This window comes from Perognathus longimembris, chromosome 1, assembly GCF_023159225.1.
Source record: "Perognathus longimembris pacificus isolate PPM17 chromosome 1, ASM2315922v1, whole genome shotgun sequence".
Classification (NCBI taxonomy): domain Eukaryota; kingdom Metazoa; phylum Chordata; class Mammalia; order Rodentia; family Heteromyidae; genus Perognathus; species Perognathus longimembris.
This window is the reverse complement of record NC_063161.1, coordinates 93173151-93461508: the sequence shown is the minus strand read 5'-3', so window position 1 is coordinate 93461508 and position 288358 is coordinate 93173151. Positions and strand designations below refer to the sequence as shown.

Sequence of the window (288358 nt, the reverse complement as noted above, 5' to 3'; positions counted from 1 at the left end):
AAATAACTATAGAAACTAGCAGGTTGCATTTGACAGTGTCATACATGTTTGTAACATCTTTTGGCCACATTCACCACCATTAATTTTTCTGGTACTCCCTCACCTCTAACTGGACCCCTTTTCCTTCCCACATTGTCCCTTTTCCTTCCCACATTGTCCCTTTTCGAATTTCATGTCTTCTTTTTTTTTTAACTCTAAATTCTACACATAATAGGGAATGGGTGAGGTTGAGGTTGGGAGGGATGAGGGAGAACAGTGAAAGGGGTGATGATACTGAAAAATGGTAGTACAAAAGATGAACAAATGCAGCAGTGATACTTACTAGATACTATGTTGAAAATGAACTGTGCAACTTGTGGTAGAGGGAGGTGACACATACAGTAACAATAAAACTTTTAAACAATGCATTGTACTCATAAACTGACACATTTAATTGTAACTTCTTTGTACAACTACTTTGCTATCATAAAAATTTAATTTAAAAATGAAACAAATCCTACACATAAGACAAAACATGTGATATTCATCTGAGTTTGGCTTATCTCATTTGCAATCTGAATCTCTTTTGGTCCATTTCTCTGCAAGTGATATCATCACATTCTTCTTCTCTACTTCATAATACTCCATTGTATATATACACTGCATTTTCTTTATCTGTTTATTCTTAAATAGCCAGGATGCTTCCATAATTTAGCTACTATGAACCTTGCTACAATAAACACAGTATCCACTGTCATCTCAAAATTTCATCATCATCTGCTCTTTGTTTTCTTGATGATAGCCATTCTTTCTAGAGTAAGATAGCAAGGTAGAACCTTAGGCTTCTGAACAATTCATGGGGAGGAAAGGGAAAGGGGGAGGAGGAAGGGGGAATGAGAGAGGAGGTAACAAACAGTACAAGAAATGTATCCAGTGCCTAACCTCTGTACATCAGTTTGACAATAAAAAAAATTTTTTAAAGGCTTTTTTTTTGTTAGTGGTGGTAGTGGTATTTTTTTTAAGCAGGAGTGGTACTAGGATTTAATCTCAGGACCTTGGCTTTCTACTAATGTATGAATACTAGCCTTTTTTTTTTTTTTGCTTTAGTTTTACCTAGGGTTCTTCACACCCACCCTCACCCCACCCCCACCCCCACCCCCAGAAATCTATCTCAGACTGTGTTCCTTTAACGTCCATGTACCTGGGATTTTAGATGTGAATCATCACATTTGGGTTTTCTCACTACCATGAGTATGAGTTTCCCTGACCCAGTTTTGCCTCAACTGGCCTGGAGCCTCCACTTTCCTGAAGATGTTAGACATGTTTATAGTTTTGGGTGGTTGTTTTTTTCAATGAGGAGGGGGTTTTATTTGGTGGGTTTATGTATAAAGAGTGTGTAACCAGATTGAACTCAGGAGCAATCTAGGCATGTGGTAGCTTGCTCTACCACATGAATGACAACCCCAGCTTTTTGCTTTTGTTTTGAGATACAGCCTCCCTAATTTCATTCAAACTGGCCCAAACTGGAGTTCCTCCAGGCTCCCCCTGGTGAATAGCAGGAATTATAGATATTCACTACCTTGGACTATTTCCTGTGTATATTAATGTATGTGCTTCTTTAGAGACTGTGTTCAATATCACTTTTCCACTTATTGACTGGATTCTTTGCTCTTTCATTGATTAATGTTTTTAACTTCTTTTGTCTATTCTGGATATTAATTTCATCAGATGTGTAACTGGTAGATTTTTCTTCCATTCTGTAGGCTGTTGCTTTGCTTTGCCTTGTATTTCATGCAATCTTATTTGTCATTTCTTGCTCTCACATTATTAGAAATGGATGATGTACTGAACAGAAAGTTGTTGCCTAATACCTAAAATCTTTTCTCTGTGTTCTCTTATTTTCCCACAGGAGTTTCTAAATTTCAAATCTTATGTCATGGCCTTTGGTTTATTTTGACTTGATATTTCTACAGTCTTCTGCATGTGGGTATCCAGTTTTACCAGCCCCATTTGTTGAAAAGGCTGTCTTTTTCCTTTATTCATTTTTGCCACCTTTGTTCAGAATTTAGTGGCTTCATCAATGCATTAAAGGGAATGATATACCGTGACCAAGTTCACTTTATGGCTCTTTTTCATCCTGTGGTGGTCATATGATGGCAGTTTATCTCCCTGAAAAAGTAGTAATTGCAGGATTAAGTGCACTAATCATAAAAATTAAAGGATTGGCTTCAGTATTTATAAACAGGTAGTTGGTGAGTCAGATGCAGCCCTCAAACCAGTTTTCTGTGGCCAGGATTGAGTTGGAATTTGACAAGTTTTACAATCTCTTGCTTGCTCCAGGCAAGGCTTTGCTCCTCCCTATGTTCTTAAACCTGACCAGATTCACATATTTATGTTACCTGCCTGACCCTTTAAGGCATTTGAGTTTGTAATCCCTTGACAGGATGATCTTGAAAGTTTCCTGCAGCTCTCATACTCTAGGATTAATTGATTTAGAATTACTGGAATATATACCCAGATCCATCAAAATTCTTAGGAAAAAAGTTCTAGTTCATAATGTTACATGAAAGAAGAAAACAAGAATTTATTTTGAAAAGCAAAGACTTTCAGAAGTCATCTTTATTTGTAGAAAAGGAAATTGGAAATGTGGCATTTCACCGAAGTGAAATCTTCATATTGCAATTATATGTCAAGCAATCAACAAATGTCTATTAGACACTGAAGCTGAGCACAGCCCTACACTGCACAGTCACACAACCACAGAGAGAATTAACACATCTCAACATTAAAGAGGATGCTTCTCAGATAGTTTATCCACTTATAGTGCAGGAGCTTCAAAACTGATAGTGTGTCTGAATTCCTGAAGAAGGGCTGAAACATCTAAAAAATACTCAATCTTTTTTCTTTAATAAATAAATAAAATGAGTAAGATAAATTATAGTAACTTCTACTAGTTGCTTCCCATTGGCTATCTTGAATTAAATGAACACAAAATAACTTGCTTAGAAGAATAGATGTTTTAAAAATGCTTGTGTACTAAATAAAATCTCACTCATCATGGTCTAGAGGCTCAGAGAAGTCAACATGTAACTTCATATTTCCTTTGTAATATGGGTGGTTGTTGTTGTTGTTTTTTTGCCAAGTTAGATGATCCTTTTGGTATTGTTTTAGTTTTGATGATAACAACTAAAATTTGTTCCTTTCAATACAAAGGTGGAGCTCATGACCAAAAACTTAAATATTTTGTTTGTAATTAATGTAGTAGTAATTAATGGCTACTCAATGTGTAACTTTCAGCTTCTAGAACAAGTACAGACACATCATAATTAGTCAATTAATGTCAATTATTTTCATTTTTATTGAATGAATATAGAACCACCTTCTTATGAAGAGACTTCTGGTTTCAGTGACTAATTCTTTCTAATATCAGTTGACATTACAGATAAAATAAATACTAGTTCAGTGGGAGATAAAAATCTCAGACAGCAGAGACATGCCCAAAAATATGTATACTGCCAAGAAGATGGTCTGAATGGCTTGGAATCTTGAACTATACCTTCATAAAACTTCTCATGATTATGCATGTATTCCAGCTCTGTACGTGTAAAATTAGCCCATATGACATGCCTGCTAGAAACCTTTAATTTCTTCCTTTAGTTCCATTGTTAATCAACCTGTCTGTCACTGTGACAAAAATACCTGAGAAAATCAATTTACAGAGAAAAGATACATTTGGTCTCACCGCTTAAGATGTTTCATTCCATGATCACCTGCTTCTTTTGTTTCCAGGCCTGTAGTGTCACAAAACATCATGGTGGAGTTTATGTAGTACCATCAAGCTCCTGAAAGGCAGGAAGTAGAAACAGAATAAAAGGAGGTGGGAGCAAAGGGTACATCCCCCCAGAGACCTGCCTCTCCCAACTTGACATCATTTTTCTAAGTTCCTAACACTTCCCAATATCCAATTAAGCTACACATCCATCAGTGGATTAATTCATTGCTAGGACTAAAGTCCTTGTGATTTGATCACCTCCTAAAGGGCACAATATTTGAACAGTGATGCACTGGGACCCAAGATGTGAATACATTCTTTCTGGAGATATTTTAGACAAAAGCTTAACATTCCCTCAAGGGGAACATTTAGATCATAAGCAAATTGATCAATATAAAGGAATCAGAAAATGATTGCTACAAATGTAGGTTCATGTAAGAAAATAGTTGAGAAATGAACTTCCATGTAAATTCCAGTTGTTATAGGTGGATTGTGCATATTTTTCCACTTGTCTCCATAATCTCAAGCACCCAAATATTCTTTTGCCTGTGCTGCTTTTATTTTGCTTGTCTGCTCTCCCCACTGAGCAGCTTTCCTGTCCTTTTACTAAGAAATGCTGGTACATAACAGACTATTGGTACATCATTGTTGAATGAATAAATATATTGCAAGTGATGTGTCATCTATGTTCAGATTTCACTATGAAACTGGCCCAGTAACCATCCACCAAGACCAAAATCAAGCTGCAAGGTCTGAAGTATACTATCTCACTTGAAAATGGTTAATATTTTTGAGATTTTATGTTTTGCATGCTCAGAAGCCTATAGTTCCCACATTAATTTTTAGAGGAACTCTACTACAGGAATTATGATACATGAATAAGAACATTAGTGGGATCATTGTAGGCATAAAGCCTGTTGCAGATTTAGTCAGAAATTGTAATCTTGTGATGAGAAAGATCCAGAGATGCTGCTTTTCAATCCCACAGTACACTTGCAAAGCAGAAAGCAATGTGCCCTGACTGTGCATGTGAATAAATGAAGGCAGAGAAAGGAGTAATTAGCTCACGTTTAAGCAGCCAATATGTGGAACATCTAGACATTGAACGCATTCTTTCTGGTATAGAACTCTACCATTTTTCATGATGACTTGCTAAATAAGTAAATAACACCTAAGTAGGAATATATTATATGCAGATTCCAAAAGTCCCAAGGTGTTCTAATAAACATGCATTCTAATGAATTAAAATTAAGACTCTGGCTTAAAATACAAAATCCTTTGGCTTTGATTAAAATTATTACTGTGAAATAACACCATTGCAGATGTTAAGGCATTTTCCCAAAGTCTGAAAGTCACATTCTATAATACAATTCAGTATGATGTATTGGTATTTTCCTAGGAGAATCTGGAAATTATTTTCTTTCCAGAAGGATAGCAAATAACATGTCCTATGTTTTCAGGTACAGTAAATCAAATATCATAATTGTGCCTGTCAATATTTACTTCAAAATGGAGAAGAAATACTGTTTCCTAGAATGTGCTTTTCCCGGAACCATTTCCACATCCAAATCAGGAAGTAATAAGAGTTTATAAAAGAACAGGAAGGAGGATTTAAGGAATTTATGGGCATTAAGTGCCCAATGCCTGCCTAGATAAAAGTGCTGTGTTTGTAGAAAGATGAGAGTTGCAGCTATAGTAATTATTTGAAGGTGTCTATCATCTTCTACAACTCAGAATCCACTATTGAAATCCTGTTCAGAGAATTGTCTGTGTTCAACTGCCCACCCTTGGGAATTCCTCAGGCTGTATCTCCACAGAAGGCAATATTGTGCTTAACCATGGAGAGGAGGAAGTTAATCTGCTGTGCTGTTGTCCTGTTCTTTAAAATTACCAAATCACTTACTGGATTGATTTGGGACTTTTAACTCTTTTAGAATTTAACAGGAAGAGAATAATGGGTGTTTGTTTGCTTACTTGCTTGTTTCTAAGATCTTTCTCTTTTGAAAACTCGTGCTTTAAGGGTAAACAACTATTTTGGAAATTGGTCCACTGAATGATAACCTAACAGATTTGAAGCCAGCTGTCATCTTTTATTTGTCACACCCATAAATCCAGCACAGTTTCTGGAATCTATCCCCATGTCCCTACATCATGAGCAGAATACGGAGAGAGGGTGTTATCTCCCTGTTTTTGAGTGTTTTCTTTGGAAGCATGAAGGATTGGCTGTGTTTGGTGGATTTGATTTCCTTGCAAACTTTCATTAGGAGAAATTGGTGGCTTTTTTTTCCCTTTCCTTCTCTTAAACTGCCTTCCGTTCAATCTTGTACTTTCACATCAGTCTTGATGAATATCTTAAATGTAACCTGATCACTATAACTTCCTGTTTTACCCCTCCCCTAAAAAAATAGAAGTCATTTCTACCTTCTTGTTCATGGATCATACAGATTTGCAATGTTACTAAATAAAGTGTAATAATCATCGCTGAGCCTTTATGTTTTACTCTCAGTATAAATTTTAAAAGGGTGTCATCCAAAAAATCATCTTCAAAGATATTTTCTTGCATGCTTCAGTACTGCTGTGGAGGAAGCTGGGAAAACCACAGCAGTTCTGATACCCTGGGCTTTTTTGGTGTTTTGATTCTTTCCTCAGCAGCAGAGACAGTACATTTAACACTCAGATTTGCTCTGACAGGCTGACAACTGATATCACAAGACCACAGCTAAGAGTGGTTTATTACTTTTAGTGGGATTTATTTAATTCAGTCTCACAGCCTGAGGGTGGGGTAAAGATTTAACTTGAAATTAAATTCCAGCAGGAGACCTTTTAATATAAGAAAAATGGGCAGCAGGATAAATGACATGCTCAATTGCAATGAATTTAGAGGGGGGGGGGAAGGCTATATTTAACATGGAAAAAAAATCTCACAAAATCATTTCACTCAAATGACAGAAGTATAGAGGAAAAAGTACAGATGAACCAGTAATGATGGTAGAACTTAAAAGAGAATAATCTAACTGAAAGTTTTTGACACAGAAGAACTTCTTCAATCCATGCAGGAAAAAAAAAAGCCCCAGTTTATGAATGCTTTCCGTCAATGTCTGGATAAGTTGATAAGAAATCCCAAGTGTTCTTCTGTTATTTATCTTCAAACTACCCAATAATTCTGGATGAAATTGTAGAGTTCAAGCAAAGCCATGGAGAGAAATTACTCCTTTTTTTTAAACCTGAACAGAATAATGCCTGCATCCAAAATATCAGAACATGAAAGTGATATTCATTTATATTATGAGACTTAGGAAAGTGGGTTTTTATCCTAACAGGTAACCCAACAGAATCTTACCCACAGGAGAACATAAGGAGACCTGGTTAAATGTCACTTACATGAAGAACAGGAGAAACCCCACAAACAATATATACTGGAGTATCAGTGATATATTTGGTTGTCTGTAGTAATCGCTTGTTGCTTGAGACTTCCCTGTGTAAGGAACAGCTGTTTCATAAAGGCCCATTGAACTGGTATGCTTTCTACTAAATGTATATCCAAGTTTGAGCCTTTTGAAAACTCAATTTCCCCCCTGAAAAAGAAAAGAAAGAAAGAAAGAGCAGAATACAATAAAACAAGCAGAATGGCCATTTGCCTTATTCTGTGTTGAAAGTCACTCCTGTTCAGTTTTAGAAATATCACACAAGTCCAAAGTTCTATTAGTTGAATAGCAAGCTTAGCACTTGTTGAAAATCACAAAGGTTTTGTTCATTAACCACATTCTACTTCTTCACTGTCGTTTTTCTCTGTTAAGGAACATACAGTTGTCAAGGCTCTCCAAAGAAGACTTCTCTGACTCACTATACATTCTTAAGGAGCTGGTCTTTCTTTCCCTCCATAACAACCCTATGCTGTGTTCATAAAGTCTAACTAGTTACAATTTGCCATATGACCACTGAGTGGTAATAACTGAATCTAGAATGTCCCGTGTTGCTTTGTTTCCTGGAAACCTTAACTGCTTCAGAAAGCATGTCATGTCATGCCATGGGCAAATAAATAACTAGCCATTCTATATATTAAATACTTAGGTCTAAGCCTCTTAATATATATTTATGTCCAAAGAAGTTACCATATCTTAAGCATTGTAAAAATGTCCCCAACCAGAGAAGCAAATTGGACTCTACCATCTTCCTTGATAGAAATGCACATATCAATACTAAAAGTATCAGCTACCTTGAACCGGTAGTTCCCCTGATGTCTACTAGATGTTTCTGAGCTTTTCCCAAAATTTTAAGATGTCCTGAAGTTGCTCTTGGAGTTTGCAGGAAAGTTCTGGGCAAACCCAATGCTAAATTTGGCTTAATTTGATACCTCCATTGCCAATTCTGCATGCATTTCAAGAGATGCTCACTGTTTATCTCCCTCAGGAAAAAAAAAAAAAAAAGACTCATGTGTGCCAATTTCACTCACTATGGTCGACTGAATTAGGAAATTTAGGAGGTATATTTAGAGACTGGGATTCATTTGGTACCTCAGTTCTCATGTTATTCCCCAACTTCCCAATCCATGAAATGATTAAAAAAAAAAAAAAAAAACCTAAGTATTATCACTGCTTTTCTCCAGAGTCCTAAGGCCCAGAGGAAATTTCTAATCATTCTAATTTATTTCTAATTTACTGAAGCACTTCCTAAAATTTTATTATAATTTATTGATGATACTTTTTTTCCTTTAGAAAGAGTTTGAGAAGTGACATAGACTGACCCTGTATAAGAATAAGGTTACTGCTGGAAGCCAGTGGCTTATGCCTGCAATCTTAGCTACACAGGAGGCTAAAATCTGAGGATCAAGGTTCAAAGCCAGCCCAGGAAGACAAATCTGTGAGACACTTATCTCCACTTTTACCAGAACAGAAAGCGTGGCTCAAGGGAAGGAGCACTAGTCTTGAGCAAATAGCCAGTCTAGAGCATGAGGCTCTGAGTTTAAGCCAAGTCTTAGTATAAACACAGCACATACAAGAATAAAGTTCCCACATAACTAACCAGGACCATTTTAGAGCAATAAGGCACATTTCTCTGATCCCAGCATTTTCTTCCTTCTTTTGCCTCCCCATCCTATCTAGACATACAAAGTATAGAACAATCAACATCTTCCATGTTGGACCTTTGACCTTGATCTGTCTGTCAGATTGAAGCCTGATATTATTCCTCTACCAGTTGTTTTCAAGAATCTCGCTTGTATGTATTTGAATGTCTTCACCTCCAAATCACTTGAGCCAGAGCTGCCTTAACGCAGTGACTCCTCATCTTTGCATGAGCTTTAATCTTGTCTTCTTCCTTGGTCAATTTACCCTCAAACTGATATCTGATTTACCTGTTGTAGCTCTAGAAATTCTGGCCATGACAAGTTTCCACAGAAGGAAACAAGGTGTGTTTTCCAAGCCTTTCTCAAAAGAATGAAAAATAACTTTCTTTCAGGTAGCATAGCTTAGCTGGTATTGTGCCACTTGAGGCATGCCTCTAGCCCAGCATTTTGCTGGTAATTTGGGGAACGGAATCATTCAGAATTTTCTGCCCAGGCTAATTTTGAACCATGATCTTCTAGATCTCAGTCTACTCAGTAGCCAAGATTAGAAACATGTGGTACCAGTGCCCAGTGAAAAAAAAGAAGTTTCTTAAAAGCACCTAGAAAGCTTTTTACATCACCCTTATTGTTTTCACAACTAAAACACTGAATAACTGTAAGTGATATTTTAGATAGTAAGAAGTGTTACTTTAGATAGCATTTCCTGTCATTTAATATTATTTTTGAGACTAGATTGAGTTTAGATAACCATCAACCACGAAATAGATTTAAAAATGTGCAGAGAGAGAGAGAGATCTATCCTTTCAAAGGGTGATTCGCTCTACCTCTTACCTACTATAAACAGCTTGCAAGTCCTGTTTCTTTGGTGAATTATTACATTGCACTTCAAATATAAGCCATACTGATTTACTTTCATATTATCTAACATTGTTGATTTGTTCATTCCCATTTCAAAATGAAAAACTTGAGAATGTTTTCCTGTTAAAATTAATAGCAAAGTTCTTTCATTGATTGAACAGTGTTTTTTATATTTAGTGTCAGGTTTCTCAGAAAAGAGTTAGTCATTAAGTGGGGCTTGGTGTGTGTTCAAAGCAATTTACTTCTTAGGTGATTTGGTAATTGAGATATCACCACACTTTGTTTCCACAGTGAAGTTGAACTGAAGCCCCACCTGGTGCTGAAGAATATAACCAGATTTTAGGTTAATTAGCTCCCCAGTGCCCTGGATGTATTTAGACCATCACAAAGATCAAAAGGTATATATTTAATTGTGTCTGAAGCCAGAACTCCCTTCTATTGAAATCAAGTACATGCATTTAACAGAACCACCTCTCTGCTGCGTAGAGTGCAATGGTGTTAAGACTGATTTCACAGATATATTTCTATGCTGAATCTTATTGGTAAGCAATTCATTAAGTGATACATTTTTAAAAGAAATTTCCAATTCCTAATGATGATATACATATTTTGAGTTTTTCCAAAAATCTTTATGCTGAGATCTTCTGTCATAGAGCTCTGTGAAGAAAGACAATGAATATTACAGAGAGAATATCAATTTTAGATCAAAGGGTTTAATGTGGAAAAAATAACTCTTTTTGACATATAATTCAATTTATTTCAAGGCCTCTTTCACACATACTAATGAGAAATTTTAACCTTATTCTGTCCTCAGGGCTGTGTCATGGTTCTGAGAGACTTACCCCAAGACTGGACATTAAGGGTCTCTGCTACAGAGCCATCTATCTGAGCACATATTTCTAACATCACAATCATCTCAACACAAGGCTCTTTAGTGATAATCTGACTGAGAGGAACAGGAATATTTCTGAAGGAAAATGCCCTTCCCAATCCCATCACTCATTGTCTCCAAAAGATATTTTTCTAACTTCTTACTGATGCTTCAAAGTATCCCTGTGAAGTGTGGGCCCGTCCGGCTTAAGGGAACAAATGTGTTATGTTGCAAAGACTCAGTAGAAAGGCAGCCATTTTCACTATGGCATGACTAAATGTTAAAGTTTGTCTTGGGGGGGGAGGCTTAGATATGAAAGGATACAAGATAGGGTTCCTTACAAGAAATAGAAAGTGGCATCAAAATGCTAGGCTCTCTATTCACAGTGCTCTTTTCTTCCTATCTTTTGAGCAGTTTGTTATTTTTTATGTAAACCTAAGTACAGTGGTGATTGGTGATTGTTCCCATTCTTACCATCTTGATGTATGTTTTCTAACAGAAAGTCCTGGAAGTTTCTAAATTAAATTCATGTGAGGACATAGATACAATACATCTTCAGGAAACTTCAATCATTCAAATAAGAAATAATGAACTTCATTAATATCAGCTTCAGTAAACTTGTTTATATGTTGCTTGTTCTTTTCCAAATTGGAGTTTTTTCTCTCTATGAAGAAACCTCCCCTGCCATTTCTTTCTCTGCAAAAGCTACAAGAGCAGGAAATAACTAAGTGGAAAAATGGAAACATGTTCTTTTTTATAACAGAACTGAAGGAAAAAGGATAAATAAATTATGCATTTCAATATGCTGTCACTAATGGAAGATTTTTAACTAAATATGGAGAGCAAGTTTTCTTAGGTAGTAGTTTGCAATTGGAATACAGAAAAAATCCATTTCAAGTACATTGTGGGGGGAAAAGTAGAACAGTGTACAAAAAATAATTTATCAGCTTTAATTTAATGTTTTCATTTATCTATCTTTTATTCCCTTACTGACTCTACACATTTTTTACTACTCCCCAAAAAGGCTAACTAGGTCACGGAATTCCCTCTGCCACAAGAAAACCACATTCAAAGCAAGATTTGGTGGGATCATATTAACCAGAAGGCTGGGAGAGTTCAGAGTTACTAGCAAGAAAAGCTTGCTTCACAGCATGGCTTTAAGAATTGCTATTGATTTCACCTTTTCTTGCCCTCACTTTTGCAGCCCAAATATTCTTTATACTTTCTAAGCTACTTGCCCAAGGGCCATAAATTGAAGTCAATAATTATATTTGATATTCCCCTTAGAAATTCCCATTTGGATCTTGTCTCAAATTTCTTCTCTCCTGTTGGTTCTCTCTCTCTCTCTCTCTCTCTCTCTCTCTCTCTCTCTCTCTCTCTCTCTCTCCATCTTTCTCTCTCTGTCTGAAAATGGATGAAGAGGATGAAGCTATGCTATAAATTAATTTAGAAAGAAGCTGCTCTCTGGTTTGGGCTCCACTATAGAATTGGCCAAAACTATAGGCAATATTCTCTATTGATAGAAGGTTGGATGTAAAGTGCTTTGAACTCTTCAGGGGCACCACACATCACAGGAATATACCTACTTGCTTGAGTGCATGCTTATCTCAGAGGGCTAGGACATTAGTTTGAAAAGGTCATCACCTCAATAAAAATCCAAGCATCAGGAACATAACATTAATAATAGTGATCAGTGTGATTTATTTTCCAACATGATGGCTAGGTCAACACAGGAATCTTTCTAGATAAATATTGATTAAAAATAATAGAGGGTGTGAATCTATTAAGGAAAGACATGACCAAATAAATGTAAGCATATAGAGCTGTGTATCTATCAACAGACAGGTTGCCAAGGCCCGTGAGGAAAAGGCAGAATCAATCTCATTGACAGATGAGATTGATAGAGTAGCTCATGAGATCCTAAGATGGACATGCTCCCCACTGGTACATTGGCTCATTCTCAGCATGCCCTATACCAATTATGGTCTTTATCAGAATCTCTACTAGCTGCACTTGGATGCCTAAGTTGTCTTGTCTTTCTTTCCTAATCACTTAACTGCTTTTCTAATATAGTGAATTAACTTTTCTCACACAATGTCCTTGTGTGGAACAGCCAGTTAGTTACTAACCACGTTAGCATACCACTGTAGTGCAACCAAAGTCCAAACTTATAGTAAGAAAAGCAGGATTTGAATGCTAGATGAGTTAAGGATAATCAATCCCAAATCTACTTAAAAACTTCCTTTGTGATATTCTTCTAGTCACCAATGAAGGAAACATAATAGCCTTCATTGTTCTCCCTTCATAGCAACTTGAGTTGCTGTGTCTCAGGTCTTTATGAATCCTGACTTGCCAACACTTCACTTTGGTCATTGCCTTCCCATATCCATTCTTTTCTGCTTTAATGAACTAAATCAATCCTGAACACATGCCTTATCAACATCATGGAAAGTTGTGGAACTAGGTACATTGAGTTCAAATCTTAAATGTTCTGAATGAAATAAATATTTCTATATAGTGTGTTTAAGTTGGATAGCATATCAAAATGATTTTAAGTATTTAATGTCTTCTATATATTCACTTCTCAAATCAATCTAAAAGTACTACACTAGTTTTGTTGTCTCTTTCTTCATATATATGTGTGTGTGTGTGTGTATATATGTATATATATATATATATTTCATTGTTCCCGAGTATTTTGAAATGAACCCACCAGACTTCCTTTCTTAGCAATCTAGATCCTACATAAATGATGCCACACTTTCTCATCCAACTGAAGTACTCTGCCTGCTCTCCTAGCCAAGGTAGAGTTCTGGCCATCTTCTGTGCTCAAAAGCTTCAATTTCTGGAAGACTAATTTTTGTTCTTTTCATCCTCAGATGAAGCAAATGTCATTCTTTCTCTTGGTGCCTTTGGCAGGAATATCTGACATCTAGCCAAGTATTTCTAAACTAACACAAAATAAAATCTACACTGAAGATTCATGGATGTCTAGCTTATGCCCGCAGCCTACCACTTTCTCAGAAACTGTGGCATCACTTCTGTGTTGGAAGTTGATTGTATCTCCAGAGGTCTAAATGTTATAAAAATATGTCCAGAGAACAGATAATCTTCACAGAAGTCCATGTAAGAATGGTAGGTCATGTAGAAACATGTAAATTTAAAAGTGGAAGGTTCTTGATCATGACTTATAATTCTAGCTTACTCTGTTAATATAGGAAACAAATTTAATTCCAAATTTGGTCTGCAGTATATATAGGGCATTTGGGAAACGTTGGTTGAAAAAAAATCTTTCCTTTTCCTAGCACAAATTATGAATTATGAATCTTAAATCTATGACTTTTTATAAGAGAATGACAGAAAATAAGTCCATGAAAGAGCTTATGAGTGCTCCCCATATTGGCAACAAAATACTGTTCCTCAGATATTGCTAATATATATATACATATACGTATATAATATACGTATATTATATATGTATATACATATGTATATACATATGATATACGTATATTATATACGTGTATGTACATAATATATATATATTATATCGTTCCTCTCAATGGAAGCTCTTTAATACTGAACACTGTGTAGAACCACTCACTACTTCATTTTTATTCCCAGCAACTGGGTCAATTCTAATCATCCACTTTGTTCTAGTACTTGTTTCATTAATGTATACTTAATTTCCAACATAACCAAGGAATGCTCTGAGAGATCCAATGATTATCACATTATCTTAGTAAACGAAGAAGTGGGGGCAGACTTACCATTAATAGTACTCATTGGCAGAAACAATCTGAATCAAAAGAAATTCTTTTTTTTTTCTTTTTTTTTGCCAGTCCTGGGCCTTGGACTCAGGGCCTGAGCACTGTCCTTGGCTTCTTTTTGCTCAAGGCTAGCACTTTGCCACTTGAGCCACAGCGCCACTGGCCATTTTCTATATATGTGGTGCTGGGGAATCGAACCCAGGGCTTCAGGTATACGAGACAAGCGCTCTTGCCACTAGGCCATATTCCCAGCCCCAAAAGAATTTCTTGTATAGAGTTTTATACATCCATTCATTTCTCTCTCTGAGGGTCATATAAGCATGGGTTCACGTCTCATTTCCTAAATTGAGATTATTATCTCTTCCACATAGCTGCATAATCTCCTAGGCAAAACTTTAATTCATGGAATATTTTAAATGATAAAACTTGATTTATTCGCCTCTGAATTCGTTTTACATTCTCTTATATCCAGCTTAAATTGTAATGATTTGGGGGAGCATTCTGGTTACCTATGGGGATGAACAAATCACTTAAATTTAACAACTTAAAATATGAAACATTTTATTGTCTCGGGTATCAGGAATTTGCCTTGGTTTTATGTGGAAAATTCTCTTGCACTACGTACCATGAGCTGAGGTCTTGAAATTCTCATCTTTAGATACATGGATCTGGAAATGCAAGCAACCTGCATTGATTTATATTGCTGTCTTGGGGGAAAAAAAAAAAGCTAGACGGTTTGGCTCAGTGTGACGGACCATTACCTGAAGTCCCAACCATGGGTCTCTTGGTGCATAGTGGCCTCATGATAGTGACACTTATAAGGGTGTCTCATCTCAGAGCCTCCCAATATAATTTTTAAATAGGAGTGAATTGCAGTGATTCCCATTATCCAGCCTTAGCAACCCAAGAACACCACTATCATCTTGTTGTATTTTTCAAGGCAAGATATCAGGGCAGCCCAGATTCAAGGAAATCTGACTTCCTTGCTCAAACCATGGAGTTTATGGTCACTTTGAGACTACTTAACACATACTCATTGAACCATACCAATTCATACCAAATTAAATCTAAGCATAGAGCAATGCACAACAACAGCAACAACAAAAAAATCCTGCTTTCCCTTTGTTCATCCACCCTCTAAACTTCAGCATCAAATACAGGGTATGGAACATCACAGATGTCCTTTTTTAACAGTGGCTATTGGAGAGTAGTAGGAATGGACAGCTCTTCTCCTCACGAGTAGTGAGACTGAAATGATTGAGAGGAAAGACAAAGCCCTACCATTTTGACTCTTTCTGGGCAGATGTCATACCTCCTAGCATGTTTGATGAGAAATCCTAACATTGCCAACTTAAGCAAGTCCAAGCTGAAGATTTTCCAATCCTAATAAACATCCATTTTTGGACAATATATACAAAACACACACACCTTTGTACTTTGGGTTGAAGCAATAGTATGAGATTTCTGATTTTTCTATTTTTTTGTTTCAAAGGCTTAGGTGCCTTATAAAAATGATTAAATCCAGAGTGTTTGTGGAACTTTTTGCTCTTCAATACAAAAATCCACAAGAGGATTAAATTATAATAACAGCATTCTCACATACCCTTGATTGTTTGATTGCTTTGTTTAGTTTTGTTTCTCTTGTATTCTCTTCCTATGGTTGTACCCCCGCTACCACTATATCTCATCTGAATACCCTGGATACTGTTTATACAGGTATTAGAACTGGGGAAGGGAAAGGGAATATCAAAATTGAGAGACAAAGGACAAAAAGACAAACCATTCCAAGAGCAATACTTACAAAATCATTTGGTATAAATCAACTGCACAACTATTGGGGGGAGAGGGGAAGGGGGCGGGGAGGTGGGGGAAAATGAGGGAGGAGGTAACAAGTTGAACAAGAAGTGTATTCACTGCCTAACAAATGAATCTATAACCCCTCTGTACCACACATTGACAATAAAGAAAAATGAAAAAAAAAAGCTCAGAACCTAAGACAGTGTTCAAGCCCCCCCTCCACCCCTACCCCCCCACACACAAAAGAATAGCCATGTGCTCGTAGCCTGTTTAGGGTATTTTTGTTGCTTTATTTCTTTGAGACTTGATTGAATGACTTAAGGAAATTACATCAGGAGTGGAGAATAACCTATCAGCTCAGGTTCTTCCATATGTTTTTGATGGCATTTTGTATTTCAGTGTCAATGCATTCCCCCAAAGAAACTCAATTGCTATGACAACATGGACTCAAGACACAAATTTAATGATGCTTTTCACAAAGCATGATGGAATGTTTAATATAGTGTAAAGGTGGTAAACTTATGAAGTTTTTCATAAAAACGTCATCTTTATAGAAGATTATTTTAAGCAAAAGCTTTCAAAGGAATTTACAAAGAGTAATAATTTATAGTATAGTAAGGTTTTATTTATAGACTGTGTATGTTGTGTGTGTGTGTGTGTGTATGTGTTGAACTATAACTGCAAAAGGAAATATTCGCAGTAAAGAAAAATCCAGCTCACCCTTCATATAATTTAAGAAAATCTTACAATTATAATGAATGTTGACAAAGTCCAATGTCTATAGATACTACTTTTAAAGTTAGCAGTAGGTGTTCCTGAGTACAATGGACCTTGACATTGCTTTTTGATTTAATTTTCTTTTTCAAAAACACCAAGCGTGCAAATCCAACAAATGAGACCTTGACATGTAAGAACAACTTTCAGACATTTAACGAGTATGCCACTGAGTAATGATGTCCCTTTCCACAAGGAAATAAGATTCCAGTTTCTAAAAATTCTCCTTAGAAAATACAATAGGAAAAATCTAGAGCTGAAAGCAAAACACAGAAAAAGACAGCTTTGATTTGTAAAAGAGCAAGAACAAGATTGTTCAGAGCCATTCAGATGCAGTTAATGAAACTGCATGTACTAGTAACTTTTCTTAATTTGACAACTACATTTTGCTTCTTGCCATCTTGACAGAAATATTTTTATGGACAGCCTAATAAAAGACACCAAGAAGAGAAAAGTGACCATTTTCAGAATTTAACTACAACAAAATGTATCAAACAAAATATTAACATAATATTTTGATTTCTACTGTGTAAATTTCATGATATAATCTCCTTTCTTGTGAAGATTATAAAAAAACAATATGCTATTGCATTTACTTCATATCAGTTTTATTTCATATGTTGGGACCTAGAAGCTACATGTAGGTTTTGTGATAGTGAATAAATTCTCCCTAGACATTCATGGGACTGTCATGGATTGTTTCTGTGGATTATTGTTTGAGAATGTACCACACAAGCTAATACATTAAAAACTTGATCCTCAACATAGTGGTACCAAGGTGCGAGGGCCGTTAAGGTAGGATTTGATCATGGGGATCCACCATTAAAAAGGCCTAATGTCGTTCTTTCAGGAGTGGATTAATTTTCAAGTACATTGTGCCAGACGTCAGTATTTCATGCCTGTAATCCTAGCTACTCAGGAGGCTGAAATCTGAGGATCACTATTAGAAAACAGCCCAGGCAAGTCAGAGCCTCATATGTCTAATTAACTATCAAAAAACCAGAAGTGAAGCCGTGGTGAGTGGTAGAGCACTAGACTTGGGCAATAAAGCTCAGGGAGAGCACCCAATCTCTGAGTTCAAACCCCAGGTCAGGTACCAAAAAGAGCGGAAGGAAGGAAGGGAGGGAGAGAGGGAGGGAGGGAGGGAGGGGGGGGAGGGAGGGAGGGAGGGAGGGAGGGAGGGAAAGCAAAGCTAGAGCTGTGGCTCCAATGACAGGGAGCCTGAAAACTGAGCAAGCCCAACACACATGAATCATTACACCTCTCTCTTCTCTTCTCCTCTTCTCCTCTTCTCCTCTTCTCCTCTTCTCCTCTTCTCCTCTTCTCCTCTTCTCCTCTTCTCCTCTTCTCCTCTTCTCCTCTTCTCCTCTTCTCTCTCCTCTCCTCTCCTCTCCTCTCCTCTCTCTCTCTCTCCTCTCCTCTCCTCTTCTCTTGTGTTTTACGTACCTGTTCCCACCATGGAACGCTATCCATCAAGGAGCCCTTGCCAGGCAGTGAAACCTTGCTGTCTGGAGTTTCTGGCTACCACAACCATGAGCCAAATACACCTATTTTCTTTATAATTTTCCTAGCATTAGGTATTTGCTATAGCAATATAAAAGTAGATTGGGCCAATAATTGCAGATTTTAAAAATTGAATTTGGATAATCATTCAAGATGAATTAAAAGATGTGTGCATATGAATATAATAGACAGGTCTCAACTTTAAATTATAAATTCATATCCATTCTCTTCATTTCAATTTCAAGATAATTGAAATCGAGTTGCCAGGAAACTGCAGAATATGTAGTGACATTTGAATTTCAAATAAACAAATATGTTTTAGCCCAAACATGGACCAGGCAATAGTTAAGACATGCTTTTACTCAACAAAGTTGTGGATCTGAAAATTAAATTTCACTAGACAGCTTATATTTTCACTTTCTAAAATTGTCAATATAGAAATAACTCATCAATAAAAATAAATAAAACCAAACAGAAATAAAACAGAACTCTACTTGGAAGCTAAAAAATGTTTTTTTCTCTTTTTTTTGACAACTAAGAAACAGATTGTTAGGGAATATGAGGTCCAGTGGAAACTACAAAGAACAACATAAGTTATCTGAAGGATAAGGAAAAGGGGAAGAGCCTCGGGTCATCATGGGGTCCCTCTTCAGCTCAGCCTTAGAGTTGATCTGGCTTTTGGAGATTGTTTTTCTGTTTTTTCTTTGCTGTACTACCCTGTAATGGTATTAAGCGTGTTCAAGGCTGCAAGTCTTTGGGACAGAAGTCCACTTGCAGTAGTCTGCTTTCTATTAAAGACTTCCAGTTCAACCTCTTAAAAAGAAGAACAACAACAAAAGTAAAACAGGAGAGGAGAAGAAAGGACTGGTCCTGCTGGATATTCCAGCTATCAATAGCTGATGGTTTCTACAAGTGGTGTTATTTGATGTTCATCTTGACATCCTCTGAAATCCAATACTACAGACAATGTGTGGGAAATTCTGAGTCTGGGAAAAGATCAAAATCCAAAATGCCAAGTATGATTTCAGCTGCTATGTATATCATTTTTATTTTCTCTTATAAAGTCAAAAATTGCCAAGTCAAAACATTCTAAATGCACTGCCATCTTTTGATCCTTATGAAGCAGTAGGAGTAAATCTTGAACACAGTATTGGGTTACGTAGGCAACTTTCAGAATGATGCTTGTGATCTAACACCAACATATAAAGTTTCAAAACAAAATAGTACAAGATAATGCAGCTGAATAGTCAACTCGGGAAGAGGATATATTTCAACTTCATCATGATTGTGACCTAAAAGTCAAAGTGGTTGGATATTGGATAAACTAAAAATTATCTAAATGTGAGGCCAGGTTGACATCAGCTAATATTGAGTGAAAGGAAATTTGTACACTTCTTTTGTTTTCTTTTTTTGAGCCAATCCTGGGTCTTGAACTCAGGGACTAGGTAATGTACTTGAATTTTTGTGCTCAAGACACTTGTCTTTTGTGCTCTACCATTTGGAGCCACAGCTCTACTTCTGGCTTCTTTGTGGTTAATTGGAGATAAGAGTCTCACAGACTTTCCTTCCCAGGTTGCCTTTGAATCACAGTCCTAATATGTCAGCCTCTGGAACAGTTAGAATTATAGGTAAGAGCCATCATCACCCAGCTTTGTACATTTCTATGGCTCTTACTATATTTGAAATACTCACTAAAAGGTATAAAATGTATAAAAATGTGAAAAAGGAGCTGTTACATGAAAGTACTTTTTTTCATTTTTTGGCCAGTCCTGGGGCTTGAGCTCAGGGCCTGGGTGCTGTCCCTTAGCCCGTGCTCAAGGATAACACTATGCCACTTTGAGTAACAGCTCCACTTCGAGTTGTTTTAGGGATAGTGGTGAATTGGAAATAACAGTTTCATGGACTTTCCTGCCCAGGCTCGCTTTGAACCATGATCCTCAGATCTCAGCCTCCTGAGCAGCTAGGATTACAGGCATCAGCCATGGGCACCTGGTTATCAAAGAACTTTCATATGATATATCAGCAATGAATGTACAAAGATCATTACATTCCAGATTACCTGGCCTCATAGCCATTTCAAAGGCAAAACTGCCAACAAACAGCATCTTGATTATTGAAATAGTTGACACTACATGAAATTTTGACAGATAATTCAGACTTAAAGTCACTAACATACACAAAAATGTGTAGTATATCAAGGCTTCAGCCAATGGCAGACCTCATATCTCCACCTGTGTTGGTGGCTATATAGGATCATGGAACCCAGTGAGGTCATAGCTATTTTAGCTTGTATAAGTAAAGTATTATATTTGTGTAATAACAAACTCATCTCTCCATGCATTCCTTCTTCAGAATGCATCATCACACAACGCATGTTCCCCCAAGGACTGGACATGAAAAGATCATGGTTTGATGAGTCACTGGTATGAAATCTGTGTGATGTAAGTTAAAATCTGTCAACAGTAAAGACAATCTTTTCCTTTGAATAGCTTTTGTTATATCCATGCCTTAATTTTGTGGATGGTGAGAGGAAAGAGGACCAAACCTCTAAACAGATTTGCATGTGATACTGAAGCTTTACTGAAGTTTCTAGATATTCTCTTATAATAACCTGTATCATAGGAAATTAAATTTAGGTCAATCCACTAATGGCTGTGACTCACTGCTATGACACTAAAACATATACCCATTATTCAGAGTCCTTTTAAGGTATGAATAAGAACCTACTAATCCTCTCTATATATAGAGAGAGAGAGATCTATATCTCTATCTATCTATCTATCTATCTATCTATCTATCTATCTATCTATATATATATTCTGTTGTGCCAAAGTAACGAGAACACAGTATGGTGAATAGTGACAGTCTGGCAAAGTCAATGGCCCACCACGTCCACTTAGTCCTTTCTATTAAACAATATGCTTATGAATATTTTGAAGGACCTGTTCCTTTAGACTCTCTCCCGTGTTTGGAATCCACTTTTTACATAGGAAAAAAAAACAAGCCTTTCTAATTAGTTAAGAAATTTTCATTAAAGACATATTAAGCACCAATTGATTCTAACAGAAACAATCCATTTTATTTAAAAACAATTATTGAGTGAGGTGCTTGTGGCTCACACCTGTAATTCTAGCTAGTCAGGAGTCTGTGATCTGATGATTGCCATTTAAAGCCAGCCCAGGCAGGAAAATGGAGGCTAAGGAGAAGGGGAGAGGAAAGGGAGGGGAAGGAAACAGGAAAGAAAAAGGAAAAGGAAGAGGAGGAGGAGGAAGAGGAATGGGGGAGGAGGAGAAAGAGGAATGGGGGAGGAGGAGGAGGGAATGGGAGATGGAGGGGAGGGAAAGGGGTTGGGGGAGGGAGAGGGGTTGGGGAGGGGAGAGGAGGAAGAGAAGAAGAAGAGAGGAGGGAGGAGGAACAGGAGGAGAAAGAAGAAAAGGAAGGAGGGGCTGGGAATATGGCCTAGTGGCAAGAGTGCTTGCCTTGCATACATGAAGCCCTGGGTTTGATTCCCCAGCACCACATGGCCAGGAGTGGCGCTGTGGCTCAAGTGGCAGAGTGCTAGCCTTGAACAAAAAGAAGCCAGGGACAGTGCTCAGGCCCTGAGTCCAAGCTCAAGACTGGCCAAAAAAAAGTCCCACAAAGGAAAAGAAGGAAGGAGGAGAAGGAGGAAGAAGAGGAGGAGAGGGAGGAGAAAGAGGGGAGGAGGAAGAGGAAGAAGAAGGAGGAGGAGGAAGTGGAAGAAGAAGACAACACAACAAAGAGGAAGACAACAACAAAGATGATAATGAAGGAGGAAGAAGCCAGAAATAGAGCTGTGGCTCAAGTGGTAAATCATTAGGTTGAACAAAAGTAGCCAAGGGACAGAGCCCAAGACATGAGTTAAAGCTTTCAAACCCTGAGTTCAAGCCTTCAAACCCTGGGCCCACAATTTTTTTTTAAAAGATACGTTATTGAATAATGAATTGTCACTTCATTTTAAGTGAAGTCATGTTTAACTATGAATAACAAAATTCACCAGTAACTTCAGTTATGAATATTTACCTTTGAAACATGTGCTAAGTCACTGGCATTCATTTGTTTTTCATTAAACAGCTCTAGTGAGGCTAGCAACAATTTTAACTGAATTTTTCAGCATTTTCAGCATTAATTGTTGCTTTTACCTCTTACATTTTCCTTTAAAGAACTAGCAGAATGTTTCTTGTTTTGCATTTCCCACCAACATTCTAACTCAGCATAGACTAAGGCAGTTCTACCATGAAGTAATTAAATACTGCTGGAGGTAGAAGTGGGAGGGAAGTTGGATTGAAAGTAAAAATATGAAATGCTTCCATTGTTTTTATGTTTCACAACTTCATCCACTGAAACTAGACTATTTCTATGAATTCATTTCCTCATAGCAAGAGACACCATGAGAAACTACTGTAAATTCCATGCAAATGATTTTTATTGAACATGTACTGATCACTTTTTAGGTACTGAATATACTACCTAAATAATGCAGGAGCATGTGATGCCTGCCAAACCACACACAACGTTAAACCCCTGGTTACCGTTTTATCTTAAAGAGAGAGCTTCGCATCTTTTGGCAGCTGATGAATTCAGATAGAAAACATGCCAAGAGCGTGGACCAATGTATTATCACATGCACTCCCCTGCTGCATAACTATGCCTCATCATATGCCATTACATTGGCAAGCAGAGCCCAGAACCTGATAAGAACAAGAAGAAGCTCATAAATAATGGTTGAATCACACAAGGGATAATTAAAAGAGACAACTGAATGCCAATGGACTCCCCAGCAGAAAATATTTCCTCAGTGAGGAACACTCTTGCTCCTGCTTTATTTTTTTCCCCTTTTTCACTTTTAGCTCTGACCACCAGTTCATTACTGCAAATATTTTTCAGATTGGAATGTTTAAAGCACTGTCAAACTCTGCAAAACATGTTCCAGGTATTTTCATATTTAGCAACACCTTTCAGCACATATAAACCCATAGACAAGTTCTTATTGTGGATTGTTTTTGCTTTAACTTTGTTATTCTAAAGACATCTACCTGCTGGACTTAGCAACCACAGACACCACTTCTAAAAAAGCCAAAGGAGAAATTTTCAGGAGGTGCAAATTCTCACTGATTTGTGTATCCTAACAATGTGCGTAGATTTCCCTCATTCATTCTTTTCATTTAGGGTAAATATGGGTTGATGTTATAGCTGCCTCCTCATTTAAAAAAATAAATTCACAATGAATTTCAATGTGGCTCAACCAACCTCTTCCAAATTCTTTTTCAGAGATGCTTAATGTCTCTGGCTTGACAGCTTTGTGCTCAGGTTGACAGGCTATTTTTAGTACCCAGAAAAAAAGGCTCAGAAAAAAAAAAAATCCAGCTTCAGTTTGCTTGTTTATGAAATACATTTAGCAGACAATTACAGTTCATTTGATATGCATTCACTGCTATCTAAGAAAAAATACCTTGCATTTTTTGTCAAAATAAAGAGAAATATGTACTTTTCTTAGAATGGGGCTACTTTGAATGAGCCAAATTCACTTGGTCACTGGAAATTGTACATTTTAACATAAAAAGGGGTTCACAGAATGAGGTATACCTATCTCAGCTCTACTTCAGGAGGAGAACAAAGAGATTGTGGTCCCCAACTTGCCCTATTTTCATTCAATAACAACAAGATAAGCCTGCATAATAGTGGAAAGATATACTTCAATTTCAACCAGGCTTCTGAATAGTTAGGTGAAAATCTGTATTGTCACAAAGTCAGTCACCAAATATTCACTTACTACCTATAAAGAGCCAGGCTCTGTGGCCAGGTGAAACAAAAGATATTAAGAGAAGAAAGCTGGTCACTGCCCCCTGGTGATTAATGTCCAGCAAGAGTATAGACATATAGAAAGAATTAAAAGTAATGAATTTCCTGACACATCACAAAATCACCTAAGTATTATTCCAACTTGAAATACAGACTCTAAACTTAACTGTGAAGAATCATCATGAGGAAAAAAAATAAAACATTTCTTTGAAAGCAGAAAACAGACTTTATATTTCCTCAAACATCAATTTCTTGAAAGCCATGAAAATTTTCTGAATGAAAGGAAACTGAAAAGATAACATAATTGAGCTTAAAATGCATCCTGTATTGATTTTTTTAAAAAGATATTAAAGACCATTAATGAGTGAACTTAAGAATTAGTTAAAAGTGGTCATTGTTGAGTTTACTGAAGGAGATAAATCAACTATAACTATGAAAAGGAGTATCACTACTCCTAGAAAATACACAATATGGCTAGAATGTAGTTCAGCTGTAGAGATTTCGTCTGAAATGCATTAGACCCTGGGTTTAAGCCCCAAGAGCACAGTGAACAAAATGCTGGATTCACTTATAGTTCAAATGGTAGAGTGCTACCTTGCAAGCACTGGGCCCTGAGTTAGATGCCTACTAGCATAATTACAATAAAGAGAAGAATTTGTGCTGGGTAGTTGTGGCTGTACTGGTAGCAAGCATGCTAGGCAAGTACTCTACCACTTGTGCCACAAGCCCCAGTACTGCCAAAAAAAAAAAAATACATACAAAAGTGTTTAGGAGGGAGAAAGCTATGATATGTGCAATTTACACTCAAGTGGTTTAAAAAATATTATATTAGTTACATTTTGTGTAAGAGGCAGAAAAGATGCAAATGATAAACCTGACAGAACAAAATATAACAATATGTCAATATAGAAAAAACAAGTTTTAGCTACTGTTCTTGCAACTTTTCTGTAAGTCAGAAATAAATTAATAATCTAATAAAACTCAGAGCAGAAAATTCCAATACTGCTACGGCATAGAAGAGGCAGGGAAAATGAATGGGCACATCAACAGAAGGGAGAGCAGCACCTCATTTACATAGGCATTCACATATCAAATCATGACACACAGTAACCATCTCAGACAGTACAATGGAACTCATGGTAAAAGGAAGATAATCCAACCTAAGATTCCAAATTAGTGAGGCCATGCCCTTCCTTCCTTCCTTCCTTCCTCTTTTTTTAGCTTCCAAAGGACTAAATTCTATTCCTACAGCAACATTAATCAAGCTTAAAGCAAGTAGTGTTCTCACATCACAGATAATGGAAGGATTATCCAACGAAGGGAAGCTAAGTGATTGGTGATTAACAATAGAATAATGAAGAGAGTGCAGAAAGAAGTTACAGGAAGGGTGTTCCTGGCAAAGCTATATGGGATAGCCTCAGAGAAGAGAGGGTTGTAGTTTAAGGTCTCTTAAGCTCAAGGATTTCTCTTTAGTCAAAGAAAAAAATAAGCCAAAAACTAATGGTTCATGTCTATAATCCCATCTACTCAGGTTGCTGAGATTTTAGGATTATAGTTTGAAGTTAGCCTGGGAAGGCAAGTCCTTGAAACTCTATCACTAATTAACCAGCAAAAATGTGGAACTAGAAGCATATCATAAGTAGTAGAGCAGCAGCCAGAAGCAAAAAGATGAACAAGAGCATGAAACTCTGAGTTCAATTCCCAGTGTCATCACACTGGGGTGGGGGGGGGGGGTGGAACAGTAAAGAATCTCTCTCTTAAATTTCTGTGACTCGATGTGAGTCTTAGTGTTCATGTGAAGGGCTGACTGAAACCATGTTATTGAGGGCTCCTCTGTTTCACTACCATTGTGCATCACCTTTGTCTGCCATGATATCAAGTATGGTTTGAGTTTATAAATGTGTTCCATATATATCTTTTTTTTCTTTTTTTTTTCTTTTTTTTTTTTTTTTTTGTCAGTTCTGGGCCTTGGACTCAGGGCCTGAGCACTGTCCCTGGCTTCTTTTTTGCTCAAGGCTAGCACTCTGCCACTTGAGCCACAGTGCCACTTCTGGCCATTTTCTGTATATGTGGTTCTGGGGAATTGAACCCAGGGCTTCAAGTATACGAGGCACTCTTGCCACTAGGCCATATCCCCAGCCCCATATATATCTCGATCATGGTAAAAGCAATTCATTGGGTGGGAGGGAGAGGGGACAGACAAGTTCAATGAAAAGGAACGAATGTAAGTACAAAACAAGCTAGAATAAAGCACACATGCTGAAGAGTTGATCATATACCAAGAGCTTCTCCTCTTCTGCTTTATCATGCCATCTGGGTCTCCAGTCTACTAAATGGCACTCTCCACCTTGAGAGTGGAGCTTCATACAATTCACTGGACCACCTGGCATTCTTCTCTGAAAATCTCACAGAAAATCATGGAATCCTATTCTTTTAATTTTCTAGGAATTTCTAAATCCAGTCAAGCAGAGAACACCAAGATTATTACTATAACAACTAAATATGTGCATTTAGATCCACACACTTCTTTCCAAGGTGGGTTTTGTTTTGGTTTGGATTGTGTTGCTAAATGTTTTGGGAAGAAATCTGTTTTCATATTTTGATTTGCTTCAAAGAAGACCTATTGCTTAATTAGTAACCAAACCTGTTGAAATGTTAAGATCTGCAACAAATATATGCAGGTATAATGGTATATGCATAATCTGAATTACCAAATCACTCTTTTTAGAAATATTTCCCTGTTAGTGGTGACAAAAAGGAACAACTTGTATTGTCTATGCAATAGTATCATTAACCTCTAAGAACCTATCAATTCATATGTGTTTTTCAGTAAGGATTCAAAGGGGATTTTAAAGTGAAGGAATCAATATAGAATTGCTATAAACTAAGTTAACCATGATAGCTCTGAAATTTGCTATATGTCCTGCTAGGTACTGAGTATATAGATAGAGCTTATTAAACTTAAAATGTGTGCCTGAGTCACAGTTGCATTCTTTGAATTTTAATAAAGTTAGTAAAGTTATTTTGTTTACCTATGGAAAAATTGTCATAAGTACTAAGTTTTGGCCAAAGAAACTGTTTTTATATTTGAAGTCAAGATGACCATGTAAGTCATAAATTAATGAAAGTTCCTATGCACTCTGAGTATAATCCATTAATTGTATTAGACTTTGTGTAGTTTTTCCTATGGAAAGTATGGCATGAAATATGAACATGATTGGGAGAAAAAAATAATTTCACATGTACTGTTCTAGCACCCATACATCAATTTTAATCAGCTTTGCCATCTGTAAGGAACTAAGTGAATCTGTCTTGAAGTTTTTCACAAATGCTTACCCCTAAAATACTATCATAGGGACATTTAAGAAGCAAGAATATAGTTCAAAAACCTGCATCTAGAGGTCAAGGATTTTCTCTGACAGACTTCAAGTACCCTGAAAATTTTGTTCAATTCATCCATCTCATTTGCCTTGGAGATTGAAAGGATGATCATTTTCACTGAAGAGAGAAAAGTCATGCTGTGATAGTGAAATTGTAGGCAGGAGAGCAGAGCAGTCATTGTCTAGCTGAGGGCTAGACCCAGTTAGCATTCTCCTGTATGATTTCTGCTCATGGATTATTGCTCATACTCACGTGAAGTACCCACTCGTAAACAGAACCTCTGTCTTTGTCACACATCATATCTATTAGATGATGATTCAGTCTCTCCACCATTTCCTACCCCAATTATCAGAAGAGTTCATACATTCTCCTGGAAACTCTTAAGCTTCTCTGTGACTCCTCCTGGGAGCTCTTCTCTGATTGGAGAAGTTAACTCTCTTCTGCGAAACCTGGATAAACTGAACTTACTGAGCAACTCCGGACTGGCCTTAAAGGCATGGACTGCTTTAAGTACATACATCTGTGAGAATCTGCATTTCGAGAAAAAGTACACTTCAAATCATTTTAAGTAGACAGGCGCCTGTGGCTCATGCCTATAATCCTAGCTACTCAGGAGACTGAGATGTGATGATAGTGGTTCAAAGCCAGCTTGGGCAGAAAAGTCTGTGAGACTCTTATCTCCAATTAATTATCAGAAAGCCAGAAGTGGTGCTGTGGCTCAAGTGGCAGATCACTAGGCTGAGAAGCTCCAGGTCAGTGCCCAAGCCCAGAGTTCAAGCCCCACCAAAAAAAAAAAATGTTATAAGCAATAAAAAGAATTGATTCATGTGACAATATTTTACAGAAAGGTTGACTTTACATCTTATTCCTTTAATTTATTTATTTTTAATCAGACTAGGGTTTTATTAACCACACAGTATCTGCATTCTGCCATTCGGTAAGTGGAAGTGCAGCACCAAGCTTCAGCAGGTCTGAATTTTTAAAGGCAAAAATCACATGTATCATAGGCAGGTGGTCAAGTTAGGCAAAGCCAGCAAGCAGGATGACATACAGAAGCAGAACTGCAGTTAGTGATTACAATTCCAGTAAACAAAGCAATACAATTCTTGCTCTGGGTGTGACTAATATTTACCTATTTAACTTCCTAATTAACCTTAAATCTCTCTCTTTCTGGAACTTCCCATAAACTAAGGCATGCAAACTGAATGCTCTTCCTCATCCCTTTACATCTTATTCATTTTAGAGGGCTGCCATAACAAAGTATCCCAGAGGAGCCAATAAGCAAGACACTTATTACTTCCCAAATAAGGGCCCAATTGTATAGGATTGAGGCCTACCCTTGTTAGTGCATGTAACCTTAATTATTTCTTTAAAAGGCCTTGTGTCTGACTAGAGTTCAAGTCTGAATACTAAGAGTTTGGCCCTCAGCATATGAATTTGGTGAGGACAAACACCATCTCATAGCACACCAATAGTACTTGATGGATGGCTAACTTCACGATTCAAATACATAGTGTGAAGTTTCTGAGAAAGAGTAATGGTGACCTCTATGGTGCAGTCCCTATATCAGTGAGAGTATCACTCCTACAGACTCTCAGAAAACCTGCTATCATTGACTTACTTAGTATTTTAGAGCTCACAGACTCATTTTTAAAACACTTATTTTATATCCTGCTACTTTGCCAAAGTTTTGGATCGGCTCTAGTAGCTTGGGAGTAGAGTCTATGGGGTTATTTAAGTATAGGATCATGTCATCTGTGAAGAGAGAAAGCTTAACTTCATCTTTTCCTACTTGGATCCCCTTTATGTTTTCTTCTTGCCTAATTGTTCTGGCTAGGAATTCTAGTACTATGTTGAAGAGGAGGGGAGAGAGCGGACATCCCTGTCTTGCTCCTGATTTTAAAGGGAATGGCTTTAGCTTTTCACCGTTTGGAATTATGCTTGCTGTTGGTTTGTCATAAACTGCCTTTATTATATTCAGGAGGGTTCCCTGGAATCCTAATTTTTCCATGGCTTTTATCATAAATGGGTGCTGGATTTTATTGAATGCCTTTTCCGCATCCAGAGATATAACCATGTGATTCTTTACCTTGCTCCGGTTGATGTGGTGGATTACATTAATTGACTTGCGTATATTGAACCAACTTTGCATCTCTGGGATGAATCCAATTTGATCATGGTGTATGATATTTTTGATGACCTGTTGAAGTCGATTGGCCAGAATTTTGTTGAGAATTTTTGCATCAATGTTCATTAGGGAAATCGGTCTATAGTTCTCTTTCTGTGATGAGTCCCTGCCTGGTTTTGGGATGAGGATTATACTGGCTTCATAGAATGTGTTTGGTAGTGAACTTTCTCTTTCAATTTCAGAGAAGAGTTTGAGAAATATTTCTGTGAATTCCGTTTTGTAGGCCTTGTAGAATTCTGCTGTGAATCCGTCTGGACCTGGGCTTTTCTTGGATGGGAGATCACTTATTGTCGTTTCTATTTCAATGCTGGATATGGGTCTGTTTAGAAGGTTTAAATCTTCATGGTTGAGTTTGAGGATATGAACTTTGTCTAGGAAATCATCCATTTCTTCCAGGTTCTCAAATTTGTTGGCATAAAGGATTGCAAAATAGTCTCTTATTGTGTTCTGAATTTTGGTTGTTTCTGTGGTGATGTTACCTGTTTCATCTCTGATCATGTTTATTTGGGTGTGTTGCCTTCGTTTTTTGGCCAGGTTTGCTAGGGGTCTGTCTATCTTGTTAATTTTTTCAAAGAACAAACTCTTTGTTTTGTTGATTCTTTCGATGGTTATTTTTTTCTCCAAGTCATTTAATTCTGATTTGATTTTAATTATTTGCTTCTGTCTATTGACTTGGGGTTTGGCTTGTTATTCTCTTTTGAGGAGATTAAGGTGCTGCCTTAAGTTGTTGAGTTACTGATTCTCCAGTTTGTTGGTGTAGGCACTCAGAGATAAAAATTTTCCTCTCAGTTCTTCCTTTGCTGTGTCCCAAAAGAGCTGGTATTTTGTGTACTCATCTTGGTTGTATTCCATAAACATTTGAATTTCTTTTCTTATTTCTTCAATGACCCACTGATAGTTCAGCAGTGTGTTGTTTACTCTCCATGAATTGTAGGATTTTCTGTGCTGGCTGTTTGAGTTGAGCTCGAATTTTATTTCATTGTGGTCTGAAAGAATGCAGGGAATGATTTTGGTACTTCTGAATTTGTACAGATTTTAAGAAAGGATGAACAAATGGGACTGCAGAGCTTCTGCAGAGCAAAGGACATAGCTTGCAAGATAAACAGAAAGCCCACAGATAGGGAAAAGATCTTTACCAGCCATACAATGGACAAAGGCCTCATATCTAAAATATATGCAGAACCAAAAAAATTAAATTCCTCCAAAACAAAACCACAAAGGACCAACAAGTGGGCTAAAGACTTAGAAAGAGACTTCTCTGATGGGAAATGAGAATGGCCAAGAGACATATGAAAAAGTGCTCTACATCACTGGCCATAAAAGAAATGCAAATCAAAACAACATTGAGATTCCACCTCACCCCAGTAAGAATGTCCTTTATCAAGAAAACTAACAATAATAAATGTTGGAGGGGATATGGCCAAAAGGGAACCCTACTTCATTGTTGGTGGGAATGTAAACTGGTTCAGTCACTCTGGAAAGCTGTATGGAGATTCCTCAGAAGGCTAAACATAGAGCTCCCCTATGACCCTAAAGCCACCAGCACAGCAATGTTCATTGCAGCACAATTTGTCATAGCGAGAATCTGGAACCAACCCAGATGCCCCTCCATAGACGAATGGATCAGGAAAATGTGGTACATATACACAATGGAATTTTATGTCTCTATCAGAAAGAATGGCATTGCCACATTCTTAAGGAAATGGAAGGACTTGGAAAAAATTATGTTAAGTGAAGTGAACCAGACCCAAAGAAACATGGACTCTATGGTCTCCCTCATAGGAAATAATTAGCACAGGTTTAGGCTACTCACAGCAGAGGATCACAAAAGCCTAATAGCTATGCCCCCATGAATGCATAAGATAATGCTAAGTGAAATGAACTCCATGCTAAGGAAACCAGTGTTACATCACTGTTGTAATTACTTTCAACATGTCATGTGAAACCGTAGCTTCTATTGTTGATGATCCTCTTGAATCCCCTTCCTGTGGTTGTGCCCGCACTATCACTGTATCTTATTTGAGTACATTGGATACTGTATATATTGGTATTAGAACTAGAAAAGTGAAAGGGAATATCAAAATTGAGAAACACAGGATAAAAAGACAAATGACTCCAAAAGCAATACTTACAAAACCATTTGGTATAAACCAACTGAACAACTCATGGGGGAGAGGGAAAGGGAAAAAGGGGAGGGGGGATGAGGGAGAAGGTAACAAACAGTACAAGAAATGTACCCAAGGCTTAACATATGAAACTGTAACATTTCTGTACATCACATTGACAATAAATAAGAAAAAAGAAAAAAAAAGAAAAAGAAAAAAGAGAAAATAAATAAAACACTTATAACTGCCAGCATATGAGATTACACTGTCAACTTGGCCTATCTTTAGAAGAAGAGGAACTCCAAATACAGCATGAGACTAGGAGAGTAGTGGTTTCGAGTACAAAATTTGACATATTGTTCAGAAGGAATTAGAATAATAAATAATCCTAAACAACATATGGTATAATTAAGTCCTCAGAAAGTTTGGCAAAATCTTTTGAGCAATAGAAATGAGCAATAGAAATCATTCTATTATAATCATTATAATAATTATTGACTCAGACAAGAAAACCAGAGTGTAGAAATGTTGTGGAGTAAAATACTCACTGGTGTGTCACTTTAAGATTCTATAGTAATTATAAAGAAAGGTCTTAGATATTACTTGAACCCAAATGGTCATGATATTTTAACAGTCTTCAAGACACAAAAATTGTAAACTCATCTTATAGCATTTTCCACAAAAGAAAATTTCTGTTGAGTTTATTCATGAGAAAAGAATTCAAACAGACATTTCTTCACCCAGTTAGCCATGTTTCCAAAAGTGTCAATATGAAAGCCCCCAAACGTTATGGTAAATCATATTAGAATAAGAAACATAACAAATGAACTATAATGTATGTTTCTTGGGACAATTGACAATATTTACACATTAACTAGATATAAGATAGCAGAATTGACCATAGTAAATGTATGCAGTGTAATACTTGCTCCTAGGAAATGCAGGTTGAATTACATCAGTATGATTTCAATGCTAAAATGTCATGTGTCCTAGAACTGACTTCCTCTTAGAAAGTAAAATAGATATCATTCCATCAAAAATAATAAAAAGCTTTGATGTATATTTTCTGGAAGTATTAATCCTTTAATAATGTCAAATAGCTATTGCTATCCTTTTGGTTTCTTGAATTTTTCTTCTTTAAAATAAGAATATAAACTATGCAGTATTTGTCAATGTTAAGGAGTACACAGCTTTTACAACCCAAAGAAAGCAAGGGTGGAAGAACCTGTTTGTAGCCTTCTAAAACAAAACTCAGCACCTCTTTTTGCAAAGATAAAGGTGGTGTTGAAAAAACTGACATACCATGAAGATGTATGTACACTATTTTTTAAATGCTAAAGATCTGGCATATTGTATTATTGTTTTAATTGCTTGTCTCTTAGTTTTTTGTTTCATTGTATTGCTTTGTGGGGTTTTGTTGTTGTTGATTTTTGGAGATTATTTTTTTGTTTTTCTTATTTGCTTCTTATGTTTTGGGTCTTTTCTTCCCTCCTTAAAAAAAATAAATACTATGATATCTTATATCAACTTATTTCTGTAAGTAACAATTGCTACATGTCTTCTTTGTGGTTTCACAAGGACATTTAAAATTAATTGAAGAAAGAACTAGCTATTAGGTTGGCAGCAAAATTTCAGAACTCTCACATCATCTACTTCTTGGAGGAACATACAAACAGTATCTTTCTATAGATCGCTAGGGTATGTATTCATAAACCGTGAGGAACTGGGTTATAACTAAATACTTGCATACTTTGAAAATCTATAAACTTACAATAATTCATAAGTACTAAGATCCTGAAAAGTTTTATGAAGGCAAGGAAGTGCTTCGTTTAAATAGTTAATAAGATGTTGGGAAGGGCTAGGTGCTGATGGTTCATGGCTGTAATCCTAGCTACTCGGGAAGCTGATCCAAAAAACTGCATTGTGAAGCCAGTCCAGGAAGAAAAGTCTGCCAGATTCTCTCTTCAAAATAATTCATTTTAAAAACCAAGTGGAAAAGGGAACCTTAATATTAAAATGTAATAAAAATGCAATATAGGGCTGGGGATATGGCCTAGTGGCAAGAGTGCCTGCTTCGTATACATGAGGCCCTGGGTTCGATTCCCCAGCACCACATATACAGAAAACAGCCAGAAGTGGCGCTGTGGCTCAAGTGGCAGAGTGCTAGCCTTGAGCAAAAAAGAAGCCAGGGACAGTGCTCAGGCCCTGAGTCCAAGCCCCAGGACTGGCCAAAAAAAAAAAAAAAAAAAAATTCAATATATCAAATCATTTTTAAAAGATCAAGCTGAGGATGTAGCTCAGTTGGTAGGATAGCAGATGAGCAAGGAATCTGTTTTTGGGAATGTAAACTGGTTCAACCATCCTGGAAAGCAGTATGGAGTTAAAAAAAAACACTACACATAGAACTACCCTATGACACAATAGTGTCACTTCTAGGCACTTATCCAAAAGATTACAAACAAGAATACAGAGATTTAAGCATCATGGTTCAAAGCCAGGCAGAAGAAGCCATGAAACCCATTCCTCCCATTAACCAAAAAACAAATAATGTGGAGGTATGACTCAAGTAGTAGAGCAACAGCCTCGAGCAAAATAGACAAGTGGGAGCATAAGGTCCTGAGTTCAAGACCCATACTGGCACATACACATACACACACACACACACACACACACACACACACACACTCCATTCACTTATTAAATTTACTTTGTCTAAATGTTTTACTTTTTACTTTAAAATGCACAATACATTCATGTTCACTATAGACATATGCAAGAGCTTAATAGCTGTACAATTTGGAATTGTCTGAGTAGAAAACAACACTCGTGTCCATGAACAGAATTGTCAGAGAAGTTGTAGGACTATTCACTTAGAGGAATACTTTATGGAGAAGGAAATAAACAGGTTAACCTCATGAGGTGAATGTGTGATACAATCGAATTATTTTGCAGATTAAATGAGGACAGTTCTAGGAAAAGCACGTTACTTAGACTCCTCAGATTTTCTTTTTTTTTTTATTTTATTTTATTTTATTTTTTGGCCAGTCCTGGGCCTTGGACTCAGGGCTTGAGCACTGTCCCTGGCTTCTTCCCGCTCAAGGCTAGCACTCTGCCACTTGAGCCACAGCGCCGCTTCTGGCCGTTTTCTGTATATGTGGTGCTGGGGAATCGAACCCAGGACCTCGTGAATCCGAGGCAGGCACTCTTGCCACTAGGCCATATCCCCAGCCCAACTCCTCAGATTTTCTAAACTTAACAAATACACTGCACTGCACAGTTTTTTGGTTACCTTTCTTTTGCTACTTTAGCAGAAATACTTTTTTTTTTTTTTTTTTTTTTTTTGGTGCTGGGTCTTGGCCATTACTTTGTATCTACTTTAGGCCTTTCTCAGCATCTGACCTTAAATAAAGATAGTCCCAGGTAAGGTAAGGGACCTGGTGCAGCCCTAAGTTAGGTCTGTTCAAGCATCTGTAATCAAACAAAGGGCATAGAATGGTTTTTGGGCATTGTAGACTTACCAGCAAAAGAAGGAGGACTGAACTTAATGAACAGCCAAAGGGCATAAAAGGTATACAAGCAGAAATGACAGCACTGCAGCCTGTACTGAAACAGAGTACAGAACCTTGAGTGGGAAACATTCTGTTCCCATATGACCTGCACTTTTATTCTATAGTGATAGAAAAGGAGGCAAATACAAGTTCTGGGAGCACTATAGACAGTTGGAAAAGAAAAAAAGGGTTTCCATACATGAAAGATTTGAGATTCAGATCCTGAGTGACAGCTATAGATATTCTTTGATCTTCATCTAGGGAAGTAAGATATACAGTAAGAAGTAACCAATCTCTAATACCTGTCTCTACTTCAAAAATATATATAAAAAAATCAAAAAAAGTGGGTGATGTGGCTCACACCTTAATCTTAACTATCCAGAAAGCTGAGGTCCTTAAAGATCTCAGTTTGAAGCCACCCCATGCAGAAAAGTCCTTGAGACTCCATCTCCCATTAGCCTGAAAAAGGGCTGGAATGGAGGCATGGCTCAAATGTAGAGCACCAGCTGAGCAAGAAAAAAATGAACTCAGTAGTTAAGACTTTATGCTTTGGGCTCAGAGTTACACTATGACAGTTGCTACTTATAATACCACCATGTTAATTAATCTTCTGAGGTCAAGCTTCATCATATCTAAAATTACTATTATTGTATTGACCAAATAGAATTAGTATAGAAACCCATGTAAGTATATATTACCCTCTTTTGTGATAATTACTACTAAACTACTGAAAATATTATCCAGAAAACACTCCTACACACACTCACTAACAAACACATACATCTAGCTCAGCACTATGGGAGAAGGCTTAGCACTAAATCCCATAAGAAAGAGAGGAACCAGAAGTAAGGGTGGCTATGTTATAGAGAAAAAAGTACATAAATCATGTCTGAAAACAACCTGGAACAACAGTATGTGACTCTATCTGAAAAACAATTACAGTCAAAAAGACTGAGTTTAGTTCAAGTGGTAGAGCACTTACCTACCATGAGGCTCTGAGAACACAACATCAGTATTTCCAGAAAGACAGACAGACAGACAGATAGAAAAGAAGGAAGGAGAAAGGAAGGAAGGAAGGAAGGAAGGAAGGAAGGAAGGAAGGAAGGAAGGAAGGAAGGAAGGAAGGAAGGAAGGAAGGCAGAAAGGAAGGAAGGAAGAGTACAGAGGGATGGAGATTTATATTGGTCATCTAACCAAATCTAGGGACTTGTCATCATAGACATTGTCATATTAAAGACAATAGACATTTTGACATTTAGATGATATGCTATATGTTGCATAACAATAAATATGATTTCATACTCTAATGCTTTTCTAAATGTGTTCTGTCACTCCATAATACCACCAGGTATTTATAATTATGCAAATTTCACCAAAACTATGCTTCTGTAAAATGTTGTCATTTTTGTTGTTGTTATTGTTTGGGCTCATTTCCAGACTTTTTGAAGACGGTTAGTTTTCAGAACTTCTAAAATTAATTCATTTTTGTGATTTTTTTAAAAAGCTATTTGACTAATAAGTATTACAGAGCTGTCAGGCTGCACAAATCAGTTTCCATCCCTGTCATCTGTTGATAAGGCTCATCACACTGAGTGTGGGAGAGCAGAAGAGAGCTGTGCTGGGCTCCTAGATGATATGTACTTAATCCAGAGGCCAGTATGGCTCAGACGCCTTCTCACAAAGCACGTGCAATTATCCACAACACGCGCTTCCCAAGAGCATTTTGAAAACTTAAAATTGGGGGCTATTTTTCACACTGACCAGGGTTTTCAAGCTTTCACTGGTACTTAAATTAATGGGAAAAAAGAATAACAAAACAAACAGAATTTTTCCTTACAATAAACTGTTTGAATGCCCAGTGTGCCTTTTGGACAGTAAATACCAGGTAAGAAATTCAAAGCTTTGGCTATGGGTTTGTTTGTGTATTTTTTTAATGTTAGCACATACAATTCTTATTTACCCTTAAAAAGTAATACGTTAAAAAGATTCTTTTATTTGTAGTAATAGGACATATCTAATCATTTCAGGAGTAGACTAACCACCAAAGTGACAATTATCTGATATAAAGGATTAGACTTTAGAGAGAAGCAAGTTGAGTTTAAATACTTTACTATGAAATGTTTCATGTTGCAGCACAGAACATATTTTGGAGTATGTGTTTCTATATAATAGTTATTCTATATTGTTATTAATGTAATAGAGTTACTGACTACTTTTATTACTGATTATGCCTGCCCTGATGGTTTTTAAATCATATATATGTGTACAGAAAAATCAACATATATATAATATATAAAACACATACATACATTTATTTATATATGCATATATTTATGTAATTGTTTTGGAAAAGAATGTCCTTATATCATTTGGAAAAATGGTAACAAGGCACCATATGTAGCAAAGAAGTTCATCACTACACTGAGTCACTTTCTCATTTTTTGGTTTCAAGAGAGGAGAAAGATGAAATAATATATAAAGCATATCTCTAAACTTTGTATGAAACAGCTCAATGCAATTGTCACCTGAATATCGTGTGATATTCTCCATCCTCATGTACAGGTATTTCTATTCTGAGATAATCTGTCATTCTTGAAAACATAGTGCTGACATCTGATCATATAAAATAATATTTATCAAAATGAACCCCAGGAAATTGAAACATGCTGTTTTTAATTCATTACTGCTTTTGTGTTCCTTCTTCTTGTTTGTTCATTTATCTGAATTTAGGTGGGTAAGAGGAAGCACAGAAATTGAGGGACAAAGGCTGAACAAATACAGCAGTGGTACTCACTAGACACTGTTGAAAATGAACTATACAACATAGGAGGAAAAAACTGAGAAAGAGCAAGGGAAGAGATGACACTGTTCAAAAAGAAATGTACACACTACCTGACTTACATAACCTTATAATAACAATTAAAATGCATAATATGGTGAAAGAAAATGTAGCACCGACTTCAGTTGGGGTTTTAAGGTGACATGTATTATGTGTGTTATGTTGCTAAGGATGTTCTATGCTGCATCAAAAAGAATCCTGTTTTTTGGCAAAGCCAAACCTAAGATCCACACCAAAAAAAAAAAAAAGAAAAGAAAACATTGCAGAAAATTTTCTTTCAATTCCTATGTCAGGAGTAATTGGTGTTCTGAAAAGTAACTTGCATAATTTGATCTCATGAACATTATTTCTACTGTAATGGATTATTGCCCACATTTACCATGAAGTTTGAGGCCCACTCATGGCAAATCATACAAGACCTGCACGTGGTTGCTTCAAACCAATTTTACCTATGGAAACACTATACATTTTTGCTTTCCAAACTATACTCTTTTTGGCAATTGATACTGAATCATTGCATACATTATGAATATATTCATTAATATATTATATTGGTTGATTATTTTCCCCAAATTCTATAAGAGCTACAAACATGAGTTAAATATAATTTTTGCCTAATTTGAAAGTGACCCAAAACCTGAATATAAGAATAAGCAAAAAATGGGGCAATGTCATTCTTTCTGATAGAGGCATAAAATTTGATTGTGTATATGTACCACATTTTCCTGATCCATTCGTCTACTGAGGGGCATCTGGGGTGGTTCCATATTTTAGCTGTGACAAATTGTGCTGAGATGAACATTGTTGTGCTGGTGGCTTTAGTGTGTCCTTGTTTGTGGTCTTTTGGGTAGATGCCCAAATGTGGGGCTGCTGGGTCATAGGGGAGCTCTATGTTTAGCCTTCTGAGGAATCTCCATACAGCTTTCCAGAGTGGCTGAACCAGTTTACATTCCCACCAACAATGAAGTAGGGTTCCCTTTTGGCCACACCCCCTCCAACATTTATTATTGTTAGTTTTCTTGACAAAGGACATTCTTACTGGGGTGAGGTGGAATCTCAATGTTGTTTTGATTTGCATTTCTTTTATGGCCAGTGATGTAGAGCACTTTTTCATATGTCTCTTGGCCATTCTCATTTCCTCATCAAAGAAGTTTCTTTTTAAGTCTTTAGCCCACTTTTTGAGGGGGCTATTGGTTCTTTGCGCTTTTCTTTCGGTGGAAGGTAATTTTTTTAGTTCTGCATATATTTTAGATATGAGGCCTTTGACCATTGTATGGCTGGTAAAGTTCTTTTTCCAATCTGTGGTGTCGGGTCCCTTGCCACCTGGCCAGCGGGAGAGGCGGGGAAGCGCACCCCAACCGAGGCAAGCCAAGAGAAGGTGAAGAGTGGACGAACTGCCCACACCCAGCCCCCCTTCGCCAGAGGACAATCAGACAGCCCGGGAGAGAGTTCTCACAATCTCAGCTTATTTGGGAGGAGTCACACTCTGAAAAGGGTCGGAGAGCGGCAGGAAGGGGAGGGATGTAGCACACCTAGCTAGGGGCTATGAGGGGCAGCCTGAGCTGTCCGTCAAGGGTGTAGAGCCCAGGGACCAACCCTAGGAGGTGGCCTAATTCTATGTCACAGCCCACAGGACCGCCTCCGGGTTCACCACCAGGCGCCATCTTGGCTACACGTGGTCCCAAGACTGGGAGGCAGGGCCAGCTAGAACTGCCTTTCCGGGTTAACAGCCACACGGCACCAGGGCTGGGAAAACAGGCAGGGCCAACTAATTGCCTCTTAATAATGCAAGGCATCCGGCAGGCATGCCCCACACTGGGGGCTTTCTGTTTATCTTGGAAAAAATTATACTAAGTGAAGTGAGCCAGACCCAAAGAAACATGGACTCTATTATGGTCTCTCTCATAGGGAATAATTAGCACAGGTTTAGGCTAGTCACAGCAGAGGATCACAGAGCCTAATAGCTATGCCCTAATGAACACATAAGATGATGCTAAGTGAAATGAATGCCATGTTATGGAAACGACTGTTATATCACTGTTGTAATTACTTTCAACATGCCATGTGAAACCGTAGCTTCTATTGTTGATGATTCTCTTGTATCCCCTTCCTGTGGTTGTGCCCGCACTATCACTGTATCTCATCCTAGTACACTGGATACTGTATATACTGGTATTAGAACTAGGGAAGTGAAAGGGAATATCAAAATCAGAGACACAAGATAAAAAGACAAATGACTCCAAAAGCAATACTTACAAAACCATTTGGTGTAAACCAACTGAACAACTCATAGGGGGAGAGGGAAAGGGGGAGGGGGTGGGCGGAAATGAGGGAGGAGGTAACAAACAGTATAAGAAATGTACCCAAGGCCTAACTTATGAAATTGTAATCTCTCTGTACATCACTTTGACAATAAATAAGAAATAATAAATAAATTTTTAGAAAAGAATAATCAAAGAGATGTATATAACTATTCAGATAAAATTCTGTGGGAATTGATTTGAGATACTATTTGAAGAAAAGAATAATGAATCTGTAGAGAAATAAAATGATCAGTGTTGATTCTTACTAACTGAAGGATCCAAAGAAATTATTTTCCATGTTACAATCTTAATCTCATCATATGTAAAATGGGAATAATTCTTGGGTGCAATTAAATAAGACATTGTACATAACACAAAAGATAGAATAAATTAATGTTCAAACATTTTACCTGCTATTGGTAATTTTTTGGCTAATATCATAATAGTGGTCATCTTAGAATTGGATTTCTATTGTTCAGTGTAATTTGGATATTTTCATATGCGGAGAAAAAAATACCCAGTATAATAAAGTACAAACAGAAAAGAAGAAAGAGAAAAAAGTCATTATACATGCATAACAAAGTTTTTGTAGAAGAGTTTCACTAGGTCTGTGGCTCTGAAAGAAAACCATTGGAAATAGGCTTGAAATCGTATGTCGTACTGAAAATCCTTGAAAAGCAGATTATACATTTAGTCTTTATTCAGAAACATTAAGGAAGTTTTTAACATTATAAATAAGAACATACACAATCAACTTAATTTGAAGATAAATGAGTTAACTGTAGATACTAAATTGGACATCCTTATGTAGAAGACTAAAACTAAATCTCTCTCTCTCTTTTTAATAATATCCATTCAATGTGGCTCAAAGACTTTGTTGTAAGTTCTGAAACTATTACAAGAAACACTTCAATGACTTTCTGAAAACATTCCAGTAGCTCAGGATATAATAATAAGAACTAATAATCAGGAACATATCAAATTAAAAAGCTTTTGCACATCAAAGCAAATGATTAGGAGAGTGAACAGGTCCTACAAAATGTAAGGACCAGTGGCTGTTCATCCAACAAAGGATTTGTATCCAAAAATACATAAAAATACAAAACAAGTACACATAAATCCAAATAATGCAATCACTAAGTGGGACAACTAATCATACAGAAGTTCTCAAAAAAAAAAAAAAAAGGAAAGGAAAGGAAAAACAAGTGGCTAATAAAAGGGTTAATACATTAAATATCTTGAGCCACCAGGATAATGCAAATCAAAATTACATTGAGATTCTGTCTCTGGTAAGAATGGCCATCATCCAAAAAAATAGGCAACATAGCTTGAGCACATCTCTAGAATTATAAAGGCTCCATTAGTCAGGGGCTCCAAGAGGTTAATAAAAATGTAAACTCCTTGCAGAGACTTTCCTTGAACACAGTACCTTGGCTCTCTCTGTGCCTAAGGAAATGTTTCCCCAGGATTCATGTTCAGGCTCAGCTACCAAGACACTTGAAAGGTATTATGGCAGTGGCTGCAGCAGAGTCCCAATTGAACTTTATACCAATGGCAGACCTTGGCCCATGAGATGGTGGTTTCATAAGTAGTCACAACACAAGACTTAAGCAATCACAGAGACTTCTGCTGAGATTTCACAGAAAAGCCTGGAAGGCCAGGTAGTATATGGCAGGGTGAGACTTGAGAAGCAGTTCCTGACAGGATAATGTGGGAGGGAATCTGCATTGACGACCCCAGGAAATGGAGATGTCAGGATCATAGACCATCTGTCCGGAAGCTGCAGGCAGGGAGCAGAGCCAGCCTGTAGGAGTGTCCGTGCGGGCTGCAGCCAGCAAGGCCATAGGGAAAGGGCTGCATGAGCTATTTTGGAGTTCACATCAATGAGCCCCAGAGGCTGAACAAGGACCTAAGGGACTTAATGTTTGTCCTGCTGGGTTTTATTCTTCCTGATGTCTGATTCCTTGTGTTATTTTCTCATGTCTACTTTAGGGGGTAGGAATGCTTACCTTGTGCCATTTTATTTTATGGAATTTTCACGTCGTTTGTGCAGGTGAGTTTGCCTAGAGGCTCAGAGCTTTAGACGGGTTTTGCAGATTTGGGCTACTCCTAGAAACAGATAAAATGCATTTTGTAATGTGTGGTAGCTATGAGCCTCCGGGTGTCTGGGACAGATGTAATGAAGGCCCAGTCCTCAACTTTAGCATTATTAGGAAGGGGTGGAACCTCGAGTGGACAAACCTTGTGTGGGCGGAGACTAGGAGAAGGAAGTCAGGTCTTTGGGTATCTCCTCAAAAATTGCCTTGGGTGCTTGGCCTCTGCCACTCTCTCCCTCACTCCCCAGCCATCACAAAGTGAGCAATCTCATGCGCCCTTGATAATGATGATCATGATGTTCAGCCTTTCCACAGGCCCAAACCACTCACCGTAGGCTAAAAGTTCCACAACTGGGAAGCCAAATAAACTTTTAATAAATTTTTTTTCTTAGTTTATAATTTCGGGTCTGTGTCAGCAGGAAGAAGGATGACTAACGCCTTAGATGTTCTTGATTCCAACCTTACCAAATTCAAAGCACCAGTTGAAGATGATATCCTAAATGCCGCTGCTCACTGCCACGCTCAGCCAACTCACAGCTGAGGTGACACAAGCAATCCAAGCATTGCGGGGCTGTGTGCAAGTTGGTATGGGCTACTGTGAAAGCCTGGAGGAACTGCAAACAGCAGGGATATGATTGCAATAGCAGACATCAGACTTGTAGGAATGACCTGTGTTCTGCAACACAAAAGAACCAGCAACAGAGGAGGTCTGCCTCCAGCAAAGGATGAAGCAGAGAAATTCCAAGCTGCGGTTCTCTGTAGGCTCCCAGAGTGATCTGAGGACCCACATAGAATCAGAGTAGTGTCCCAACCGTCTTGTTCCTCCAACTGAGAAAGCGACTACTGAAAATATACCCACCAGTGAATGGAACATCAAGTCACCCTTTGTCCTCACTTCCTGCAGCATAGCACTGCCCAAGCTGCTGAGTATAATCAAGCATAAACAGCAGAAATGGATGGAGAAAGATAAAACATAAATTAGTTAAGAATACTTGATTATTTTAAAGAGGGAGGACAAGCTAGCTATCAGAATAGAAGCTCCTATTAAGAGCGAGTAACCAGAATCTAAAGAAAAAATAAGATATGTGGAACTAATGATTGAAATTGAACTGCTTCTTATGTGAGGCAAATTCTCTACCATTTGAGTTATGTTCCCAGCCCTTTGTGTGTGGATTTTGGTTTTTGTTTAGTGATATAATCGTGCTAGCTTTTCCCCAGGTGGCCTTGAAGCCTCTCAATCCTCCTGCCTCTGCCTCTCAAGTAGCTTTGCTTACCGGCATGTGTCAGCATGCCCAACTAAGAATTGTCTTAATATATGAAACAGGAAAATGTGTTAGTAAAAGAAAAATGAGGTTTTCTAAAAACATGACTTAAAAAAACTTCTTTGTAGAGGAATTGAAGAAGTGACATTAAACATGAGATAAATCAGTATTATAAACACATACATCACCAAAGCACAAGTATATTCTATTACATAATTAAATTCACACATTGGATTATATGGGTTTGATCATATATACTGAAAATTGTAGATAAAGATGCATTATATGGAAAATAGATCTAGATGTGCAAAATATAAGTGCTGGAAAGATTAGCAGAACAACAGGAGTCACAGAGCTCTTAGAAGAAACTTTTTGCTAGGTGCCAGTGGTGCATACATGTAAACCTAGCTACTCTGGAGGCTAAGATCTAAAAATCCCAATTTGAAGCCAGCCTGAAAGAAAAGTCCATGAGACTTTTATCTCTGTAAGTATACAATCTAGAAAGGAAGGAAAACAATGTAACAGCAAAGAATTCAAACAGACCAAATATCAATTCAGGAAAAGAATGAAGCCTAGAAGTGGGATTCTTGACATATGTACCCATTCTACTTTCTTGGATAATTTCCACATTGGCCAGGGATTCCAGATGCAGCAGGTGAACCAAGTTTGGTCCAGCTGTGTATTACACCCTCCTACTTGTAAGACATGATTCAACAAAGAGAACTCAATAAGTTCAACATTATTGAGGCAAAACGAGGCTCACCCTGCCCTGTCAGCAACAACAGCTAGAGTACTGAAAGCAGTCCCCTTGAAGTCCGGAGCCTATGATGTACAGAAAGTCATACGTTCTACATAAATAACAAAAGAAGACTTAAACTTGTAATGTAACATACCATCTCCTCATGTTCATAGGAAAACACAATATCATGAAGACATTAATTCTCTCTAAAGTAATTAAAGTAAATAAATGAAATTCTACCCTAAAAATTTCCTATAAGACCTAGTATTTTGTCGGTGTTGGTGTTGAATGCAACAGGTTTTTCCAGCATGATGTAGTTTAATTCTAAAATTTATGTGCACAAAAAAATGAAAGAATATGCTTTTTAAAAAATAAAACAGAGGCATATGCTTTTCCAGATAGCAAACATACAAGTTATAGTCATTAAGATAGAGAATTGGCAGTACAACATCAATGAAACAGAATAAATTTACCAAGCAACTCTACTCATGTATATAAATTGTATTAAATATGCTATATCATTTCCCTGGAAGAGAATACAGATTTGTGTAATTGCTCTTGTTGCTCTGTTTGGTTTCATATGTGTTTCCATTTTTATTTTATGTTTGTTGTTTGGTTGGTTGGTTTGTTGCTGTTCTCAGTATATATTAAAAAGGGCTTACAACATTCCTGACACTTGTGTAAGTATTTATTTATATAATAATTCACTTCGCCTCTCCAAGACTAGGAGGTAGATGAACATGTTATCATATATGGGAGAAAAAAACAGCTGAGACACAGAAGATGTTAGTAATTCAGAACCACCAGCAAATATCAGAGCTAGATTATGAAGGCAAGAATTCTAACAACACTAATACCATGCAGGAGAAGTTAAATTGCTATCTACACCATGCCAAATAGTAGAAGTTCAGATTCTGGGCTAAATCAAAAACCAAACTACAATAATAATGAAGATAATAATAGTAATAATTAATGGAATAAGAAAATTTTATTGAGAGTTTTGATCCAGATGCTATGAAAAATATTAAGATCATTATAATGAAAATTTTGTTAACATTTGAAGAGATAAATTAAAGACAGAAATCATGTTTTGAACTGACCTGTTTCTAATAAATAACTATTCTATATAAACAACTCATATACATCAGAGAGAGATGTATTCTTACACCAAAATAAGAATTCCCAATGGTCCATAACCATAAAAGTCCTTATAATATATATATATATATATATATATATATATATATATATATATGGCTTGGCACCAGTGGCTCTCACCTGTAATCCATAAGACTGAGATCTAAGGATCATGGTTCAAAGCCAGCCTGCACAGGAAAGTCCCTGTGAGACTTTTTATCTCCAATTATGACCTTAAAGCCAGAAGTGGAGCTATGGCTCCAAGTAGTAGAGCACTACCCTTTAAGCAAAGGGACAGCACCTAGGCCCCAAGTTCAAGCCCCACAACTGATTTTAAAAAAAAAAAAGTCCAATAGTGGTATGCCAAGATCTTAAATGAGCCCCCAGGGTAGGAAGAGGGGGAATACTCTCTATAGGTTGGGTTCCACATCCATGATTTCAACAAACAATAGATCAAAGGTATTAATGGAGAAGAAAACATTATACTTTTACTGATCGTATATAAATATTTTGGTCTTCTGATTCTTCTCTAAAAACTTCAGGATAACAACTTGTTACACAGCATTTACATTGTATTTATTTACAGGGAATTTATACCACATTATAAGTTAAATGGAGGTGACTTAAGTACATGAGAGGATTTCCACATGTTGTATGTATGCATACCACATCATTTTATATATGAACTTGAGAATCTGGGGTTCTATGTTATGGGAGGGGCAGGAGTGGAATCCTCGAGCGACTTCCCAAAAGATAACGCAGGATAACCAACCTATAATACACTATTTGTGGCCATCAAAATTGTAACAAAGTTATTTGGCATCTGGCTACATCTACCAAAATGTTAAATATGAAATCATACACTCTTCAGTTATACTTGTTACCTTAAGAAAGCAATTCAAACATATAAAGGGGATTAACATACACACAGACACATACACAAGAAAAACTGACACTGAGTAAAGCTATAAAGGCTTTTTCCTTTAATGAATGCACTAATATTTTAGCAGTGGTTCTTGCTAGATAGAGAATGTGAAGGAAGGAAACAAAGGGTTCTAATTTTTCTTCCATATGCTCTTATAGTACTGGAGTTTTTGTTGTTGTTAATAATGCACATGTTTATGTATCATATACATTATTTAACATTTTAAAGAATAAGTTTTGGTTATTTAAGAAAATATGAAAGTTAGGTTCTCCTGTTTGTAAACGTAACTAGTTCTGCCATTTGTTTTCTCCCTTTGCTTCTCTGAGACTACAGAATGCAAACAGAGCGCTAATTGAACTTTGTTCACCATATTTCCAAGGGTTAATTTGGATAGCATACTACAGAGTAAGAGGAAACCTAGTCAGGCTTGTGAATTATCAAGTGTTTTCTTTCTTTTTTTTTTTCTTCTCTTCCTTCTTTTCTCTCTCTTTTCCCCCACAACCCTCTCTACAATTCTAGTAGCAGTCGTGCTGCCCCATGAGTTGCCAAGGCATAACTGAGGATGCCAAGCTAGCACCTAGCAACAAGACCCATTGACAACACCAGACCAATCCCTGGCTGCCAGAACCCCTTTTATCCCTCTCTCTCCAGGGGAGGGCATCTAGATGGCATGCCCTTTCTTTCTACCCTCTGCTTCCTGCTCCTTCTTGTTGCAATGCAGAGGGTGACAAAAATGATAACTGGAAAAAATGAAATAAACTTTAAAAATGAGCTTTAAAATGAAATGAACTGTAAAAAATGAAACTTGAAAGCTTGATGGAAAAGTATGATGACCAAAGCCATGGAAAGTACCCATGTTGCCACTAGAATCAGGAAGATGCTTCTCTGGGCTTCTTATCTCTGGCTTTCCTGTGCTGAAAAAGACATTTCCTTCCTGTTATACATGACCACCATCTTTACTCAGAAGAAATTCGGGGAGATGGAGTAGAATTAGGCCAGGCATCAAGGAAGGAAGAGAACATGGCAATAAACTCTGCCCTTTCCACAGTGTAGTTCTTTTGCAAGCATAGTGGAGCAATTGGTTCAAGAATTCATATTCCTGTGAAGGGAAAAATAAATAAAAATAAGTGAGATTTTTTCTTTCTCTTTCCCTCTTGCCATGATTTTAGGGCTAAAAAAATAAAGAAGAAGAAATCCCAACACAAATGTATAATAATAATATGCTATTTTTTAATCCAAGATATTTTTTTTCTAACTTTTCCTGAGTGGGTGGGGAAAGGCAGCCTTTTTCTCCACAGAGTAACAGGAGTGATGTCTCCAAGGTCATTGAAAACCTCATGTACACCTGTAATCAGACCACCATAATTGATTCAAAAACAGGAACATAATATAAGCCAAGCCAATTGATAGCAGATCTGAGAATTTTGCTGAAGCAGTTAGAAGGGTTACTTTTCATGTGGAATCATTCAGGTGATGGAATGTAAGCATAGACATCTGATAATAATCTTTATCATCTCCTTGGTCCTTCATAAGAGATGTCAATGCAGGGTAAGGCAGAACTGAAAGATAAGAAGTGCCACCATGGTAATTCTTGGGAGCTGCTGGGTTCAAACATGACACCTCTGACCAAAACCCAACAAATCTTTTAGTTTTAGACCTGATGACAGTTCATAATAACATGAGTCCTATTTCTGTCATTTGCAACCCACAAAATCCTTCTTATTCATAAATAGGTATTTTCTTTGACCATTAGAATTTCAACAAACTTTAACCAGATAGAAATAGGTATGAGTAATACTCTTAAGAAACAGATGAAGATAATAATAACTGATCCTGGATACTTTTATATATGATAAATTCACAGTCTTCTTAGGCAAAAATGATAAATTAATTTAAGAATAGACAAATGATCTGAATAGATTTTTTTTCAAAAGAAGATGTGACTGACTAATAAATACATAAAAATTTCCACCATCATTAATCATTAAGTAAACTCAAACCACTCCCACACTAAGGTATTATCTCACTCTATATAGAAATACTACCATCAAGAAGATTAAAAGGAACAAGCACTCACAAGAATGTCAAGAAAAGGGAACTCTTTAGCCAGTTGGTGGGACTATAGTTTAGCATAGCCTTGGTGAAAATAGTATGGTTACTATATAAAACTTTAAGATAAGCTGGGCATATTGGTGCATGCTTGTAATCCTAGCACTCAAGATGTAGAGGCATAAGAATTATGACTTTGAGGTGATGGGGGCTACCTAGCAAAACTGCATCTGAAGAAAACAAGAGCTGGAAATATAACTCCGTTGTATAATACTTGCCTAAACAAACCCCTAGATTTGATCCTCAGCACCACAAAAGAAAACCATAAATTAAAGACAAAACAACTGTATAACTCAGTAATCCTAATACTGTGTATATATTTGAAGCAAATGATACTAGTATAGAGAGAGATAACTTCACACTTATGTTTACTGTAGAACTATTTACAATAGTCAAGATATGAAGTCAAACAAGGTATCTATTGAAGGATTAATGGATTAAAATGTTTTATATATGTGTATATATGTAGATATATGCATAATGGGATATTATTCAATATTACTCAACTAAAAATAATGAAATTCTGTCACTTTCAGCAATTAAAGGCCTCCTGTGTATATAGATCAGGAAAGTAAATACAAAAAGGATGACACTAAAAAACAACATACAAATTCAATCTTCATCAACAGTCCTGTGATACTCATCACAGGAATAGGAGAAGACCCAAAGAACAATAATATCAATAAGGGGGATTTGATAAAAATATATCTCATGCATGTTATACATAATAAGATCCCTTCATACAAGTAAGTTATGCTAGTAAAAATTTTAAAACAGAAAGGTATAATACTAAAATGTATACACAACATAAAGACTCTAATAACCAAACTGTTCCCTAGGGAAAAGTTGATGCTGAAGGTATCACAAGACTTGATTTCAAATTATGCTGCAGAGCTAATGTAACCAAACAGTCTCATATGTCCCACAGACAAATGAAACAGGACAGAAGACACAGAAATAGGTAGAAGTAGGTACTGTCATCTGACTCTTGACAACATCTTTGTGGGAAAGAGCCTCTTTAATAAGTAGGGCTGGGAAAACTGGATGTCCTCATATAGAAGACTGCAACTAACTCCTTATCTCTCACCCTGATCCAAAAATTCACCACAAAATGGGTCAACTACCTTGAGGTATAACCTGAATCTTTGAAACTACTAGAGTAAAACCTAAGGGAAACATTTCAATATATAGTATACACAAAGACTTTCTGAATAGGACTCCAACAACTTTGTCAACAGTAGTAGAACTTATTTACCCTAATTTAGGAAGCTTTGAAACAAAAGAAGCAATAAAGTGATAGATACAAAACTTGAGGTGATTTTTTGCCTGATATTCTTTCAACAGGGAATTAATATTGTGATGTATAAACATTAAACTCAAGGTATCAAATAATCCAGTGACTAAATGGTGAAATAAACTGAACAGACACTTTAAAATGGTAAATATAGTAATACGTAAATATATAAAATGGTAAATATGTGGGGGTAAAAATTCCAACATTCTTGGCTATGAGAGAAATGCAAATCCACATTAAGGTTCCTTCTCACCATAGTTAGCAGGCTACCAAGGAGAAAACAGACAACAAATGATGGCTAGAATGTGAAGATTGTTGGGAGGCAGAGGGCAAGGAGCTAAGAATCTCTTATTAACTGCTTACTAGTAGAATATAAACTAATATAACCACTAGCTGCTATGAAAATCTGTATAGAAGTTCCTCAAAAAAAAAAAAATGATTCTCCCATGTGACCCAGCCCTGCCACTTTTAGGTATATACCCAAAACAAAGTCAGCTTTCTATAGAGATACCTGTACATCTTCATGTACCAAGCACTGTTTACAATAGCCAAATTATGGAATAAATTTATGTGCCAATCAGGTGAAGAAATGAATAAAGAAATTATGGCACACATATAAACACATACAGCATGTTTTCCAAAACCACTGAAAAAAAAATCATGTTGTTTACTTAAAAGAAAACAGATCAAACTAGAGATCATTATAAGAAGGGAAATAAGCCAGACTCACAAGAAAATATGGCATATTTTCTCTCACTTGTGAGAGAAGGGCAGATAGAAACAAAGATAAAAACTGAGATAATAAAGATAGAGGGAGAGACTATTAGGATGATGAAAAGGGAAGAAAGAAGATAAGAAGAGCCATTGATGGTTAAATATTACCTTATATTTATATTTGGAAGTATAATAAACCACCTTTGTACAACTAATATATATGAATAAAAGAAAAGGAAAACAAAAAGAGATAAAGAGAAAACAAGTATTACTAAGTTAAAAATGTCAATCTGAAAAAGCTTCAAGCTGCATGATGACTAATCATATAACATTTTTGTACAGGAAAAACTATGAAGAGAGGAAAAACATTAGTGGTTATTCAGGGTTAGGGAGGAATGAACAGGTAGAAAGTTGTAGGGTAGTAAATTCTGCATATATGATACTGTAATAATGCATATATGTCGTGATACATTAGACAAAGCCCATAGAATGTACAACACAAATAATAAATGTTAGGGTTAGCTACTAGCTTTTGTTAGTCCTAGTGTGTCAAGTTACTTCACTAATGTTTAAGAAATATGCAAAGTATAAACATGAATTATATCTCACTATCAATTGATTGTAAAAGAAAACTTAGCAGCCTAAGGCAAGATGCTGTTACTTGGAAAAAGTGTTGTGCTGGTGTGCAGAATATATGTGAACTTTGCACTTCCTGCTCCAATGTTTCGAAGCCTAAAACCACTCTGAAAAGTAGATGTAGTCAGGCACCAGTGACTCATGCCTGAAATCCTACTTAATCAGGAGGCTGACATCTGAGGATCACAGTTTGAAGCCAAGCTTGGGCAGGAAGGTATGAGACTCTTATCTCCAAGTAAGCACAAAGAAAGCTGAAAATGGAGCTTTGGTTCTAGTAGTAGAATGTTAGCCTTGAGGACAAAGCTCAAAAACACTGCCCAGGCCCTGAGTTTAAGCCCCAGGATCAGTACACACTAAACAAACTAGATCTGTTAAAAACTCTTCATTTTTAAAGACGCTTAGCACATTTTAACAATAGATTATAGTTTTATAAATATTTTATTTTCCTTACTTTTCTTTTTGTTTTTGGAGCGCTATTTTTATTTTCATAAGTCTTATAATTTTCATTTTTCATTTCATTTTTCATAAGTCTTATACAAATTACAAAGAAAAATTAGAGGACAATAGATATGGGCGGCTCATACATTTTATAGAAGTATTTCTAGTTAAAAATCTGATAAATTCTGATTTTTTTAACCATTTCCATTGTCATTAAAACAGATTCATAGAATCTTTAAATGCATGTGTAAAGCTTCTGTGAATATACTAATGGTTTCATACAGGAGTCTTTTAAAACCGTGATTTTCCAAAAATCCCTTCTTCCCATGAAAGTCCACACAGTCATTACTAACTGTACTCTACATGTTCTCTCCAGTCAGATACCTGTACAAGAACTGACTGAGCTGGCTAAACTCATCACAGTCCACGGTACTATACCTGTTTGCCAATTCCTGAAGTATTTTGATGTTTCCATTTATACTTCTTTTACTGTTGTCACTTTTTTTTTTAATTTTGGAGACTGTAGAACTGCCTGAGAGCTGGTGCAAGCATTATTTCTCAAGAGATTAGACTTTTAAAGAAAAAAAATAGCCAGCATGCAGTCAGTGTACTAAAGACACAGCTATTCCAACATTCAAATGAAATATAAATTTTCCAAGGGAGAAAAAAATAAGACATGACTCTCTATTCAGGTAACCTATGAAAAAGAAATATCACATATATGCTAATAAACTGCATTTGTCTTCTTGGTGATAAAGGAAAATTCACAGAATGAATGGCTTATCTGCATTTCCCCAGTTGCCTTTAATTCATTCATGTTCTACTTACAGAAAAAGTAATAATGATAAAACAACAACCCTTAAGACAGATAAGTGTGGCTTGTCCTCTGTACAAGTAGCTCCCCACGGGTGGAAAGGTTTTGGTGCCTTTTGCTGTCTTCTCTTCTGTATGATCAACTTCTCTGGCTCTGGCTGAAATAGAGTTGAGATGGTTGCTAAGCCAGGGGCAGCCCACCAGCACTGCGCCCTCTGCCGGACATTGTCCTTCCATTTCCAACTCTGTTGGGACTGGAAGTTAATGCAACTGTCTCGACATGTGGTAGAGAATGGGGGCCTATTTGTTGTGCACCATCCCGCCACTTACCCATTTCATTCATGTACTCTCCATAGCTCTTGAAACAACAAAGGCAAACACAAGTGCTGCTAAATCTCGACAGTACTTTATCAACTTACTTTCAAGGTTAAATACAGGAAATGTACTACAGACCTTTTCTAAAGACTCACCTGCTCACGTGGTCAGACATGACATGACGAGTCATTTTCAAAGTCATTCTTGACTTTCTCAATTTTATTTAAATGACCCTGTGAGGGGCTGGGGATATAGCCTAGTGGCAAGAGTGCCTGCCTCGGATACACGAGGCCCTAGGTTCGATTCCCCAGCACCACATATACAGAAAACGGCCAGAAGCGGCTGTGGCTCAAGTGGTGGAGTGGTAGCCTTGAGCAGGAAGAAGCCAGGGACAGTGCTCAGGCCCTGAGTCCAAGGCCCAGGACTTGCCAAATAAATAAATAAATAAATAAATAAATAAATAAATAAATAAATAAATAAATAAATAAATAAATAAATAAAATAAATGACCCTGTGAGACTGTGGCCCACAAAAGTAATTCTTAGGGGAAATGCTTTATGTTCTTGTGCTGTACATTTTTGAGTATAACAAAGGTTTGTTACACTCCCTGTTTTTCATAGGTTATGTGTCTATAGAGTGATGTATTAATTTTTCCCTAGAAAATTTATATCTTATGTGAATGTTGGAAATACTTAGGTCTTTAGTTCACTGAAGAGTGTGAAAGGAAGAAAGGAAGGGAGAAAGAAGACTAGACGGTGGCAGAGAGGGAAAGAGAGGGAAGGGTGAGAGGAAAGGAAGGAAGGAAAGAAAAAAAGGACACAGTTTAATATTCAAATATATTGTACTCCTGTCAATTCACTGATATTTGGACATACTTTTCCCTTTTAATATATAGATGTCTCATACCACTAATTTTATTTAAGTAATCCCCAAGTGAGCACTATTAACTTTACAAAGGTAATTTTTTAATTCAAAAAACTGTTAGGCCTCAGCTGTGTTTACTTTGCAGTAAAGAAAGACAAAGCTCATTCTAGATGTTTTATTGGGGGACTGCAACTGTACATACATGTTGGGAACTAAATTAATCAAAGAAGGAAGACCTCTTGCTTCCTTTTCCCATGGTGTGTTTAAATAAAAGACAAGGATTGGGGGTCTAGAGGTGCCATTGTGAGAGCACTCAAGGATTCAATAGCCAAAAATACAGTCACAAATAAAACCCAGGTAACCCTCCTGAGGGAACCAAGCAATCAATTCCAGTCCTTGGTGATAAACTGCCCTGTGCAGAAACCAATAAGCAAAGCCAAACTTCCTCTGCCCTTTGCCCTCTTCTTTTCCCATACCCTCTTTCTCCTTTGCTATTTCCCATTTTCATGTCCCAACACATGTTTTGCTCATTCTTCAGAAAATAACTAATCTGATAAGCATCCTACTAAATATATAATGCATATTAGCTATTGGTATAATAAAGACGGACATATTATACTGTTTTTGTCTCTCCAAATCCAGTCTATCTTTAACGTTTTCTCTTTTCTTTTTCTGCCATCCTGGGGTTTGAACTCAGAGACTTGGCATTCTCTCTGAGCTTTTGTCTCAAGGCTAGCACTCTACCACTTGAGCCAAGCTCTACTTCCAGCTTTTTAGTGTTTAACTGGAGATAACAGTTTCATGGATTTTGCTGTCAGGGTTGGTTTTGAACCACAGTGCTCCAATTTCAGCATCTTTAGTAGATAGGATTACAGGCATGAGCCACTCAGGCCAAGTGGCCATTTTAAATTCCTTAATCCTCTCTTTCTTTTTCTTAATTCTCTCTTTCTTTTTCCTTCTATAACATGGCTGATGATTTTACAGAATTTACATTCAAATAAATTTTTTCTTCATTTTTTACACCAGCTGACTGAGAGTCTAAGCACCACACTAGGGAGTTCAAAAGTATATGTCTAGAGTTTGTAAAAAGCACAGACTTTATCCCTTTGTTCTCAGTACCTTTCCTAGGGAGGAACATGAACTCCTTCAGAAATTAATTTAGATTGATAAACTATTTTGCCCTTATTTAAACAGTACATCTTACATCTACCTTTCCTTCCCTTCACTAAACAGACTCTGCTGCTTCCTCATTTCTGAGAGAATTAAGCCTGTCTTTTCCACTTTGATCCAGAAAACCATGCTTCTACTAACACAAAAATCTCCTGATCTCTGCCAATGGCTTTTAAACTTATAAAATCTGTATGTGTATCATCTATCAAAATGCAATCAGGCCTCATGTATGCCACTCACTCAGACTGGGCAATACAATGATGTGTATGTAGATTTATTCCAAGAGAGACATGGTGATTGTATTCTTGGGCCATAAAATAGCTTTCCTTCGCTCTCTATTCTTTTTTCTCAAGGAAAAAAAAAATGTAGTAGTTAGTTCCAAGGATGGAATTTCACAAATTTGTTAGATCTTAAGGAAAAATCCATGTTCTCATCGCCTCGTGGGGGCAATGAAAAAGATGAAAATAAACTTGTGGTAATAAATTATCTGATTTTGGTGAGTGGGTAGAAAGAATAGCGTTTTCAAAAAGATATAGCAATGGGTCAAGGATTTTGATGTCTGAGAAAGCAAATTTATAAGAAGTTTCTTTCATCCTAATGAAAAATGGCCAGTCAGGGTTGGTATACTTTTTAGCTCAAATATTTAAACATTCTTGCCTTCTGTTTTTTTCTTTCATTGGTGTGGTGGTATTAGGAAGTGTGGGCTATTTCTAAAAGGAGACAGGTCTCTAAGAGATGATTCGATCCTGGAGGTCACCAACCTTGGAAATTATAAATGGATTTCTTGCCATTCATTCCTTCAAGAGTGACTTGTTTTATAGGAGCCAACTGTGTTCAATGGCTTCCTCTGCATACAGCCAGTTCTTTCCTGCTTCTCTCTCCTGTTACGATGTAGCCATACTGCATATGAAGTGCCAGACTTGGAAGTCAGGCCCCACTTTATCACGTGAACCCCACTTTACCAAGTGAACCTAAGATAAGCAGGCCTTGTGAGCAGACCCAGGATAAGCCCATTAGGGCCCAGTCGGTCTAGAACTCTAACCCCTGGGAATGCTTAACTCTGACCACCCCTGGGGTGCCTCGAACCCTGAGCCAATCAGATTTGTACCTGTGCCCTAATCTTGCTTGCTTGAACACCTGATTGTTGTAACTTTGTTTTTTGCCCTGTGTATAAGCCCTGTGTAATCGTAGCTTGAGGCTGCCTCCTAACCTCCGCTGTGTTGGTGGGTAGGACAAGGCCCGGGTAGCGCCCTGCTTGAATAAAGTCTTGACTTGCTATTGCATTTCCAAATGTCTGAGTCTCGGTGGCCTTCTTGGTGGTCGTCTCGCGACTTGGCACAACACATGCACTTTTTACCCACTACAGTTGTGGAGCAAATAAACCCCTTGGCTTCATACACTATCCAGTACATGGTACTCCCATATAGCAATGTGAATTGAACAGAAACAATCACCATTCAGAGGTTTTCTAAAAAGTTTACAAACCATATATGTCATTTCAACTTTTGAAGTCCTAAAGAGTGAATAGGTAGAATGTGATATGAAAAGATGATGCAGATATTCAAGTTATCAATCATGGACTTCAAATAATTGTGAATTCAGATGTTCAAGAAAATATATGATGACAGAATTTGCCAGATAACTTGGATAATTATTCAAGATTTCAAGGCAAATCATAATATTAAGCAATGATAAGTAATATGAATTATTTTTCTAAATGTCTTAGCAATAGAACACTTATGGTCTGGCTTCACTTTTTAAAAGTTTTTCCTAACTTTCAACTGTAAAATTGATATAAATAGAAAATTGATGGAGTATGGTATAAGTGTGAATGTAGAGACAAATTCTGCAAATATTATTCCACATAAAGAGAAATAAATAGTAAATTGGATTGATGACTCAGTGAAGAAAGAACAAGAGCCAATTCACAATCAACTTGGGAGGGGGGGATAAATTATGGTGAAGAAGTTATAAGAAGGATACTGTGTTTGAATTGTGACTTGTACTTTGATAAATATGCAAAAAAATAACAAAAACCATTGCAAAACATGTTAATGGCATTGTAATGGGTTATCATATTTGTCATTGTGCTTAGACTGAGAAGCAACAGGAGACAGCTCTAGGGGTGTATCTGTGAGGGCATTTTCAGAGAGGATTAACTAAGAGAGAAGACCTGCATAAGTTTATGGCCACCATCCCTAAATTTGAATAAAAGAGGCAGAAGAAGCAAACTTATTGACACGAGCATGCTATCTCTCTCTCTCTCTCTCTCTCTCTCTCTCTCTCTCTCTCTCTCTCTCTCTCTCTCTCTCTTCTGGCTGCCATGTTGCTCTGACATAATGGACTCAAGCATCTGCAAATGTGAGCCAAAATAAATCATTTCCTTTTAAATTGGTTATTTCAGGTATTCTATCAGAGGGATGGAGGGGGGCAGGGAACTAATACTAAAAATTGATACTAGAAAAGTGGGTTGTTCCTGTGATGGTTTCTGACCACTTGGTTTGGAAGCCTTTGGAACTAGTTTGTAGTGGGAATTTGGGAAAGTTTGAAATTCTGGCTTGGAAAGCCCAATCATGCTGAAAGTAGAGCTCAATGGGTAGTTCTGGTAGGAATTCAGAAGACCAGAATGCTGATAGAAATGTAAAGTATAAACATCATTTTCCCGAGGCTTCAGGCAGAAATGAGGGCTCAATAATTTGCCTGAAGGCTATATTGTTACATGCAAGCAAAGAGCCTGTCAAGATCTTACCCATGCCCTGAGACTTTGTGGAAGGCTGAATGGAAGTGTGATACATTAGTTTACTTGGCAGAGACAATTTCAGGGTTCCCAGCACCCAGGCTGTGGTGTGGTTATTTCTGGGTTCTTTTAGTCAGATAAAAAAGAAAACTTTAAAGCAGCAGAAATATTTTTACAGACTTCTAGTTTGCTCACAAAAGCAGCTAGTTTAGCAGCAAGGTGGGTATAGATACTGAAGATGGTACCTATTAAAAAGAATCTGAATACTTTGCACTAAGATAATAGGACAGATGCCTTGAGATTATCTTAGAAACTATCAGGACCCAGTCTGTAAAGGGGTACACTTCTTTGAAAGACTTTCTCTTGAGAAGAGCTATTCAGGCCCCCTGATCACATAAGTATACAAAGAGAAGTGTTCATCCAAACCAGGCAGTCTGAGGCCACAGCACCCATGCTCCAAAGGCATGTGAGCCCGTGGTGTCAGGCATGCAATGAGGGTTTTGCCAGCATGGCAGACATAAGAATGAATGAATCATGGAGGCTTTGGATCAGATCTTAAATGAAAACCTGGAAGCTGGGCAATATATGGTGAGAAGCCCATGAGAAGTTCTGAAAGTGAACCCTAAGCTACCATGGAGACCTCAGGAAATTGGAGATGTGAGAAATGTGTGACATACACAAAGGAAAGTCATAAGAACTAAGAAAAGCTGGCCAAAATGGGGCAGAAAAACAGCAAAATCATTGTGCTTAGACTGAGAAGCAACAGGACACAGTTCTAGGGGTGTATCTGTGAGGGCATTTCCAGAGAAGATTAACTAAGAGAGAAGACCTGCATAAGTTTGGGGTCACCATCCCTAAATTTGAACAAAAGAGGAAGAAGAAGCAAGCTTATTGACACAGGCATGCTCTCTCTCTCTCTCTCTCTCTCTCTCTCTCTCTCTCTCTCTCTCTCTCTCTCTCTCTCTGTCTCTCCTTCTCTCTGTTTTCTGGCTGCCATGTTGCTCTGACATAATAGGAGGAATATTTACCCTAGATGCTGAACTTAGAGTTATACAATTCAATCCTCAATCTTCTGAGTGTTGATCCTTACTTTGATCTTATCACTTCTTTGGAATCTGCCACTTATTTTGCATTTATGAGATTTCATAGTGAAGCATTTGCATTGAGTCTCATTGGAGACTTTAAATTTGGGAGTTTCAAATAATGTTGAAACTGTTCAACTATGGGTGTATTTGGAGATAGATTGAATGTATTTTGCATTAGGTGATAGCATGAACTTTTTAAGCCCTAGTGGGAGTGGGGGAGAGTTATGGTTTTAGGCATTGATTTGAAGAGTTCAGTTGAAAAAGGGTGGGCTTCAGATTTTCAAATAGATTAGGCTGAGGTACCTAGATTAGTAAATGGTACTGAGTCTATGAAGTTTTGTTTCCAGAGAGGATTTACAGAAGGGAAAAGACCCACCCAGAATATGGACAGCACCATCCAGAGGTTGGTACCAGAATAAGGGGATAAAGAAGTAAGGGCCATTAGCTCAGGTATTCTCTCTACTCCCTGGCTACCATGATGTAAGTTGTTCTACCTTGTTCTTTTTTCATGATGGACTAAAACTTGAAACCATCACCCAAGAAAAAAAAAGACCTTTTGTGCCTTAAAAATAATGACATAAATTTGTCATAGAAAAAAAATGAACACATGCATTCAATTGACTACACCATGAGAAAGAGTTTACCTGTAACAAATATCGTAAAAAAAAATCTCCTAAGTTATCTGCCCCTTTCTTTTCTAATAAATGACAGTTCCCAAGGTATTTTATTTGTTTGTTTTCTAAGTTGATGTATATTTCTTTCATAAAGGCTATTGTTTGCCTGTTACTTCTGAAATAAACATTTTTTTCCAGTCCATTGACTTTGTCTTGTGGTTCCTTGGCTTTTGAAAATATTTACTTATTAGCTGACATTTTGGGGAAAGTAAGTCTAGCATTTTCTTTATGGGTTCTGCATTTCCTGATTGAAAAGAGTTTGCCTTTATCCACAATATTATATGAATATACACAAAGCTATAAGTCTACTGTTTCTAGTATTGATTAATTTATATGTAAGTCTTATATTTTCCCCTTTTCCATTGTACTTTTGAATGGCTCATAGATAGTTCCCTTCTAAGCAATTTCCAATCTCCAACTATATACACATATGTGTGTGTTTGTGTGTGTATGTATATATATATATGTGCATTACATGTATATAATTAGAGATATGTAGGTGGATGTATATATGTGGATATTATCATTAGCATGCACCAACATTGAAAATTAATCTCAACCCCTTCCCCTATTTTGCGTTACTTATCCCGACTAGTGGAATATTAATTCTAGCACCCTGTTTACTTGGGAAACTTTTCCTAGACTGCACTCTGGCCACCACCTCAGCCCACTATTCCCAGCATGCCATCATCTACAATGTGTCACAGCTCCTGCCTGAAAATGTGTCCTGCATCTAACCTTTCTATATTTTTCTCTATTTTTGCTGGTGCCAATTTAATTCAGGCTCACATTATCTATGGCATGAAATACATATTATGAAAATATTTTCCTAAACTCTATGATAGACCAAATTAGGCCCTTATTGTTCCATCAATTTTTCACACTCTCTCTTTATTTTCCAAGTCAAAATTCATTGTACTTAGTAAAAAGGATTGAGGAAGTATAGTACTATGCAGTAGACAATGGTTCAAGTGTACATTTCTTCATTCACAAATGTATTTTAGACATCTACTTCATTTTGCCAGAAGTGATTCTAGATTCTGTTTATGCAGCACTGAAAAAATACATTCTAGGAAATTTCCACTCATGGAATTTACATGATAGTTATAAACCTTACTTTGAATTCCAGAGGCAGCATTTTTATATTTGTGCTCTTGGAGAAATTGCTTATCCTTTTAATCTTCTGGTTCTATAAGGGGGCATGGAAGATATAATTTATAACCTGTGTACCTTGAAACAAACAGAAATTACATGGATTGCTAGAAGGTGTGATTTATTCAGTAAATGTTATCAGTAAATGTTATCTGTGCATTTTTCAATTTTCCTAAAATCTAACTCTTCTTCTCTGTCATATATACTAAGGTTAATTTGTGTTCTGGTCTCTGACTCTTTTCTCTTCTTATTAAATAAAGCTGTCTATTCTTTTGTAAGTATTCACATTCTTTTTCTTGTCTTGAATACTTGTTGAATGTGTACCCATACTTTAAAATGATCCAGAATATATAGTACAAATAGTTTATGAAAACTCTGTCTGTGGATGAAATTGAGTACAATGCTAGGAGCTAGTGGCTCACCTCTGAAATCTTACCTACTCAGGCAGCTGAGACCTGAAGGATCTCAGTTCAAAGGCAACCCATGAAGAAAAGTCTGGAAGCGTGGATCATCATTTAACCAGTAAGATGCTGGCCTTGGCTCAAATGACAAAGCATCAGCCAGGATTAAGCTAGCCAAGTAACAAAAGAGGCCCAAATTCAATTCCTAGAGCCTGTGCGCGCACGCGCACTCACACGCGCGCGCGCGCGCGCACACACACACACACACACACACACACACACACACTGAAAAGAGTAAGAGCCAGGCTCCAGGCTGAGGTCTGAGGATTATGATTCAAAACTAGCCCAGGCCAGGAAGTCCATGGGAGTCTTATCTCTAAACTAGCACAATGAAAGATGAAGAGGGAATTGTGGCTTGAGGAGTAGAGCACTAGAGTTGAACACAAAAGCTCATTCACAATGAGTTACAGCCCCAGGCTTGGCACCAAAGGAAAAAAAGAAAAGGAAAGAAAAGAAAATAGAAATACTAATATAAGATATATCCCTATTCTATAAATATGAAAACAATCCAATTTAGCTTTCTTTTATAATTAGGCAACTGTTGTTAATCATTTTTTCTCCCTCAGATTATCATAGTTTAAAATGCAAAGAGTATCTATCTATCATTTCTCTTTATCTACTCTCTCCAGCCCTCTCTCTCTTTATCTTCCTCTCTGTTTGTGATTCATATCCATTGGACCAAAGAGTAAGGATGCTTTCTGTCACCCAGTAATGGCCAGGCACCCATAAAGTACTAGCTCTTCCAAACTCTAGGGACAGCCTTTCTCCTGCTCTCCCAACGCCTGCCTTCTCCTGCAGGAAGCACAAGCTTGCTACACTTAGAGTAGAAGAGGGTCTTGGAGAAAATTTAGGCAATTTCAAATATGGTGCAAAAATCACAGTAGAGCATAATTTCTCAAGCATTTCTTGGATGCCTTCATTCCATTCTTTCCATTTGTAATAAGTCTAAAAGTTCTTGCTAGATGCTGGTAATTCATGCTGCCCCTTGATTTATAATTATTGAAAACACTCTCTCTGGAAAGACTATCTCAGAATATAATAAACCATGACTTCTTTCTTTTCCTTCTAACATTTCATATTGGAATAATTATAAATTTTGTAGTCATCCTACATAGTTGGTTCATATTAAATTTTGTCCCCCTGAAGATACTTCTTGTCCATACACCAAGTCCTTACCTGAAGGATGCTGGCAAGTAGGGAAAGCAAGTACACAGGTAATCCCAAATGAAAGTGGATCTGTTCTTCAGAATGAGCATAATGCTATGTGATAATTGATTGGCACTAAAATTAGTAGACATTGACACACTAATTTAGAATATCTGTAAGACCCAGAGTCAAAAGTGGATTTCAAGCTTATAAGAAATAGTTCCAAAACAAATCAAAGAAAATTAGAAATACCACATTTCATCTGAAAAATTATATTATATTTATGCATATATCATGCAACTTGAGAATGTTGACACGGTATAAACCCAACGTGATATAAATATACTATATTTGTACATATATGCACTTTGTATATATGTAATTGATTCTTGTCCTAATGTATTTAATACATAATAATGTATACAAAATGCAATATTGTATCACATTGTATATTGCATATGTGTATTTTATATATTGTACTTTGTGTATTTTACATATTGTATACAATATATACAATATTGTATATTATGTATATTGTTCATATACAATATTCTATAGAATATATTGTATGTATACTATATAGGGATATATAGTATACTGAATATATATGCAATATCCACAACATATTTTGTATATATGTATATAGTAATTTCTTAGAAATATTGGCTTCTTTCCTTTACATTTTGACTATGTTTTACATAAATGGTCACATTCAGGTGAAACACTGAAGAACACAGTATTTTATATTTTAGGAATTTCCAAAATTACCACATAATAACCAATGGTCAGCATTTATTTCCCTCTGAAATAAAAAATAAGTAGTTTTGCATTGCTATATGTATGATACAGCTTTCAAGAAACAGAATAATATAATAAAATCTGTATTTCTAATTAACAAGTTTTGCCAAAAAATGTTTGGAGGGGAAGAAGAAATGTATTCATAAAAAAGTATGTATTGCTGAAATGCACAAAACAAAGGGTATACAAAGACAAATTGGAGGCAAATGCTTACTATGTATATGTTTTCTGTCATTTTCAAGAATTGCAGTTGTAAATGCAAACCCAGCATTCAATAAGTGATCAGAAATTTAAAAGTTCATACAGAAGTTAAAATTCTTGAATTTTGAGATTTGTCTTTAATGCAAAACAGAAATCTAAAATAGCAACAATAAAAATTATAGAATTTACAAAGTCTTCACATTTTTCAATATCTTTGTATCTCTGCTTGAAATGCATAAAATTAAAATGATAGTCACAATTTGTTTCTTGACTATTTTATATGCAGTAATTTTTAATGAATCAACTAAATTAGGCATAACTTACTGCAGCTTTAATGTAGTTATGATGAATATATTTTAGTTGATTAAAAATGATAAAACCAAGAAGCCTTAAATATTATCTTAAAAGATTAACTACTGTGACAATTACAAATCTAGGGGAAAGGTATTTATAAAGGACTGACTATTCTGAACAGTAACTTCCTATTGTTCATTTCATTTAAATAATGACTCAATCAACTTTCACTCTGTTTCACAACTGGCTTGAAAATGGAAGGCAAACAGTAAGGCTGTGTCAACTATACACTTGTGAAGATTTAGCAAGGAATTTACTTTTTTATGGAGGAGTCCTACTTGGCATTGATCTCATTAGTTCAGCAATCTCAATTCTAAATCATATTTCATGTTGTATGACCTAACATGAACAAAAAGCAAATCATTTGGGTACCTAAAATGAGGGCAAGGCCCACCCTGCTAACAAGTATCCTGAGTATATGTCATTTCTCCAAGCCTCAAGACTAAATAAATCGGGCTGAGATTATGGCCTAGTGGTAGAGTGCTTACCTGGCATACATGAAGCCCCAGGTTCAATTCCTCAGCACCACATTTATAGAAAAAGCCAGAAATGATGCTGTGGTTCAAGTGGTAGAATGCTAGCCTTGAGCAGTGCTAAGGCTCCAAGTTCAAGCCCCAAGACTGGCAAAAAAAAAAAAAAAAAAAAAACTAAATAAATCAATGTTTTTCACCTCTGTCATTTAGGATACCCAATTAACACTTTGCATAGGAACAATGTATGTGTGTCTGTGTGTGTGTGTGTGTGTGTGAGAGAGAGAGAGAGAGAGAAAGAGATTATTAGAACACAAATAAATCATCATAGTTGACAAATTGTATCTAACGAATACAGATAGTTACCTACCTTTTATTGCCAAGCTCCCATGTGTAGGAGCGAGTAAAATCAACTTTCTTTCTCATAAAACCTTACGCCCGCCCCAACTAAATCTGCCTTCTAGCACAGCGGCCACACTGGTCAAAATGGGCCATTTGGCCTTAATTACTGTAGTTCACCCCTAGGGGATTTTCCAAATGCAAATTTTAAATGTCAGCTTTTTCACAAAAAAGAGTCAGACAGAAAAAGAGAGAGGAAAAAGACAGACAGAGTGCGGGCAGAGAGAGAGAGAGAGAGAGAGAGAGAGAGAGAGAGAGAGAGAGAGAGAGAGAGAGAGAGAGAGAGAGAGAGAGAGAGAGAGAGAGAGAGAGAGAGAGAGAGAAAGTTGCAGGGCTTTTCTTTTCTTAATTTGGGGCGGGAACATGGGGCTGGGGGTGGTCTTGTTAAAAGACCCAAGGCCTGCACGCATCAGATTGCATTGTAGTTGTGCAAAAAGTGAGGGAAGTGGTAACGCATTCTAAAACTGAAGCGTCCTGCCTGCACACGCGGAGTCCACCGAAAAAGGACTCGGCAGAATTAAAAAACTAAGCGGGGCCGGCAGATGTCAGGAGAGAGAGGAGGGAGAGAGAAAGGGAACTAGAGGACGAGAGAGACTTAGATACAGAGACCGAGAGAGAGAGATGTAGCGAGCGAGAGGAGAGATGTAGCGAGCGAGAGGAGAGAGGGAGAGAGAGAGAGAGAGAGAGAGAGAGAGAGAGAGAGGGGGGGGGGGGAGAAAGAGAGAGAAACTTGGGACCCTGGCAGTCCCGTAGGTCTGGTTTCCCTAGAACTGGCCAGTGTCCCTTTCCCTGCTCCTGGAGTGGGAAATGCAGTCACCTGCGAGTCTGCCGGACTCTTCTCCACCCAGGTCGGACAGGGTCCGCAACTGGGACTCTTGTGTCCCTAGACTCCGCCCCCAGTCCCCAGCCGCGGCCCCGCCCCCCGCAGTTCCAGCCCCTCCCAGCGTTGCCCCAGCGCTGATTGGCCGAGGCGCTGACAGGAGGCGTGGCCTGGAAGTCTGGGCCAAACCCTCCCTCCGGTATAAACCCCTTCTCAGCTCCCTCTCTCCATCTCTCTCCTCTCTTTCTCTCCCGCTCCCTTCCTCTCAGTAACTGAACAGTGAAAATTCACATTGTGGATCCGCGAACAGGCACAGATGTCATGTGAAAACGCACATGCTCTGCCATCCACACCGGCTTTCTTTCTTTCCTTTCTGTTTCCTTTTTTCCCTTCTTGCCCCTTCTCGCTCTTCTTTGTAACTAACAAAACCACTACCAACTCCTCCTCCTGCCGTTACCCTTCCTCCTCCTCCTCTTCCTCCTCCTCCTCCTCTTCCTATTCTTCCTTCTCAGTCCAAGTGATCACAAAAGAAATCTTCTGAGCCGGAGGCGGTGGCATTCTGTTTTGTTGTTTTGTTGTTTTTTTAAGCAACCACACTGGAGAGAAAGAAAACAGAAAAAAAAAAAAAAGCAAAACAAAACCCAGGCACCAGCCAGGACATTTCTTTTCAACCTTCGTGAAAACAAACAAACAAAAAACAACCATCAAAACATTCGCCACCAACCACCACCACCACCACCATCAAAACTGTTCCTATTAGCGGCGGCGGCGGCAAACGTCACCCGGCGGCCCCAGCGTCCGCCTAAGGGGATGATGGTTTTCTCCTCAGAACAGCTCTTCGCCGACCTTCCTCCCTCGTGCTGAGCGGGATTTTTGGGCGCTCTGGGGTTCGGGCTGGGAGCAGCTTCATGACTACGAGGAGCGGGAGAGAGCGGCCACACCATGCGAGGTAAGGGAGCCTGAGGGCACCGGGGGTCCCCCGCCGATTCCAGGCAGATGGGGCGATGGGGGAGGGGAAGGTACTCAGCCCTAAGGTGGGGATGGAAGTGGTTGGAGACGCAAGGTGCCCCCCATCTCCTGTTCGCAAGTGGGGCCACAAATGGCCTGGGTGTAGAAAGTTGTGGGAAGGCGTTGATTCCTCTCGGGAGTTCTGGAAGGACGCGGGAGGGCGCTTTTTTCTCTCTCTTTTTCTTCTTTCTTCTTTCTTTTCTTTCTTTTATATATATATTTTTCTTTTTTGGAGAGGGGACCAGCGCTAGTTGCTTCTTCCCAGTTCTGGAGTTACACTCGATTTCTTTCCTCTTCTTTTCCTTCTTTCTTTTTTTCTTTTTGCGTCGCTCTCGGTGCAGTACCGGACACGGTCCGGGAGGGTGAGCCCGGAAAAGGCAGCTGGAAGCGCAGCGCAGGGCGCGCACCGTGACGATCCGAGGATGGGCGTGCGGGTGCTGGGCGGTACAGGTCGGCGCGCACGAGCTTGACAGGTTAGGAGGCCCATTCGCCTGCCAGGCAGCAGGCGCAGGTCTTTACCAGAGAGGTAAACAGAAGAAAGGTGTGGAGGGACTGGCTATGGATTCAGGGTTCAACCCACAGAGTTCTTTGGTATGGCTAGTGGGCCCAAGGACTAGAGTCCGTGCGCGCGCGCGCGCACACACACACACACACACACACACACACACACACTTAAAAAAAAAAAAGTTGCAAAGAGAAAGTTTGTGAGACTGGAACCCTCCCCAACCTCGTGGGCGGAGAAAGATTCAGACCGGACCCGCGACTCCGGGACTCTTTTGTTAAAGAAAGGATCACCGTGGGTGGCAGCGATGGGCGCATTCACAGACCAGGACCCCTGACACCTGAGGAGGCGGGCGGGACTCCAGGTTAAACTGAAGGGTGCAGGGGCAGGGCAGCGAGCAAGGGCCAAACACTGGCTTTGCCTTCACTCTGGGCTTCCGGAGCTGGCCAGCGGGGACCGATTTGAGGAGTCTATTTGCCGTTCTCCTTCCCTGTGGAGCAGTTTTCCTGAGCTGTTAACCCCTGGTGCCCTCTCCCTCTCCTCTCACTTTCTGGATGGCCACAACTTCACTTGTTCTTGAAAAGGCAGCTGGGATCCCTGCCGACTTTGAGGGGTCTTGGCATTTCTGAGCTGGCACATGTACAGTATGTTCCTGTCTTACTTTCTAGCCACAGGGTAGTTTGGTAGTTCGGGGTGGGGAGGGGAGAAGGCGGGCTTTCTTCTGGCTTGTCACAAGTCCTTTTGGATTTTAATAACAGAAACTGAGAACCAGCCAGCTCGGGACCTTGCTATGTCCTGGACCAAGAGAGTTATGCTTTAGACAAGAAGCATCCAAGAGAACAAGAAGGTGAATACTTGCCACCTTCTTCCGGGCATAGTTTGTCTCCCTTCCATTATCCCCATGCCTTTGCAGAAGCTCCAGAGAGACAGTGGACATAACCCCCTACCTCTCTCCAGTCTTGCCCTCTCCTCGTCCCCCCCCCCCCCCCAGTGATCTTGGGCTAGCCACTAGGATTGCGGGGGGTGTGTGGCAGGAAAGAAAAGGAGGGAGAATAAAGGAAGAGCACTTGAAGCTGCTGGTGAAGGGCATTCCGGTGGAATGGTCTTGAATGTCCCACAAAGTAGCAGTGGAGAACTTGGGGGGGGGGGGTCTGTGTGTGCAGCGCTGACTGGTTGTAGGTGACTGTCCCAGCCTAGGGTTAGGGGATGGACACATTATTAACTAATCAAACTATTTCAAGAAACTGTACTAGGGGGATTAAAAAGTGCCTTATCTCAGTGAGAAAAGCCTTGCTCTTGGTCTTTGTTTTTCTTTTCTGTCCCATCTCACCATTGCACCCACTTTCTGTTTCCCTTATTCTCTCCCTGCATGTGTCTGTGTGTCTGTGTGTCTCTTTCCCCCAACCACTCCCCCCCCCCCCACACACAGCTAGATTACTGCTAGTAGAAGGTCTGAAAACCATGTACCACCTCAATCAATTCCTAAGGAGTTAGTACTAAGACCTGAGCATACAGCTGCACATCCTACATTTGAGAGTTTGGTGGAAACACTCAGGAGGGATGGGCTTTAGCTCAACTCGATGGTACTGCTCCTGAAGGAGTGCTTTGTTTGACAACAACCAGTGTTAACGGCTCCAAAGCAACCTCCAAGATTAAAGGGTTAAAAATCAGAGCTAGTCTTCCAGGCACCTTCCAAAGCCAATGTGAACCCACAGCTTTTCCCCAAACTGCACCGCCTCTCAAGCTGGCTGGGATCCTTACAGGTTCTAGCTTCAGGTGGCTCTGCTCCCTCCTCCCCGCCTCTGTCCCCTGCCCCAAAGCAGACTGAGGGTAACTTGGGAAAGCAAAACGAAGTAGAAACCTAGTCTCCAACAGCGCTCTCTGCCCCTTCTTTTCCAATCTCTGTTTCTCCACTCTGCCCCTCCCAATTTCCTGGGAGAAAAAAATGCCTTCCTCACATCAGGACCTGTTCTTAAGGAAGAAGGGAGGAAAGATTCCAACAACCCAGATATCTTGTAGGAGCCAGCGATTGAACTTCATTGTGAACTTGAGAAGCAAGAGCGAGGAAAAGAATCTCTTATGAAGGGTTACTTTGCAGGACTCCTTGGGGGGGGGGGGGGCGGACTGGTTTTGAACTTGGCTTTTTAGTGTGCTCATTCCAGTTCTTCTACACATTCCTGTACACACACACACACACACACACACACACACACACACACACAGAGAGAGAGAGAGAGAGAGAGAGAGAGAGAGAGAGAGAGAGAGAGAGAGCGCGTGCTGTTATCTCCACCCCCAGGAGGTCCTGTCAATGAATTGGATCAGGAAGATTGCATCTGGCAAATGTCTTGAGTTTGGTCACTTTAAGGGAAGCAAGCATGGCCTAGGATTGCGTGATTTCCCTTGGGTCAAGACACAAGTTCACCCCCAATCTACAAGACCCTCCACTCTGCCCCTCAGCATGCGCCTAGGGTATTTAAGAGACTTTACTTCCCAAATAGGATCTGGGAAACAAAGGAGTTAAAAGGCTGTGCTCTTTGGGCTCCAGTCCTGCCCCACAGCAGAACAGAGCTGTGCTTCTCTCTAGTCCTGGACAGGGGAGGTTGTGTTTGGTCGCACACAAAGCTTTTCACTCTTTGTTTGTGGGAGGGTACCACAGGAATTCTAGAGGTACTTCTTCACAGATCACATTATTAAAAGGAATAACTCCTGGAGATAGAAAGGAGGACTTTCTAATTGGGTCCAATCATCGGTAAAACAAGAGTGCCGTTCAGGTGTGGATTTCAGAGCCCCTTCTGGAAAGATCTATCAGCCATTTCTGACACAGAGCACGGAAGTGATTGGACATTTCAGTGGTGCTTTCCCACAAGAAAACCCTGCTTCCAAAAAGAGGGGCACGCACAGATGCCATACCAATCAATAGCTGATTGTCACTTGGAAGGATTAGGCACCTGGCTTCATGCTTGCTGTCGATAAAGATGGGCTTGGCTTCTCTAAAGTCCAGGTGTTGTCTATTATTTACAAGTAATTTCTAATAACTACTAAACTAGAGTGTGGGGGAGGCATTTGCTCTCTGAGGTGTGGCTATGCTTCAGAAGCAGGGAGCCCTATCCAAAAAGCATCCTTAGATTTCTTTTTTAAACATGGAGTTTGCTCTTCGTTTTTGCCACCGACTTGGAGTCAGATATTTCCAATTAAATATTTCTAACAAATGTTTCACTCACCACAATAAAAAATAAACATTATTATCAGGAGGTCATTAATAATTTTACATTAAATAATCATCAGTAAATTCTCTTTATTCTCCCAAAAATGTAATCATTATAACAATTTAAAGAAAAACCTCCAAGACTATATTTTACATATTATCACAAATATATATGCATATATATATAGGGAGAGAGAGAGAGAGAGAGTGCAAAACCCACAATATTTTCTTAAATATTTACACCTAGCGACTTTTGTTTCCTGGATGAATTTATAGCAAGTACTGAGATCCAGAAGTGCTTGATATTTCAATCACAATAATTCCTCCATAGATTATACTTTTATATACTTTCAGAGATTTAGGAATGAAACAAACAGGATGGCAATGTATAGAGGGAAAAGATTAAGAAGATTTATAAACAAGGATCACAGAATGAAAACTCCTTTATTATCAGTCATTTAAAACCTAGAAGTTCTTATAGACCTTCACTAACAATATTTGATCATTAGAGAAGCCTTTGAAAATGGTTTCTTCCATCTTTTCAAAGTGGCTTTATTTGATAGTAGAACATCAATAACTCATTATTCTTTGGTTAACTACATAGCGATATTGTCATTGGTTTATCTTGGTAACAATGTGTTAAATGCTAAACTATTAACAGTCAAAGTTATTAAGCAACAATTCGAGTGAATTTTTAGTACACGTGCCTTAAATTTTAAGTATTTCTGAGTTATAAAACCTATCTGTACAGCAACAACAATTTTGTAGCAATAAGAAATTAAAAAGCTTTGGGTTTGGTCTTCATAAAAGTAGCATTTAAATCTTGTAAAGGAAACAAAAACTACTTTTCCCCCTAAAAGTAGCATACAGGCTTGTCACTAGAATTTTAAAATGACTGAATACAGGAAGGTTTTCCACATTAAAAGAAAAAAAGAAGAAAATGTTCCTCAGCTATTAACTTTTTATAAACTTACTTATAAACTTTCAGGACTATAACATAAACTGCAAAGTTTTTATGCCTTGTAATAGACTAGTTTAAAAAAATAAAAGTGTGAATTATAACACTATAAGGAACTTTTTTCACTTTGATTAATAGTATAGCACCAATTTAAAGTGTCTGTTATATAACATTCAATTAAGAGCTTAGAATAATCCTGGTATGTTATTGAGTTTAAAAAATGGCATATGTTTGAGCCTGCTGGGATTCTGCAAATTTATGAATAATAATCCAGTACAAGTATGCACTGGCAAAGTCTAAGATTTACACTGTAAACATATAAATAAATAAAAGAGTTGATATAAAAATGAGGGCTATCAAATTCTAGATGACTTAAAAACAATTACAAGTATATGGATACACATTATGAGGGCAAAAGCTATTAGTAATTGAGGTAATCTAAAATAATATTCCAATCATTCTAGTAATAATTTCTTAAGACTAAATTCCCATGCTTACCCCACAAAGGAAAAAAAAAACCACAGGGTATGAAGAAATGTTTTTTAAGTATATCGGCATTATTTTAATTAATTAATTAATTTGATATTTCTAATTACCCGAAAAAGTAAAGAAGAGCAAAATATTATCACATTACTAAACTATATAGAAAACTAAATATTGAAAATTAAAACTGTGCTTAAAAAACTAACACAAGGTCTTTTTCTACTCCAGATGTAGTTCTACTCTTCTACCATTCACTCTTCATTTGCTGAAGGATACACATTAAACAGACTAATGAAATGAGTCCTTTGTGATGTAATGAATGATGACCTTTGATGAAAATGAGCAATCTACACAAAAAGTATTATGCCTACAATTTTGCAATCATCTTTCAATTATGGCTTCTTACAAATATTTATCTTACTTTGAATAGAATCTCTGAGTTCACAGAATCCCAGCAGATAATAGCAGTCCTTGGAGGCGTCTGTTGATTCTCACTGATACGCAGTATAGATATATGTACATGCCTCTAACCACCCACTCAGACAAAAAGAATATTTGAGAGAGAAAAATCATTCTTATCTTTGCTTTCACAATCCAGACTTCCAAATGCAACATATTTAGAGAAACATAAACAACTTTCCAAAGCATTCTGAGAAAACATTTGAGTCACATGAGAAAGCAACTGTTAATAGCATCTACTTATAAATAATCTACACAAAACTCCATTATACAACTGAATGATAATTAGAGGGAAGGGGATTCAAAGGATTCAGGACTGCCAAATAAAATATTCCCTCTCAAATTAAGCAACAGATTCATAGATAACAAGGTTTATGGTATGAATTTGAAGGATGCCTCCTTTGTAGTACAAGACAAAGGGAGCATAGAGGAATAAATATTGATTGAACTAATCATCAGATGAATAGAAACAAGATTTACCAGTGCACCAATATAATAGGCTATGTTAACTAGTTCTTTCATGGTGCATATGCTGCCCTTTCAACCCCTGACCCCATCCATTCAGTTCTTAATGAGGGGAACCACAGGTGTTATAACGGCATTTATAGTAAATCAAGCTAAATATAGTAACCATGTGGTTAACTAATGGCATCGGGTACATGGATTCTTAGAAAAGGAAAGGTTGTGTTCATTAGTGTGACAATTATTATTATGTATTTCAAAACACTTCAAATTTTGGCTTTCTCAGGTAATCGTTAAAATATAACTACGTGGGCATCAATATTTTTAAGTTCCAGATTCGGTGACTCTGTAATAAGTACAGTTTAATGAATACTTACCTGCTTTGTTAAATAATGTTTTTCATTATATATATTTACCAATGTTGCTATAAACCTGACAGAATAGTCATTTTTAGATAACACTTAGAAGGCATATTATTTTACAGTTAATATAGCATACTTGAAAAATGGTTATTTTATAAGTAATTTAAAACAAAATTAGAATGTTTTAAGCATAGGTATATTCTTCCAAAAGCCAAAATGAAGATGTCAATTTTTGCCAAAACTCGGGCTAAATATTTACTCAAAAGCATGCTCCTATAAAAAGAGCAAAGGGAACTTGCTTTGACTTGCCGATTCTTCTCTGAATAATGAATCGTTTTATTGACTGGATTGATATGCCAACTTTGTAAATTACTTTATTAGAATGAGTATTCATTAATGTCATATTCTCATGTGATCAGTTGTGACATAATATGTGGTCCTGGGTTATGCTTCTCTAATTTAGATAAATCATCAACATCAGCAAAGAAAGAACAAATTAATCTGGTTGTTTAAAAAATGATGCTTTTTGTGATTAGCCTACTTATTGCTGTGTGCTCATATAAGTCAAATATCCTAGCACCATATTATATAAGAAAAACTGAGGATGTTTAAAAAATACTGGAGTACAGATTTACTTTGTAAATCATATATTTAATGAATAGTATTGCAAAACATAAATTTTGAGCCATATTGTACTTTTCGAATAAAACATCTTTCTTTTAAAGATTGCTACACCATTACCTGAATGGCTTAGATTATGTGACAATCATGTCATACAGCAGATAAACAATAGGTTAATTTCTAATGAAAACTAGAAACAGTGGTGTCTAGATTTGAGCACAATTTTTTATTTCAAAATAGTAAAGGTTTGCCTAAAAGGCCTTGGCATTTATTTATAACCAGAACTCAGCTTGTAAAAAAAATAAGTATTATTAGCACACCCACCTCTGCCAAATGTAGTCTCTCATATTAGTTTTCTTGTACGATTTTAGTTTTTTTCAACTACAAATTCATCTCCTTATTTAATGCTACTTAATCCTGATTCTTTTCTTCTCTGAAACCTGTCAAATGCACCAATCAACCCATTTCTAGAGGATATGTTCTTATATATAAGAAAATGTTATCATATATAAGATATGAAGACATGTTCCTATATATGAGAATAAAATCATCTTCTTGATGTTGTTTTCATTTTGGCTTTTATTTTAAAAGAGGAGGTTCAATGCTACCATCTTGCATACCTTTGTAGATATTAATGGAAATGTCTGTGAGTTGAACACTTGTCCAAGATGTATTGATCATCTACTGAAAATAAGGTACACGACTGAACCTAGAGGATGCCAAAGTTGGTATGGCAGTCATGTGGTGTGGTCAAAGCTATATTCAAAGCAAGAGCAGAACAGGATGTCGCAGGGATGTGATCAGAAGTCAGAATAGCTCTCACAGGGGAAGTGGTACTTGAGATGGCCCTACAAACATGAGTACAAGTCCCTCTTTTGGTCAAAGTATCCATCATAAATACAGTATATTAAATTATTGCTATATTCCCTATTGCCTTATGTCCCTTGTACTATGTGAAATTGAGTTATTAAGATAGAATTATCTAGAAAAAAAATAACCCACATCCCAGTGCACCAAAAGTGGTGCTAGTATTCTCAAATAACAATTTTAAAAATGACTCTCGGGGAGTTCTTAAATTTACAAAAGGAAAATATTCTGGAGACATGTTGGTATGAGGAAGAGTTTAACTTGTTAAAGAAAAACAGATCTGCATGAAAACAATGTGAAATTACTTCTACATTTGTTCTTCTAAGGGAAATTCTTGTTTGTTTTTGGAGAAGGAAATAGTTGATACAAATTGAATTTCATTTATTTTAATGTTTAATCTATTATCTGAACAGAGCAATAGTTACTCTCAGGAGTATTGTAGATGACCAGATATTAGGGAGGATAAAAGCCATTGAAATAATAGAGCATTTAGGAAATGTCTGAGGGCCATAGGAATATTCTTAAAATTATTCCATTCCAAGAACCTGGCTATAAAATTGTATTCTGATAAAAAAAAATACTCAAAGTATAAAGTCCAACACATAATGGTCTTGCTGAATTTTTATTTCTTCTATCTCTTAAGCATTTGAAGAAAAAAAAAGAAAATTCTGAATCTGAGAAAAGGGAAGACCTAAGTCTGAGAGGAAAATATCTGCCAGGTCCCTTGCAATACAATCTATAGGTAAATCATGAATCAGGCTGAAAACAAAATGTCACTAAAATTCACAATTAAGGCTACTCTTTGACATAATGATGTGTCATTATGATCTTAACATTAGATCTTGTGAGTTTGTAAGAGTAGGCTTTCATTGGAATGTCTAATCCATTCTGCAACTCTAGTGAGGTTGAGATGATGAGTCTATAAAATTGAAACACAGATAGGGATGGGGAGAATTCATATAAATAAATGCCACCATTTGAAACTTTCAAGAAGCCAAATTGTCACTGTTGGCCATAACCCTCTGTATTAACAAAAAGTGTCATCTTCAAATATTTCTACATAGTGAACAAGTCCACAGAGTTTTATTGTTACATGATGATTTTTTAATGTTGGTTTTTTTTTTGTTTGTTTGTTTGTTTTGGGTTGTGGTAGTCATCCGTGGGACTTAGACTTGAGGCCTGGGTGCTGTCCCTGAGCCTTTTTTGTGCTCAAGGTTAGCACTCTACCACTTGAGCCACAGCTCCACTTCGGGCTTTTTCTGTTTATGCAGAGCTAAAGAATTGAGCCCAGGGCTTCATGCATGGTAGGCAAGTACTCTACCACTAATCCACATTCCCAGCCCTCCTTAATGCTTTTTGTATTAACAAGAATTTATTGAAACAAGTAATTTTGTTCGTCTGTTTTAATGATGTCCACATAACATAATGGATGTGATATTTCCATCTGTTTATTTCTTGGAAATGGTAGAACTCAGTAAGTGACTGAATAATCCATTTCTTGGGACTTTTCTGCAAAGGACAAGGTTTAGAAGACCTCTCTAACTTTTAGTAGCTTTTATTGAATGATTACTTAATATTACAGTTGGTTTTGAGACAAATATTATCCTACTACTTACTACAATTTTGTGTACCTCTTATTTTGTGCTCCTTCTTCCTGTTATGCCTGGGCTAGTGGATTATTCTGAGTGGGAAATGTGTACATGAGCCTTTGAAAAACTGTCGTCATACCTGTACTGACAAATCTAGTCTTGTTTTTCTTTACTCTAGCTTACATATAAATATGCCTAGGGCTTACTAAACATTAAACTTACTATTGTGATCATTTTTGCTTAGGACTATTTAAAGGCCATCTTATGAAATAGGAAAAGAATATGTTGTTGCTTGTAATTAGCTCTGAGAACATCAAATTCAGACAGCCATACTATACTTGTTTACCTAAATAGTCTAATGAAATAAGTGGAACTACTTCTGTTGGAAACAACATTAAGCTTGGTACAGGTGTATCATGCCTGTATTGCTTGCCACTCATGAGGACTAGATCTGAGGATTGTGGCAGAAAAGTCTGTGAGACTCCTATCTCCAACAAAACTACTCAGAAAAAGCCGTAAGTGGCATGGTGGCTCAAATAGTAGAGCTCAAACCTTGAGCACAAAGAGGCTCAGGAACATCACCCAGGTCCTGAGTTCAAGCTACATTAAAAATGTTTAATTTCACCTATTTAAGGCACAGATAACTAACATGTTTCATATGGGTTTTTATTATACTGCATTATCATGAAAACCCATATTCTCAATTTCCTAAGTAAATATTTCATTATCTAAATTGAGCCAGCATGAAGACTCAAATCGTATTTAACTATTCTAGCAGCTGTTGACTTGTAGATTTCAGAATCAAACAATAACACAGCTTTGAAGATCTTTGACATGTTGGATTGCTAATGAGTAATTGGCTGCTATTATCATTGTCAGATTGAATAATATAATTATTACACAGAAGATTTCATGTTAACTTGTACATAAGTTGTGCCTGGCACATGCAAAGGAATTAAACACTTTTAAAGAAAGGAGAAGAAAACCTTGCTCCAAATTTCCACAGTTGTTGAATATGAGCAAATGCCGTACCGTCTGGTAGAACAGAGGAACATTTGCTCAGGAAAAACACATTGCTTCATGAAGGTACATTACTCCCTGGAAATAATTCAGTTTTACACACAATATTGTAAATGAATTATTTAGAAAATTTTAGATTCTCATTCTACTAATCAATTTTCTCTAAAATTAAATTTAATACAAATTGTATCATCTGGTTTTCCCCTCTTTAAATTCAAACTGCTATCTATCTATCTGTCTGTTTGTCTACCTATCTATCTATTTATGCATGTATGTATGTATCTTGACAGTCACAGGGCTTGAACTCAGGACCTGGGCACTATTCCTGAGCTTTTCTGCTCAAGGCTAGTATGCTAACAGTTGAGTCAAAGCATCACTTCCGGGGGGGGGGGGGGAGGGGGATTGGTGTTTAATTGGAAATAAGAGTCTCATGGACTTTCCTGCCGTAGCTGGCTTCAAACCTCAATCCTCAGATCTCTGTCTCCTGAGTAGGTAGGATCACAAGCATGAGCCACCAGTTCCCAGCAACAGACTGCTTTTTACAAGGTATATTTCTAAGTTATTTTGTCCTTACATACATGTTTTTATTGTTGTTATAAAAATATGTTAATTATCAAAGGAAGAAAAACTTTGAACTTAACCATTCCAAGGACGTATGAAAAATAGACGTAATAAGAATATTAGTAAAGTTGCACTAATGAATTCCCAGTTGTGCTTTTTTAAAATTATGTTTGGCTGATTGACATTACTAAAGATCACTTCTGGCTTTCACCTTTGTCAAAATAAACAAAATTTTCTTTTAGTTTTAGAAAACGTTATTTTGTAATGAAATAAATTGATTCTGATTTTTTCCACCAAAACTTTGGTGTAATCTCTTTTTTATTTAACAGCTTTTGAAAGGTTGTCTAACATGATTGACTTGAATGTTGAAACAAAGTCAAAAATAGACCTTTTTCTCATAATACAATGATCACAAAGAAAAAGAAATATGAGAAAGTTGCATGTTGTACCTCCCAGAGTAGATCTGGTTTAAATGTCATCTCTAAATCATGATTACTGACCACTTAAAATGTATTAAAAAAAAAAAAAAACTCTTTGGAGAATGTTAAGAGTACCAAACTCTAAAAGTGACTTTCTTACAAATTCCACTGAGACTTTCCTAGATAATACTTGTCTCACAAGAAGTTATAAAATGTCCTGCTCATTATATATTATTTTCTCAATTAAAAGAAAAAAAAGAATTGTCCATAATTTGCTTAAAGAGGTTGATATCTGAATTTGACTTGAAATAAAGGGTTCTGACTCTCACTACAGATCTGTTTCCAATAATGTACGTGTGCTCTCTCTCCCTTTCTCTCCTTTTTTCTCTCACTCACAGAACTGTTTTACCACCCTTTCATACAGTATGTACATTTTCAACCAACTTTGATGTTAATCATTTGTTCAGTCTGGATACAGCATCGTAAACCATTTGACTGGCATTAATTCTCAAAACAAAGCTATCACCAAAACTTTCACCAGTGTTTAGACTGTATGAGACATAAGGAATAATATGATAAAAGTATTGCTTTATAATATCTCCTTGAAAAACATACTTCCATGGTTCTCACTCTCAAAATAATGGTGATGGCTTTATCAATATCTGGAAATTAAGTATTATGCAAAAATATGTGTGTGTATGTGTGTATGTGTGTGTGTGTACTAGTACTGAGTCTTGAACTCAGAGTCTCAAGCTTTTACTAGACTTTTGTGCTAACACTATATTATTTGAACCACATTGTCACTTCTGACTTTTTGCTGGTTAATTGGACACCTCTCAATTTTGTCTGCTCAGGCTGGCTCCCAAGGCCATCCTCAGATTTCGGCCAAGTGACTACAGTTAAAGGCATGGCAAATGTATGGGTTCTGGATGGGCACCATCTGGCCAAAATAGTAATGAATTCAACATATAAATAGTATTTTTTCATACTATAATTATTCCTGTATAGGTTTCAAATAGTTTTGTTTTTTTTTTTTGTGAACTCAAATATACTTCCTTTTATAAAGATCTCAAACTTGGGGTAAAAGTGTATATTCACAGATACCCATTTCCCCCCTGCTAAGAATCTGCATCTACCTGAAGGAAGTGTTTTTATGAGAAAGAGCTTTTGATAACTAGATACAAAAAAAAAAAACACCCTCTCCATTCAATCACCAACCTTCAGCCAGTGAAGTAAACATGCTTATTTGTCCATTAAGTTGTCAGTTCTGTCTCTGATTTATACATCTGTCGAGGGAAGAGTTATCTATCTTAAAGCACCAGCATTTTAAGCAAAAGAATGAGTGGGCGAGCCTAGAACATCACGATTTACTCACCTGTGTTTAATTTATGTTGTCTGATTGACTGAGATTGAAAATCTCATCAACACACTATTTACCTCAAAGACCTCTAACCAGCCTGTGTTTTGTAAGAGCCTACTGTTGTTTTCTTAAAGAAAGAACCTTGACAGCAGTAAGAAGGTGCCAGGTCTAATTGTACCCAGCAACATAAAGGCAAAAGCCAATTTCATTTGACATTAATTCCAAAGAAATGCAGACTTTGCTCCTCCTTAACAATACCACAATTTAATTTGTTTTGCATTTTGGCTGAAACACAATAGTTGTTACAGAGGAGCTGTCATTTATACTGCAAATGTTTATGCTTTCACATTAAAAAACATTCACATTTCTTGAAAAGCATGATTATTAGCTCACTGTTAGTGATTTTTTAGGTGTTATTCATATAACCTTCATTAAGCAAAGTAGTTTGTTTATGTTTATAAACTGACCCTGCTCTGTTATTTACTCTTGAGAAGTAGAAATGATCATATTATATAAGGGTGCTGGTCTTCCGTGACTCATAGAAATAGTACTCCAAAGAAAATGGAGTATTTTAGGTCATTTTCATCTCATATTTTGAATCCATTGAGTTTAATAAAAAGCTGGAAACAATGGTACACTTACCATAGGTGATTCTCTGTCATGCTTTATATAAGAAATAATGATGTTGCCTTTAACTTGTTAATTCTGTCTGTATTTGTACTGCAGCTGCTGTTAAGGAAACTCTGAAAACATTTAAGCAAGAGACTATGTAAAGCGAAGAAGGGCTGACAAGATGTATTCTCATCTCTTCACAAATATAATAGCAGGGAAATTTCATAATAATATCCTGTCTCAATGAGTTTATGTAGACTTGCTCTTGAGGATTTACTCAAAAATCTCATCGTATATGCAAGTCAGGTATGAAATGAAACATTCATAGGGCAGCTGAGCCAAAGAAAACCCCCAGAATAAAATGCATGCCTTAAAACAACTTAAATATTGCAACTTTCACTCTTCAAAATAGTCCCAAATCAAAAGTGAGTGAAAAGAGCAAATATAGATGACTGATACTCACTTGGAAATAAAGAAATCAACCTGTCAAATTAAAGCAGGTATGATAGATTGAAATATGGTAATTTCATATTCTATAATAGGAGATTATGAATATTGGGCATATACATAGTGAATCTTGAAAAAAACCTGATCTTTGCCCCTATAATTCACCTTCTAGGAATCCTTCCCCCACCCCCAAATAAAGTACCAACAAGACTTTATACTTATGAACTTGTGCTTAAAGACTTGGTGATTATGATGAGGATTGGGGTGGGGGGTTGTTTTGTCTTATTATCCTTAAGTAGTTGTACAAAAGGACTTCAGTTTAAGATGTCAGTTTCTGTGTACCGTGAATCTTGATTAATGTCACAATTTTCTCCACCCACCTTTCCCAAACCCATCCATCTTCTCAAGTTTACCTGGCTCCATTTTCACACATGTGCATTAAATATTATGATTGCATTCACCCACCATTCCTTTCTTCATTATGATGTTTTTAATAATACAAGGAGAGTTTTGTAATGCTCTTTGTGACACATTTTTATTTTGTTCAATATACACTATTCTCTACTCACCATGTGTTCAGCATATCTCATCAGCGGAAGTAAGCATTACTAGCATTAGAGCTTAATTTAAAAAGTTATAGCAACTGTAGACAAAATGAAGAGAAAATAGTGATCCTTGACCTCACTAAACACAGAAGAGCAAGAAATATTAGGAGACAAAAATTTTCACCTTCTTTGCATATTATATTACCTTAATTACATAAAAGCTTTCAAAAAAGAAGCTGAAGGAAGCATAAAAATATCAAAAGTTGCCTCTGAATATTAAGATATTAGGTGATTGATTTATTCTTAGTTTTTTTTCTCTGCTTTTAAATTTTTGCATGCAGTCATTAGATTAGGGACTCTAGATTGCTGAATGCTCAATTAGACTGGCAGAGTGCAAAGGCTGTACTTTATGATGCACTATCATGTAGCTTGCCCATTTGCCTGAGGTTACCTAGTATGCAGTTAGGACTAAGGATGAAAGTTTAACGGCTCATTGAGGAAATTAATGTGTTAGACATTTTCACAACTTTTTCTTCACTTATTACAAACACCTATAAAGAATGCTATATGTATAAGGCACAATCCTAAGTGTTAAGAAGTAGAAAATGAACAGAATTCATTCCCATGTTCTGAAGAGTTTATAATTGATCTTGAAACCCATATGCTGTAATTCTTCACAAAGAGTATCAGAAATAGTTATGGAGAGGAGGAAGGGGAGGAGGAGGTGGAAGAGGAATCCATTTTTTTTCTCAATCATTAGAAGTAGCATTCTATTAGTATCAAGTTCTTATTCAGAGTGAGTTAACACCAACCTTTTGTCTCTGAAGTCTGTATTAATTCTTGAGATGTATTATTTCAAATGTTGGAACATTTGAAAGTATGAGTATCCTTATAGATAATTTAATAGCTTGTTTCTATCTTATTCCATTAAACGAATCCATATCTACCTCTGAAGAAACTGCCAGATTTTATAATTCCCAAGGATGCTAAATAAATAACACCAACAAACCCAGGTCTCCAAATATATAAGTAGTTAGAAAATGAGATGATTCTTGTCATTAAGGTTACAATCACATTATTGTGTGTGTGTGTGTGTGTGTGTGTGTGTGTGTGTGTGTGTGTGTGGTCCTGAGACTTGAATTCAGAATCTGGGTGCTGTCCCTGAACTTTTGTGCTCAAGGCTAGCATTCAACCACTTGGGCCACAGATCAGGGAATATGTGGCACTAACTAGAGAAATATATTAATTCCATGACCAGAGAGGTGCTACTGGTCAGGAATGCTGCTATGTATCCAATTATGCAAGAACATCTTATAAAGCAAACATTTACCCTGCTGCCATATCCCCAGCCCTATGAAACATTGCTGGGGCAAGTGAAAACGGTTTCCACAGACCCTCAATTTTCTCCTGTAACCACCTTCTCCTGTGCATTTTCTCTCCAGGAAAGGAAAACCAAGCTTTTACTTATTTCACATGGTTCCACAAATGGGAAAAAAAATAAAACTTCCCGTATTTAAAAATAAAGAACCAGACCCACAGGAACATAGATTCTATGGTTTCCCTCATTGGGAATTAGTAATACACATCTAGGATAATCCTAGCAGAAGATTACAATAGCTCAATAGCTATGTCCATATGAACACATAAGATGATCCTAAGTGAAATGAACTCCAAGTTATGGAAACAAGTCATTTATCATTGTCATTGTTATACTCTGTGAAATTAGGCCCTTTTCTTTTGTCTTTCTTTCCCATTCTTTACCCCTGATGTCACTGTAACTGATTTTGGTATCCTGGATATGTACCAATACATGTACATTCTAATATTGGAACTAGGGAAGGGGAATATCAAAATCAAGAGAGACCAGATAAAAAGACAAACCAATCCAACAGCAATAGTTAAAAGCTATATGCTGTAAACCAATGATACAACTCATGGGTTGGGAGAGTGGGGAGGATAGAAGGCAGGGGAAAATGAGGGAGGAAGTAAAAAGTTGAATAAGAAATGTATGCACTGCCTTACATATGAAACTCTAACCCCTCTGTGCATCACTTTGACAATAAATAAATGAATAAATTTAGAAAAGAAAAACATAAAAATAAAGAGAGAGAGAGTTCAAAGTGTTGATTTTGATGCTGAGAAAAATGAGTGATTTTAATAAGTGAGCAAAAAATTATTTTGCAAGTCATGTGGTTTCTATTTCTTTACTTTTGACAAAATTGAGGAGAAACCTATTAAAACTGTCAGTTATAGGTCATTAAAATAGTTTATGACAGAATTATTTGTGATTTGCAATATATATGAGTATATATATATATTTTTAAGTTTAAAGAAATGAGTTCAAAAGCTATGGCAGATGCATTCCATCTAAATATCATATAAATAAGTTTTTCAACACTAGAATTTCTTTTTTTTTTTTTTTTTGGCCAGTCCTGGGCCGTGAACTCAGTGCCTGAGCACTGTCCCTGGCTTCTTTTTTGCTCAAGGTTAGCACCCTGCCACTTGAGCCACAGCGCCACTTCTGGCCATTTTCTGTATATGTGGTGCTGAGGAATCGAACCCAGGGCCTCATGTATACGAGGCAAGCACTCTTGCCACTAGGCCATATTCCCAGCCCAACACTAGAATATCTTAAAAGAAAAGTAAAATATATAAAATATATTCTACTAATTACAAGTAGTAGTCAAAAGTAACTATGAGAATTAACTGGGGAGAAAAGACCTACTTGATATAAGTATTGGATTTCTTTTAAATATATATTTTTATGTTCTGTACACTGAAAACATACTTAGGTCATTTTATCACTAACGATAGCAATATGGAACAAAATTTATCAGAACTTATGTTCATGGATAAAATAAAGGTTGAAATTCAACACTTTTTGTTGCTATTGCAATGAAGTATAACCTGCAATTAATAAAGGACACTCAAACATAACAATCTTGATGTTAGAATAAAATTCTGTGGTACAAATAAAATAAAAGTAAGAATACTGGGGAAAATGCAAGTCTTATAAAAATTTGTCTTGAAGAAGAGCTCATTCATGCATTTTCTTTTCAAATACAGGATTTGGATATTGAAATGTTTTGAAATGTGGATTCCATTGGTATAGTCACAGAGTGATTCATCACATGTGTTTTAAGATATAGAATCCAGGGAGAGGGAAATGGGGAGGGGGGAAAATGAGGGAGGAGGTAACAAGTTAAATAAGAAATGTACTCACTGCCTTACATATGAAACTGTAACCCCTCTGTACTTCACTTTGACAATAAAGAAGAAGCAAAAATATATAGAATCCAAAATGACATCCAATGTCAGTGGCTCATATCTAGAATCCTAGCTACTCAAGAGGCTAAACTCTAAGGATAGCAGTTCGAAGATAACCCAGAAAGGGAAGTCTGTGAGACTCTTTTTCTTATTTTGATTTTTATTATTATTGTATAATAGATATACAGAGAGGTTACAGTAACATGAGTCAGGTAATAAGTGCAATTCTTTTTGAACTATCTCTTTCCTGTGCTCTCTCACAGGTTTTCCCTTTCATCCCCACCAAAAATGTACAGTTCATTTTCCACATAGTGTCTAATGAATAACACTGTTGTATTTGTCCCCTATTTATTCCACGCTTTGTGTACCCCCTTGCCCTCTCAAACACAAACAAAAAAGACAAACGGAAAATAAAAACAGCAGCAACAGCAACTAAAAGTATCTCCTGTTTCCTTTTCTTGGAGTTCTTGTCATAAAATATTATTTTACATGATCATATGAACAGTGCTACTGAGCTTTTATCAACTGTTCCTATGCATATCTTCCTTTGGACTCAATGTGTGAATGTCTAGAAATCTATGTAATTTACCATGTCTGTGTGTGTGTGTGTGTGTGTGTGTGTGTGTGTGGTGTGTATTTTAAATTATTTATTGTGTTTAGTTGTGGATTTATAGGCACAATCTAGTTACCATGAGGGGAAACCACATAACCCATGTTTCTTTGGGTCTGGCTTACTTCACTTAATATGATTTTTCTAAATATTTCCATTTCCTTAAAAATGGGGCAAAATCATTCATTCTAATGGATGAGTAGAATTCCATTCTGTGTGTGTGTGTGTATTTATATACCACATTTCCTGAATTGATTCCATAACTTGTCTGTGGTAAACAATGCTGCAATTAACCTGGTTGTGCTAGTAGGCTTAGTGTGGCATTGTTTGTGTTCTTCTGGATAAATGGCCAGGAGTGGGATTGCTGGATCATAAGGGAGATTTATGTTCATTCAGTCTTTTGAGGAACCTTCATACTGCTTTCCTGTGGTTGAACAAGTACACATTCCCACCAACAGTGTAGTAGCATTCCCTTTTGGCCACATCTGTGCCAGAATCTGTTATTGTTAGTTTTCTTGATAATGGTCATTCGAAGTGGGGTGAGGTAGAATTGCATGTTGTTTTGATTTGCATTTCTTTTTTTTTTTTGGCCAGTCCTGGGCCTTGGACTCAGAGCCTGAGCACTGTCCCTGGCTTCTTCCCGCTCAAGGCTAGCACTCTGCCACTTGAGCCACAGCGCCGCTTCTGGCCGTTTTCTGTATATGTGGTGCTGGGGAATCGAACCTAGGGCCTCGTGTATCCGAGGCAGGCACTCTTGCCACTAGGCTATATCCCCAGCCCCTTGATTTGCATTTCTTTTATGGCCAGAAATATTGAACATTTCTTCATCTGTCTATTGGCTTTTCTTATGACTTCCACTGAGAAGCCCACTCTCTCCATTCTTCTACAACATGGTGACAGAATTCCTAGCAAGAGCAATAAGGCAAGAGAATACATAAAGAGAATCCAACAAAAGACAATAAAAAAGGAACGCTATCCCTCTTTGCAGACATCATGATCTTGTATTTAAAGAACCCTATAGATTCTTCTCCCAAGCTACTTGAGTTGATCTGAAACTTTGGCAAAGTAACAGGTTGTAAAATCTACCCACAAAAATCAGTAACTGTCCTGTATACCAGCAATGAAAAGGGTGAGACTAAAATCAGGAAAGCAGGTCCATTTTTAATAGCCTCCAAAAAAAACATAGGAATTAGCTTAACCGAAGATGTGAAGAAAATCTGTTGTGAAAACTATAAAATACTGAAAAACAAAACTGAATCAGATTTAAGGAAATGGAAAATCCAGTACAAATTCAACACAATGCCCATCAATATTCCAACAACTTTCTTCAAAGAAATAGAGAAACGAATCCAAAAATTCATAATGAATAATAAAAATCTCAGAATAGCAAAAACAATCCTAGCACGAAGAATAGTGCTGGAGGAATATCAGTATCAAAAGTCAAGCCACAGCAATTAAAACAGCCTGGTACTGGCACAAGAATTGGCCTGAGGATCAATGGAATAGAATTGAAGACCCAGAAATAGACCCACAAACATATATCAGGGAGCCAAAAACACAGGTTGGAAGAAAGGCAGACAGGTCAACAAAATTGGCTATCTATGTCCAGAAAACTGAAGCTAGGTACTCATATATAACCTTGAACCAGAATCAATTCTAAACAGATCAAAGACTTTAATGTAAGGCAAAACACCATGAAAATATTATAGGAAGGGGTAGGGGAAACACTAGGCCTTCTAGATAGCCAATTTTGTTGACGTGTCTGCCTTTTCTTCCAACCTTTGTTTTCTAGATCCAGAATCACAACAAATCAAAGAAAAACTGGATAAATAGGATTGCATCAAACTGAAGAGTTTCTGCATGGCAAAGGACATAGCTAGCAAGATGCATAGCCCACAGAATGGGAGAGGATCTTTACTAGCTATGCCTCAGACAAAGGCCTCATTAAACATCCCCCCCCCATTAAAAAATGCTCAAAAAACCACAACCCAATCAATAAATGGGCTAAAGACTGAAAGATAGACTTCTCCATGAGACTTTTATCTCAAATTAAACATCAAAATGCAAATTTCTGATAAGCTCATGTCTGCTATTAGGTCTCAAAAATAGATTTACAAAACACGAAGCTAAGATACTGAAAATTAAAGAAACTTATTCAAAGTCACATATTTGATAAATGCAAGACTAGAATTCAGATTCAGGCTCCTACCTTTAGAGTATGTGCTCTTATCCATGCTCTTGCTTCTCTTGAGAACATTGCCCTAGAGATTCCAAAATGACAGGTATGAGCTGTTAACTAATAATAAGCACAATATGGCATTGACAAATGACACTCTGATGAGCCAGACAGAAAGCAGGTCAAGGTTACAGTAGTTAGGAAGAACATCATGGGAAGTCACTTGACCCTTCAGATCATGTTGGATTTTATTGACAAGAAATCATAGAGAAACTTTTCCAATGGAAGGCCTCAGAGGCCAGAAGCTTCTCTAAGATACTACAATTGGATCTTTATCTCCTGCAGGGTGATTAATTACCCATGGAAGGAGGTGAGACAGCCTGGTTCCAATCTTCCGTTTTTTGTTTTTGTTTTTGTTGCCAGTCCTGGGGCATGAACTCAGGGCCCCAGCACTGTGCCTGGCTTCTTTTTGCTCAAGGCTAGCACTCTACCACTTCAGCCACAGTGCCACTTCTGGCTTTCTTTCTATATATGTGGTGCTGAGGAATTGAACCCAGGGCTTAATGTATACAAGGCGAGCACTTTACCACTAGGCCATATTCCAGCCCATGGTTCCAATCTTCCTTTACTACTTACTGTGTTAACTAACTTCTCCGTACCTCAAATATTATTGTAAGGTGATGATAAATATTACCTATATCCTAGGAATATTGTGGGAACTAAATAATATTATAAGAGTACTTAATCCTAGTGCCTGGTATTTAGCCCTCCTTGAGGGCTATTGTTTCTGAATCTAGAAATGTATATCATTTTCCATGTATACCAAGCTTCCAAGGGAAGTGTCATTAGGAAGTAGAGTTCTGGTTAAAGAAAATAACATGTAGAGATGCTAAAATGTCAAAAGAGAAATTTTATTGTTTGAATATTGCAAACCTACATTTTCATCTTTTGACTAAAATGGAGATACTTAGGTAGATAGATAGATAGATAGACAGACACTAAAGTATTATGTAGTCTTTGGAAGTGATTCATTGGAGAAATTTTATTTATTATCCAAATAAATACTATACAGCACTTTTTAATCTTTCAAATTCTGGTCAACTTTTGAATATTAGTTTAGTTAATTCTCACAACAAATGTGCAATGAACATATATATGTATACATGCATATATATGTTACTATATAACAAAAATTTCCTTCTGTCTTTTTTCTTTTGTTTTTGTGGTGCTAAGAATTGAAATCTGAGCCATACTCATGCTTAGCACATATTCTATTATCATACTCTCAGCTCAGATCCCCTAGTTGCCTTCTACAAAGAGAGATACCAAAGGTTGGAGAAATGGCTTAAGTTATAAAATATTTACCTAGCTAACACCAGGCCACAAGTTGAAACTCTAGTACCACCCCCCACCCAAAGGAAATAAGGAAAAAAAGGAGATCTAGATTATGAAACTTATTTAACTTGCACTTAGCCCAATCTTGGCTCTAATAAAATACAAAAGGAGTCAGTATGCAGAAAGTTGCTCCTCAAGTCTTATTTCTGAATAAAAAATTGTACACACATAAAAGTTACAATATTTCAAAGGTCTCTGAAGAACTTTGTACTTGTACACAGAAAAAGAAATATTTTTCTTAATAGACATTTTTAATTTTAAAAAAATCAAAAGACAACTGACTTCCCTAAAATCAACAAAACACCATTTTACATTTTATGATCCAATTTCTAAAAATACATATATAATAAAAGAAGGAATTTCTATTTTGATGTACCAAGATAATCTAGTGAAAGTATTATAAATGTGTAATATAAGTAAGAATAAGTGATAAAGGTCCAAATTTTTCTAGATATTCATCAAATTCCTTCTTTATCCTTTCCATCACTAATCTTTATTGAACTCACTGTGTAAAACATGATTGCATAAACCACCTCAGTTAATTTTCCAAATACCTAAAATAATTTGTGTTGTACCCAGTTTCGTATATAATAAACATGAAGGATAGAACAGCTGAGTAACTTTCTCAAGGTCACCCAAGAAACACCTGGAGAAGCTAGGATTGGAATTTAGGCATGCCTTCTCCCTCACTCATCTATAACCATGGTATGCTTCAATACAACATTTTTGAGTCTGCCTTACCTGTGTTAGAGGCCGTTCTAAAGTACATAGACTTTGCAGCCTCACTCTCTGATTCTAGCCAAGCCAAAGCTAAATCTTGGGAAATGCTATGCTTCATTTTCCAGTGTAAGCCATACAAAATATAAAGTCCTCCCTCCTCAGCACCATCTGAAAAGAGAGGATGATTATTCAAAAATCACTGGAAAGCCTGTCCCTCTGTGTACTGTTCATTTAAACAATTACCACCAGTGATTGTCCACTACACCCTGGGCCCAAGATACCCTGTTTTGGAGACTATGTCTCACACCCATTCCCAGCAGTGTTGAATACAATGTTTTCTGCTACTCACTGAAACACTGCCTTTGGAGAAAGAGTTCTAAAATTTCAATCAAGAGGCACTTCGCTGCCGTTAACTGTAAAACCTGAGGCAAGTCATGTCTTAAACCCCTTCTCTTTATTTCAATGAAAATATGGGATGGTGCCAAAGTCCCAGCAGTTCATGCCCTTAAAGTCTTGGCACAGTGTTGGCAGAACTGCTTTCTAGTTGTTTTAGTTTTTGTGGAAGCGGACTTTCACTTTGGTTTTGTACGAAACCAGCACGATTCCACCTCACAACTGTGTGATTTCGAAGTCCTGAAGTAAGACTGTCCTTTGTGATTCTAAAATATAATTGATCGGCCACCTAAATTATACCTGCATTCTAACTTAGTCGAATCACAGTGAATTATTCATAGCCCTCTCCTCTTGCAATGTACCAATATTGGTTAAAATGGTAGGAGATGAAGAGGAGTCCAGGTGTTCCTGAATGCTGTTATAAATGCAAATACTGCAGGGACATTTTAGCCTTAATACCACTTGAGTTTAGCAAATCCTGTCCCAAGAATACATCTTCACAGGGTTTCAAGGAGAAAGCTTGAAGACCTGAGAACCTGAAAAATCCTTCCATCTCCTCTTGATAGACTTGAAAAAGCACAGGAAGGTGGAGCCGATTTAAGATAAATATCCAACCTGTTTTGCTGAGGACTCTCTGTAGTGTGGGATGCGCATGCGCCATGGGTATTTAGAGAAGTCAGGATGGGTAGTTTGTGCAGGAGATAGGGGAATTCAATGAAGGGAGACACTTTAGCCTCTCCTTCAAGTGCATCTCCCTCCTGAGTACATTTACTTCCATCACAATGGACTAGAAGAGATCCTTGCTCAGTGGTGCAGAACCCTTGAGACCTAATTTAGCTTTTATAGGAAAATCAAAAAGAGAGAGAGACGGCACGAGAGCAGGAGAACAGAACAAAGATAGGGGTTTGTACAGGGAATATTGATACTTGTGGTTTGCTTCTGTAACTCTTTTGAAAAGAAAATTTCTAAGTAAATGCTGACTGAAGACTTTTCTGAGCTCCTCCCGCCAAACAATGCGGGAATGGGGGGAGTCCGGGAGGAGAGGGTCGAATCTTCTTTACAATTCCCTACTGTCTGTCATCTCAGAGGCTCGGCTTCACTGGTTTTTAATGCGTGAAGGTTAGGAAACATTTCGGGGGTGGGGGGTGGGAATAAATTTCCGCTTTTAATTTTTTAAATGCATCCACCCAAGATGGCCAGAAGTAGGAAATTTACATAAATGCAAATTAAAAACACGCCCAACAACAGGCTGTGCCCTGTCCTCTCCTTGTCCATCATTTCTCATTCACACCCCACTGTGATTTCTAAGAACAATACTACAACCTTTGCTCACTCCACATCATTAAAATACATCTGAGAAGCAGGTACAGTTCTTGCACAATTTATTGCCCTCCTTGAGAAGTTAAAGGCCTGATTTTTTGCTAACGGCTACCTAGAGCACACACAGACTAAGAGAGGAAAGAGAGGGAGAAAAGAAAAGCTTTCACTTAAAGGTTTCAGACAATGAAGAAAGGCACTTTTTTTTTCCAATGCTTAAAAAAAAATAGTCAGTGGCTTATCCAGGCAATCAGTGGGAAGGTTGAACCAGAACCTAAAATTTCTTATTCTCCTTTATGGTTTACAGCTGAAAAGTGTAATAAATTGTCATTCACAAGCAAATATGTCATATAAGCATAAAGTTATTTGTGTAGAGTGACTAAATTACTTGTGTAAATGGGTGTGGCAAGATCATCATAAGAGAAACATTAATTTTAAACAAACACAAAATGTTTGAAATATTGACCTTTCTAATCAGGCGTTTTTCTGCCAGAGCTATATTCTGAGTACGCTTAGATCTTTTCCCCACTCCTCTGAGCCCGCTTCCTTCACCTGTCTCAACAGAAAACCAGCACCTACCTCATTGCATAGGTGTGATAATTAAGTGAGGCAATAAGTATCAAACTTAACAGATACCTAATTGGTTGCATTATTATTTTTAAAATTAATTATCTTTACATAGTTAAAGATATTTTAGTTCAACATGTCAATTTGTACACACAGAACTAGTTGTGCTATGTTGTATTATATTGTATCATTGCATTGCAGCAATGGTACATATTTGTACATTTCAGAATTGGCCTCAAACAGCTCTCTTGCTTTTAACATGTCCAATTCATATTTCTGCAACTTGTTTTCTTATCTGCATGCTGTGAACCTGCCTGTAACTCTGTTGATCTTGCATTTTGCATGATAACAAGCTAGTGTTACTGCTAAGCTTTGAGTCTTTTTTTTTTTTTTTACCTACAGCTTGTTGGTCATGAAAACAAAACTATATGGTAATTCTGTAATTTAAAAGATTAATTAGCCAGATCACTGAGGCAATGACAAGCATATTTAGTTTATTAGGCAATGGGATGATAAGTGGAATTCCCTACCAGCTAGAAATCATCATCTCTCTAAATCCGGCCATTAACTAAAACTTGACTGTATCACTACATAAATCACCAAAGTTGAGCTGAAGTTCTTGCTTTTGTTCTGGGAAGATGCTTTATTCAAAACAATGTTTCCCTTATGTGTCTAATCATAAGCCCAAGATAAATTCAGATGGTAAAGTCCAGCTGTAACAACAGTGTCATCCAGAAAAAGAACTACATGTATATTGAATCCTTTGAAAGTTTTTCCACAACAGATCAAGGGACGATAAAACATGCAAACTCATTCTATAATTAACTAAAGTGTTCCTTTTCCTTCACCATAATCCAAATGGATTAGCCTGTGACCTTTAGTGGGATAAATCAGGAGGCCAGTTTACTCTGCTGTTCAAAATTTAATTCAAATTTTAAAACATAACAACAAAAAAAGGCAGTCCAAACTTTGAGAGAAATCTTCATGCAATATAAAAATGTAAACAATGGACAATATCTGTCTAGTAGGTAAATAATGTACCTTTCAATAATACATCTTCGAACCTTTCCATGGGAATTTCTGAAAACCTGTTGGGCTGGTCATCTGGTTAAAAATCTGGAGTTGATGACATAAAGCAAGAGAACCAGATTTTTACAGATTATTTCTAATATTATAGTCTCCCAAAGCTAAATTTTCACCATTGTATGACTATCACCCACTGAAGTGCCTTACTGAATGACTCTACCAAGGAAATGAAGGTGTACTTCATTTTCCAATTGATAATATGATAGAAACACAGTTAACACCCATTAGATATTTGACTGTGAAATTGTAAGGGCTAGTGAAGCAGCATTACTGTAATCCTCAGTCTTTCATAAACATGCTTTGAATGCTTTATTCCCGGAATCTTCTAATTCCTGCTTTTGGCTGTGTTAGATTTGGGTTCTTGTCTGGATTTATTTCCTGTTTTCACCCTAGTAACATGTTTGATATGTGGTGTGTGTTTGTGTGTGTGTGTGTGTGTGTGTGCGCGCACGTGTGTGTATACCTGTGTGTGAGAGATCCATATATAATACATATATAATAATATATGATATATTATATGTAATTATATATAAAATAAATATAATATAAATATATATGTGTGACAGATCCATATGTGTGTGTGTCACTTAAGACCTTGACCTTTATTTTAAAAAAAACAGCACATGAATAGATGGATGATGAATGGAAAGATAACTCTCTGGAAAACAATTTTAAAGTTACTGAATTTTAGCAGTAAATTTAGTTAAAAAATTATTGAATTTTGGCAAACATTCCATTTCAGTTTTACATTTTCAGCATCTTAAACAAAACTGAACACTTCTGCAGTTACATTCTGCTGAACCTATTGATTTCCATCAAGCATGTTGAAACTGTTTGCTTTTAATAATCACTAATAATCAAGATTAGACATTTTTGTCTCCCAAGTTGCTGTCATCAAAATTTCATGCTCATTAGGAGAAAAAAATAGGAGGTGGAATTCACCTTCTTGTCAGAAAAGACTGACTACAGTTATTCTGTATTATGATTTGTATCACATTATTTTCTCATTTATGGATACAAAGGTCAAGAAAAAGTCAAGAAGTTGAATTCACATTATTAGTCCAATATCTCATCACCCAGGGGCAAATGGCCGTACCTAGATGCCCCCACAATAAGGGCAAAGCCAAATTCTTTGATTTTGTTCAAATAAATCAGTTCCTCAGTTGTGAGAGTCTGTCATTTGCCTCCTTAGAGGATAGTGCTGATATTTAATACCTTCAAATGGTTACCAAAATATAAAGGAATACTGTAAATCAGAATCTGTGTAGGTTATTTTCCTTCCCAAGGAACAACCTGTAAGATGGAGTCATTGTTCAGGCCTCCATTGTAGCCAGATAATAAACTAAAGGATGGAAGAAAATACTTTGATAAATAGAGGCATCACTGCAAATCACTAGCAGACCCAAAAATAGAGAGATTGTAGAATGCATGCAAGTACCTCTTTTCTAGCTTTGAGCTCTAGTGAAACCTTATTAACCTGGCACATCATGCTGATTTATAGGACAGAGATAGTGCCACATGAGTTTGTATGCTTAACAAGCAGTAAACACTGGGTAGATACTTCTTGAGATTTGACTGCAGATTTTAGTTGTGGAATCTTAAATTTTCTTTCATACATGTCTTAATTTCTTCTATGTATGATCTTTAGCACATTTATTTCTCCCCTCTCCCCCGACATTTATATTGTTCATTTGTTTTTCTCCCGTCATTCCTTAGCTTGCACTCTTGGTATTGATTCTTTTTCCTATTGTTGTTCAAAGGATAATTTTCTCATCTTTCCTGCTTCCTATTTTTCATTCATTTTCATCTCTACAGTCTTTTAGAGTTGTTTTCTTCTATTTATTTTGCAAGTTTGTTTAACCCATGTCTTCCTCTTTCTTTTCCTTTCATTCTTTCTTTTAACATCTCCATCTTTGGTGAAAGTTTATCAAAACTTCCATTGCTGAAAAGAAGAGAAGGATTGCCACATTGCCTTCTTGCACTTTCTTCAACTGGGTCAGATGCAAAGCACAAATCCCCATTACAGGCAATGTAGGTCTGATTTAAAGGTGTGCTAGCCTTACATCAAAATTACAGTATATATATGAACATTTCAAAACTAGAAAACTCTAGCCAGACCTTTCAAAATAAAATGTCAGGACTGCTAGTAAAAAAAAATCACCTATGCTATTTTCTAAACTAGCTTTCCAACTAGTCCTTCATCTAGAAAACAGCTAATACAAAAATGTTTCAAGTTTACCTCATTTAATAAGGATCTGTTATCTTACTTTCTTTTACTGTTGAACTTCTTTCTATTAATTAAGTATGGTCTACTTTGATGAATAAGTGATGTAGCTATAGCTGTTTGTGTTTATGCTCAGTCTTTAATTCCACAGCTGTGATGGTATTCCCAAGAATCACAATAATTTTCAAGACCAGGCTTCCTATACATAAAAATTTTTCCATGACTTCATTTTTATTATATTCTAAACCACATATGGTTTTGAAAATTATGATATTCCAAGATTTGTGCTAGTGTTGTTGGAGAAAAGAAGCATAAAGTAAAGATCCCATCATCCATAGGATTACAAAATCTATCACAGCAAAGAAAGTGATAATGATATAGTTGTATCATTATCATCTCTTAACTACGAAGTTTTAAGAGATCTTGAAGGAAATCCAAAGGTCCTGGCTTTTGCTGAAGAGCTAATTTTAATTTTGCTGACCTTTTCATTTCCTTTCTTTAAGATGAGCTGTTGGTTTAAACACATCCATGAAAAGGTTCAACTGATGGTAAAAAGATAATGTTTAAATATTTGCTCAAACTATGCTTTTGTCATCTCTTGGATATTTGCATAATGTAAATACTTTTTAGAAAACCATTTTTGATTCTTCCCTTGTCTGGTAATCAAAGCTTAGACCAACCATTATAATTGAAATATGAATGTGCAAACTAAAAAGAAATATTTCGTTCTTCCTTCCTTTCTTTCTTTCATATTCAATAATGAAAAGGGAAAATGAAGATCATACTAGATAGCCTACAAAAAGTGATCATTTTTCTTTGAACCTCTAAAAACAGTTTGTAATCAAATATCTGGTTCTAATTATCCTATGCCTGTTAGTCTAATATTCTAATGATCTAATAACAAAGACCTTTAGAAACAGAAATTACTATTGTCATAACAAAAATAAGGATATAAAATGAACTTGAAAATATTCATTAAATTATGTTTAATTTTACTTAATGCTAAGTCTACTTAGTGATCTATATCCCTAATGCTAGGTAAGTAAGTACAAAAGATTAGTCAAGCAGTATAATCTTTAGATCAAGAATAACAATTCTAAACCCCTGATTTTCAAAGCAAGCAATATTTCATTTTGCCCACTGAATGGCAAATGGAGAAAGAAGAGTGTATTTATGTGCCATAATCCTTTCTGTGACTTATTAATTTTCTGTGAGGAAAACACAGACATTATAAGAGCTGGAGGTTTTATTGATTGTTCATTACCAGTTAAAGGCTTGCATAGCGTATAAAGTAGATTCAAACATCAGGGCCAAGAGAAGTTGTTTTTCCAAGATCATTGTTTAAAAATAATCAGTAGGAAGCCAAATGCTTGTATAGTCTAGTTAATATAGCTAAGCAGTAGGGTAGTAGAACTTTTACTATTATACTTTCATAGAGAAAAGCAATAGATTTCTCTTTATAATTTCCAAATAATCTTCTCTTTGCCATCTTTCATTTCATGTTTTATTAAACTCAGAAAGAATGCTGAGTTGTTCACAGAAGAATACAAGGATTCTTCACCCATATATGATCATTTTCACTCTGTAAGACAGATATGTGGGAAACTCAATTTAAGTACAGATGTTCCCAGGGGAAGATGAGTAATTAAAGAGCATGAATTTTAATAGACATAATAATTTTATAGAATAAGTGCAATATAGAATAAATATATTATATATTACTGGAGATAGATATAAGAACTGCAATGTATATAAAGGATATAGAGAGAGACTATATGTATATGTGGAGAGAGAGAGAGGGAGAGAGAGAGAGAGAGAGAGAGAGAGAGAGGATTAAGCTTAGGGCCTTGACCATGTGAAGTAAGCTGTCTCAACCTTGTTTTTACTTGTTTGTGAGCCAGTATCTCCATACCTTTGCCTAAACTGGTCCCAAACTTGTAGTTTTCCTGTCCCTCCACTCAAGTATCTGGAATTATATGAGTACTCCCATATCCAGTTATAAGTAAAGTTCTACTATTTTTGTTTCCTATTCCCATTTTCAGCAGCACCCTGAAGAATATTCCCTTTTATTTCTAACATCTATAACCAAATTACAAATTTCTTTTTTACGTATTCCAGGTAGTTCTAACATAAACCTGGAGCTTATAGATAGATAGATAGATAGATAGATAGAAACAAATGCAAACATCATGAAGTTGATTACTAAGTTATATAAAAGGACTTTTTTTGCACAAGAACTAGGTGGGAGATGCAAAAATGGATATAGTAACTTTGTAAAAAAAGAAGTTTGCTTGTAGGAGTTTCATTTACAGTCTCTCACACATGCTTATTTTCACAATAAGGCAACCAAAAGCCCATTAAAATCTCACCTAATTTGAAATTATTTAAGTTTTGGCCAGTGCCTGGATTGCATTAAGAAATTTGTTTAAAACACAGATCACTAAATTAAAATCTCTTACAGATAACCTCAAAATTTAACAAACTTCTACTTTAACAGAGACCTCAAAATGACCAAAACTTAAGACTCACACATTCCTTAATCTAGTTGACAAACACTTTCCCCTTAAGAAGATAAAGGCTTACCTTAATTTTGCAGCTTCAGCAACTAATGAGAGGAAGACAGACCTGACTTTACTGAACCCCTTGGTGACAGAGATTCAACCAGGGAGCTTAGTGCTAACTCTGTTTGGTGTTTTCTCAGTTTCTCCTGTCTTCTTCCAAGATACCCTGTAGACACAATCCAGTGGATATGTTTTTCTTTTCTTTTTGTCTGAACCAGGTTTGAATTCAGGGCCTCAGTTTGCTTGTTTGGTTGGTGCTCTACTGTTTGACCCATGCCTCCAGCCCTGGCTTTTGCTGGCTATTTTGGACTTGGACTTTTCAGTAACACTAGCTTTGGCTTTTTTTTTTTTTTGGCCAGTCCTGGGGCTTGGACTCAGGGCCTGAGCATTGTCCCTGGCTTCTTCTTGCTCAAGGCTAGCACTCTGCCACTTGAGCCACAGCGCCACTTCTGGCCATTTTCTGTATATGTGGTGCTGGGGAATCGAACCCAGGGCCTCATGTATACGAGGCAAGCGCTCTTGCCACTAGGCCATATCCCCAGCCCCTGTAACACTAGCTTTGAATCAACCCCCCCCCCCCATCTCAGATATCTCAGCTTCCTGAGTAGCTAGGATTACAGGCATAGGCCACCTATACCCAGCTCTGTGGATACATTTTCATTGACTAGAAATACTTTGGTAAACCACTAGGTAGAATTCATCTTATCAGGAAATATTGACAAAAATGATTTACATAATAATTTTATTACATTGTTATCTAAGTTATTCGAATGAATGTCATACAGAAGCCAGGAAATCAAGTTCAAATCATTTTTGAGAATTTCCTGTGACTTTTCAAATAGCTAAGGCATCATGTGTGAGAATTTCAAAACTGACTTCCTGTCAACTAACACAAAAAGTCAAGTTTGTGGGGGGGGGGGGAATTTAGAAAAGAGATTCCTTCTTTAATGAGCAATGAGCCATGATTTATAGTCTTACTGACATGATCTCTGTATTTCTTTTTACATTATGCAATTATATCCAATTTTAAAATAGACATCTGAAATAATATGAAACAGACAATTAAGGCAAAGATGAGAGACCGTTGTGACTGCTTAGAAGAATAAAGTGGTCAAATACGCCTTTCAGAAATGTTTCAACTTGAAGAGAAAGACAACATAGAAAATAACCACACAGAGAGCTGCCACAGTGGTGTCCTAGCAATTGAGCAAGAGGCCTTGAAATGGTTTCTTCTTGAGGCAGTTTGCAAACATAAGCCTAACTGAGCAGACAGTTGTAATTAAAGGTCTAAATTATATTCAGTCCTAATCATCTGTGTTAATATATTTATAATTATTCATAAAGTACAATTTTGGCAAGACCATCTAATTAATTAAAGTTAGCCATAAAACTCATGGAAATTGGGTTCTAGAAACTATAAGCATGACCATTTGTATTTCAGTGGCATAACTAATACATCTTTCACCATGAAAAGATTTTGGTGATCATTTAAATATTGTTAGAAATTTTTCTTGGACATTGTGTGGATGGGATACAATAAAAACTTTAGTTACTACCCTATACTATCAAAAACAAGGTGCCAGATTATGCACAATTAGAAAAGCCATCCGTCCAGTGTTTACTGAGCAACTATTATGTGCCAAGCACACTTTCAAAATGCTGGAATATGACAGTGACAAAAGAGATCAATGGAAGAGGTGACACTGATCATGATGAACCATACGCAAGAATAGACATGTTAAATTGAAACCCCTTTGCACAGCAATTTGAAGAAATCTTTACTCTAATAAAGTTTATACTCCAGAAAGGAGAGAGAATATTTTTTTCTTTTTAACTTTTTTATTTTTAAATAGTTGTACAATGGAGCTGCCATCTCACAAAGCTCTTTCTGAGTACAATGTATCTCAATCAATGCTGGCATTTTTTTATGGTGATTCATTCTAAAAGTAAAGGTAAAGCAAGGAAGGAGATTAGTGTTGGCATGATAAACTGCAGGGAATTACTGTTTTTCAGTCTGCACAAGGAAAGCAAAATCATATTGACTATAGCCAGAATAATTGTAGAATTCACAGGCCAATTGTCATATAGCTCAACCTCCTGGTTTTACAGAAGAGAGAACAGATGCCATAGCAGTTCAAATTTTCCCTAAAATTTCATGCTATGGATTCAAGTTCATTCACAAGTGGACAGCACTCTTTGTGATGAATTATGTGCATCTCTTGGGAGTTTAGGAGTTGTCATTTCAAATTCATCTATTAATTACAAACAAATCAAATTTACACTAACTAAAACGTAAGTATTCTTTCCAAAGATTTCTATATATCTCATGAATGGCGTGTTGAAAGAATAACTGGCTAACTTCTCATCCTTGAAGGTAGATGATCTATGTGATCTATAAACAATTCCACAACAGTTCCAAAACAAAGATCTTCGATTATTCAATTCAGATAACCATAAAATACAATCTACTGTAGTTTATTTTAGACCATCTATATGTTTTGAAAAGAAATGCCAAACCCATCGATTCCTTTGTCCCCTAAAGTTGTGACACAAAACTTTGGGGAAAAAAAAATTTTCCCACTGGGACAAGCAAAAAGAAGGAAGAAATTCCTCACCTTATATCAAACTGTAGAAGGCAGGATCTCTCCTTTCTCAGTGCTTTTGAAATGCAACTATGGCCCAAAAGTTAACTGTGAAAATACTGCTTTGCTTGTTGCAGATGCTCCCTTCATATTTGGTTTACTGTAAAAGAAAAATGTTTAGTTAGTTCTAGAAACCTGGGGCATAGACAGCTCAAGTGGTGTGTGTGTGTGTGTGTGTGTGTGTGTGTGTGTGTGTGTGTGTGTGTGTGTGTGTGTTTAAATCTCTCCCCTCACAGCCTTCTGTCTGGCAATGGTGCATGCAGCCGGGCTGGTGTTTGAATACAGGATTTAGTGTACTAGGCTAAAGTCTCGCTACACCTTCTGTCTGTAAACTGAAAAACCAATGAGAGTGAGACAGAGATAAAGAGAGGACACAGAGAAACAGACAGAGGGAGGGAGAGAGAGAGAGAGAGAGAGAGAGAGAGAGAGAGAGAGAGAGCACCTGGAAATCTACCTAAAGTAGTTTTTACCCTCTAGCTATGGGTAAGAACTGAGGAGAAGGGTTAATGCCACTTAGGGACCACCTAAAAGTTGTTTTGTTTTGTTTTTTCTGAATGGAATACCTTCTTTTAGAATATTCCCGAAGTTTTTTCTTTCTTCATATGCAATATCGAACCAGCACGCACTACAGATTTATGTCCTTTGCTGTTAAGTCTGGCACACAGTTGAAAAGGGTGATTTCCTGTGTCCTATGTCTATTTATTCCTAAATTTTAAGAGCATTCTTTCCATTCACCTTTGTAACAGTCCCGTGAAATGGATACTACCATTAATGCCATGATTTGTTCCAGAAACAAGGCTAATGAAGTTGAAATAGCAATCCTAATGTTACAGATTTAGTAAGTGTTGGTCTAGGATATTCCCAAGTGGCAGGACTCAAATGCTCTTTCCCCAAAATGGCTTCTCTACTTGAATGCAGTTTCAAAAAAGGAGACAGCATAGCTGGGTCGTGACGGTGGCTCCTGACTGTAGTCCTAGCTTCTCCAGAAGCTGAGTATCCGGTCTGAAGCTAGCCTTAGCAGTAAAGTCCAAGACTTATCTCCAATTAGCCACCCGAAAAATGAAAGTGGTGCTGGACCTCAAAGTGGTAGAGTGTTAGGCCTTGAGCAAAAAGAGCTCAGGGCCAGTATCTATGGCCCGACCATGGCCTGACCATGGCCCGAGTTCAAGCCTCCCAACCTACAAAAATGACATATCATATATTCCATTCATAAAGATGGTTTTAAAAGGGGGAAGAGATATGGTCCTAAGTAGTATATATTTTGTAATTAAGAAACATTCCTCTGGCTAGTAGACAACTTAGAGGCACTAACTCCAATATTGATCTCATGAAGAACACTCAAATTCATGGAGGCACTTTGGTCTGAATACAGTTGACTTCGCAACAGTTTTTAGTAACAAAGGGTGAGCTCCCACCTCCTTAAACATGTACACTGGTGACACACATAACGGTTTCATTACTCATTGTACCAAGAGGATAGTAACAAGTAAAAATGTTAAATTAACCATTCTTCTTTTTAAGATACACCATTACCCCAAATTGACCTACCACACAGGTTGCAAGATTATATCACTATACCCAATCTACATGTCACACCCAATAAAAGGGATCTCTGCACTTCCAGTTTTCCACATATTTTGCCAAATATAAGAGTAAAACCTGGAAGTACCAAGAATTCTGTATTTCCATCTGTACATGCATGGCTTTCCCATTTCATAAATATCAAGCTTGTAACTTTGTTCCATTCTATTGCCCTGTGGAATGCAATTCTCTCAGTTCCCACATAGACAGAAGAGATAGATCCATTTATAGGAATCAGACATCTTAGGTTTAGACAGCTAAATTCAGATACATAAAATCCATTGTGTAATTGCCTTCTTTAAATAGAATGACAATCATATTTTGTTGTCATTTTGGTGTCTTTTAATATACAAAAGAAGCTAGGTCCTGAATATTTTATTACATCTATTTTGAAGAAGAAACAAACACAGTTGAATTCCAAATAGGTTTTGTCTTTCCTTCCTTCACTAGCAAATTTTGAGTGTAAACCTGCTAAGCCCTACATGAGAAAACAATTTAAATAAAAATTGTTTTCTTTGCACTAGTAAATTTTGAGTGTAAACCTGCTAAACTCTACATGAGAAAAATTTAAATAAAATTGCTATCTTCTTTGCAGGGGGGGGGTGCACTTTATATGGAAGGGTGATTAATTTCTAGTCTTGAAACTCAGTGTCAAAATTATTGCCATTTGAAGTCATGTCTTGAAATTTTTTCACCTGGATTAATGCCATTTGAAGTCTGAAAACCTTCAGTGTTTCTTTTCATCTACGTTGACACATTGTCACTGGGAATAAAAATAAAAGCCTATAATAGTATAAAACTGTTTGCAACCAGAAATTTTGTTTCAAAATTTACCTATCCTTGATAGAGTAGGCATTACCTTTAAAGTTAATATTTGTTTTTTAAGAACAAAGGTTGACTAATAGATCTATAATCCCTTCCTGCATCACTCTAGAAATAAGAGAAGTAGCCAAATGTAAATATAAATACCTCAAGAGTAATCAAATTACTTAGACAGATGTATGTGATCATCATTTAAACCTAGCAGATTCTCTACCCCATTCTCCTCTCCACCCGTTAAGGCTTATATCTAGCCTCAAAGTGCTAATCTCAGTTATTTGCTTTATTGGTGTGTGTGTGTGTGTGTGTGTGTGTGTGTGTGTGTGTGTGTGTGTGTGTGTGTGTGTCCCAGTACTGGGGCTGGAATTCAGGGCCTGGGCACTGTCTCTCAGCTTTTTCACTCAAGAAACACTCTACCATTTGAGCCACAGCTCCACTTTTGGCTTGTTGGTGGTTAATTGGATAGCCTCACAGACTTTTCTGTGCAAACTAGCTTCAAACTGCTCTCCTCTTATCTCAAACTCCTGAATAGCAAGGATTATAGTCACTGGTGCCTGGCTAATTTGTTTGTTTGTTTTAGTTTTGTTTTACTTTCGTTTTCCAGTCTCATTTATTCCGCATGATCTTTATCACCGACACCCCCAGCCCCCCCTCCCCAAAAGATGAAATCTTCATTCCTGTTAAAAGGAAAAGTACAATGTTACACCTTATCTCTGTGGTGACTTTCTCTACTTCATTCAGCTATTTATATAATACCCTTTAGGAGTTAAAGCCTTCTCTTCTAATATATCCATGTATCAATATATCCTTCCAAGCAGTAGGCTTAGTAAACATGAAGGACATAACAAGATATTCCATCATTTAAAATGATAGCTGGTGTAATGAACTCTGCATATGTTGTTTTTGTTGGATTCATTTTGATTAAGTTGCATTCATTTCAGTAATAGGAAGCTTTGCAAAGCTCCACATTTTCCCATTCCTTGTTTAAGTCAGCTGATGTGGATCCCTGTCCCACAAGGCATGGGTAATGGGAGCCACAGAGACTTCCATTTTGGATGGGCAGACTGACAGGTATACACTTTTTACTTCCTGGTGCCCACTACATTTGCCTTGCTCAGGACACTTCCTGTTCAACCTCCTGAGGCACTTCATTTCCCTATCTCAGCTCCATACAAACACTGTTCAAAGACATTTAAAATCCATTTTATACAACTGTGTCACAAATGCCACTTCCCCATGAGGGAGACTGATAGATGCATTCCTCTGATAGGATCTGGTCCTTGTCAAAATGTTCCCCCCACCCCCTGTGGCTTCCTTCATAGATATGCAAAATATTTGCTGCCTTTCTTTCTCATTCCACAGGAGCCCTCAATCAGTTGCTCTCACTCAGGGAACATGAGCTGCATTTTTTAAAATGTTCTAAGAAAATACTAACAGTGGCAGAGACAACATACCAACTTGTAGTAGTGCTAATGATGATACACACACACACACACACACAAGCACCACAGATCCTTTGATATGAATGTTTTAAATCCCAGTGCAGTTCTCCAAGAGTTAACAAACTCTAACAACTATTTTTTAATCTACTCCCTTCTACATTTTTAAAAATTAATTTAATATGGATGGGCCTGTCAAATGTATTTAAATTGATTGTGGAGCTGAACATCAGTCCAGAGAGACAATGGCAGCCGTCGTCACAAGTTTAGCTTTGTTATGATATCCATGAGCTACAGTAGTTATGATTCTTTAATTAGGAGAAACCCAGAGAAATGTCTTTAATTATTTTTTAACGTACACATTGCTGCTAGAATTTTAGACTTTTAAAGAGTCTTGATTTTGTTCTCCTACTGGAAAGTTGAAAGTTGGTAACATCTTGAAAAAAAATAAAACAATTTCCTCAGAAGTTAGCATTGTAGCAACGGGCCTATTAAAAAGGACATTGTACAACTGACTCCTTTATTTCATCAGAGAGTAAAGAGGAGGAAAAATGATCTATTCAATTAGTGGCTGGTTACTGCTGTATCCAGGAAGAAGTCCCATTGACAAAATCATTCCTCACTGACAAAATTATTCCCATCTTTCCTGGGAAATTTTTGTGAAATATCAAATACAAGCACATCTTTCCTGATAAAATTCCTTGGTCTCATCAATATAATTTTTCTGGGTTGCATGTTTTCTTCCTATGGTTAAAATGGCCAAATTTATACAGAGATAAAGAATAAACAAAATGCTTTTTAGTACTCCAGTAGGATGTAGAATTCTAAAAAAAAAAAAAGTTTCTCTCAGACATGGAGTACTGACTAGAGTTTGATTGTTAAAGGGCACTAGTTAAATATGATTGATAATGGCCTGATATTATTTCTCTGATCTTATTTCTTTTTACCCTCTTTAATCCACATGAATAGTAATGAACACAGCTGAGCGAATGAACACAAAAGCAGATAAGCCACTGTGCGTATTTTATACCCTCCAATCTAATGAGCACATTGTCTGTAGCATCACTAATGAGTTTTGCAAAATCTGTAATATTTTCATAGAACACCATTACAGCTTGTTTACGGGTCATTTGACCATATTTTGCCCTTGGCCTCACAGTGATGGCTTTATTTTTAATTACAGATGCTATTTCTAATTAACAGGCCTGGAAAAAGTCAGAGTTAGTTTTGTGTGGATCTGTCTACCTACTTAAACCCCAGATGCCACCATGCACCCCAAAACCACAACACATAAACTTTGTGGTACCTGTGGAAAGCCAAGGAATTAACTTCTCTACCTCCTGTGGACTGGAAGGTTTTAGCAAGATTTTGACATCATGATTACAATAATGTTTCTACTCCTCAGCTACTGATACCCCCAAAGTAGCTGTGTCAGGACATCATTTCTTCTGTTCTTATCTTCTTAACCACAAAAGCAGCCTCACGATTGGATCTGGCAGCTGCCAAGCGATCCTAATATAGCAGCAGACGAATCTCCGCAAAGAACAGATCTATCACTGTATCTGACTGATCTTTCTGCTTATGCACAGTGACAAATTCTCACCTCTCCAGATAGATCAGCAGGCTCTGTAAGCAGTCAGTCATGCATAAATTGTGACAGTGAATCCTAAGATTGGCAATTTGGAGCCCTAGAGAACAAGGTGAAACATGCACTTATTTTACATGAAAAGTGCAGTCTTTTCCTTAGCAACACAGGTGTGTGTGTGTGTGTGTGTGTGTGTCCTGTACGTGTACATTATACAAAAGAACGACACACATTTTCTATTCACGTATTCATGGTACATAGAAAAGGCGAATCTTGGTGATGCAGAAGGGTTTATGTTGCCTATTGCAAAGAGTGGCTAGGACAAGGGAGCACTCGGCTGATGGGAATAGTTCTATATATCTCTGAGATTCCAGAATTTTGCCTGGAATGACAGAATGAAAAACATGGATATATATTATCAAACTTTCCCCTCCAATTTCTAGTAAAATATACTCTCAGGAAGCTGTAGTGTATCCTTCTGAAATCCACAAATCTCCCATTGTAGCTGCTAAGTTAATAATTTGGAGACATAATTTTGGAATTAACAAGAATTTTAGAGAAATGTCCTTGGCCATTTGATGATAATGAAATTCATAAAGTAAGATGCTAGCTGGCTGCTTCAGAATGTTTGAAGATGTAAGGTAAAAAATGTTCCCCTGGGTTAGCTGAATTCAGAAAATTGAAATCTGGTAGTAAAAGAAATCTAGTAATGATGTGTATATGTTGGAATATATAGGATAGTGGTGTAAAAATCAAATACATTCTATCAATACTCATTCATAAAATGTTAAATTTAAAAACAAATCTCTTGGGAGTAAAATGATATGTGTGTGAAATAGGAAGTGAAACAACTTTGAACAAGTAGAATGTATTAGAATATGAACAATAAGAATGTAAAATCATTCCTATCTATGCACTAATGGAGAGGAGAAATGTAAACAGAAAGGGTGAAAAAAGGGGAATATGATCAAAATACTTGATGTACATGTGTGAGGCAAGTCAAGCTCAGAGAGACAAATGGTGCATGTTTTCTCTTGTATGCAGAAGCTATACCAAAAATACACTGGGACATGATAAATTAGACAAGATTTTAGGCATTCACCCATAGTATGCCCAAAGGAGGATATTCTTAGGGGAGAAACAAAAAGGCATAATGTCTATGTGCCTCTGATCATACAAAATGATATTTATCAAGATGAACGCAAAAAAATAAAAGAAAGGATGGGATAAGGGTAGTGTACAGAGCATAGGTCTGATCAAAATATATTATATTTATATATGTAAATGTCAAGATAAACCCCCTTGTACAACTAGTTGATGCTAATAAAAATGTGGAGAAAAACAAATACACAATAAAAATAAAACAATATTGGATTTTAGGGGTACTGTTTTTATTGCTGTTGATTATTGGTAAGTTACAGATATAAGAATCGTAATTTCAGACATTGATCAAGATGTAGTCATAAATTGGTGAGATGAATTGAAACCACATTAGAGAACTACTTGAAGATAATTTAAAAATAATCATAATTTCAGGATGGAATAATATCAGTTCATTGATTTAATAGACTGTCCCATATGGAAAGAACAGATTGGAGTCTAAAAAGTTGTGGGAAAATAGCAGTTCAAGCCTATAATCCTAGTTTCTCAGGAAGCTGAGATCTTTGGACAGAGAAGGTTCAAAGCCATCTGCACAGAAAAGTCTAAGAGACTCCATCTCCAATTAAGCAACAAAAAAGCTGAGCTGAAGTGGTAGAGCACCAGCCATGAGGAAAAAAAAATAAAAGTTAAGTGAGAGGGAGAGACTCTGAGTTCAAGCCCCAGTATTGTCACAAAGAGAAAGAGAGAGGAGAGAGAGGGAGCAAAGGAGGAAGGGAGGGAAGAAAGAAAGAAGAAAAGAAGGAAGGAGGAAAGAAGGAAGGAAGGAAGGAAGGAAGGAAGGAAGGAAGGAAGGAAGGAAGGAAGGAAGGAAGGGAGGGAGGGAGGGGAGGAGGGAGGGAGGGAGGGAGGGAGGGAGGGAGGGAGGGAGAAAGGAAGGAAGGAAAAAAAGATTACAAAGTTTAATATAATATAATACAGAATTTTTCTGCTTACATAAAGTAATAAATTATTCTGTCAAATTACTTCCACTAAGAAAACACAGTCCTTATTCGATCGGCCCTTTATTCTGGTTTAAATAGGTAAATCACATCTTTCTTTAGGCTTGAAAAAGGGGAGGGGTTGCAACACTTTCTGGGCTGAAAATGAGTTAAAAATACCGCATTAGAGTAGTGTAAGGATTTGATCATGGAGAGGGAGGAGGAAGGAGAGGAAGAAGAGAACAAGCAGAACTAAGGAAATTATATTAATTTTCACATTTTCCTACAGGACACTAATGACATCTGACCCTATCTATTTTAACAAACCCATAGTTGTCTGAGTTCATCTAAGTCATGGAAAACACATGTTTGGGAATGCCATTTGAGACACTAAAGTACCATTTATTCACATGTCTGCTCAACTAAAATTATAAACACTTCAAAGATCATCATTTTCTGGATTATATTTTTTCAAACCAATTGTTCCCACTGGTTTATAGTAATCAGACCAAATTGGTGACTTCAACTATCCAAAAAAATGAATTGTGGATCTGTATTCATTTTTTAAATTGCACCCATGGCACAATAAAAATAAAATGTGAAGAAGAAACATCCACCAACTAGTTGAAGTCACTTAGGAAGACAGCAATAGCTTTTCAATGTTTAAAGAGCTTTAAAATTGCCCCAATAAAAGACCTTTAAAACTTTCTTAAAATGTTTTATCCATTCTGAAGACCCTATTATCAAGAATTCTCTTACACTGACTTTGAAGTTTTTTATCTTTTGTATTATATGAATTAATTACAAATAGCCATGTGTTAACAGACATAATACAAGTATAAGACCCATTTTATAACTAAGCAAACTGAGCCAGAAGTAGTTAAGTGACTTCCTTTACACTTCAAAACCACCTAAGATCTGAGTTAAAATAGAAAGCAGATCTTTACTCTCCAAATTAAATGTTTCCATGACATCAGGTCGCCTACTTCATTATTACCTATATCCATGTTTCCTGGCACAAAAATCTATTTCTTGCTGGGTACCTGTAATGGCCAGGTATTCAGTAGGCTAATACCTGAGGATCAAAGTTTGAAACTAGCCTGCCTACACAAATCTGACTCTTATCTCCAATTAACAAGGAAAAAGCTGGAAGTGGAGGTGTGACTCAAGGGTAGAATGTCAAGCTTAAGCAAAAACAGCTAAGGAAGAGCTTGTGGCTCTGAGTTCAAGCCTTTCAGCTTCCACGAGCGTGCGTGTATGCACACACACACACACACACACACATCTATTTCTTTGGGGTACTTGAAAATAAAAGCTGTGCATTCTCTTATATGGTTAGCAGAGGCAAATAAAGCATTAACACATAATTCCTATAAAAGCAGAGAAAAGACATTTTCTAGAATGGGCTTTCTTTTTCTCCTATTCACTTGCTGATTCAAAAAAAAGCAAAGCTTCCACCTCCAAAGAATCTCCTGAAACTTAAGAAGGCTAATTTGTTTCCTCCACATGAAACCCTCAATTTTGCTTAAATATAAAACATCTTCAAGCAGGTGTTTGTTTTCTTAAGAAACAAGAGTGATATTTAACTTTATTCATACTGCTTCAAAAGGAAGCATTTTATTCATTAGTTCAAAATGGAACATTTCCAAAGAGCTCCCTTGCTGACTAGCTGCATGGCACTCAAAGTTTTAAATGTTATTTAAGTAGTCATCGGAGCACAGATAAAGAAATAGTAGACATATTTGTTAGCTGATGAAATCTACAGTATTTTTTCTCAAGAGCAGCCCTGAATAATTATGAAATAAGGAGAAATATTAGCCCTAGAGAATTGTATCTGCATTTGTCCACTCAGTGCAAAAATTGAACTTTAGGATTTAAATAAAAACATGGAAAATTTTCAAGAGGTTATCTATTTGGTATAATTTATTTAGGAAAGTTCCTAGTTGGGTTCACTTATAAGTACTACACACTTCACTTACTACCAATTATTTAGTAATAATTTTGAAGTCATGAAAGGCAATTATTATATTATTAGGCAAGTAAAATCACAACTCTGAGAAGCACTTAGTATTACATATGTATGTATTAAGATTTTGCTTGATCTGCTTCATAAAATAATTTTTAGTTGCTTACGGAAAAAGATGAGGCAAAAATTAAATAAATGAAAGGATAAGAAAGAGTTAAATAGAAAAAGGGAAAGTAATGTAGTCATAATTAATAGCATGGTCCTGAGAGTCAAACAAAACTGGGTTTGAATCCAAGCTTGTCTAGTTGGATGACCTTGGACAATTTATTCAACCTCCCTGATCCCTGCCTCCTGAATGGATAAAACAGGCATAATAAATAATGTCCACCTCAAAGAAGATAATGGTGGCTGCTGGTGTTTTTATTTCTGAAATGTCTTTGCTAATGGAGTCTACTGCAATTAAACATAAAAACAAAATTCTGACCTACATGCTCTGCCCCATTCATGATCACACAGAAACATAAAAACAAATGCTGAACTAAATAAGTTCCTTTTCTATGAGTTTGAAAAGACTAAGTTAAATTTTAAACAAATCCTGTAGAATGGTATTCAAGAAAACACTTCACATAGGACAGCAATAACTTATAGAATAAATATTTAACTAAGAACCACAGCAGAGTTTGAGCCCCACAACCACAAACAAACAAACAAGCAAACAAAAGTCACTTAAATAGCTTTAGTTTGCAGTGAGTGAGGCCATACAAATGTAATCTTAAGGAAAGTGAAAATTCACCAGAATTCAAAGAATAGTGCTGGAAACTTCTAAGAAACATAGTAACTATCAAAACTAACAAAACACTTAAGCAAACACAATACTCTGAATCATTAGACACCAAAAATTAGACCCCCCCAAAGGACTTCAGATATTTGGAATATAAAACCAAAACACAAAATTAGCATGCTTAATATGATTCAGGAAGTAAAATCATATCTAAGTGAGAGATAAAAGAAAACAATGACATGAAGTACATTTGAAGAAAACAAAAGGCCTGGTACCAGTGCCTCACACCTGTAATCTGAGCTAATTAGCAGGCTACGAACAGGTGGGGGTGGCCAGCTCAGGTAGAAAAGACTACAAGACTTCAGCTTAGAAGAAAGAAGTAGACTTGGTGCTATGTATTTGTCATCCCAGCAGTGGCAGTAAATATATGAAAATAGGAGGATCCTGATCCAGGATAGCTCTGCCAAAAGCAAACAGGACTGGAAGCATGGTTCCAGTAATAAAGCAACTGCCTAGAAAGTGTGAAGCTATGAGCCCAACCCCAATATATCCAAAAATAAAAAAGTAAGAAAAAGGAAAAGTATTCCAAAATGAAAATTATATATTGACTGAAATTAAATGACAATGGGAAGATTAAATTGCAAGCAACACACAGCTGAACAGAGAATTAGTAGGGATATATTTGAGACCTTGGCACAAGACAGCACAAAAGGTAAAGAGGTAGAAAATAAAGGAAGTCATAAGTATATGAAAACATGTTTCCCAAATATTTGAATATTTATAACATCATCCAAGGAACATATGAAATTATTAAATACAGGCAGATGGGCCAGAAGCAGCCAATGAGAAGCATTATAGAAATGTCCCATCCTGTATTAAATAATTTCTAGGGCCTTATTCAGCCTGCAGGCCAGATATTCCTCATCCAAAATATATTATATGCATGTGCAGGAATTTCACAATGAAACCCCTTCATATAATTAATATATATTCATTTTTAAGTCTAATAGAGGGTGTAATACACACAGTGAGAAAATGAAAGAGAAGCAATACTTAAGAAAATGCTGGCAGGAATATGTCACAAGAGATGCACCATGTTATTCCTTGAAGTCAGCAAAGCATTCACATCCCAGCATCTTATCCAGTGTCTTTTCCTAAAAAATTCTATGCAAAACACCATTCCAAATGCTCATTGTTCCAATATTAATTAGCCAACAATCCTAGAGTTTCTTCCAAGAACACATCCTCCCCCCACCCAGATCTCTTCTCAGAGCCCTCTGAAAGGTTAGTGTGATGTTACACTCTTCTGGGAATCCAAGAATCTGGATCAAGATTTGGTATTTACATAGCCTGTGTGTGTAATGTCAGCAACTTACTTGAACTTTCTGAGCTTCAGCTTTTCTAACGCTTAAAATGGGAATAGTGGAATTGACCTGAGAAGGCAGGCTATGAAAATTAAATACCGTAGCATCTGTAAAATACCTAGCACGTGGCCTGCATGTGTTAGATCCTCGGCAGGTTAGTTTATTTCCACATCATTAATCCTAACAGTACCTAAACTGTGAGAAGCTTCAGACAGGAGGTCCACCTGGAGTCCTTCTAGGGGGGTACAAATATGTACTCCTGCCCTCATTGATCTTGATATTAATCACATCAACAAGCTTGATGGGGGTCAGAATGCCTCCTTCCACTACTTGTGGCAAGTTAGCAAAACCAACCCAAGTGAGGATCATGGCTTCACCCCTGGAGTGTCTGGCACTACAGGTAGAAGCAGCAGTTACAGCATGGCACAGGATGCCCCTTGGCAGAGTCTCCCCTTCGCCCCATCACATGTCACTCCTCTAATTCATGACTTGTGGGAAAACAGCAGAAGCCCATTTGCTTCCAATGGTGAACAATCTACTTTGTCACTCACCTCACTCAACAAGAATTTATTAAGCCAGGCACTGGTGGCTCATACCCATAATCCTAACTACTCAGGATGCTGAGATCTGGGGATTGAGGTTTTAAAGCCAGCCCAGGCAAATAAATCTGTGAGACTCTTTAGCTCAAGTGATAGAGTACTAGGCTTGAATGAAAAAGCCAGGTTACAGCAAGAGGTCCTGAGTTAGGGGGGAAAGGGAAAGGGGGAGGAGAGAGGGGGGTATGAGGGACAAGGTAACAAACAGTACAAGAAATCTATCCAATGCCTAATGTATGAAACTGTAACCTCTCTGTACATCAGTTTGATAATAAAAATTTGGAAAAAAAAAAAGAGGTCCTGCATTCAAGGCACAAGTAGAGTTCAAGTACTGGCACGCACACACACACACACACACACACACACACGATTATTGGGGCAATATTTTTCATGTACTAGGCCTTGACCTCAGAGCCATGAAGTTTATAAGGTTGCATTCAAAAAGAGCACTCTAAGTAAACTCAGAAGTTCAAAGAATTTTGGTTGCAAGATAAAAATCCTTATGCTGAAGCCAGAAGCAGAGCTGTGTTTCGAGTGATAGATGATCAGACTTGATCACAAAAGCCAAATAAGTGTGTGTATATGTGTTTGTATGTATATTGTGTGTGTGTGTGTGTGAGAGAGAGAGAGAGAGAGGGAGGGAGGGAGAGAGAAAGAAAGTGAAAATGTCTTCCTTTGTAGCAATGAAAAACAAATTAATATCAAAGTATAAGAGGAAATGACTGGAAACACAGTGTCAGGTAAATGTATTAATATAAAATCTACCTTCACCTATAGGTTAAAAGCAGGAAGCCATCAGGCTTGCAACTACATAGAAAACCATTAAGCCAGACTCAAGTGGCTAATGTGTCTCCTTTCCAGTCCCCTGACCTAAGGTTTACATTATACAGAACCTTCCAGAGATGGTACCAATGATACTACTTGGTGGAGAGTAGTGGCCTGTACCCCTAGCACATGCAGTACTTTTCCACTTTTTTCTTTCATCTCATTACTTAGCTGCCACCCCCATCTTCTCTAAACACTCTTTAGCTGGCCATTTGCCTCTGTGCCTCTGTTTGCTCCTTTCACTAGCATTACCGTTGTGAGTTGAGGACACCACTACCGATGCTAATTACTATCTGCTACATAGAGGAGTCTGAAATGGTCCACACCTCCATGGCTAGCCTTCTTTGCTTCATTCTCACATGCTCCTAAAGACCCTCTTTGAGTTATTAGTGATTCCAGGATTATCTAGGCACATATTTCAGTACTGAGCATTGTTGAAGTCCAGTACAGGGCAAAGGATGTGCCCCTAATGATTACTCTGTCATTTTCCCCTCTGCATGCCATGGACCTGATGAAACAAGCAAATCTCTGCTGGGGGATACAGTCTTAATTTCAAGATCTAGGTCTGTGATGTTTCCTACCACATAATCCTGATGCTTCTTTTTTTCTATGCCTCCTGTCAATGATGTCAGGAAATAAGTCTGGGAGTGACATCCTTCCCAGCTCACCTCTGTTTTCATACCTAGTAGCACAGGTACACAGACTTTTATCTTCTCTAGGTGCAAAGGATGATTTAGGGACCCAGCTGAATTAGTTGAGTCAAAACACACCTACAAAGCCAGGCACTGATGGCTCACACCTGTAATCCAAACTACTCAGGAAGCTGAGATCTAAGGGTCACAGTTCAAAGCCAGCCCAGGCAGTAAAACCATGAGACTCTTATCTACAATTAAATACCAGAAAACCAGAAGTGGTGCTGTTACTCAAAGTGGTAGAGCACTAACCTTGAGCTGAAGACCTCAAAGACAACACTCAGGCCCTGAGTTCTAGTTCCACAAACGACAAACAAAAAACGGAAGAACCATAGGTTCTTCCCCCCCTCCTACTCCCCAGATCCCTATCACACCCAGAGGATTTAACATAAATATTAACATAAATGTCAGAAACAGATCTTTAGAAATTGCTTTCAGGATGGCCACTAGTTGTATATAAACAAGGGAGTCATTTCACTCAAAGGCTCATTCACTCCATCTTAACTATGAAGTTAACAATATAGGATATTACAGTACATAAATGTGAAAACATTCTGAAAATTCTATGGAAACTGTTATGTATGAGAAAAAGGCAAGTTTACTCTTCTCTATACTTCTACTGCCTCTTCCAATCTCTTTGCTATACTGATTAGGATAGGATGGTATTTTTTTTACAGTAATAGCTAGAGCCATTGTCTGTTGGATGGAGTTTATAACTTGATACACTAAAAGCCCTTCTCTTCCAATTTTGTGCTTCAGAAGAGATCATCTGGTTATAGTGATACAACCTAGAAGGTGATATATCAAACATGGGGACTTTTTGGCATATTGGTATTCTGGTATATTAGTCTAATTGTAATAATTGTATATTCATCATATCTCTCCAGTATTTACTACAAAGAACTGTCATATCATTTTTGGTACCCTGAGTCTACATTTATGGGGTGTGTGTGTGTGTGTGTGTGTGTGTGTGTGTGTGTGTGTATGTGTATCATTAGAATAGATTTCTGTAGATAGATGAATCCAACTCTACAGGTTAGATGATTAGGAGAAGTGTCAATGGGACAGAAAAATATCTTAGGGAAAAAAATGGAAAGGAAGAAGTTGAAAACTCTCAAGAATAATATAAATAAGAGCAAGGACAAAGGGGTGAGAAGGTTGGAGAGAGCAAGGAAAAAAATGTATATATATGTCTAAGGCTTGGGTAGTTACTTAGCAGGGGAAAAACAAGTTCCCAGATCAACTTAGTGTAGAAACATCTTATTCACCCTTTGTGGGTACCTGCAGAGTATATTAGCAAATTAATACAGAATTTGATTCGGACCCCATATTTTCCCCCAATCCCTTTTTCTACACATTACTGTACAAACATTTGAGATACATACATCAAAAGGTCTATTCTGGCTGATGAGCTCGCAGAGGTTTCGGTCCATGGTTGGCCTCCGTGCTTGAGCCTGTGCGAGGCTGTGCATTACAGTGGTAAGCTTGTCTGTCACCAGTGCCAGCAGGAAAGTAAAAGAGAGAGGAGTATGGGACCAATATCCCCTTGGAAGGCACATCTCCAATGACTTAATTTCCTCACATTAAGCCCCACCTCTTTTTTTGCTCAATTACTATTCTATTTTCCTTTCCAGTACTTTTAAAGATTTCACATATTTGACAAAGAATTTTCTGATAACATGTCAATTTCTCTAGAGACAGCCATGCATTCATTTAAAAAAGCATGTACATATATGAGATAGATGTTTCTATAGCCTATAAAAGCCTCTCTGGGGGAATAAAAGTGATGTGCTGACAATTCAATTGTAACTTAAAAGCAAAAATGCATGTGGAACTGTGCAGGCAAAGAACTCAGGTCAAGGGAACCCAGAACACTGTTGACTCCTACTCAGTGCAGTTCCTTCAGTTACTGCCAGCAAATCTGGTCCTTCTAGCACCTATCTCCTCAAATGACTCAAAAGGGGACAGGTCTTCCTAAAATGACAGAAGGAGACAAGCATTTGTGGAGTGTTTTCTATGACTTCTTTCTGAGGCATCTGACAAATTCCATGAAAATATGCCTACAATTACTTCCACTGCTTCCCTCATTACAAAAAAGGAGGGAGCCACTTCTTCCTAACTCATTTTTGGTGCCTAGAACAAACAAATCTTACACCAAAAGACATGTAATACATGCCATTTAATAGAAGTAAGAATAAGGAAAAGGCAAAACTATCAGCTTTCCTTTGACTTATTAAAAAAAAACATGCACTTTACAGCATATTAAAATATCAGACAAGTGTACAATATACTGCAAAACTTCAATGCAATGTAGCTAAACACAAAACTCAGATATTAAACTTAGCAAACACATAAAAATAATATTCTGAAACATTAGTGGACTTTCTATTGTAGATAACTTTGCATAACTTTATGAAAATTCTCCTCTCAATATCTGACACTGATCTTAATACCTGTTAGGAAGTCTGATGTGAGTCAGTAACATCTTGACAGTCAAGAGTAAGCCCCACCTCTTAAAAGTCCAACAACCCCTGATAGTTCCACACGTCAAAAGCAAGACCTGTATACATGAGCCTACAGGGATACTGACTCAGAACATAGTCAACATATGCCTAGTATCATTAGCATGATAGGTCATTGATAGAGCTTTTAAATCAGAGCACTGGCACAGTCAACATTCTGAATCAGAAATTCATCTACCAAAATGAAAGACAGAAAATCATAGAAGGATCTGTAGTCGAATATTTCTAGGCATTAGGCCAATAGGTAAGTAGCAATGTGTGTGTGTGTGTGTGTGTGCCAGTCCTGGTACTTGAACTCAAGGCCTGGGCACTATCTCTGAGCTTCTTTTGCTCAAGGCTAGGGCTCTACCATTGAGCCACAGCTTGACTTCCAACTTTTTGGTGGTTAAGTGGAGATAAGAGTCTCATGGACTTTCCTGCCGGGGTTGGCTTTGAACTTAGATCCTGGGATCTCAGCCTCCTGAGTAGCTAGGATGACAGGTGTAAGAAATGGGCACCCAACCTGGATACTTTTAACTACAGGAGAAGGAAAAGCTTGAGGGGTGGCTTTCTGGTCTTTGCAAATGATCTAGATAAAGTAATCAAAACTGAATTTGGGTTTCAGATGTTGGTTTAATTTTCAGATGGAATACTTTAGGATTGCTGATGAGGAAATGGTAGAAATAAGTAGTATAGTCTACCCTCACAGAAGCAAGTGAAAACGGTCATAGAAGGATGACATCCATGTCATCCTTAAAACTGAGGGAGATTTTAGAAGGAAGAAGAAATCTAAGAAGTGGCCACTGGCTTTGATATTAGAATGTAATCACTGAGAAGCTCAGAAGAGGTAACAGACCAACTGCAAGTAGTTCAGAGGCAGTAGTTCTGCCTAGCTCGGGACTCTGCTATGAATGTAAATCAACTGCGCATTTTGGTAATTTCATGCTTATACTACAAACTAATGCCTACTAATTCTGGTTCATTTCTCTTCAAAAACCTCCATGAGTAAATTTAATGGGTCAAAAAGAAATAAAAGAAAGGACTGTGCCTTGAGAATTGTGATCATGTCAGTGAAAAAAGAAAGATATTGGGACCAAAATGAGTAGTATTATTTTGTTTCTTTTGTTAAGGTGAGACAGCAGAGGATGTGTATGTAAAGAATGGTAGAGAGGATGGGAAAATGTAAGAAATTATCTATAAGAGCTATTACTCATGAGGTGTGGCCCAAAGGAAAGTGGGGAGGTAGGAGGTCTGAGGAACATAGAACCCAGTTTTTAATAAGGAGGAAGTTTATTCTTCTTTTGAGGGAAACAAAGATGGAAGAAGGAAGAATACATTATGCATGTTATGACCTAGTGGCATAGAGAAGGGAAGATGATGATATCAATCTCAACAACTGAAAGTTGTCAGTTGCAGCAGGAATGATATAGGCAAAGACAGAACAATCTTAGATCAATGCCAACAAGGGCAAAACTGAGCAAAAGTTAAATATCTTTTTTTAATTTTAATTTTTTTCTTCTTTATTGTCAAAGTGAAGTACAGAGGGGTTACAGTTTCATATGTAAGGCAAGTACATTACTTATCCAACTTGTTACCTCCTCCCTCATTTTCCCCCCATCTGCCCCTTCTCAGTTCTCTCCCCCCATCCATGATTTGTATGATTGGTTTACACCAATTGGTTTTGTAAGTATTGCTATTGTAATGGTTTGTCTTTTTATCCTTTGTCTCTCATTTTTGGAATTCCCTTTCCCTTCCCTAGTTCCAATACATGTCTATACAGTAAAAAGATAACTATCTTGAAAACACCAAGGTGTTTCATTCCTGTGATCCCAACTGCTCAAGAGGTAGAGGTAAAAGGACCATGGTTTGAAGTTGGCCCGAGTAAAACTACTACAACCCTACCTGAAAACTAAAGCAAAAGGGCTAGGACTTTAGCACAAGTGGTAGAGTGCTTGCCTAATTAAGCAAAAGGCCCTAAGTTCAAACCTCAAGGCCCTGAAAGTAAATAAATAAACAAACAAATGCCTGTGAATTCACAAAGCCAACAAATATAATCTGCTAACAGAAGCAGATAGGTTTAGGTAGAGAGAATCAAGATGGAGATTTGTTGCAGTTGCTTTGAGAAATTCTAATAATAATAAAAGGGACTTGCGATTTTAATTAGGGCTATCAGGGAGGCCTCATTGAAGTTGTTTTACTTGTGCCCCCATTTGAAGTCGGGGAGGGATTAAGAGATGTGGATATCTGTGGAAGCATTGTAACCCAAAGGAATAGCAAGTGCAAAGGCCCTGGAGTGCTAGAGCACTAGTCATGTTAAAAGATTACCAGGAAGCAAGGAAATGAGCTCAGAGAATTAATAAAGAAAGGAAAGGATTCTGGTAATCCCTCATGATATATGACCTTGTATACCTTTGTAAGAAATTTAGTCTATCTTGAGCAAACTGGGAATCCATCTAAGGTTAGAAAGGAAAAAAAGAAGACATGGTTTTACTTAACTTTTAAAAATCTCCCTCTGACTGCTAAGAGTAGCCTTAAAGACAAAAAAAGACACCTCAGGGAGTTGAGATTGACAGGCTACTGCAATAATACAGGCTAAAGGTTAGAGGGATTTGCCCATTTCTAGAGTATTTTAAATTTTTTAATGTTGAGTTTTTTCAATGGGATTTAGAAAGACAGCAACGCCAGATTGCTGGTGAATTGACTATGGGTGTGAGAGACTATGAACGGATGGCTTTCCATACTTTTTACCATGAATAGCAGAGGCAATGGTGTGACTGATAATGGATGACTATGTTTGAGGAGAAAAAAAGGGAGTGAGATCAGGAGCTAACATGTATGAGCTTGTTGCTGTTGGTTTTAGACTTTGCTTGGGAGCACCCCTTCTTACCTCCAGACCTTACCTTTTGTGCATTATCTGCCACTACCTTTATTGAGAGAACAAGTTTGCTTTGTTTTCTTTTTTAATTCAGAAAGTATTTTCACAGTTTTTTTTTCTAAACCAACAGTTTCTACTGGCTAAGAAGTGTAAGAATAAATAAATATCACTCCAAGATAACACAAAGACAAACCCTATGCTGAAAATGAGCTTGCTGGTTAGAAAAGATTTCCTTTATCCCATAAACTTCACTATTATTTTTCTTGTCCAGATTAAGTCTTTTTTGCATATTTCTTATTTGGCAATTTACTTGTTCAGAATAAGTGGATTTGCAGCATAACCAGGGCTGTTTTTCCAGCTGCACAAACAGTGCATGGCACAGCGTCATTCACATTGTGGCCGCTGGCTCTCTGGAGGGCTAAAGATGGCTGCAGTGTGAACAGTATGAGCTTCAAAGCATCAACTGCTCCTTGCTGAACATACGAAAAACTGCAAATCACATAAAGAAAAATGTAACCAATATGAACACTTGCAAACATATTGAAATCTCCTCCATCTTTATTTTTTTGTATTATAATTGATAGATACAGATGATGGATAAGTAGACAGATAATAGGTAAATGAAAATAGATAGATGATAGATAAATAAATGATACCTACACAGATAATAGGTAGAAAGACAGACTTTGTTTTGTCACATTGGAGGTCAACTGTAAACAACTCTTAGTGTTCTACTTGTTCTATATAATATATTGTAAAGATCTCCTCATGATCTTATTTTTATATCCTATTTAATTTCCTATCTATTTAATAATTGTATTATGTTTGGGTATTTCTCTTCTTTTAAATAATTACTGATAGTGCTATTCTAGTCTTATATTTAACTTTGTGATTTTTAAAAAAATATTTGGCCACAGCGAGCTATAAATACAAAATTAAATTATGTCACTGGAAGACTTTTGAAGGTTTACACTTCATGTGAAAGTTGCATTCATTCATGCTGTCATCTCATGTCACTTTCATCATCAGGGATATTTGCTCCATATAATCACACCAACATATATTATAAACACCAGTTCAAATAATACTGATATTTTCCTACAGGCTGTGAAATGTCTTATAACTTCTTTACTGTTAACTCATTTTTAAAGTGGAACCTGAGTTTCATCCCTGAAATTACTTATTTAAAGAAGAAAATAAACAGAGTTGTGCTTTTAACACATAATTAAAGAAAAATCATTTAGAAATAGCCTTGTAGATAGTAAAGCTGACTCTACAGAGAAATACACACTTTGCTAACACAGCTGGCTGGCTCTTATATGCTCATACCTTGAATTACAGACCAGAGCACATAAACTCTCTCCAAAAAGTATCCTGTAGCATATCAGAGAAGAAGCTCCCGTAGCTGAAAGCCTTGAAAAAATGCCAGAAGTGTTTTAATACTCTAGCCAGGTGGGGTTGAAAAATAATGTTCTATTACTTTCTGATGAAGGAGAAGTCATTTTTATTTCTAACTCACTACAACTTCCTCTTAATTGGCCAATGCCAACTTTGGCTTCTTTCACCTTTCAATGACTTCTTGACAGTACATTGGACAGAAGTGGATATCACTTCAAAGCATATCTCTTCTCTGCTGATATAGTTATTCTGGAAGAATGCAGTTGTCAGGTCAATGCTATGTACTGGTAGTCATAAACAGCAAAATCTAACAGGCCACCCAAGGAATGATTATCTGTTGGGCTTTAGTGCTTCTATCTATGATCAGTAAAAAGCATTGTTCAAAATGGTGCCATTAGCCACCCTGTGGTTAGGGGCAAATGCTCTATCCAAATTAACACATTCTTCAGATGTAAAATGAATCAAGTGGGAAGACTAACTACAAATTAGTGTAATATCTCATTAAGGACTTTTATATCTTTTACATGTTAAAATAATAGTATTTGGGATCTACTGGACTAGTTAAAATACTTTTCAAATTTCACTTATGTCTCCTTACTTTTTTAATGAACTACTTAGAAATTTTAAATTACATGTGAGATTGGCATTAAATTCAATGGAATGAAGCTGATCAAGAATAAAGGCACCCCCACTGAGGCAAATTAAATTTATTGCTTCCTTATTATTGGAAAATTAATTTGAGGGTTCTAAAATTATACAATATAATTAAAAGCTGAGGATAGATAGTTTAATTTAATCTTAGGTTTATTCATGGTATATGGAAAAATCTCTCAGAGTGATTGCAACACACAAAGTTTTGTCTTGAAATAAAAGCTATAATGGTCACCATTTGTTTGATTTTCACAAGTTTATTCTGGAGTGCTTTCCCACACTTTCATGATGATCAGACCATACCAGAAATATTATAGTCAATGCTGAGATGAAAGTGTTAGAAGATAAAGTCCAGATGGGAACTGCTTAGAGAAAAGAAGCCAGTATAGTAAGAGGGATGAAGTATGATAATACCAAAGGCCTTGGGAAGAACAGTGTTGTTCACAGTGAGGATGAAAAGAGAAGCAACACTATGTGGCCTTCATATGTTGGAGAACAGTCATATAAGTGAAAGGTTCTTCATATTTTATAGGCTTCAGAGACTCAGCCTGGGACTGAGAAGTGGAGGCCATGGTGGCAGGAGGTTGGGGGCAGAATAAGGGAGAATTTCTTAACACAGCTTGAACTACAAACAAGGGACTGATTCCTCAAAGTTATAAGTATCTCATCAATAAAAATGATCAAGGATAAATTGAGAACTTATCTTCTATAGATTACAGGGAATTTTTTTTTATGAATTTCATCTCAGGTTTTAGAACATAAGGTTTAAGAACACCAACTCTGAAAACAATGAATTTTAACCCAGACCATGTACTTATACTTTTCTGACTTTTTGGCAAACCACATCAATTTCCTCATTTGTAAATGTGGAATCTGATGATGGTACTGCATCCCAAGGGTGTAATAAGAAATGGATGTTTACAAATTAATGAATATATAATGTATTGTGCAAAATATGTTTAGTTAGATGCAGGTTTGTGTTTCCACATGAAGCAAAAAAAATCCATTCATGTTTATAATATTATTGATTCCTTTATTAAACAACACCAAACAAGAAAAAAGACATACAATGAACACATCACCCAATGTGCATGCTGTCAGGTTCCAGGGAGAAAGTGGTCAATACAGATAATTTACATTCTCCCAGGAAGATGAGCACAGAGATAAACAACAAAGATGAATGTCCACAAGGAGGAAAAGAGTTAATACGTGCTATGCACTTTTCATAGGAGGAAGGGATGGCACAGGACAGGATTGGCTTGGAAGATCATTCTGAAAATCTGAATCAAAGATGGTGCAGTTAATGGGAAGGCCTTGAAGAGGAAGTAAACTTAGAATGTTCAGGGATCAGAAGGAGAACTGGACAGCAGGGAGTCATCAGGAAGGCACTAGAGGCAGGTGGTGCTGGGAGAAGATGGCACACCAGTGCCAATGTGAACATTGTTGAGACTGTGATAAGCTTTTGGAACAGGAAGGAGGGGTCCTCATGAAATCAGATGGGCTTCAATAATAATTACACCCCCAAATCTGGACACCCTCAAATCATGAGACTGATGTCATTTGCTTCTTTGTGTTTATATTCTGGTACTAGTTCAGGAATCAAGCAGCTTATCCCTTTACATATCGGGAAATTGATCATTATAAGTGAATATGGTTAATTCTGGACAAGATGAACTACTTTAAGATCCAGGGTCATGAAATTACTTAATTTCACATTTGTCAATAATAGAGTGATCATCAATTATATTACAAGACTTGCTATGGAATAGGTTGACCATGATTTATAGATCAAGCCCTGTGGTGTTCTGTCCAACAGGAGGAAGAAAGAAAAATTGCCAAGGGATTTTTTTTTCTGTTTGGGGTTTGTTGTTGTTTGTTTATTTGTTTGGTTTTTTTTTCATCACAGAGCTTGAACTCAGGGCCTGGGTACTTTCCCTGAGTTTTTGTGTTCAAGGCCTGTGCTCTACCACTTTAAGCCACAGTTCCACTACCAGTTTTCTGGTTAATTGGAGATAAGAGTCTCACAAACTTTCCTTCCCTGGGCTGGGTCCAAATGATGATTTTCATATCTCAGCCTCCCGAGTATCTAGCATTATGAGCATGAGCTACCAGTGCCAGGCTCTGTGTGTGTGTGTGCACGCGCGTGTGCGCGCGCATGCATGCACGTACATGCTCACGCATATGCCTATGTACTGGTGCTTGAAATCAGGGCCTGGGCACTGTTCCTTAGTACTTTGGTTCAAGGCTAGTACTCTACCACTGGAACCACAACTCTACTTCTGGCTTTTTCTGGTGAGAGATAAGAATTTCATAAATAAGAACTTTCTGCTCATGCTGAATTCAAAGAGATTTTCAGATCTCAGTCTCCTGTATAGCTAGGATTATAGGCATGCATCACTGGCATCTGGCTACCAATGTGACTTCAAATGTAAGAAATAACTGGATTCAAAGAGAAAGCATGAGTTCCACTGACATTAATTTCGCATTAAATCAAATTTGCACAACTATTGATTGATAAATTGTTTGCCTACTGAAGACAATTATTTGTCACTTTTACATAGAACTTTGACATTGCCCTTTCCTTTATCTGCCCAAAAAATAGCTCCAAAGAGGATGGGAACCTTGCAAGCCCCTACAAACAGAGAAGGCTACATTAGGATCACCCCGGTATAAACAATATAAGTTCTATGTAATGCTGTATAACACTTCAGAACATGAAGATCTTCCAGAGGGCTACGGACATAGGTCAGTGGTAGAGCATCTGCCTGGCATGCACAAGGTCCCTGAGGCCCATCTCTAGCACTGCAAAAACATGTGTGTGTGTATGTGTGTGTCTGTGTCTGTGTCTGTGTATTTCAAGTGTGTCTGTGTATTTCAAGGCATGGATATATATATATGAATAAATAATATGTTACATATTAAATAATATGTAATATATTATATAAATATATAATTGCAAACATATTTAGTATGGTATAATTAAGCAAATACACATTTCTAATAAACATAATTATATCTGTATACATATATATGCATATACAATTTAGTATAATTATATATACCTATTTATAATTTCTTTCAATCCAGCTCAATTTTTCTCTTATCCACTGATTCCCTTATCCACAATATCAGCATCACAGAATTTTAAATAAAATTATTTAAAACACAAATTTCCAGGCACCAACCCCAGACCTTCACAATCAGACATACTGATAGACCCAATAATATGTGCCTGAAGAACCTGATTGATATTTGAAACTGACCCATGCTTCTACCTGAGGACCACTGCTCTCCAAATTGTTGATTGAATAGGAAAGACAACTAAGAAACCTAGAAATAAAGAGAAATAAAGTGATTCACTTGGGATGACAGGTTAGAGCCCAAAGCAGCCCTGGAACCGGGGCTCCTAACTCCCGGTGCCTGCATTTGCATCCTGAACTGGATTTCCTTCCTTTCTGCAAAAGGCAACCTGAGAAGCTCAGGTTGGGCCCAATAGTCATTGCTTTTTTTGTGTCAGTGCCTCTCTATCCTCCATCAGGGAAAAAGTATGCTGCACCCAAGCACCCAAGCTCTTGCGTTTCTTTTTGGACAGTTGCAGGAGTTTTGTTGTCTGGAAGCTGCATAAATAATGAGCAGGCACAACCAGTCCTGTTTAGTCACTTTAGAAGGAAGTTTAGAACTACCCAAAATTCAGCCTCTTCCAGATGAAATTTGAATAACTTAAAAAAAAAAAGAATAGAGGTCCACTATCTCTTTTCACAAGCCTTTATCTGATCATAATTTCAATACAAGCTTTCTGTTTGTTTGTTTGTTGAGTAATGAATTAACACAAAGGTCCCACTGCAAGTGGAAAGACAGTTGAAACACTAGCCTGAAAATTCAGATGAATATTTGCTAGCTCTGAGCCATAGCAGTGCACCCTTGCTTTCTTTGCTAGTAAGATGGTATTACGAATTCAGTCCCTGTTAAAAAGAGATCTCGTCATCCTAGAACATTACCTGGCATCTCCTTTCTGTGGTTGCTCATATGGCCAAGGGCGATACAGTTACTCCAGCATGGGGGCGGTGTTTCTGGTGGGTTTGATTGAGAACATGTCTGTGGGTCAAAGGAGGAAGAGGGGAGGAATGTCCTGGGACAGGGTCTTGCTTACTCTGACATACCAAAAGCAATATAGGAACTTGTCTGTCTGAAAAAAAAAATCAGCCATTCAAATGAAGCACATGCAAATTCCACAGCCTAGCCCCCTGTCAGCCTCCCTCAAGGCCCCCTCCTACCCCTGTTTATTCTCCTAAGCACTGAGGCTACAGGCTGGCTGGCCTCTTATGTAAGTCTGAAATCAGATCTGGCATACGGTTTGTTTTAGCCTGTCACAGACACGGTGCACTGTGTTGCCCTGGACAAGGCTGTTCAGCATAGCATATGACTGTAAATCTTCTTTTTCATGCACCACAGTGGGGACCTTTGTCCTAGCTGTGATTTAGCAGCTTTTATTAGCCTGAGAAGCTGCCAGTAATCAGGAGACATTTAAAGCAGGAGCTTGCTCATTTCGATGGAAAAGAATCCAGAAACTGACAGCTCTTTCAAAACCACCAATGGTGGAAGAGGAAGGATACTTTCATACACATAAGTATATAGAAGGTCTCTAGATATTAAATATATTCTTGCTCAAGCCGGCCCACACATACTGTAGCAGAGATCAGAAGCCACAACTGTTAACACAATATCTTTCAAATTCTGCCTTTGGCAAGTCATGGGACACAGGATCTGTTTAGCTGAGTTTTCATAAGTATGTATCCCACTCCCTCCGCGCCCCCAAAAGTGTAAGTTTTGGATGGCAATTCCAAGTATCTTATTCAGTTCCTGGAGTATCCCCTGCTTTTAAATTCTCCATAATCCCAATTAGAGCTTCAGCTGAAGGGTTGGCAGCAGCTGCAAATAAGAACTAATAATGTTTCGTTCCACTACTTATGTATTCTGCAAATGCATTCTTGACATGGTCATTTGCATATGATGTCAGCGTGGGAAAATACAAAGGTATTAGCATCTGTAAGAGTGTAAAAATTTCTCAGAGAAGTCACCTCTCACTCTCATGTAGCTTATCCCACCATTCAGGAAGTGTTCCCATCTTCTAATGTATTTTGTGATTTTTTTCTTTTATTAGTTACGTCATAAAGTATTTCTCCTTTACTTGTGTGCCTTTACAAGGTTAGCATTCACTGTCACAAAGATCAAGTTCTTCCTTACATACTGGTTGGCTGTGTTCCTTTCTTGCCTTTGAAGTTTCTCAACAGATCTACAGTAATGAATGTCAGAAATTAAAACATGTATGGCCTTCACAGCCATAGCTTGTGGTTGAAATGATTTCTGTAAGTGCCCAAAATGACTTGTGGGAAGACAGAGGATGATATGAATTCATTTGTATCATATACTTATTATTGATAGATGTAATTGTCGAAACACAAGAGCCTCTGCTGTAGGTCTCAGGGCCCTCTGGGATAGAGAAAGAGTGTCATATGACACTAAAAGAGAAAAATGAGCCTTTCCAAAGGAAACTTCCCTTTTAAAATGTGGGTATAAATGATCTTATCTCACCAGCAAGGAGTTTGATCCTGATTCACAATGAGCTGGAGTTATGTAGTCAAAGAAAAGTGGAGCCCTGTTCATTTATCTGAGGATTTGGGGACCATCCACAGCGACCAGGCAGATTGTTCAGGAAACAAAGCCCACCCTTCCCCGCATTATCTGATGGCAGAGAGGGTCTTATATTTCTCAGATAATTGCACCACACACTGTTTTGCTTTGCTGGGTCAGAGCTCTTGGCTGATCTGCCATGAGATAAATGGCCAAAAAAAAAAAAAAAATCACCAGGAAAGTCATTCCTTTAAAAGTATTTACCTATATGCCGTAGGAGGTGCTTTGTGTGTTTGGGAATAGGTTTCCCAGATAGACGTGGGGAGAAAGAAGACCATCTTGTTATTATTGTTAACATACATGAAACCCAGAAATGTTGTGACTTGCTTTCCAAGTGATTTGCTTATGTTTATTCTTAGAGTCTGGATATCCTTATTCATCTCTTGATGAGTCTTTTCTTCCTGTGATGAATGTACCATTCTTTCATAGCTATCATTCTTTTCTTATAGTTACTACTACTGCTTTGCCCATCTCTCTTGTGTGTGCATGTGCACACACATGCACGTGCACCTATGCATACAACTCCTGGAGTTTGAACTCAGGACCTGGGCTTTGTCTCTGAGCTTCTGTGTTCAAGGCTAGCACTCTACCACTTGAGCCAGAGCTTTACTTCTGGCTTTTTTGGTAGCTCAAGTTAGAGATGAGAATCACACAGCTGACATGCCAGCTGACCATGCTGGCTTTGAATCACAATCCTCAGATCTCAGCCTCCTAAGTAGCTAGGATTCCAGGTGTGAGGCACCGGCGCCCAGCTTATTTGCCGTCTTTTTAAATCTAAGAACAAACTCTGTTCCTCTGTAGATCTTAAGACTCAAAAGAAGCTGATCCTATTCTCATTCCTGTTATCAGAATGAATCTTTGTCTGCATGATCAAAGTCAACCCTTTCCCTTGCTCAGGATTGGGAGCAGAAAACAAGTTTGAACCAACCATTGCAGGCCATTCTCTGACTTCACTGTTGATTCAGAGAAACTGACGGAATGGATATTCATCCCATCCTTGAGAGAAGAAAAGGGTCACTTGCCTATCCCAGTTGTTGCTGACATACATCTTGAAGCAATACAGCAGGCCAACATGAGGAACAAACCTTATACACTGGAAAGCTAAGTGCCAAGAGATCAACACAAATTCTAAAGGTATCATGTCTTGAACTCTTTGTTAAGTGAGTCAAAAAACATAATGGCTTCAGCTAATTTGACTCAGGATTTTTAATGAATTGTAGTTGACATTCTATCCACTACACCCACACAGCCACATACGTAATCTGCTGACGCATGTGATTTAGAAGAAGGAAATGATTTTGCTTTAAAAGAAGAGTTCACTGTCATTGTTCAGATGGCTATCCACATCTGTCTTTGACTTTTAATTATGGTAATGGCCGAGAAGTCTTTGTGATATCCCTCACAATTCATATCACCAAGATAAAATTGTTCAGGGCCTCAGCCTACAGAGAACAGACAGAGGATGGAAAAGCTGAAAATCTGTCTTGTTCTGCTTTTGGCTTTGATTTTGATTTTCCTATATTTTCCTTTCTGATGAAGATGATGATGATGATGATGATGATGATGATGATGATGATGATTTTGATACAGGAGTCTTTCTATGTAGTCCAAGCTTGCCTTTGAACATATGATTCTCCTGCCACTGCCTTCTGATTTCTTAAGAAAGAGAAAGCATTAGTTTTGATTTCTTCCCGGTTGTCCCTGTGAGGCACATTTATTAGTTCCTATTGTATTTTTTCTATAAAATTTAAGTTTATGGAGATGAAGACATAACATCCAACAACTATACAAAATTGACCAGTATTTAAGTAAGAAATAAATAGCCTATCATAGTCCCACACTCCAGAGTAAACCACTATCAGCACCCCCTCATACTTATTATCAAGAAATATATATATGTGAAGATTTACATACATGCTATTTTTAAATGATGTGTTATTCACATACTCCAACACTTACATTCATGTTCTATTGCATTTGAGTTATAAACAGCTCTCTTCCTTTTGCTGTAACTTCCCAGGGGGTTGCATGAAGCTCATGTGTCTATGGACTGAAAAGATGTACAATTGAGCCTGAGCAGGAGGAGATGAGTGCTAGTGTGTGGAACTGCTGGTAGTTCTTCTTGAGGACCTCTGGACTTTGTGCTGGTACCTCCTTGAGATTGCCTAGCACTTCTGCAATGTTTCTTTACCCTTTGTCTTAGCTCTCAGCCTCCTTTAAGTCTAACACCAAACAAACACATACCTTGACTTTGTAACTCCAAGGAGGAAAAAAAAAAAAAGATTCACTTTTGTTGCAAACTGCATTCCTTCAGTCACACAGCCCATACTCCAAGGCAGAGTGAATGGATCCATGTAGCCAACATTCAAGATTTCCAGTCCATTGGAGGGCTACCTATACAATAAGAATAAGGACAGGAAGCTGAAAAGAAAAAGAGGAGGGAACAATAAGCCCCTGTAAGCCTCACTTCTCTTCAGGAGCTTTTAAACTTACATAATATAGTTTTACACAAGCCTTAGGACTGACTATTTGTCAGCTATCCTGGGACTTTAGCTCCAGAATGGATCTGAGCACCTGTATGTTATAATAAAAATCCCCTCAGAGAGAGTTCATTAAAAGCAGACACATGTAAGTGGTCATTGTTAGCAACAATTATGAAAAGAAAAACCTCAAGAGAGTGTAACTTACTTAATACTTCAGTCTCTTGTATTAAAAGTGACGTTTGTTAGCTATATTTTTCACAATGCATAGGATTTGAGAACTACCATGGGAGAGTTGGTCAGAATATATGAAATTACTATTATTTTGAAAAGTCCAAGGTATAAGATATCAGGAAAGCATATTTTTTTGGTATATCTATGCTTTGTTTTCTCAGCACTTGACCATTGAGCTAAACTCACAACCTGATTTGTATCTTTGGGTTTTTTGTTTTGTTTTGTTTAGTGTTGCCAATCCTGGGGCTTGAACTCAGGGTCCAGGATACTGTGCCTGAGCTTTTTTGGCTCAAGGCTAGCCCTCTACTATTTGAGCCACAGCTCTACTTCCTATTTGTACTTTTATTTACCTTTTATACTAAAATATTTTCTCCCAGCTTTTAATACCTTGGAAGAGATAGAATGAATGTTTATAGATTGCTTCCCAAGTTCCAAGGTTCAGAATTTAATGGAAGGAAGGCAACTCAGAGGTAGTAACTTCTGCCAGAATATGGGAACAAAGCTTATACTATATAAAAAAATACTATGTACCAACTCCTGACCCCAGCCTATGAGACCTATTTCCAATAACTTCTACAATACTTTACCTGTCTCAAAGTCTCTGTGAGTTATTTTTCTCTTAATACAGACACAGTCTCATCTTTGAATTTGTATGTTATAGACAGAGCTAGAAATCTGGGAAATGGGCAAAAAATCCAGATATTTCAGGCTGAATTGTTATATTCAAAGACAGGACCTTTAGGTTTTAAAGTTCACTTTGGCTAGAAAGGATAATAATAGTAATATTCAGTTTTCTATGACAGCTTCCTACCAAAGAAATGAATACATCTTGATAACAATATTGAAATATTCATCACATTCTTCACACAGTCAATATAACAGTTATCCTTCTGTATTTATTAAAATACTAAGGCCTGCCTTTTTGGACATACAGAGGCTGGCTGAATGGAATAAAAAAATTTTAAAAAATCTAAAAATTCACCAATGAAAGAACTACAAATGCTGTGGTGTGTGTGCCATATAATCATCTAGCAAACCATTTACAAAATCCCATTTGAATGACTTAATATCGAACAGGTAAAGGAAATGAATCCTGCTTGAAGTTCACATCTTGTACAACTAACAGGCATTGGGGGTTATAAAGGGAATTGGAGTATGTGTTTTCTTTATAGCCAACTTTTTCTATTCACTGTTCTCCAGCGGTAGGTGGGAGCCTTGAAGTTCTTCTACATGACATTCAAGGATGAGACTCCGTTTCTGGAAATATCCTTTGGTTGTTTTCCTTACAGGCTAGTCTATAAAGTTCAAATCTCAGGTTACATCTTCAAGTGTAAGATATTCTTAATCTATTGTGCACTTGTGAGTATGATTTAATGAGAGCCCTCAGAAGCTGGGGAAGGGCAGAAGGCTCACTGTGGCACAATCTCTTCAATTCTTTTGCAGTGTAGGAATGCCCCCTCTGACCCTCTCCAACTCTAACCCAGGCTGATGAACTGAAAACATGGGAGCAGGAGGGAATATCATTGTGGTTGCTTATTCATTGATTTAAGAAAATGCAGAACTTCTCACCTGTTTTGATTGCTAATAAAAAACATCAGAGGTCATTCCAAAGGGAGATTGAAAAGTGAGAGGTTAACCTTCAAGCTAATTCAAAAGATCATGCACACCTTTTTGAAACTTGTTTAATAACAAATCAGTCTGGTAAAAATTTATTGAATAAGAAAAATTTAGATAAATATTTAAAACTGACATTGTCTTCAATGTGGATGAATTATTCCCACAACTCCACTATAATTTCAGAATTACTTGCTTAAACAAAGCTCAAACATTAAACCACATAAATGCTTTTTCCCCTATAATCCTGTGGGCTTCTTTTCTCTTACATGGTTCTCTCAGAACCATGGAAATGTTGGCAGTGATGTGACATGAAAGAAAATTTAGTGTCAGAATTGAACTCCAGCATGGGACATTAGTCAGTGTAAGTAGACAGAGAGCTGTTCTTTCCCCGAGTTCCTTGGTGACATTGTCCCCAACAAATTCAACTTCCCTTTCATTTCTGTGTAAAAGAATAAGATATACTCATCTACATAGTCCTATAGAAAGAAACAACCACAATAAACTCTGGAGTCAAATTGCAGCAGGAGAGATCTCCAACTTTCTGGGATGCCTGCATTGAGTCTTTTCCAGAGACAGAAGGAGTGGATACTTAGATTCATCAATTGTCACTTCCTACAGTGTGTGATTCTCTGGTTCATGTTCTACATGTCAATCAAAAAGAGAACTGAAATGTCAAAGAAAATACTCAATAAAGTATTGCATTTCTTTAAATGATATTCAAAGCAAGTTCCTCACTTTTGTATAAACATTATGAGCCCAGACAATCAGGCTTTGGTGTCTATCTATAAGTACCAATGAAATGAATATGAGTTGAAAAATGTCAAGCCTTTTAATGTTTCTTGTAAAATAGCATTTCAGTACTCACTGTGTTGTGCTTTGCCACAATATTGGAAATATTCGAACTATAATTGTTATAGCTTTACTAGGGAGAATTAGTCCCTAGCAATACTTTCCTGAAATAATTTACACTTACAGGACAAGACAAAAATAGTAAACCAATCTTACATACACCCTTTATTCAACTTTCCTTAATGTTAACAATTTACATAGCCAGAATATCTTGATTAAAAGCTGGTATAGGACTACTAAATGATCCGCAGACACTATTCATATTTCACTGATTTTTCCTTTTAATGTTTTTATCTTCCAAAATCCAGTTCAGAACCCTACATTGCATGTAGTTGATGATATACACCTTTTTTGTCTATAAGGATTCTTGCCTTTCATGACCCTAGGTTAGCTCTTTTGTTTAGCACTGGTTAGGTAAGATGTAAAATATCACACAACTCCATTTGGGTGATGTTTTTTCATGAATAGATTGATCATAGGCATCTTTGTCTAGAATTTCATGAAATTAGTTTGGTAGCTTCTACTGTGCAATACCTCACAGGGAAGTATATGTTGGTCATAGAATAAGGTTGCCTGGAGTATTTATCATCTTCTAAATTACACTAGTTTTGATAATGGTAACTCTGGGCCATGAAAAGTTCTACATCCAAATGTGACGTGTATATGGAGTCTATTCTTCTATTATACATCAATCAGGAGTGATAGATATGATTCTATATCTGATCAATAAGTATATGTTAAGATACTACTCTTGGTATCTCATATTAGATTCACCTCAACAGAAACTCAAGTAAAATACTTGAGTGAGTCCTGTAATCTTCTAAGTGTGTGTGTGTGTGTGTGTGTGTGTGTGTGATTTTGTCTGTGCAGGTGTGTCAATGGTACAAAATATATAATGCTTGGCATTACTGTGTTGCATTCCACTCTAAGGATATCAAGAAACTTAAAATTCTGCATTTGGGTGGAGAATTGCTTCTGACTATAGGGCTAGGACTCTGAATGCTTTGAAAGGCAGCACAATCATTCAGATGACGATATGCTCCCTCTTTGTTCTGAAAAGCTACATGGCCAGCTTTTACTTTCTCCACCCTTCACCATGACCCGGAGCAGGCTAGGCTGACTGAAGCAATAAGAGGGTTAAGTGATAGAATCACCGTATCTTTACAGATAGCAGTGAACACAGAGCTCAAACCCATTTTATAGAGGGTCCTAGCAGACATTTGGATGTCTCTAACATTTTCTTGCGGTTAGATTGAAGTTCTGCACTATTGACAGCAGTGCGTTTTAAAGGACTTGCAAGAAAGGAATTACTTGCACTGCACTGGCAAGGTGAAGGAAACCAGCAAAAGACAAGAGCCATTAGAACTAATAGCAGAGGAAGTTCTAAGACCTAAGGGGGTGGGGGTGGGGGTAGTGAGTTTTCTGTGAGTTGGACTCTTAGAAGGCCCAGAAAAGGAAGACTGGGGGAAAACAATGATAGTCTTAGGGGGAAACAGACTCCATGGGAGTAACTATGGATGCTTGCCAATGGCTGAACATATATAGGACAGTGGTCAAGGAGGACCAGCGATGCAGCTCACAAATGCTAGCCTCCCAAGGCCCAAAGTAAGGCAAAAAAAACCCCCCAAAAAACCCAAAACAAAAACCTAAATCTGGTAGGCCAATAGAGGATAGCCACTATGGAAACTAATATTCCTATTTCTCATTCTCAATAGCAGTCAAAATGAAAGATATAATGTTTTACAAAGTAAAACATTTAAAAACATGATAAGTAATGAATTGTTTTAAATCATACTTCAATTTCTAATGTAACTGCTTTTGGTCCTTTTACCTTCAACCAGACACTGAACCTCTTAGAGTCTTTGCAAAACAGTATCTCAATATCTGTATATCACTTTCAAAGTGCAGTCACAAACATTATTATCATACTATGCAGTAGGTATGGAAATACTTGCCTAGGAACAATTCATCAGCCAAGAGTGGAAGTAAATGAAGCATAATAATTTGTCTTTATCTCTCCCATTCAAAATAATGATTCCAGTGCCTCCATATTATAATTGTTTTCTAAGAAAACCATTTTCCTATATAGTATACTTTTCCTCATAACTTGCTTCAAAATTGGATAAAGCTGAAATAATTGTAACTTGAAAGACCAATCTTTTTTCACAATTGGTTTTTCTTATTTTTCTGAAAAAAATTGTACATATTCTAGCTGATCAATTTCTTGGTATTTGTGCTGGGGTTTTCTTTAAATTCCTTTTCTATTCTGGAGCCATTGTTTTGTATGGCTGTTTACAGTTCTTTGGAAAATATTCAATTGACAGAAGTAGATAAAACAAAAGTAAACCTAAGCTTTTTCTTTTCTTTTGTGCTGTAGTTTGAACTCAGTAAGCATTCAGGCTGTACTAGGCTTGAACTCCAGGCCTAGGCACCATTCCATAACTTCTTTCGTTCAAGACAGATGCTCTTGAGCTACTACTCCACTTCTGATGATTTGCTATTAAGTGGAGATAAGAATCTAAGAGACTTTCCTGCCTGGGCTGGCTTTTAACCATGATGGTCAGATCTCAGCTAACTGAGTAGCTAAGACAACAAGCGTGAAAGATGATTTTTACATGAGTCTGAGATTTATTTTTTTAAATAACACAGCATCTGCTAGAATTCCAAGAGATTTCAAAATAAGAATGTGTGTGTGTGTGTGTGTGTGTGTGTGTGTGTGTGTGTGTGTGTGTGTGTGTGTGTATCCTTAGACCTGATTGCTCTTCCTGAGCCCTTTTTCTCAAGGCTAGTGTTTTATCACTTGAGCCACACAGCTCTATTTCCAGTTTTCTGGTGATTAATTGGAGAGAAGTGTCTAATGGACGTTTCTATCCTGACCAGCTTTGAACTCAATCCTCAGACTTCAGCCTTCTGAGTAGCTAAGGTGTGAGCCACTCACAGGTGTGAACCACTGGCTCCTGGCTATGAAATTTTCTTTTATGGTTTCATCTTTATTTTTGCTTTCCTTATGGAATGGGGTAAAGCATTAACAGTCTGAAAATAACAGGAACTCTATTCTAGTACTTTAAGAAAACATATAAAGAGACCAGGAGCTAAGATTTAAATGGATGGTGTTGAGACAGGGTGTCTTTCTCATTGACAGCACATGTCTTTCTACGTCCAACTGCTCAGCATGGGCTGAGTAAATGCTGGCTTGCTGGCCTATACAAGCAGTGGTAGCCATCACATAAAAGTCATCTTTAATGTAATGGGCACTTGTCAGATACAATCAAAGAAAACACATATCTCTTTACATTTTCCAATACATTGTTAATTACTTTCAGTGGTGAATCTTCTTTTGTGTTACTTTGAATCTAGCATTCAAGACCTCATGACATTGGGCTGGGGATATGGCCTAGTGGCAAGAGAGCTTGCCTCCCATACATGAAGCCCTAGGTTCGATTCCCCAGCACCACATATACAGAAAATGGCCAGAAGTGGCGCTGTGGTTCAAGTGGCAGAGTGCTAGCCTTGAGCAAAAAGAAGCCAGGGACAGTGCTCAGGCCCTGAGTCCAAAGCCCAGGACAGGCAAAAAAAAAAAAAAAAAAAGAGACTCAAGACCTCATGACATGAAAACTTCCTATCAGGATAACTCTTAGTTGAAATCATCCAAAGATTCAGAATAATAGACATGCTCAGAAGAGAGCAATCTGTGTGCACCATCTATTTAGTCACATTTGTGCAAATAAAACTACTGATCATTGCAAGGGAGAACTGAATGGGTTGGTTTTAACTGTCCCTTCTTTGGTTTAACATTTAGTGAAATCTAGGAATAATGCTTGAGACATATCCACATCCTACAGATATTGATTAGATAACATAATTGATTATTTTGGCCCTTGTTCTCTGACAGCTTTCCCTTTTGCTGATAAATATCCATCCCATCAGATTTTTTCTGCATCTTGGAAATCAGGATGATTTTGTTTATTTTTAGAGAGCCTGTACTTAACCTCTAAGTAGCTAAACTTAAAGAATTTGAAGTTAAGATAAAGCTGAACCTTGCACTTATTTAAAATGTAGAGTGTAAACCCATGTCTCACTATCTTAAGGATCTCATAATTGGTATTTAAATTTATAGAATTCAAAGTTAACATAAAGATTATCATTCCATTTATTTTGAAATGTAGAATCTGTCAAATTAAAAAATGTTCTTCATTCTAAGACCATCTTCTTTTGGAAACATTTTTATTTGAAGTTTTCTGCTTGTGTGATTGCAAAACAAGTTGTGTTTTGTTTTGTTTTATTAGGTTATTTGTGGTTGTCCTATAAGCTCATGCCCAGTAAGATTTCCTACTTTTATCTTCTATCTTTAGCATAAGTCACAGTCCCCTTTCCTGTCTTTTATGTGAATATCATAATTGCCTAATTCAGATGAAACTGTCCTGATTAAAGACAAGTGCTCTTTGAACAAGATGTTCTGATGATCTCCAACTCTAAAATTCTGTTAAAAAGGTTATGTAAAAATACTTGATACATCACCATCTTGCTCTCACACCCTGACAAAGTATAAATGAAAAAGATCATAGTCATCTATTTATTTATTTTATATTGAAGAGAGGTAATTTTGCTCCCTTCCTCTTCTATCTTTTACCAACCCCATGATGGAAGGATAAGCAAGGAAATGATAAGGTCCAAGACCACAGAAATGCAATAGCTTACATATGCTCTCCATTTATGCCTTTCATCTGATGCTTTTATAGCTCTTCAACATATTCAGAGTTCTGTAATCTAAAGTTGCATTTGCATGTGTGTGTGTAAGAGAGAGAGAGAGAGAGAGAGAGAGTACTAAGGTTAGAACTGTGAGCCTGGGCACTGTTCCTTAGCTCCTTTGCTCAAGACTAACACTGTACCACTTGAAAACACCTCTTCTTCTGGCTTTTTGGTAGTTAATTGCAGATAAGAATCTCATGGACTTTCCCACCCAGGCTGGCTTTGAACCACAATCCTCAAATCTCAGCCTTCTGAGTAGCAAGAATTACAGGTGGGAGACACCTGTACCTAGCTTATACTTGTAAATTTTGATTCTGAAAATAATCCCACTTTATATAGTTTGGAGGAGGATATGATATAATGCATATACATTTCTTCTCCTGCTTGGATAATCTTTTGCTGGGTTATCTTCTATTCTTAGTGGTTTACTTAGTGGTTTACTTTTTTTATCTTGTATCTACTACCATCAGGTTTTTCCCCCTGAAGTGATTCTTTAGATCCCTTTGTGAAATCTTCACCTAATGCAAAATAACCTCTTCCTAAGTTAGTTGGAGGCAGTGGGTACGATGAAAGGCCAATGGCCAAGTGAAGTCAGATAAGTCATTAGCATTCCAGTAATCTAGCCATATTGATGTTGTCATTGATGTGAATGAACTTCCTAAAGCAGGAAGCCAAAACAACTCAGAATCTTCAGCTTAAAAGAATTGGATCTATAGGTTGTTGGGTTTTCCAAAAGCAGTGGCCGAAATGGCTAATTTGGGAGCAGGAATATACTCTATTTGAGAAGACACTCTAGTCTGAGGAAAGTCAGATGGAGTCAAAGTGGAAGAAGCAGAGACAAACTCAAGACAAAAATTGAATTGGACTTTCAAATTTTCTTCTTGGTCCCTGAGCTCATATAACCAAACGGGGAAAAAGGAGAAGAATGGGCAGCAGATAATGAATGGCAAGTGTGGAAAACAGAGTAATCCAATGTTATGGATCTCAGGAAAAAGAAGAAGATAAGTGTGTGGGCAAATGACAAGGATGTTCTCTTCAGAAACTGTTATCCCCAAGTATATTAATATATATCATAGTAATTCAAATATAAATTAATATTAATCATATTAACTAATTGATATATCATATTAATTTTTTCTGAAATATTGCTGCCTCCCACAAGGAAAACAGACCTGCTCACAAAGGACAAAGATTTGACAGTCCTGTTTTCAAAACTCCAGAATACATGTTCCTTTTCCTGAGCCTGAGAACATTTTCATTCAAATGCATTGCACACACAGCAATGCTTCCTTTAGGAGGAAATGCTATAAAACAAAAACACCGTGACCAAACACCAAGAAAGCATTGAGAAGTGCCAGGTGAAGTGTCATAGTCCTTAAGTCTCATCTTATTCTAAAACTTAAGTTTTTGAAGTCTGGAAGCTCTCTATGCTCATTAATGATAAATGTGTGTTATCAACAGGTTAGAACTTAATAACTGAATCCATCATTCCTAGTTCTTCCTATTCTCTGAATTCAAATTTCTATAAGACTTTTCATATGTCAAAAACATGCAGCTCCAGCCAGGTGTGGTGGCGCATGCCTATGATTCCAGTAATGCAGGAAGCATAGGTAGGAGAGGAAGAGCAAAGTCTAAGGCTGTCCCAATACAAAAAAATGTGAGACCATGTCCAAAAGATAACTAAAGCAGAAAGAAGAGACTGGGGCCATGGCTCAAGTGGTAGAGCACCTGCCTTGCAAATAAACCCTTAGTTCAAACCATAGTGATATAAATAGTTTTTTTGGAAGTACAAATTTGCTGAGCAAAACAAAATAAAATTCATCATTGCACAACACTCTTGAAAACCTCTTGATTCAGGTAAAGGTATTCTGTTCCCATATTAGCCTGAGGCATTTACATAAATTTTCTGAAAATAGAAACTCCATAAAATTATTACACTTTATTACATCAAGCATGGAGAAATAAGACACAGAAAATGAAGAAAATTAGCAAAATATATATGATGGACAGTAGCCATTCCTTCTCAAGACAAACTAGAAAGTCTTTTTAGAAATGATAGAGCAGTATAAATTAGCACTACTACATAAAGATAGACATTTAAAATGTAACTATAAAATTGCATTTTAAGTGTAAATATATATTAAAATATAATTTCTGTGGGATATTTTATAGTGTCACAGCTCTAGAGCTATGAATATATTTCATCTTCTACCAACAGTATTAAAAATCATGAACTGCTGGGCACTGGTGGTCCATGCCGATAATCCTAGCTATTCAGGAGGCTGAGATTTGAAACTGGCTTTCACAGGAAAGTCATGAGACTCTTATCTTCAATTAAACTGAAATGTGGAAGTAGAGCTATTGCTTAAGTGGTACAGAGCTAGTCTTGAGCTAGCAAAGCTAAGGAACAGTGCCCAGGCCCTGATTTCAAGCCCTAGGATTGGAACAGTTCTTTTTTAAATCACAAACTAAAAACAACCATGACTACAAGACACCTGATGATAAAGTTTGGTAGGTAAATGAGCTCCTACAGATGAATACAAACTCCTGAGATATAATGTAAGCAAAGCACTTATCAATCTACTTCTGCTTCAATATAGGAGGAAAAGTTTAACAATAAATCATAATAAAAGAAAAGTATTATGTAAGTCCAATTTGGGGGATTTATCAATCCAACAGCACATTCGTCATCATTTCATATTTTATCTTATAATTCTCCTAATTTCCTTAGTTTTTGAATATGTGAAATACATTTAAAAAATACTGTTAGCTGGCTCATAACTGTAAGTTTAATTTCTCAACAGAGCAAGACCCAGGCAGAAAAATCTATGAGTCACTTATCTCCAATTAACTCACAAAGAGCTGGCACTGGAGATGTGGCTCAAGTGGTGGAGCACCATCCTTGAGTGATAAAAGCCAAGCCAAAGACCTGAGTTCAAGCCTTAGTACTGGCACAAAAATGATATATTATTTTCAGCTAGGTACTGGAGGCTCTCACCTGTAATCCTAGCTACTCAGAAGGATGAGGTCTGAGGATTGCAGTTCAAAGTTCCCAGGCAGGGAAGTCTATAAAACACTTATCTTCCAATGAAACACCAGAACACTGGAAATGGCGCTATGACTCAAATTGGTAGACTGCTCAATCAGGGACAGTGCTCACTCCTATAATCCTTGTTATTGAGTTCAAAGCCAGCCCAGCCAGAAAAGTCTGTGAGACTGTTATTTCCTATTAACCACCAAAAAAGGTCAGAAAAGGAGCTGTCGTTCAAGTGGTAGAGTGCTAGTCTTGTGTATAAAAATCTCAGCCTTAGAGGCTAAATATATGATGCTTTCATAAACCGCCCCCCAGCTGAAGCAATCCTCTGACCTCAAAAATGATGTAAAATACTAAAAAAAAAAGATATTGTTGTTTGCAAATAATTTTAAAACACTTCTGGGAAATTATTAGTAAAACATATATGCTGCATTCTTCATGAATGGCTTTCTGAAAAGTGCAATATGAATGTAAATTCCTCTTATTTGGCTACATACATAAATAAGAACAAATATCTGGCATATTCAATTGGAGATTGAACTATGGGTTCAGAAGCATTTGACATCTTTATTACATTTTTAGAGCTTATTAAAGTGTACCAGATTAGCATCGTTTTTAAGATCTTCTCTCTCCCTATCACTCACTTTATAAAGAATAACACCTATACCTTATAGCAATGTAGAACTTCCGGTAGTGTTGCTTAGGAATATTAAAACTGCATCAATCATTTTTGTTACTTTGATTGCTTTAGTTTTGTCTTGCAGGGCTGGTGATCTAACTCCAGGCATTGTGTATGCTAGGGAAGTGTTCTAGGATACAGCTAGACTCCCAGCCCAAACTATGCAATCTTACAAGATTGCAATTCTTCCTCCATCCCCCCCCCCCGCCAAAAAAAAATATTACTTGGGAATGACATGGAAAGTAATCAACAAAGTAAGCACAATTTCTTAGAACGGAGAGTTACTTTTAATGAAAGGAATTTCTCCACAAACATTTGTTGAACCTGATTTGTTTCATCCTTTCTTGCATTTTACTATTTGTGTCATTGCATACCATTATTTGTTAAATTAATAGAATGTTGCATACAGGCATGTATGTGCTGAATGTGTAAATGAATATGCATTTGTCATCTTTAATGCATTTGAATTTGGCTGATGCACCCATAAAAAAGCCTCCAGCATATTTGCATAATTAAGCATAATATTATGATAAACCATTTCAAGGGAAAAAGTTGGTCTTACAATCACAATATGTTTATATTTTTTAACCTTGTATGTTCAGAATACATCTGTGAAAAGAACTGGAGGTAGGAAATTTTGGCTTTGTCTTTATACAGGAAGGTGAAATACTATTTTAAGTAGTTTCTTGTTGTGTTAAGAAGAGTAATTATAGAACACAAATATTAGTCATGCCTGGTACAGTTTCAGGTGTGTAAGACTGCCCTACTCTTTCTAGTTTTCCCATAAGAAGAAAATTCTTGAAGGTGGCATGGATTAGGAATAGAATGAAGCATACTTAGTGTGTGTGTTGGGGTGGGGGGTATATGTGTGATGAATGCTTTTATTTTTCAGCTCAGCACAGAGCCTGTAAATTAACATTCAATACATATATTTTATTATTTCTTAGTCTCTAATAAATTATATCATCTAACATATATGAAGGTTAAGAAGAAAACAGATCATTTGAAAGACTAGTATTTTAAACTTTACTAGTAAAGTTTTTAATAAACTTCCAAATGTGTGAGTTCTAAAGATCACACAGTTGTGAATAAATAAAAAGGAGTTAATTTCTATCAAGTGTGTGTCCTTTTGATAGAAAGGAAACTCATTAAGAAAATAGAAATTTACCCTACCTATAGAGAAATGTATTCATTAGCTATTTCCCAGGGCTCTGGGGTCCTTGCTGTAGTGACTGGTGACATCATGTGGCCAATGTAAGTATCAGCAGCTGTCAGAGAATTTCTTTAAACTCTTGGAATTGTTGTCAACAAAATAAAAGATTATATATATATATATATATATATATAATGTCTAAATTAAATTAGAAACAAACAAGTTCTCTTGTTAACCATGCCTAATCATTTATCCTTACACTCTAGACTTCTTTTAGATTATTGCAGTGTTCAGACTCATTAGAACTGATGAATTAAAATACTCCATGAAGAAAGCACTCAGGGGCAGTAATTTTCACTATGGTTCTCGCTACTTCTTGTCTTAGAATCTAACAGTTTGTATTATGACATCTAGAGAAGATTTGCTCCCTTCAAGAGCTGATGAAATTTTCTATTCACTGCATGATATTTTTACTTTCATAACATTATCATTGTTTTACAAAGTGTTTTTAAAACTGAATTTTATCTCCTATCTATGATGTATTAACTACATGTTATTAGTTCTGAAGGATGCCCAAAGTGAAGAAGTGTTAGGCTTCCTTTTTCTATTCAGAATAGAAAAAAAATGGGTCAATCTCTTTTTGTAAGTTTTGACTTTGATTTCTTGAGAGCACTGGTGTTTAATACAGTAAATTTAACTGGTGTTAAATATAGTAAATTTCACCTCTATGATAAGATGCTGCTGTAGTTTGATAAAATGAGAGGTTGCCCTGTTCTAGAGGAAGGCAAGATGAAGGGCAGGATTTCCAGCACATATGTAGAAAATGTGCACTGAGGCACATTTCTCACAGAACTGAGAAATAAGGATTACTCCTCTCCACATTCTTAATGAATAACTGCTTGCTCTGTCTCTTCTGCCCATGGTTCTTATCTGGTTTCCACCTCATATTATATTGCATAACACAGAATCCTCTAGATAGCTTTCTTTCCCTACCTGGAGAAACATGCTAAACTCTTAATACATCACCAAACAGGTATCAATTCATGATTGCTGCGTTGGTTCAGTAAAAGCCAGTTCCCATGAGAAACTCCAATTTTACCATGTGATACCATCTGGAAGGTCCTTCCCCCTCACTTCAAAATCCAGGTCACTAAATTCAACTGGATGAGTGAAGCAAAGATAACATTTATCATTTTGGGCAATTGTCAGTAGTCCTAAAGGAAAGTGAAAATAAGAGGTTACAGGAAAGAAAAATTAGTTTTGAGTTATATCTCAATACCAGAGTCAAAAGAAATACAATCTTTATTTCACCATGGACATTTCCCAGAGAAAGCCAGAGATATTTGGGCTCTGATGACTGGGGGAATCCAGGAATGGGTCTGGCATTGCAGAACAGTCTTTCTGGAGAAAGCCAAGACCTTCAGGTGCCTCTCATCAAGGAAGATGCCCCGCTCTGATAGCTGGTTATTGAACTGGTGGCATTGGCAATTGATGAGGTGATGGTATCATCCCCTTAAGAGCAGGTCACAGGAGGAAAAACAGGTTGCTCTTGAGGGTAATGAGATACAAAACCAGCACAATCACACAGCAGCCATTGCCCACAGTTAATTTAAACCCTGTAGGAAAAAAAAAGCTTGGAATATTTTTCTCCCTCCTTCACAAGGGGCCAGTGAAATGGGACTAATTATCTAAATTCAGCTGAAATCCCCCCTTTTCCTCGGTAGGTTTTATTTAATTACTTCATGCTTCCTCATCCAGGTGTAACGTGACAATGTAAGTTAAAATGAGTCCCAATGCCACCTTCTGAAATATATTCCCATTTTTCCCCTTTGGAGTGGCACAAAGGACAAAAATTTGATGAAATTGCTTATCAAATGACTTCTCAAAAAATTCTCAAGTTGTAACTGAGTTCAAGGGGATAATAGTCACCCTCTAGGATCTTTTCATCATAGATTACAAAAGACTTGTCTCTTTTGTATTAAAATCTTTTGGAAACTCAGTCAACTGCTCCATTTTCCTAATCTATGATGACTATAAGCGTGGGGTTAGGAAAGAGAGGAGGCATGATAAAGAGGAGACATTGATCAAGAAGCATTATAGAAAAAGAAGAAAAAGCATTGTACACATACAACTGAAACACATTTATACAACTGCTTAAAGATAATAAAAATAAATTATGGAAAGAATAGAACATAATGTAGAAAGCACAAGTTTCTTATGTTCTCTCACTGAAAAGACTGGCGAGCTTTTTAGTATTTATTTTCCACATCTTAACTCTATCAGTGTCATTTAAATTTTTTTTAAACCTACCATTTGGGGCAATTACATAGCTGGTACATCTTGTAAAGTATTCAAGCATGAATTGTTACCATTAGTGGGGGGTAGACATCCAACACTAGCAAAACCCCAATCAGTCACCTGTGCATGCCATTTATGCAATGGGTTTTTCCCACTCCATTTCAGTTCCATTTAGTATATAGAAATCAAAGAGCTTCTATAGGTGATAGCCTTTCACCAAAGACTGTTTTTGTTGTTAGAAAAAAAAAACTGTGTCTAATGATGGTCACACACAGACTCTGACACTGGTCATGTGAAATCAAATTCAATTAGTATAGGCTTGCTATGATTAACACTTTTGCAAAATCTCATAAGGACAAAGCACTTGGCAAATAAACAAACAAACAAATATCTCCTGGTTACAGTCTGGTTTCCAACTCCTTTTGGTTGCTTTTCAGAGTGATAGCCAACTGCCAGATTGTCTCCATGGATTAATGTTAAAGGACTTCACTAATGAAACACTTGACAATAACGCCTGTGTGAAGAGAGGGAAAGGGTGGGGAAGGCGGAGGGCTTTCTGTCCTCAGGTGCTCCTGAAGCTGTTTCTGAACCCACTATGGAGCCCATCGAAAAGAAAACAGCGGCTGCATCTCTGGAGGATAAGTTGGCTGGACAGAGTATCAAAGCTTAAGGGAAAATAAGGTCGGTGGTCAGGATAGGGTTTCAGTAAAGCTAGAGGCACCCTCTCAGAATGCGTGGGAGGCCAGGCCATTCTCTGAGCAGCATTTTAAAGGAACAGAGGAGCCATTATGATGCTCTGACACCACCCCAGCAAAATGAAGACGATGTCCATTCTAGATTTCCACAGCTTTGATTGACTGCCTTTCTATTGTACCTTTCCTGATCGTCTGGCGTTCACATTATCATACCCGCTCTACCAGCCAAAGAAGCAAGGACAGCTCTGATTCACCCTTAAACCTCCTGCTATCAGATCAGCAAACAGACCTAGCACTGAGTCAGCTTCAGGAGTCCTCTATAAACACAACAGCAAATAAATGAAAAGTGTCATCTTAATTGAAAGAGAGAGAGACAGAGACAGAGACAGAGAGACAGAGACAGAAGAGTTTGTGAGAGGAAGAATATTGGCAAATGCCATATTGCTTAGGTCAATTTAACACTTCCTGCTGATTTTCTTCAATGTTTATTTCTAAATTATCCTATCTCTTTAGAATAGCTATTTTTCCTTAATATCACTGCATTAATTCAATACTGTTAACATTAGCTACCTAAGGATGTAGCATTAATGAATTCCTTAAAAAATGAAGATAAGGTGGGGAGAAATGAGGAAAAAATAATAAAAGGGATGAGAATGATCACGATTCATTGTACTCATAATCTGATACATTGGATTAAAACCCCTGGGTATAACTGCTTTAAGATATTGTTTTTAATAGTACAACTTTAAAAAGAGCTCGGAAATAAAGCATGGAATCCTATGAGGTCTACTTGTATGTTTTCAGGTATTTACCATCATTCACACTATAGCAAACAGAAGATTATAAAATGGCAAAGCCCATCCCTAGTTCCTCTTCTTAACATCATAGATACAGTACCATATAAACCTGAAAAATGAAAACTATCCATCCTGTTTAGAATAGAAAGCACCCTGGGGTGATTTCTTATATGAATGAAAAAGAAGAAATCTCAAAATTATAATGACTTTTGGATTCTGGATAAACAGAAAAATGGTGATGGATGGGAAGAAGAACTAATATACAAGAATCCTTAAACTTCATCTGTGACAATTACATTGCTCTAGGACTGCAGCTGGCACTGGTTGGTCAGGGCAGAGAGGATTTTTCTCAGGCAAAGTATGGAAGCAAATAACTACAAAGAATTCAAATTGGTGGATGCCCATAGCTCATGCCTGTGATCCTGGCTACTCAGGAGGTTGAAATATAAAGATCATAGTTCAAAGCTAGCCTTGGTAGGAAAGTCCATCAAGATTCTTATCTCCAATTAACCCACAAAAACTATAAAGCCAGAAGTGGAGCTGTGGCTTGCGTAATAAAGTACTAGCCTTGAACACAAAAGCTCAGGGACAGTGTCTATACCCTGAGTTCAAGCCCCAGAATGAGCACATACACACACAAAAATTTAAATTACTGACAGTGTTGCAAATCCTTGAAAACCTGATTGAGCCACGTGGAAAATGAGCACAGATGGCCCAAATATCTAGAGTGGCATAGAAAAGATAAATATGTCTCTCAATGACAACAATGACAAAACCACATTTTTGTGCTTCAGTTCTGTAAGAATCACCTGCATATCATCTTTATTATCTTCCTGTGAATAAGGATAGAGCTTCTTATTTTACAAAAGAGGAAACAAGAGTCTCAGACTCAGCCAAGGGATGACTCCACTATGGCCCAGTGGCCATATCTACTGGCTAGCAGCACTCTAAGCACAAAAGAAAGATGGAGGCCCTTCAGAGCTTTGTATTTGCCTAGCTCATACACTCTTCACTCAACTTGCTTACCTGACATGGCGTACAATGTGGCTTCCTTTACCAGAGAATTAAAACAAAGTCCACCAAGTCACATGGTAAATGGTGAAGCTATTTGAATTGTTTGAATCTATCTCCCTGACAGCAAAGCCAATGTTCTTATGTACAGGTGGGAAGTCCCTCATTCTAAATGCTAAAATCTGAAATGCCCCCAAATTCCTAACTTTCTAAATGTCATCATGACATGCCCCAGTTAGAAAACTCCACAGTTGACCCCTAGTGATGTCACAGGCAAAGCACAGGTTCACCAAAAATTTGGCACAAATGGACTGTGTGTAAAAGTTTATGTGAAACATAAATGGATTTCCTGTTTAGACTTGGGTCCCATTCACAATGAATTATTCACATTTCATTATATATATTTTCAAATATTCCAAAATTAAAAAAACAGTCTGAAATCCAAAGTATTTCCAGATAAATATTTCCAGATAAGAGATTCTCTGGAGTAACTTTTATTTACTATTACAATCTTCCAAAATAATTATACATGTGTGGACATTGACCTTGGAAAGGACTATTTCAAAAAGCTGAACCTTTAAAGATCTGACTAATACAAGTAACTGACAGTTCCTAGGTAATAGAGGCAATTTCCTCTGTATAAGTTGGAGAATTGCCCCTTAAAACCTTACCTAGATTAAAAGTCAGAAGGACAAGACATAAAGAACAGTCTGCCTATATCCTGATACAGGAAATACTATACTTCACAGAGTAGGAAGAACAAATCACAGAACTTTGTGAGGATGCAATGATATAATAATCACAAAAGCACTTTGTCAGTGGAAAAAATCCTGTGAAACTTAAGCTAGAATTGTTACTAATATTATCATGCAGGACTTCTCTGCTTCTGTTCTTAATAAAATAATGGCTCTTCTTCAAGGTCCCTTAGAAGCCAAACCAAAGGGGTGCGTTTCCAGAGAAACGAAATGTCACAGTAATTGTGGATGTTCAATAAATATTAAACAGCCTTGCTATTTGTGGGAAGTTTCAAGTACGTGATTAAGTTGCAGGTGATAGTAAAGGAAACCAGCATGATCTTTAATTATAAAATACTTGTTAGGTTTGATTCCAGTAAAATGCAATTACTTTGAGACTTCTGGTTATATCTCCCAAGAGGTTATGTTTTCCACATGAAAGCACTTGTGGATGCACATTATATTCCATTGTTTGGGACCATCTATACTGGTCCTGTTCTGCTCCTAGGTGTAGCAGCTAATCACCATTAGGTTGGCAAGCTTTGCAGGAATGCCCAGTTGTAGGCCGACCATTCTGTGGCCTGCCTTGAAGTATGGAAACATCACAGAAGTAGAGATAAGGGCGACCGTGGCAGACCATGGTAATAGCCAGGCTTAGGGAGAAAGGAACTTGAAGGGAATTCAAGATATCATAATGGACAAAAGAGATCTCAGCAGGAGGGAGAAATGGAATTATCCTAGTCCCTGTCACCATGATTAAAATGCAAACTTTTTTTTTAAGTCAAGCAAGAAAACCTCTGGATTTTCATTTGGGGAAACTATCTGTAAAGCTTCATTTTTAAATCAAAAAAAAATTAATCAGTGTGTAATGTTTGAACTTATCCATGGACGCAGTTGGTGGGCTAAGGAAATGTTATTGTGAAAGCCTCTTTACTTTCATGCTGGGAGTGTTCCAAAAGCCTTTTGTGAAGAACCTTCCTATGTGATCATAATAGATAACACTTAACCGCTGTGTACTACAACCCACTGGCAAGTGCTCCACTAGATGTTGACTCCGTTCTCATAATGAAACTGTGGGAAATTGAGACACCTTTATGCTAATTAGCTTGTCTATGGGCACACTGCCTAACATGGGAGAAGTCAGTTCTCAGATCTGGGTAATCTGGGTGCAGAATCCATGCTCTTACCCCCCACACCTGACTGCCTCCAAAGCTATTGGAGACAAGAATGGCTGCCTATATGTGTGTTCGCATCTTCCATTTAAACCCTATGAAAACTGCATTGCATAGCTTCTTAAACATTGCAGAAATAAACACCTGATAGTTTCTTTCTTCTATGGGTATAGAATACAAGGCTTCACTCAAACTTGTGATCATCTTGCCTTAATTCTCCCAAGCTCTAGGATTACAGGCATGTGCCATTATGCCTGACAGCTGGCTTGGTTCTTCCTGTGTTCTTCAACCTTTACAATTAGTTCTATATAATAGTGGTAGTCTCATCATCCATATCAAAATGACTGTGGAGAAAAGCATCTTTTAGGAATGAACTCAGTGTCTTTCCTTCATTTTCCAAATAATTACAGCTTAAATGCAGAGTGGTCATCAGTCTGCTTTTAAGAATTTACTGTGTTGTATTTGTTTTACCGCATCATCAATTTAATCTAGGGAATAGTACCAAGCAGCAAAGGGCATGAGTCTTATCCTCGACAATGCTCACCAGTAGAAAAAGTAGTGTAGATATTTCAGTTTGAAAGAAAATGTATGCTACAGATCTTCAGCTGAGAGGTAGCTGCTGTATGGCCTTCAAAAGCAAGAACAAAGGCTTCTTTGGAGAAAGTACAGATTAGACCTGTTCTGAGACCAATATTGAATGTGGCAGAGACTCAGAAACCAAACAAAGTGAATTTTCCCCAGCTCTCCTACCTTTTCGTCATTTAGATCTGCTAATCCCCCTCATATAACGGGTAGAGGCCCTAACTCTCTAGCGTGCTGTAACAAATGAAGAACTTGTACCAACTATTCAAAAAAGCCAGAAGTGGCACTGTGGCTCAAGTAGTAGAGTGATCAATCAGTTTAAGCAAAAGAAGCTCAGCGACAGCACCCGGGTCCAGAGTTCAAGTCCTACCATCTAAAAAAAAAAAAAAAGATTGCTGCTTTTTCTTGTGCTGAAAGTCATTGGCCAGTAGGGGTCAGACAGAGTGATTCTCCTTTCTTAATAGCTTTGTTGTTCACAATCACCACTCCCAATACATTAAGATAAAATAAGATGCTAGGAAGACCAGAGAAAGTGTGGCTATGTCTGGTCATTAATGATTCATGTAAGATGAGAACAGTTATTACTATAGAGATCACTATGTATTATGATGTATACTGAATATGTTCCTATGAATGGTCCTTGTGCCACACTATTTGACTCAGCAAAGTGCATTCAGGTCCAACAGCATGAAGAACTGTGGAAAGCCAATTATGATAAGAAGTATATGCAAGTGTCATAAAATTGTGCACAAACACATGTATATGTGAAAAGGGATCATAATAGAGAGATCTCTTAATTTGATTAATATTTTTACATGTGTGTGTAGGTCCTGGGGCTTAAACTCAGTACCTAGGATCTGTCCCTGAGCTTCTTTAGCTCAACTCTATCACTTGAGCCACAGCTCTATTTCTAGTGTTTTGTTGGTTAATTGGAGATAAGAGTCTTGTGGACTTTTCTGGACAGGATAATTTTGAGCCCCAATCCTCAATTCTCAGATTCCTGAGTAGCTAAGCTTACAAGTATAAGCCACCAGCACCTGGCAACATTTTCTGAATTTCAAATTAATTCATATTTTAATCATAAAACATGGAGCAGATACTGGGTACCAATGACTCATACCTGTAATCCTAGTTACTGAGATCTGAGAATTGCAGTTCGAAGCTAACCCAGGCAAGAAAGTACATGAGACTATTATCTCCAATAAACTACCCTCAAAAAATCCAGAAGGGGAACTGTGGCTCAAATGGTAGAGTATTAGCATTGACCCAAAACAGAAACTCAGACATAACACCTAGGCCCCAAGTTCTAGCCCAATGAAGGAAGAAAGAAAGGGAAAGAGGGAGGGAGGGAGGGAGGGAAGGAAGGAGGGGAGAGATAATTTTGAATGAAGGAAGAAGAGAGAGAAATAAAAAGAAAGAGAGAGAGGAAGGAAGGAAGGAAGGAACGAAGGAAGGAAGGAAGGAAGGAAGGAAGGAAGGAAGGAAGGAAGAGGAGTTTGATAGCTCGATGCATGTATATTGTGCTTGATGATCAGAACAGAGTAGTTTGATATTCGTCTCATTAAGTACTTAAGTCTGATCGAGTGTTTCATTCTTAAGAGAAAATATTTTCATTTTGTAGAACTTTTTAGCAAATCAAGAAGGTGGAAATAGAACTGGAAACTAGACAGATGTTAACTGTGAGACACACAATAGCAAAATGACCATGTGTTTATTTATTCTATAATAATGATTCACACATTGCATTGTACTTTCACCTATTTCCTGTTTCTTTTCCTTTCTTTGTCGTTTTAAGTTGCTGGCAGCCTCTTTGAGCATTTTTAAAGTAAATTCCCAAAAGCTTCCTTCCTGAATCACAGCAGGACCAAACTAATTCTGAGGAGTGGGTCATTCCTTTTCTCAGGGTTTTATTAAAAGCTACAATGTTGCAAAGCACAAAGCCTGGTTTGACACAAGAGAAAAATATAGATGGCAAGTAAAGCCTCTGGAAAAGAGGTTTTGCTTGCCTAAGAATGTAAATTGCCATGCTGAACTTGAGACATACTTTTTTTGGCTTTGTTTTCTCCTGCAGTCCCTCCTGGCAATGGCAGGGAATAGACTGTAAAGCACTAGCTGCAAGAAATTGAAAATACCATCTTTGATTTCATTTTGTAGTCCCTGGCCTGGCCTCTTCTCTATCTGTGGACAGTGTTGTCTTTTGGAAAGCCTTGGGTGAGCCCAGATCACTAAAGGCAGGAAGCAGTTGAAAATAATCTTAGCAGGTTTATTGGGCACCTGTCCAGCCCTATCACAACTTGCCTGAAATAATCACAGAATGAAAAAGTATAGTTGAACTCATGGCTTTGGAGATTCCACTCCAAAATGAGATAAGTCCATTGCATTGGGGACTCTTACCGGGACTCCAGTGACAATAGTAGGAAGCACATTGGTGAGCAAACTGCTTAGCCTAGAGGCTAAGAAGCAAAAGAAAGAAGAGAAGCTAAGAGCCCACTAACTTCAAAGCCCCCACTCTCCAGTCCTCCTCAACCTCACCACCCTGAAGATCAAGCACTCAGCAATGAGAATGTCATCAGCCAATTTCTCATAAACTCTGTGTTGTGCAAATAGAAGACTAGAATGTTCTTCTATGGTGATCTGCTAGGCCATGATTGGTTATCATGGCAAAATCTGTATGAATAGTTACAAAAGTGAGTTTATTCTGAGAAATCTGCCCTGTAATTAAGATCCAGAATCATCTATTCCAGAGTCATTGTCCAACAAAGAGTACAAAACCAGGAGCAAAGAGGCTTTTTTTGTTTGTTTGTTTGGTCCTGGTCCTGGGGCTTAAACTCAGGGCCTGGGCACTGTCCCTTAGCTTTTTCACTTAAGGCTGGTACTCTACCACCTGAACCATAGTTCTCCTTCTAGTTTTTTTGATGGTTTATTAGAAAAAAAAACAAACACTCTCACCAACTTCTCTGCCAGGACTAGCTTTGAAACTCAATCCTTAAATCTCAGCCTCCTGAGTAGCTAGGATTACAGAGCATGAGTCATGAGTGGAACCACTAAAGTGATTTCTTAAAGAAAAATATTTGGGAGGACACCAATGTGTATTTGTTACAGATAATAAAGAGATAGTTGAATCTTAGTCAAGTCACTGGCTGCAAACAAGTTGAAGAAATAAGCCCAACAAAATGGCATAAATTGTCCATTTGCCAATAATTTACAATGATAGATCCTCACCTAGGAAACATTACTGAAATAAACCTTGGCTTAAAGAAAGCCTTCATTACTTTAACTGAACAGTGGGAATTCTTAGAACAAAGGAGGAGCAGAGAGGAAGTCCAGGAACAAGTAAGAAAGCCATGGCTCTGGCAAATTCCAGTAGGCAACTTATTCTCCAGCTGGGAGAGAAGAGCAAGAACCAGTCTAATTTCACACCTCATTCCTGAGCTCTTTTTTGCAGTACCTTTCATATATCTGCATCTCTAAATTTGAAACAATAATCTACTTACTAGCTTCTCTCTTCCCTCAGAGAACACCCCAGCATTTTAAGAATGCACAGCCCATTATCTTTTTTGTTGTGGTTTGTTTCATCCTGTTTCTTTGATTTTCAGTACTGGAGTTTGAACTCAGAGCCTACCATTTTACTAGGGAAGAACTCTGCCATTTCTGCCATGCTTTCAGTCCTTTTTACATTAGTTATTTTCCAGATAGGATCTCCTACTCTTTTATCCTGGGACCACATTGAACTACAATCCTATCTACACCACCCACATGGCTGGGTAATAGGCATACACCTCCAGGCCTGAGATAGGATTGTACTCTTTCTACTTAGTTCAAGCTGGCCTGGAACTATGATTTTCCTGACTCTGCCTTTCAAGTAGCTAGGATAATAGGTGGGTGCCACTCTCCCTAGCTTAAATCATATTTTCTTTAAAAAAAATTTATTGATGTACAGAAGGATTACAGTTACGTAAGTCAGGTACACTTCTTTTTTAACAGTGTTACCCCCTTCCTCATTTTCTCTCCTGACCCCCCTCTGCCTACTAAGTTGTATAGTTTATTTCCAACATAGTGTCTAGTAAGTATCACTGATAAATTAGTTCACCCTTCATCCCACCATTTCTATGCTTCCCCTTCCCTTCCCCAAATCAGATAAACTTACATACAAGACAGAGTACAGAAATCAAAAACAGCAACAAAAGGGAAAAAGCAGAAGGAAAATAATTGAAGCAGTAAAGTGGAAAAAAAAATACCTCTTTTTTTCCCATTTCTTGGAGTTCATTTCATAGCTATTGACGCCTTGTCATACTCTCCTAATACCCTCCTTCCACTCACTGTGTGAATGTTTGGAGTCTTGTTTAATTAATCATGTTCAAGTCTAATTTTTTTTGTCTTTTACTATCCATTGGGTTTACTTGTAGATTTATAGTCACATTCTAATTATTACAAATGAGGGAAACCTGGCCATCTATGTTTCCTTGGGTCTGGCTCACTTCGCTTGATGCAATTTTTCCAACTATCTTTTTTTTTGCTCAAGGCTAGCACTCTGCCACTTGAGCCACAGAGCTACTTCTGGCCGTTTTCTATATATGTGGTGCTGAGGAATCAAACCCAGGGCTTCATGTATACGAGGCAAGCACTCTTGCACTAGGCTATATTCCCAGCCCCTTTTCCAACTCTTTCTATTTCCTTATGAATGGGAATGTCATTCTTAACCCATACCTTCCTAAAGAAACTAAACATCAGGAAAAGTGTCGCATGGAGAGTCAGGCACTGAAAATGTGTCTACAATATAAAAAGGATAGTGGTAAAAAGCAAGCAGGGGCAAGAAATAGAAATCATAAATTATATTCCTTGAGTTATAAATGTTCTCTGTGAGTTCTATTCCTTATACGGCTTAATGAGAAGCCAAACACATGGCTTGTACATAGTAGAGTTATTTAAATTCATGAGCATTTATATTCTTAAAAATAATTTATAGGGGGCTGGAATTGTGGTTCAGGTGGTAGAACATCAGCCAGTGAAAGATGTACCAGACCAAGAGTTCAAATCCTGGTTTTGGAAAAAAAATTAATGACAATCTACACAGTATTTTTTCATAAAGGATACTAGAATATAAGCTACTCTTAGAATTTATCAAAGTGCCAATGGTCCACAGGGGCAGTGACATGTGAGATTCTAGAGTAAACAGGTAACTTATATTGTAGAGAAATGTGCTTCATGCCTGTATATTATTGCTTTAGAAAAATTTTAATTAAATGTAAGTGTGTGTTTGTGTGTGTGTGTGTGTGTGAGAGAGAGAGAGAGAGAGAGAGATTGTGCTTTCATTTTGTTTTGAAATCTTTATCCCTGCTTCTGAGTTATAACACTCCATGTGGACACAGCTGAATTTGGCAAAGGTCATTTGTGTTTTTTTTCCTGTATTTAAATGTGGAGTAGAGAAGGGCTTATGAGGACATTACTATAGTAATGTGCGAGTATCACTGAGGACACTGGTCAGAACACACATTAACAGCTTCATTGCTTTATTTCCTGTGCATAATGCTCCACATTACAAGCCATACCTCATACTCAATGAGCTCCTAAACCCATTGGGGCCCTCTTTAGATGCAGATGTGAGCAGTAACTGCCTTGCAAAGCAAGTCATTGAACTTTGGATTTCAACTTTCCCAGACATAAGAAACAAATTCATGTTAATTCCCAGTGCTATGATAAGCTATAGATGTATTTGCTAATTAATAAAGATTGAATAGCAGAAGGAGTTCAACTTCATGAATTCATAGTGCTCTAATGGTTTTAGGACTTGAGTTTACTGTGGTCAGAACCTCTTATCTCCAATTAACAACCAAAAAGCCAAAAATGAAGCTATGGCTCAAGTGGTAGAGCTCAAACCTTAAGCAAAAACACTAAAGTACAGTGCCCATGACTTGACTTCAAGCCCCAGCACCAGCACAATAGATAGATAGATAGATAGATAGATAGATAGATAGATAGAGTTTCTCTGGATTTAAAAGACAAATTCACAAAATATGTAATAAAGCCAAGTGAGTATTGCAGACTAAACCTAAACAAAATGCTTTTCAACCAGGATGAAATAGAGCAAGTGGAATCATTAGGGTATGTCCTTCCCTTTCAGCGAGACTCAATATTCTCACCTAGAAATTGAGGAGTTTGGGCTCAACTTCCTCCTGGCTTTTGTATAATCTATAACTATAAAATATCTGAAATACATACAACAATGTAAAAATTGATGTCATGATTCACTAAACATATGAATGTATTTTCCTCTGAGGAAAATATTGCCCTTGGAAAACTCAAGTCAATAAATCATGATGTTTTCCTCAAAGGAAATCAATAGCTACTTTTTTATCTAAACATAAAATATGCTTTTAAGAGCCAAGCTAGAGATAGAAATGAGTCTACCTCTCATCCTAATAAATGCCATTATATGCAACGTAATATTGTTATAGATCATCATTCATTATGGCTGGGGATTCTTTGATTTAAAACAAGGGTATTATATTGTTAATTCATCATCCAGTTAACTTTCTTTCTGACTGAAAGATCAAAAGCATTTCTCATTCTTTGTAGGCCATTAGTACATGAAATAGTATATTCATTACATAAGAAGTAGGGCTTTTAAGCTATCAGTGGAATCTTGTTTAGTCAGCTAAAGCACATGTATTACCTTGTTGCACGGGTACAGTGATTCAAAGCAAGATAGGTTTTAATCCTCTGGAGATATCACTTGAATATTTCTCTGGCCTTCTTTCACAATTAACATTTCTTATTTCTTCTTGTTTTCCTCTAGATTTTGCTTCATTACATTATATTTAAAAGAAAATTAAAAAGGAACACAAAGAGAAGTGAATGCATTACCTGTGAACTTGCCCCAAGACAGAATCGATCGTAATTTTCCTTTAGAATGAAGCAACATTAACCTTTAGAGAGTGACACAAGGTGTTATTTTTGACCAACAAATGACAGAGAAGCTCAGAAATATTACTTCCAAAAGCATCTGTGTTTGAAGCCAGAACATTCCTTGCTCTCACTTGCTCTCCCATCAGAGAATTAGTAACTTCGCAAATAGGAAAAACAGAGTCAAGTTGAGGAAACAAGGACTTTCAGGGGACAAGTAAAAGAATTTGTAAACTTAAACTTATAACTGGGTTTCTAGACCTCTCAGTTGCTAGAATATGACTTCAAAAAAGTTCCTAATCCACTCCCACCCCAACATATACAGCATGGTCTAGAGGTTTCCCCTCCAACAGTGTCCCTGTGTATTAGTGTTCCCCTTACCAGTGAGAAGGGCTCACATCAAGACTGCCTTCATCTCCTGGCTTTGATTTACTAATGATGGAGCTATGGGCAACTACTCTGTGATCCTCAGTCTTCTCATTCTTAAAATGTCAACATCTGTTGGGAGCTAATGGATCACACCTGTAAACCTAGCTAATCAGAAGGCTGAGATCTGAGGATGGTAGTTTGAAGCCCCTGAGCAGGAATGTTCATGAGATTCTTTTTTTTGTTTTGTTTTGTTTTTTGCCAGTCCCGGGGCTTGAACTCAGGGCCTGAGCACTTTCCCTGGCTTCTTTTTGCTCAAGGCTAGCACTCTGACACTTGAGCCACAGCGCTACTTCTGGCTGTTTTCTGTACATGTGGTGCTGGGGAATCGAACCCAGGGTTTCATGTATGGGAGGCAAGCACTCTTGCCACTAGGCCATATCCCCAGCCCCATTCATGAGATTCTTATCTCCAATAAACTACTAAAACTCTGGAAGTGGAGCTGTGAATCAAGTAGTAGAGCACTAGCATTGAGCAAAAGAAGCTCAGCTGTAATACCAAGGGCCTTAGATAAGGTCTCAGGACTGGCACTAAAAAAAAAAAAAGTCAAGATCAATGTCATAGGACATTGTTGAGATTCAAATCATTTTTGCATAAAATGCATCTAGAATCGTATCTATTACTCAACAAATATTACTTTTTCTTCCTCATCTCAACATACATGAGTATATAATTTAAAAAGAAAAGAAAACAACACAAAATGAGAGTATCATAGAATTCTTCTCATGCCCTTGAAAAAAAATCCCACTCTCTCTCCTCCCAGAGACTTGCACAGGGGCCATTTCCACATTTCACCCCAAACCATAAGCATCACATCTTCCCCCAAAAATTATTTTCTCATTTTCAGTTTGGGTCTCCAGTTACCCAATCCAGATTCTCCTTTGTCAAAATTTGCCACTGGGGCTGGGAATATGGCCTAGTGGTAAAGTGCTGGCCTTGTATACATGAAGACCTGGGTTCAATTGCTCAGCACCACATATATAGAAAAAGCTGGAAGTGGCGCTGTGGCTCAAGTGGCAGAGTGCTAGCCTTGAGCAAAAAGAAGCCAGGGAGAGTGCTCAGGCCCTGAGTCCAAACCCCAGGACTGGCAAAAAAAAAAAAAACAAAAAACATTGCCACTCCTTTTCAATTATTCTGTCTTAAAAAAGTAGATGGGCTGGGGATATAGCCTAGTGGCAAGAGTGCCTGCCTCGGATACACGAGGCCCTAGGTTCGATTCCCCAGCACCACATATGCAGAAAACGGCCAGAAGCGGCGCTGTGGCTCAAGTGGCAGAGTGCTAGCCTTGAGCGGGAAGAAGCCAGGGACAGTGCTCAAGCCCTGAGTCCAAGGCCCAGGACTGGCCAAAAAAAATAAAAAAGTAGAGAAAGCTCAAGATTTATGGCAAATAATGTAAGCAAAACAAAGCCATAAGTATTCACAGCAGATGCTAAGTGAATATAGATCGTAATGTGCTAGAGACTACCTAGATTATTCATTTCACTGCCCTAGAGTGTTGTGATTGAGATAATAAATAAGGTTTTTTATTCATGAATCTTCAAATTGTTTTTCACATAAAACAAGTTTTTCTCAAAGTTGTATTTATCTAAACTCGCTGACAGCTGGAAGTCAAATGGATTTATAATAAACTGTACATCACAGAAATTCTAGTAAATAAGGTATGTTTCATTTATTTATGCATAACAACTAGAAGACATCTTGAGTCCCATATTTAATCAAATGTCTTTCTCATCATTTCTCAGGCTTACAAAGTTACACTAAGGTTGTGGTGTGTGTGTGTGTGTGTGTGTGTGTGTGTGTGTGTGTGTGTTGTGAGGTAATAGTTATGATATTTATTTGTGCTGATGGCACATTGCTACTTATTTATTTATTTGGGGGTTTGGGAAAATAGAAAAATTTATTTCTATCTACAATGACCCACATTTCGATAATTCAGAAACAGAACATAGCTATCCATATTCCATTTCCCTGACACACTCTGTGTCCTGTTTTAAATATTCACATATCCCTGGAAAGTAAACTGTAGAATACAAGACTTGAGAAATGACAAGACAAGACAGGTGCTCAATTTCTTACTATAAAAGTGTTGTACTTAAAGTGGAATAAAATGTATCAGAAATGTCAGCTCTAAAGTCTCGTACTCTACTCATCAGAATCGACCACTTTCATAGTAATTCATACATGCAATAAGGTTTTCAAAATCACTGTCATGGAATATCCACCCATTGCTGGCCAACAGATTCTTTGGGATAACCCTCTGCCATTTCTGTAGGATCAAAAAGGAAGAAAAAGCCAATGGTATAGAGGAAATATTCCTCTTTTGCCACTTATTACCTGGACCACGTTTCTGAGAATAGAAAACTAAAGTGTTAAAGGATGAGAGATGTCTTTAAGGACCAAACTAGATATTATGCATGAAATTGGAAAAGCCAGACCCATGCTAGATAATCTTACTCAGTAACATGACTCAAAACCCACAGAGGGGCTGGGAATATGGCCTAGTGGCAAGAGTGCTTGCCTCCTACACATGAAGCTCTAGGTTCGATTCCCCAGCACCACATATATGGAAAACGGCCAGAAGGGGCGCTGTGGCTCAGGCGGCAGATTGCTAGCCTTGAGCGGGAAGAAACCAGGGAAGGTGCTCAGGCCCTGAGTCCAAGGCCCAGGACTGGCAAAAAAAAAAAAAAGAAAAAACCCCACAGAGAACAATACTAATGAGGCAGTGTAAGCCTGTCAAGTATAGTTTAAAGCCATGATTCAGGGATGAGGGAGAGAAAAAGTAAGGAACACTGTCAGAGACATGTCAATGAGGACCTTTTAACCAAGGCCACCCTTGTATCTGTAGTCTATGTCCTTAGCTAGAGTTACGGCAGCTTTCTATCAGGGTGTCCTCAAGTATAGATCTTTCTTTCATCACTCATTGCTGGTGATACCATTCCCCAGACACACCAGAAATTACAGTGAATTCAGTTCATTCAGTATTTATCAGTTGTATGTGTTATGTGCCATAATCATGACCTAAGAAGGAGGAAACACACAGAGGAGGAAGAAAGAGAAAGGGAAATAAGAAGGGGAGAGAAAACAAGGGTAGAGGCTGAAAATAGCCAAAATAGACAGCAAAATTTATTACTAAATTTCAGGATGCTTTCAAAAACAATCATACCAGGCCCAACGCTGATGTCTATTTTTATTTTATACATTTTGTTCTACTTCATGCACCCTTCCAAGCAAGTCTGGTAATCAGGTTTCCAAATCCTCCACAAGAAATAAATTGAGGCAGCTGGAATAGGAGGGCAGCAAGGAGAATGTTGCTACTTTAGGAAAATGTACTAATCAGAGCAAAAAGAGGTAGATTGTCAGAAAATAAAGGGGCAGTGCACTATTAATAGAAGACACAAAGCATCAATCTCATAGCCCAAGGAAGCTAATTTCTATATACATGAATACCAACCACAGTGCTTCAGGGGAAATTTGGAAACTTGCATTATAAAATTCTGAATAGCTGAGGCTTTCATGTATGTTTATAAGGGTAATGCTTACTGGGCACAGTGTCAATAGATGGAAATATGGAACATTCCGTGTGTGTGTTTCCTATCTAAACACGTTGGGTTTATAAAAATAAACCCTAATTTATCTATATGCCTCATACACGAGGGAGGCTTTTTTTTTATTGGCATCAGTTACACACTTATGAACATAGCATACCATTTCCCCAGCTGGGATCTCAGAGCCATGGCCATACCCATCCTAGGCATCAGCTCCTATTTGCAGGGTCTTGGTGCTTAATTCCATCAAACCTTCAGGAATCTCCAAACAGACAATATTCCTTTTGCCTATTCTTTCAGAGGATTCTTAAATGATGTATTTTTACACATGAGTATAAAGAATAATGAAAATCATGAATACAATCTTCCTGATATATAAGTTAATGCTGAATACAACTTACATGACATGATCCCCTTGATATATGGCAAGAGACATGAGACAGAAAAGTTTGAAATATATATGGGAGAAAATGCATTTAAAAATACTTGAAACTCTTTTTTATGCCAGTCCTGGGTCTTGAACTCAGAGCCTAGGCACTTGTCCCTGAGCTTCTTTTGCTTTTTGCTTAAGGCTAGCACTCTACCGCTTGAGCCACTGTATCACTTCTGGCTTTTTCTGTTTATGAGATAAGTGAGGAATCGAACCCAGGTCTTCATGCATGCTAGGCAAGTACTCCATCACTAAGCCACATTCCCAGTACCACTTTAAACTCTGAAGGGTGATTTCTCTGGGAAATAAAATCACTTGAAGTTTGCTTTTTTCACTGTGAAGTTTTTCTAAATTGCTCACATATTAAAAATGCACAAGCAAACACAAACATATGAACTCCCAATATTTACATTATGGAAGAAAGAAAAAGGAGGGAGGGAAAAAGAAAAGGAAGGGAAGAAGGGAAGGAGGGAGGGAGGGAGGGAGAGGGAGGAAAAGAGGAAAGTAAGAAGGAAGGAAGGGATAAGAGAAGAAAAAGGGAGAGAGGAAGAGAAAAAGGGAGGGAAGAAGGAAGAGGAAAGAGCTGGGAGAGTAAGGGCAACAGATTCATTGATCTCCCAGTTGCCCATTACCCTGCCTACAGGGGCTTCCCCTTCCCCTCCCTCCCAGCAGGATATCTCACCCTATATCACAATATGGAGCTTCTCTGTCATTGGCATTGGTCATTCTATACACACAATCCCTCAGCATGTGCCTTTTCAATGGATAACAAAACATAAAAATCTCCTGAAACCCAAAGATTGAATTGGCCTGGGGCAAAGATGGCTTGCCTCCAAGGGCACTCTGTCGCTCTCTGGGTCTGTTGCATAAAGCTGTCAGGTTATCTTCCTATTCTGAAACGCAGCTATGAACCAGAAAACAAAACTTGGCTAACAATTGGGGTCACCTTGTCATAGAGGTTTTACCAATTAAGCCAAAGACACTGAAGACTTTGAAACAGGTAACTCTTACTCTGGAGGCTTTCCCAAAGCTCTCTGTGCAAAGAAGCAGTATCTTTTTTTTTCCTTTCCTAAACATGCTCTTCTTTTGCATGGTCTTTAAGACTACATGATAGAAAATGAGATTGACATTATGTAATTACTTGCCTTTTACTCTGTGCTAACTTAATTTGCTTTTCATTCTCAGGTATTTAAGAGACCATTATTTTCCCATCAGACTTTACTGTCTGCCAATTAAAGCATGAGATAGATGAGGTAGGGAGAGATCCCTTTTCAGGAAAATTGCAGGTGGACATATTGAAGATAACAATAGCATTGCATCATTTTTCTCTTTGTCACAGATAGAATTAATTTTTACCAGTTTACCGATTTATGTGATTCCCTTCTGTGCCTAATATGTGTTATTTTGGCTTCTCTTACAAGTAAACATGGTTTAACCGTGGCCAAAGTTTTACAACTATTTGGAAAGCTTTCTCTCTAAGGAAAGGGTAGGGGAGTAAGGAAGAGATTCAGGAGCTGGAGTTGTTTGAGTATCACACTTACTTTACTGGGAACCTTGACATGACAAAGAACCCTGGGATATGTTGTCCACGATTCCCACAGAGTTGTTTAGTCCCTCACCTTCACTTGGTGAAACTTTCAACAGAAAATCACATTCCAGCTCCCTGACACCTTCCATTTCATGACCAAGTATGATTTGTGTCTGGAGAAAGTAGAGATTTCAGTTGGTTTAAGTGCCACCTGAACAACAATAACAAAAAAAGAGAGTCACTTTTCTTCTTATTCAGTCTTATTTAAGTAATAAGAGCTATGGCACTGAGGGCTTTCGATCTCATCTTTTGCAACCCAGTCATTTTCTTTTTCTCTATGTCATTATGGAAAACACCTGTACTTTGGAAGTTCAGGAAATCATAGTAATTGCACAAAAACAGTGGAAGGAGAAAACATCCAGGACTAAGAAAGACATTTGTCAGCTCCAAAAAGCTGCACTTTTTTCTTTTAAGAGAAAAATAATTAATTGGTAAGAAGAGGTCACTGTACATACTACCCGATATCCTGTACCATTAATTAATTAATAGACAGTCAGTTCTGATAACTCAGGGGCCAAAAGAAGAGAACAGCTTATGCAATCATTATTTATAAAATATGATTGTTGTGTGTCTTGGCCTCCTTGTCAGACTTCATGGTTCTACTCCTGACCTGGAAAATTAAGTCCAGGGGTGTTTATCAGGCAGTGGGAAACAGGTTGTTTTGGTAGCCCTAATCCTGGGTTTAAAACACACACTACCTCAGTGAATTCATCACTCCTTTCTGATGAAGGAGTCCTGGAGAAGGCAAGGTTGTTGCCTAACAGTTACTGCTTCAGACTTAACCTTGAGCTCACTCCAAGTGTAGAACAAAATATATCCCATCATAATTGCTGAATCCTTTGCTTTTATGCCTGTGTCTTAGAACAAGTTGTCAGATAGTCCCTAGCTATATGTAGCTAACTAAAATTTAAGCTAAGGAAAATTAAATAACCCTAAAAACTTAATTCCTTATTTATAGTAGTCACATTTTCAGTGGCCAATAAATAGTAGTATTTATTACTATCATATTGGATATTGGCTTTCAAATTGGATAGTACACCCATACAGCATGTGCATCATTGCAGGAAGTTCTACAGGACAACTCTGTAGAGCTAGAGGCTCTTGCTCTCCTGACATCTATTTCACCAAAATGAAAAAAATCTAGAGAAGACTCCTTAGACCTACAACAGCCGTACTCAGACGTGAGATGTATTAGAATCACTTTGGGGAGCTTGTTCAAACACAGATTGGTGAGGCTCATCCCAAGAATTTTCTGAGTAGGTCTGAAAAGGAAGCACAGGGATTTGCATTTCTAACAATATCTAAGATAAAGCTGATATTTTCAGCCCAGGGGTCATATTTTGAAAAACATTTTTCTTTAGAAAGTAAGGTTAATAGCATGAAGGTAATGAAAAACAGTCCACATGATTACTGAATTAGAATATCCAAGTCTCATTCTCACTGTAATAAATAATTATTTGGTAAGTATATTCTGTATGCAAAGTTCCAGATTAAGGGCAAGGTTCCAAATATTCAGCCTTGATTTTGAAACAAAATAGGAGAATACCAAAAGCTACACAATCCACACAACATGGCAAGCTAGCATCTGAAATATGTGCAGAAGGAACTGAATTTTTAATATCACTTCAGTGTAATTAATTAATTTATATTTAAATTTTAAATCATCATTAAATAATTTTCCATTAAGTACAACTACATTGTTTTGGCTAAAATTGCTTGAATTGAATATTTGAAAGTTCAACATCAAAACAAATTAAGAAAATTCAAATTCAAAAAAATTGAGACGGGTCCAATTGAAAAACACATATGGCAAAAAGAAAGAAGTACACTATCTAATTAAGAATTTTTTATTTCTGTTCATTTGATGAAATAATATTTGGCCTCTACTGGGTTAAATAAAATATGCTATTTAAATTATTTTCAACTACATCTTTTTTGTTGTTGTTGTTTATTTCATTTGTTTGTTTTTCAGCTATTCCTGGGTCTTGAACTCAGCTTCTTTGTGCTCAAGGCTAGCACTCTACCACTTAAGCCACAGCACCACTTCCAGCTTTTTCTGAGTAGTTTATTGGAGATCAGAGTCTCACATATTTTTCTGCCTGGGCTGGCTTTGAACTGTGATGGTCAGACCTTAGCCTCCTGAATAGCTAGGATTGCACGTGTGAACTACTGGCACCCGGCTTGATGCTTTCTTTTTAAATATGGCTCTTAGGAAATATTTAAGTTGCCTTTGTAGTTTGCATTATATTTCTGTTGGATTGAACTGACCTTGAATTTCACCTTGATCTCTTGACCTACGAGTTGTCCATTACTGTAAGGCCCATCACATCTCTATATGTCTGTGATTCCTATCAGACAACCTGCTAGATGATAAGTTTTCTTCCCTTTTTTTCTCCAAATATTGGGAAATTCTGCCAATTGTTTTCCTTTAGAGACAGCCTGCACTATAGCTGAAGTTAAAAAAAAAAAAAAAAGATGATTGAATGTGCTAAAGCCACCTAAGACAATAGCCCAGGTCACACACATAACTCTAATGGAGCTGCACTTCTAATCCTTCTACCTGCGTGCTATGTGAGAATGGGATTGTTTTCCGTGTTTGCTTTGAGCAAAAAGGTCAAGGACAGCCCTCAAGCCCTTAGTTCATGTCTCAGAAGCAGCACTCACCCCCCCCACCCCCAAAAAGCAAGAAAGGTTAAAAAAAAAAAACCTATAGAGAAAAACAGGCTGATATTCTTTTAGGATTAATATTAATTTCAGTAATTCAATATTATTATTTTAGTATTTCCACTGCTAACTCTATTTCATTATTTTTCTCTAACCCTAGATTCACATACAAAAAGAGTCGCTTTGAGAAACATTTTAATTATCTTGAGTAGTTGTACACAGGGGTTTTAATTCCATATAGCAATTTATGAGTACAATGCATCTTCATCAAATTCTTTTAAGATGTTCTATCTTATCTTATAAACTAGTGATCTAGACTCTAAAACAAGGGAGGAAATACCAGTGCTGGTTATCATTTATATCTCCAGTTTTGTCTTGATTCATTTTTGAGTGAATGTTGTTTGAATCCCTGCCTGTTTTAAAGTATCCTAACAATCCTGTCTTCTTCATACACTAAGCGATACAAACTAAGTCTTCAGTAAGGCTATTTAGTCTCTTCAAAAACTCAGAATAAGCACTTTTCTCTAACATACCTAAGGCAGCTCTTCCTTCAGCACCCATCAAGTGCCTGTAGCAAGCAAAAGAGAATTTTTAGCTTCTGAGCACTAACTATTCTTGGACCCATTAGTGTTAAGGGCACAGACGAATTGGATTCTTTCTTCTGAGTGGTTTTGTCACAGAGAAAGTCACGTGTTGTCCTCTATTTATTGCCATGTTCTCTGCAGCATTCATCACCCATTCTTTAGCCATGAGGGTCTATTTCTTAATCTCCAAACCATAAGATAATAACTCAATGCTTGTGTCTCTAAATCATCCTAATGATTATCGGTTAGCCAGTGTGATGATGTTAAATAGCAATTATTTCTACTTGGTGATTTTTATCTCAGCAAAGAAGAAAACAGAGTCATCTAAATAGGGTAGAAGGAGAAGTCTTTTAAATTGTTGATATGACATTTATCACTGTAAATTCCTCGGGCTTTGTTGACCCCCAAAGCAGCTATATTTCGATGATGCTTTCCAAGCAGTTTGAAAATAACTTTAATTTACTACTTAACAGTGCTAAGAACAGCAATTTGAGCACCTAATAAGTATTGAAGATAACAGACAATGGATACAATGGAGATTCAGATGCTGACACATTCACCAAGTCATATATATGTGCATTGTGTATTTTTCCCTTTGTTCTGAGAGTGCAAAGTAAACCCCCAAGTTGTACACACTAACCAGCAATCCCAGAAAACAAAGGCAAGAAAGTGTCATGAACATGCATTTCTTTGTTCTCTTGCTTTCACAAGATCCCACTTTTAAGTTTCCATTCAATCATGAAGTCATATTCAGCATCAAGTATGGAAAAGATATTCATGATAATAAATAAAAGTATTAATCACATGCCTGAAATCCCAGCAGGGAAGAGGAGAAAGGAAAGTTCCAGGGCTGTGTGTAGGACATAAGACAAACCAATACACTGGGATAGGGTACTGGGCTGGGCTGTAGCTTGGTGTTCATGAGTTCATTCCCCAGTATGGAAATAAAAAAAAGGAAGGAAGGAAAGAAGGGGAGGGATGGGAAGTGGTGGGAAGGGAGGTGGAGGGAAAGAAGGGAAAGCGAGGGGTGGTGAAGGAGGAACAAGGGCCGAAGAAAGTGCCCGCCAAGCCTAATGTCTAGGCTGGAAAGGGTAGCAAAGAAAAGTAAGTAACGATTCTCATTCACTGATAGACAGACTGATGGGAGGTTGTCCGATTTTTTGAGAATCATAGATAGTGATAGTTCTTACAACCAAACACTTACGGTGATGCTGATCAGTAACCACTGTGGACAAGGCTGTCCTAAAAGAGACCTCTGGGGGAATATTACCCCAGCACCTAGTCCATTTGTTGTGGCAATCACTAATTTGTCCCTAAGAAGAAGGTTATACCTTTTGCTTCTTTTTTAAATTTTAATTTTATTGTTGAGGTAAGTACATTCCTTGTCACACTTGTTACCCCCTCCCTCATTTGTATCCTACCTCCCTTCCCTCCCCGCCCCGCAAGTTGTATTGTTAATTCCCCGTATATTGTCTTGTGGGATTAAGTCAGGAGCTGGTAGCTCATGCCTATAGTTATAGGTACTCAAGTGGCTGAAAACTGAGGACCACAGTTCAAAGCCAGCCCAGGAAGGAAAGTCCAATTCACTGTTATCTCAAATAAACTACTCAGGCTCTGTGGCTGAAGTGGTAGAGTGCTAGCCTTGAGCAAAAGAAGCTGAGGGACAACACCCAGGCCCTGAATTCAAGCTCCAGTATTAGAATATATAAATGTTAGAATATATATTTCAAAATCTGCCAGAAACCACACAGACATCTGGGTACAGAAGAACAAAGGAAAAGTTTATTGCCAGCAAAGGGCGGCCGGCAAGACCCCTTCTCACCAGGAAAAGTGAGAAGAAGTGAAGTCTATTGTCTGGGGTGACATATGTAACTTAGGAGGTCTTGGAGGAGGGGATCTTGGTGTGGACTTGCAGACCAGGAGCTTCACCATGTCGGGCTATAATTGATAGCTGCTGTCAAGAGGTCCTGAAGCTGCCTTGACCCTGGATGTCAGTTGTAAGGGGATCTTGTTGCCTCACATGGTCATAAAATGTACTAAAGGAATGCTGTCTTGGGGAAGTGGGAATGGGAGGCTACATATTTTCTGCCCTTACTACATGGGCCTATTGTTGCTTAGGAAGGAAGCATGCTAAAGCTATGGGAGAGGGGGTTATCAGGCTTACACCTAGGACCAGAAAAAATAAACAAATAAATAACTGTAAAATATGCACATTGTAAATATAGCCTTCTTCAGTATGTGAAAACCACAATCTCCTGCTGAAATTATTGGACTTAGAAACAGAATTCTTCACGATTTCAAGTAGAAAAAGTTAGCAATACTGTAGTTACTACTTAAATATTTAGAAGTGTGGGTTTCTTGCTTCCTTGCTTTCCTTCTTTCTTTTTCTATTCCTGGAGTTCCAGCTCAAGGCCTAGCATTTCCTTGGCTTGCCTGCTTGACCGACACTCTACCATTTGAGATGTACTTTTAGGCTGACATTTTTGTTGGTCAATGTAGAAATGGAATCTCACATTTTTTTTTTTTTTTTGCCCAGGATGACTTGGAACTGCAATCCTCCATATCTCAACCTCCTGAATAGCTAAGATTACTGGCATGCGCCACTAATATTTGGCTTAAAAGTATAGCTTTCTTAAAGAGCTCACTCTTGCGAGCAGCTCTATATATTATGTATGTGATTTAGAAAGGAATTTAAAAGTTAAAACATGAGGGAGAATGATGAGAGGGATTACATTGATCAAGTCACATTGTAGTCATGGAAAAAAAGCTACAATATGCAGACATTTTTATTATGCAATATAGCAATCATTCTCAGCTGGAGGTGTGTGTGTGTGTGTCTACTAGTCAGTCCTAGAACTTGAACTAAAGGCCTGGGAGCTATCCCTGAGCTTCTTTTGCTCAAGGCTAGCACTCTACCACTTGCCACTTGAGCCACAGCTCCACTTCATTTGTTTGTTGTTTAATAGTTTATTGGAAATAAAAGTCTCACAGACTTTCTTGCCTGAGCTGGCTTCAAATTTGCTCAGATCTCAGCCTACAGAGTAGCTAGGATTACAGCAGTAAGGCCCTAGTTCCTGGCTTAGAGGGCTTCTTAAAACACAGATTGATGTGCATTCTCTCCTAGGCTCTCTAGACCAAATGTCAGAAGGTCTGAAGTGACCAAAAGAATTTGCATCTCTAATTAATACCCAGGAGTAAGAGGTAATGCTACCAGGCAGTGGAACACACTAGAACTACCTCTCTAATTTCCATTTCTTAGCCTCACTATGTCTCAGTTTTCTCAGCAGTTACTTGATAATACTAACATCTGCCTTCTAGTCATTGGAATGAAGACATGAAGCAATGCATTAAACCAATGAACATGATACCTAACACATAGTAAGTTCTCAGTCCAGGTTAGCTGTGGTTTCTCCTTAGCTGTGTAGAGCCTTGAGGCTCCTGGAATTGAAAATTCATATAGTTGCCTTTGACTGGTCTTCTGGATTTTCTGGTTTGCCTTAGATCACACTCAGCTCCTATTTTGATATAGAAAGATTTTGTTCTTCAAGGATACTAACTCTGCATTTAGTTTGGCAACATGATTTGTTGATGTGGTTTTATATTCTTCATTTGTTTCTCACTCTGCTCAGTAACATATTCATAATGTTGTGGGAATTCATACATGCATGTATATGTACATATGTACTGGATGGAAGTAGGGTGTGCCAAAGAGTAGCAATAATTGGTCAATAGGTTGATACAACAGGAAAACTAGTTTTCCTAGCGCAGAACTAACCATTAACATCATCAAGTAAATGCTGAACAAATGCAGTGAGGCCTCTGCCTCTTCCTGCACAGTCAATTTATGGGCAGGAAGTTCCACTAGGCAAGGTACTTTATTCAGATACAAGATTATGCACTAAACAAACAAATATTTTCTAAATGCACAGATATCAAAATGTAAGGAGTGAAACAAGTCAAATATTTCCTAATGCTTGGATCTTTATTAATATGGAGCATGGATTTCTACAAAAAATTGCATTCTTAATATCAGAAATATTTAGCATTTAATGAAATCAAAAGTAATCATTCCCAAACATCTACCTTGTCTATTCTACCTGATAACATATATAATTACAGGACTCTATTTTACCTCATCCTATGAAGTTACACCTCTTAATTTCTTAATGTTTAAAATCTCAGTTGTTGGAAGAAAGCTAATAACATATTAGTAAGTGAACAATCTGAGCTCAAGATTTCTGCTGTTTGAATTCTGGATTCTCTTCCTAATGTCATTCATTTTTTAAAGTGATCATCTATGTTACCTGTTCGACTTCCACATTAATTTTCTTAGATGAAAAATAAATATGAATATTGCAGAGAAAGTGCTTAGAAATCTGAAAACGTTTTTTATAGTATGGGCATGAAGCAAAGTTAACTGCAAACTCCAGAACTAAAATAATTTAGCTTTAGCGGAAAGCAATAATCACAACCCTACTCTATACAAAAATTAAACTGCTAAGGTTTCATAATGGACTACATAGGGAAAGCGGTCACACATACAAATGGTGAGTTTATGAATTGGAAAATGTATTTGTTCATTCTTATATAAAGATCCTGAGATATTTATAACAATCTAGCAGTCATGATTCTCTGCCCAAAGGAGGGAGTAGTGAACAAACATACAATTCCTACACAAAGCCTTTAAGAAAACATTCTTCCAAGGGTTTGGAACCAAAATAAGTGCACACATGAATCCAGGTGTAGAGGTGTGGCCTACATGCTAGAACACTAGCCTTGATTGAAAAGCTAAACAAGAGCTTGAGGCCCTAAGTTCAAGCACCAGTACTAGCACAAAAATAGAAAGAAAAAGAAAAGAAAACCCTGATGTCACACCCACAAATTCTTCCTGAATTAGTCTAGCATAAAGCCCTTGGGAATCACATTTGTTAAAGCTCCCCAAGTGATTTTAATGTGCAGCCAAATTTTGAGAAACAGGGAAAAAATAGCAGACATGTTAAGAAGTAGGAAACACTTCTTATTCTCAACTAAAGTAATACTAGTTTAATGACTCACAGTTATTGAATGCTGTATTATATGCCTGTGACTACAATAAATACACCATAGGAACTATTCACACTTGAAATTCTTGAACACTTCTACCAGATAAGTGGGCATTTATACATGTGTTAGTCCATTTGGGAATGTTAAAATTAAGGAGGTCACACTAGCATGGCTTATAAGCAACAGAGACTCATGTCTTCTAGTTCTAGCGGCTGGTTTGTCCAAGTGGCCAGCAGATTCAATATCTGGAGCTTGCTCTGTGGTTCATCAATGTTGTCTTTCAATGCATCTTCACAGGGTACAAGAGGCAGTGCTCTAGGATCTCTTTTTAATGGCATTAAACCTATACATGGGGATCTGGTTTTCATTATCTAGCCATCTCCCAAACACTTCCTGTCCTACTACCCTGGCCTTAGTAGTTAAAATTTCACAAATGCATGGGGGTAGGGGGGCCACAAACATTTCACCGATAGTGAAAACCAAAACATCTGAAGATTAAATAATTTATCCAGCTCATCTCACTACTGTGTGACAGAGCTGTGAATTAAATGTAGCTCCTTCTGACTGGAACCCCCTGCTGTAAGCCATTCGCTCTGAAACATAAGCATGTATCAAAACCATCTGGAGAGCTGGTGAAAACACAGATGGCTGAGCCCCAGCCCAGACTTTCAGATGCAGTAAATCTGGACCAGGGCCCAGGAATCTGCATTTCTAATACATTCTCAATGATAGTACTGATACTGCTGGTCCAGGGAGCACACGTGATTAACCAGATGTTACACTGGAATCATTTCCTATAGAATCAAGCCATTTTTCACTGATGTTGCTTAGGATTAAGGAGATTTGTCCTTCACTTCATTCTGAATCTTTGGGACTATTACACAGAAATTTTCTGTCCCACAAGCTTAATGTTCTCTGATACTAGAGACAATTACAAGCATCATGTTGGTATCAAAAGTGTTCAATAAATGCTACCTCTAGTGTCATGGGAGTCAAGGCAGAACTACCTGGAAGATAGATCAACTTCCTCTTGCTTCTATTAATAACACCCCTAACCGGAGAAAAAAAAATTCACCTTAGGATGTAAGCAAGATTCAAGCCAATGAGACAACAATTCAAATAAGCAAGTAAGATGCCATCTAAAGGGAATGAAAGGAAATTAAAGAGAAAAAACAATAAATCAAGAGGAGGGATTTTTTTCGGGGGGGGGAGGGGGCAACCTCTCATTCTTACCCTAGCCAACTATAATTAAATAAAGAACAAGACGAAGAATCAACAACTTTTCTTCTTAACATATTCCTCTTTCCCACTAAACAGTAGCAAGCAAGCAAACATGCTACAGAGATGATTTGCCTATGAGTGAAGCATAGAGGTAACATGAGATTTATATGACGTTTGTTGGTCCTTTGATGCTTCAGTGAATCAGCCAGAATACACTCACCCATTCATACACTCCACACGTTTATGAATCCCTATGCTAGATGCTAGGAAGCACACACACAGAGGGTTTTATCTCTAAGGAGCTTATGTGCAAGGTGAAAGGTAAGCACATAAACAGGATTAATGAAGAAGGACAGGACTAAATGAATGGTTAAAAAAAAACAACCAGAGTAAACAGAAATTGCTGTGGATTGATGCTACAGAGGTGAAAAGTGCTAAGCTGGGTCTCCAAGAGTAGGTTAAATGTAGGTAGATGGCGCAGAGTAGAAAGAGGCATTAAGAAGGAGAAATGTGGCATAAACAAGGCAGAAGAGTCAATGTCACAAGTGAATACCCGAAGAGAACTGTCCAAAGTAGAGGAAATGTCAAGGAAGTGCTTGAGTTTATCTCCAGAACCAGAAAGGCTTTAAAAAGGATAAGAAAGCTGTAACTTTAGAGAAATGCAAACCATTTGATCCTCTTTCCTAAATGCTGGCTAGATTTCCCCCTCACATGTGAGCTCATGTCACCCACTGTGTTTGTTTCTATGTGCATTAAGATCCTGCTAGTTAGGTTTCTGTATTCCTTTGTACCCATTGCCTGGATGAGCAGGGCACTATGTTTTTAAGGCTCAGGAGGTGAGAGGAAGTATCAGTTGACATTCCTGATTTGATTTTCAATGCCTATGAATGGTGCCTGTAAATTCCATTCCAGGCAAGTCAAGAATTAGTAACAACCTAATAGGTACTTCACTAGGGCTATCTCCACTTTTAAACTATAATACACTTGATAACTCCCAAGTCTGTTTGATTCCTTACAAAAGAGCTTTACTCTGGGCTCATGCTCATAATTCTAGCTATTCAGGAGGCTGAGATCTAAGGATTGAAGTTCAAAACCAGCCCATGGAAATAAATCCTGGAGATCCCTCTCTAACTAACACCTCCATGCCCACCCCCGCAAAAAAACAGCCAGAACTAGAAATGTGGATGGAGCCCTAAAGCCTCAGCTATAAGACAGTGCGAGACAGTTAGTTCAAGCCCTACTACCTGCACAAAAGTTAATGGGGTGAGGAAACTCTTACATAGCTTTCTTATTTACCCACAGTTCTTCCATGTATAATATTTTACTGTTACACAGAAAACTATCAATGACAATAAAAGAAGAGATTAAATCCATAGGTTTTACTGGGTTTAATGTCATATGCTGGACTCTGTACTACATCATATTTATTTCCCAATGCCAAATACCAATAGCATCACTTACTAATTAATGAATATTAAATGAGTGAATCCATGAACAATAACCAGTGAACAGCCTAAATGTATAACCCTGGGAAGAGCATAGGTGGGCAGATGCATGTGTAATTTTAGCTAACAAATGTCCCGGTGCTGCACACTCTCATATTTTCTCCTTATATGACTTATTACAATTTTATTTAAATGATATGCAATCTGGGACTGCATAGAGTAAACTCACTTACTCTAGAATTGATCAGAATTTATAGAATTGAGTACCCAAGAATTCATAGCCAAAACAGGCTAACTCCAAGATCAAAGCTCTTGTTAAGCTTTCCCAGAATCATAACCAACATCCTAGAGCTTATTGCTGTAGTTCCAGCATCCCTTAGGTTCTGAATCAGTGGGTTTACTGCTGAACTGAGTCTACTTTGCCCATCTCAAAATTTACTAATAACTGAAATGACAAGTCCTTGAAAAGTAACTCAGGCTACTGGTTAACCAATGGCTCCTTGTGATCCACACATCAGCAGTGTTAGCTACAGCAAAGCTAATGGAAGACTATATTCAATTGTGTATTCAATTGTGTGGCTCTACTATTACTGCAGTTTAAATTTAACTTAAACAAGTACTAAAAGCACATGAGAAGCTAGGCACCAGTGGCTCCTGCCTGTATTCCTAGCTTCTCAGGAGGCTGAGATCTGAGGATCTCATTTGGAAGCCAGCCTAGGCCGAAAAGTCCCCATGAGACTCTTCTTTCCAATTACTCAAAAACTGGGGAGGGGGGGTACGAGGGACAAGGTAACAAACAGTACATGAAATGTATCCAACGCCTAACGTATGAAACTGTAACCTCTCTGTACATCAGTTTGATAATAAAAATTTGAAAAAAAAAAACTGGAAATAGAGCTGTGGTTCAAAGTGGTAAAGTGCTAGTCTTGAGCAAAAATGCTCAGGGACATCATGCAGGCCTTGAGTTCAAGCCCCACAACTGACAAAAAAAAAAAAAAAGCAAATGAGGCTAGCAGGTTTATTTCTCTTGGTTTAAGTTAGACAAGAATCATATTTCTTGTGATTGTTTTTTCTGCTTTTGGTGATTGAACTCTGGACATGGGCAGTGCCCCTGAGTTTCTTTTGCTCTACCATTTGAGCCACAGCTCCACGTCAAGCTCTTTCTGTGATTAATTGAAGATAAGAGTCTCATGGACTTTCTTAATGGGGCTGGCTTCCAACTGAGATCCTCACATATCAACCTCCTTAGTGGTTAGGATTATAGGCATGAGCCTCTAGCACCTGGCTTTTCTTGTGATTTTTGAGAAAGAAGTCAGAAATCTTCAGAGTTGGAGGTCTACCCAGACTACTTTAGAAGTGATTAAAACTCTAGATAACTAGGCTTCACACAAAATGAATGAATGGGGTTGGGCCCAGGAAATCTCTTGGGTATTCATGTTTTTACACTCTCCAATGGACATTCAGAGCTAAGAACTACATAGAAATTGAATGGAATTACCAAGTCACAACCCACCTCATCACCTCTTCCCTTTCTGCCCTTCAAAATCCAGTTCAACTATGATAGAGTCTAGAGGGATGGGGTGCTTTCCTGATAGGTATAAGGCCCTAGGCTTGGGCTCCAGCACCTCAAAACACAAAATGCTTTTTCTCTGAACTATAATGTAGGTCACAAGGAAAAGCAAAATATTTAAAGAAGGCAGAAAGGAAAAAGATAAGAAACTATTTGTAATAAGTAGTTAGGGAAGAAAAGGTGAATGCAGCCAAAGGCGAGGGTGAAAGGGAGGCAAAGAATGAAAAAAAGGTTTGAGGTTCATCATCAAAGCAATGTAGCTAGTCTAAGGAAAGGATAAATAAAGCAGACACTTATGTAAGCATTTTGCTCTCACATAAAAGCAATTTTTTTCCTATGGAGGTCAAAGCAATTTTTACATTTCTATATATTTATCCTTCCCAGTGACAAAGCTTGGGAATCAAAAAACAATGGTGTATCTTCATCAGACAGAAGCACTGAGGCATGCTGGGAGAATACAGCCACATCAGATTTCAGAGTTGGGGTCAAGTGACCTGCTGGTGTTAAGTTCTTAAATTGACCATAGCTTCAGTTATAAGTCACACATTAATTTCTTCAAACATAAGATGTACATGGACTCTTTCAGTGATTTCACAGATCATTGCAAACCAGTATTTGGGAAAACAGGAAAGTAGTAATAACTTTATGCAACTCTAGACGTCAATTGAGTGTTAGATGCTAGACATAAATAAGAGTGTCCAAAATAATGGAAGTAAATCCATGTCACATTCTCATAACACAACATTGACTCTTGCTAATTTGGCATATGCATCTTAGATCTGTTTCTCAAAAGATGAAAGCAAAGGGAAAATTTAAGTGCAGAAAATATAGGTATCTATAAGGTTCTGAAGAAGGACAAGTTTAAACTGTTTATTGCAATTTAACGAATGTTGTATTGTTTAGCAAATACGTATTATCAAAAAGAAAAGTGAAGATTCTACCTCTTGCTCTCCTCCAGTGAGCAGCCTTTCACCTTTAGTTAATGAAATGGAGCAGTTGATGCCTTTAACTCCTCTTTCATTTAATCTCATTAATGCAGTCTGTTGGAAATCTAGCTATGGGATAATGGAGGGGTAGTTGTCAGACCTCAAGTGAAAAGTGGAATATTTTTCAGTGTGGCTTTTAGTTGCTTCATCAAAATGTGTGAGAACCACCTCAAAATTAAAGCCGATGCCACTGGTAAGGTTTACATTTGCTTCTCTCTTCTGATATTTGGCTGTATGAATGAAACTCAGGCAAGAAAGTCAGTATGTAAAAGCTCTCAGCAAAATGCATGGATGGCTAGGTGTGTGTGTATGTGTGTGTGTATTATGACAAATTCATTTGTGTCTAGAGAATATGTATTATAAACCAATCAATCAGGCTTAATAGTATACTTGAGGTGTTTAAATATGTATCTTGTCATATGCTTAGGTGAGAGGAGGATATATTTAACTAATCATTTGCCATCATACACTCATATTAGTTTAACAACATGAACACCCTTGTCACAATTTTGTTATCTGATTTGAGCCACTAATATTTCTATGGTTAATATCACTTTTGTAATTTAAAAAAGCAATTGTGTGACATGAATGGAGGGAGGGAGGGTAAACAAATGCAGCCATTATCTTTACTGTACATTATATAAAATTTAAGCTGTGTAACTTGAGGTTAGAGATGGAGTGGGGAGAGTGATGGGAAGGATGGCATTGATTAAGATACCTTGTACTCATAACCTAACTTATGGAATTGAAGCCTCTTTGCACAACTAATTAATGGTAAAACTCAATTAGGTGTATGATTTATACAAGATATTTTTATCATGTGAAAGAAATATATTTAAAAATTTTTTATCTTGTCAAAGAGTTATTGATTCTTCGGGGTGTTTTGTGGGCGTAGGGTCCTATTAAATTTTTTTAAGTTAGGTGACATAGTTCCTTAACACACATTTCCTTGACAACATAGGTAGGTCTGATCATTTATTTAAAAATATTTCAAAGTAAAATGATTTACAGTAAATTTCTTGTTAGTACTAGATAGCAATGAGCAGTAGCTGGAAATATTAAAATGTAAAATGATGTAATTATGTGTTCCAAACAATAACAACTTTTCCCTTGTTCCCTAAAGTACCAACAAAACTAAGGCTTTATACCTTTAAATTCAGAAATATACCTTTCCACACTGCTTAGCACATCTTTTTTTTGTTTGTTTATTAATTGAACATAAATTTTTTTACAAGGTGTTGTGCAAAAAGGGTACAGTTACATAGTAGGGCAGTGTGTACATTTCTTGTGATATCTTACGTCCTGTTTTTCTATCCCTTCTCTAGGTCAGGTAGACATATATACAATATACAATGTATCAAGAACATATACAGTATTCACAGACTTGGTCTCTACTGTCTCTCCGTCTCCCTTTGTTAACAGTCATATATCAGGGAGATCATGCCCCTTTGTTTTCTGTGTTCTAGGCTTGTCTCACTCAACACTATTTGTTCGAGTTCTGACCATTTCCCTGCGAATAACAATATTTCACCATTCCTAATCGCTATGTAGTATTCCATTGTGTATAAGTACCATATTTTTTGGATCCATTCGTCTGTGGAGGAGCATCTGGGTTGTTTCCATATTTTGGCTATTGTAGCACATCTTAATCCTTACAGTTTTCAAAAAGGATAGATGTTGTTTCTATGTCACAAATTACCAATGTCAAAACCTTTGTATTTGAAGATTTTTATTACTGAAGGAAGCCATTGACAACAGATTGTAGTTCTGACATCAATGGAGTATTTAAATGAGTGTTTATCCTTCCTACTGGCAGATTTACTCAGGATATTGTTGCTATTGTTGTGTAGAAATTAATAATGCTGTACATATTAACATCTATGTACTTAATCCTCTTTGGGTCTCAATCACAATTCTGCGAGACTAACAGGTGAACAGATATGTTTCTTTCTCCCTGATTTTATACAAATCCCTAAACATACTGTTACCTTTTATTGTAAAGGTAACATGTTGTTACTTTTTATTGTATTTTATATAAAACACAATGTTTCATTTGGGGGGTTTACTTACACATACACATAAACAAATGTGTTTTACATTTGCAAAGAGAACTAGGATGTTATCCTCTTTAAGTTATAGTGAGATTCAAAGATATATTCTTAAAGAGTTAGGCTTTTTTAATTACTACAAAATCCTTGGTGCTATGCTTAGCAATTTCCATTTCTTATCAATATCTTTTTCCTTTAATATATTTTTTGAACAAATAAGGATCTGTTCAGCTTTTATTCAGACCTTTAGAGAAATGGGTGGAAAAAAAAAACCAAAAAAAATTAATCCATCTGGTAGTATCCCAACGCCTTTGATGTAAATCATCATATATATATATATATATATATATATATATATATATATATTAAAACACACACAGCTAGCATAAAAATGACCACAAAAATCTCCATTTCAGTATTACATTTGTGAGCCAGTGGCTCACATCTGTAGTCCTAGTGATTCAGAAGGCTAAAATCTGAGAATTATAATTCAAAGGAAGCCTGGATAGAAAAGTTCATGATACTCTTATCTCCAATGAACCAACAATAAGCCACAAGTGGAGCTGTGGCTCAAGTAGTAGAGTGCCAGATTTGACCCCCCAAAAATAAAGCCAAAGGAGAGTGGGAAGCACTGAGTTCAAGCCTCAGTACTGGCACAATAAAATAAAATAAACGATAGTACCAAATGCTACAAATTATGTCTATGAATGTTCTTGTAGGGAAAACCCATTCAAAAGCTGGAAATTTGTTGAAGGAGGGTTTGAAAATCATATTTATTCTTCCTACCTTTTTAAACAATGACACAGTGATAGTGTATCAGGAATGAGAAAATGTGCGCCTATGTTCACACAACTTCACCAGCTTACATAAACACTGAATAAATCTGCTAGGGATTATGAGCAGCAGGCTGGATCTGATGAGCTCAAAAATAAGATAGCTTGGGTCCCATAATATTTAGGATTACGCTGGTAATCTCTTTAGAAAAAAGTATGCAGTTTCAGCAGAACAGGCTCTTGAGTCTTCGAAGGAGCTATAAGGAATTCTAACTGTGTTGATGGCTAAGCCTTTGCCCCAGTCCCATCCTGACAAGAGGCCTTTGTGGTAGAATATAGCACCTTATAGCACAGGGTGGAGTTCAATGACAGAGCTTCTGGAATAATATACTGTGTTTGTTTTACACTTGAAGCCATTTCTGGGGCTACATAAGAATGAATTCCTTTAAATTTTCTGTGTCTCCTTTTTTTTCACAAAGGCCTTAAGAACAGGAATGGACTCAATACAAAATGCCTTTCTCTTAGCTCTGAACTCATTTCACTCTAGAGGTGAACAAGATTTAAGATTATCTCTTTATTGCCACAATTTCTTTTAATTCAATTCAAGGCTGAAATGATGGAGGCTGAATTGCATGTTTGCCAGGACATAATTAGTGTACTAATACAGTCCTCCATGCAGGTATTTGCACACTGTATTTAGCAAATTGTAGCACTGTTTTTGATAATAAAGCAAGAATTCCTATAATCTCAGTTGTTACTGAAAGAGCATTAGTGTCACAAATATCATCTCTCTCTCTGTGTCCCCTTCTCTATTTGTCTACACATACACATACACACACACACACACACACACACATTTGTACCTTATCTCTCTTTCTTGCAAACAAATCAAAAGATATGACTATCTTACCTATATTCTATAATCCATTTTTAAAGTCATTGGCTACATAAATGGCTAAAGGAACATTTTTAATGTTTGTGAATATAAAAACTGACAAATACCCTTCTGTTTAACTTTTGGCTAGATTATAAGATGTTATGAAGCAATGGAAACTTTCATTAGATTAAGCAGAGAAATAATGCAATACTGCCAACACCCTTTTCTATCTGGATTTCTAAAGGTTGTAAAAGGAGGAGGTTACAGTTTAATGGTAACACTCGTGCCTTGCAAGGACATTGCCTTAATTATAGAATAGTCACTTACTCCAACAAAATCAGATGATGTCACTTTTGTGCTGCAAGTTTTCTAGTGCCCATGTTAGAACCATTTAAATTGTGATTTTTAAAAAATGCATATTTTAGGTAAGATTCTCCTTTTTCTGGACAGTCCCGGCTTCTCTGTTTTTAACACAACTCAAAACTTTTACATTTTCTTTGACAGTAACTAGAAGATTATTCAAGACTAATTTCTAAGCTTCTATTGATAAGGAGAATAATAAAAAGTGTTAGATCCTTTCCACCTCAAAATTTAATTCTCTCTCTCTCCCTCCCTCCCTTCCTGTATCACTCCTCCTACCCTTCTCCATCTCCCTCTGTCTCGTTTGTGTCCAAGCTTTGAATTGTCTGTTAGCAAAACACTGCCCCACATCTCAACAACAAAGTATAATGGCTCATGTTTATAATCTCATTGAGGGAGAAAACATAGATAGGAAGATTGAGGCCCATAGACAAAAAACAAACACATCTCTGCTCTAAATAAACATGTTTCCTAAAGTTGTTATTATTTTGGTTTGTGGTACTGGTGATTAAATAAATCCAGTACCTAGGACTGGGGATATGGCCTAGTGGCAAGAGCGCTTGCCTCGTATACATGAAGCCCTTGGTTCAATTCCCCAGCACCACATATACAGAAAATGGCCAGAAGTGGTGCTGCAGCTCAAGTGGCAGAGTACTAGCCTTGAGCAAAAAGAAGCCAGGGACAGTGCTCAGGCCCTGAGTCCAAGGCCCAGGACTGGCAATAAATAAATAAATAAAATAAATCCAGTACCTAGATAATCACTGAACCTCTTGAGCCAAGATCCCAGCCTTTCTGTTTTGAATTTTTTAATTGTCTTTACTTGACACAATCTATAACTTTGGTTGGACTGCTATCAAATTGTGATCCTTCTGCCTACCCTTCCCAAGAAGCTAGTACATTCATGCACTACTTCGGTATGAGCCTGAGCTTTTAACCCAGCTGTGAATAACTAGAAGTGCAATGGGTACTAAGACTGAGATTAAGTTGTAAAAAACTGCCAATCTGTCCTTTAAAGTGAATAAACCTTTTGCCTTTACAACAATAAATGAGCAATCTTTTCTTGTACTTTGTATAATAGCCAGGTTTGGGGATTAAATGGATCCTAATAAGCACAAGGTAGCACATTGCTTAAATTTTTCACTTATTAATACATGATTCTCAGTTCTTTAGAGGTAGATTTCAGATATTTTGCCCAAATGTGTTTTATAATATTTTTTCCAATTCTGTAATTTATCTCTTCATTCTTTTAATAAATTTTTTCAAATGCACATCAACTTCAACTTCTTAATATAATTTGATTTTTATAATAGAAAACCTGTGGTTTTCATGCTTCTTGTGCATCTGACTTCAACCTTCTCACATGAGGTCAAATTCTGAATTTTCCATTTGTGTCATCATGTTAGAGCTCAAATACTTTCAGATTTGGGAGCATTTCAGATTTCAGATTTTTTAGGTTGGATTCCTGTATTATCAGTTGTTAGCCAAGATGGAAATGGTCTGGGCCATGTCAGAGATTCATGTCATGGGTCCATGTCCTCGGAGATTAAAAGAAATGAAAGAAACAATATCCACACCAGAGTAGTAATGACAGAAAACTGTCTACTAAAGCTCAGATTGTCTGCTAAGTTCTCTGCCTTCATAGAGATTTGGAAATAGGGATAGAGAGGGAGGTACAGATGAAGATAAAAATGGAGATGGAGGTGGAGGTAGAGGTAGAGGTGGAGATAGGGTTGGGGATGGGGATAGAGTTGGAAATGTAGATGATAGTAGAGGTAGAGGTGGAGGTGGAGATGGATGTGGAGATGGAGATAGAGGTGGAAGTGGAGGTAGAGGTGGAGATGAGGAATGAGGTGGAGGTGGAGATGGGGCTGGAGGTAGAAATGGAGATGGTGGTGGAGATGGAGAAGGAGGTAGAGGTGGAGATGGAGGTGGAGGTGGAAGTGGAGATGGAGATGGAGGTGAAGGTGGAGTTGGAGATGGTGGTGGAGGTGGAGGTGGAGGTGGAGGTGGAGGTCATGATGAAGAATGAGGTGGAGGTGGAGATGGGGATGGAGGTAGAAAAGGAGATGATGGTAGAGATGGAGAAGGAGGTAGATGTGGAAATGGAGGTGAAGGTGAAGGTGGAGATGGAGATAAAGATGAAGTTTTCCCCAGCCAGGCACCAACTTTGACATTTGTAGTCCTGTATAATGTTTGGGCATCAACACTAGAGAGAAAACCTACAGCCATTCATTTGACTTTGGTGACTTCTTGACTTTGCAGTTTTCCTCCCAAATAGGAAGTAAACTAATACACTCATCCAGTAAACATCATCAGCATGGTGCTATGTGAACTTTAATCTTGACATCCCTATATATGCCTTGCTTATTTCTATAGCTGGTTAATTTTTTCAATTTGTATTTTCTGTTCATTTCAAAAGGAGAGGAGGAGAGAGCCCATCATTTTTTGTTACTCATTATTTTCATTAATGTTTTTCTTTCATTGGTATGAGAAAGAAAATAGTTACAAATACCCCAGCATCTTGGAGCCTTACGAATATACCTTAAAAAGAATTTCTTTTCTTGGTGACAATATTCTTGCTCTTTAGCCACAGCCAAATCTATTAGGAAGCTTTTCTGCTTATGATTTTTATTTTTTTAAGGAAGCTTTTTTGTTTCCATTTTCTGAAAGGAGGTGTTTTGCCCTTTTTGAACTATTCTCTAGAAAATAAACTCTGCCTGATCCTTACGAGTAACCCATGAAACTTGATTTGAATTCCTTCATCCCTCTCATTCACTGATGGTGGTGATAATAAAGCTGAGATTCTTATTGATGGTTTCAACTACAAGTAAACTAGAAGAATAGTTCATGGGGGTATGGCTAGCTAAGGAGAGACAAGTTTTATCCACTGAAAAAAATTTCTGTATTTGTCTTATAACTAGAAAAATTAGTTCTCAAGTAGAGTACTTCTCTTAAAAAAGTTCTTGTTATAGAAAATTAGAGCTTGAAGCAGACTGAGATGTAAATTTACTGAGCAGTAAATGAAAGAATATCTTGCCTTTCTCTATTATGGAGAATTTTACTGGGCTTTTGAGTCCTACAGATATTGTTACATTGCAAGTTTTGAATATATAGGTTAAGGGCAAGACTGAAGTTATTTAGATTTTTCTGTTACAATTTTGTGCGAGTACTGGGGCTTGAACTCAGAGCTTCATGCTCTAACTGGTTTGTTGTTTTTTTTCCACTCAAAAAAATATGGAACTCTGCCACTTGAATCACAGCTCTACTTCTGGTGTTTTGCTGGTTACTAAGATATTAGTCTGACGGACTTTCTTGCCCTAGCTGACTTTGAACCATAATCCTCAGATCACAGCTTCCTGAGTAGCTAGGATTACAAGCATGATCTACCAGCAACCACATTCTTATAAAGTTCAGTAAACACCACTGCTGCCAGTGAGGGACTATACTTTAGGCCAGCAAGTCTGGACAGCTTTAGGATACATGGAAGGAATGAGAATGAGATGAATATGCATCATGACAGGTGTGCTCTGTTAACTTATCTGCCTCTGTGAGATGGGGCAGCTTTCCCAACACTACATTTCCAGAATTAGCATAGATAGCTGGAGAAAAAAAATGCTGACCCTCTACATCTACCTAAAGAAGTAAATTGTATAATTAATGTCTTTAAATAGAAATAAAATGCTACTTAATTTTTTTTAATCATATGGGGTTGAAATACAGACCTGCAATCCCAGCACTCAGGAGGAGGAGGTAAGAGGATCTTACGTTCAATGCCACTCTGAACTTTATAGTGAAATTGAACCTGGCCTGGATTACATGTGGAGACTGTTTCAAGAAGGAAGGACAGCAGGAGGGAAGGAAGGAAAGAAGGAAGGAAGGAAGGAAGGAAGGAAGGAAGGAAGGAAGGAAGGAAGGAAGGAAGGAAGGAAGAAAGGAAGGAAGGAAGGAAGGAATAGCAAAAAGAAGAGGGGATGGAAGGTAAAAAGAGGAAGAGAACAGAGAAGGAAGAAAAGGAGGGAAAATAGAAGGAATGAGAGAGAAAAGAAGAAAGGTAAAGGAAGCAACATTTTCTTGAAATTAAAAAAAAAATCTTCTCAAGACTGTACCTTTAAAAATAAAGGTTTACTTTGAACACCCTGATCGCCTGAGGATGATCATGTGACTCACCCTACAATGAGTCTAGAAGAAGGGCACGCCACTATTAAGAATAATTAGGATATGAAGGCAATACAAACTCCTCTAACAATCATTAAACTTGAAAACCAAAAAACAGGCATTCTGAATCTTTCTTTTTTGCCAGTCCTGGGGTTTAGACTCAGGGCCTGAACACTGTTCCTGGCTTCTTTTTGCCCAAGGCTAACACTCTACCACTTGAGCCACAGCACCACTTCAGGCTTTTTTTGTTTATGTGCTGCTAAGGAATCGAATCCACGGCTTCATGCATTCAAAGAAAGCACTCTTCCGCCAAGCCATATTCCCAGCCCCAGCATTCTGAATCTTAAGTATAACAATGCATGATGTTTGAGGACTATTCCAGCTCCTCTCTTCAAACTTTCAAGCAGTGGCCAGAGTTTGGGAATATAGCTACCCAATGGTTCTACTGTGTTTATGAACAAAATGAAATATCTAAAAGGCAATGGTAAATACTGTTTTCCTAGAGTTCTGCAGGGCTTTTAATATTTATGGCAACACAATTCAAAACCCCAACTATAGTCAAGTAGCTAGGAGAGTGGTAGCCTGGGCATCCTAGGACAGTGCCTCTCAAATGGTAAGGCTGCTCTGGGGAGCTTTTAAGAAAGCAAATCGTGCTTCAGTGGGTCTTAAGAACATGTTGCAAGTCTGCCTTTTTAACCTGTACCCAGGTTATGGCAGAGCCCTTCATCTACAGAAAACACTGCTGGCAATTAAGGAAAATAACTCCTCTCAGTCTGAATCATGTCAGGCTCTATATTCTAACAATTCTAATTTGACAGTATCACATGTGTTTAATGAGAATTAAGTTAAAAAAACAAAAACCCTACACCTTAAAGAAGTTATATAATTGCCATCAAAGACACCATTTAACTTCTTACCAGTATGGTAACTCCTCCCTTTACCTGAGGACACACATTCCAACACTCAATGGATGCCTGAAATATAGGATACTGAGCCTTATAAATGTTTAGTTTTTTTTTTCTTATATGTACTCATGATAGAATTTAGCTTACAAATTAAGCACAGGCTGGGTACTGGTTGCTTATGCCTATAATTCTAGATATTCAGGAGGCTAAGATCTGAGGATCATGGTTCAAAGCCAGACTGGGCAGGAAAGTCTGTGTAACTTCTTATCTCCAATTAACTACAAAAAAGCTGGCAGGAATTGTGGCTCAAATGAAAGAATGCTAGCCTTGAGCATAAAAGCTCAAGGACAACACCCAGACCCAGATTTTAAGTCCCAGGACTGGCAAAAATAAATAAAGTAGTTATAGTAAGGGATTGATGATGAATATTAAAATGAAACAAATACAACATGCATTGATTTAATAACCAAAATAATATATTCAATGTGGCTGGGAATGTGGCTTAGTGGTAGAGTGCTTTCCTTGCATGCATAAAGCCGTGGGTTCAATTCCTCAGTACCACATACACAGAAAAAGCCAGAAGTGGTGCTGTGGCTCAAGTGGTAGAGTGCTAGCCTTCAGCGAAAGAAGCTCAGGGACAGTGCCCAGGCCCTTAGTTCAAGCCCCAGAATTAGGGGGGGCGGGGAAGATGTGCAATGTGTGCTATCAGAATTCTCTGAATGTCATCCACAAACATTGTATATATAGGATCACTCTGCACTAATGAGGTATATGTAGACACACTCCTGATCTGATCTCTGCAGTCTTCTAGAATTCTCTAGAACTATCTAGAGTAATGTAAGGACCAGAAATGAAGTATCTTCTCCACCATTTGTCCACTTGGTTCACCACATCTGATGAAACACAACTGCAGAGTATGGAGTGTCAAAAACACCTGTGCTATCACAGTCCTTCACACTTCTGTGACATGAAAATTCACACTTAACGAAGTAGTTACTTTTCAGTCTGCCAGTGAGGGAAGGCTAGAGTGCAAACAATGATTTTTAACTTGAAACTTCACAGATGGTAGAAAAGACACAATTTGGAGAGATGAGACACAACTTTGGCTACCGATACCATCTGCAAAAAAAAAAAAAAACCAACCAAAATAGTTGTCTTTATTGGAAACTTTTACATGTGTATATTGTGCTTCACTCAGACATTAAGAGATTTAATTGCTCCATCCAGTTTTAGCACAGCTATAAAATTATGGAAAACAGAAGCTAATAAAACCCAGTGTCCAGGAATGTAACCTATACAGTGTCGAGGAACAGAATGCCCCACTACCTGGAACTTGTATATCTGATATATGCTGCTTATATCTCTGCAAGCAAAACAAAAACAAAAAAAATGATCTACAAATACAGTCTTAATCCAAAAGCTAGAAAGCAGAATTACTGTTCTACTGGTCACTCCTTTCTGGTTACTGGTACCGGTTACTACTTTCATGTCTAAATTAAACCCTACCTTTTCACATTTTTTTTTTACTGTTTATATATTTGTTTGCCTTTGCAAGTAGTTTGCATTGTAGAGATAGTTCCTAGATAATAGTCCACTCCAGTTATTTCCCCCAAAAAAGATTTATTATACCCTATCAGCATCACCAGAGATTTCCAAAATATATTTTCTACTTCATTCTCAAGATTCTGATATTTTTTTCTGAATTTTTCACCCCAACTATGAAATGTCTGTATTTTGTATTTATTTAGTCCTGAAGTTTTTAACTCAGGGACATTCTACTTGCTAGACTGATGCTCTACTACTTGAGCCACACTCCCCATACTTTTTACGCTGGTTATTTTTGAGATAGGTTCTTGCTTTTGTGTCCCAACTCGCATGAACTTTGATTCTCTACTTACACTTCTCATAGTTTCTGGGATGACAGGTGCAAAACACTATGCTCAGTTTTTCTGGGAGATGAGGTTTGAGATGTAGTTTAATGAGCTTTAGGTTAGAACTAGCCTCAAATCGCAATTTCGAATCCTCCTGATCTCAGCCTCCCAAAGAGCTTGGAGTGACACACATGAGCCAACATACCATACCTGACTGAAAATCAGTATTCTCAAAGCCTCCTTCATAAAAGCAAGTATGTCAAATCTCTTTAGGATCACTGCTTTAAGAAGTTATAAAAAGCCTCCTTTAGGACACTATTGCAAACAAAAGGAAGTATAACCTTATCCCTGCCCCAATTTAAAAAGTACCCCGAATGGAAAAAAAATGACCAAGGAACATCAGAAGAATTGGCTTGTTGGGAACAGACCGATGCAGGAGCACATATAGTCAAACGCACATCCAATCAGAAAACTACCTAAAAGTTGCCACGTTACTACCATTCCTACCATACTTAGTCATTTTGATGTACCCAAATGCATTTTTTTTGTAACCTCATTAGCCTGAGTTAGTTTACCTGACCCTACTATGTCTGTAAACTATAAAGGTTTGGAGAGGTAAAACTGAAAATGTGTACATTTGATAGGCAGGAAAAACTGAAGCTTAATGACTTCATGCAAAGTTGGATGGTAAGCTCTGAGCCAGGAGGACAAATTCAACACATTGATAGCTGACAAATAGTACCTGCCTGCCTGCCAAATCACAGGATTTAAAATTAGTGGCACCCCTGAGAATTTCCCTCCATTGGAAAAGTTTTATTGACTCATGTTCCCACTTCCCTCCCCATGTTTGTAAGGTATTTTATAAGCTACAGACATCCTACTATTAAAAAATCTTTCATAATAATGACATTATTAGAAAATTATTTTAAGGAGATTAAAATCCATATATCATTGCTCTTATAAAGAAAATAATTAATTGGTAAAATTTTAACTATCAGCCACAAATTTATGGAAATGAACCCCAGGAAATGGAAATAAAAGTTTGTTTCCTACTTGCTTTTTTTTGTTTTCTTTTGCTTTTGTCTTGCTCATTCATTTATCTGTCTTGAGAGGGTAAGAGAGAGCCCAGAAATGGTAAAGGGTGAACAAATGCAGCAATGATATTCACTATGTTGAAAATGAGCTATTCAACTTGTGAGTGAGGACTGAAGAAAAAATCTGGGACAGAGAGAGGGAAACGGTGACACTGTCCAAAAAGAAATGTCTTCTTTAGCTGATTATATAACTGTAACCCTTCTGTACATAACCTTTTATAATAACAATAAAAATGTATGAAGAAAAAAGGTTACAAGTAGAAAATATATAAACAAGAAGGTGATATGAAAAATAAGCAAAAGGAAAATGAGCAAATCTCAAGTCATCTCTCAAGGCATTTCAGCTCCTGTAACTTTGTCTCTCAAGGATTGGTACATGGATGCCATTCAGAAGTCAAGTAAAGAGTGCAAGACAAACTTCTTTCTCAATGTCCTTCTATCATCATCATTGTCATGACTGGAGAGGTCTCAACCAATAAATCCTCCTCTAAGATATTCAGGTTGGAACATCTTAGAGTGTATTACTAAGTCTACATTCATTGTAAGATAATTCTACATATGCCTGGTGTGATAGTATTTTATAATTATTATAAATAATTATTTGTAATTATTACAAAAATGGCTTTTAAAAATTGCAGGTATCTGTGTTATAAATTTCAATTTCTAGGATGTTATGACAGAAGTTCTCTAGGCCATTCCTGGTTCAATAACAAGACATTTAGAAATACCAAACATTAGAGCTATAATTTGGTCTGATAGTGTCTGAATTAGGATCTGAAAAACTCTGTCCTAATGATGTGTCTTTAAAATCCACAGTGTGAGTTAAAGGTTTGTAGCTCAAAAGCAGTTTTTAATGACAGAAAAGGAAAGACTATTACTTCAATTACTTGAGTTTATCTTCCCTCCTAATAAATCTTGAGTGATTTAGTCTACCTTGAGTAAAAATGGCTTTAAGGTTCTCAAGTTGGTAACCTCTTCTCACCCACAATATACATATTCCGTTTTAGTTGACTTCGTTCTCCTTTAAAATGCTGTTGAAGTTTTTTATAGCTCGTCAGGATACATGGGGAAGCAGGACTATTAATATGTATAAATGTGCAGAGTCTATGGAATGTTCCTTATCTCATTTATATTTCTAAAGTTGTACAAGATAACCTTTGTGTCTTTCAAAAGCATCTTCTCAAACCCCAGGGGGCAAATTACCTCTATTTTCATTTCCTTTAAAGTTAGATCATTTTATAATTAAGAACTTATTGAGGCAGACTATTCTCATGTGCAAGCTACTCCCTGGGGAGTAATTTATGCTGAGAGATTCTGACTCGATATTATATAAGCCAAAACTTATACAATGATACTTGAGAAATTCTGGACAATTTCATAATTACAAATAATCCACTCTCTGAAAGATAATTGCTTTTTTAAAAAAATCCACAATACACAACAAACTTACAGTGTCATTTTTAGATTATTTCAAAATGACAAGAGCTTTAACAAAGGAATAATAACATGGCTTTTCATATTTCTTACCCAACAGAATTAGATAAAATTAGTTAACAGGTATGATGAAGGTTGAAAAGATTTTGTATATCTTTACTTATTTTTTTTTTTTGTCAGTCATGGGGCTTGAACTCCAGGCCTGGGTGCTGTCCCTAAGCTCTTCAGCTCAAGGCTAGCACCATTTCTGGTTTTCTGATGGCTAACTGGAGATTACAGTCTCACAGACTTTCCTACCTAAGCTGGTTTTGAACCACAATATTCATATCTCAGCCTCGTGAGTAGCTAGGATTATGGGGTGAGCCACCAGCGCCCATCTATGTCTTTACTATTTATAAGGCAGGTCAACATAAAATATGCATTTGATCCTTACAGATCTATAAAGCTTGTTGACAAGGCTTTATATTTATAATCCAAAAACTGTAACCTCAGGCGTTTTTATCTTGGCAAAAGCCCTAGTTATTAATAGATTAACAAATAGAATCTAGGGATCCAGGACAGAATGACATTAAATATCACCTATTTCTCCATACCAAAACCTTGAAAATGTCATGTAATCTGAAAGCTGAACAATGCGGAAGCAAGTACACATGTTTAATCTAATAAGTATTTTAGGTATTAGTCTCTTCTGATTTTTTTATTATTACTTTTAGCAGCTACTCTGCTACTGCTCTTGGAATAATATAGGAATTCAAAAAATGTACTCTGGTTTTGTAAGAGGCAGAGAATGGGTTATAAAGCAAACTATCAAGAAATTGAGCTGATTTCTTGTTATCACTTCTCCTGTAAACTAAAATGTATCAGCAATAACCTACCATTAAAGTATAGTTAATATTAATAACAGGGGCTGGGGATTTAGCTCAGCAGAAGAGCACCTACCTGGCGAGCGCAAGGCCTGGAGTTCGGTCCTCAGCTCTGGAAAAAAAAAAAAATCTGACACCACTGTAATCCTAGCTGCTTAGGAGACTGAGATATGGTTCAAAGCCAGACCAGTAAAGTCTGTGAGACACTTATCTCCAACTAACCAACAATCACAACAAACGAAACAACAACAACAAAAAAAAGGAAGTGGAGCTGTAATTCAGGTGATAGAGCACTAACCTTGCGCATAAAAGCTCAGGGATAGCACCCTGTACCTGAATTGAAGCCCCAGGACAGGGGCTTCAAATGACAACATTAGGCTTCATTGTGATATTTTCATAAATTTATATAAAATACTTTGCTGCTCATATTCACCCTCCTATTATCCTGCCTTGAAGTTTTTGTTTACAATGATAGCTTGAAGTTTCTGTGAAATATTTGATTTCGGAAAACTTAACATGTTATCCTAACAGCTATCATCTTTTTAAATGTAAAATAATAAGGAAAAGAAGAGGATAATATCTTGCATTTGATTCTTTCTGTATATTTATTTTGCTTATCCAATGGAAGATTAATGTCAAAACATTAAAGTATATTTCACATAGTTATTTTAGATTGGGGGAAAATAGCAGAACTTAGTACAGGTCTTTTTAACTCTGACAAAGACATCTAACTTATTGCATTCTAAATACCATCTTTAATGATGACTTCAACTCATCTGTCCACAGGGCTGTATGCACAGGTGCCCATTAAGACATCACAGAAAATGGCACACATAAGATGGACTCTCATGCCCATCATCCTCCACCAATGTCCCACCATTCTTTACTTAATACTTTATCTTACTTCTCAGACTAGAAAACTGGAAAGCATCATCAATCCTTCATTGATTCCCATCTTTCCTTTCTGCCTTTAATCATCTTTTTACATGTGTTTTCCTCTCCCGTTGTCCAGCCACTCATTCCCTAACATCCACCGCAGGAGTGACCCTTCGTTGATCTCCTACTTGTTTCTGGTTAACCTGCCCAACACACATTTTTTTCCTAAATAAGAAATGCTCAGTGGTTTAATATTTTAAGTACAATAAAAGAAATCTAAATCTCTGGGAGAAAGCAAGGGAAGGGATGACATTGTCCAAAAATACATACATATATATATATATGTATATATATATATATATATATACTCTTTACCTGACTTTTGTAACTATAACTCCTCTGTACCTAAACTTTATAATAACAATTTTTTTAATTTAAAGAAATCTAGAGCTGCGTGTTTGAGAAATGTTGGTATGACACTATTTTAAGGCCAACTTTACAAAGGAAACAAACATGGCTCAAGTGGTAGAGTGCTTGCCTAACAAGCATAGAACTCTGAGTTCAAATCCCAGTACTGCCAAGTAAATTAAAACTGGAAACTAAGGCTTTAGAAAACTTTCTGCTTTCTAGTTACATTATGTTTCAGTATGAGAAAAAATGATGACAAATGAATGTGTTCTCATGTAAAAGAAGCTATTCAACTAACAGTGTGTGAAGTCAGCACTGGTGGCTCATGCCTATAATCCTAGCTATTCAGCAGGCTGAGATCTGAGGATTCCCCAATTGGAAGCCAGCCAGAACAGGAAAGTCCCGTGAGACTCTTGTTTCCAATAAACTACCTAAAAAAGCCGGAAGCAGGGCTGTAGCTCAAGTGGTAAAGCGCTAGCCTTGTGAGCAAAAGAAGCTCAGGGTCAATGCCTGGGCCCTGAGCACAAGCTCCAGGACCAAGACACACACACACACACACACACACACACACACACACACACACACACACACACACACACACGCTGTGGATGACTCCTATCTACCCCATTCTGTCACCCTCGAACACAATCGTAGCGGGGAGGGCAAAAGTAGGAGAAAGAAGACAAGTTTGTAAACACTGAATGTCTGTTTTCCCCTTTCAGCACAAATTGAAGTGATACCATGCAAAATTTGTGGCGATAAATCCTCCGGGATTCACTACGGAGTCATCACATGCGAAGGTTGCAAGGTAGGGATTTCCACTTCGCCCTGTCTTGCGCTTGCCTGGGGCGCCTGCATACCTCGCAGTGCCCGTGGAATACCTTAAAGGAAGCCTGCTATGAGGTGCTTTGTGCCTGCTGACACTCAGAAACCCCGGTTCCGTGGGTGGGCTGGTTTTTCTGCTCTTTTACCTTTTACCTGCTTGGAGGTGGGGAGAGGGGAGTGGTTTTTTATTTTGTTTCTCCTTCTGTCTGAGCTGGTCAGCAGCTTCCGAAAAGTGGATGTCTATTTAAAGAATTGCATTATTCACATTTACAGAGATAGAAATCCTGACATTTGCTGGGCTTGTGGGGTTTTGCGTTTTTTGTTTTGTTTTATGCAGTGTTGTCATGAGTAAATTCCATGCACTCCTAATAATAGGACTAAAGGTTAAAATAAAGATTATATATTCATGTGCAGGTATTTGTGTATCTGCTTGAAGAACAGGACATCCAGATTGCAGTTGTAATATACATAGCCATCCTTTATTCTCCAATGCCAGAGATATTTTAAAAAAAACAAAAACCTGAAAGCACAGGGTGTTAAAAGTAGATCACAAAATCCTTAAATCCATTCAAAGTCATCTTCCCCAACCTCTTCATTTTTCAATGATGTCCTGAGACTGAGGTCATTGATCTAGATAGTAAAGAGCCAGCTAAAACCACAAGGTTTTTCACACTCTGTTCAGTGTTCCCTCACAGGCAGATGCCATCAATCCAATGACAAGCTCATGCCTATGAGCAAACTGCATCAGAAACACCGAATAGCGGGTTGTCACAGACCTAGCCCAATAAGACAAGTTGGAAATCTAGCAAGCAGTTTTAAAACTACACTTAGATGGCAAAGAGTGAGAGTCTACATCTCCAGGGAAAAATCAAAACAGATCACAAATAAAACTGCTTTTTATAACAGATCACAAATAAAAAGCAGTTATAATCTGAGAGGGCATTGGTGCATGCCTTGCTTAGCAAAGTTATTGGCATGAGTGACTGTACTTTTGGTCAGATGTAAGAAAAGTGAATCCTTAATTTAAGGTCAGTTAACTGAAGGAGATAGTGTGGTTGTTCTAGGATCCCATCTTATTTGTTTGTTTGTTTTTAATGAAACAAGGGGCCTAATTTTGTAGATAAGTTGTTCTGAAATTGTGTAAAAAATTTTTTGGAGGGAGGAGGGTAGTGCAGGTGATGGAATCGTGAAGATGATTGAACCTTATCTACTGTTAAGTTACATTCCCAGTCCTGACAATCCAACCTTGATCTGAAGAGACTTTCAAGAGTAAATGAGATGAAGCATACTGTATTAACAATGTCTTCATAATTGTTGTTAAAAATATGACTCCTGAGGGCTGGGAATATGGCCTAGTGGCAAGAGTGCTTGCTTCATATACATGAAGCCCTGGGTTCGATTCCTCAGCACCACATATATAGAAAATGGCCAGAAGTGGCGCTGTGGCTCAAGTGGCAGAGTGCTAGCCTTGAGCAAAAAGAAGCCAGGGACAGTGCTCAGGCCCTGAGTCCAAGGCCCAAGACTGGCAAAAAAAAAAATAAATAAATATGACTCCTGAAATTGGAACTGGACAGAAAAGAGAAGTGAATGAATAAGACTAAAATTAAAAGGAGAGAAAGATGAACTTACCAGCCTGTCCATATGTGAGTGTCATGAATGTCCCTTTAGTTTGTCCTTTCCACAGACCTGTAATTAAGAACTGCATGTTGCCAGACACCAGTGGTAGATACCTGCAATCCTAGATACTCCAAAGGCTGTGACCCAGAAGGTCAATGTTTGAGGCTAGCCCAAGTAGAAAAAAATCTGTGAGACTCTTATCTCTAAAAGCACTAACAAAAAGCAGAGCTTGAAGTATCATTAAAGTGATAGAGTGTCAGTAGAGCAACCATGACAAGAAAGAGCACAACACTCTGAGTTCAAAACCAAATACTAGGGGGAAAACAAGATAAGGAGAAAAAATGGATGTTATCCATCTTCATGCGATTGTTTTCAGCTCATCAAGAAGAAACCTCAAAGCAAAAGCCAAATTAGAACTTGGTCACCTTTCATAACTTCTGAATAAATATTACAATATTGATTCAATATTAATTAAATATTGCATTCTTGAGGCAGGTAGACAAATGGTTTTCTTCATAGACACCCATCCCTTTGGAATCAGAACAATTTCTATCAGTCTCTGCAATTTCAACAGTGGTAGTCTAGTTGACATCACATCCACTAGAAATGGTTTTTGCTGCTGTTGTTGTTGTTGTTTTTGTCTTGAGGCTTGAAATCTGTGACTGGGCACTGTCCCTGAGCTCTTCGGCTCAATTCTAGCACTCTACCACTTTGAGCACACAGTCATGTCCAGTTTTCTGGTGGCTAATTAGAGATAAAAATCTCATCAACTTTCCTGCCCAGGCTGGCTTCAAAACATGATCCTCAGATCTCAGCTTCCAGAGTAGCTAGGAATATAGGCATGAGCCACTGGTGCCCGGCTTTAAAAATAATTTTTAGTTATAATGCCAAAACAGTACTTATTTGGTATTTCCTTACATAACCTCTAGTTGAAGCATGTCTTATTTTAAAACATGGGCATATATTTATGTTAAGGAGAAAGTATTTGAAATAGTGATTTGTGAGTTTTAAATACTAGACAAAAATAACCCAACATATTAATAGCTAGAGACAAGTGTCATCTTTCCTGTTTCAATGAAGAAACCACTAGAAATTATGCTGTTACTCAGAAGACCTCACTGAGGTATTAGTCAAAACAACTATATTATGCTATTTTTGTTTATTTCATAGGAAAAATATCCACATTTTTTAAATATGCTATATTTTCTCCAAATAAAAAATTTCTCCTTCAAGAAATTGCCTTCAGTATTAGATATTTGTGTCAGCACATTCTATATCAACCTCTGAGTTTTCATAATAGTTTTTGAGTCAACAACCCATTTTAAATTATGCCAGTTCAGTTCATATACATCTTCAATGCCTATTTGTTCAATAAAATGTGAAACAGAATCTCTTGTTCATGCCAAAAACTATGTGCAATGATGAGCAAGAGATAAGATCATCAAGAAATGACTCAGAATTAATTCCACATTGGTCTTAAGTTAGGGCTTGTAGTTGTGACTTCACTTAAGTCTTTTTCTGCCAAATCTTGTGCTCAAGTGACATGATAACATTCAAAGATTTTAAAAAAACAAAACAAAACCACCCAGTTCTTTCTCAAAAAGTAATTTTCCACTTATCTTCACTCTAACAGTCTTCACAGTATAACCTCAACCCCTGGGCCTTATATGACGTCTCTATTTTGATGGGATCTATGAGTTTAGTTGAACTGAACAGTTATTCCACTCTGACATCACTTGTCTTGGTGAATTAACAATACATGTAGAAACACAGAAATGAAACTGCTTCTTGCTGAATGGCGTTGGGCTTGACAAAACCAACAAGGCTGTTCTATCTCTGAAGGATCCTTGGTCACATGACCATTTCTGGGTCATTCCAATTCAGCAAAGCCATCTTTACAGTGCCAATGTCCAGCCACATTGGAGTCCAAGACAAAAGGAAAATCAATAATATCAGCCTGCTTTCCTTTCAACTACTGGTACTTTTGCATTCGTATTAGATTTTAACACATTGTATCAGAATATTGTTTTTACTTATTATAAAAAATATTTAGTGAACTTTCTTAAGATGGTGGCTGCTAAGGACAGTGGTGTGGTAGAAGAAGTGGCTTCAGTGTCCGGATGGATGGTGTCCAGATGGGGATTCCTGAAGCTGTGTTTGTAGAAGATGTAGATTCCTTCATGAAACAGCCTGGGAACGAGACTGCAGACACAGTAGTAAAGAAGCTGGATGAACAATATCAGAAGTATACATTTATGGAACTCAACCTTGCTCAAAAGAAAAGGAGATTGAAAAGTCAGATTCCTGAAATTAGGCAGACTTTAGAAATTCTAAAATACATGCAGAAGAAAAAAAGAGTCCTTGGATTCAATGGAGACCAGATTTTTATTGGCAAATAACCTGTTCTGCAAAGCTTTGGTTCCTCCTACTGATAAAGTGTTTCTGTGGATGGGGGCTAATGTAATGCTTGAATATGATGTTGATGAAGCTCAGGCATTGTTGGAAAAGAATTTATCTACTGCTATAAAGAATCTTGATTCTCTTGAGGAAGATCTTGACTTTCTTCGAGATCAGTTTACTACTACCGAAGTCAATATGGCCAGGGTTTATAATTGGGATGTAAAAAGAAGAAACAAAGATGATTCTACCAAGAGCAAAGCATAAGGCTGACAATGAAAAATATGATTCAGTTTTCCAAACATGTTATTTTAAATACACCAGTATTTTTCTTTTACAGGTTGACAGTTTTACTTTTTAACAAGAATGATTAAAATGTAAGATAAACACCCATTTTATTATTTATGAACACAAAATTTATTTCAAATAGTACAGAAAATTATTTCATACTTCCCAACAAAATTAATACTGTTTTTTAATCTTTTTTTTTTTTTTTGGTTTATCAAACAACTCAACTGAAATGGCCGGAACTGTGAAGTATGCTACGGAAGGCTGAATGCTGGGCACTAGCAGTGTACTTTTTCTTTACTAATCAATGTTACTCTCATTTGATATGGTTAACTATTTTAGAGTTAGGAACTACAGTTTCATTATTTGTAAACTTGTTTTTCTTTAATACTTATAGGACATTATGTTCCTCTCTGTTGTGTTGTCAATTCTATAAATGGGGTTTCATGAGTTACTTACTACCTAACTAATAACTACTATTGTTCTGTACTATTGAGACAACACTTTTAACCCCAGATAGGTGCATAATGTCTTTGTGATGCCAATACAAGGGAGAGCTTGGCCAATCGAAGATAATATTACACATTTGAAATGCATAGCTGAATCTGTATTTTTTTAAGAAACAGTTCTCCAAAGCACCTTGAACAGGAATATTTGGATAAATGTAAATCTGAAATGGTTGAAAAGAGTTGTGAGCTTTTTCATTCATAAAACTGCATAGGAAAAAAAAAACAACAGTGGAAAGCCAATGATTAATACTGTGGCAAAAGTACTGTATGATATCAATCCCTGGTAAAAATACAAATGTGTTATTCCTTCTCCATGTAATAAAAATATACTACTACAATATTTTTGTACTTGTATTTCCTGTTATTAAAGCAATGGTATTGAAACTAAAAACAATATTTAGTGAAACCATCTGGGACAGGAAACTCATAAGACTTTTCAATGAACCACCAAAAAGCTGTGGCTCAAGTGGTAGAGAGAACACAAAGGCTCATGGAAGCACTCAGGACCTGATTTCAAGCCCCAAGACTGCCACCAAATTAATAATAATAAAACTAGTAATAAGCATTAAATCCAATTAATTTTTAAGTGAACTTTAGATAAATGAATTTAAGAACAGTAAATGGTCCATCACAGTTCATCTTGTACCAGCACCAAGCAGTAAATGTTTGTTCAAGTTTTACTTTTTTTGTTGTTGTTGTTAAAAAGTTTGCATTCTATTTTTTATTTTATATTTTATATATATGTATATATAAAAAAATCTCCCCCTTCCCCTCCCCCCAATTTTTTATTTTTTTAATTACTCAGAGATGTAGTTGATTTAAAGGTATCTTACTTGTTTTACAAAACTAACTTCTAGATGTATCTGACTAAACTGACTTTTTTTTTCAAATGGAGGAAAAAAATCTTAGAAACTAGGAAGGCAGTAGCACATCCCATCATACCCCTTCAATGATTAAATCCTCAGTACCTCAGCACCTGGAACTAGTAGGGTCATTATCTTGGTCACATTTCATCATATTTAGTTTAGCAGTGGTGCATTTCTTTGTCACTCCTTCCCCCTACCCCCTGCCACTGCTCTTTGGAGCAGAAACTCTGTTTTCTCTGCCAAGAACAGCATAGTTCCTAATGTTTCCAATAGACATTCATTAATGCACGCATGAATGAATGAATGAGCAACACCATCGTATCTCTGCAAATAGTATTTATTTTCCACACAGGAATATCTGTGAAGTACTCACAGAATTGTGAAAATACAACTCCGTTATGTTCACTCCAGAAAATGTAACATGAGTATATGTTCACATTTCTGTTCCTTATGAGCCTTTCTCTGCCCTTCTCTTGTTTCCTGTAGGGTTTCTTTAGGAGGAGCCAGCAGAATAATGCATCTTACTCCTGCCCAAGGCAGAGAAACTGTTTAATTGACAGAACCAACAGAAACCGTTGCCAACACTGCCGACTGCAGAAGTGTCTTGCCCTAGGAATGTCGAGAGATGGTGAGCCACTGTCTTCCTATTTCTTACTTTAGGATTTTCAAATTGATGCTTCTTCGCTAAAGGCTACTCCAGCCACTGGAAGAATTTTAAATGTGGGGATTGGGATAACAAGAAGGGGGAGGGGGAAGCACAAAATGCTGGTGGTAATGAATTAAGAAGGAAAGTAAGACAACATAAACAAAAACATTGTCTAAGAAATAAGAAGAAAGGGGGCATTTAGCTATGGCTTTGTGGAACAGCCAGTGCTATCCAGGTGAAAGGAAAGTTGCCAAGGCTAAAAGTGATCATATCTTTTGGTTTCCTTGGGATGTGAGACTTCCAGAACTAAAACCAGAAAGTGCTAGGCAAAGGGGTCCTTTACCTGGAGGGTTCTGACTGGTACACAGTTGCTTAATGCATAATAAAAAAGATTATGCTTCTATAGGAGGCTCAGAAGGCTGGTCACAGACACACAGATAAAGACTGGGACTATTCTGGGTCATATTGAAGCTTACAAAGGCATCCAAATCTTCGAAGGTTTGTGTAGGTGGCACTCCTCAGTATGTGACGCATGTCTGCTTTCCTCCTTTATGCTCAACCAAATTGGGTGGCCTGGTTCCCCAACCCAATTTCTTACATGAATGACAGAAGATGAATAAACGCAAGATGAACAAGTAACTTCACCTAGCCTTTCTTCCATTTTTAGTCACTCACGTACATTCCTTCCTTCCTAACTGACCTCAAGCGTAAGATATAGCAGATTTTAGGGTGGCCCTGAGTCTGAGGACATTTCTGCTTGTTTCCACTGTCTCTGGAAGGTCTGATTATAAGCAGGCAATGAAATAGTTGCTGAATAAACTATGGAATTCTCTTCTATCTGGAGTCAGAGATACAAACCATGCCCCTGATTTTCACCAGAGTATTCTCTACTCTGATCTTATTTCCACTACTGAAATTGAGTTTCAAAGTAATATGCATTTTTTTTAAAGAAAGGAAATCCCAAGTTTAAAAAATAGATATTTGATATGTCTTTTTTCATGTAAAGGTTCTAATGAACTAGAAGACTTTTTAACCTTTAGCTCTGTGCCCAATCAATTTAATTTTTTTGCATTTAATTATATTTTTAAGACAAACATGACTCCCTTCAAAAAAGTGGGTAGGAAATAGTCTGTTATTGAGTCTTTCAGGTTATAAGTAGCTTCAAAAGCTACAGAGATCAAGTTTCCAAATTTTTCCTATTCACTACTATTTTCACTGCTTTCACTCATCACATAAATCTATACCTGGAGAAGAATTATGGACTCCTACATTTAAAAAAAAGTAGAAGGGAGTTAAGTAGTTCTCTGGAATTAGTAAAAATCTTTGGGAAGAAATATATTAATCTTTATGAAGGAAGTATATGATTGAATGTATCTGAGGAGCCCTACTTACAATTATGCAAAGAGATAAGCCATTGTATATATTTAGTCTTATTACTTCTTCCTGCAATTAAAGAAACATCTCTTTTAGAAAGGCAGGTCATATGGATCTGTGGTAGTGAACAAGATGACGTGCAAGAAATAACTTATATGAGCCAGGCAGTGGTGGCTCACACCTGTAATCTTAGCTACTCAGAAGGCTGAGATCTGAAGGTAAAGGTTCAGAGCCAGTCCAAACAAATTCAAGATACTCTTATCTTCAATTAGCCAGTGGGCGAGGGGCGAGGGGGAACTAGAGGTGTGACTTAGTAGAACATGAGTCAAGAGTGAGAAAACCAAGCAAGAGCACAAGGCCTGGAGTTCAAGCCCCAGTACTGGCACAAAAGAGAGAAATGAAAAAGGAGAGATAAAGAGAAAGAGATGAAGAGAGGGAGTGAAGAAAGGAGGGAGGAAGAAAAGGAGAGAGATTGAGTTACATGGCCCAGGATAGATTTAGAAATTCAGCAACATCAGGCCACCAAGTCTAGCAGATTTTCAAATCACATGATTATATATATGGGGATTTACTTAATGGTGAGAGCCATAAACCATCCTCAAGGAGGAAGAAATTCACTGCAATACATGTACTTCTAATCAAATGAAAGTAACATATAAGCACAGTGGGAGTATGGATACTGATTAATTTCAACTGTAGGTCCAGAGTTGCTGAAGCTGGCAGGAACACCTTCCAAAATGTGTCCTAAGCACAGAAGCATCAAAGTAATCATAATGGTAAATGATTACAGGGGAAAATGCTTGAAAATGTGAGAAAAGGGGGCTCAGAAGAAAATGTTTTAAAAAAAAACAATTCTAAGGGAAAAACCTTTTTTTACTATGTCACAGTTGATCAGAATATTAATTATACAAGGTGTAATTAATATATGTAATTAGTAGCAGTGTAATTAGCAAATAGTGTAAGTTTTACACCTTAAACAAATACCGTTATTTCAGGGAGCCTTGTTAGACTTTATGTGCTACTAAGAAGTCATGTCTACTCCGTGATTTGAAAGCTCTGAAGGTGAACTTCATTAGCTATATCTATTCAGGGCTCAAGAACCACAACTAAGGTAGGTGGCAATCCTAGCTACTCAGAAAGCTGATACCTAGAGGGCCAAAGTTCAAGGCAAGTTTAAGCAGAGAGTACTTTGAGACTTTATCTCCAATTAACCAGCCCAAAGCCTGGCTGGAGGTATGATTCAAGTGGTAGAGCACCAGCCATGAGCAAGCAAGCTGAGCAAATGTGAGGTCCTGAGTTTAAGCCCTTTTACCCACCCACCCCGCACAAAGGAACATAGATAGCAAAACTAAAAAAAAAAGTGGAGATTCTCCTGTCACTTATTAAAATATTAGTCACCTTCTCATCTACTGATTAAGAAGTATTTTCAAAATGATTGGGCAATAAATAGTATCAAACCCATGGTTAGGTGATCTCACTCTTAGCTTCTTTCCAAAAACATGTTATCTTCCCCCAGAGATAAAGTGGAATCTTCAGTTTTTTATGTGTACTTGCTCTTTGTCCCATAGGCCTAAGACTATCTGTCATTTCACCAAGCATATTTGCCAAGATGTCATTTAGTAGGGTGTAGAACTCTTTCATAGAACAATGAATTTATCTTTTTTAGTTCCTCTGAAAACTTCCATCCCATTAAGAATCCCACAATCCACATAAGAAGGAGATGGTTTCTGATACTTATGCATAACGTTGTTCTTTGCTTATATGGGATTGAAATGAGGGTTAAGAGCATAGCATGAGCAAATACATCATTGTTGAATATTTATGAAGCACTTGCAATGTACACAGAATCATTCTGGCTTCTTTAAGAGATAGCAGTTTAACAAGGAGCTGCCTCTATATTCGAGTGAATGTCATTAATAGAAAAACTCAAGTTTGAGAGAGATAAACACTTAACGATATGTGCAAGTCTCATCAATTGGCAGTGGTAAAAAGAATGCAAATACTGGAAAATGTGGCCTTTGACAAAGTAAGCTAAGAATACAACCATTGTGCTCACAAATAGTGACAAGGAATTATTTATATGTCAGGATACTTGGGCAGGTATATTTTTACCATGTACTATAATTTCTCCCCAAATAGGTCAGCATGTTTGTTCAAGGATAAGGAGTATAAAGCTGAAACACTGGTTTATCTGAAGGCTCCCATGTGAATGAAAAGTTCATTCTAGTATACTACTGTGGTGGTCACTGTCAGTCCACTCCTTCATTTAGGATGTCACCTAATAATGTTTAAATGCAGTAGAACTTTGTTGCATTCTAAATATCCTATTTGCTCGGTGGCTTCATTAGTTGATCTAATGAAAAAGCACAGATTTTATCTGTTGAGAGTTCAGATTTTACCAGGATAAAACGCTTGCCATTTTATTTTAGTTTCTCACATTATTAGTTCTAATTACAAGAACTATGGCAAATAGCACAATTTCTGCATGTGTCCACTGCAGGTCAGTTCTGTGTCTCTGCTGATCATACATAGCCTTGCTTGAATGACAGAGGAGGCATGGATTGCCTTCCCATATCTCATTCAGCAGGCTAGCTCTGGCATGTCCTTGCCATGGGGAGGTGTCCAATCCCACAAGCCCTTGTCAAGCCTCTGCTAGCATCACATTGAGAAGATCACATGACTGAAAGTCAAGGGATAAACAGTCCTTGCACAGGATGAAGGGACACAAAATATGGACATGGGGAAGGGCATGGAAGGACATCAGTGAGAGAAATCAGTTCATTAATGCAATCAGCCTACAGCAAAATTCATTTCAGCTAGATATACAGTATGTAGGAATCTAAAGTGAGGATTAAATCAAAAGTATTTTTTAAAAGATTATGTTTCCATGTCTCTGTTGAGAGAATTTCTCCTCCTCACGTTTTAATTCCCATGAATTTTAGATAAATAAATGCAAATCTGCACCACTAAAAGTCAGAAAGTAGATCTACTGTTGCCTCTTTTTTTCACTTTTGATTTTGTTTGTTGTTTATTATCTTTATGTAATTATACAGAGGAGTTTCAATTCAATATGTAAATACATCTTGCTCAAAATTTAGAAATGTTTCTTGTTCACTCCTACAACTGCAACAAAAAGTTGTTCTGAACTTACATAAATGCAAAAACAGGGAAGGAAGGAGGGAGGGAGGGAAGGAGGAAGGAAGGAAGGAAGGAAGGGAGGGAGAAAAGGCAGGGAAGGAAGGAGAGTGTTACTTTCTTGGAGAGGCAGTGTTTCCTTGGAAACAGGATTATTAAATTTTTCTATATTAAAAGTTTTCCCCTAAAGAATAATATGTAGTTTATTATTTGGAAAGATAGAGATAGATTTCCCTAAAAATTACTGTAGAATTCTGCTCACAGAAAAACTGGCAGTGTCATTACAATTAGTAGACAACTTTGTCTCTAAGAAACAAAATCTAATGAAGGCAGTGTCTCTACAAACAAGTTAAACATAATTATCTAAATGACTCAAGATCCAATCAAAGCAATAACTAAAATGGAAAAGGAGAATTAATCTGACTGTCTTCATTCAGAAAAATTACTGGATAATAATCACTTTGTTTTCCTACTTAAGCAGCCTCAGGAAAAAGTAGGACTTTTTAGAAACATTATGGTGAAAATAGGAAGCATATGTACTTCTCTAAACCCAGCCCTTGTATTCCCAGCCTTCAGAACTTGGTCATTTAGCCATAATTTTCAAGAAGAGGGCTGGGAAATATGGTCTCCATGCTGAATTGTCTAGGCTCAGATAGAATGTGGTAGCTCTTCTACCTAAATAAAGGAGAATATGAATTTTGGAGGAGTCTGGTAGGGAGTAAATGGCATGAACATTAGGTGCTAAAGATTGTAAACACTTCACTGTAAGTTATTCTCAGGTGAGAGTGACTTAGAGACTAAATCCAAAAGATAGCCTTATTTCAGCCCTCCCCTTTCTCCTTTCTGGGTGATCTGAGCTCCTGGCATCAACAGGCCACGAAAACAGTCATCAAAGATGAGAAAAACCTGGAGGAGAGCCTCCTCTTTGGTCCAGGGGCCCACAGTTAGCAGGAGCTGAGAGGAGAGCAGGATGTTTCACACTAGGAAGTTCTGAGACCCCGGATGTTCACATGCTAAAATGAGAGTTGACAACTTGCAAAAGAAAATGTCAGTTTCTCAACAGATCAGAAGTTTGAGAAACAGTGTGCTGAAATGCCATCCTCTTTCTACTACTCTGAATATTTGCCAAGACTCTTCCTCAATTTTCCTCAGAATAGTGGAGGATTTTGCTGCAAGAGATGAGTGAAGAGATGAGCAAAATAAAACTTTTTAAAAAATTGCTCAAAGAGATGAGTAAAATAAGACTTCAGGCTGGCAGAGTGAGGAAAGGCAGCAACTGTGAGCTTGCTTGCTGGGCACTGAACACACAAAATCACTGTTTTCCAATGATTCTTATCATTTGCTCCAGATTGAAGCTCAACTGAAAACCAATGATGTGGTTGATGGTTGACTTAAAATTGTGTTTTAAACCTACCCTGCATCATTGCTCTTTCCTAACACATTGTGTACAAAATGGTGCTAAAAGTAAAATAATAAGGTTGTTCCCAAGATCCTTATAATCATAGACTTAAGGGAGAAATTTAATAGGAAGGGTTAGTAGACATTTTAATAGTAGGTAAAACCTAGCAGATCTGTGAGGTTTTCTTTATTGTGGTGTGTACATGAGTGGAAAAGAATGAGCAAACCGATGCCTTCCAGTTCTAGGAATATAACACACACACGAGGCCTATATTTTAAAGACTTGGGAGCCATTTGGGGGAGATGCTAAAAGCTTTAGAGGGCAGGGGCTAAGGGGTTCTGGAACTAAGGTCCTAAGGGAACTAAGGGGCTAAGGTCATCTGGAACATGCCCTTCAATAAGATCAAAAGACCCTAGCCCCTTCTTTCTCTCCTTAGCTTCCTCTTCAGGAAGTGAACAGCTTGTTCACACTCCCTGCCATAATGTTCTGCCTCATAGCCGGCCCAAAAGCAATAGGTCCATTCACCCATTCCACCCTGTGCTGAAATCTTGAAATAAACCCTTTCTCATTTTAAATTGGTTGTCCCGGATGTTTGTGACAGTGATAGAAAGCTGACAGAGGCTTAGTTCTCACTTTGATATAAACCAGGACAGGCACCCACCCAAATACAACCATTCTCCAAATGGAGAGTCCCTAACATATCACCTGAGGTTGAGAGGACACGACCCAGACCCCCGCTTAGACCTCCCGTGACTCATGAGAATGACCCTCTAGACTGTCTTTTCTGCTTTCCTCTACCATCCAGCTGTGAAGTTTGGGAGGATGTCCAAGAAGCAACGGGACAGTCTGTACGCTGAGGTGCAGAAGCACCAGCAGCGGCTGCAGGAGCAGCGGCAGCAGCAGAGTGGGGAGGCCGAGGCCCTGGCCAGGGTGTACAACAGCAGCATCAGCAATGGCCTGAGCAACCTAAACAATGAGACCGGCAGTACTTATGCCAATGGGCACGTGATCGATCTCCCCAAGTCTGAGGGTTATTACAACGTGGATTCTGGTCAGCCATCCCCTGATCAGTCAGGACTTGACATAACTGGAATCAAACAGATCAAGCAAGAACCTATCTATGACCTCACCTCCGTACCCAACTTGTTTACCTATAGCTCTTTCAACAACGGGCAGTTAGCTCCAGGCATAACCATGACGGAAATCGGTAAGTGGAACTTTCTCCTTCACAATTCTTTTGGCTTTGAAAGATGCCTTAGTCCTCTTAGTAAAATCCTTCTTGTCTTATGTCTAAAGTAAAGCACTTGCAACCATAGCTTCTTCTGTAGGTATTTAATAATTTTAAAAATAAATGCTATACTCGGGAGGCTGAGACCAGAGGATTGTGGTCAAAGCCAGGATGGGCAGAGAAGTCCCTGTGAGACTCTTAACTCCAATTAACCCCTGAAAAACTAGAAGTGGAGCTGTGACTCAAAGTGGTAGAGCACTAGCCTTGAGCAAAAAAAAAAGAGCTCGGGGACAGCACTCAGACCTTAAGTTCAAGTCCTACAACTGTCAAATAAATAAATTTTAAAAATTGCTATTTGGTACCTTGCCACATAAAAGTTGATTTCAAGTAAAGAAAGAAAAATGCTAATAGCAAGATGCTATCTGTAAAGAAAGAACAGGTCCTATGTGTTGAATGTGACTTCTTAGTGAAGAAAAATGTGGTTGGTATCAACAGGACAATTACAGCAAGTATCCAAAATGATGTTGCTCATAGATATTTAGTGAAAACATACAGAAACAGTGTGGAACAACAAAATGAACAGTGGCTCACTATCCATCTCCAATAACTACATAGATTAAATAAACAGTACATCTGTTTCCTTTGTGTGGGAGGAGGTTGAGCAGAAGACTAAAGACTCTGTCAGTCCACATTAAAGAATATACATGGGGCTGGGTGCAAGTGGCTCACACCTGTAATCCTAGCTACTCAGGAGGCTGAGATCTGAGGATTGCCATTCAACGCCATCCCGGTCAGGAAAGTGTGTGAAACTCTTTATCTCCAATTAAACACCAGAAAACTGGAAGTGGTGATGTGGCTCAAGCAGTAGAGTGCTAGCCTTGAGCTCAAGAGCTCAGGGAGAGTGCCCAGGCCCAGAATTCAAGGCTCACAACCAACAAACAAAAAAAAAAAACAAAGAATATACATGGGTTTCTGAATTACAGAAGTTAAGACAGGCTGTTCTTCATGTTCTATTACACAAGAATGCAGCTCAGCTAGTCACAGCAAGACAACATAGTGCCAACAATATGATCTTCTCTCAGCCATAGTGCCTTTCCATTCTTAGGGAGTGATCATCAAGGGTGCCCTAAGCTCTCTTCTGACCTTTTGTGCTTTGTTTCATCCCTCACTACCCTCCTGAGTAATGAGATTGTATGTTCACTACAGTCTTGAAAAACTATACTAACAATGGATGCATTTGCTTCCATCACTCAAAATCCTCGCCATCCATCCGTGAACCTGCTACTTACTAGGGGTTTAAGTGAAAACACCTAATCTTCCTAAAAGAACATGTAAAAAAGGAAGGAAGGGAGAGAGAAGGGAGGAGAGAAAGAGGGAGGGAGGGAGGGAAGGAGGGAGGGAGGGAGGGAAGGAGGGAGGGAGGGAGGGAGGAAGGAAAGAAAAGCCACCATCTTATTTGCACTTAGATTACTATCTAAGTTCTTGAGTCTACTCTTGAACGAGAACATATTTAAATTCTAATGTAATTAACGGTCAACAACTGTTGGACAGTCTTACCCTATACTCTGAAGGGAAGTTATATACGTGTTCAGGAATCATGATTTCTTTGTAACTTAGCATCAGTAGGCACAATTACATTGTCCTGCCCAAATATAGCAGACTCCCAAGCCTAAATAATGGCTTAGATTGAATTTTGTTGCTACAGCAATGCCACCTAGTGGTCATAAACCCATTTTATGAGTATCTAAGTAGGTAATGTGATATTGTATCTCTCTGCACTATCTATCCAAAACAAACCAAAAAAAATCCATTAAGTTCTTAGCCACGTACCCTTGGCTCATGCCTGTAATCCTAGTTACTCAGGAGGCTGAGACCAGGACAGAAAAGTCTTCAAGATTCCATCTCTAATTAACCAGCAAAATGCCAGACTGGAGACATAGTTCAAGTGGTAGAGCACCAAGCCAGGAGCAAGGGAGCTGAGCATGTGTGAGATCCTGAGTTCAAGACCCAGTATAGGCACACACACACACACAATAACACACACACACACACACACACACACACACACACACAATCACATACACACAGAGATCTTAACAGGACCCGGAAGACATCACTAGTAGTGTTTGCTAAGTTCAAACTTAACCAACTGCTCAAACTTCTAGAATTCAAAGCCTAGTTGTGTCCTTTCCTTGGCAAATTTACATGTGAATGCTTTCAAATTTACATCTACTTGTAAATGTCCTACTTGTAAATGCTCATGACTTCTCAGGACAGCACCTATCATGTTTCAGCATTATGATGTAATAATAATATTACTGATAATGTAGTTTTTGCTTGATTAAGGCCACTGGTTATTGAAGTAAATATAATTCCCTTCTCTCATGCCACCTATTGTGCAAAGCAATGGCCTATATTTAATTCTTATTAAAAATTGAGTATAAATTGAGCTCCAGTGTCTCCTACCTGTAATCCTAGCTACTAAGGAGGCTGAGAGCTAAGGACTGTGGTTAAAAGCCAGCCCAGGCAGGAAAATCATTGAGAATCTTTTCTACAGTTTATCAACAAAAAGCTAGAAATGGAGCTATAGCTCAAGTGGTAGAATGCTAGCCTTGAACACAAAGCTCAGGAACAGCACCCAAACCCTGGGTCCAAGCTCCAGGACCAGCACCAAAAAAAAAAATCTGAATATATGTTAAATATTGTTATGCCTGTTTTTATAGATGAAAAGCTAAAGGCTCTGAAGTTACATAATAATGTGGTAAAAATGAAGAACACATTTGGTTCCAGTTCCAAGAAACATCAACCCCCTTACAATGTATGTCCTCCCATCAAACAGAGAAAATGTCTTTAAAGCTAGTTCTTTTAGGTGGTAGAAACTAGAGCTTATAGAGTTTGCATGTTGACATTTCAACTTGAATTGGTTAGTAGACATCAAAATCCAGTCCAGTTGGTAGCAAATTGTCACAGAAAGAACCCTGAACATATCGAGAAGAAATTCAACATTATGTTACATCAAAAAAAATTTTTTAACATCTTTCTTGGCTCATAGGAGTCCTGATATGCTTTCTCTATTTTCTGAGTAAAAAGTGAAACTTATAAACACAGATTATACTAAAATTGGATTATCTTAACACCTTTTTAAAGACCAGTTTGGGTTGCTAGAAGAATCAGGAATACCACTCCATAAAACCACATCTTTCTATAAATGGACATAGGAATTCAGACTGCCTAGGTTAAGATCTCAACAATAATGGTTAGTGTAGGAAGGAGAATGTAGAAAATCCTTTCATGCATTTTAGTCATTTTTCAATGTCTACCAATATGTTGTGTCAGCAGTAAATAAACCATTCTGTGTTGGTGAAGAAAATAAGAGCTAGAAGCCATGAAGGATTTTGCTAGGGCATTGAGTTAGTCCACTAGCAAAACTGAATTAAGTCATTCCACTACCCTAAATTTCCAGGCAAGCTTTCCAAATTCTCTTTTGAGACAAGCTTAACAACTTCACTGGGCAAGAGACACACAGCAAAATAAATCATTGTGATTTGAAATTTCATGGGTGAGCCGAAAGTGTAACTCAGTGGTAGAGCATTTGCCTAACATATACTAGTCCCAGAGTTCAATCCCGTGTTTGAAAAAATAATCCTAATCATAGAAACTTTGGCATGGGTAAGTATGAGGATAATGGGACCACAGGTGAGGGAGATGGTGAGGATCGATTATCCTCAGCCACCTCTCACATCAGGAAAGTCTTCTTTCCAAAATTTTGAGACTAGAAAGAAACACAAAAGTAAAGGGGGGGAGGGAATCACATGAGAAACATTTCTGGAATTACAGCCTTGGGTTTTTCAAAATCCCTAAGGGGAAAGAAGCCATAAAATAACAGACAGAAGAAAGCTGCCAGTTAATATTTCGGCAGTAATACTAATAAGGCTTGGCTGGAAACTTACTTCAAGCCCACATGATGGATGTATTTTTCTTTGGGAATAAGATTTTGCTGCAATTGGTGATAGAGAAAGGAAGCTAGCTCAGGGAGACTCAGCAAACAAGCAACCACCTCTTACTTTTGTTCCCCTATAATAGCTCTCAGATGATCTGGGCGGGCATTCTATGGGACTAATACTCTTAATGAAAGCTCATTTAGGCTGAAAGGTGATTGACAATGTCTCTGGGAGGTAGCAGACAACAAGATAATTCAAACAGCTGAAAAACATGCTTCCATAAAACAAAAATGTCTCCATCAAATTAGCTGTGATGTTGAGAGGATAAATGGCCCAGGACACATATCACCTGATGTTGGTATTCTGCTAAACAATCTTCCTTCAGAAAGGAAGATTTATACTTTAGACAAAAATGATCTCATTAATGCCTTCCTATGTAATATTAAACACATTTTTGTTTTCCTTTTGTTTTCTATTTACATATTCTGGAGTTTTAAATATTAAAAAAAAATAGAAATCAGGCTTGGCATGGTGGTGCATGCCTGTAATACCAGCTACTCAGGAGTTGGAGATGGAAGCAGAAGACTCTAAGGAAATAACCAGATAAACAAACGGATGGTAGATAGGTAGACAGACAAGTATCAATAAAAGTAAAAAAAATAAAACCAGAGTAAAACATTGACAGAATGCTTGTCCAACAAATACAAAGCCTTGAGTTCAAACCCCAGTACTTCCCATAAAAAATACAGGGAAAAAAATGAAAGAAGCCTCATTTTTCAGTATTACTCATTACAGAAGCTGATGATTAATAGCTAAAGAAGATTATAGAAAGAGATTGGCTTAGAAGGTACCTGCTGCTTTTTATGGTACTATTTTCTGCTCAGGGCTACAAAGAAATATAGGTGATCTCACTAGTGGTGTTTTATTTTGCTGAATTCTATAAAAGTTGACCATGGCTCCATTCTTCACTGCTAAGAAACTCAAATTGGTTGTTAGGACCTCAAAGATTGACTTTTCATGATACAACCTTTTATAATTGGTGCAGAGAATAGAAACCACAAGAAGCAATAGGGTTTTGGTGAGGAGGGGACTGGTGGGAAATCCTGAAGGATGCTGAAGAACTTGCCTGGGGCAGGAGTCAGTGAGCACTTTCCCAGGGAACCTGGTGACAATGACACTAGAACTTTCCTGGAGTAAAAAGAAAAAAGAAAAAAAAAAAACTTACCTTACCAATTACATAGTTAGCAACCACCATCACTTCGGAAATTAAAAAGAAATATGTAAATCACATTCAAATGAGCTTCAAGAGCAAGCAGCAGGGTCAGCATAGGGGGCTGGTGTTGGTCAATTCCAAACCACCCCAAGTTTATGTTCCTCCATTGTACGAAGTGTCCATAGAGATGCAGCTTTGGGGGAAAGTCTACCTGTCCTTCCTGGCCCACACCACTGCACATTCTCCAGACTAAGGAGCCAGCCTACCAAGGTTGCCTATTCCCAAAAAGGAACTTAATCAGCTTTTCTGACATTTTAACACTGTCTGCTTCTGTGTCACCCACAGACTCCTATCTTTGATCTCAAAAACAATTCCCTGAACCAAAATCAAGAGACAAGGAACCAAAAGACAAACCATTCAAAAAGCAACACTTACAAAATCATTTGGTGTAAACCAACTGCACAATTCTTGGGGGGAGAGGGGGGAGGGGAGGGGGAAATGGGGGGGAAATGAGGGAGGAGGTAAAAAGTAGAAGAAATGTACTCACTGCCTTTCACATGAATCTGTAACCCTTCTGTACCACACTTTGACAATAAAGAAAAAAAAGTAAAAAATAAAAATTTCCTGAGTGCAGAAACTGAACTGGTCAACAAAATTTGTCATATATTTTTGTTTCTTTTTTTAAGTTTTTAAAAATTTATTGTAAAGGTGATCAACAGCTTTGTCATACATGTTTTATCTCTAATCTCTAACTATTATTTCCCTTTTTTCTATTTATAAAGCCTTGAGTTTTATATAAAAAAATAGAAATAGGGCTGGGCATGGTGGCACATACCAGCAATACCAGCTACTCAAGAGGTGGAGATGGACATACTCTAAGGAAATAAACAGATAGACAAATGGGTGAAAGATGTGGTATCAATAACCACAAGTGAGCATGAATTGTCCCAGAGGACCCCTGAGGCAGAGGACTCTGTAGTTCTTCCTTAGAGTCATCCAAAGCCAAGTGTCCTTGAATAGCCTTCCAAAGATGACCTAACATCACCTAGTGATATTTCATTCAACTGAACTCAGTGCAACTGGAATGATTGGAGTCATGTGCATGAAACATTGTGAGTAGAAAGGCTCTAGCGTAAACAAATGTAATGATTGCTTATACCATATGCAATATACACCTACATGCTCCATTCTAGTTCTTCCAAACATGCGGTCTGTCCACATTATGTGAACGCTTAGTTAGCTAAATGCTGGTTCCCCTGTTAACATAGCTTCTCCTAACAGTATTACTCTTAATAGCATTTGCTAACCTAGCTCCGTGTATGTTTAGACTAGAAATTGTGCAAGATTGATCCTTCTTGCTGGACTTTATCTAGAGATATTATTTTAGGATTCATTTTTTACTCAGGATTCTAAAATCTACCAGGAAAAAAAGAGAGACTGAAGTTATTAAGAAAGCCAATTCTATGTGCTCTACTCAATTTCAAAACCCATAGGAGATACAAACTATTGTGCAGTAAGAAAAAGGAGATTTCAGAAGGGTCTGCTTGAGGCTTTGCAGAAGAATGAGTATTGGTTACTCATAAAGTGGCCTATGAAACACATCCCACTGGTAGTTTCCACATAAAATTGCATTGCAAAATGTTATGCTATGGCAAAGAAAAAAGAGAGGAAGAAAGAAAAAGGAGGAAGGAATAAAAGAAGAAAGGGAGGAAGGGAGGGAGGGAAGAAAGAGTAGGACATAAAAGGAAGTAAAAAGAAAACAAGCTTTTAACACATTGTATTCTTTGACATTGGCTCTCAGACATCAAAATTGTGTTGGCTCCAGTGGAGGTAAATGTGTAGTGTAACTTTTCAAATACCCGTTTTTAGAAAAGCTGGTTAGGGCTAAAATACCACATAGGCCCTGAAAGCCAGGAAATGCCTATTGATCACCTGGTAACCTGTTGGAAATGTTCTCAGATATAAAGTATTTTTTGTTTAGTTTTGTTTATTTTTTTGAAGATCAACTTTTCTTTGACAATATGCCCTCAACAGTGAAGAGAATGAAATTACTATTTAATTTGAGGATATCCATGAGGCCTTTGGGGAAATGCTAATTGGTTTTCAGACAAGTTTGTTCTGGAACAATTGGTGCTGGACTATTTGGAAAGCACTTATTTTAAAACATTAGTCAATTAAATGCATTATTTAAATAATCGAATTACTTTTTAAGGTTTAGGTTAAGTGCTTGAAAATGTAAAAATGGCCTCCTACATTACCTCCAAATTACTTCTTCCTAAAAGGTCAGAAATGCATTGACTACATTTCCAAAAGGGTAGTGAGGTGGGGGAGGAATTGCTCCTCTTTAAATTAACAACCAATCCATATGTCAACAAAATTCGAACACTAAAAATCAATCCTAATGATGGCCCTGAGCAATTTTTAGAATTAGGTTTCATCATCTGTGACCCCCTGGTTGTCCTCTGGGTAGTGTGTAGAGGTGCAGCAGCTTTTAAAGGAGAGGGTGTGAAGATTTTAATAGGCCCCAAACCATTGTCTATTTGTCTTATCTAAGGATTTTCAAGTGCTTTTGAGACTGAAAACAGTGCCCTTCTCCTCCTAGATCTGTAAATCATACCCTGCATGGGTCAAACAGCACAAAATTCCCATAGATTTTCCCAGTGACCCATAGTTTCCCATAACTGTTGGAAAACACCACAGCTCCTAGAGGCATGGTTTATCTGTAGAATGCCTGGCTAGCAAGCACAGGCCTTGAGTTCAAGCCCCAGTAGTACAAAAAGAAAAAGGAAGGGGAAAAGGGAGAGAGGGAGGAAGGGAGGGAACAGAAGAAAGTCCAGGCAATGGCTTAGCTACTTAAGAGGCTGAAGGGTTCCAAATCACCTTGGACAGATTGTTATCTACAATTAACCAGCAAAAAGCTGGAAGTGGAGGTGTAGTTCAAGTGACACAGTGCCTTGAAAAAAAAGCCAAACAAGAAACCAAGGCCCTGAGTTCAAGCCCCAGTACTGGCACAAATAATACAAAAAGAAAGAAAGAATATATACATCATCACTATCAGATTCTCTGTGAATGGAGAATCAAATTAAAGGAAAAAAATCTTACAACTTTAGGAAGTTAATGACTTTCCCAAAGCCACATATCACAAGTCTGAAAGAGATCTTTTTTGGCCTCCCTCATTTTACCTATAACTTCCTTCAGAACTCACCAAATTGCAGGACATTTCCTTATGTTAATCTTTTCTGATTGTTTTAGGAAGGTCTTCTGACTTGAAAGTTAACTTTGAAATGTAATGTTTTCATAAGAGATTCTTTCTCAACTTTATGAACTAGTTTCAGAAAGGAAACTAATTTCCCCCCAAATTAGACATGCACTAATGTACCAAAACAAAACACTTGTGATCCAAACCATCTTTCCATTATTCAACAATTAAGAAAGCATCTTTCTAGTTCATGTGCTTTGTTGTTTGTGATATTTTTTCCTATACTCTGCTTAGGCACAAATGTTATATGGGTTCTTTTGGTTCTTGTTTCCTGCCTTCTCACTTTTTTTCTTTTTTCGGTTGTGGTGATTGAACTGAGGGCCTGAGTATTGTCCCTGAGCCTTTTTCATTCAAGGTTAGCACTCTACCACTTTGAGAAATAGCACCACTTCCAGTTCCCTGAAAGTTAATTAGAGGTTAGAGTTTCATGGACTTTCCTGCCCAGGCTGGCATCAAACCACAATCTTGAGACCTTAGCCTCCTGAGTAGCTAGGAGTATAGGTGGGAGCCCCCAGATCCAGCTCACTTTTTATTTAAATGCTATATTCCATGAAATTTGAGAGAATGCTAGCCACTTATTCTGTTCACTTGGTCTTTTCCAAGCTACTGATATTGTTCTTATTAATCTTATCATTATTTTCTCTCATATTTGATTAACTTATGTTTATCATAATTTTAGCATGTTAAGTCAGTTATACAATGTTATGTTATGTTCATATTTTTTCTGAAAAAAATCTTGATGCAAACAAAATTGATGCACAAAAGAAAAAAAATCAATGATGCCTATTTCTGATTAAAGAATTGACTAGATTTTATATGGAAAGAAGACTGGAAGCTGTTCTCATTGACAGCAAAAAGTGAGGGGCCATTGTTGCCCCTACAAGGAATTCAAGGCAGGCACTGCCACTCTGGCCTATAGTAAGAGCTTTTCAGGAGGTTGAAATCTGAATATTACAGTTGGGAGCCAGCCTGAGACAGACAAAACTGGGGGACTTTTATCTCCAGATAACTAGTAAAAAAGAAAAAAAAATCCAGAATTAAAGATGTTGCTCAAATGGTACAGTGTCAGCCATGAGGGAAAAAAAACTCAAGAGAAAGCACAAGGCCTTGAGTTCAATCCCCAGCAAAGGCTAAAGAATTCAAAACTCATAAATGCTAAGTCTACAGTTTTCTTTAGAGGTTACTGGATCACTAATATTTTTATTTTAAATTTAAATGTTAATATTTTTAATTCTGACAGCAGGGTTTTATTTATGCTAAAAAGCAATGATCCTATATAGAGACTCAGAATCTCTAGGAGGTCTTTGCATTGGCTTTGTCCTCTCAGACATTGTCATCAATAACAAGCCACAAGGCTTTTTCTGCCTAATGACAGAAAACTCATAAAATTAGTGGTCCACTGTAAAAAAAAAAAAGTGCATTTGCTGAAATGTTTTACCTTACAACTCATTGTTTTAATATGGTATAGCTAACAGCCTCAGAGTGTGGATTCTAAGAAATCGTGATATCATGAAAACCTAATGTGAACACATAAAGCATGCCTTGAGCCAGTCCACAGAGATATCTTGACATTAATTCTAAGTGAATCTCTTAAGAATTCCACTTCCACAATAATCTTACGAACCAAAACAGAGATTCCCTAGATCCTTAAGCCAAATCACAAATGAAGAATTCATTAATCATTTTGATTGAGGCTGAGACAGAGCATTTTAAGGAAGAATACTTCCAAGTCAAAAAGAAAAAGAAAAGTTCTCTTGTGGAATACAATGGATGAGGGTACAGTTCATCATGAAGAAACGTCCTTCTTTTCATGAGAAGAAGGAGGAAGTGGGCAGGTGGAGAATCGGGAAATTCAAACACAACACCCCCCTCTACTGCTTTGTCCAGCTTCAATCTCAGCTCCCTCACTCTGTTGTAGCTGGGCCAGGGCATTCTTGGTAAGAAACATAAAGGTAACATGTTTTAAAGAAGTACCAAGCTCTCCCCATTCCCAGGATATGGGTTTCTACTGAAACCACCCTTGCAATCTGTGTCTGAGCCACTGTAGCCTCGGGAGAGCGCCATTTGCTAGAAATGTCTACTGAGAGCTAAAATAAGCCCCTTTGGTGGAAAACCCCGCTGAGTGGTTGAAATCAGAGCCCCAGAAGGTCACTTGTTATTTTAGTAACTGCAAGCTGGTTCCTCCTTTTAACATCACAGTTATAAACAAGAAGTTGTCACCTTGTCAGTTTACTTCTTTCTTGCCAAAATAATCAGAGGTGGCCTGTTTTCTACCTAGAAATTAGATAATTTGGATGACTTGTTTTCAAATGTTGTCTTATTATTGAATCAATATGCAGGAAAAGCTGTGTTTCATATATTTTTTAAACATTGCTTCACACTATTTTTTTTTACATCTTCTGACATCCTCAGAGATGACTGACCTTTAAAACTCCACCAAACTGTGTAAACTTTGTCACATCTCAACTTGAAGAGAGACTTCCTGTCCCTCTTTGATTTATTGAAGGGATCACAATGAAGAGTGTTGAAGATGGGTAGGAAATGATGTGGAAGTTCTTTATTATGTGGTATGTGTGTGCACACATGTGTGCACAGTGCACATATATGTGGATGAGGGAGAGGGAACAGAGAAGGAGACAGAGAGAGAGAGAGAGTAACACAGGTATTAAGATATGATGTGACTGGAGCTGGGGGAAGGAGGTGAGGTCTAGCCTCTGGGTTCTATAATTACTGTATACACTATAGAGAATTACTACCAATTTTATTCCATTTCCCTCCTTCAAAAATGTAATTTCTATGTTCTTGTTGCCCATATCAAAAGTAGACTTAAGATTACCCTTAAGACTTTTAAAGAAATGCATGTGCAATATCATTTAACATTTTTCATTTGAGATCATAGTTTATTACCCTCTATCAATTATTTTTTAAACTTTTTTGGATTTTTTTCACTTCAGTTATATATTCTTATTTCTATTCCATAAAGTTAGCTCATATATGAAGTGATAGGTTGTGTTAATCTACTATGAATCTTGGGTTAGAATAAGCCTTTCCCTAAAAATAAATAAATAAACTAAAGACTAAAACAAAATAGAAATTTTATTTTTTTTAAAACTTTTTATGGGGCTGGGAATATGGCCTAGTGGTAAAGTGCTCGTCTCGTATACATGAAGCCCTGGGTTTGATTCCTCAGCACCACATATATAGAAAAGGCCAGAAGTGGCGCTGTGGCTCAAGTGGCAGAGTGCTAACCTTGAGCAAAAAGAAGCCAGGGACAGTGCTCAGGCCTTGAATTCAAGCCCCAGGACTGGCAAAAAATAAAAATAAAAAAATAAAAAACTTTTTATATGTTGATCCCTATAAGAGCATGGAAAGGAAAGGGAAGAGAAAGAAGGGGAAGGGAAAACAAAGAATTCCACTATCTATGGAATAAACAATAGAATATAAGTAACTGTGCACTTCTTTTATGACCAAAGCAGTTTTCACAGTCCAGGATTCTAACCTGGTCTCTGTCTTGCTGAACACATGTTAGAACCTTAGCTACTAAGAAGATGGAGCCATGATCTCCCCATAGGCTCACTGTCATGTCCACTTAAAAACTCATCAGTCTTTTCCCCAGTCCATATGCATCATCTCTAAAGGTGGAAGAATTCCCCATGAGTTGGTTGTCCATATGACCTTCCTGTCAGACCCATTCACCCAGCACAATGATGCCAAGTCCTTCAGTAATTACCACCTGCAACCCAAGCTCAAGAATCCAACAAAACTGAAGTCTGAGATACAGCTGCAACCCAAGTCAGGGTAAGGATGCAGGGTGTTCAATTGCCTTGAAAGATTTCATCTCCTAGGATTCTTTGCCTCCATCTCTTTTGTCTGGACTTTCTCATGTGCTTGGTCCCTGGAGAGGACTGCGTTTAAGATTACCTTTTCTATTTTTCCAGGCAAGGACTCTTGAAAGTTCCTTTGGCTCCTAGCAGAAACTTGGCATACTATATTCTTTGTCCCTCCTTTTGTCCCTTCCTTTTAAGTCCTTCTTCCTTTTACACAACTGGAGACACTCGGTCCAAGCAAACTATCTTCCTCTGATGTTCAAGATTCTTTGTATTCCTCAGAACAAGCCTTCCAACCATGCTCCCATGAGGCCACGTCTAGTTTTACGCAGTATACCTTAGGCCTTAATGACCTCAGTCTTGTCAGGTTCAAATACGTTTTTGCATGTGACTCCCCTCTGTTATTGCAGAACAGAGAAAGTGGATAAGGAATATCACTGCAACTATAGCTCCTGCAGCTTTACCTTCACTGCCATTTGCAAATCTTCTATGCCATACAGGCCTGTCATTTGGAGTTTTTGGGCTCCAAGGTTATCAGACAAAAAAAGTTCACCTTAGCTCTCTCAAATGCTTAGCAAAATAAGGTAGATGGATATTTGGATGGATATTGGGCAGATGAAAGGATAGGTAAATGGGTGGATGGTGGATGGATGGGTGGATATATGGATGGATGGACATTGTCAATATAATCCTTAACAGTTCTTCACTGATCAAGCACCTATCTAATGCTCCCTCAGTCTCTTATTTGCTGCTCTTCTGCATTTGCTTTCAGATTTGTTTTGAATCTCAACCCTCCACTCCATCTCTAGCAGACATTCCTAAATCTTACCTGACTTTTCACAAAAGCCTGTCTTAACTTCACCTCCTCCTTAATGCCATTTCTTCTTCTTTGACATGGCTAGGATCACTTTTCTTAAAGAACTGACTGTGCCACTATCTTCTGCTTCCCTTTTTCTGCTAGATTCCCATTTGCCTTCAAGACAAAAAAAAATTCAAAGATAAGATCTAGAATCCTACAAGATGGAACTCCTGAACCACGTATCTATTCATGCTTTTGTCACAATTTCCAGAGCACCTTCCATGTTTCCTGTCCATCCACACCCACTCTACTGCAAACATGCCAGAACTCTTGCCACAAAAGATGGATGCACAGCTAACTCAATAGAAATGGGTCCAATGTTACTCCCTCTTTCTGAACCTCCCTTGTTTCCCCCAATAAAAGCAAAGTTGGCCAGCTGTGGTAAAGCACACGAGCAATCCCAGCACCTAGGATGCTGAAGCAGGAGAATCCCAAGCTCAAATCCAGTTTTGACTACATACATAACCAAACCTCGTCTCCACATAAGTAAAATGAATAGATGGAAAAAAATTAAAATAAAAGGGAAGTTGGTTATAAAGAACTAAGGGCAGTGACAATATAAGACATAGAGTCTTGATATAATTGTTTGTGCCTTTTTAATATTGCTCCCCCTTCCTGTTCAATGATTCAAGACCCAGCTGAGCTACACTGTAGTTTTTATTGAGCCTCCCCCTATTGAGATAAACACTTGGTTTGGAGGTTCTCACAATTCTGTGGAATATGTGTTATGATATGATTGCAAGATCCTTGAAAACAAAGGCAATGTCTTTTGTTTTAACCTGCAACTTGACCTGATATATAATAGAAGAGTTGCTCAAAATCTATTTGTCAGCAGAATACTGGGACAGTCTTGTGGTGGGCTCTGCTATCACCCAGTTCCTGAAGAGCTCACAGCCTTGAAGGGCCTGAGGCAGACAGAATCACACGGCAGGAGCCTTGGTAAAATAAGAGCTCCATGGAAGGCAGAATCAAGAGACTGTGCATGACCAGCCTTTTCACAGAGAATTATAGTAAAGCCAGAGAAGCCTTCCCACTAAATAGACATCTGAGTCAAGTCCTAGAGTGTGCATATTTTACCTTCCCACATATTTATTATGTCTGCCCCCCTCCTCTCCTCATAGTACTATTGAGTGGACAATGGCAGAAGACCAGAGAAATCTTAAGCTTTGGCGAGTAGTTCCCAAAAGATAATCTGAAAGAACCCATAGTAACCCGGCGTTGATGGCTCATGCCTGTGATCTCAGCCACTCAGGAGGCTGTGAACTAGAGAATCACAGTAAAAAACCACCTCAAGGCAGAAAAGTTCACACAGCTCCATCTCCAAAACAGCCAGCAACAAGCCCAGCTGAAGGCATTGTTCAAGTTAGATCATCAGCAGAGAAAGCACAAGACTTAAATTCTAACTACAGTACCAGCAGAATAAAAAGGACACTTTTCTTTTCATGACACAATTGTGAATAATAATTCTAGTTTTGTTTCCAAACATTGGAGTTTGTAAGCTGCCAACAAATCAGCCAATCTTTGAAGCTGGAAACAAACTCGTCCATGAAGATAAAAGTTTGAAAACTATAAAGCTATAAGATCTTTTAGGTTTCCACTTAACTATTAGAGAATAGATGTATGTTTGTTAGAAAAAACTAATTGAGATGTGCAAACAAAATTAAACAATGGTGAACCGTAATTTACCAATGTTCTGTGATGTGGTGTGTAGAAGAATAGAGAAATAGAGGATTTGGAATTGATTGTTGCTGCTGTGATTTGAACTTAAGCCCTTACTCTTCCTAGACAGACACTTGGCCACTTGAATGATAGCAACCAAATCATTTTTGCTTTAATTATTAGTTTACATTGTTCCCATAGCCTTGCATTTTATTATAGAGGTTGGCCTTAGATCACCTTCCTATGCCTTTCAAATATAGGCAAGTACTAATATGCCTGGCACTGTAGGATTTTCTTTTTAAGAAAGGATTTTGTACTAGGCAATGAAAGTCTAGATATGTTCAAGATTTGCTCAATAAAGTATGACTGTCATGGTATAAGTTGACCTTTTGCAGCATCTTCTACCTCTCTCCCCTTGCTCTGATGGAAAACTACTAACAAATATTGAAATAGCTCCTTTTGGTAACACTGATTGCTAAGAGTACCATTTCTGTTCTATGTCCATTGGAATCATCAGGTTGTTTCCATGGAGACAAACCATACAGCATGTGCTAATGATGATCGATTTGGCTACCATCTATGCAGTGTTTTCAGTGTGACAGGCAACCAGCTAAGGAGTTTGATTTAGACATTTCATTTGAATCTTAACTTACATTTTCCATTGTTGTGTCACTGAAACTCAATTGAATTCATGTCATGTACAACTGGAAAAGCTTAGTGAGGTAAAGACAGGACTACTGTTTTGAGGACTGTCCTGGGAACACAAAAGAGAGCCATTTAGGGGAAAAAAGATAGAACTTGCCTCTGAAAAAGTGCAACCAGAAACACAAGAAAAATTCCAGTTTTGCAAGAGCCAAGAAGTTACCAGACAGAAGATTCTGTCCTCTTCATTCCACGCACACCCCACATACAAAACTCCTAGGTATTTTGGTGTCTCAAGCTGTCCCCTTCTCCAAATGTTCAAACAGCAGATGGGACAAAGGAAGACCTCCTGCCAGCTCTTCCAACGTCAGGGGGCTCACAGAAACTCTGAAGAACAGCTCTTCCCTAGGCCTTTCTCACTCCACTTTTGCACATCAAAGGCAAACTGATGGTTATTGAAGATACAAGATAAAATACAACTCATCTGGAATGAACTACTCCAAAAGCAAACAACAAAAAAAAGATTATTGTGTTTGTCACCACTTTTTATAAATATAATCATTTTCTCATTTATAATTTTTGAACCTATTTTTATTGTTATTATAAAGGTGATGTTCAGAGGGGTGACAATTATGTAAGTCAGGTAATGAATATATTTCTTTTTGAAGTGTCACCTCTTCCTTTGTTGTCTCCCAGTTTTTTCCTCCCGATCCCTCTCCCCCACAAGTTGTATAGTTCATTTTCAGCATACTGTCTAGTGAGTATCAGTGCTGAATTAGTTTACCCTTCGTCCTACCATTTCCGGGCTTCCCTTTACACTCCCCAAACCAGGTAAACTTACATACAAGAGAGAAGGTACAGAAATGAAAACAGCAACAAAAGAGAAAACAAACAAAAGTAAAATAACAAAAACTCTTGTTTCCATTTCTTGGAGGGCATTTTGATAAATATCATTTTATATGATCATATGCATGTAGCTATTGAGCATTTGTGATCCTTTCCTAAGAATATCCTCTTTGGTCTCACTGTGTGAATGTTTATAGAGTCCCATATAATTTACCATGTCCACATGTAAAGAGGAAAAGTGCCATTATATAAAAAGTTGAGAGAGTTGAATATAATGGCTCCATGATCCAGCCTCAAAAATCAACTCGAGTGCCCATATTATTTCTGTTATTATCCATGTAAGGTGGATGTATGGTCTAAAGCCTGACTAGTGTCATCTGAGAAGTGTGCTTCTATTTCTGTCCTTCTAATCTGTCCCTTCTTCCCTATAATCTTTTCTTTTTGAGCTCATTATTAAATCCTCCTGTTTCTTAAAGATAAACACATTTTTATGATAGGCAAATACACTTATATTTAAATTTTCTATATATGCAACAAAAATGAGATTTTAGTGAGTTTCAAAACATTTTAAACTGTTTTGAAGGTATCCATTAGGATTTTTAATGGACAGTCAGGCCAAAATTGAATAAGGGACTTGTATGAAAGGGGTAGTATTCATCAAGATACCTTGTACTTATAAACTGATTTGTTGAATGGTAGCCCCTTTGTATAATACCTAAATATAATGAAACTATTTTTCAAACTAATAAGGAAAAAATAAGTTTATGTGTTTTTAAAGAACACTTCGAAGAACTCTTCGAACACTTTACAGTATTCAAAATCCCAAAGCTGTAATCCAACAGGGACAGGCAAGAGAGGCAGAACATATTGATTAAAAGACTGCACATTTTGAAAATGCAGATTTTCATCAAGTGTGGTAGTTAATGCCTGTAATCACAACATTTGAAGGGCAAAAAGCAGGATGGTGGATTTGGGGCCAGCGTGGGCTACATAGCATGGTTTACAGTAGCTTAGACTAGTAGCAAGTCCTTAAAAAATTCAGAGGTTAAAAGAACCATGCTGTTAAATGTGAAAGATGTTCCAGTATGATTAGAAACTCTCCAGAGAGCACCTGTGTAGAAAACTTTATTAGACTGATTTTAGTTACAAGCCTTCAAATTGATATTCTTTTTTCTCATAGATCGAATTGCACAGAACATCATTAAGTCCCACCTGGAGACGTGTCAGTACACCATGGAAGAGCTGCACCAGCTAGCATGGCAGACCCACACTTATGAGGAAATTAAAGCGTATCAAAGCAAGGTACTCTGCAAAATAACTGGACTCTTCTCTGTGACTAACTCATTTCCAGCACCTTCAACTTCAGTGCCAGTGACAGCTTAGTCCACATCACCCCTGGCTACCATACAGGGCTCAGTGAAAGGCACTGCCAAATTGACCAACTGGAGACAGTGAGCCTTCCTCACATGGCTTTAGTACATTGCTGTTGGCTTCTTGAACCTGTTTTTCTTTCCTGCACCTGTGTGTGTGTGTGTGTGTGTGCCTTCTCTAACATATACATATGCATACACACACACACACACACACACACCACACACACACACACAGGAAAGAAAATATTCTAAATTGTAATTCTTGCCCTACCCACTAGATAGCACAAGAAATGAAGGACAACTCATCTTATGATTAGTAGTAACATTTCTGTGAGTACACAAGAGAGAATTTTTAAAAGGAAGTTGCTTTTGCTTCTTGTTCAATGTTCATATTCCCTGACTTCAGGATTGAAATTCATAATGACAACATCTACCAATGAATGGAAGGGGCTTTTTTTCCGGGGGGGGGGGGGGGGGTTCTTGTGTGTCAGTAGTGGAGCTTGAAATCAGGGCCTCGGCACTGTCCCTGAGCTTCTTTTTGCACAAGGCTAATGCCCTGCCACTGAGCCATAGCACCACTTCTGACTTTCTCTGAGTAGTTTATTTAAGATAAGAGTCTCACGGACTTTCCTGCCCTGGGTGGCTTTGAACCACCATCCTCAGATTTTAGCCTTCTGAGTAGATACGATTAAAGACATGAGCCACCATTACCCAACTTCAATGGAAATTTTTAAAAGTCAGATATATATATATATATATATATGTATAGCTAAATGTATTGTTTACATATCATACTGATTTTTCTCTCACAGAAAAACAAACGTTATTACTGTTATATAAACATGGACACAGAGGTATAGATATTGTTATGGTGAATAAAAAGCAGGATCCACATGACATGGGCTTCTCAGATCAAATATAATAAGACAAAGAACTAAATTACATTTGTTCCCTATATGTTTTCTATAGTATAATGAGAATGAGTGCTATATTTTTTATGAGGGTCACTTCATTTCATGTGATGCCTTTTCCTTTGGAATTGATTTTATTTAAAAAAAAAAATTCTGAGCCAGGCGCCAGTGACCTATATCTGTAATCCTAGCTACTCAGGAGGCTGAGATCTGAGGATGATGTTTCAAAACCAGCCAGGAAAGGAAAGTCTGTGAGACTCTTATCTCCAATTAGCTACCAGAAAATGGAAAGTGGAGCTGTGGCTCAAAGTGGTAGAGCACTAGCCTTGAACTAAAAAGCTCAAAGACAATGCCTAGGTCCTGAATTCAAGTCCCACAACCAATCAACAAACAAACAAACAAACAGACAAATAAATAAAAACAACAAAGTTTAAAAGCCACCCAGGACCCATGAAAATGACATTTTTTGAAGGCTGTGAATGAAATCATGTTTTCATCTAGTAGATTAAGAAATTGAATTTAGGTGAAAAGAAATCAAAAGCAGTTTAGTAAATTAATTATCTTTTATTGTCAAACTGATATACAGAGAGGTTACAGTTTCATACATTAGGCCTTGGGTACATTTCTTGTACTGTTTGTTACCTCCTCCCTCATTCTCCCCTTCCCCTTACCCCTTCCCCTCTCCCCCCATGAGTTGTTCAGTTGGCTTACACCAAATGATTTTGCAAGTATTGCTTTTGGAGTCATTTGTCTTTTTATCCTTTATCTCTCAATTTTGATATTCCCTTTCACTTGCCTAGTTCTAATATCAGTATGTACAGTATCCAGTGTATTCAGTTCTATGGTTGGATGCATGGCTCAGTCAGTAGAGCACTAGCCAATAAGTGAAAGCGTTAGGTACCAAGTTCAAGTCCCAGTCTCACACCAAAAGAGAGATAGACAGACAGGCAGGCAGGCTGGCAGGCAGGCAGAAGCATCAATACTTCTATCAATTTTGCCTTAGTATTTTGGCAATGGAAGTGTATTGAGATTCAGATAAGTCAAAACATAAAGGGAAATGTTGCTCTGAATTTTCGACACTCACTTAATCCCACCTTGGGCCCCAAGTGGCAGGTGAGCATTGTAAAGAATCATTGGCTATTTCTTTGACTCTGTGGCCTTTCTGACTGTTCCCACAATCTGTCTTCTCTCAAGTCCAGGGAAGCTTTGTGGCAGCAGTGCGCCATCCAGATCACTCATGCCATCCAGTACGTGGTAGAGTTTGCAAAGCGGATCACAGGCTTCATGGAGCTCTGTCAGAATGACCAGATTCTACTTCTGAAATCAGGTGGGGCCTTTATTCTAATCCTAAATGTGTTTGATCCTTAGCTCTGTGACTGTTCCAGATCTCTTCTTCCAATAGGTAGCTAGCTCTCATTTTTACAACCCACATTGTCAGCAAACTCCTAAAGGAAAGTCTTAATAACAATTACCTGATTCAAATTCATTTTCCCCCTTCGAAATCAAATACAATTTTGCTTATTGAAAGTGGAGCTATTAATTGTAGAGGTTGAAATGCCCACCTTGATGGGCTGTGCAAGTAATTAGCATGTCAAGGTGGCTGAATTGCTGAGCTGGCACAAAAACCTGCTCCTTGCCTTCTGTGAGCGAGACAAATTCAGGCTGACTGAGCGCTGCCTCTGTGGTTGTTTCTCTTTAATGAGGATAGCCTGCAGCCATGATGCTTATGAAGAAATTTTACCAACTTTATCTTCCTTCCCTTCCTTTTCTCGTGCACCTTCTACCACACAAACATTCAGGTTGGAAGTATCCCAAGAAAATCTTTGTGCAATTGTCTTTGCAGATGCTATTCCCTTTCTTGGATTCTTTTGAAAACAGAAAGTATGTCAGTGCCAGTGTTTCACATCTATAATTCTAGCTACTCAGAGGCTGTTATCTGAGGATCTGTGTTTGAAGTCAGCCCAGGCAGAAAAAAGTCCCTGAGATTTTTATCTCTAATAAACTGCCAAAAGGCTGGAAATGTAGCTGTGACTTAAGTAGTAGAGTGCCAGTCTTAACCAGAAAAGCTAAGGGATAGTCCCCAGGCCCTGAGTTCAATCCCCAGTACAAGGAAGGAAGAAACAAAGGAAGGAAGGAAAGAAGGAAGGAAGGAAGGAAGGAAGGAATACTGTTGTGCTTGAGTTACTCTTTGGTATTAGCTCATAGTAGTAGTAATAATATTTTTACATAAATAATATGCATACATTTTTGTGTTTTCCTATGATCTCGCATTTAATCTCATGTGATCATTACTTTTCCATCTTAAAGCAAAGGGAGGCAAAGATTCAGAGAAATAAAAATGGCAGGTCCAAGTTATGCTACAGTAAAGCCACCAATACAACCATGTTCGTTGCAGCAGTATTTGTTATAGTCAAGGTACAGTTTTAGACCAGAGTGAGTGAATGAATGAATGAATGAATGAAGAAAATGTGATATACATACACACAATGGAATTTTACTCATTCGTTAGAATGAATAATATTGCATCATTTGCAAAGAAATGGAAAGATCTGGAAAAAAAATTGCTATGTGAAGTAAGTCAGTCCCAGAGAAACAAAGATTATATGTATTCTCTCACACATGAAAACTACAGTTAGTGTATGAATATAAAAGTTAGTGCTTCGGGTGGTATGCAAGTGTATCAACTGAAATATAATTGATTCAAGGAAGATCATAAATAGTGTAATTTCTTAGAAAGGTTAAATCAAACTTCAACAAAATAAATAACAGTAAACAGGTACTTGCAAGAAGTGGGTGAGGTCAAGGGAACGGGGTAGACAAATAAAGAAGAGAAGGCGGAAAGAATGCAGTCAAAAATTCAATGTATGTCCTACAAAATTAAGAAGAGTGTGGGAAGAGGTAGGTAGGGGAAGGATGTGTGAGAATTTTGAAAGGGATGACATTGATCTAGATATATATTCATATACATGTATCTAGATATGTAGTCATAAACTACTTTATTGAATGATAGCTCCTTTGTACAACTACTTAAAGATAATAAAAGTTTTTTTTCAAGATCTATATTCTAGGAACCATACCAATGAAATGCTATAATGTTTAAAAAATGCATTGAATATCACAAAGCCAATACATGGCTGGCTTTTGGACTGGAGCCACATATCACCATTGTTCTAAGATGTTGCTGTTTCTTTACGCAATGATGCAAACACATAAAACTATGACTCGAGCACTAATTTCAGTGTTATCAGTGAAAAACAAGAGTTTGTTGGGGTTTTTTTGCTTACAAAGCTTTGTGCAGGGATGGTTGAATTGGTGCTCCAAGGTCTCTCCCAGTGTTCACTGAGGTGAGTCTACTGGGAGTAGAATGTTCTTTTCTCAAATTCCCTCACTCACATGGCTGGACAGCTGGGAAAGTTGACAGCCTGGAGTTCTGCTGAGGCTCTGAGATGGGGTCTCTGTTGCTCTCCACATGAGTCCAAGTCAGCTTGCACTTCCTGATAGCAGAGTCACTGGGTTCCCAAAGCTACTATGCCAGGAGCACAGGCAAAAGTCTGTAGACTTTTCTCAGTTGTCTCAGAAGTCACATATTGTCTCTTCCACCATGCTCTTTTCAGTCAATGGACTCATAAAAACCAGTTTGGTTTTAAGAGTATCAGACACAGATTCCACTTTCCTCATGGAAGTGAAGAAAGGCCTAGAAAAGTATGTGACACAGACACAATTTTTGTGATTCTCTTTAGAAAATAAAATTTGCCCCACTTCATAGGACCTTAAATGAACCTTCAAGATGGCAGTTTTCTCATCTGTGAAAAAAAAGAGATGAACTAGAAACAATAAGTTCCCAACTTAGAATGGCATCAGAAGCAGCAAAAGAGCTTATTGACAACACAGAAAATCAGACACATCAACCATGGAATTCAAACCTACCAGAGAGAATCCCAGATCCCAATTCAGTGTGCTCATCAGACTCAGATACCACCAATCCAGACACTGACCACCGAAATACACAATCTTTAACACCTCTGTTTGCAGCAAAAATACTGGCTGATAGAAAGTTTCTAGAGGCTCACACCTGTAATCCTAGCTACTCAGGAGGCTGAGACCCAAGGATCATGGTTCAAAGCAAGCTTGAGCAGGAAAATTCTGGAAGACTCTCATCGCTATTAACCACCAAAAAAGCAAGAAGTGGAGCTGTGGCTCAGAGTGGTAAAGTGTTGGCCTTGAGCACAAAAAGCTCAGGGACAATGCTCAGGTCTGAGCTCAAGCCCCAGGATGGGCATACATGTGCGCATGCACACACACACACACAGGCTAATAGAAAACACCTAAAATGATAATTGCAATGAATAAATAGAATAATAACTGTAAGGGAAAAGTTTTCCATAGAGTAGATATGCTAGTAAATTGTACCTCTCTTTTGACGTCAGAAAAGTGTTGTTTTGGTTCATCTTTGCAAATCCTCTCCCATGTATAATCCTATGCACTAGAGAAAGAAATTGACAGAGCAAAGGAGGTAAAACACAGACATAAATATAAATGAGTGGTATGAGAAAGGCAGCAAAAAAGTAGTTTAATCACCAGTAAGATGCCCTCGTGGCATCTTACTGCCATCAGCCTGCAGTAACAATGGAGCAGTAGCCAATTTCTCCAAAATGTGCAGAAACTATAGAGCAGTAGTTGTTCAAAATGCCAATACATGTTGAGAGGGAGACAAAATAGATGCATAAATTCATACAATAAATATTTTAAGCATGTCCTATAAAGGAGAGAGTTTTCTTGGCCGCAGAGATGTTGGAGTGAATGCAATGGCTAAGTACTTGCTGTCATTGGGCTGACAGTGAACACAAGCGAAGAAAGAAAAATCTAGAAAATTTGTTTCATAAAGGTTAATCAACTCCTTCAGGTCAGGACCTCTCACAGCCTTTTATCTACAAATGATGGCTATAATTCTTTATGGTGAGATAATTCAGCATTTGGCAAAACGAAACCTGAATTTCCAAGAGCATCCAAGGCAAATAAGGATCGCAAGGAATTACCCCCAAATGCCACTACTTAAAGCCATCCGGTGCTGAAATGTGCAAGCCTGTGAGAAACTCCACGCAGCAGAGAAGCAGAAAGCAAGAGTCCCACAAGCAACCTTTAACAAAAGTTAACAGAAAGACCAGTCGGCTGCTGCAGAGTTCCTTTCTGAGCCATTTGTCGATTGTGAAAGGGTGACATCCATCAAGATGCATTTTGCCCATTAACTGGCATACTGAATTGAAACATTTTCATATACTACTTAAATATGACCACATAAAAATTGAAAAAGGAAGTGAAATGAACATTGGTCAAAAACATAGAAATACTCTCCTGATCAACCTAGAAAAAATTATGTGAAATGAAGTAACTCAGGCTCAGAGAGACAACGTGTATATGTTTTCTCTCATAAGAAGTGAGATCTAAATTATAAACATATATGAAGATATATACAGAGTCATATGCATATGTATGTAAACATATTGTCTGAAGTATGGTGTTTTCATGGAAGGATGGCAATCCAATAATTCCTTCATACAACTAACTTAAAGTTTAAGGAAATAAATACCAGGAAGCTGAAATACGTGTTGGAGGAGGGGCAGAGGTCAAGGGATGGGGTTGAAGTGGGGGGAAGGCAAACAAATGGAGAGAATAAATGTGAGTGAATGCAATCATAATACTCAATATGTATATGGTGAACATGGAACCAGGTCAACTGAGGGGAGGGGGGGGTGAGAGAGGAAGGAGAGAACAATGGAAGTGGTGACACTGATCAAGATGCATTATACTCATAAATTGCTATGTTGAATTAAAAATGCTTTGTACGACTACACACACACACACACACACACACACACACACACAATTTTAGAAGCATATTCTTTCCTGACCAATGTCATTATGCCTTCTATTTCTTCTACCTTTAAGGTAGATTTTCTTTTTTAATTCTTTACCAAAGTACCAAAAGAGCTTTATTCCTAAAAATAGCATTTTTATGGGAAGAACTGGAGATATCTCTCTGTGTGTCTCTGTGTCTGTATCTGTCTGTCTCTCTCTCTTTCTCTGTCTGTCTGTCTGTCTGTCATAGTTCTTGAAAGTCTCTTGCCTTGTATGCACCAACATGCTTTTATTTTTTTAAACTCCTAGGTTGTTTGGAAGTGGTTTTGGTGAGAATGTGCCGTGCCTTCAACCCATTAAACAACACTGTTCTGTTTGAAGGAAAATATGGAGGAATGCAAATGTTCAAAGCCTTAGGTAAGCTTCCCCTTGATGATTACACCATTAGCCACCATCTGCCTCTCCACTTAGGCGGAAATTGCCAAATGATATGCTGTGATTCCTTGATATGGACTAGTGTGCCATTATTCAATTAGAGATGGTCTGGGTAAGGCTCCAGAGTATCATTCAACTTCATGGATCCTAAAATTATGGCTTCTATTCAGAAAGGCAAAAAAGAGGCATGTGTATAAGCAAACCCTCTTGCTTAAATAGCTGATATTGCACTGTAGGTCATTCTTTGTACAATCAATTTTTCTTTGCTGTTTGTGTTTGTTGGGGTTATTTTTCCTCTTCTCTTTCCTTCTTTTTTCTTTGTGTTGGTATAAGGGCTTGAACACAGGGCCTGAGTGCTGTCCTTTAGCTTTTTGGCTCAAGGCTGGTGTTCTACCACTGGAGCAATAGCTCTACATTGGGCTTTTAGGTGGTTTAATAGAGATACGAGTCTTATGGACTTCCCTGCCCAGGCTGGCTTTGAACCATCGTCCTCGGATCTCAGCCTCTTGAGTAGCAAGAATTAAAGGCATGAGCCACCAGCATGTGACATCTGGTATATATTTTATGACAAAATCTCACTAAGTAACCCATATTAGGATTGAACTCATGATCTTTCTGCCACAGTCTCCTGAGTATTGACATTACAAATGGGCACTGCCATGCCCATCCAATCACCTTATCTCTCAGCTTCTGGTTTACCATTTCGCAGAAAATGTTATGATGGTCTATGGAGCTGACTTCTAAGTTTTGTTGATAAAGTCATGACCATGATAAATTAATAATCAAGAGAATTCATTAATAGAAGAACTCCTTCACTTGTTTCTTACCCAAAATAGTGGCTTTCTGTGAAGTCAGGAAGTTCTGGGGCACACACAGAACTGGTGCTAACGTGATCAGCATGATTCCAGACCATTCTTGTTGGGGACCCTGGTGGAGGCAGGCTTAACTTGGATGTGTGGTGTGTGATAATCTGCAGTCAGCAGGGCATCATGGATAGGAAAAATGTCAGGAAAATGGGCTGATGCCAGGAAAGGTCTTAGTGCTTGATCATGCCGTTTGTTCCATATCCTGCCCATGGATACCAAAGAAGCCAGTGGCCCTTGACCTCTTGTGCTGTTAGCTGATCTGGCAGCCAACAGCAAGGCCATCAGAGCTGGCGGTGCTCCCTCCTGCAGCTGATACACATCCATGCCATCCTCAAGGCTAGATTTTCAAGAAAGGTGGAAAACCCTTGGCAAGCAAACACAGTATATTTCCAGCTTCATCAAATAAACATTGACCAGGACCAGTGTGAATTTTGCCAAAATTCACAATGCCTAAGCAACTGCCCTGTGAGCCATCATTCATTAGAAGGTAGAGATAAATCAATTTTACCTTCTTAATCAAGTTTAAATGGGAATTCACCAAATTGGACTATAGCTCATTCTGTAAGAACCCTTTTTGCACCTGTTTGAAGCTCCTGAACACCTTGTACCACTAAGTTCAAGTGCCACTAATACCAATAGTCCTCAGCCCGAAGGTGTAATGTTTTAGGTTTTCTGTGAATGCTATATCTATTCTAAAGGATCTTGAGCCAATTTACTCTCAATTCTTTAGCTGGAAATAACACCAGCTACTTCCATCTAGATGTTACACTGAAAACGTACTATGTCTGCCCCTTGATGGCTAAAGCTAACTTCAGACACATAGCCAAGGTGGTATTCAATTTCCTCATTCTAGAATTAGTCTGCAAACACATTGTTATGACTAAGAGCTTTAGAAATTTCTTCTTGATGTCTAGTATGAAAATCTGTGACTAACTTCTTGATAGTAAAACTTTTCTTATTGGTGTTCCATTCCAAGTTTAAGTATTTCTGGCTGATTTTTCTTCTTTCTTTATAGGTTCTGATGACCTAGTGAATGAAGCATTTGACTTTGCAAAGAATCTGTGTTCCTTGCAGCTGACTGAAGAGGAGATTGCTTTGTTCTCATCTGCTGTTCTGATATCTCCAGGTAGGGGGGACCACGGGTCCCTTACCTTCTTTTAAAATCTGCTTTACTATCTTTAACATCAATTACACTCACCCACGCCAAAGTGTTCAGGACAAACTTTAAAAGAACTGTATTTTCTCTAGAAAGCTTTTGAAATTTTTGGACAATGTCAAGGGAAGGAAGTAACCTCAAGTTTATCAAAATGACCAATTTTGTTCCAAAGCAAAAGAGGAGTATGTGCTAGGGATTACTCCAGATCCAGATGAACAAAATTGTTCCTGAATAAGTAAATGAAGACAGATGGGCTCAAGTTAACAGCTAAGTAAGCTCTTTTTTGACTTTAAGAATAAAAGACATAAAGGTGGGTGCTGGTGGATCATGCTTGTAATCTTAGCTATTCAGGAGGCTGAGATTTAAGGATTGTGGTTCAAAGCCAGCCTGGGAAGACAAATATAAGAAACTCTTATCTCCAATTTGATGGCAAAAAGACAGAAGTGGAGCTGTGTTTCAAGTAGAACAGCAGCCGAGAGTGCAAAAGCTAAGGGAGAGAAAGAAAGGAAGGGAGGAAGGGAGGGAGGGAGGGAGGGAGGGAGGGAGGAAGGGAGGGAGGAAGGGACATCACAAAACAAATGCAGAGAAATGTTCCCATTGCCTTACTTATGTAACTGTAACCCCTATGACATCACCCTTACAAGAAAATAAGTCCAGAGTGAAAGTTGTAGAAATATATCTAAATGAAAGCAGAGAGACTAAAGTTATTCTTTCTCCTTTTTCATTACCTTTTTTGTTTAGCTTTTCCACTCAAATTACTGCTGGAATCCTCACTTCAGGCATTGATATGCCTCTTTTCTGTTTCCCAAAAGATAAAGGGCAGCTGAGGGAGAAATTGGCTCCTATAATGAAGTTCCTGGGGAAATAAGAATTTCAGACATGGACCTCCTAGTACCAGCTCTATCATCAGTGATCTAAGTGACCTTCAACACTTGACCCCTCAAAGCCACAGTTTCCTCACTTATAAAATAAGGCAATTCGGGCTGGGAGTATGGCCTAGTGGCAAGAGTGCTTGCCTCCTACACATGAAGCTCTCAGTTTGATTCCCCAGCACCACATATATGGAAAACGGCCAGAAGGGGTGCTGTGGCTCAGGTGGCAGAGTGCTAGCCTTGAGCGGGAAGAAGCCAGGGACAGTGCTCAGGCCCTGAATCCAAGGCCCAGGACTGGCAAAAAAAATAAAATAAATAAATAAGGCAATTGGACTCCATAATAGCAGAGGCCTCTTCTACCTCTGAAATGCAATAAAATGTGAAAAAAACAACTTTCCTAGAACTGTAGCCATTGAAATACTTTTTAAAGTATATGCTAGCCAATAATTAATAACAATACAATATATAATCATAGTAATATAATTAAAATATTATGATAGTATATATACACTCTATCTTCAACCTGAATGAGAATTCCTCAGCTGTGTATTTGGCTAGATTGGGACCAAGTTATATCAGCCACATTGACAGCTCTCTATTGAAAGAAGAATGCATCCCTGTCTAAATTTTAAGGTCAGGGGATACATTATTTCCATAACCCATTTATCTCAGGGATGGATCTCTTTTCTAATACCCTAACATATTTTCCAGGGAGGTTGGAAGACACCATTCTTACAAGTGATGTAAGATTTCATCTAGGATCTGTGACATGTCATTCTAGTTATATTTACCAATGAAATCAATCTCTCCACTTTCTTACCAGTAGGCTCTACAGTTCTCAAAAGGATCCACGATAGTCTTATCCAGATGTTAAATTTTTACTTTTATTCTTATTTGACTACTTTACCAAAAATGGAAATTAGTTGTCCTTTGGAGTAGTCTCTTTTATGGCTCTATATAAAATCAGAGCTATTCTTCTGAACCTTAGCATGTGCAGTGTGTGTGAGTGTATGTGTGTGAGTGTGTGTGTATGTACACATGCATGTGTGTCTGTGTGCCCTAGAAAGTTTACCCCACCTGACAGCACAAAAATAGATGAAAGAAGTGATAAGAAATATCTTTTTTATGATAACAACCATAGGCCAAATTGCTCCTTGAATTTGATTTAGTTCAATATGAAAACTGACTAAGCCTGTGGGTCTATAAATGAAAGAGATGTTTTCCCCCTGGTTTCTGCTTGCTCAAAGGAGCAGCCTCACAAAGAACTATTCTCTTTTGGGGAGTAGGGGGCATGTTTGTGGAAGTCAGCAGATTCCTAGCTGCAAATATTGAAGACATAACCTATCAGGCATGAACAAGCTATGGAAAGGACAGCCCCAGAAAGACTAGCTTGAACTTCATGAATTAGACATCAGCTGAGCTGTTTTTTCCTTTTTCCATCATCAAAACTTGCAGAATGTGGAAGTATGAAATTTGACTTGTCCTGCCTAGTGGGGAATACTTTAGCCCTTTAGGTCCTCCAGACCAACACTCAGAGATTTTGCAACTCAAAATACTCTTGCTTGCCACCCTACTTGAGTGCCATGCTCAAAAGGAAGAGAAAGACAGATGGAAAGATCCATTTCCTGCCATGCCTCTACCTTCCCCAGGTTCCTGACTTAACAGCTACTGTTTATTCATCTCCAAATAGCTCAGTGAAGGAAGAAGGAAGGAAGTTTAATTTATTCTGATTGACAATTGTCACTGAGGCCTTTGTGCTCACTTACGTAAGGGTTTGCTTAACTCTTGGCTAGACTTGCCCTTCTCCTATATAGGATTACAGAATCAGGTTTCTTACCTGACCTGAACTGTGTTTGAGAGGATCATGTCCACGTTCTTTTCCATGAGTACTTACCAGTGTTTGGATGCTCTAGATGTCTCTTCATTGAAACATCAAACTAAGGCATGCATGCTAGCCTGCATTTTGTCACCAAGGTGTATAAAGCTTCTAGGCAGAAAGGAAAGAAGAATAGGAAGCAAAGGGAGGAGTCAGAATAATGAGAGGAGAAAGGAAAGCTTTTCCTATCCACTACTTTAAAAATTAGTATATAAAAATAAAACTTTAGTACATTTTTTTTAAATGACTCATGTGTATGCTATCTAAGCATACATGGCCACACTCTAAGATAACATGGCCACACTCAGAAATGAAGGTGTTTGTTTCAACCACTGTGTCCTTTCCTCAGATCCCCATGGCATTCAATTGTGACCTTAGCTTGTGTGTTCTTAGCCCCCTTGTATTTTTTGCTTATGAAATATTTATGTTTCATATAAATAATTACATCTCTTTAGGAGCGATTCAGAACTGAGGAGTTTGAAGTAAGTTTGAAGCTCAGCACTTGATAAAACAAAGATTCTCTTCCCTATCTTCGTTCTTACCCATTTTTTGTTCTTCTGTGTTAGACCGGGCTTGGCTGATAGAACCGAGGAAGGTCCAGAAGCTTCAGGAAAAAATTTATTTTGCACTTCAACATGTGATTCAGAAGAATCATCTGGATGATGAGACCTTGGCAAAGGTAGGTCCTTAGATCACAGAGATGTCCTGTCATGACAAATGCGGTGAGCCAAAAGGAATGTGACAGTATCAGCAGTTTCCCAAAGTGACCAGAGCTGTGCCCTTTTATAGGGAGACAGTGAATACAATATATGCTAAGACAAATGGCTTGCTTAGAGAAAGGTGTCATTGACAGAGCTGAACCCAAGGAACAACAGATAGGTCAAAAGAACAGGTGTTTCATGGAGGCGTGAAAGCCTGAGGCAGAGAAAAAGGTCTTCAAAATTCATACCTGAGAAATAAAAGATTTGTGCCAACCCAGGAGCCAGGTGTGGACAAAAGTGAAGAGTCATTCATTTTTTTTGTTTTCAGAATTGGGAGGTATCTAATACTGAGACTTGTTGAGCAAAGCAGTGGAGTGTGTAAAGTAGTGACCCTCCTGTCACAGGCTACATGCTAAAAGATTCTGCCTGTCACTTCTCACATGCATGTAAAAACAATCCTACAGAGGCATGATTACACAAATAACTTACAAATTTCCCTTTGATTCTAATCTGTTCATGATAGACTTGCCCTGAAATTCTTTCAGCATGGTAAAGTATCCCAGGGACAATACTTTTTTTTATTTAACTTAATTAGAGGTGATACTCTTAAACAAAGACAGTCTGGGTGCTGGTAGCTCACACCTGTAATCCTAACTACTTAGGAGGCTGCGATCTGAGTACTGCAGTTCAAAGCCATCCCAAGCAGGAAGTCTTAACTCCAATTAACCATCAAAAGCAAGAAGTGGAGCTTTGAGTGAAAAAGCTAAGGGACAGCACTTGATTTCAACTCAAATACTGGGGGGGAAATATTGAGAAAAGTTAGTAACATGATCAGAAAAGGAAGAAGTAATTGTCAGTGATTACTAGTCAGCATTGTTTTAAGTCTTAAAGATTTTTACTTCTTAAGAACTAGAATGCTTTGAGGAACAACACTGTTTTAAGTTTTAAACTGTCTCTGATTTAGATTTAGAACTAGATATTTTTAAGGACAAGAGACTGAGTAATGAGTTCATTCTCAGTTAGAGATAATAGGAATCCTACTTTATATTTTTTTTATTATTAAACTCTCCCACTCTTCGCTGGAGGTTCTTTATTTGAAAAGAGGGAAAGGGGAAAGACTTTATTTGAATACATCATCCAGTTTTACTTTGCACACACCCTAGACTGCTATAGGAAAAAGAAATGCCTCCATGAATTAAATGTGCAGTTTCATTATGGCAATTTTTGTTAAAAGTAATGCATCCCTGTGAAGAATATTACCACTCACTATTCAGCAATCATTTTCAAAAAAGCCAGAAGTGGCCCTATGATGTAAGTAGTAGAGCAAAGTAGTTAAACAAAAAAAGAAGCTCTTGGACAGCACCCAGGCCCAGAGTTCAAACTCCAGGACTGGCAAAAAAAAAAAAAAAGAAAGAAATTAACACAAGCATTCTGTAAGGAAAAAATGGTTTATTTGGCTTTAGGTATCAAATAATTCAGGGCAGAGTCAATTAGCTCCACTGGTTTTGGTATTCCTTTGTGTCGGCCAGTACAGGGGCTTGAACTCAGGGCCTAAATTCTACAACAGGCACTTTACCACTTGAGCCACACCTTCACTTCTAGCTTTTTGGTGGTTAATCACAGATCAGAGTCTCACAGAGTTTCCTGCCTAGACTGGCTTTGAAGTACAATCCTCAGATCTCACTCTCCTGAGTAGCTAAGGTTACAGGCATGAGCCACTAATACTTGGCCTGACTCCACTGTTGTGGAACCTGTGGTAAGGCACAGCATCATGGCCAAGAGCATATAATAGAACAAAGCTGCTGAGTTCATGGCAGCCAGAAAGGAATGAGAGAGACAGAAAAGAGCAAAAGTACAAATAGCCCCTTCAAAGGGGACACTCCCAATAACCCAACTTCCTCCCACTGAGCCCTATCCAATAAAGGCTCCACCACCTCCTAACAGCTCCTTAGGTTTTAGGACATGAGGGAACATTTAAGATCCAAATAATAAAAGATAACCGCTCCTCAAATGCTCAGAATGAATAATTTTATTTATACCTGAAAGAAATAGCTCAGTCTTCCACAGGTTTCTCTCATCTATTCAGAAATGCTTCTAGACCTTCATAGTCATTATGTTTTTTTTCTCGCTAAAGGGCTTTCACTGGTGATCTTTACTTCTCAGTCTCCCAAGTAGCAACAATGACAGACTTGGGGGAATATCTTGGAGACTATTCTCCCAGGATGAAATTCAGAGACAGTGTGAGCCTTGTGTTTGTTTAATTCTTTTATCTATTTTACCTGTTCATGGTCAAATTGATCACTGGCAAAAGGATATTTCCTATACATCTAGTTATTAAAATTAAAACTTATGCCAAGCATGTCATCATAGCTACTCGGGAGACTGAGAGCTGAGGGTCACAGGTCAAAGCCAACCAGGGAAAATATGTCTGTGAGACTCTTATCTCTGGTTAATCAGTAAAAAAGTAAAATAAATAAATGAACGTGTGGCTCAAGTGGTAGAATGGCAGCCTTGAGTGGAAGAAACACAAGGCCCTGCGATTGAAACCCCAGTAACAGCACAAGAAGAAAAGAACAGAGGGAGGGAAGGAGGGAGGGAGGGAGGGAGGGAGGGAGGGAGGAAAGAAGGGAGGGAGGGAGGAAAGAAGGGCGGAAGGAAGGAAAGAAGGGAGGGAGGAAGGAAAGAAAGGAAAGAGGGAGGGAAAGGGAAGGAGGGGGAGAGAGAGGGAAGGAGAGAGAGAAAGAAGGGAAAGAAAGAAAGAGAGAGATAAAGAAAAGAAATTAAAGTTCACAAAGCAATGCTTTATGTTTTTGCCTAAACTTTAACCTAGGAGAGTTTGAAAATTCAGTTTTCCTGTGTCCATTAACTAGAAAGTTTCAATTCCTCTATATTAATCAGCTGGTATTTCCTGTTGTATTGGCGACTAGGGAAAATCAATCGAATCTAGCTTTCTTGTCTGCCTAATGGTGATACTAAACCTTCAGAGGCACTTGCTACTTCAGAGCCTTGGACACATGATTTAAACTGTGTCTCAATTTCTTCATTTGTACAATATGACTAAAACAAGCACCAATGTCATATGATTACTTAGAAGACTAAATGTGATTTAAAAAATTATGTAAGCTGCCCAGTTGATTCTAGGAAATAAATAAATATCATTGCATCATTAGCAAATAATAAGCATTGACAGAAGTTTCTTTCAGTAGGGAAATGTTTATCCAGAAGACAGAACATGGAGGCCATCTCTGAAGGCTATTTAAAGGATGGGATTTGGAAGGTTAGGGGGGTAAAGAATTATGGGGATGGTAGGATGGAGGTAGGTGAGTGTACGGTAGATTCAGATTATAAATAATCATTTTGGCTGGATCTCGGTTTGGAGGAGCCAGGAAATGAGATAACATTGGTCACTTTCACTAAAGCTATGGGGGAAAAAATATACATATATATTTTTAAGCCCCATATGACAAGAGGGAGGCAGTCCATCTGTTCTCTGGGCTTCTTTTTTTTTTTTTTTTTTTTTTTGGTCTGGGAAATGAGTAGGTTGGACTGCCTGGTCTTTAAGGTCCTTTTGATAGAATATTCTTTGATGTCAAAAAGATTCCTTCTCACATCTTCTTTTCCCCTCCAGTATTCAGTCCTACATGATTATTTTAAGGACTCTTGTGGTATTTTGCCATTGTGGTAAATGAAAAGATTAGTTTCATCAGATCTTTCAGATTTAAATTAGAAGTAGTACCATAGGCCTTATAGTCATGTAGTTTAAGATGATCTCCATCCTCAAAGCTGCAGACATGCAGTGTTGGTTAAGCCTGTGTCCAGAGGTGAATGTATCTGCACTTCTTCTCCTTATGCACTGAAGGGCTGCCATAACTCATTTTCACAAGCACCTACCATGGTGCTCTTTCTTCCTCCAATGCTGTTGGGATAGAACAAAGGGTGGGAGATCAGCAATGAAGGCTTAAACTATAAAGGCCATGTAATCATGTCTTACACCTATAATCCTAACTACTCAGGAAGGTGAGATATGAAGAATCAAGGTCCAAAGACAGCCTGGACAGGAAAGTCTATGACACACTTATCTCCAACTAATCATCAAAAAGCCGAAAATGGAGCTGTGGCTCAACTGGTAGAGCACCAGCCTTGAGCAGAAACAAAAAAGCTAAGGGACAGCATACAAGCCCTGAGTTCAAGTCTCAGTACCAGCACACACACACACACACACACACACACACACACACACACACACACACACACATAATTCTATATAACCCCTATGTCCAAGAGAAAATGGTGTCCCTCAGATCCCTCATCCAGTTCTCTATGCAAGCAAGTCTAGAAGGAATATATTTGTTATTGTTGGTGATTTCTCCAAATTGGTATTCACATCAATGAACAAGGCAATTGCATTTTGACATCTCCACTTATGACAATGTAGCTTGATCGGGTGCACTCCCTCTGTCACTGTTCTTCCTCCTTTCTTTCTCCTTCCTAAACCAATCTCAACAACTTTCATTGTTCCATCTTCACAGAAAGTGTTCCATCTGTACAGAAAGTATTAAAGTATTTTGACTGTGTTCACTCTCCTTCCTTCCTTTTTCAACCCTAACACTTCCCATAAACTCATACTTAAATCCTAGACACAATCTGTTTTACATTCTTTTTTTATTTTGTTTTGGGGCTTGAACTCCTGGCCTGGGTACTGTCCCTGAGCTCTTTTGCTAAGGCTAGCACTCTACCATTTTGAGCTATAGCTCCACTTCTAGTTGGGGGATGGTTAATTGGAGATAAGTCTCACGGACTTCCCTGCCCAGGCTGGCTCTGAACCATGATCCTCAGATCTCAGCCTCCTGAGTAGGTAGGACAGTTATGAGCCACTAGCACCTGACTTTTTTTTAAGTATATGTTAATTATTCCGAAGAGCGTCAGCCTGAAAACCAACAATGAGTGAGACAGGGTCTCACTCTATTGTCCTGGCTAACCTCTAACTCACAATCCTCCAGCCAGGAATGTTCTTTATATTTTGCCAAAATTGTAACATGCCAATGAGTTCATGTACTTAATTTCTCAGATCTGTACAATGAAAAGGCCTTATCATATTTCAGGTTGCTGTATATAGACCATACCAAAATTTTGGGTGATTAGACACCTCTCACCCAGAGTTATGTGCAGACAACCCTTTCAAATTCTTCCAGCGTATGGAAGAAGCTGTATTAATTTTGCCCAGGGCCAGAATCACAATCCTCCTCTTTCTTCTTGTCCCTAACTCACCAGGAAGTTGCTGTTTGTGCCCTTATAGACTCTTTTCCAATGAGTTTTCCTGAGTTCTTATTTCCCATGAAAATTTCTTAACTTCCATCTACAATTTGTTTGTCTATGGTTATGTCATAGTAATAAAAATGCAATGTAAATCTAAGGTTAGCTAGTTACTAAACTCAGTGGTCATAAACCTGTTCCTTGGATATTCAACTAAGTCACAGATCTTTTGTTTTGTTCTCTGTCATTGCCAAAGAGCCCCAGAAGAGCTAGCTTCCCTTCAGAGCAGAGCCTCTTTGTAAATAATTAGCTTTTGTCTAGCACCCCACAGCACCACCAAAATAAGGCTTGATTCTTTCAAAAAGATGTCATATATGGACACAAAGAGTGGTGATCAACTTTAATACAAATAATTGCTTTAAAAAGTCCCACCTCCTAGTATAACAAATACACACACACACACACACACACACACACACACACACACACACACACACCTTTCCAATGAGGCCTCTGGACAAGGAGGAAAGATGCTTTACCCTTCATTTTGTGCCCACTTTGCCAGAGCCAGCACTATCTTGATCTTCTACTAAGCAAGCTCTCATTCCCGGGTCTCTAGGCCTGTGTATACAAATTTTAAATATTTAGTATGAAAAACAAAGGAAGATAAAATTTCCCATTCACACTTTTCATAATTATGTGTTGAAAGGACAACATTTCAGTATTTAATTTCACCAGTGTTTTTTCTAGCTCCCTCATGTGGCTGTTAGAATAATTTTAACTTATACCTGTAGCCTGTGTTATATTATTGTTGGACATTTCTGATCTATTTTCTGAAGTTCAGACAAGAATGTTCACTGAATTCTTAGAGTTATCATACCTATGTAACCACTCCTGGGGTACCCCAGAAGTCCCCTTAGGATTCTACTCCAAATAACACATTAAAATAATGCAAGGATAGACAACATGATAACTTATATCTCAGGAGATTTCCCCAATTTTTAAATTTCAAATCTATGCTCAAGGAACATAACTGTCTCTTGGGGTATTTCTTCACATCCTTGTACATTTTGTTACAGATACATAGTGTGGCAGGAGCAAGGGGAAATGGTGAAGAGCACGTGGCAGTTTCCTTGATGATTCCAGATGGTTTCAGTATATTACAGCTATTTATAGCTTCCTAGCGTGCACTGTAAATCCAACACCCCCAAATCCCAAGGGTTCTCCATCAGATTAAAGGTCTGTAAAATGAGAAGAGAGGTTTTCGTATTACTCCTCACTCATCAAGTTGCAAGTTGATGTATTCATGGGGATGCTTTAGTTACAAGTAATGGGAACCAATTCCCACTAGATTAAGAAAAAATATATATATACCAAAATAAATAAGAAATGTATCATAGAATCTAAAGCGAAAAGTTAAGCCACTATTCCAGAAGTTCCTGGGACAAAGAATTCATATGCCTTCAGGATTTTCTGTCTTACATGTTTATCTGTTTTGAATATCTATTTTAGTGTTCTCTTTCTCTCTCTCTCTCTCTCTCTCTCTCTCTCTCTCTCTCTCTCTCTCTCTCTCTCTCTCTCTCTCTCTCTCTCTCTCTCTCTCTCTCTCAATACTTTCTTCAGCTCCTTGGTCCACATGGTGAAATATATACCCAACCCTAGGCTCCTTAGGTTACTGGTAGTCTCAGCCACATTTAGAATGTCCCTTGATGGCTCAGTCTGATTGTAAATTCCAGGCCCACTGGAGACAAATGTCTACATTAGCCATGAATGTCCATGGTAGAAAGAACATGAGACAAAATGTGGATGTCTGAAGAGCTTGCAATTGACATCTCACCTGGAAAGACAGCTGCAGTTCAACATTATCATTCTAATCCAAATCAGCTGAACAAAAACCAAAAGAACAAGTGAATGGACAGCAGACAAGGATGTATCAGCCTGCCTTTTAGGCCCCTTGTTTTCATCCGAGCTCCTGAACTTTCCTCTACTTTGATCAAAGCATCACTGGCTTTCTGCATGTTGGTGGAAGGCATCCTGATGGTCAGAAAGCTCACATGAACAAGATTAGCCACTTTTTGTTCCCATTTTTCCAACATCAAATGTACCAGTCATAGCATTGTGAATTTTCTCATAAAATTGCCCTCTGGAGAGGAGCACAGGATTATGATCTCTTCTCAAACAGCTGTATTTTCTTCTTGTAGACCCCTGTAGGTATAAGCTAAAGCTTCCTTCTTAGAAGAAATGCTTGTCATAAGAAATAGATGAGTGTGATGATGCCTTTTTATAGACCCTCTGTCTACTTCTGAAATGGGGATTATTTAAACATGAAGGAATTTCTTGATGATGAGAAATCAACTACCCCACCATGCCCAAGTACCTCTGGATCACCTCCCCAGCTGTTTAAAAAGTTGTTGAGCCATTAACTGCTGCTGAAGCTGCTCTGAGCTCCCTTTGAAATGGGGGTCTCCCAGCTGCAGTACATAATATTAATGAGCAATAAGCTACTGCCTGCTGCTTCTTCCATGGGCCCTTCTGGGCTATGACAAGTGCTACTGTTGCCTCTGCATGGCCTCCTGGCCCATTGTGCCCGTGGAGTGACAGATGCCCTGGTCAGCACTTCAATTTCCACAGCTGACTGGACCTCTCCTCCAGCCCCTGCTAAGAACATACCATTTGAGGAACACTTCTTTTTTCGGTGATCTTTGCTGACACAATCTAGGTATTTGTCAACCATTAGATCCATTCTACAGAGGAGCAGCAAGGACTCGATCTATACCCCAGAAACAAGGGCAGAGCTGGGTCTGAACCAGACTCTTCCTAGACATTCGTTTTCAGCAGAAAGGACATGAGCTCACATTTACTTTCCCAAACTAGACACGCCACTTCCTATTTCCAGCTAAATGAGTAACTACTAAAGGATTTCACTTATCTTTTTAGATGCATAATGTCCCCCATTCCATCACTTCAAAAAATAAGTATAAAAGTACTTGAAAGAATTCTAGTGCATAGGATTCTACTTTATGCACCAGAGTCAATAAAATAAGCAATTTGCTTTATTGCTATCAGAAAACCAAAAGTCTTTATGGTGTCAGTTTTCACCTTAAGAAAAGCAAATATAGCTGTAAAGGTAACAAGCCTACAGAGACACAATTTTTGGTGCTTGGCAAAAGGCTAAATAGCTTTCTTTCCTGTCATGTCATTAATAGCATGGTCTTGATTTTTTTGAAGGGAGGAAGCATTATGTGGAAATGGAAGCATGGAAGCTGTTGTGTGTATCTCTATCATGCTACTGTGAAAGCCTCTATGTTGACTCAAACAAGCTTCCCCACCTCCCTCTGACAAAGGGACTGTGATAATTGGCATCTGACCAAGCTGGAAGCTGAGAGGTTAAGTGATGTGTCCAAGATCACATCACTGTAAACCCCAGAATGAGAATACAAACCCAGGCATCCCAACTCCAAAGTCTATGTTCTTCATCTTGTACTTCTAGGCAGTATTTGTGTGTCACGGGGTCTCTGGATTGTATTACTTGCCCCTCACCACATAGCAGAACTAGGTAAGGGCACTTCCTTCTCTAGGTATAATAATGTCCCATCTGCCCTCTGAGAAGGAGGTACCTAGTCACTCTAACATGACTGTTGGAGATATGGTTATAGAATTTATCTTTTGATTGTGATAAAGCAGGTTTGACATTTGAAGCTCTGAAGCAGTGCTTCTCAGAGTCTAGTCCTTGGAATGCCCCAGGAATCACAGGGGATGTTTGTTTCAAACATAGTGCCTGAATTCTACCAAAATTTTCCAAAACTGAACCCCTAAGTGTAGACCCCCAGGCCAGGCACTGGTGGCTCACACATGTAATGCTAGCGACTCATGAAGCAGAGATCTGAGGACTACAGTTCAAAGCCAGCTTAGACAGAAAAGTCTATGTTTCATATCCCCAATTAACCAGCTAAAGGCCAGAAGTACAGTTCTGTCTCAAGTGGTAGAGCACCAGCATGAAGTAAAAAAACTAAAAGCAACAAGCCCTTTGTTCAAGCCCCAGCACTAGCTCACACGCGCACACACACGCACACACACGATTGGAAGCACCCTAATAATTCTTGTATACACTAAAAATTGAGTCATTACAGAGTTGCATCTGGAAGTTGCAGGAGCTTGGCATATCATCAGTTCAACAACAGATGATTCTAGAAAGCTGTCACGGCCTCTCTGAGTTCAGTAGCTATTTCAGGGAGAAGTGTAATGTGCAAGAAGTGTTCTTAAATTGCAGTTTCCTTCCATGTGAGCCAGCTGATTAAGAGAGCTTGAACTTCCTAAGGGATTCGCGTTAGGTGGACACTCATCTACTAACGTTCACCTACAAAAGTACAAGAAAGACACTATCTTCCAACCACAATTCATAGTACATTTTCTGAATGAGATTCTGATCATCTTAGTTTTCATGTGAAACCTGATCAAAGGCTACAACCTAGGCCACGAGGGTTTCCACAATTGGGCCAAGCTCATCTCTCCATCCTTCTCCCCATTCTCACCCCTGCCTGCTACCCTGAAGAACTGCCCTCAGTTATTCCAGTGCCCCAAACACTGCATCATCCTTAGCTATGATCCTGGGTGACCCCCACATTCCGCATTGGCTCTTACCCTTCCTTCTCAGCTCAGTTTTGTTGTTAGGGAGCCTTTCAGGCCTGCCACAATTAGTCAGGGCCTCTTGTTGCCTACAACTTCTTGCCTACTATTCTCCTATGGCTTTCACCACAGCTTTGCCTCTGCTTTTCACAGCATGGTAACATTCTTCCCAGCTGGCTCGACAAGTAGACTGTAGAGAAGAACCATTACTGGTTTGCACACTTTGGTTTCTAGCTGAAAGTCTACTGTATTCATAAATGAAAAAAATAATAATTCACAATTCTTAATATTGGAAAGTCTGGATTCTTAGTTTAAAACTTAACATCACCCTCTAGACAAAGATTTTATATACATACTGTTTGTGTGTGTATATATATATATATATATATATATATATATATATATACACATAGTGTATATATAGTGCTAGTGCTAGTCCTGGGGCTTGAACTCAGAACCTTGGCACTGTCCCTGAGCATCTTTTGCTCAAGGCTAGCACTCTACCAGTTTAGTCACAGTGCCACTTCCAGATTTTTCTGAGTAGTTCATTGGAGATAAGAGTCTCACATATTTTCCTGCCTGGGCTAGCTTTGAACTGTGACCCTCAGATCTCAGCCTACTGATTAGCTAGGATGATAGGCATGAACTACTAGTGCCTGACATTTTTAATTATTTTTTATTGTCGTTAAGCAGTTGTACAAAACAGTTGCCATTCAACAAAGCAATTTATGAATACAATCCTTCCCCTCAATATTCTTAATTTTGTAGGATATGCACTGATTTTTAAAAATTTTTTAATTGTCAAAATAATGTACAGTTACATATATAAGTTCATTGAATTTTATGACTATAATTCCTCTCTTCATTCTTCTACCTCCCTACCCAGGTCATGTCAGTACCTTCATTTTTTCCTGTTATAAAGTGGCTTATTAAATTGATTTGGTTGTACTGTAGGTCAAATAATATCTTATGAAGATCACAATTATGGACTTCAAAACTTGCCATATAATTAGTAACTTCAAAAATTTTAACTCATATTCCCAGCAACAGCATGGTAAAATAATTCATCTAGAAATATAGAAATTTAGGACTCAGAAATCATTTAATCTAATGTCCTCATTATGTGAGAACACTGGACTAAAAAGATTCAATGATTTGTTCATGATCATGTACCTGATCATAAGAAAGATAGAAATCAAACCAGTTAATCCTAAAACCAAAACTCCATCACTGGTATTTCAACTGGCTCTCTTATCAATTAAAAGTCTTAAGCTTTTTTTCTAATACTCCACACTATCATGACATGAAGTGACAAGCAACTACAGTAAAGTATTATGACATCCATCCGGCCTGGGGCAGTATAGCCAATTCATGTACCCACTGGTGCTCTGGAGAGGTGATAGTAAGTGAGAGGCTGTCAGTAGAGGTGAGGTGTCTACGCTAAGACCCACATGCTAACAGATTATCTCCAGTCCCACATGCTGAATCTCCCTACACCGAGAAGGGCTTCAGTGCCTTCTTTGAAAACAGTGAAGAGGAAAGGGATTGGGGAGTTGGCCTGCCAGACAAGATAGATAATTATGGTCTGCACCTCAGACTGTTTTCCTATCACTTTCCAAATCCCGGAAATCTAGCATTTTTGGCCTGCATATCTTCAGGGAATTATAGATAATAATATTAGAGATGGGTGATCATGGCTTATACCTGCAATCCTAGCAAGCTGAGATATGAGGATCACAATTCAAAGGCAGCCTAGGCAAACAAATCCCTAAGATTCTTATCTCCAGTCAGCTAGGAAAGAACTAGAAGTGAATGTATGCCTCAAGTGGTAGACTGCCAGCTTTAGTGAGTAAGCCAAGAAAAAACAAGAGGCCTTGAATTCAAGCCCCACTGCTGGTATGTGCACACACACACGTGCACGTGCACACACACACACACACACACACACACACACACACAAAAACTGTGCCCCAGTAACTTACACCTATAATCCTAGCTGCTCAGGAGGCTGAGATCTGAGGATCATAGTTTGTAGGCAGTCTGGGCAGTATAGTCCATGAGGCTCTTACCTGCAATTAACCACCAAAATCTGGAAGTGGTACAGTGCTAATCTTGAGCAAAAAAAACCCAACAACTCAGGGACAGTGTCTAGGCCCTGAGTTGAAGCCCAAGGAACAATACAAAAAAACTTAATAATAATAATAATATAATGGCTGACAAGCTTTACGCCTACATTGTTCTTAACACTTTTATACAAATTACTTTAGTCAAGCCACACCATAAACTAATGAAACAGATAATATTAGGAAGCCCATTTTACAAATGAGAGAGTACCACTGAGCTATTCTGAAGGCAGGATTCCTACTCCAGCACCTGCCTGCAGAGCAACCCCCATCACTATTACACTGGAAACTCCCCATATATTCTGTATTTCAGAGCAAGGGATCAGGATGCTTGTCCTTGCTTGCTTGCTTCCTCTTGATTTTTTTCCTTTAAGAGATGGGCCAAGGATATGGTTTTGTTTCACTTTATTTTGTTTTAATGAGCAGTTGAAAGTGAGCCTTCTTTCTTTCCCAAACATCTTTCCCAACCCATTTCCCTTTATCTGGAGTCCTTGCAAAGACAGTAATTCAGAAGACAGTGCACTAATGAGCTTTCCTCTTTATTTCCCTCCCTGTCTCTCGGTTCTGCAGTTAATAGCCAAGATACCAACCATCACTGCGGTTTGCAACTTGCATGGTGAGAAGCTACAGGTATTTAAGCAATCTCATCCAGACATAGTGAATACACTGTTCCCTCCCCTGTACAAGGAGCTCTTTAACCCTGACTGTGCCACCGTGTGCAAATGAAAGGGACAAGACAACTGTCTCCTGGTCATGGAATGCATCACTTTTAAGACAAAAGCAATGTGTTCATGAAGACCTCAGAAAAAAAAAAATGTCACTACTGCAACATTAGGAATGTCCTGCACTTAATAGAATTATTTTTCACCGCTACAGTTTGAAGAATGTAAATATGCACCTGAGTGGGACTCTTTTTGTTGTTTGTTGGTTTTGGAAATGATCATAAATATACAAATATAGGACACTGGGTGTTATCCTTTTTTTTAATTTTATTCGGGTATGTTTTGGAGACAACTGTTTATAGAACTTTATTGTAGATATATACGAGAACAGAGCGGTACTTTACATGGTTACTTTTCCTGTTGATTGTTCCGATATAATTTAAGAAAATTCCACTTAATAGGCTTACCTATTTCTATGTTTCTAGATAGCTGGTGCATGTGTAAATTTGTAGCTGTCTTGCAAAGTCTTGTGCATGTATGTAATGAGTATATAATATGGGTGAATATTATATGACTATTACATATACATGCACATGCACTGTGGCTTAAAAAGCCATTCCTGCTAGCAGTGGAGGTTCAGTCAGGCTCTCTTATATTATTTGCTCTCAGTGTTCTATGTTATTTTTTATGTTAGACAATCAGGGTTTTGTTTTTTCAGTCCGAGTTTTCATCTATAGTCAATAGCAGGATGGTACCAACTCAGTTAAGCCTACAAAGGAATAAATGTAATGCATGGCTTCTGTAAACAAGCACACAAACTCTGTTTCTATCAACAACATCAAAGCCTTGTCAAGATGGTAGCACATAGTGAGAAAGGTAAAGGAAGTATTTGGAGCCATTTTCCTGTTTTAAGAATTGGGCTGAGGCTAGAGGTGAGATTGGAGCAGTAGAGCACCTGCCTAGCAAGTGCAAAGCTCTAAGTTCAAATAAGAGAAGAAAGGAGGAAGGAAGGATGGAAGGAAGGAAGGAAGGAAGGAAGGAAGGAAGGAAGGAAGGAAGGAAGGAAGGAAGGAAGGAAGGAAGGAAGGAAGGAAAGAATTGGATTTCAATTATTTCTGTAAGGGCCAGTAATTTTTTAATCAAACAATAGATAATTTCCTATTTTCACCAGAATACATGAAACACTTTTACTTTGTATTTGAAATTAACAATTGTAGGAAAACAAACAAATATGAATTTGGTGCTTACTATGTCCTTAACCAAAAACAAAAATCTGTATTACCACCAGCAATGGTTTAAAAAAATTAAACTAAAAATGTGAGCCACAGTTCCAATGCCATTTTGTGCAAACATTTTTCTAATGATACTTTGGCAAAGAAGAGAACGTAATCAAACTTACAAGGAAAAGAAGTAGTTCTTGATATTCATCCTATTATATAATTTTTAGAGCAACAATAAGAAGACCCAGGACTTCCCGTGTCCTAGCCTAGTGCCCTCAGTTTTCTTCAACTCCAAATGCTACACTGTTTTTTTTTCAAAGTAGCAGAAACTTGGCCAACTAAAAAAAGACATATGTTTTGTCTTTGGAACTAGTATACCCCAATGCCAAAACTATTTCCCATGAAGTTTGAAAGTAGATCATTTATCCAACCTGAAATTACTAATTTTTATCTTTGTCAAAATACACAGAACTCAAGGATGACTTATACAAGTTTTTCCTTCTCTACTTGTTGCCTGTGAAATTAAGTATCAGAAAAGCATCAATGCCAAGGCATTTGTTCTTCCCATGTCCTGGAGGCCCATGCCTTTGGTACTGACTCACCCAAAGTAAAATTTGTATGAGGGAAGCTCTGAAAGAAACAATGAAAATTATCAACTCCTGCAAGTGTAGCCCAACCCCAATTCTCTCTCTCACACACACACACACACACACACACACACTACTTTGCAAACTTCCATCAGTGGAAAGTGAATTGTTTTTTCATCTCTAATGCTCTACTGAAGTTCATAGTTGAAAGCCATCTCCAAGATGGCTCAGAATTTTTGATTGATAATCAAAGCAGTGGTGTTAGTCTTTTCCTCTTAGGAAAGGAGCCTTTTTCTCACCTCATGATTGATGAATTTCAAACCCATGGAGGAAAACAAAAAGGCTTTAAAATAATGAATCTCTTTCTCAACTACTGTTATTTTCAATTAATTTAACTACATTGAACCAAATTACCTTTGGTTCTGAGAAGACAGCTGTAGGCTGCTTATTATGCTGCTACAGGGACTCAGTTCTTTTTGGTGTAAATGTCACTCTTGCTAGCTCTTTGTATAAAGAATTAATTCCAAGAGTCATATTTCCTTCTAATGGAAAGATTACTTTACTGATTGCTAGGAAAACAGGGTAATGGAAGGTACTCAATTTAACCAAGCCGTTTCCAAATGCAATGTATGTTTTATGATTGGCTTGTGATGGGTGATGCTTAATGTATCTACTTGGTGTTTCCCTTTGAGCTTTGAACTCACGTCCAACTTTGTTTTCATGGTTTCTGTTGGCTTAGTGTTTGCCACTGTCAGCCTGCAATTCTCACTCAGTTGCACGGGGATTCATTCGTTGCCTCCAATTTACCTTAGAGAATTTAAATTGGCTCAATTGATGGAGGAGCTGAGAATTTTTTCCTCCCTGGTCCCGTGGGTGGTGTAGGAAAAAGATTGTTCCCCCCCATTTGCCTCGGGAGGTACTGGTTTTGAATTTGTGTCATTTCCACTAGATACAAGCATTTTACTGAGATGGCATAAACCTTTTGAGGCTAAGAGACAGGAAGTAGAGCTAGCAACCCAACCAGAACAAAACCATGGAAACCAGTACAGACTCAGTCTACTTTTGTTGAGAGAAGAGAGTTCCAGTTTGGGCTACAGTTGTGAAATTCTCCCTTCACAGAGAATCAAGTCCTGGGTTGAATGGTAACAAAGCCTTAAAATCACTGCCATTTGAACATCTCCAGTGACATGCTATGGCATATAGAAATTTGGGTAAGAACAACTTACTCTACAACATGCCTTTCAGCACTTCATCCCTCTCCACACCCCACACCCCCACCTCACCCTGAAAACTAGCAGAAATTCACCACACACAATTGAGAAACGTGTGCGCTGGTAGAGAAACCCTGTACTCCAAACTTCTCACTTCATGCTTTGTAAATGACAATCACTGCTTGATGCAGATGTTGCACTGTATCCACTCAGGGATATTTCATTAAGAAAAAAAAGATACTTGAGAAGGGGGGCAGGAAAATGACTACAAAATGTAAATGTATAAACTAAAGATGCCACTGAGAACCTCTCTGATAAGGCTTTCAGGCCAACACATAACAACTTCATGTTGTAAAGTGAACCTAATTCTATCGGTTGGACTTGCCCAAAAGTTACACACAAGTAAGAGCAGTTTAGTTTTCATTTTTATAAAAAAAAAATCTGCTGATCACCAAATAAACAAGCTGCCCCACTTAGAGAAAGACTTAACTCACAGCAAATCCAAGCTTCCTATTTAAACCCCTGATCAAGAGAAATACCACTCTCTAGTCAGAACTGGAAACATCAGGGAAGTGAAGCTATGTGAATCCCAATTCCCATGTATCTTTGGACTGTAAAAAAAAAAATGCAATTTGAGGAGGGAAAAATTGGGGGAGGGAGAATACAGGTTTGCCAACTCTTTTTGAGAACTGTAGCTGGCCCTATTTTCGGGGACTAGGATCCTTGTATTTCTTTGGCTGTAGCTTTTTATTCCCAAAGATTAAGGATAGACACGTATTTTACAAGCAAATCCTCCCTGGATTTCCCTTGTCTTAACACTTTCTTCAGGCCTCTGGACTAAAGGAACCTATGAGTATGTGAAAATAGAGAAGATAAATGGTCTCTTGGGTAATAGTTGCATTATTTTAACAGAATATAGGAGATTCTAAATTGTATTGATGCAAGATAGTAACAAGCAGTAACCAGATTCCATCATGGCTGCCCTGTTTAAAAGATACCTTTCCAGCAGTCAAGCTGACCTATAGAAAAGTATGCAGATGGATAGCCAGTTCATACTGACTTGAAATGCTATGTGTACCAGGCTTGAATGCAAATAAGTCTGTGTTCCAAGAACCACCTAAAACTTCCCAGTGTCTTTGTTTTTGTTTTTTACGAAAACACCAGTAAGATGCAAATAATGTCAATATCCTATCACGTTCTTCATTTCTGTTTATTACAGAAGCATGTAAAAACAAATCTAGCATTATTGGAAATTAGAAGAGATTGTTTCTTCCTTTTGTTTCCTTCTATTAACTTGTGTGTCCAGTGAAGTTACTACCAGGGTCAGTATATTCAGACAAAGATCTCTGTGCTGGGTGACAGATGCTCCAGTCCATAGCATCGCAATCACTTTAACATGTGTATCTGGAGTGCAACATTGCAAAGTCCCTTCATTAAAGAAGCAGGAAGTCTACCACCTGTTTTAGGTGAAGTGCTGATGGATATTCAATTGGCAAGTGCTGGTACAAGGAGTAACTAGAGAAAAGGCCTGATGTGAGGAACTATGAGAATTTTTTCAGAAGACAGCTGACAGACTTTTTCAACTTTATTTATTGGGGGGGAGGGGACAGAGGGACATAGACCATTGAAAGTACTGAATAAGAAAATTAAAAGCCTAAAATGGAATAGCATCATTGCAGGTGAGCAAATCAGTTCTATGGCAAGCTGGCAAAGCAGTGTCCCCATAAAAGAGGACACTAGCTATGCCTAAAGCTGTTGAAACTTTTGAATTTTGTAAGATAAATGATGACAGATGACTGAGCACATAGTGCACACCAGATGGAATACATTTCTGAACAAAATGGGGTCCACAGCCTGCTCTGGTTTGTATCAAAAGGTTGATATACTTAAGTTGCCCATTCTAATAGAACAAAACTGGCCAGATTTCAGCAAGAATGATACCTGAGTAATCCTAGAATTGCGAGGAAGGAGATCTTCACTCTCCATTTGGTTTCTCTACTGATCTATGACTACTCAAGGATGTGGTAAACTAAGAAATTGCTTGAACAAAATAGCAACCAAAACGCTAAGATATTTCCAGATATTTCTATTTGTCTCACACAAACTCCCATTGTCATGAACCAGGGGGTTAACTTTCTTGCCACTTTTTTTTTCTGAAAGTTAAATGCATGGTTTTGGTGTTTCTGAGTCTCCACATGAGTTACTCAATATATGGCTTTGCTATCTGCGACAAGTTCTCAACTCCCCTTAGTTGCATGTCTCTGCCCTGTTCTGAACAGAGCAGACCACGGGTTTCTATGCAGCCGTTGGGGTTGTCTGTTGATGCACTTTTTCCCCCTAAGCTGCTAAACTTCCTCCTCCTGTGTGAACAGGCCATCATAATCTTTGCCTCCTGCATGAGATAGGCATGACCTCCAATGGGGTCGGAGAGAGCAACTCAGTGTTTGTTCTCATGGCCAAAAAAAAAAAAAAAAAAAAAAGAAGAAGAAGAAGAAGAAGGAAAAAAAAGAAAAGCACAAGGACAACTGGAATTGAATAAGCCCAGTTCAGGGACACACTGGTCTCCCATGACCCAGCTGGGCAGATGAATCCTTACATTCAACTCTAGACGTTCTGGCTGTGGATAAAGGCCAACATTCTGAGGCCGTGGTCACAACCACAGGTAGACACACCCGAAATATGTCTGCCAGCTACAAATCTCACATACCCAGGCACAGTACCGTCCATGTCCTCAGACAAATACACACATAAGAATGAAAACTACACCCACAGAAAACGGAGTATGTATTGTAGAAATGTAGAGGAAAAATAAAAAATATTTTTTCAAATGTAATTACTTTTAATATATGCTTGTGGAAGGTCTAATACAATGTATGCTGTCTCTGTAATTTTTGCTGTAAATAACGGGAGACAGTGAATACACTGATTTTTCTATGTCTCTGTTTAAGCATAAGACTTTGTAACAAATTTTTTAGAGGGGGAAAAAACAAGAAGAGCAAACACATACTTGCTTCATTTCTGAGTGTTATGTAACTTCTCGGTTTTTTTAATGAAACCTGATTGTAACAGTTTAAGCATCCTGACAGGCCATTGATGTTAAGTGTACTCTTCTTTTTATAATACAACCAAGAAAGGGACAGGGCTGTCAATTAGGTCTGCTCCAAAGAATTTGTCTTGAAGATTGGCCTAAGACCTGCAAACTACACAGTACAAGAAAGGAAAGTTTTAAGCAAAAATTGTCTAAGTGAAATCACCTTTCCTCATAGCAAATGGCTTGGTCAAAATCCTTTCGGCATGAAATAACTGAAGGAAGACAAACTCCACTTTCTGATGAACAAAATATTTTTGTACACGTTTATTTCTTCTTAATAACCTGAGGTCAGACCACTCATTCGCTGAAGCCATAACTGACCTTCACCAAATAAATGTTGTAAAGAACTTTGGGGGAGGGATGGGGAGAGACAGAGAGGGAGGAGAAAAATCTAAAGTGTCATGACTCTAGCAACTCAAGCGGGAGCAGGTCCACTAAAACTGACGCTTTACCTGTATCCCAAATATGACTTTAAAAGACTAGTATTTTATGAGGATCCATTTATAATAATTAAAAAAAGAGATTTAGATTTAAATGAGACGTTCCAATATTTTTGAAATCCCTGGCAATGCTTCCTTGCTTTTAAGATTGAGAGAAATGATTTTCATATACTTCCAGCATTCAGAGATCTAATGTTTTTACCTTAGCTCCAGCCTACACCAATAGAATGTAGAGTGACTTTAAGTCCTCTAGCACTTGAGACTGTGGGCTTGTCCTGGGGCTGGGCTGTAGCCACTCCCAGCCAATCCTGGAGAAGACCCATGGAAGGGGTAGAGTTCACATCTCATGAACATGTGTGCGCTGTTGGCGACACCCAAAAGTTGCATTGCCACAGTCTGTAAAATAAATATCTTCACTCTGAACAGCATAACTAACACTTTTTTTTAAAGAATAATGTCTCTGATAGTCAACCATTTTTTTGGAGCTTAATTACATTATTACCGTGTACTCTTACCAGCCTCTAGAGGCAAAAAGGAATTTATACATAAACCCAGTGACATATATAGTTTGAAAATCTACAAGTTTCTGATCTCTCTCTCTCCTTGTTTCATATATAAGCCCTGATTTCTGTGTATGTGAGTAAAACTGCAGCCTGAGTCACTTAGGAAGTAAGCATTGAGGTTTTGTGTTTTTTTTTCATTATAAATATACTAGATTAAAACTGCACACCCTAACAATTCAAAAAAGAGTTTTCTATTACTTTAGAATGTAATAGGTTTTTTTGTCCTTATTTTATGTCCTGTAAATGATTAGTTGAATACTGTTAGCATTCCTGGATAATGCACAGATGATTTCTGAATGTTTTCTGTAAATGACAATCAATGTTTATGAAGTTCCCTCCTTTAATGCTGAACAAAATTAAAAATAGAAAAAAAAAAAGTCTGGCCTGCTGCTTTTTTTTTAACCCATAGGGATCAAGGAGAAAGTGGGAAAAGCAACAATGAATGTGGCTTTTATGTGTGCATATGTGCCAGTAGTAGGGCTTGAACTCAGGGTCTGGTGCAGTCCTTTAACTTTTTTGTTCAAGGCTAGCACGCTACCACTTTGAGCCACATTCCATGTCCAGCTTTTCTGGTATTTAACTGGAGACAAGAGTCTCACAGCCTTTCCCGTCCCAGCTGGCTTCAAACCCTGATCCTCGATTCTCAGTTTACTGAATAGCTAGGATTACAGCAGCAAGTGCCTGGCTAAATTCCGCCTCTTAAAACATGATTCTCTGGATTCTTACTACAGAGTGGTACTTTTTCCAGTAAACAATGACAACACTTTTCAGAAAAAATTCTTGTGTCCTTGAAGATATGTCTTGAATCAGACTATTTATTGAGAAAAGACCAAGACCATTCTAGGCAAATAGATTATCAATTTACAATTAAAATGACAGCAACATTGTTAAACAATAACACTTCTACTACCCTACAAATGCTTCCTTGAAATGAGCTGCAGCAGATTGGAAATTCATGTAGAAATATCTACATTTGATAAACTTAAGTTCCTTGGCTGCTGGCTTCTTTGTTTTTGACAATCCCCATCCCCAGGTGAATGCTCTGATCCTATTTAGCACCCACCTGAAGCCAGTAGGGGTTGCAGGAAATCACAGGCTCCCAGCCCTGTTGAAGTGGGTAATTTTAACCCAGGCCAGCAAGTTTTTTTCAGGTAGTTGGAAGTTGCCACAGGTTAGAACCCCTAGAGCTATAATGCTCTAAGAAAAGAAGCTTGAAGCAAGACTTTTTTTTTTAATCAAAGTACTGACTCAAACAACACACTGATCTTGGGAAAGCCTTTTAGGTTGCTCTCAACTCCCTTTTTTGAAACCAGTGAAAATACTTGCAGTTCCAAATGATCTCTCTGCTGAAGACATCCAGACCCCATGAGGACTTGCTCCAAGGACAAAGAAACAGAGCACATGGTTGTTTTTGTGAGAGGGCCATTTATGTCCCCAGGGAATCTAGTCAGCTCCTCACATGACTAGTCAAAGGTGGCTGGACCATATAATATGACAAGTATTAACTGTTGAGAGCATCACCAACTATTATGAACTAAGCCCTTTGTCACAAGGCTTTGTTTCAACCCTAGATGCTTTCCTTTAAGCACCAGAACTAGCATATCTGCCCATAATCACCCAAACTGGAAGGCATGAAGCATATCCAGTATACAGGAGTCATCTGGGTTTGGTTCCATCCTCCAAGTGGCAGCAGACCCTTGGCCCCATTAGAGAAGAGGCAGAAATAGAACAAACATTCCAGGTCCATCTTGGCAGGGGTGTCTCAGGTTAGACAACCACCATGCTACTCAAATTTTCTTTCCTGGTGTTCTGAACTCCCTAACTTGCTATGCTTAACCATTTGAATAAACATTATTCTGAGAGATTGTTTAATTCTTTTTATTTTTACACTATTTGGGCTTGAGTTTGAGGCCTTTCACTGGCTAAGTAAGCATTCTACCACTAGAGCCATGTCCTTATCCCTTCTTATTTTCTTTCATCTCATGTTTTTGCCAGACTAGACTAGATCATGATTCTTCTTATGTGTCCCATGTAGTAAGAGAACAGGTGCATACCACAATGCCTAGGTTAATGACTGAGATGACTTTTTCTAACCAATCTCTACTAGAAGTAGCTGGGATTACAGGCATGTGTCATCAATGTGTTTTTTAAGAAATGGAAAACCTTATAGCTGTGGTCATGTGTTTTCTGTTACAGCAGTGGTTTAAATGTCATCTTAGTCACTAGAGTCTTTGTATAGGGCTAGAAAGTAAAGTAAGCAGAAAAGAAAGCATTACACAGTTGTTTTACAAAGGCTAAGTCCCTATATTTTACCATTCAGAATGAATCCCATGGCACCACAGAGCAGTAAAAAAAAAAAAAAAAAAAGACCAAGAGACGTCCTCTAGCTCTTTGACCCCAGAGAAGAGAAAATGGAGATTAAAGCTTCCTTGACCAAATGTCATAGTCCCGATTTAAATGTACAAGTCATTCAGGAAGCTGGACAGGGGTGATTCATGCCTGTAATCCTAGCTATTCAGGAGGCTGACATATGAGAATCAAGGTTTGAAGCCAGCCAGGCCAAGCAATCAATTTGATTCCCTTTTTCTTTTTGCCAGTCCCGGGGCTTGGACTCATGGTTTGAGCACTGTCCCTGGCTTCTTTTTCCCTCTAGGCTAACACTCGACCTCTTGAGCCACAGTACCACTTTGGGCGTTTTCTGTTTCTGTGAGGAATTGAACCCAGGGCCTCATACATGCAAGGCAAGCACTCTGCCACTAAGCCATATTCCCAACCCTTCCATGAGATTTTTATCTTCAACTAACCACCAAAAATCCAGAAGTGAAGCTGTGGCTCGAGTGTTAGAGTGCTATCCTTAAGCAAAATCTCTAAGGGACAGCACCCCACCCAGGTCCTGAGTTCAACCCCATTAACAGCACACACACACACACACACACACACACACACACACACACACAAAACAGGTGTTCAGTAAAGTCTCTAATTCTATCCAGCATTTTCAATAAGCATTTATTCAATTTATTTACTCACATGTACAGTGATCTGCAACCATGCACCAGGCTCTGTGTACTACAAATGCAATGGTAGAATGTAACAGATACAGTCTGTCCTTATGGAATCTAGAGAACCAAGAAACATGGTTTCACCAGAAGATAGACACCTAATGGAAGTAATTACAAAATATCTATTACAACTGGTACAAAAGAATCATAAAATGTCTCTACAGATTATACTACTTATTCTATACTTTACTTGCAGAGTTGAACACTTAGAGCTAGATATGACTATCACCATCTTGGTCAAAACTTCTTTTTCCAGGGGCTGGGTATATAGCCTAGTGGCAAGAGTGCCTGCCTCGGATACACTAGGCCCTAGGTTCGATTCCCCAGCACCACATATACAGAAAACGGCCAGAAGCAGCGCTGTGGCTCAAGTGGCAGAGTGCTAGCCTTGAGCGGGAAGAAGCCAGGGACAGTGCTCAGGCCCTGAGTCCAAGGCCCAGGACTGGCCAAAAAAAACTTCTTTTTCCAGCCACCTACCAGATGATCCTCCATCCCAAAAAGTATAAGAAAATTAAAGGTGATAACCAGTCATCCAAACATCTTCTACCAACCACATATGCCCACGTTATTTCTTAACTGGCTTCAAACATGTTAATCATTTTTGAGACAACCTAGGTACATTCTAGTTGACATCAACCCACCTTGGTCTCGCTTGCCACATAAACTCTTTCTTCTTGTCTTGCTATGATACAAGCCATACTGCTGTTTATATGTCTCCATAATTCTCCAATAAACTGTCTTTAGTGCAGGTCTGTCTGCTTCTTTCTTCCCTTGCACACTGAGTTCCATCTTTGATAACCAGGACTCAAACACCAGGACAGGACATTTATATATCACTACTTTTGAAGTCATGGTCATGCATTATAGCGCATTTGAGTTCTCTTTTTGTTGCTATTGTTGTTATTGTCGTTGTTGTTGCTGTTGCTGTTGCTGTTGTTGTCTCCAGGCTAGGGGCTTGAACTCAGGTCCTGGGCACTGTCTCTGAACTTTTTTGCTCAAGACTAGCACTCCACCACTTGAGTCACAACTTCACTTCTCACTTTATGTGTGTGCATGAGATAAGAGTTGGAGATAAGAGTGTCACAGACTTTCTTGCCCAGGCTGGCATCAAACCATGATCCTCAGATCTCAACCTCCTGAGTAACTAGGAATACAGGCATGAGCCATTGACCATTTGAGTTCTCTTAAAGCACTGTTCATTATTTTATTAATTTTAATGAGATAAATATCTCCAATCTCATATCTTTTACTCCCAGGTATTGTCAGATCTGTTCAAGATTATACAAAACAAGGATTATATCAAAGCCTGCTTTTGTCGTATCAGTACCTTCAATAAGGAAACCGAAAGATTTTTTCTCCAGTCTTTTTCTGTACACTAACAATTTTCGCCTATCCCAAATATTTCTGAACATTTGGTCTACTCATAAGCACAAATGTTGTTCCTATATAGATCATCAGAACTAATGAGTAACACAGACCTGTGACAAAGTACCAACTGGGGATTCCAACTTGGTCAATGATATCAGTGCATTCTCAAGATGGTTTTGGTAGTCATCTGTGTTTTGGGTTTTATTGTTAGTCAGGTATGATGAGATCAAGAGGTCTGAAGACAATTACCACTGAAAAGACAGTTTGTGACTCACAATTCTCAAGTGGAAAGGCATATCACAATACCTGGGGACATTCCAGAAAGCACAGGAGACAATCAGACAGCAGAGAAAGCAAGTTAGGGGAAATGTGGGTAAAAGCCTTTATTGTGGGTTCCACCAGAAGAAATGGGTTAGGCAGGTGTAGGATTGCCTGGATTAGGTAATTCCAGTGGACACTATAGTATAGTACCTGGTACTTAATGGGTTAGGCCAAGGTTGTAGTGACACATATAAGAGCTCAGGAGACAGTTAAGGCCTGGGCTCTGGTTGGCCTGTTCACATATGGAAAGCAGACTCACAGGCAAGTCTTTTTCTATCACAAAGAGTTGTCTGTCCCAGTCTTTCTAGGTTCAGCAAGACCCACAGATGTCAAAGCATCAGGGTAAAACAACATGCTTAATACAAAATGATTTCTTCAGGTTGCCTCCACAGAGGGAAAATACCTGATTCCAAACCTTATGTATGAAGAATAGAGCACTATTTGTCCATCATGGCAGGAAAAATATTATTAGGCATTCATCTTTATTGTGCACTTTCTGTTTTCCCTCCTCTAGATGCCAGCTCATAGCCAAACATCCTTGTAATTCTTAACCTTGAGTATTTCTACAAGGTAGTGCTCATGGATTCCTGAGCCTTCTGCCCCAACAAAGACTATAGGCACCAAAGAGAGGAATCATCCATTTTAAGACTTTGCACATGAAGAAATATGCATTAGTTTATGATGACTTAGCACATAGACACTGATTCCAATTTCTTCCATCAGAAAAGCTTCACCTGTGAGGTGCATTAGTATTAACTCATCCATCCCTTGTTCATTGAGCACATCCTACTGAGCCATTGAGCCTGACTTTGTACCCTTCATCAAGGTTTGCCCAGTGGTGCTATAACAAAACAGCAGATACTTCTGGATGAAACAAGAGAAACATATTGCCTCACCTTTCTGGAAGATAGAATTCAAGACCAAGCTATTGGTAGGGCTGGTTCCTCTCCTTTAGTTTCTGCTAGTTTTCAAATAATCTTTAGAATTTTTTGGCTTAGAGAAATATTACCCTAAACTGGGCGCCAGTGGCTCATGCTTGTAATCCTAGCGATTCAGGAGGCTGAGATCTGAGGATCATTGTTCAAAGCCAGCCCAGGCAGGAAAGTCTATGAGACTCTTATCTCCAATAAACCACAAGAAAACTGGAAGTGGCATTGTGGCTAAAGTGGTAGAGCACTAGCCTTGAGCTGAAGAGCTCAGGGACAGCATCCAGTCTCAGAGTACAGGCCCCACGACCAACCAAAAAGAAAAAAGAAAAAAGAAATATTACCCTATCTTTGCATTTGTGTGTGTGTGTGTGTGTGTGTGTGTGTGTGTGTGTGTGTGTGTGTGTGTGTGTATGCTAGTACTGGCTGGGGCTTGAATTCAGGCTTGAGCATTGTCCTTTACCTTTTTTACTGACAGCTGGAACTCTACCACTTGAGATATACCTCCACTTCCAGCTTTGTGCTGGTTAATTGAAGGAAACAGTTTTACACATTTCCTATAGCAGCTGGCTTTGAAACTTAATCCTCAAATCTCCTGAGTAGATAGAATTACAAACATGAGCTACCAGGACCTGGTTTCTACATTTGTTTTTACATGGTGAACTGCCCTGTTTGCTATCTGATTCCATATTTCCCCTGTTATAAAGAAACAAGTCATATTGGCTTAAGGGCCCCTCTAATGGACTCACTGGAATTCAATTACCACTATACAAACCTATCTTCAAATAAAATCACATCCTGATTTTCTAGAAGCTAAAACTCATTTCCTTGCCTCCCATCATGTGCATATTTTAAATTTTCTTGCCCATTTGATGAGGTGATAATGCTCCAGATGAATTTCAAGAATACCAAAATATTACTTGAATAGTTGCACTTATGGATTGAAACTCCACACATTGCACAGCTTGTTCTTAATGACTAGGACAAGAATCAAAGCAGCATCAGAAAACAAGGAAGAAGGAAGGAACAAAGTTATTTGAAGAACACTAGGGCAAGCAGCTGAGAAGTGATCAGGTTTCGTGGGAATTCTGACACACAAGCATGGCTAACCAATCCCAAATTTCCCCTTCTTCTTCACAGGATCAAATACACCACAGTATATTCAAACATGAAGCCAAGAAAACTCTGTACCGCCTTACAGCCAAGATAGAGATGGGAATTAGCAGTCATTTCACAGCTCCAAGAGGCAGCAGGAACAATTTTCCAAATGACAGGCAATTTCCCCAAGGCTGTGATCCCTAGGGAGGGAGCCACGTGGATGCGTGGGTGCCATGGGGACTTGGTAGGGACTTGGTTAGCAACTTCTCTATCTGTACTTCCCACCCCTGCCCACATTGGAGACTGAAGCCCCACAGTCCTCAGACAGGCACAGCCTTAATGCTGTTTGGATCTGGAAAAATTAAACATCTATTTTAGGTGGTATGAGGCTGACCCAGGCTAAGGTGAGTCACAATTAATAGCAGCTCTAACACATCTCGATTAGCACAAATGTCCACTCTTCAATTCACACATCTGCATCCTTAGTTAAAGGAATTTGTGTGCATAGAACCAAGGGAGAAAAAAGTTGAGGTTGTGTCTCAAGTGGTAGAATGCTTACCTAGCTAGCACAAGGCTCTGAGTTTAAATCCCAATAATGCCTACTGCCAACAAAGAGAAGGGGAGAGGTGGATAGAGGGAGAGGGAGAGAATTACTTAATGGGGATGGTAGCTCTAAGGGTTTGCTCACAAAATTTTTCTTTCCAAATTACCAATGCTCTCTGAATTTAGCAAATAAATTTCTAAAGTAATTTTTTCTGAACTTTTGGAGACCTCAATGTTCAGATGGTTAGATACTATGAGTATCTTATAGGACAATAGCCATCTACTTATTCTGTGTGGGCTTGAGCTCGGCTTTGGGAGAGCCTAGGCACCACCTCCTAGTTTTCCCACTCAAGGCTGACACTACCACTTTAGCCACAGTTCCACTTCCAGCTTTTTTTTTCTTTTTTGCTAGTTCTGGGGCTTGAACTCGGGGCCTGAGCACTAGCTCTGGCTTCCTTTTGCTCAAGGCCAGCACTCTACCACTTGAGCCACAGCACCACTTCGGGCATTTTCTGTTTACGTAATGCTGAGGAATCAACCCCTTCATGCATGCTAGGCAAGCACTCTATACCACTAAGCTACATTCCCAGCCCCCACTTTCAGCTTTTTTGATGGTTAATTGGCGAGAAGAGTCTCGTGCAGTCTCGTGGACTCTCCTGCCTGAGCTAGCTTTGAACCATAATTCTCGGATCTCAGCCACTTGAGTAGCAAAAATTACAGGTGTGAACCACCAACATCTAGTTTAATCATTTACTTTTTAGCAGAATTTAAATATCTTATCCAACCAGGTTTAGGATAGCAGTCAGAGCATTTCAGGTGTTTTCTAGACTATTCCATTCAATATACAGCATTCTCACTCATTTCCTTCCACCCTAGTCAGAACAAATATCTGCCACATTACACCCCATGAATAGCAAAGTTAAAAAAAACACTCTTTAAAAGGAGGCCCTTCAAAACAAAAAAAGTAGGCCCTTCTAAGAAACAGCCCAGACATTTACTCAAAGCAGCTAGTAAACTTTTTTTCACACTAGTTTCTCACTTTGGTTGTAATGGCTATTTTTCTGCTTGTCCTTAAAGATTAGGGATAAGACTTTCCTGAGAAAAGAGATTGTGGTCAAGTATAAATAAGCACATTGTGATCCCTTGTCTTTTGGCAAGAAGAATAAGCAATACACCAGAAGTCAGGACTCATGGCCCAGAAACATGTCTATTTCTACCATGTATTCACCAAACACTGATTGAGAGTGTATTACATGGTGAGCATTATACAATGACTGACAGTTAACATTGTTCCAGTCATTAAGGTTTTCATAATCTAGCAAGGCAAACAAACACATTAGCATTTTGAAACACATGTTGAAGAAAGGATTCTGGGAAAGAAAAGGCAGCCATTAAGTCTAGTTGGGGTTCATTAGGGTCAGAACATCTTGTGTCAGAAGAATTAGAGAATGAGAGAGAGAGAATCTAAAATTATAGAGCAAAAACAAGAAAAAATATAAATAAATAAAATTATAGACCAAATGGAAACTACTACATTGCAAATATGATCTGAGGCATGTTTTCCTTGGCTTTCGGCTAATTGGGAAATTTCATATTAAATCAAAATTTCCATATTCTTTAGCAAAAGAGAAAAAATCTGGCACCATTGTTCCCACATGAACACAAAGAAGAGGTGACTGGTGCCCTGTCGAGGATTCTCCCTTTGGAAAGGCTATGTTTTCTCTAGCTTTCCTCTCCATTCATCTCCTACCTGCCTGGTTCTCAGGCAATCGAGGACCAGGTAAGTCGTGAGGCGGAAGGGAGAAAGGTCAGCAGCAGGCTGTTACAAAATACTGGAAAGCCTCCTTGGGAGCTTATTTTTAGCTCATTATTTCTTCAGTGCCCTCACAGAATCTGTCAACCACAAGCTAGATCAAAGAATTAATTATGTTCCCTTTCATTATGTTTCCCCAATAGTGGGGCTAGAATTCAGGTCTTGGATGCTATCTCAGCTTTTGCCCTCAAGGCTTGTTCTCTACCATTTTAATCATAGTTCCACTTTCAGCTTTTTGATGGTTCATTGGTGCAAAGTCTCATGTACATTCCTGTCCCAGCCTGGCTTTGAACAGTGATCCTCAGATCTCAGCTTCCTGAGTAGTTCAGCTTACAAGCGTGAGCCATCAGCTCCCAGTTGTCATGATTTCTTTGTTGTTGTTTTGGTTTTTTTTAGTCAGTTGTGGGGCTTGAACTCAGAGCCTGAGCATTATCCCTGAGCCTCTTTCTGCTCAAGGCTAGGGTCTCTACCACCTGAGCCACAGCCCCACCTCTGCTTTTTTAGTGATAATTGGAGGGGACTTTTCTACCTGGGCTGATTTTGAACCAGGATTCTCAGATCTCAGCTTCCTGAGTAGTTTGGATTATAGGCATGTTCCACCAGCACCCAGTTGTCATAGTTCTTTTACAAAACAATGAGACTGACTCCCAAGATCTATATTGGTATGCTAGGGGGAAAATGCATGTTATTTATGTCCATGGCTGCCTACTCTGGAAAGATAGTTTCTGTTACTTATAAAAACATTTAGCTGTATTTTGATGCGACACATTTGGACTAATGAATTTTGTGAAGAGTTCAGAGTTCCCAGGGCTCTCCAAGAGGAAAGATGTACATGAGGAAACATATGCACTTCTGAAAATGTACAAGCAAAAGTAGATGTCAAGAAAGGAGCCAATGAGATGGTAAAACTTAGGCACTCATGGGCCAATGGGTAGATAAGAAACTGCATGGCAGATGGCTGAGAGGATCTCATAGCAGGATCACTATATGTGGAGTCATTTGCTGCCTAGTGAAAATTATCACATCCACATGCAACCTTAAATTTTCAGTAGAGTCAACTTCAAAATGGTTTGTGTGATGTATTGGATTTAAATAATGCCCCCAAAGCCTAAAAGAAACCTTCAGAAAATGGTTAGATGTCTTAGGCATAGTATAGTGTATTTAAGATGAATCTCAAGCATATCGGCTAAATATTGTTTATATCAAAATTTAATTTTTTGGAATAATATTCTTTAAAAACATGTATTGAGTTTAGCCAAGTGCTGGTGGAACACATCTGTAATCCTAGCTACTCAAGAGACTGAGATCTGAGGATCGTGGTTCAAAGCCAGTCTGACAGGAAAGCTCACGAGACTCTTATCTCCAGTTATTACCAAAGCAAACAAAAAAATCCAGAGTAGAACTGTGGCTCAAGTGGTGCAGCACTTAGCCTTGAACACAAAAGTTCAAGGACAGCTCCCAGGCCCTGAGTTCAAGCCCCAGGACCAGCACGCATGCACATGCATGCACACACACTTGAGATTTTTATCATAAATATTAACATTGATAGAATTTATTATTTTTTATAGAGAACAAGGCTTTCCAAAAGTATAGCCCCTTAGTACATCCAAGAACCACAAAGCAAAAGACTTTCTGAGATTCTAGTTTTCTGTTTGAGAAGTAGTTCACAGAACTCACCTTAGGAGAATCAGAGGATATTTTCTCTCGAAGTCTCCACTTTCCCAGTAGACTGATACTTCCCCTGTAGTCCAAAACCCTGGCAAAAATCTCTGCCAGCTTGCTTGATTGTCCTCTGTTAATGAGTGCAACTCTACCTGCATTGGATTATTGAATTCTGAAGTCTCACCAGCTGGCAAAACAGCTTTGGTCCATAACTCACCTCTTGGCTTCTGGTTCTTGAGCCTAATGAATGCAAATCCCCCAAGCCTCCCATTCCATCCAGAATAACACCTGTAGTAAACCTGAGGTCTCATAGTAAATCAGTGGCTCATAATCCTGCCTTTAGCTGGGGTGAAATATGTTCCTCGAATTTCCCAGTATGGAGCCTCTTGCCAAGTCAACAATGGCCTGCCAGGTGGCTGGAGCTTCAGCAAGCATCTGCTCAGCTTCGTATCTGACCAAAGTGACCACTAGGAGAGTGGGCCTTCATTGAGATGTTGTCAGAATCCACAGGGAGAAAAAAAAAAAAACACCTCAAAGTCTGCCTTTCAAAGGCAGCTGCATGTTGTAACTCATTTCTAAATAAATACTTGCTATATTTCCACGATACCCTTGAGACCATAATCTCATATTCATTTTTTTAAGGCCCAGATAATTGAAAATGGAAACATGTGGTGAAATTTGCCAAGCTAGGTATCAAATTGAATTAACTTTATACTGATTAAATACCTGTGTAATCACCATGGAACTGTTGCCAAGTGCCCCACATCTTACAGCTTTTACATACACTTCATTTGAATCTCTGCAAGTTTCAGAGAAGATCAATATTTGCAAACCATACTCCTTCTAAATTAAATATCTGCCTAGCAAGCCTGAGGCCCTGAGTTCAAAACCCCAACCCCTGGAAAGAAAAAGCACCATTATCAGTATGAGATGAAATGGAAGAAGAAAACTCACAGTACCATTATAGTACCATAAAGTAAATTTAACAAGAAAAGTATGGAACCTATATGAACAAAGTTATCAACTTTGATCCTAAAATAATAAAACTCCAAGATTCCTGGAAAATAAAGACTAACAATAGATATGTGTAATATGATGGAAATACAATAAAATGACACCAAATTAAGTCCATGTATATTAATAATGTATAACAGATGTTAATTCCTCTTTTAATGATAGTTACAAAACATTTAAATATGAATTTTGTTGGTGCTGATACTAGGGCTTGAACTCGGGGCCTAGGTGCCATGTCTTAGCTTTTACACTCAAGGCTGACGCTGTACCACCTGAGTTTTATAGGCTGTTTGGTGGATAATTTAAAATAAGAATCTCATCTACTTTCCTGCCTGGGCTGACCTTTAACTGTGATCCTCAAATTTCAACCTTGTGAGTAGCTAGGATTGCAGGCATGAGCTACCAGTGCCAACTTGCCGTGTACTTACACAGAACTTTAAAGCGAGTTGAAAATAAAATAAAAACAGAAAACTTGAAAATAAAATATTGAGAGCAAATGTCCTAGAAAAACACTAACAGAAAGATACATTAGAACTAGTAATCAGGGGCTGGGAATATGGCCTAGTGGCAAGAGTGCTTGCCTCCTACACATGAAGCTCTCAGTTCGATTCCCCAGCACCATGTATATGGAAAACGGCCAGAAGGGGTGCTGTGGCTCAGGTGGCGGAATCCAGGGACCGTGCTCAGGCCCTGAGTCCAAGGCCCAGGACTGGCCAAAAAAAAAAAAAAAAAAGAACTAGTAATCAGACAAAATAGAATAGACACTATAGTGTGAGTTATTAAATATTTGGAAAAAAGTTACAAAACCACCATGAAGATTCAATAGTTCCCTATACTATATGTGCCTGACCATGTGGTTTTGTTTTTTGTTTTTGTTTTGTGGCAGTTCTAGAGCTTGAAGTCAGTGCCTAGGCACTGTTCCTAAGTTTTCCTGGCCAAGGCCAGGTCTACCACTTGAGCTACAGTTCCATTTCTGATGAGTGTATGTGTGTGTGTGTGTGTGTGTGTGTGTGTGTGTGTGTGTGTGTGTTTTAATTGGAGATAAAAGTCTTATGCACTTTCCTGCCCTGCTAGCCTCGAACCATGATCCTCAGAGCTCAGCCTTGTGAGTAGCTAGGATTATAGGCATAAGCCATAGTGCCTTGTGAACCAGATTCAACCATAGAATTCAAATCCCAAATCTTGTTTGTGTTGTAGTTTGAAATATAAAAGAGAAATGTGGCAAAGATCCATGAAGAAATAGGAAAGCCCCCACTGAATGAAAATCCCAAAGTTCTTAGATCTTAGAAGGTCAAATTCTTTTTTTCCAAGAAAATTTAGGGAAGATTTTAATAATATGGTTAACAAGTTTGATCTAACATATAAGTTCTTATCTCAGTACCTAATAAATTTTAAAGTGCTCATTATTTTCAGACTCATGAAACATTCATTAAAATTAGCTATGTATTGGTCAAAAGGACATCCTCCATAAATTGAAATGAGCCAGGGATAGCGGGAAGGGAGGGGGAGAAATGACTGGTCATGGGAACAAGGTTTCATTGTGGGAAGGCTAGAAATGTTCAAAAGTTGTTAATGGTGGATGTTCAGCTTTGTGAATGTACTAAACTACTGAACAGCTAAAGAAAAAAAGCAAAAAACTAAAATAAATGCAATTAAAGTTAAAGACAGAAATAGTGCAGATTAAAAGCAGAATAATTGACCAAATTGAAGATAGTGATGACCAATGAAATAACTCTGAAAAAGCTATGAAACAGACAGTTATAGTGGTACACACTGGTAATCCCAACTCTTAGGAGACTAAAGCAGGTGGATCAAAAGGTCAGGTCAATCTGGGCTACATATAGAGTTTCAGGCCAGTCTAACTTTTAACAACAATCTCATCTTAAAGAGCAATAAAATGTATTTTCTGAGAAATCAAACTTTGGGGTTGTGTAGTAGAAGTAATTTATAAAGAAAAAGACATAATGTATTTTGTGTTGCTGTAACAAAGTACCTGATACTAGGTAACTTATAAAGAACAGAAGTTTGCTTGTCTTGTGTATCTGGAGGCTGGAACACCCCCACTTCATGGTGTAGGCACCTCATGGGGCAAGCTAGTCTTTCTTCCTCTTCTTAAAAAGTTACTCAAAGGGCTGGGAATGTGGCTTAGTGGTAGAGTGCTTGTGTAGCACACATGTAAGCCCAGGATTCGATTCTTCAACACCACATAAATAGAAAAAGCCAGAGGTGGTACTATAGCTCAAGTGGTAGCATGCTACTTTTTTTTTTTTTTTTTTTTTTTGGCCAGTCTTGGGGCTTGGACTCAGGGCCTGAGCACTGTCCCTGGCTTCTTTTTGCTCAAGGCTAGCACTCTGCCACTTGAGCCACAGCGCCACTTCTGGCCATTTTCTGTATATGTGGTCCTAGGGAATTGAACCCAGGGCCTCATGTATACGAGGCAAGCACTCTTGCCACTAGGCCATATCCCCAGCCCAGCATGCTACTTTTGAGCAAACATAAGCCAGCGACAGTGCTCAGGCCCTAAGTCCAAGCCCCAGGACTAGGAGAAAAAAAAAAAAAAAGGCACTCATAGCTGGTGCTTGGTGGGTCATACCTGTAGTCCTAGCTACTTAAGATACTGAGATTTTATGATCATGGTTCAAAGCTCACCTGAGCAGGAAAGTCTATGAGTCTCTTATCTCCAAATAATCACCAAAAAAATTCAGAAGTGGAGGTATGGTTCAAGTTGGGAGAGCACTAGCTTTGAGAACAAAAGATCCAGGACCAATAAATAAATAAGCTACTATGCCAGCAGGGGCACTGCCACTGGCTCACTCCTGTAATCCTAGGTACTAAGGAAGCAAAGATCCAAGTATTGTAGTTTGAAGCCAGCCCAGACAGAAAAGTCTGTAAGACTCTTAACTTCAATAAACTACTAAAAATTCCATAAGTGGAGCTATGGCTCAAATGGTAGAGTACTGGCCTTGAGCAAAAAAGCCCAGACACAGTGCCCAGGCCCTGATGTCAAGCTCCAGGGTTTGTAGAAGAAATAAAATAAAAACTACTCAAAGCCCCACCCTCCTGACCTCATCTAACCTTAATTACCTCCAAAGGCTCCATGTACCATTAATATATCAATTTGGGGGATGCATTTAAACTATGGCATAGACATTAGCGATTCATTTGAGAATTTAATTTGATATTTAACTGTTCTGGAAGTTTTATCAGTTGCTTCTTTTTGAGCTTCTGAGCAGCATCGTTTTTTAAATGATTCATGCCTGTCTTCAGGAAGAAGGAATTATACAATCCATTAGTCCCCACCCCTTCATCTATCTCTACAGAACTTGCTCCCAGAAGCAGGGTCTGCATGAGCCCTGTTTCCTAGCTTAAGGATGAGCATCCACAGGAACAAGCATTACCTTTGACAGGTGAGTGTCCCCCTGCACTAAAGGCAGGAGCCCTATGTTGTCTATCTCCCTCCCTATTGCCTGCCGCACACTGTAGCCCACCCTGGCTGAGAAGCAAACACCCAACTGACCCCACTTAAATATATATGAAAACAGATAAATGAGAGACAAACCTAGGAAACAGAATACAAGAAAAAAAATTAAGTGATGAGAATAATTATTTGAGAAATGAATAAAGAATAAATCAAGGCCAAGCATGGTGGCATACACTTATAATACCAACTGTACAGGTGGTAAATCAAGAAGATTTCAGTTTGAGGCCAGACTGGAGTCGGGGGAGGGTGGGGGGACACTCAATAAGATCCTATCTTATGAAAGAAGCTGAAGCTGGGCACTGGTAGCTCACACCTGTAATCCTAGCTACTCAGGAGGCTGAGCTCTGAGGATCAGGGTTCAAAGCCAGACAGAGTAGAAAAGTCCATGAGACTCTTATCTCCAATAAACTACTCAGAAAAAGCCAGGAGTGGCACTGTGGCTCAAGTGGTAGATCTCTATCTAGCGTTGAGCACAAAGAGGCTCAGGGACAGTGTGTAGGCCCTGACTTCAGCCCCCGGACTGGCATCAAAAAGGAAGGACCCTGAGTTTATAAACCTAATATTGCAAAAGAAAAAAGACCAATTTGAGAGATATGGCTAATAAAGAAAGAAAAGAAGCAAATAATCAACGATAAGCCAAAAACAGGTATTTCTGACAAAGAGAAGGAGGTCATGATTAAATAAATACAGCAAATACAGTAAAGAATCTCTAGAAATCCAACCTTTCTACTATTTATTCCTGATTGTTTAAAGTCTGAGAAACACAGAGTCTACTTGTCCCCATCTCTGCCCCCCCCCCATTCCTGCCATCCCAGGGACTATTGCTCAAGATGTCCTCTCCTTTTCCACCCAATCTACTCAACCTGCAAAACAAGCTCTCCTCAATTCCCTTCTCTCTCTTACCCTCCTTTTATTATTCTTCATTTTATTTGACATTTATTTATTAACTTACAGTGAAGAATGAACCTTATCATCCCCCCCCCCAAAAAAAAAAACCAGAACTCTAGAATCCTGAAAGATAAGCTCTATCTGGAGACTTTGGGCCCTGGAGTGTCTAATAAGGCGAGAAGAGGTGGGTGGGACTTTGCGCCATTCCTTATCAATGCTGGTCTCTAGGAGGACTAGAACGTCAAATTTTTAGTCACCTCCTGGAGGGCATAGAAACTAACTGCTTTGCCAGAAGTAGGTGATTGACTCTGACTATAAATTCTGGACACCAAAGATTTGGGTGAACCTCCATAGCTGGCAGTATCCCATTTGTACTGTCACACAGCATAATGAGACGGAGGTAACCTCCATGAATCTAGGAGCTTCATGTAACCCCTCCTAGCTTCTACTCTGAGCATCTCTCTCTTTCTCTGTAATAAACCAAACACCATGATCTTAGTGGGTTCTGTAAGTCCTAGACAGTGACCACACCTGGCAGTGATTTCAAGAAATCTGCAGATTTGCACATGGTGTCAAAGTAAAGGCAGTCTCATTGGAACACTTCTCTCAGACCTTCGAGTTACCTGACTCTGTGGATTATTTATCAGACTCTACCTACATCCCATCCTCATGGCAGCTCACAAGGTTTCATTCACTGCTACATACACAGAGCACAGAAATAGGTCTTTTATAGAGAACTAGCATAATATATCATATTTCACGTTTCAGTTATCTATGCCCTTTTCCATGTGAGTTACTGTACCCAGAGACAGGATGGAAATATATAGATATAGACCTATGAGTCTTTTTATTTAGTTTGGTAAGATTGTTTTAAAAATTCAGTATGTTGCCTTTTAGTGAGAGAAATTCAGCTCCTATTTATTATCATAAGTTGTTACAGTGACTGATTTCTTTGTTTCCTGTTTCATTCTGCCTAGCTGCCTTTATTCTCACTTAATTAAGTCATAATGTATCAGCCTAATACTCTCATATGGTTACCTTATGTCCTTACTCAGATTTTTAGAACATTTCACAGGAACTGTATCAAACCTGTAGGTAGAAGACACTCTTTCATTCATTATGAGCTGTTGAAGTAAAGCATTTTTCCCTGAAGAATGTGCTTAATTCTGTTTTTATCTAATCATCACTATCAAAATGATCATTTTTATTATCCTAACATGACTTTAGGTTGGTGGGCTTTTTTTTAACTTTAAAGAAGTATTACTACACTTTAACTTTGCTATTTTTTCCTCAGGTTCTGTATCCTATTACTAGCCACAGAAATCCTTGGTGGTAGCACTGAAATTTGAAAATAATAAGTAAAATACCCATATGGAATCATCAGTGTTAGTTTCTGTGATAATGTTAAAGGATTATGAAAAGTAGCATAATGTTATTGCTAAATGGGAAACTGGGAATCCACAAGCTGGGGTTCAAGCCCTAGCACCCCCTCTTCCGTGTTTAACTGAGCAGAAAATTAGGTGAGCCTCTGCCTTGGCTTTCACCTTGGCGAGGAGGACAATAGTAGAAGCTACTGCATCACTGGTTTGCACAAAAACAATTAAATGAATTATATGCACCCAGAAGAAGGCCACACACAATAAGCACTAGTAATTATTGTTATTATCTTCTTTCTTTGTTTTTGACTCCTTTTGCATTCTTTGAAGAAAGTCTTTTTTTTTCATTATCCAGGAAAAGTCTTGGTTATCTTTTCACAATCTCACATATTGGGATATTTTTTGTAGTTTTACGTAGGAATGAGAAATTGGTAGAATATAGGATTCTTGAGAAATAATTATTTTCCATAAGTATTGGTAGATAACATTTCATTGTCATCACTGTGTTTTTTGGTGTGTTTTTTTTTTCCAAAAGTCGGTGCAGTTTTTGTCCCTTTGAAAGGGAATTGTTTTGTCTTCTTGAATTATCAATTCAACAACGATTTATTATCCTCACTCTTTTCTGCAGACAGCTTGATCCTTCTGTGGGAGAGATGACCATGTGTGTCATGCGTGGAAGTTTCTAGGCGAGTGTATGTCTGCAATCTGTATTGGGACTTAGCAGGTGCCTTCTACATCAGTGCTGAAAGACTCCTTGCCAAAGAACCCTGCCTTTTAATGAGTTTACCATTAAAAAAAAAATTGGGACACTGCCTGGTTCCACAGTGTTAAATGAAAATAACATTCAGAGTTGAGTTAATCTGATTGCATGGGATCTATTTTCCCCCTTGCTGCAAATCAGAGCAGTTTTCAGCTAACAAGAATGGGTGCCCTACTTGAACGAGTGGCAGGGCACTGCTGCTAGTCAGAGCGGCACTTAGCATGGCCTTGGAATCATTACATCCCCAGGTTGCTCGGCAATGAAACTCCAGGAGTGGCAAAGTCAAATCAGTTCAATTGTCTGATTGTTCATACTCCGAAAGTGGGGGAACCTGGCGGGGGTCTGGCATAAACCTTGGAGTTGAGCAGTGGAGCTCCTTTAAGGTAATTCATTGCCCTCTGCAGTAGCTTAAATCAGAGGGGCCAGCGTGGTCACAGTCAATGCGGCTCCCTCTCCTGCTGGAGAGCAATATCGCAGATAGCCGGCTGCTATGCCAGATGTCAAAGGTGCACTAAAAGCACTTGGTTTTGATCTACCCAATTCGCCAGAAGTACAATGGATGGGCCTTTAAGCACTGCCATTAAAAAAAAAAAAAAAAGATTGTGATTAATGAAGCGGCACAACTTAATAAACCAAGTTGACTCCCGCTTCCTTCTCCTAGGCATTTTCACTGTCCACAAAGCAGTTCTTTTACTTAGCAACAGGGACGTGTAAAATGTTAATCATCAATCTGTGGGCCATTAAAGAAGTTGCTTTCCCTTTCTCAAGTTGAAAACCAAGAGGGGAAAGATAATAGGTTTGGTTAACAGAGCTGTTCAACATAATGGAGATGTTTGCCTTGATGGAGTCAGCATGGGAGCCCTTGAGCGCTAATCCATCCTGCACCCGGGACCCTGAGTTCAAATCCTAGCTGGGAGCTGAGACCCTGAAACTGGAGGCTACGGTGAGGGTGTTGATCATGGCTGGAGCAGCGGGAGGCTACTGTACCTGAGTGAGGCAAGAAATAAGATAGAAGGCACTGAAGCTTTCTGTGTCAGCAGACAGGGGCATGAGCCTGCTAGCCCTGCCTGATCTGTGTGCTTCCTCCTCCTCCTCAAGAGTGCCAATGCCTTCCCCCCATGTAGGCAAGTGGCTGCGAGGAGAGCCCTGCATGGGAGAATCTTCCTTTGCCCAGAGGACTGTTCAGAGTTTCCAATTATTTTTCTAAAGCCTAAAGAAATGCCTCCCATAGAGACTCAAAAGTACATCCTAGGAGATGCACAATGGAAACCTTTTGGCATACCTAAGGAACAGAGAAGGACAGGGCCAGGCATTAGGAGTTAAAATCCAAAGACTACATCAAAGACTCACATTTTCTATAGTCAGTCTGTTCATATAGGCAGCTCAAGAGACACTACTGAAAGTACTAAAAGGCAATCAGGTTCGAAAAGGTGATGCTAGACATACGGGGGTAAGAAAAGAATAGTTCACTGTCTTTTTTTTTTTCACTCCTTTAGGCAAATTCGTGTACCTTGGCAGGCCTTGGTAAAGAAAGTTTAGATAGGAGCTAGGGTTAAAAGTCAGTCCTGGAAAGCAAATTCCTGACCTTGTCTTGCTTTAGTAAAGGAAGTTGGGGTAATGTTTAGGCTAAAATTCAGTGCCTACCATGCACTGGGCCCTGGACTTAATCTTCAGCTCCATGGAGAAAGAGAAAAGAAGAGCAAACACTTCAGCTTTCTCAGAAGCAAAACCAGCAGAGCAGTGTGTGTCTGAAGATGGCAGTGAGGGGCCAGCAACCTCTCGCATTGTGGGAAACTCGGCCTGGTCAGCTACAATGACACATCGCCATGTCCTAACACGTCAGTCGCTTGGTTTCTTCTAAAAATGATGTGAGCACAAGACCACTTGCTGTCTTTCTAAATCTTGCATATATCTATGGTCTTTTGTGTATTTTCTTTCAGCAGGCTTCTCCTGAGTCCCAGGTTCAGACATTTATGGTCCAAGGAAAATCAGTTTGTTACTAATCCAGGTGGTCCATTCAATCCAAGGGAAATCAAAGGTCAAACATGTAACTCAGCTTTTCAGACGAGGACATGAAGGTCATGAAAGAGATGCTAAAAATCCTTGATAAGTAGACTAGAGTAGACCCTTGGTAGCTGTGAATACCATGTTTCCAAGGAGACAGCCATTGAGGGAAAAAAACACAAGCACTCAAGGATTCGTAGAGTTCAGCACTCAAAACTACTGAAATTTACCTAGAGCATTTGCACAGCAAGTCTGAGCATCCTTAATTGAAACCACATGGACATTACCACTGTACATATTAATACTGCTCACCAAAAGCTCGATCTCACTTCATACTCTTTGTCTCAAATACTATGGGTGCTTGATTCTTTTTTTTGCCCAACTCCACCCAACTTCCACTAAAGACATGCCACTTGTCAACAAATCTAGAATTTTCATTGTGTCACTAAACTGAAGCCCTTTTTGGCTTATAATGATTGCCATAATTTGTACCTTGCATTTTATATGTGTTTTTCCTTTTGTAGAGACAGTTTTTTTCACAAAATGAAGGGCCTAGGGATACTCAACAGATCATCAGACTTAAAAACAACTGACTGAATTTCTCCATACCCACTGATTTGCAGAATATGCAGGTTTTCCTTGAAATTTCTTTTGACTTTATTTCATTACCTCTTTACTTTTGTAACAACAAAACCACTTGGTTAAAAAAGTGTATTAGAAATCTGTAAATAAGTAAGGCTTACCATGTGGCAGAAGAGACATTTGGCACCCTCCCTATTCTATTTCTGAGGCTATCATGAAACAAATGAATTTGGGGAATTTTAAAAGAATAGGAAGTTGATATGGTTCACAATGAAAGAGACTGAGAAGTTCAAGTTCAAAGTGCTAATTCCTGCTCAGCACCTGGTAAGGGCCTTGCTGAAGAACAATGTGGTGGAGGGCATTTCATGGCAAGACAGAAAACCTGTGAGAGTTCATGGGGCCCTCACCTTCCTCATCTAATATATACATGTTTGTGTTCAGGCATATGTGTGTGTGTGTCTGTCTGTCTGTCTATCTGTCTGTCTGTCTGTTTCTGTTTTTGATATTGAACCCAGGACCTCACACATGTGAGGGGCATGTACTACACCAAATTCTACCATCTGCTCTCATGAGATTTCTTGGAGCAAGAGTAGAACCGATGAGAGGGCTCTGCTGAGTTAGAAGTGGGCTTCCTTTCTCCCTCCCACAGCTCCCTTGAATTCATAGGATAGGGGAACAGCTATTGCACAAATTCACTTGACACTGTCATCAAAACCTTTCATTCATCCAGATGTCCCCATTCCCCACTCTGAGGAACAATACCACCTCACAGAGCAGCCAGGGAAGTCATTCTAGTACACTGGATGCTCTGGCCAAACCAAGCCAGCACTCTTCTGTGGATTTCCCTCTGCTAAAAATGTCCTTTCTCCTCCTTCCAGAATCTCCTCTGGTAAGCCTCCTACTAATACACAGACTGAATGCTCACAGAAGAGCTTCTTCAAGTATTTCACCTCTGCTCCTCCTCTTTTTCCTCCTCCTTTTTCTTTGTATTATTTTTCCCTCCCTTCCTCTCTCCCCACTTACCACCTTTTGCTATGTGCTAAAGTGATTGATTTGGGGTGTGCATTCCCCACACAGGAGACAAGATAAATAGTACAGTACCATGTCTCCCTGTTTAGTAAAAACTGTCTTTAGCTGCTCCAGAAATTCTGCACAGGATGGGTGTAGGAAAGAAGAAATCAGATTGGAGAAATTAAATTCATTGGTTTTGTGTTTTGTGTGTGTGTGTGTGTGTGTGTGTGTGTGTGTGTGTGTGTGTGTGTGTGCAGGTGTGTGTCAGAGCCTGGGTGCTTTTCTGCTCAAGGCTAACACTCTACCACTTGAGCCACAGCTCCACTTTCGGCTTTTTGCTAGTTAACTGAAGCTAAGAGTCTCACAGACTTTCCTGCTCAAGCTAGCTACAAACAGCAATCCTTAGATCTCAGCCTCCTGAGTAGCTAGGATTACAGGTATATTGGCACCTGGTTGTTTTTTGCAGTTTTATGCTATAGATCAATAATATAACAATTACTTCTGAAACTACCTTTGACATAGTTTGAGAAAACTTCCATCAGCCACATTGAAGATGTCAGCATGAAGTGAAATTAGAACGAGGTGATGGTACACGTGATTAAATCCCTTCCACCAAAATCCACCAAACTATTAGGTTGCTATCACAGGAACAGCATCTCATTCTGTGTCACACTCATAAGGCCAACCTATGTGGATGATTAATAACTGTTTACTAAATAAACTAATTAACCCATAATTACGTTTAAACATTTGCTAACTTTCCTAGCCTGCCTCATAAAAACCTCACAAGTATATGAAAGACTCTAAAAGTCAACCCAAACATAGCCAGGCACTGTTGGCTCAGGCCTTTAATCCTGTCCACTCAGCAAGCTGACATCTGAGGATCACAGTTTGAAGCCAGCCCAGGTATAAAAGTCCCCAGAGACTCTTATCTCCAATTAAGGAGCAGAAAGCCCGGAGTAGAAGTGCAGTCCAAGTGATAGAACACCAGCCTTGAACAAAAAAGCCGAGCAAGAGTTCGAGGCCCTAAATTTAATCCCCAGTACCAGTACAAAAAAAAATGTTAAAGTTACCCAAACATTTTCCCTAACTTCCTCTCTTGCTGCCTCCTAACTTTGTCCAGTATGTACTTTGTGAGCCAGCTTCATATCTATTCACAATTTCCTCAAACATCTTCCCTCCGTCATCCAGTTTCCTCCATGGTATAAACTGTTTGCTGTCATTCTGTATGAAGTCCTTCCTCCCAGCTTGGGAGAAGGCCTTCCTTCACTGAAGTATCAGAAGATTTTGCTAAAGGCTCAACAATAGCTCTCCATGCAAGGAGGTGGTTCAATATGACTTTCATCTCAAGCCCTGTGAGTGCCCACCATATAATCGTGGCATTATGCCTAGCAAATGAAAGGGCCAAAATTGGCCTTAGTTAAACCAATAAACCAATGACTGAGCTAATAATGGAATCAAGTAACCACTAGAAAGATTCAAAAAGATCACATAATTTGTCATCCTGTGCTTTATCAGAGTTTTGGGGACCTGAAAATAGCTAGATCATAAATTTTCACAGTAGTATTCTAGACACGCTTCCCATTATAAAATTTAATAAATTAAAATAGTTTAACAAAATATTTTAGCACACCATCAATATCTCTTCAAGAAATGATCTAAGATGATCAATTCTTAGACATCACTTTCTGGCTTAAAAGACCCAAGCTTTCAAGTCTTGTACTTTGTGGGAGAAGAAAAAAATACAACATAATTAACTCTCTTCAGAGAATTTAGTCAATTCCCGACTCTTATGTATACCCCAGCCCTCCACTTGCATCTTAGCTCTCGCCATGATGGAAATTTACAGTGATCATGACCATTCAGTGTAGGAAATGAGTTAACATTCTCCACAGGACCCTCATTTGTATAGTATATTAATAGGCTCCTTATGTAAATTTCTACTCTTACCTCACTGAGTATTTGCCTGCTAGCTGGTTGCATGCAATTTAGAAAAGAGGGCAAGAAATGTTTGATTTCACATGAAGCTGCTTAAAGGCACTTGTGGGATGAGGGTCAGGCAGTGAAAGGAGAGTGACAATGGACATATTTTATAGCTGTCAGTAAGCCAACATGCTCAATAAAGCCAACTCCCATTTCGATTAGATGTCACATTTTGTGTCTAATACATTTGCCATTATAAATGAATCATGAAATGTAAATGGGAACATCTATAATGAGATTTTAAGGATTTTTTGATTAGGAAGATATGGGAAGTAGTCAAAACTATGATGTTGCCAGGTTCTGGTGGCTCACACTTGTAAGCCAGCTACTCAGAAGACTGAGATCTGAGGATTGAGGTTCAGGGCCAGCCTAGGCAGAAAAGTCTGTAAGATTCTTAACTCCAATTAACAACCACAAAACAGGAAGTGGGGCTGTGGTTCAAAGTGGTAGAGTGCTATCCTTCAGCAAAAGATCTCAGGGATAGCACCCAGGCCCTGAGTTCAAGCACCACAACTGACAAAAAAAAAAATCTATGCTGTATCCTAAATGAAGGAAAGTTTATTTGAGCACTTCTCCAGAAAGCCATATTCCAACTTCCATAGTCACAGTCAAATGAAGAATTACAACAGAATGAATAACGCCTAATGTGGTAGATGTTGCTAACTGCTCTTTAAAATCTTCTTTCTCTTTTTCTTGTCCATAATTCCGGGCTGTGTTTCCTGGCCTCGTTTAGAGCTAGGCATCCTTGTGATTGGGCTCTGGATAATGGCATGTGAAGGAAAGGATGAATGTCCCCTTGGAGGGCTGACCCACAAAATCCCCAGTGGAGATGCTTCCATGTTTCTTCCCCTTTTAGGGATTGGGTTTTGGAACCCCCAGGGCTTCCCTGGGGTCCATTAGTGATGTTGGGAGAAGTCTTGTCTGCCTGATCCCATAAGAAGTAGAACAGAGAAGCCAACCATTCATCATAGACTGGTATCAATTCTTACTTGGCTTTCAGTACCTATACTGAGGTGTGAATTTAGGACCTTGTGCTCTCAATTGCTTTTTGTTGCTGGAGGCTGGCACTCTACCAGTTGAGCCACAGTTCCACTTCCAGCTTAAAAAACTGTTGTTATTATAAAGGTGATGTACAGAGGGGTTACAGTTACATACATCAGGTACAGACTGTATTTCTTGAGCTGGGCACTGGTGGCTCACACCTGTAATCCTGGCTACTCAGAAGGCCAAGATCTTAGGCCAATGATTTAAAGCCAGCCTGGACAGGAAAGTCCATGAGACTCTTATCTCCAATTAAACACTAGAAAACCAGAAGTAGCACTGTGGCTCAAAGTGGTAGCAGGCTAGACCTGAGCTTAGGGTAAAGCACCCAGGCCTGGTGTTCAAGCCCCAAGACTGACAAAAAAAATACAATCCTATTTGAACAGTGTCACCACTTCCCTTGTTCTCTCCCAGTTTTTCCCCACCCACAGGTTTCATAGTTCATTTTTAACACAGCGTCTAGTGAATACCACTGCTACATTTGTTTACCCTTTATCCTTCCATTTCTGTGCCTCTTGTCAGCCTTCCAAAGACATACAAACCAACCAACAGGACAAAAAGAGTAGAAAATAGAAACAAAAAGAAAGAGCCTCTTGTTTCCATTTCCTGGCACTTACAGCTTTTTGCTGGTTAATGAGAGATAAGAGACTCATCAAACTTTCTTCCAAGGCTGACTCTGAACTATGATACTCATATCTCAGCTTCCTGAGTAGGTAGGATTACAGGCATAAGCCACCACTGTCCAGATCCACATGAACTTTTAAGGAAATAAAAAATCAGTCTGCTGTATGAAGACACCACATCAGAGTATCAATTTACTGCCTAACCCCACAATAATAATATAGGACTCCCAGTTCTAGCATTATCTGAGCTCTGTCATGAACTCATTAGTCTACAGTTTGACAAGAGAAGCAGCTCTAGTTTCATCCATCTTGGGTTTGGAGATCATGATGGTAAAGAAACACATAGAAAAATCTATTCTTAATAATTCCCTCTCATTCCTATTGTGTGCAAAGTGTTCAGTATAATTCTCCTTAATTCTTGGAATAATCTTGCTTGCTATAGATTAGATTACCAGGTGGATGGATTTACTTCTCAGCAGGCATGTGTAAGAAATGACTTACGGGCTCAGGGGTAGAGTGTCAGGCCAATTAGTAAAAGCATCAGACCAAGAGTCTTAATCCCAGTCTCAGACAATCATTTTTTAAATAACTCTTTGATCTATTTTTCTAAATCTCAACATAGCTCCCCAATCTCCATTCACAACACATGGCTCATTTGTCCAATTTCTTCATGACTAGCATAGACACCAATTGTTCCCTGTGACTTCCTTTGCCTCAGCTCTTCATTAGTCCTGATATCTATGAACTAAACCATATCCTCCTTCCAAAACATCAGGTTCTTCCTCATCTCCAAGAGTCAGTCTCTCTTCCCTTTCTCAGGGTGGAAGTTACAGCCTCCATCAATGTTTCAGGCATCTTGGAGAAAAGGTGTCATATGGGGACACCATAGACTCTGGGATCTACCATTACTGTCTTGAAGCACTTCGATTTTTTAGATGGTGACAAGCAGCCACACAAATCAGTAGTACATTACCATCTGGCAGGTAATCTTGCCATCTCCCGATGATAAATGAAAGTCTGGAACTAAACAAGTTCCCCAAGGTCACCAACTATTATTCTATAGCAGGCTTCAGTTCAACCTCAAATTCTCCCCTAGTCCATGTAGCCTCTTCTAGGAACAGGTTACCCATGACTAAGAGGCTTTTAATGATGATGAGAAGTAATTTTAAAGGTTTCTAAATAAAATAAAATATTTGAAGCATCTGTAGAAATCTAAGTGCTTTGTTTTGCTTTATTTTTGAGCTGCTTAGCCCAGACTGGTTTTTAACTTACTCTGGAGCTGTTTGGCCTCAAAATTATGACCTTTCTGCCTTAGTTTCCTGTGTACTGGAATTATAAGCGTGCAGTACTACATATGGCTAAAATATACACTTTACAGAGTCTTTTGACTTGAAAGCTCCCATGGTCAGCCAACTAGCTACTTTCTATTTATGACAACACATGCACACATGCAGAGGAAACATAACAAAATAATTTAATTTTCAATAGCATTTTGCAATAGCTTTCTAAAGTCACATGCCTCATAAATTATTCTCAGTGCAAAACACAAACAAAAACTCACTTGACCCACCTTAGTGACAATTTTATTATAAGTTCCAAGTTTAAAACATACTCGTAAATATATGTGGGTTTTTTTCAGGTAAACAGAGGGCTTACATATAAAAATAAAACATTATTTGTTTTCCCATATAAATGTGTGCTCACTGTTAGACTAACTGATGCTGATCTGGAAGTCTGAGTTCTAGTCACTCCTCTAACAGTAGGTAAATTAATTCTTGGTGAGGAAAAATCTCTTTTGATCACTTTGTCTTTACCTATCCTTTTTATTTTTTTCGAATTCTACCCATTTCTGGAAAAACTGATAATTCACTTGTAAAATTAATGATTTGTCCTTGTCCACACATGCAGCCAAGGTGTTGGAAAAGAGGTAAGTGAAAGAACTGGAACCAGCAAAAAAAGGAGACGGGGGAGGCATGGAGAATGAAGAAAGAGAGAAGAAAGAATGGGAGAGGAAGAAAGGAATACTCTCATCATCACACATGCTCCCCACAGTTCATCTAAGAGTTATTTGAAATCTGCTGCATCCATCGAAATGAGGCTGAAGGATATCAGACTTGGAGTATCCCATTCCCACTGACAGGTCCATCCCTCTGGAGAAACGAGATGAAACAGTGTGTCTTAACTCTGTTCCATTAAAAATTAGATTTATCTACCTCTTTCTTTGTTCTGATTCCATGTGCTTTCAAGCAACCTTCTAATTATAAGCCAACTCCCAGGAGACAGTGCAATGGGCCAAACTGATAAAAAATTGTAGCTTTCATAGTTTCTTTTTTTTACTATATATTGATAAACTAGAAAGCCACTAGATGCTATCAAATAGTAAATATTATTGTTGGAATTAATGAACATTTAATTGTCTAGTAGGAAGGTACAAAGAGTGAAGAGAAGGAGGGAGAGGAGAGAAAGAGAGAGAAAGAAAAGAAAAGGTAGGAAAGAAGGACAGGAGGGAGGGAGGGAGGAGGGAGGGAGGGAGGGAGGGAGGGAGGGAGGGAGGGAGGGAGGGGAGGAAGGAAGGAAGGAAGGAAGGAAGGAAGGAAGGAAGGAAGGGAGAGAAAGAGAAAGAAAGCATAAAGAAAGGAAGAAAGAAAGACAGAGAGAAAGAGAAAGATAAGAAAGAAAGAGAGAGAGGGGAGGAAGAGAGGGAGAGAAAAGGAAGGAGGAAGGAAAAGAAGGAGAGGGGAAGGAACAAAGGAAGAGGAGAGGAAGGAGGAGGAGAAAGAAGAAATGGAAGCAGAAAAACTGACTTAGCAAATCCAGGGTCAGACTCAAAAGAACCCACCAGTCCTCTGCATCCTACCTCAGGGCACATCAAAGATGGAGTGACTTAGAGTGGTTTTTCTACCAGCTCACAGAATTCACAGATGACCATTAACATGCAGAAGAGATTTCTTTAATGTGACAGAAACGGAATATTCTACAGGCTTAGTTTGGATTCTCTTATCTGATAGCCTAAGTTAGAGTCCAATGTTCCAACTTATGTATAAAACCATCAGAGGTAATTTTAACCATGCTGGCTAGAATGGCGTACATTTAAAAAATATGTTTTATTGTTATTATAGAAGTGATATGCAGAGGGGTTAAGTCCATTTCTTTTTGAACCATGTCACCTCTTCCCTCAGTCCAGTTTTCCCTACTATCCACATTCATAAGTTGTGTAGTTTATTTGCATATAATTGTTGTTCTTTGTTTGCGATTGTTGCTTGCATATTTTTGCCAGTCTAGGGGCTTGAACTGAGTGCCTAGGCACTGTCCCCAAACTGCTTCTGCTCAAGGCAAGTACTCTAACATTTGAGCCACAGCACCACTCCTCGCCCTTCCTAAGTAGTTTATTGGAGATGAGAGCCTCACAGACTTTCCTGCCCAGGCTGGCTTTGAACCACATCCTCAGATTTCATTCTCTTGAGCAGCTATGATTACAGGAGTGGGCCACCAGCTCCTGGCTCGCCTATGTTTTTATGTCACTGAATTGCTCCCTTTTTTAAATTGCAGCTTCTTCCAGTACTGAGCCTTGAACTCTGGACTTGAAAGCTGTTCCTTAGCTTTTTCACTCAAGACTAACACTCTACTATTTGCACCACACCTCCACTTCCAAGCCATAACTTCACTTCCAGCTTTTGAGTGGTTAATTGGAGATGAGAGTCTCATGGGTTTTCCCACCTAGGCTGACTTTGAACTGATAGATCTATATATCTCAGACTCCTGAGCAGCTGGGATTACAGGCATGAGCCGCCATTACTTCCAGCAAGAGATTTCTTTTATTTAGAAAAACAACATGAAGCTCTGTGACCTGTTGCTTAATTACCATCAAGATACAGAGCAAAATGCTCAGTAAAAGCTAAAACAAGCTGAGTGTCCATGGCTCATAACTATAATCCTAGCTCCTCAGGGGGCTGAAATGTGAGGATCACAGTTTGAAGCCAGCCTAGGCATGATATCCATCATAACAATACTACTTAGTATTATTATTGTTTATCTCCAATAAACATTTTTTGGGGGTCAGTCCTGGTCCTTGAACTCAGGGCCTGAGCACTGTCCTTGGCTTCTTTTTGTTCAAGACTAGCACTCTTCCACTTGAGCCACAGTGCTACTTCTGGCTTTTTCTATATATGTGGTGCTGAGGAATCGAACCCAGGGCTTCATGTATATGAGGCAAGCACTCTACCACTAGGCCATATCCCCAGCCCGCAATAAACTTTTTTTAAAGCCAAAAGTAAAGTTATAGAAGTGTGGAGCACTATCCTTAAGCAAAAGAAACTCAACAACAGCACCCAGGACCTAAGTTCAAGTCCCAATACCAACACACACACACACACACACACACACACACACACACACACACACTTTTAAATAAATGTCTCAATGGATTTTATAAGTGCTCTCTCATTAGCATTCACTTCAATTTGGAATGGTATCTGTCTCCATTTCAGAGTTGAGGAATAATATAGAGGTTAAACAAATTATATAAACTGGCTTTAAAAATCTGAATGTGATAAAGACCTTAAGAACTAAAAGCATTGCTCTTAAAAAACTTAAGCAATATACATAATTATTCCTATGAGGGTGTTTCATAAAAAATCTAATATTTAATCTGCACATCATGAACTAGACAGGAAAGTCACCAAATGATTACTGTGCTAAATTTATTAAAAAAATATTTTTTTAAAAAACAGTGTGGTTCTCAGAATTCATATTCTCTATCCCCACTCATGTGATTGAAGATTTGAAATACTATTTAAGTTTCATCTTCCTTCGGAAGCTAACCTCTGTGGAATTTAAAAAAAAAACTTTCTGTCATTTAACTTTAACTTACAACAAATGAACTTCAACTAGTTTCTTAGAAAATTGCCCAAGAACTGACTAGAGAAAATTAAATACCAAGACTTCAAAGAGGCAAACACACAGCCTTCAAATTCCAACCTCAGAGAATAATCCTCCCATTCTCAAGCTTTGGAGAGATGTGGGTAAAGAAATCATAGTAGGGCATGGTAATGAGCCATCTTTCAAATGACTTTCCTCTCAATCTTCTTTGCGAAGGGTAATAAGGTGGCGATTACTGCAAAGCAGTTTCTGGGAACTTATCATCCTCTCATTTCAATAGTCCCCAGCCAAGGATTGCACTCTGGCATTATCACCAATGGTGATAAGAACAAGAGCTGGTTGACAATTCAATACACAAGGTGTAGGTGATTAAAAGCTATTTCCTGGAAAAGTAAAACAGAAAGAAAAAGAGAGACAGACAGACAGAGATCAAAAGAATTGTACTGGGTCTTAAGGAATCAGTAATCATTTCTTTCTAGATTAAAAATGCACACTTTTAATTTTTCCTTCCCTTGTATTTGAAGGTTTTTTTATTTCTTTAAAAAAAATAGACTGCTGAAAGTGTCATGCTTTGTCACAACAAAACACAACAAGGATGTCTCTGTCACAATTTCTACAACCATAGCCTTTGATGTTCTCTAACATAAGACACACACACACACACACACACACACACACACACACAGAGATCTTTAAAGTATTGGCTAAAATGGTTGCTGGAAAATCTTAATCACTCAGTCCTTGTTTTGCAAAGCCACACCCAAAAAGATTTAAGAAGGAAAAGAAAAAGAACGACACCCAAAACTATATTAGATTTCATTCCTGTGGGAGGCAGGAAACGTGAAGATAGCCATAGGTGAACAGAGCTTGAGAAAGAAAATCCAGGATACACCAAATGCTTCCAGAGAGAACTTCCTCCACCCTTGCTGCTTCTCCCATATTCAGACTCAGATCCTACTTGTAATGCAGCTGTTGTGCTCAAAAAGGGATCTTGCAAAATTTATCCTAACTTGGGAGCTCCAAAAAGAACTTTAGCTATGTCATGTTATTATTATTATTTCTTCTTCTCCTTCTTCTTCTTCTTCTTCTTCTTCTTCTTCTTCTTCTTCTTCTTCTTCTTCTTCTTCTTCTTCTTCTTCTTCCTCTTCCTCTTCCTCTTCTTCCTCCCCCTCCTCCTCTTCTTCCTCCTCCTCCTCCTCCTTCTCTTCTTCTTCCTCTTCTTGGGTGCAGGCTTGAACTAAAGGCCTGGGCACTCTCAGCTTCTTTGGCTCAAGGCTAACACTCTAGCATTTGAGCTCCAGCTCCACTTTCAGCTTTTTTGGTGTTTAATTGGAGCTAAGAGTCTCATGGACTTCCCTGCCCAGGCTGGCTTCAAACTGTCATCCTCAGATCTCAGCCTTCTGAATAGCTAGGATGACAGGTGTGAACCCATTGGCACCTGACTATTCTGCTTCTTTTTAGTATTATTATTGTTTTGCTGCTGCTGCTGCTGTTGTTGTTGTTGTTGTTGTGGAGGTGATATACAGAGGTTACAGTTTTATGAATCAGGTAATGAGTAATGAGTACAGTTCTTTATGAACTATGTCTTCCCTTCCATCACCCTCTACCAGTCTTTCTCTCCCATCCCCACACATAAGATATCCAGTTCATTTTCCATAGTGTCTAGTATCACTGTTGGATTTGTTCTTCCTTGTCCCACCTTCTATGTTCTTTCCCTTACTTTCCCAAATAGAAACCAAAAAAAAGAAAAGAAAACAAGAACAGCAACAACGGCAACTAAAGAATGTCTCTTGTTGCCTTTTCATCCAGTTCACTTCATAGAATATTATTTTATATGATCATCTGTACATAGCTATTGAACCTTTCTCCACCACTCCTATGCATAGCCTCCTTTGGCCTCTGTATGTTAACGGCTAGAGTTCTGTATAATTTATCATGTCCCAGTGTTTTTTAAAAATTTATTTTAGTCATTCAGTGCGTTTGCTTATAGATTTATAGGCTCATACTAGTTACCACAAATGAGGGAAACCATGCATCCTATGTTTCTTTGGCTCTGGCTTACTTTGTCGTTATCAGGAAACCTAACAAATGCTGGTGGGGATGTGGTCAAAAGGGAAGGTAAACTTGTTCAACCACTCTGGAAAGCAGTAGTGAATTTCCTTAAAAGACTAAACATAGATATTCTCTATAATCAGCAAGTTGTCCAATGGGCATTTATCCAATGGACCGCATACCAGGCCACACTAAAGCCACCAGTACAACTATGTTTATTGCAGTATTGTTTCCCATAGCTAAGATATGGAATCAAGGTAGATGTCCCTCAGTGGACAAGTTTATCAAGAAAATGTGACAGATAGATATATAGACAGAGATATATGATTGAATTCTACTCATTCATCAGAAAAAAATGATATTGCATCATTTGTAAGAAATGGAAAGACTTTTCTTTTATCCCAACTTGAACCCATTCCTCTGGCAAGTAAGATATGGGACACACTTCACAATTAGACATTTGCCCTGTGGTCATATTACATTTAGCATTTACTAGAGATTGAAGCTTAGAACAAACAAATAAGCACAAAAGTAAATAAATAAGCAAGAAACAAGCCTTTTAAGGGCAATGTTGCGATGTTTGGTGCTGCAGCTTCATTGTTAATGCAGGATACAAATAACACTTAAATACCACTTGGAAAACAACACTGAATCCTTTGATTATCACAAATCACTCAAATTTGACATTGTCACATTATGGTCAAA

At 38.0% G+C, this 288358-nt stretch overlaps 1 protein-coding gene and 1 pseudogene across 2 annotated transcripts; both read left to right on the top strand.

The window, feature by feature from the left end:
- The first annotated feature begins 65889 nt into the window (after nt 1-65889).
- Nucleotides 65890-248482, top strand: Rorb (RAR related orphan receptor B). 2 transcript variants are annotated; one of them, XM_048351691.1, is made up of 10 exons: nt 65890-66331; nt 191538-191623; nt 197804-197945; nt 204677-205078; nt 222526-222647; nt 224824-224956; nt 229795-229902; nt 231802-231912; nt 235257-235369; nt 247964-248482. In XM_048351691.1, exons 1-10 carry the CDS (start codon nt 66325-66327, stop codon nt 248117-248119), a joined length of 1380 nt encoding a protein of 459 aa, XP_048207648.1. In that variant the 5' UTR covers nt 65890-66324; the 3' UTR covers nt 248120-248482. The 2 variants fall into 2 exon arrangements, with proteins under 2 accessions (XP_048207648.1, XP_048207642.1); XM_048351685.1 differs by lacking the exon at nt 65890-66331 and adding an exon at nt 175305-175344.
- Nucleotides 195393-196052, top strand: LOC125355366 (annotated as a pseudogene).
- Nucleotides 248483-288358: the final 39876 nt, after the last annotated feature.

Bases quoted from the DNA above. Each gene is read 5' to 3' on its own strand.
- Rorb (XM_048351685.1), top strand. From the start codon at position 175,305: ATGTGTGAGAACCACCTCAAAATTAAAGCCGATGCCACTG. The intron at 175,345-191,537 runs GTAAGGTTTACA...TTCCCCTTTCAG, and splicing joins AATTAAAGCCGATGCCACTG to CACAAATTGAAGTGATACCA. The intron at 229,903-231,801 runs GTAAGCTTCCCC...CTTTCTTTATAG, and splicing joins GCAAATGTTCAAAGCCTTAG to GTTCTGATGACCTAGTGAAT.